A 288,358-nucleotide genomic window follows, 5' to 3' on the forward strand; every position below is an offset into this window, starting at 1 on the left:
AATCCGAAGAGCCACACCTCAGATCGAGGAGGGCGGAATTTTTTAAGAAATGGAATAGAGTGGGATGGAATAGAATTTTATTAAATAGGATAGTTTTATTAAAAATATATATTACATAATTTGTAATATATATATTATAAAATATATATTTTATAATATCATTTATGAAAAAACGTAACAAACGTCCAATTAGGTATGAATTAATGTGACTTTTACTGCTGAACTTCTTGAGCTATTCTCTCAACATCAGACGAATATGCCTTAACTTTCATCTTTAAACATGCTGAGAGACTCACATTGTTCAGACGGTTTCTTGATTTATTTTTAAAATAGTTCATGTTCGAATATATTTGCCCGGACAAATACGTCGAACCAAAAACTGAGAGAAGTCTAAACGTAAATATTTTAAAATTTATATACTTGTCCGGTAAGCTACTCCACGCATTGAACACAATTTAGTCTTGCATTTTCTTCTCACCCAAGGCTGTCCATTTGTGTAGAATTGCAAGGGCAGCCTTTTGCCTCATCAAATCCTCAATTTCAGTTTTACGGCATTTTAGCCTTGCACTCCACATGTCCTTGATTTTTAAGTCATTTAACTCCATTTCAAAATGTGAGCTAAAATTTAAAGAGCCACAGTTACATGTTCAAAAAGATGCATGGCCTCACATCTGGTGAGTATGGGCTTGGCACACCCAGGGTCCTGAGCTGGATATAATCATTCTTCTCTTTCTTGGTGACTCTTCACCAAAGAATTCAGCAAGGACATCAGGATGGAATTTGGTCTAGAGAAATGCAAGACCCACACGCTGCACCAGGGAAAATAAGTCGAACGAAACTACCAGCTGCTGACTAGTAAAGAGATCGAAGCTATGACAGAAAGAGAGACCTACAAATATCTAGGGATGATGCAGGCTCACCAGTTAGAACACAAGGCAATCAAGAAGTGCCTGACCGAAAAATATCATCAGATACTCAGAAGCCTACTGAAAGCAAAACTGAACGGATGGAATACAGTTAAAGCAATAAACACCTATGCAGCTCCAGTACTAACACACTCCTTTGGGGTCATAGATTGGACTAACACCGGGCTAGAGGATATCATGCAAAAGAAGGAAGATAGATAAGTAGTATACCCCATTCAACCTAAGCGAGGAGTCCCCTCCCGCACAGACGGCACAAGAAACGAAGCTAGAAAAATGGGCAAGGAAGACGCTCCGTGGCAGACACTACAATGACCTCCATCAAGATCACATCGATAAGAGTGCTTCCAATGCATGGCTCACAAGCGGCACGCTTTTCCCTGAGACTAAAGGATATCTGTCATGCTAGCCATCCAAGATCAGGTAATCAACACCAGAAACTATAGAAAATACATTGCAAAGGAACGCGGAATGTCAGATGACATGTCGACGATGCCACATGGCCTCAGAAACGATCCAATACATCACTGCGGGGCACAAGGTGATCACCAGGACTGAGTACACTCATAGACACAACCAGGTAGCCAGGAAAATACATCAAAGGCTAGCGAGGAAATACCTGTTGACTAAGTACGAACCCCAGGCAGTACTAGAGACCCCAAACCCACAAGGTGTAATGGGACTGCACCATAATAACGGATAAGACCATCCCGCACGACAGACTGGACATAACCCATGTGGACAAGATGGAAAACGTTACCTACCTGATTGACATAGCGGTGCCCAACACTAGCAATGTCCAGAAAACCCATGAGGAAATAATTAGAAAGTAAACGAACCTGAGACATGAGGTCAAGGAGATGTGGCATACGCAAGAAGTAACGACCATCCCGATCATCCTGTCAACCACCGGTATGGTGCCAAATACCCTACATAGCAGCATAGCAGCAATAGGTCTCCCAGAGTTCACCTACAAGGAACTTCAGAAAGTCGCAATCCTGAACACCTGTAGGATGTTTGCCGACCTTTCTAAAACAGGACATGAACTAGCCAAGAATGATCCTTTGTGCGTGCTAGAAGTCTAGAGTGTCAAGAAATTACGCACCAACTCAGCGTTCTGATGGGCGTCTATGAGAGCTTGTGTTATAGGATAAATGCCCTAGAAGAAATTAATATGAGGGCCCATCAAGCTCTCAGCTGCCCAGCTCAACGTCAGAGCTTACTCCTGTGCATCAGGCAACACAGAGGCAATCTCCAAGGCAGAATTCGCTGGTACCAAAGGAACTAGTTATTGTTGGGGACTCTATTGTCAGAGAGACGGTGAATATACTATGCAAGAAGGAACAGAACCAGGGTATGTCTGCCAGGGGCAAAAGACGATGACGTTATAGAGCATATATCATCTTTTAAAGGCACAAAAGGTGCAATGTTGTACACGTTGGAACTAATGACAATAAGAGTAAGAGATCAGCAGATTTACTCAACAAGTACAGGTCAATGTCGAAAAAAATTCGCGAGTTAGGGTTAAATGTAGTATATGCAATTCTGCCCAGACACTATAGGAGGAATTATATGATGAGAGCCTTGTCGATCAATTCGGCCCTGGGGAGATTGTGCAAGGCTCAAGCGGTAGAATTTTTTTCAGCCTGGTCTGTGGTTGTTGACAGGAGAGACTGCATCTACAGGGATGGGATACACTTAAACAGAAAGGGTGCAAGAATATTTGCTGATGCTATCGAGGCAGTGTTGGGTGGGTCGGAAAACTGCTAGCTTGGGGGGGGGATACACGCACACTAAAAGGTTAACAGTGGCCACAGGCAGAGGCAAAAGTGGTTATTGAACTGCTTCTATTAGAATGAGCAGCATCCTGGAAAACAAGGCAGTGGAGATTTCCAGGACTGCTGGGAGTCATAGTGGAACAAAAAAATAAATAGGCTGTGTTAGGGTAACTAAGAGTAGAAACAGGTGCATATATACTTGCATGTACACCAATGCTAGAAGTATAGTTAAATTTGATGAGCTTGAAACGAAAGTCAAGACATCAAAAGCAGATATTGTTGGGATATCAGAGATGTGGTGTAACACACACATAAGCAGTGCAGAATTCGAATTTGGGGAGAACAATGTGTACAGAAAGGATAGACAAAACAGGAAGGGAGGAGGGGTTATGCTGTTAGTTAAGAAACATAAAATCTAAGGAAGTGCATCCAATTGACGTTGGTGGACAATGCAATGTTGAGTCTGTTTAGTGTCGCACTAAACAGACTCAACACTGAACACTGGGAAAGAAAAAATTAGAGCAGGTGTGTGTTATAAGCCTAACAAATCTGATGAGTATAATGAGCAATTGTGCAGAGAAACAGAGTGGGCCAGTAAATCAGAATGTCATATAATGGGGGATTATAACTTTCCAGATATCGACTGAAACTTGTGGATTGGTTACTCGCACACTAGCAGGACGTTTGTCGATTTATTCGATGACTGTTTTCTCCAACTACTTGTTCGAGAGGCAACCAGAGGGAGTAACACTCTTGATCTGATTATCAGCAGTGATTAGTCATGCATTAAGAATTTGCTGATACAGGAACCACTGGGTGACAGTCATCACAATGTACTGATGTGGGAATTACTTAAAGATGTAACCACCATCAAGGCTAAATGGAAGGGCTATTGCTTTTGTTAAGATGACTACAGAGATCTCAGACAGTTTTTAAATTCTGTACAGTGGGATCAAATGTTGTTACCAACGTTGAATTCTAAATGGGAAACGTTCAGGGACTTAATTTTGGAGGCTAATAGGCTTTTCATTCCAACTATAAAATACTGTTCAAGGTTTAGGCCTAAATGGATGTCAGATGAATTAATGAGGCTCATGGCAGAGGAGAAAAATGTATGGGATGCATATAAAGCATCAGGTGACACAGAAGCCTAGGGCAGATATAAACTAGTCTGAAACCAAGTCAAAAAGGAGGCTAGGTAGGCGAAGGCAGATTACGAGAAATCTTTGGCAAAGGATGCAAAGAAAAACAGCAGAGTTCTTTACTTATGTAAACTCTAGAAGGAAAGGGATGAATCAGATTGAACCACTTAACACAGAGGGATTGAGTATTGATGATGATGCTCAGGTACCTGATAAACTGAATGAGTATTTTGAACCTACATTAACACATGAGGAGTTATTCAATGAGGGGAGTGCCAGAAGTTTATCAAACTCTAACAGGGAGCTAAGTGATTTTTTAATAACTGAGAGCAAAGTGGAAGAGAAATTGTTTAAATTAAATATAAAAAAGGCAGCTGCGGTGAATGGGATCTATCCGGTTATATTAAAGGAGGCAGCAAAGGAAGTAAGCAAACCCTTAGCCATAATTATGAGAGCTTCCTTGGACTGGAGGTGTGCAAATGTATCACCAATTCACAAAGCGGGGTTCGAAAGGTGACAAGTAACTATAGACCTGTAAGTTTAACTTGTGTTCTGGGGAAAATAATGGAATCAGTGGTTAAAGAAGCATTGAAGGATCGTCTAGCCAAGACTGTAGTAATAGTAAAGACACAGCATGGGTTTGTTAAAGGGAGGTCTTGTCTGACCAACTTGATTGGATAATATGATGTGGTCACAAAGGAACTAAATGCCAAAAATAATTTTGATATCATATACTGTACTTGGATTTCAGTAAAGCTTTTGATACTGTTGCACAGGGAAGACTACTGTACAAATTGTAGAGATATGGCATTAAGGGTGAGTTGCTACAAGGGATAAAGGGATGATTGAGTGGGAGACGACAGAGAGTGGTAATCAATGGACACTGATCATCTTGGAAAGTTATTAGTGGAGTTCCCCAGGTTTCGGTATGGGGCCCATTATTGTTCTGTACATTTATCAATGATATTGATGAAGTTATATATCAGGTTTAATGTCCAAGTTGCAGATGATACAAAGGTTGGCAGGGTTGTTAACGGCAGTAGAGACAGTATGATAGTCCAACTGGATATAGATAAGTTGGGAAAATGGGCTGAGAAGTGGCAACTGAAGTTTAACATTGATAAATGCAAAGTACTACATATGGGTAGCAATAACCGAAGAGAAACGTACCAACTATGTGGTACTACACTCAGGGAAGTGGAAAGCGAAAAAACAAGATCTGGGAGTAATTGTGCAGTCGAATATGAATTTCGCTGAGCAATGCAGGCGGGCTGCCAGGGCAGGTCATGGAGTCTTGTCAATGATATATAAGAATTTTGCTAGCAGGGAAAGGGAGGTGATTATCCCGTTATACAAGGCAATGGTCAGGCCACACTTTGAGTACTGCATACAGGTCTGGAAGCCTCATTTTAGGAAGGATGTAGAGTTGCTAGAACGAGTACAAAGAAGGGCAACAAGACTGGTGAGGCGAATAAAGGGGTGCTCTTACCAAGAAAGGCTTAAGTTCTGCAAATTGCAGCGACTGGAGATTAGGCACCTGCGAGGTGATCTGATTGAGGTGTATAAAGCCTTGAATGGCTTGAGCAAGCTGAATGCTGATGGGAACCTTCCTCTTGCTCAGATTAAGAAACTGAAGGGACACAGATTCAAACTGAGAAAAGACAGTTGTAGAATAGATGTGCGGAAATTTGCCTTTAGCCAGCGGAGAGTTAAATTTGTGGAACATACTTCCATCCTTTGTTGTGGAAGTTGATAGCCTAAGGCTAGGCAGGCATTTGAACGATTGGAGAGGTGAAATTGGAGGGTTTTTTTTTTTTTTTTGGCTGATGTTGCATAAGCTTGCTTTCTTGCATCCCATGCCTCTACTAATGCTAATGCTAAAGGATAGTCAGAGAGTTCCTCGACCAATAGTAACACCAGACATAACAGCTCAGAAAAATCACCTGAGAGGGCATAAATTCAAATTGAGGAAAGACAGATGTAGGATAGACGTGCGGAAATTTGCCTTTAGCCAGCGGGTGGTTGGTTGGTGGAACAGACTTCCATCCCTTGTGGTGGAGGTTGATAGCCTAAATAAGTTTAAGGCTCAGCTGGACAGGTATTTTGAACGAACAGAGGGGTGAAGTGGAAGTGGGTTTTTTTTTTTTTTTTTTTTTTTTTGGCTGATGCTGCATAAGCTTGCTTTCTTGCATCAAATGCCTCTACTAATGCTAATGCTAATGCTAATGCTAACTACCTTGTGTACTTGGTAGCAGTACCAGTCTCGGAGTGAAATCCACCAATCAGGGAGAAATAATATAAGAACAATAATAATAAAATACACAACGTATTAAGGGCTATATCATTCCCTTTAGAGGGAAGGGGCTTGGGCATTACGATACGGTCAGATATGAAGTTCTCCGAGCATTGTAGACTGACACTGTCTGGTGGGGCAGTGCTTTGGCACGCCTCCGGATAGCCTCATGTTCCAGTCATTTCTATAAACTTTTTCAAAGCTACTTTTCAGATAGAACAGTAATTCTAAAGTCAAAATACCATCATGTCTCCAGACCAATCACCCGGGGGTGTCCTCAGGGCTCAGTCCTGGGACCTCTCGTGTGGAACATGATCCTACAAGACTGGCTTTCCCGCTCCTTTGCCAATACCAAGATTGTTGCTTTTGCGGACGATCTCACGATAGTGGTGTCCGGCCGCTCTCGCAAAGCCATAGAAGACAATGCTAATCGGGTCCTTGACGACCTCTCTTCCTGGACTGCACTAAATAAACTACGGATAAATCCAAGCAAGGTTAAAATGATGCTGTTTAAAAATAAGCTGGACCTCAGGTGGCCTCCACAAGTTAAAGTCTCTGGGGTACAACTTCCCATTGTCACACAGACCACTGTGCTAGGGGTGGTTCTGGATCATAAATTAAGCTTTAACCCCCACCTCATCCATCTCAGCTCCAAAGTGAAAAAAATTTTCCGATCGTGACGTATGCTACAGGTGCTTGGTTCCACCGAGCTAGATTGGTAAATATGATAGGCAAATTAGGCTCTATACAACGGACAATGCTTCTGGCTACCCATAGGGTATGCAGGACAGTATCCACTGCTGCTATCCAGGTCTTAGCTGGGACCCTTCCACTGGACTTGTATGTAACCTTCCGTGGTCTGACCTTTAGAATCAACAACAAAATTCCAACCAAGATCTTGGACATTGAGCTAAACCTGAACACTGACCCTAAGGCAGAGAAAACACGCTGTTATAATGAGATGATAAACATCTGGCAGACAAGATAGGACAATTCCACCAAGGGAGCAGTTACAAGGAGATTCCTGCCGGATGTGACTTTCCCCTCCTCTAAGTCAGCACAGAAGTGGCTCTCTCTATCTTTTGAGACATCATTCTTAGTCACTGGGCATGGCTCATTGAACGAGAAGCTCTTCCAACTAACACCTAATTTTCTGAGATTTCAGTGGCTAGGGCTTATAAAAAAAAATTTAAAAAAAGATTGGGGAGATAACGCTAGAATTGGAAAAGCCTGGTGAACACGGTTTTTGTCAAATTTAAATTTGGACGTGTGGAACGTGCGCAAGTATACAGACAGAGTAGGGGAGAGAGACTTTAAGTTTATCTATTAAAGATTATCTCTCTCTCTCTTTCTCTCAGACTGAAGGCTGGGGGGGAAGTCAGAAGCATGGAGACGAAAGAGAAGACGACCCCAATGATTTCCAGTGGGGCATGCCCATGCCCCACCAGGAGAAAATTGGGGAAGGAAGGAGACAACAAATGGTCCCCCTCCCCCCACCAGCATAGGGAAGGAAAGTGAGCGAGGTTAGGTGCCCTCCCCAGATCGCCAACTGGTGAGGTGGCAGCTTAGCTGCATTCAAAGTCTTGGTTGGAGATTGTCCGTTTCAATGATTTCCTTGTCTTATCGTGGTAAGAAGAAGATGCAACTTCTTCAGTCTTGGCTTCAGCTGGCAAAGTGGGTTTCACAAGGTGTCCAACCTGGGCTGCCAACCGACAAGGTGGCAGCATAGCTGTGGTCTGATTGGAGAGTCAGTTTCGGTGTTTTGTCTTAAACCAGTAAAGTTAAGTTACATGCAGTTTTGGTCCTGTTGGAATAGTGTCTAGTTTAGTGTTTATTACATCAGATCTTTGTAGAGGAAGCGATGAATCTGTTCAGTTTTTTTATGAGATTTTTTTTTTTCAATAACAGGATAGTGGTTGTTTCTTATTCAGTTTTGCCAGTGTTGCTGTTCAGGCTGAGGTTCAGTGCAGGGTTAATAGTGATGAGGTTGTTCTGGTCATGCTAAGTGGTTGCCAAGTTTCTTGGTTGCGGTAGGGTTCTGCACCTTGTGAACAAGTCTTGGGCATACTTTGTGAATGGTTTGTCGTTCTGTTCGTCATCAAGTAGGCAGAGTTCCTGGTTCTTGGGATTGAACTGGAGCTGAGCGATGAGAAGTACTCGGAGATCTTCGTACAGATAGCAGTTGAACATCAAATGGTCCCAGGTTTCTTGGGAGCCACAGGCACTTAGAGGGTTGTTTTCGATGCCTAGCATGGTGAGTTTGCTGCGGATGGTGCCAAACTACCTATCTTCCAGTTACAAGATAGGTAGTTTGTAGTCCTGGTGAAAACCAGGTCGGGAACTTGGGAAATACTCTGTCGATGCCCAATATAAATTTTCGAGTTATTTCTCCTTTGGTGGAGGTTGTCCACTTTTCCTGACAAATTTGTTGTAGGTAGGTTAGAAGTCTTCTTTTGTCGTTGGGTCTGTTGCTTACTGGAGCTGTTGTATGGTCGATATAGGTAGCGGATTTGTCCCTACTGAGTTGATAGGGCATTCCAACATGCGTGACCTCCAGGTCAAGGGGCAGCACCCCTGCCAGTACCTCCAGTGTATGCGTGCTAACCGTGTTACACGCCCTGGTCATGTTAAGAAGAATTGGCCTGTGAATGGACTCCAATTTTCTCTTATTGATTACGGTGGGGGGGGCTTGTGAAACAACGCCCCAGAGGCGTAAGTGATCACAGGAATGAATACGGCTTTATAAAATAGAGCCAGCGTACGTTTTTTCAACCCCCCCAGTTTCGGCGGGTCACCCTGGCCACCACTGCCATGTAGGTCCTGATCTTTCTTTGTATATAGTTCAGATGTAGGAGGAAAGATAGGTTCTTATCTATTATTATTCCTAGGTGCTTTAGTTCAGTGACAAGTTTTACTGTAATGCAATGGATCTTGATCTGTGGTGGTCTTATTGGCGCCAGAGAGCGTTTTAGCAAGATGGATCGAGATTTTGTGGGTGATATTGTGAGGTGGTGAAGTCGTACCCAGTCCATAAGGGTGGTGAGAGTGCGATTTGCATAGGTTTCAAGTTGGGCCCTTGAATCAGCGGCCAATATTAGTGACAGATCATCTGCATTGGCCTGAGTGCAGACCTCTCCAAGGTCCATACCCAGGAACTCATCCAGGACATAGGTCCAGAGCAATAGGCCAAGAACCAAGCCCTGGGGACAACCTCAGTATATTTTCCTCTTCACTTGGCAATAAGGTGCCTGGACTACTACACTTCTGTTAGGTAGTTTTTTATACAGTTATAGAGGTTGTTAGGGAGTTGTGCTTGTCACAGCCAGCCGAGGACGCTCGGCCACCAAAGGGTGTCGAACACCTCGGCGAAGTCGACTGAGATAACTAGGAGGTATTTCTTGTCAAAGTTGTTGGCTGCGCTGATGAGATTTTCCAATGCGTCGACAGCTGATCTTCCTGGCTTGAATCCATATTGATTCGGAGCAGGTATCCATGTAGCACTGTAGTGGTTGTCTATTTTTTGACGGAGTAAATGTTCAAACACCTTACTCAGCACTGAGAGTATGGAGATGGGCCTATACGAGTCGGGAAACTCTTGAGGTTTAGAAGGATTCTTCCAAATTAGGCGAATGCCTGCCATCCGCCAGTCTGATTAGAACCATCCCTGTTGTAGGCAGTGGTTTGGAACCACCCCTGTTGTAGGCAGTGGTAGAAGTTTGGAGTGTATTCTGCTACTTTTTTCACGATTTCTGATTCTATTAGGTCAAGTCCGAGGATTTTCCTGTTTCTTATCTTGTTAACTGCAAGAGGTCAGTTATGGTGAGAGGGTCCTCTGTCTAGAGTGGTAGTTCTCATTGTCCAGGAAAATCTGCTGTTGGTTAGGAGAATTTTTTTCATTCAGTTGTTTGAATAAGGTGTTGAGGATGTTACTGAGTCACTACAGGTGGTGGTGGTGTTTAGCCCTTGTTTTTTTTTTTTTTTTGTTTCAACGATAGTGTTTCTTATTGTTGAAACCAGGTGCTCCTGAGACTGCTTTCTGATCTTTGCTGTGTAGTCATTCCTGGTCTCACAGTATTGTTGCCGCAGGTATTCAACTTCTGCAGGTGGCCAGGTCCTCCTTGCCCTCTGGAAGGCACGTCGTTTCCGATTTACCTCTTGCCTCAGTGCCTGAAGTTCTCTGGACCACCAGGGGACAGCTCCTGGAAGATTTCTTTTACTCATGGCTTCATTAGCTGCATTCACGATTGCATGTTACTGCCCGTTGGTGCCAATCAGGGTCTTGGCCTTGGGGATTCTTAGCCAGTAATTGTTGCTCTTTTTTTGGTTAGTATCTCCTTAAATAGGTTCCAATTTGCCTTGTCCATGGCGTAGCATTGGTGTCTCTGTCCTGTGTCTGGAGTACGGGTTATTTTTCTGTTCATATTGAAGGTAGGAGTGGACCACTTCCGACATGATGGTCGGAAATGGTCCACTCCTCCCGCGCGGCCCAATCAGTGATGTAGCCAGCAAAGGGTCTGGCTGATAAAGTTACATCTATGGTCTCTTCCCAGAGGGTGCTGGAAAAGGTTGGCAGATTGTTAGCACGATTATGGACAACCAAGTTGCTGTTTATTATGAAGTCTTCTAGACGCTGGCCGTTTATAGTGGTCAGATGCAATAAATGAAGATGTTCACTATCACGCTGACATTCTAAGCCAGTACCGGATTAGGGCACGGGCTAACAGGGCAGCTGCCCAGGGTGCCATTCTTCCACGGGCACTAGAAGCTGAAGAGCAAGGGAAGGAATTTTTTTTATGAAACCTTAAGCAGATTTCTAGGATATGCAAAGGGAGGTCGAAATAATCTTTCTGTCCGGTGCATGGGAATACCTAAGTCCAGGCCTATAACTACGCCATCACTTTATTAATGTATTCAAGGACCTCGTTAATTTCTGGTGCTTTTTCCTTACATGAACCATCCACATTATCTTCTGAGTCACTCCCTATGTCACTGGCCTGTTTGTTGATTGTCTTCCCACTGTTCACAGAGCTGCGATTTTTTTCCTCACTAAGGTAATGTGCAACTGAAGCTTCCACAATCCAAGCAGCAAGGTCGCTCCAAGACTGCCACCAAAGAGATTACAAGCAGACTTTGCTTCTTGTTCTGAAAATGTGCTCATTCAAGGTTATTATTCGTGATTTGTTCTTTTCCAACAAATTTTTTCCAGCAGTTTTCAATTGCTGTTGTGCTTTCTTTCTCCCAGGCAAACCAAATATTGTATGCAACGCCTTTCGGTGATGTTCTAAGAATTTCTAGAACTTGAATTTCTGAGTATACAACATCAACAAATAACTCACCACGATATTAGATGTTAAAGGCAAGAAGAATTCTCTAATCCATGGGCTGAATTAGTGCAGAAACGGGACTGTGATCTTGCCATCTTTTGATTCCAGGGCATCAGGCGAAGGATAAACTGGCCAGTATAAAACAGTGACAGAATCTTTTTCTCAAAGTTTTTTGGAAATTTAAATGACATCATACCGGTACAAACTAACTTTCAAACCATGAAGTAAAAATATCACTCATCATCTAAGCATTGGAGCTACTTTTATAAATCACAGGTAGAGATTTCCCACTGATCTGCTTAAAACACTGGGAACTTCGACTTTTACCAATACATAATGACTTCAGCTTGTGATTTCCAATCATGTTTAAGCACAGCAACAAAGTAATTCTCGATTTGTTAGCTTTCATGGCTGCTTTGTTGGGTGCCTTTTTAATATCCAGTGACTTATCAGAGAGAAGTTTATACAACAGCTCTATTTCATCACAGTTATACAACTGTTCACGTGTGAATTTCCCATTTTCAATCAAATTATGTAGAAATTCAGGAAACGCGTCTGTTGCTGTAATGTCACCAAATTGAAATTCACCTACAAGATTGAGCTACTGGCTGAGTTAGCATTAGCTTTAGTAAACACACATGATGCAAGAAAGCAAGTTTATATAGCATCAGCTAAGAAAAAAAAAAAAACAACCTTCTAATTTCATCCATCCACTCGCTCCAAATGTTTGTTTATTTCTGATTTGAATCTATTTAAGCTATCAACTTCTACGATACATGGAAGTTTGTTCCAGCAAACAACCACACGTTGGCTAAAGGCAAACTTCCGCACATTTATCCTATAACTGTCTTTCCTCAATTTGAATTTATGCCCTCTCAGGCGATTATTCTGAGCAGGAGGAAGAATCCCATCAACGTTGACCATGCTCAAACCATTCAGGACTTTATAACCTCAATAAGATCACCTCGTAGGTGCCTAGTCTCCAGACACTAATTTGCAAAACTTAAGCATTTCTTCATAAGTGCAACCCTTTGTTCCATTCACTATTCTTGTTGCCCTTCTCTGCACTCGTTCCAGCAGCTCTACATCCTTCCTAAAATGAGGCCTCCAGACCTGTATATAGTACTCAAGGTGTAGCCTGACCATTACTTTATACAAGGAAATAATCACCTCCTTATCCCTGCTCGAAAAATTCCTGTATATCATTGACAAGACACCATGTGCTACTCTTGCAGACCGTCTGCACTGCTCAGAAAACTTCATAATCTCCCTGCACAATTAATCCCCAGGTCCTTTTCATTCTCTACCACTGTCAGTGTAGTACCACACAGTTCATACATTACTCTGGAGTTACTGCTTCCCATAATCATCACTTAACATTTGTCATTGTTAACCTTCAGTTGACACCTCTCAGCCCATCTGCTCAACTTTTCTAGATCCTGTTGCAGCAGCGTACTGTCATTAGTGTCATTAACAACCGTGCCAACCTTCCTATAGTCTGCAAGCTTGGACATTAAGTTTGATATACCATCATCCATATCATTAATAAATACAGAAAACAACGATGGACACAACACTGAACCCTGTGAGACTCCACTAATAACATTAGTCCACGAAGAGCAGTGTCCATTGATTACCACTATCTGTCTTCTCCCACTCAACATCCCTTTATCCAAAGCAGCAATTTGCCTCCAATGTCACACTGCTCCAATTTGTGCAGCAGTCTTCCATGTGCAACAGTATCAAAAGCCTTTCTAAGATCCAAGTATATAATATCAAAGTTATTCCCTGCATCCAGTTCTTTTGTGACTGCATCATAGTATCCAATCAAATTGGTCAGGCAAGACTTCCCCTTAACAAAACCATGCTGTGTCTGAGCTATAACTGAAGTCTTGTCTAAATGATCCTGCAGTGCTTCTTTAACTAGTGCCTCCATTAATTTTCCTGGAACAGAAGTTAAGCTCACAGGTCTATAATTACTTGTGTCAGCCTTTGATCCTCCTTTGTGAATTGGGGTCACATTTGCACATCTCCAGTCAATCGGGACCTCCCCTGAGTCCAAGGACGCTTTCATAATTATGGCTAAGGGTTTGCTTACTTCCTTTGCTGCCCATTTTAATATATCTGGATAGATCCCGTCTACCCCAGGTGCATTTTTTATGTTCAATTTCAACAATTTCTCCTCCACTTTGCTCTCAGTTATTACAAAATAATTTAGCCCCCTGCTAGAGTTTGATAAGCTTCTGGCTTCCACTTCCCTACAGACTTCCTTATGTGTGAGTGCAGATGCAAAGCAGGTTCATTAACAATTAAACCATCGATATGAAATGGACCAATCTGATTCATTCCCTTCCTTCTTGAGTATACATAAGTAAAGAAGTCTTTGCTGTGTTTCTTATTATCCTTTGCCAAAGATTTCTCGTAATCTGCCTTCACTTGCCTAACTTCCTTTGTGACTTGATTACAGACTAGCTTATATCTACCATAGTCTTCTGTACCACTTGATAATTTATATGCATCCCCTGCATTTTATTTCTTCTCTGTGTGAACCTCATTAGTTCATCTGAAATCCATTTAGGCCAAAATCTTGAACAATATTTCTTAGTTAGTATGAAAAACCTAGTAGCTTCCAAGATTAATTCCTCGATTGCTTCCCATTTAGAATTCGCTGTTGTTAACATAATCAGTTGATACAATGAGTGCCCTTGCCACATAACAAGCAGCTTGTGGCAGCATCTGCTTTATTCTGTATCTTTGTATGTATTTTGTTATTTATATTGATACCTAGAAATTCTAGCAGGGATACAGAGGTGATTATCCCCTTGTATAAGGCAATGGTCAGGCAACACCTTGAGTACTGCATACAGGTTTGGTAGCCTCATTTTAGGAAGGATGTAGAGTTGATATAACAAGTACAGAGAAGGGCAACAAGATTGGTGAGAGGGACAAAGGGGTGCTCTTACCAAGAGAAGCTTAAGTTCTGCAAGAGCAGCATCTGGAGACTAGACACCTGCGAGGTGATCTGATTGAGGTGTATGAGGCCTTAAATGGTATGAGCAGCTCAATGCTGATGGGATACTTCCGCTTGCTCAGATTTAAGAACCTGAGGCAGCATAGATTCAAATTGAGGAAAGACGGTTGTAGAATATATGTGCAGAAGTTTGCCTTTAGCCAGCGGGTAACTGGTTGCCAGAACAGACTTCCATCTGTTGTTGTGGAAGTTGATAGCTTAAATAAATTTAAGGCTGAACTAGACAAACATTTGAGTGACCAGTAGGTGAAATGAAAAGGTGTTTTTTTTTTTTTTTTTTTTTGGCTGATGCTACATAAGCTTGCTTTCTTGCATCATATGCCTCAACTAATGCTAATTTTAGAAAGGCTTTTGATACTGTTGCAAATAAAAGACAGCAACACAAACCGGAGCAATGTGGTATTATGGGCAAGTTACTGCTATGGATACTGGGATGGTTAAATGCTTGTTTGTTTGTTTGTTATTTGGTTTTTAGGAGCATTAGCAACTAAGGCCATATTGCTCCGGGATATGCGGTGGTCATTCCTTGACCTTTCCGCATACTCCGTATTTGGTGGTGACGGGCTCGAACCCCGGTCTAATCAAGAAGCATGTGCTACGCACTGCTGCTCCTTCCCACCTGGCTACGGAGGCGCCCTGGTTAAATGCAAGAAGACATGGTGGTTATCAATGGGCACTGCTCTTTGCAGACAAAATGTTATTAGTGAAGTCCCCCAGTGTTCAGTGCTGTGCCCATTGCTGTTTTCAATGTTTATTAATGATATTGATAAAGGTATATCAGGCTTCAATGTCTAAGTTTGCAGATTGATAAAGGTATATCAGGCTTCAATGTCTAAGTTTGCAGATGATACAAAGGTTTGTAGGATGGTTAAAGATGGTATTTAAGGTGAGCTACTGCAACATAATCTAGGTAAATAGGTCAATGGGCTGAAAAATGGCAGTTGAAGTTTAACATTATCAAATGCAAAGTACTGCATATGGATAGTAGTAATCCCAGAGTAGCTTATCAACTGTATGGTACTACACTCAGGGTAGTGGGAAATTAAAAAGAGCTGGGAGTAAAAGTGCAATCAGATATGAAATTCTCTGAGCAGAGAATACATGCTGCCAGGACAGTTCATGGGGTTTTGTCGATGATTTAACAAAACTTTGCTAGAAGGGATAAGGAGGTGATTATCCCTTTGTATAAGGCTATGCATAGTACTGCGTCTTGAGTACTGTAGACAAGTCTGGAGGGCTCACTTTAGGAAGGATCTAGACCTGCCATAATGGATGCAGAGAAGGGCAACCAGATTAGAGAAGGGAACAAAAGGGTGCTCTTACAAAAGGCTTCAGTTTTGCAAATTGCACTGTCTGGAAACTAGGCACCTTTTGGGGAGATCTGATTAAGGTGTTTAAGGCCTTGAATGGATTTAGTAAGCTAAAATGTTAATGGCATTCTTCTTGCTTATACTACACACACAAAGGGACATAAATTCAAGTTGAAGAGGGTTAATTGCAAGACAGATGTGCAGAAGTTTGCATTCAATCAGCAAGTGGTTGATTGTTGGAACAGGCTTCCATCTGTTGTCGAAGTGGATGATTTGAATAATTTAAGGAAGAACTAGAGAAATTCTTGGAGGTTATGGGCATGGAAGTGTATATGCATTTTTTTTTTTTTTTTTTTTTTTTTTTGGCTGATGTTATATAAGCTTGCTTTTTTGCATCATTTATCACTACTACTACTATAAACCAAGAAAAAGCTGCTCTAATAAAAATGAATTACCACTTCAAATTGGGGGAAGAATTAATGCTTAATAAAAAAAATAAATTTCAAGTATTAGTATTCCATCTACTTTCCCGTCCAGATCCCAAAGGTGGGCTTCCCTTGAACACTCAACCAAAACTATTCTAGTAGTAACACGGGTAATGCAAACCATTGCTTACCCCTCTGGAAATGAGTTTGAAGAGCCCTCAGGTGTAGACAGTGCAAACAAAGGATAACCTCTGGTGATAAAGGACAGTAGAGCAGGTCAGTATCTAATTAGTGTACAAATGTGTCAGTGAAATGTAATGAGGGAACCAGTCAGATGAGTTATCCAATTTGCATTGCTTGGCAGTAGATGACTCTGTAAATTTTTTAAATTTTCTGTTTATACACTGGGAAAACCACATGGTCAGAGGAGTTTGCAAGACAGAGAATACAATAAACAGCAACTACATTTAGTGAGCACACAGGCTTTTACCATGGTCACTCACACTGTACATTGACCACTTTGCAGCAGTCATTTAAATTTTCTGTTTATACTCCAGGACAACCACGTTAAGTGAGAGGGGGTTACAAGACAAACAGAATACAACAGCATCATATTTAGTAGTCATGAGGGCACAAACCATGTTCACTCGAGGTGAACATACTTCTACAGCTCACACTCGACCACAATGGCCTATTTTTGTTGAAAAGAAAACGTGTTGAGACTTTTTTAAAATTTCATCTTTATTTAAATTTGTGTGTTGAATATTCCAATTAATTACAATTTTTCACATACATCAAAAGATTAATTTTGCTGATACTTATTCAAATTATTATATTTCTTTGAGAGTGAAAATAAAGCTGTGACACTGCTTAAAACATATTCAAATTATTATATTTCTCCGAGATGTCCATAGTGCAAAAATAGTGAAAAACTTTTTTTTGTTTTAGTCTCATCCAAGTAATTTGTGTATAAGTATGTATTGTGGTGGATGAGAAGTAACTTTCTCCTATTTGTTGTTTTTAAAATTAAGCTTTACTATTAGTGGACAGTGATATTAAATTTATTATTGGAACCTATGTATATATTTTTCCTCACTTTAAATTTTAATAACTGAATGTGTACTGTTGTTTTCCCATTGGTTAGTTTCAAAATTTATCACCATCCAGCAATAGGAAACCTTATTCTGTTAAATCTGTTTCTGTATTTTATGTATATTTTTTCCCAACTTTTAATTTTAGTAACTGCCTACTTACTGTTGTTCTTTACTATTAGTATCAATGGTGGCAAATGACAAAAAAAAGCAAGCTTATATACCATCAGCCAAAAAAAAAATAAATAATCCAATAGTTCATCTAGTTCTTTCTTGAATCTATTCAAGCTATCGACGTCCACAACGATGGATGGAAGCTTGTTCCAGCTATCAACCAACTGTTGGCCGAAGGCAAACTTCCACACATCTATTCTGCAATCATCCTACCTCAATTTCAGTTAATGCCTCCTCATGTGCATAGTCTGACCAAGAGGAAGATTTCCACCAGTATTAAGTTTGTTCAAGCCATTCAAAGCTTTAAACACCTCAATCAGATCACCTCAGAGGTGCTCAGTCTCCAGATGCCGCATTTTCAGAATTGAAGCCTTCCTTGTTACAAGCACCCTTTGTTTCCCCCACCAATCTCATTGCCCTTCTGTGTCCATTCCAGCAGCTCTACATCCTTCTTAAAATGAGGCCTCCAGATCTGTATGCAGTACTCAAGATGTGACCTGACAACTCCCTTCAACAATGGATAACCACCTCCTTATCCTTGCTAGCAAAATTCCTATATATCGTTGACAAAACCCCATCAGCTATCATGGCAGCCTGTCTGCACTGCTCAGATTACTCCCAGGTCTTTTTCAGTTTCCACTACCATGAGTGTAGCACCACACAGTTAGTATGTTACTCTGGTGTCACCACTACCCATATGCAGTACCTTACATTTGTAAATGTTAAATTTCAGTTGCCCTTTCTCAGCCCATTTGCCTAATTTTTCTAGACCTTGTTGCAGCAGCATATCTTCATTACTGTCATTAACCATCCTGCCAACCTTTGTATCATCTGCAAACTTAGACGATAAGCCCAATATACTGTCATCAATAAATACAGAAAACAAAGTGGGCCCAGCAGCACTAAACCCTGTGGGAATCCACTAATAACATTAGTCCTTGAAGAGCAGTGTCTGTTGATAACCACTCTCTGCCTTCTCCTATTCACCATCCCTTTATCCATAACAGTGACATTTCCCTTAATGTCACGCTGCTCCAATTTGTACAGCAGTCTTTTATATGCAACAGTATCAAAAGATTTTCTGAAATCCAAGTATATGATAATAAAATTATTTTTTTTGCATCCAGTTCCCTTGTCACTACATCATAGTATCCATTCAAATTGGTCAGACAAGATCATCCTTTAACAAACTCATGCTGTGACCAGGGTCTGCGCTACCATTAGGCCAACTAGGCAGCCGCCTAGGGTGCAGACCTCAGAAGGGCTCAGGAAAATATAATAGTTAACTGTTCATAATAGTTTATAGTTCATTGTTAGTTCATAACTAGTTTATTGTTTTCAACACTAACAATACTGTTAAACTTAATTCAATTTAGATCACAGTGATCCCATATATTTTTATTTCTCTTTTATAGTGAGCTTTGGCTGATAAAAAAAAAAAATGACCTTCTGGAATTCAGTACTGCAAACGAGAAAGGCAGAAAAAGCTAAGGAGTAAGCAAAGCAAGAGGGGGTTCTTCCTGAAATACCTTCGTACACAGAAAGCAAATCAAGAACATGAATATGACTGTACTCTTGTTGAAACTAGCACTGGGAGAGCTGAATGTGGTGCGCCTACTACAAATGATAGAAACTCCAAGACAGAAGTTTCACAAATTGGAAATATTTCTGGAAAACACACAGAGGAAAAAGAGGTTGTCAAGGAAAGTGAGAGTACTCAAAAGAAGATGGTATTGTGCCTGACTAGAATTACAGTGGCCCTGCCAAATGCCCCCCTGCTGCAGTGATAATTTGCGACAGCTTATAATACAACATGAACCACAGTAGGTTGTATCACATGATTTTCCCACACTCAAAAAAAAAAAGATTTTCTCCTATACACTACAAGAGGAGACTAGCAAATGGTGAAGTGTGCCGTCAATGGTTGATATATTCAACCTCAAAAGATATGGTTTTTTGTTTTTGCTGTAAGTTGTTCAGCAAAAAAAAATGGTGCATCATCCCTACAAGAAACAAGTTCAAAAGATTGGAAAAATATTGTGAGCAATTCTTTCTTCACATGAGCAGAATACTGACCATTTAGAACACTATCAAGCCTGCCGTGAATTTGAATTGCAGTTATCTAAAGGAAAATGGGTGAGAAAACGTCTGCTGTAGTCTGAGAAAACATCTGCTGACAAGGCTACTAGGAGACGGTCGTGTTCAAAGCCGCTAAGTGGATTTTTCTTATTTATTGATTTGAAATTATTGTCTTTCTAAAACTTTTGATTTAAATTTAGTAGTATAACATTATTTTGTGATTTTCTGATTAATTTGGTGTATTTATTCTTTACTCGGCCTTGTAATTGCATAAAAGTATCGGTAAGGGTTTCCACGTGTTTTCAACTCCGCTACCGTTCGTAACTTTCCCGCCTTTGTGATACGATAGTTATATACCATACTAGATAGCGTTAGTTGAACTTCGTTAGCAGTTAAATTGTACGTTTAAATAAATACATCTAACGACTTAGATTACAAACGTAATATAATTAATTATATTTAACATAATTAATAACATAACATAATTAATTAATAAATTAATAGAATCATGACTCAGACCGGAGCAGCAAAGCAAAAGGCTCAAGCTAATGGAAGTGCTGTGGCTCAGAGCAGAACTGAGGGGGGCAGTTGCCCTCTGACTCACAGCCTTATAAAATGCACTGTTTGCTTGATGTTTGCAGAGCAATCGGGTATGGGACATGATATTGCCAAGGGGGATGTCTTTGTGTGTGCGCGATTCAAGGAGTGTATCGATATCAGGCAACAACTCGGCGTTCTTGTGGGCCTATATGAGAGCTTGAAGGACAGGGTGGCTGCCCTCGAAGAAACTAAATTGAGGGGCCCATCAAGCTCTCAGCTGTCCACATCAACGCCAGAGCTTGCACTTGGGCATCGCGTGACACAGAGACAACCCCCAAGGCAGAATGCGCTGGTCCCGAAGGAACTAGTAGTTGTTGGTGACTCTATTGTCAGGGAAATGGGGAACATGCTTTGTAAAAAAGATAGGTGGAATAGGACCAGGGTATGTCTGCCAGGGGCAAAGGTTGATGACGTTGTAGAGCGAATATCATCTTTTAAGGGCACAAAACGTGAAATAGTTCTACACGTTGGCACTAATAATATTAAGAGTAGGAGACCAGCAGAATTACTAAACAAGTACAGGTCACTGTTGAACAAAAGCCGAGAATTAGGGTTGAATTTGAAAGTGTCTGCAATTCTGCCCAGACACGATAGGAGGGAGTATATGATGAGAGCCTTGTCGATCAATTCGGCTCTGGAAAGATTGTGCAAGGCTCAAGGGGTAGAATTTTTTTCAGCCTGGACTGTACTTGTTAACAGGAGAGATTGCTTCTACAGGGATGGGATACACTTAAACAGAAAGGGTGCAAGAATATTTGCTGATGCTATCGAGGCAGTGTTAGGTGGGTCGGAAAACTGCTAGCTTGGGGGGAGACAAAGACCAATAGATTGACAGTTGCCACTGGCAGAGGTGAAAGAGATTCTTGCACTGCTTCTATTAGAATGAGCAGAAGCCTGAAAAACAAGATGCATGGTATTTCAGAGACTGCTGGGAGCCATTGCGGTACAAGTAAACACATGGGTTGTGTTAGGGTAGCTAAGAATAGAAACAGGTGCAGGTATACTTGCGTGTACACCAATACTAGGAGTTTAGTAAATAAATTTGATGAATTTGAGGTATTGCTCAAAACATCAAAGGCAGATATTGTTGGGATATCAGAGACGTGGTGTCACACAGATATAAGGGATGCAGAACTGGAATTTGGGGAGTACAACGTCTACAGAAAGGATAGACAGGATAGGAAGGGGGGAGGGGTTATGCTATTAGTTAAGAAACACATAAAAACCAAGGAAGTGAAGCCAATCGACATCGCTGGACAGTGCAGTGCAGTGTTGAGTCAGTTTGGTGTGACATAAGCATTGGGAGATCAAAATTGAGAGTAGGAGTGTGCTATAGGCCTAATGACTCTGATGAGTATAATGAGGAACTGTACAGGGAAATAGAGTAGGCCAGTAAATCAGAGAGTCTTATAATGGGAGATTTTAATTTCCCAGATATTGACTGGAATTTGGGGGCTGGTTACTCACACACTAGCAGGGCTTTTGTGGATTTATTGGATGATTGTTTTCTACATCAGCATGTTAGGGAGGCAACTAGAGGGAGTAATACTCTTGATTTGATTATCAGCAGTGATTCTTCATGCATTAAGAATCTGCAGATAAATGAACCACTAGGTGGCAGTGATCACAGTGTGCTGAAGTGGGATTTACTCAAAGAGGTAACTACCATTAGGGGTAAAGGGAAGGGTTATTGCTTCCGTAAAGGTGACTACGATGGACTGAGACAGTATTTAAATTCTATACAGTGGGACCAACTGATGATGTTACCAACAGCAAATTCAAAATGGGAAGCATTCAAAGAACTTATCTTGGAAGCTACTAGGCTTTACATACCAATTAAGAAATATTGTTCAAGGTTTAGGCCAAAATGGATGTCAGATGAACTAATGAGGCATATGGCAGAGAAGAAAAATGCATGGGATACTTACAAATTAACACGACACAGAAGCCTATGATAGATACAAGTTGATATGCAACCAAGTTACAAAGGAGGTTAGGCAGGCGAAGGCAGATTACAAGAAATCCTTGGCAAGGGATGCAAAGAAAAACAGCAAAGAGTTCTTTACTTATGTAAACTCTAGAAGGAAGGGGATGAATCAGATTGGTCCACTTGATATTGATGGGTCAACTGTTGATGATCCTTCTCAGGTAGCTAACAAACTAAATGAATATTTTGCATCGACATTCACACATGAGGAGTTATTCAGCAAGGGGAATGCCAGAGGTGTATTCAACTCTAGCAGTAAGCTACAGAATCTTGAAATAACTGGGAGTAAAGTGGAGGAGAAACTGTTGAAGATAAACACAAGAAAGGCACCCGGGGTGGATAGGATCTATCCAGTTATATTAAAGGAGGCAGCAAAAGAAGTAAGGAAACCCTTAGCCATAATTATGAGAGCTTCCTTGGACTCAGGGGAGGTACCCATAGACTGGAAATGTGCAAATGTGACCCCAATTCACAAAGGAGGATCAAAGGCTGACACAAGTAATTATAGACCTGTGAGCTTAACTTCTGTTCCAGGAAAATTAATGGAGGCACTGGTTAAAGAAGCACTGCAGGATCATCTAGACAAGACTTCAGTTATAGCTCAGACACAGTATGGTTTTGTTAAGGGGAAGTCTTGCCTGACCAACCTGACTGGATACTATGATGCAGTCACAAAAGAACTGGATGCAGGGAATAACTTTGATATTATATACTTGGATCTTAGAAAGGCTTTTGATACTGTTTCACATGGAAGACTGCTACACAAATTGGAGCAGTGTAACATTGGAGGCAAATTGCTGCTATGGATAAAGGGGTGGTTGAGGGGGAGAAGACAGAGAGTGGTAATCAATGGACACTGCTCATCGTGGACTAATGTTATTAGTGGAGTCCCTCAGGGCTCAGTGTTGGGTCCATTATTGTTTTCTGTATTTATAAATGATATTGATGATGGTATATCAAGCTTAATGCCCAAGTTTGCAGACGATACAAAGGTTGGCAGGGTTGTCAAGGACACTACTGACACTATGCTGCTGCAACAGGATCTGGAAAGGTTGAGCAGATGGGCTGAGAGGTGGCAAATGAAGTTTAACATTGACAAATGTAAAGTGCTACACATTGGAAACAGCAACCCCAGAGCAACGTATCAACCCTGTGGTACTACACTGACAGTGGTAGAGAATGAAAGGGACTTGGGGGTGGTTGTGCAGGCAGATATGAAGTTCTCTGAGCAGTGCAGACGGGCTGCAAGAGTAGCTCATGGAGTATTGTCAATGATATACAGAAATTTTTCCAGCAGGGATAAGGAGGTGATTATTCCATTGTATAAGGCAATGGTCAGGCCACACCTAGAGTACTGTATACAGGTCTGGAGGCCTCATTTCAAGAAGGATGTAGAGCTGCTGGAACGAGTACAGAGAAGGGCAACAAGATTAGTGAATGGAACAAAGGGGTGCTCTTATGAAGAAAGGCTTAAGTTTTGCAAATTGCAATGTCTGGAGACTAGGCACCAGCGAGGTGATCTGATAGAGGTGTATAAAGCCTTGAATGGTTTAAGCATGCTCAATGCTGATGGGATTCTTCCTCTAGCTCAGAAAAATCACCTGAGAGGGCATAAATTCAAATTGAGGAAAGATAGATGTAGGATAGACGTGCGGAAATTTGCCTTTAGCCAGCGGGTGGTTGGTTGGTGGAACAGACTTCCATCCCTTGTGGTGGAGGTTGATAGCCTAAATAAGTTTAAGGCTCAGCTGGACAGGTATTCTGATGTTAGTCATATTAAGCAAATGACAATGATTGCACATTTTTTTTGATGTAATCAAACCATCAGATGATAAGATGCCTGAGTCTGAAGTTATCATAAGAGAACATTTCTTGGGATTTGTTCCACTACAGGCACCTTTATAGCAGAAACTCTTCTTGAACATCTTGAGCAAATGGTATTACCAATTAAAAATCTCTGTGGTCAAGGGTATGATAATGGGAGTAACATGAAAGGCAAAGAAAATGGCATACAAAAGAGTCCTGGACATAAACCCACATGCCTTTTTGTGCCCTGCATGCACACTCTAAGCTTGGTAGTCAATGATGCTGCTAGGTGTTGTCTGGAAGCAACTAGTTTCTTCATTTTGGTTCAACAGATCTATAATTATTTCTCTGCATCGAAGAATGATGATATCCAGCTCAGGACCCTGGTGTGCCAAGCCCATACTCGCCAGATGTGAGCCCCTGGTGTAGTAGCTTGCTTGTAATATTGACTTCAAAAAGGATGTTGTACCATGTAACAAGGGATACCACAAACTTGAACTTACTAATTGCACCAGCAAGGGCCTTAGCTTCAATTCGAGAAGTATTTCCAGATGAATCTGTTAGGCTTGTATCATCAAAGATCTCTATTAAGGCATCATATATATTACCAAGATGATACCTCAGTGGTTTCAAAGCATCGATCCGACTCTCCCATCTTGTTTCACTCAATGGCTTAACAGTTATGTCCAAGTCTGATATGACTAGTTAGAATTGCAAACGCTTATTATTATTATTAATAATTATAAGTCTCATTATTATTAATAATAATAATAATAAGAGACCGATATGACAATGAACAGGTAGTGACTACATATGAAGTTGATGGAATGATACCCAGATATTCAAGTCACCGAACAGCGATTAGCAGACCAAAGAAAGATCATTGTCAGGAAGAACCTAATAGCACCTGCCATCTTGGAAAATATCAAGCAGGATGTCAGCAATCAACTACAAAGCACAAAGAATATGGTGCAATATGGAACCAGAGGAGGAAGAGCAAGAAGAAATGCAACCAAGAGTAGTGGAAAGAGACAAAGTAATAATATCCAGAATAGAAGACGAGTGGAAGAAGGCCCTAACAGAATTTGAAGGAATGAACCCCACAAGAACCCATGTGATACCTAAGCAGAGGCAAAATAAAATCCTGTGGAGAATAACAGACCACGTCAATAGGCAAATAATGCCACATAACCTTGACAATGATGGTGCAATGCTGGAGGCTATCAACACAGCTGTATACAGTGCTGCCATAGCAGTTACTAGGATTAATGGAAAAGATACGAGAGACCAGCAGCAGAAGAACCAAAAACAGAAGGAACTGCCAGCTTGGGAAAGAAGATTTCAGCAGAAGATAGAAGAATTAAGTCAAGATAGGTCAGTTGACCCAGTACCGAAAGGGCAATAGAAGTAAGAAATTGATTGGAAAGGTGAAGAGAATCCTCAAGAGAAACAGCATCCACAGCAAACATGAGACCAGAAATCAGAGAATAGGAGAATAATTGGACACACTGAAGCAGAACCTCCACGCACTCAGCAAGAGACTACACTGATACAAAGAGAGCTCCCAGAGGAAAATAAACAACCGAATCTTCGATGAGGACCAAAGAGCCTTCTACAGAAAACTGGATGAAGATGAGAAAGCAGGAAACGGACCACCTGAGAAGAAAACAATCAAGGAGTTCTGAGGAAATATCTGGAGCAGCGAAGTAAGACATAACAGCAAAGCACCCTGGATAGAAGTAGAACGAAAGAAAACAAAGGACATACAAAAGATGACAGAGTGGGAGATTCGAGAAGTAAAACAGTCGATCAGGAACACCCACAACTGGCGAACCACAGGAATTGATAACATCCACAACTACTGGTACAAGAAGCTCACCTGCACACACAAGCACCTAACAGAGCAGTTCACTCAAATGATAAAGCACCCGGAGACAATCCCGATGTTTCTCACTGAAGGAGTCACATATCTGAAGCCTAAAAACGAAGATGCATGAAACCTGGAAAAATAGAGGCCAATCACCTGCCTCCCAAAGATGTACAAGAACCTGACCAGCTGCATAACCACGAAGATATCAGCTCACTTAGTCAGAACATAATGGCTGAACAGCAGAAAGGATGCAAGCGGAGGAGCAATTAACCATAGATGCCGCAGTTATGGAGCAAGCCTACAAGAAGCACGGCAACCTATACACGGCCTACATCGATTACTGCAAGGCCTTCGACTCGGTACCTCATAGCGGGCTAATAGAAACTCTGAAGATCTAAAAGGTCAATCTGATAGTTACAAACTTCCTAGGCGCAACAACGGCAAAATGGAGTACTACCATTAAGGTTGAGAACATTACAACCGGGCCAATCCCCATTAGAAGACTAATCTTTCAGGGAGGTGCTCTGAGCCCACTGCAGTTCTGTCTAGCATTGAACCTGATATCCACCATGCTTAACGGCAGCAAGTATGAATATAACCTCAAAGAAGGAAGAACGAACCTGTACACCTTCACCCACTTGATGTACATGGATGACATCAAGCTCTACGCAGCAACTACTCCGGATCACCGACAAATTCAGCACGGACAACAGGATGGAATTTGGTCTAGACAAATGCAAGACCCACTCACTGCACCAGGGAAAATTAGTTGGCCGAAACTACCAGCTGCTGACTAGTAAAGAGATCGAAGCTATAACAGAAGGAGAGACCTACAAATACCTAGGGATGATGCAGGTTCAGTAGTAAGAGCACAAGGAAATCAAGAAGTGCCTGACCAAAAAATATCATCAGAGACTCAGAGGCCTACTGAAAGCAAAATTGAACGGAGGGAACACAGTTACAGCCATAAACACCTATGCAGCTCCAGTACTAACATACACCTTTGGAGTCATAGATTGGACTAACACTGAGCTAGTAGATATCATGCGAAAGACAAGGACAATGATGACTAAGAGTCGCCAACAGCACCCGAAGTCAGCAGTGGAGAGAGAGAGAGAGACAGAGAGACTAACAATAGCTCGGAAAGAGGAAAGAAGGGGCCTGATAGAGCAACAGAAAACAGCGATAGTTAACCTGAAGGATTACTTCGAGAACAACACAGCACTACTCCACCAGGCTATTAGGAAGATAGATAAGTGGTATACCCCACTCAACCTAAGCAAGGAACACCCTCCCACCCAGACGGCACTAGAAATGAAGTTAGAAAGATGGGCAAATACATCGCAAAGGAGCCTAGAATGTCAGATGACACATGTCGACGATGCCATCTGGCCTCAAAAATGATCCAACCCATCACTGCGGGGTGCTAGGTGATCACCCAGACTGAGTACACTCATAGACACGACCAGGTAGCCTGGATAGTACATCAGAAGCTAGCAAGGAAATACCAGTTGACCAAAGAAAGTGTACCATACTACAAGTACGAACCCTAGGCAGTACTAGAGACCCAAACCCACAAGCTGTACTGGGACCAAACCATAATAACAGATAAGACCATCCTGCACAACAGACCGGACATAACCCTTGTGGACAAGATGGAAAAGGCTACCTACCTGATTGACATAGCGGTGCCCAACACTAGCAATGTCCAGAAAACCCATGAGGAAAAAATTAGGAAGTACACGAACCTGAGACATGAGGTCAAGAAGATGTGGCATACGCAAGAAGTAACGACCATCCCGATCATCATGCAACCACCGGCATGGTGCCAAATACCCTACATAGCAGCATAGCAGCAATAGGTCTCCCAGAGTTCACCTACAAGGAACTCCAGAAAGTCGCAATCCTGAACACCTGTAGGATAGTCAGATTTCCTCAACCAACAGTAACACCAGACATTGCAACCACCCTGTGTACTTAGTAGCAGTACCCGTCACAGAGTGGAATTCTCCAATCAGGGAGAAATAATAGAAGAGCCACAACAATAATAATAAGCGTTGGCAAATTATAACTAGTCATATATCAGACTTGGGCATAACTGTTAAGCCACTGAGTGAAACAAGATGGGAGAGTCGGATCGATGCTTTGAAACCACTGAGATATCATCTAGGTAATATATATGATGCTTTAATAGAGATCTTTGATGATACAAGCCTAACAGGTTAATCTGGAAATACTTCCCAAATTGAAGTTAAAGCCCTTGCTGGTGCAATTAATAAGCTCAAGTTTGTGGTATCCCTTGTTACATGGTACAACATCCTTTTTGAAGTCAATCTTACAAGCAAGCTACTACACCAGGGGCTCATATCTGGCACGTATGGGATTGGCACACCAGGTCCTGAGCTGGATATCATCATTCTCTTTCTTGGTGATTCCCTTCTACTTCTCTCTCTCTCTCTCTCTCTCTCTCTCTCTCTCTCTCTCTCTCTCTCTCTCTCTCAGGATAACTCGGGAATTTTTTTTTAGCTGGCACAGCATAAGCCCCAGGCTTCCTTGCACCATATGGCTAAATTATAATAATAATAAAAAATAGGGAAACTGATTTAAATTCAGCTACAAGACAATTGCAAGTGACTAAGAATTACCTTGTGGACTGCAGATGTGATGAGGATTTTAAACAAGTTTTGACAGATGCTACTGAGATTGCAAAGGAATTAGAGATACTACCAAACTTTGAGACAGAACAAGTTATAAACAGGAGAAAGAAACAGCAGTTTGAGCATGAGGCACCAGAAGATCCAAAGCAGTTATTTAAAGTAGGTTTCTACTATGCTATTTTAGACATGGCCATACAATCAATTGAAGAGAGATTCCAACAGCTAAAACAATACAAAGGGTACTAGGAAAGTTTTGCAATATGACGCAACAATGAATCACAGGAAGCTGCTTGTTGCTGCATGTTGAGACATGTTCATACGTGCATAGTAGCCGCCGCGCCAAGTCGATGGGCTCAGTTATTCATTAGTAGTGAGAGTGTAAAGTGCTTGCGATGGCATCGTGGTCACGAAATGAGATAAGGACAGTTTTGCGGTATAATTTCGTGCATGGTTTAACCATAGACCAGTGCTTAGAAGAAATGACTCTTGCACTAGATGATGATTGTCCACATCGTACAACGATATTCAGGTGGTATAGAGAATTCCAAAGGGGAAATTTCACTCTGGAGGATTCTGAGAGGCCGGGAAGGCCACGAACGTCAGTTACGGAGGAAAACGTTACTGCTGTGAGGAAAATGCTTGACGAAAACAGGCGAGTGACCTACCAACAGATAGAGGATACTTTGGGCCTAAATGCACCAGCAATTCGTTCGATTCTGCAAGATCATTTGCACGTGAAGAAACTTTGTTCTCTCTGGGTGCCGCATCAACTGACTGAAGAGCAGATGACACGACGTGTGACTTGGTGCCAGGAGATGTTAAAAAAGTTTGATAAGGGACAATCTCGGTATGTGAACAACATCGTGACAGGTGACGAGACTTGGCTGTACTATTACAATCTGCCGACCAAGGCTCAAAACAAAGTTTGGGTCTTTGATGATGACGACACACCCGTAATTGTCAGAAAATCCCGATCTGTAAAGAAGAAAATGATAGCTGTGTTTTTAAAATCGAGTGGAATTGTGGAACGTGTCGTTTTGGACACGCAGAAGACAGTCACAGCTAAGTGGTATACTGAACAATACCTGCCTACAGTCATTGGATCTATGAAGACCCTGCGGCCAAAGTCAAGAATGGACACCTGGTACCTCCATCACGATAATGCTGCAGCTCACGGCGCCAAAGCCTGCACCGAATATTTGACCACGACAGGACTGAAACTTCTCGAGCACCCTCCCCACAGTCCAGACCTTGCTCCCTGCGACTTTGCACTGTTCCCGCATGTGAAAATGAAGCTAAAAGGGAGGCGGTTTTCCAGTGATGAGGACCTTCTACGGACTTGGGACAACGAGTGTGCTTTACTCCCTAGTGAAACTTGGCAGAACTGGTTTAAAGATTGGTTTCGGAGGACGGAGAGGTGTATTGAATGTAGAGGAAATTACTTTGAAAAAATTAAATAAACAAAGCTGTATTGCAAAACTTTCCTAGTACCCTTTGTATAATCCCCTATTTGGCTTCCTGTATGATATATACAGTATAAAGGAAAAAAAGATTAATTCTGACTTTTGAAAATACCAACAGCGATGTGGATTTTTAAATTTTCAAAAAAGATAACTACAGATAAGAAAGAAATTTCTCTAAAGTTTTTCCAGTGTGAAAATATCTATTTAATTTCAAAAAAAAAAAAAAAAAAAAATATATATATATCCATTAAATTCCTAAAGAGGCATATTTTATCGTTTTCAGATGCATGCCGGTGTTAATACTATGCGGTTATAAAGCAGAAATTATCATTTTGATTTTTTGCCACTAATATCCGCTTGTGTGTGCTAAACCCGTATGCTCCCTTGGAAGGGGAATGGCTTTATGTGGTTTCAAAATTTGCCTTTTCAAAATAAATTGAAGAAAAAAATACTGTAAATTCAAAATAAACCAAACACTAGCATCTGTTATTCAGAGTAGTAAATTCAAAGTAAATTCACACAGTGAAAATTCAAAATAAACCAAACACTAGCATCTGTTTCCCCGTGAGAATTAAAAGAGCAAAGCTAACAGTGTTTGATGATTTTAGATTTTCAAAAAGGTAGCTACAGACAATGGGAAAAAAAATATATACATATAAATTTCATTCTGAAAAAGGGAAATAAATATCAGGTTATATTTTCAGCCAATCAGAAATCGTTATGTCTTTTTAAATAAACGGATGCTACTGAGAGTTTGTTAGCTTGAGAAGAAACATCCAAAGAGATCTGTAATGTCAAAAAGTTCAACAGGATATGACTCATAGCTGAAAAGGACAGGTCCTAGCTTGTTTCCATTAAACATAGGAGCCCCTAATAAGGAAAGAGGTGACGTTGGTCAAGATTACTGTGCATGTCACAGCCTACAAATGCTCCTGCTCTGGCTTAAGTTAGTTATTATCAGTTTAATCTCTGTTTGTATGCTTCATAAAAATGACTAGTGCTACTAACTACGATGCGTCTGTCTTTGAGAAGAAAAATGTTGTTTTCTATAGACATTTAGGTATGCACTCAATGATTCAAGTTTTGTTTTTTGACTTCCAGCCATCTCTCATGCTACAAAATACTAATAGCTACATAAGGCTGTCCAAAAATCAATGGCAGGAATTGAAGTCAAAAATTTGTGAAATTGTACTCCTACATGGACAGACAGAAGAGACTTTATATCTCCACCAGTTAACAGTTGGAACAGGTAATTCCAAAGCAACTATAAGAGTGCTCACTGACAAAGGGACAGAAGTTCAATTAACTCTTGACATTTCCAGGCTGGAAGTATTATGCATTGTGGGCCAGTATATCAGAGAGTCTTATGCATGTGGGCCAGTAAATCAGAGTCTTATAATGGGGGATTTTAATTTCCCAAATATTGACTGGAATTTGGGGGCTGGTCACTCACACACTAGCAAGGCTTTTGTGGATTTATTGGATGATTGTTTTCCACATCAGCATGTTTGGGAGGCAACTAGAGGGAGGAATACTCTTGATTTGATTATCAGCAGTGACTCTTCATGCATTAAGAATCTGCAGATAAATGAACCACTAAGTGGCAGTGATCACAGTGTGCTGAAGTGGGATTTACTCAAAGAGGTAACTACCATTAGAGGTAAAGGGAAGGGTTATTGCTTTTGTAAAGGCGACTAAGATGGACTGAGACAGTATTTAAATTCTATACAGTGGGACCAACTGATGATGTTACCAACAGCAACTTCAAAATGGGAAGCATTCAAAGAACTTATTTTGGAAGCTACTAGGCTTTACATACCAACTAAGAAATATTGTTTAAGATTTAGCCCTAAATGAATTTCAGATGAACTACTGAGACATATGGCAGAGAAGAAAAATGCATGGGATACATACAAATTAACACGTGACACAGAAGCCTACGATAGATACAAGTTGATCTGTAACCAAGTTACAAAGGAGGATAGGCAGGCAAAAGCAGATTACGAGAAATCTTTGGCAAGGGATACAAAGAAAAACAGCAAAGAGTTCTTTACTTATGTAAACTCTAGAAGGAAGGGGATGAATCAGATTGGTCCACTTGATATCGATGGGTCAACTGTTGATGATCCTGCTCAGGTAGCTAACACACTAAATGAATATTTTGCATCAACATTCACACGAGGAGTTATTCAATGAGGGGAATGCCACAGGTGTATTCAACTCTGGCAGTAAGCTAGATACTCTTGTAATAACTGAGAGTAAAGTGGAGGAGAAATTGTTGAAGATAAATACAAGAAAGGCACCTGGGGTGGATGGGATCTATCCAGTTATATTAAAGGAGGCAGCAAAGGAAGTAAGCAAATCCTTAGCCATAATTATGAGAACTTCCTTGGACTCAGGGGAGATACCCACAGACTGGAGATGTGCAAATGTGACCCCAATTCACAAAGGAGGATCAAAGGCTGACACGAGTAATTATAGACCTGTGAGTTTAACTTCTGTTCCTGGAAAATTAATGGAGGCACTGGTTAAGGAAGCACTGCAGGATCATCTAGACAAGACTTCAGTTATAGCTCGGACACAGCATGATTTTGTTAAGGGGAAGTCTTGCCTGACCAACTTGATTGGATACTATGATGCAATCACAAAAGAATTGGATGCAGGGAATAACTTTGATATTATATACTTGGATCTTAGAAAGGCTTTTGATACTGTTGCACATGGAAGACTGCTGCACAAATTGGAGCAGTGTGGCATTGGAGGCAAATTGCTGCTATGGATAAAGGGGTGGTTGAGGGGGAGAAAATGAATGGTAATCAATGGACACAGCTCATCGTGGACTAATGTTATTAGTGGAGTCCCTCAGGGGTCAGTGTTGGGTCCATTATTATTTTCTGTATTTATGAATGATATTGATGATGGTATATCAAGCTTAATGTCCAAGTTTGCAGATGATACAAAGGTTGGCAGGGTTGTCAAGGACACTACTGACACTATGCTGCTGCAACAGGATCTGGAAAGGTTGAGCAGATGGGCTGAGAGGTGGCAAATGAAGTTTAACATTGACAAATATAAAGTACTACATATGGGAAACAGCAACCCCAGAGCAACGTTTAAACTCTGTGGTACTAAACTGACAGTGGTAGAGAATGAAAGGAACCTGGGGTGGTTGTGCAGGCAGATAAGTTCTCTGAGCAGTGCAGACGGGCTGCAAGAGTAGCTCATGGTGTATTGTCAATGATATATAGGAATTTTTCTAGCAGGGATAAGGGGGTGATTATTCTCTTGTATAAGGTAATGGTCAGGCCACACCTAGAGTACTGTATACAGGTCTGGAGGCCTCATTTCAAGAAGGATGTAGAGCTGTTGGAACGAGTACAGGAACGAGAGAAGGGCAACAATGTCAATGAATGGAACAAAGGGTTGTTCTTACAAAGAAAGGCTTAAGTTTTGCAAATTACAGTGTCTGGAGACTAGGCACCGGCGAGGTGATCTGATAGAGGTGTATAAAGCCTTGAATGGTTTGAGCATGCTCAATGCTGATGGAATTCTTCCTCTTGCTCAGAATAATCACCTGAGAGGGCATAAATTCAAACTGAGGAAAGACAGATGTAGGATAGACATGCGGAAATTTGCCTTTAGCCAGCGTGTGGTTGGTTGGTTGGTGGAACAGACTTCCATCCCTGGTCATGGAAGTTGATAGCATAAATAAGTTTAAGGCTCAGCTGGACAGGTATTTCGAACGAACAGAGGGGTGAAGTGGAAGTGGTTTTTTTTTTTTGGCTTATGCTGCATAAGCTTGCTTTCTTGCATCAAATGCCTCTACTAATGCTAATGCATTAAAATTCCATATATTGATGATTTCTTACAGCTATTGGAATTGGAAAAACCATTATCCATCTAATGGAGCTTACAGTTATGGAAGACCTCAATCGGGTACGAGTGACGGAAATCTGAATATTTTCCTGATTCGTTCGAAATACCTTTTTTACGTGTTTATGAACACTATCTACGCACAGCAAGTCCTTTTATTATGGTGCAAATTTTTTTGGCTAAATGTAAGAGGAGATAGACACCCCATATTCAACTCCTATGCCATCTACCAGGCTGTTGTAGCTATGATCAGAGGCCAGTTATTCTCTTAAATATAGCGCATTTCTGTTCAACTAGATGGAAAGGGCCAGAAAAATGTGCTCTGTGTAAAAAAAAAAAAGAAAAAAAAAAAAATGAGAGAATTATATTTATGGATACAACAGAATGTGAATTTCACATTCTGTTGCTAGTTATAAAAATAATTTATATGCTTACTGGTATCTTCTTTCTAATTTGTCTATTGGTTACAACCAATAAAAATTATTCTTTTTTTGCAAATATTATCTGTGTCTGTTATTCTTTAGTATTAGAGAGAAAAATAACCTCTAAGTGTTTACCAACTGCTTAATTTTAAATCTTAATTAGGTTTTGCACATCACGTATATACAGAGGTTGGAGAAAAAAACAATCATTACAGATAAAAACTTGATAATACTCCAAAACAAACACACAGGTTTAATTTTTCAGCTTTTCAAGAACAGGAAAAAACCTTTTAACAACTGCTTAATCTTAAATTTTACCTTGGAATAGATTTTACACCTTATACAGAGGTTTGAGAAAAAAACAATCATTGCAGATAAACTTGACAAGACTTTATGGAAACACACCGTTTTAATTTTCAGCTTTTCAAAAACAGGTAATAACCTTTTAACAACTGCTTCATTTTAGATCTTAAATTGCTTTTACAACATTAAGTAGAGATTTCAAAAAAAAAAAAAATAATAATCATTGCAGATTAACTTGTTAAGACTTTAAGCGTGTGCGTGCACACACACAGGTTTAATTTTTCAGCTTTTCAAGAACAGGTGGGACTTCGGAAGAAAAACTAAGAATGCATACAATTTTATTTTCAGGTCTCAACAACAAATGGAAAGCAAGGAATTTATCTTTCAGATTAAAAAAAAAAATTTATCCTAAATACATATGAGTTTCCGCATCTGTGACAGGGTGGCAGGCAGTCCTCCCCACAAAATAAACTTCCTAGAAGATGACCCTCCCCCACAACATAACCACCCCAAATAGACCTTCCCAATTAAGACCCACAATTCATTGCCACAAAATTAACATTAAAGTTATTCATTATGACATCACAATCGGTACATTCAAAGACTACACCTAACCCAGAGCTAACGGGGGAACCCGCACAGTCACGAGGAAATGTCTCTACTTGCCCCGCATAACAATCGCAGTTTGCACCCAGAAAAATAAATTGAAAATTGAATTCTGAAATTACAACTAACACCAACTATTGAGAGAAAAATAAACCTTTTTATTTCCCACAAAATCGAGACTGGGCCTGTCCCCACAAAATCAATTCATATTGTCTGGACCCGCCTCCTCCTGGGGACCAGTACCCGCAATTTTCGTTCAAAAAGAAATTCTTTTTAAAGAGGCTAAAAGTAATTAACAGACAGAATGAATACAGAAAACTCTTAATAGCCAAAACACTTGAAATGAAGTTAAACTTCAATTCTATAAATGTACGGAGACCATACATCATTTCGGACTTGTGGACCTTTACATGCATGTGTGAATAGCAATATTCACATTGGTTAACAAAAATAATCTTGTTGCCATACACTAATTTTAAATTCAATTCAATTTGATTTATAAGACAGTGGGTATTATTAAATGCATCACTTTGCTTCTTGTGAGCACGGTTTGTAACTGAAATAACCTAATCACGTATAAAGAAGTTTAGTCTAGAATATTTTAACATAGTTTGACAATTGCAGTTAATTTCCAGTCTGTTATTGCTGGTGGGTTTAGTTTTAGGTGGTTTGATCAGCTAAGCTTTGCTCTTCCTTTGTGGCAGCAAGTAGACATTGGGAACTCAATGCAAGATTAGTTTTATGAAACCTGTATAAATTAACTATCTTTTAGTATGGATAATATTGCATTATAAACTTAGATCTTTCATACTATGTATTAACCAGATAAATTTGATGCGAGCATCCGGTGAAAAAATTTCCTATAAAAAGGTATGAAAAGTTACTGTATTTCCCTATGTATAAGATGCACCCTTTTTCGAAAAATTTAGGGTCTAAAAACTGGGTGTGTCTTATACAGTTGTAAATTTTTTTACTTTCATTTTGCACTTGTTGTCTTTGCACTTGTTACCCGTATTAGGTCACGTTCTGCCCAGAAATGGCTCAGAAAAGATTTTCATACAGTGCTAAATTCAAGTTAAAAGTGATCCAGTTTGCAAAAGTGAATGGAAATCGTGCAGCTGCTAAGTTTGGTCCTCCTCCAACTGAGAAAACAATCCAAGATTGGCCACGGGAAGAAGAAATCCTACTGAAAATGTCACGGCAGAAGGCCATGAGAGGCAAGTCACCAAAATGGCCTGATTTAGAGAGGGAATTGAAGAGCAAAGGGCAATTGGAATTCCTGTGTCCACAAAGATGGTTCAGCATGAGGCAAGAAGAATTGCTGATGAAAAAGAAGTTACTGATTTCAAAGGAGGACACAATTGGTGCTTCAGGTTCATGAAACGGAATGGACTGAGCATGCGTACACACACCAGACTTGCCCAAAAGATGCCTGTAAGCTATGAGCAGAAGGTCCTTGAATTTCATCATTTTGTCATTCAATATTGGAAGACACATCAATTTGAGTTGGGACAGATTGCAAATATGGACAAAGTCCCCCTTCAATTTGATGTCCCAAGTAACAGAACTGTTGATAAGAAGGGGGTGAAAACTGTAACTGTGAAGACAAGTGGACATGAAAAGAGCCATTATACAGTTGTTCTAGCTTGTGCTGACGGACCCAAGCTGCCTCCTATGCTGATTTTCAAATGCAAAACACAATGCCAAAAGAAGACATTCCTCGAGGAGTGATTGTCCACGTTCATGACAAGGGTTGGATGGATCAGGATGGGATGAAGATCTGGTTTGAGAAAGTTTGGAGCAGGAGACCAGGTGGGCTCTTATGCAAACCTGCCCTATTGGTGCTTGATCAGTTCAGGGCATACACAACTTAAAACACAAAGAAGATTGCTGCAGAGCAAAAAAGAAAACTTGCCGTCATATTTGGAGGCTTGACATCCCAGCTCCAACCACTTGATGTCAGCATTAACAAATCCTTCAAAGCTGCCACGAGAGACGAATGGAACCAATGGATGAACTCTTCTGGGGACAATTTGACACCAGCAGGAAGAGTAAAGAAACCAACTACAGGAGACGTTTGTACCTGGGTGAAAAGATCCTGGGATAACATCAAGATTGAGATTGTTGTCAAGTCATTTAAGAAGTGTGGCATTTCAAATGCCATAGATGGAGCTGAGGACAAGGCAATATATGAAGACAGTGATTTGTCATCAGACATAGATGAGGACAAGCTAATGGATGGGAGTTTTGACAGTGATGAGGAGTTGTATGAATTTTATGATGAATAAAACTTGAGTTCAAAACTTTATGTAATACATTTTTTTTTTTCAAATTTCGGGCCCCAAAATTAAGGTGCATCTTATACATCGGGAAATACGGTATCTTATATTTAAACAATATTATTAAAAGTAGGAAGAATTGAGCTTCACTGCAGGTGGCAAACTAAGTAAACAAATCCTTAGCAATAATTATGAGATCATCCTTAGACTCAGGGAAGGTCCCCACAGACTGGAGATGTGCAAATGTATCCACAATTCACAAAGAGGGAAAGGAGTAATTACAGACCTGTTAGTTTAACTTCTGTTCTAGGGAAAATAATGGAGTCACAGGTTAAAGAAGCACTGCAAGATCATCTACACAAGACCACAGTTATAGTTCAGTCACAGCATGGGTTTCTTAAGAAGAAGTCTTGTCTGACCAATTTTATGGGATAATATGATATGGTCACAAAGGAACTGTATGCAAAAAATAATTTTGATATCATATACTTGGATTTTAGGAAAGCTTTTGACACTGTTGCACACGGAAGACTACTGTACAAATTGTGACAGTACGGTATTAACGCACGTTCCTGCTATGGATAAAGGGATGGCTGAGGGGAAAACAACAGGGAGTGGTAAGCAATGGACACTGCTCTTCATGGACTAGTGTTATTAGTGGAGTCACCCAGGGTTCCCTGTTGGGCCCATTGTTCTTTTCTGTATTTATCAATGATATTGATGAAGGTATATCAGGCTTAATGTCCAAGTTTGTAGACGATAGGAAGGTTGGTAGGGTTGTTAATGACAGTACGCTACTACAGCAGGATCTAGAAAACTAGAGCAGATGGGTTGAAAGTTGGTAACTGAAATTTAACATTGATAAATGCAAAGTACTGCATATGGGTAGAAGCAACCCCCAGAGTAACATACCAACTGTACACTACTACACTCAGAGTAGTGGAGAATGAAAAAGACCTGGGGTAATTGTGCAGTCAGATATGAAGTTTTCTGAGCAGTGCAGATGGGCTGCAAGAGTAGCTCATCGGGTCTTGCCAATGATATACAGGAATTTTTCTAGCAGTGATAAGGAGATCATTATCCCCTTGTTTAAGGTAATGGTCAGGCCACACTTTGAGTACTACATACAGGTCTGGAGGCCTCATTTTAGGAAAGATGTAGAGCTGCTGGAAAGAGTACAGAGAAGGGCACGAGATTGGTGAGTGGAACAAAGGGTTGCTGTTACCAAGAAAGGCTTATGTTCTGCATATTGCAACATCTGGAGACTAGGCACCTGTGAGCTGATCTGATTGAGATGTATAAGGCATTGAATGGTTTGAGCAAGCTCGATGCTGATGGAATTCTTCCTCTTGCTCAGATTACATAACTGAGGTGGGGCATAAATTCAAATCGAAGAAAGACAGTTGTACAATAGATGTGCAGAAATTTGCCCTTAGCCAGTGGGTAGTTGATTGCTGGAACAAACTGCCATCTGTTGTTGTGGAAGTTGATAGCTTAAATAAATTCAAGGCAAACATTTGGAATGAATGGATCAGTGAAATGGGAAAGGTTTTTTTTTTTTTTTTGGCTGATGCTGTATAATCTTGCTTTCTTGCATTATATGCCTCTACTATTGCTAATGCAAAGTGAAGCAAAAATAAAAACTCAATTACTAAAAACTTTTAATAAAAATATATTTAATTATTTAAGCCTTCAAATAAATCCAAGTCTCCTGATTAGATAATCCCTTTACACTATTAAAAACTGATGACAGAAATACTTAGATTTAGAACTGGTTTTTTTTTTTTTGGTTGTTGTTGGTGCATCAGCTTCTGTGACCATAATGCACCTCCCAAGGTTTTTGCAGTACTTTGATCCAAGCCCAAGGTGGGATTCGAACCCGCAACCTTTGGGTTGCCAGGCAGGCACTTTACCCACCCAGCTAGCCCGGTCAGCATTTAGAATTGTATAATTTAACTAATGCCCTTTCTTATTTTCTCTTTGAAGGCAATTAAAATTTATAGATTGTATTAATTCTCAATTATAATATGCATTGATAATTTTAAATAACACAAGAAGATATAAAAAGTTTTCTGCGATCTGCAAGATTCAAACCAAATTCATGGCTTGACAGTCTTTATACTGAATTAGTACAAGGTCTAATTTTTACAGTATAACAAACATCTAGTAACATTGTGCTGTAGTTGTGTGCACTTTTGAGAGAATTATTTTTTTAAAAAGAAAGTGTACACTTCTTTTGGGAATAATTTGTAGTCTTTTAAAATTTTATCTTTTACTCTTTACCACACTTTCACCTTCAGTCAAAGAGAAGAGTTATGTATAATATAGATTATTTTTATATAATATAGATTATATTTATCAATTATTTCATAAAATGGAATACCTTCTTTTTAATGTGTGTTCATGATCTTGTTAAATTCCTTGCATCTACACCTTGAGTAGTTTTTGTGCACAATTGTACCCACTGTCCACAAATCTGCAGTAAAGAATTAACAAAAATAATAATAAACAATAGTACAAATATCAAAAAATATAAACTAGAGGCAGACTAAATCAAGTTTAAAGATTTATGAGTATTTGATGAGATTCTCGCCTTTTAGCACATCCAATACTATAATGTAATTTTTTAACAGGCAGTAAATAAGACATTAGGATTATTCAACGTTTTCATGTCTGTCCATCGAGCATGGTTGAGGTGAGTACTCTAATTACCTATTGTCCTTTACATCTGCCACTTTCTGATCTCCTATAATATTTTGACAATTTTTCATTTATAACTGACCCACAGCTCAGTTCATATGGAATTTTCACATTTTCCATATCAGCCCTGTAGGGATAAAAAAAATCAGACAAAAGAGCCAAGAAATTTCCTGTGCACAAGGGAATCAAACTATGCCATGAAATAAATAATAATAAATAATATCTACTACCTCTTTACTTGAACAACGCACGTAAAAAAGGATCCCCTTTATAATTTATGGAGTACATTAATTGTAAAAAATTATATTACACCAAAAATTTTCATATTTCATAAGCATAAAGAAGGCCGAACAATGAGGAGCAAAAATTTAGGTTGTAAGTGATGGCCTATGATCTAAATTTTCTATGCTGTTTGAGCTCACAAAAGATTGATAAACAAAACAAGCAATGGCTTGTTCAAATTAAGATAATGTTAACATAATGGCATTAATATTTCATAATGTTAGGCTATCCTGAGTTTCTCTGGTATTGCTGTACTAATATATAACACTTCTCCAGAGATAAGTGTGTTGTTACTAGTAATGTGGTTCTACCTCCCCCCACATTAATTTCAGTGCATTTTTCACATTCTCATGGATAGACCCCCATTGATACAAAACCTAAAAAGCCAGTTATCATAACTGGATTGTCTGAGAGGTGTTTCTTCCTGGTGTTCTATGAGTAGAGAGTAAAGTGATCAAACTGATCATGCACTCTCTAACAGAGGAAGAATAAGCATAGTATATAGGTTTTTGAAAAGAGTCCAAAAGAAGCTGGTATACTATTTGATGAAACTAATTTTTTTTGTCATCTTTGCTTACAAATATGTTTTATGTAATATTAGAATCTTGCAGTATGAGAAAAAGTAATAACAAGATTACAGGTATTGATGATATATGACAAAATTCAGAACAGAAGCGAGTCTGGAATGGAATATACAGGGTGTCTCAAAAATACATGGCATAACTTCAGGAATGAGTTCCTCATATGTAGACATTAAAAATATTTTATATCAACATAGTTCCAGAAATTTTTGGTTCCCGAGTTATTAACCGGAATGTCTTATCTCCCGCAGGTGATTTTCTTCAATCACAAGGTACTGACAGAATCTGGTGGTTTTCCATTCCAACCATGTACTCAAATCAGGAGCAAGTGGATATGCACTTTATGTATGGTTTGGCAGACGGCAATGCTCTGGAGGCTTGTCGTTTGTACCACAAAAGGTTCCCAGAACGAAGATGTCCAGAAGAAAATGTTTGAAGGTATCCATCGCCGCCTTTGTGAACATGGGACCTTTACACCTCGTGCTGCCAACAGTGGACAACCAAGATCTATGACTCCTGAAGAAGAAGAAGAGGAGATTTTGGATGTTGTGCATACCACTCCTGGAATCAGCACACGCAGAATAGCAATGCAACTGGCTGTTCAACGTTCGACTATTTGGAGAGCGTTGCGAGAACACCAACTGTATCCTTACCATCTGCAATGGGTACAGGCCTTGTCACCAGCAGATTACCCTGCACGAGTAATGTTCTGCCAGTGGTTCTTGCAGCAGTGTGGTACAACTCCTCACTTTCCTGCCTTAGTGATATTCACAGATGAAGCACAGTTCACAAGAGACGGAATCCAAAACTTTCACAACCAGCATGTATGGGCTGAGGAAAACCCACATGCAATTCTTCCATCAAATCACTAACAGCGGTTCAGCCTCAACATCTGGGTAGGTGTTTTTGGTGATAAGTTATTTGGGACCCATGTACTTCCAAACAAACTCACAGGGCAGGCATACAGAAACTTTCTGGAAAACAACATGCCTGATTTCTTGGACGACACGCCACTGATAATTCATCAACAAGCACACTTCATGCACTATGGCGCTCCCGCACATTTCAGCCACTTAGCCCGATTACCTGAATCGAAGGTTTCCTGGTCGGTGGATACGTAGAGGTGGACCAACTGCCTGGCCTCCATGCTCACTGATTTAAACCCACTAGATTTCTTCTTGTGGAGCCATTTAAAGTCATTGGTGTATTCGACTCCGGTAGCTGATGTGGAATCTCTCCGCAATCGAATTGTGGCAGGCTGTGAGACAATATGAAACACGCCAGGAATTTGGCATCGCCTTCGCGAGTCCATGAGACGTCGATGTGAGGCAGAAGGTGGACATTTTGAACAATTACTATAAGGTGATATGAACAGTTGTGTCATACTGTTCACATCACCTTATAGTAATTTGACCTTCAAAACTCGGAAACCAAGCATTTCCGGATCTATGTTGATATAAAATATTTTTATTGTCTACATATGAGGAACTCATTCCTGAAGTTATGCCGTGTATTTTTGAGACACCCTGTATATACAAAAAATCTTTTTATGAGGTTATGATTGACCAATTCAGAAACCACTATGGTAACTTATTTCTTTTATTCTGCATCATGATTTACAGAACAAGCATGATACTATATTACCAGGAGTTTTAATGCCTATAGCAAAGAAATGTGCCTTTGATTTTCATTAATTTCATTAAAGTAATATTTAATAATTGAATTAATTTCAACTACTAACTAATGATTTAATAAAAAAAATAAGTAATATCATAATATAATTATAATTTAATTAACAGTGACTAAATTGATTAATTTTGATATTAATTAAATTATTAGTATTAATATCTGCAAAATCAGGACAAAAAAACCAGGTTTTTGTTGCATCAGCAAAAAAATAATAATTAATAAATAAAATATTTATTATAGATAAATAAAATATATAGTTATGTAGAAAAATACATAGGTAAATAAGTCATTCACTAAAGGAAAATTTCCTTCAATCTTTTATCTTTCCTCTAAGTTTGAATTTATGCCTCCTCATTAAAGCATCATTTAGTATTGTGAAAATGTGTCTTTATTAATTTTACTGTCCCCTCCAAGATATTTAGTTATCAAGTTCTATAGCACACATATTCAAAGCCTTTCAGAAAACAGGCACCATATTGTCAATCTTTCTAGACAAACTGCTCATCTGCTGACATTTTTCAAAAAGCTTGCATTTAGATCATAAATAGGTATTTATGGATGAACTTAAATTTTTTTCATCTCTCATTATTATATTTTTTCTGATAAAAGATGGCATTACTTGTTGAAACAAAAGTGAAATAATGCCCATAATGTAAAATGTAAACATCATTACAGCTGGGTGTTTAACAGTCGCAAAAAGCAAAGCAATTTTAAAGTGGTATCGGAAATCCAAGAATGGATGTGAAATACAAAGTGTAAAAATTTGTCATAAAAACCACCATCACGAAGAATGATATCAAGAATTCAAAATAAATTTGAGAGGTATGGTACTAGGCAAGATTTATCAATGGGTGAGGAAAATTATAATATGCTGCTGCAGCAATTTGCACAATTTTCATAAAACTTTGTAAGGCAAGCTGGTTGTTAGACTAGAATCAGAAAAGAAAACATACACCACATTTTCAAAAGAGCTAAGTAGAAATATTATGTGTAAAGACTGCTACAGATATGAATGAAGGTGATCTCTATTGCTAAGTCGAATGGTTAAAGAGAAGATGAACAAGAGTGCAAGATTGTTTGGTAAGATAAGGCAACATTAAAGATCTGTGGCGCAGCAAGCTGACAAAACTGTTTGTATTAGTCTCCTGATAACCCTGTCACTCATTTGGAGGAGGCAGTAATTTTACCAGGGATTAAAACCAGTCTGGTGAGATGTCTAACCTAAGGGTATTGTTGAACATTATTTTTTTCAAGGAAGTTCGTATCGTTTTTCAATGATACGAACTTCCATATGCTTAATGTATTTATTGTGCATGCCAGCTGTAAGGGGACGAAGTGGTTTACTACCAACAGGACAGGATACACCTACATTATAATTGTGGTGTGAGAGCTGATCTTGATAATCAATTTAGACCAAGGGATATGCTGATGAGGAAATGTTGAGTACTCCCCACGTTCACCTGATTTAACCCCACTCAACTTCTATATCTATCATACAGTATTTACTTGAAGAATATATACACAGTGATCACTGAATTATGACCACCCCATCCATAATGCACTATGCCACATAGCACACAGTATAAAAAGCCAAACAGCTTTGCATGCAATGCTGGATTCTGGTATTTGTACGAGCTAGGCACTTTTATTTTGAAATGTGCTAAAAAAAGGAGGGGTAAAATGTTTCTTGTATTTTAACACTTTGACTGCGAATTGTGTCAATTAACACTACTCAAGTTTCAAGTATAATAAATGATAAACCACCTCAACTAACAGAGTGACAATCACTTCAATTCTAATTTTGAGAACAGTCACTAGATAGCATTAGTAGAGGCACATGATGCAAGAAAGCAAGCTTATACAGCATCAGCAAATAAAAAAATAAAAAAATCCTTCCCATTTCACTGATCCATTCGTTCCAAATGTTTGTCTAGTTCTGCCTTGAATTTATTATTTAAGCTATCAACTTCCACAACAACAGAGGACAGTTTGTTCCAGCAATCAATTACCCGCTGGCTAAAGGCAAATTTCTACACATCTATTCTACAACTGTCTTTCTTCAATTTGAATTTATGCCCTCCTCAGTTACGTAATCTGAGAAAGAGGAAGAATTCCATCAGCATTCAGCTTGCACAAACCATTCAATGCCTTATACACCTCAATCAGATCAGCTCACAGGTGCCTAGTCTCCAGATGCTGCAATTTGCAGAACTCAAGCCTTTCTTGGTAACAGCAACCCTTTGTTCTACTCACCAATCTTGTTGCCCTTCTCTGTAATCTTTCCAGCAGCTCTACATCTTTCCTAAAATGAGACCTCCAGACCTGTATGCAGTACTCAAGGTGTGGCCTGACCATTACCTTAAACAAAAGGATAATGACCTCCTTATGGCTGCTAGAAAAATTCCTGTATATCATTGACAAGACCCCATGAGCTACTCTTGAAGACCATCTGCACTGCTCAGAAAACCTCATATCTGACTGCACAATTACTCCCAGGTCTTTTTTCATTCTTCTCTACCCTGGGTGTAGTAGTACACAGTTGGTATGTTACTCTGGAGTTGCTGCTACCTATATGCAGTACTTTTCATTTGTCAATGTTAAATTTCAGTTGCCAACTTTCAGCCCATCTGCTCAAGTTTTCCAGATCCTGTTGCAGCAGCATACTGTCGTTACTGTTATTAAACACCCTGTCAACCTTTGTATCATCTACAAACTTGGACATTAAGCCCGATATACCTTCATCAATATCATTGATAAATAAACAAAACAACAATGGGCCCAACACCGAACCGTGAGGGACACAACTAATAACATTAGTCCATGTAGAACAGTATCCATTGATTACCACTGTCTGTCTTCTCCCACTCAACCATCCTTTTATCCATTGTAGCAACTTGCCCTTAATGCCATACTGCTCCAATTTGTACAGTAGTCTTCCTGTGCAACAGTATCAAAAACTTTCCTGAAATCCAAGTACAGTCAGTCCTTGTATAACGCGTGTTTACACTACACGAATTTGATCATACACGATTTATAAATAGGGAAACGATGTCACATATAACACGAACTGAATTTGCTTATGCACGATTCGCCTTTGTGTTCACAAGAGATGGCAGTCGAACACGCCGGAATCACCCCAACCGAACACAACATAGTAGGAATGAAGAGAAGGTTCTGAAAATTTGTTTTTAACGATTGAAGATTTCATGGAAGGAGAAACACATTTCAAATAATAACATAAAAACCCACAGAATTCCAGCTATCGGTATTATCGCAAATGTAATTAGATTGACTTTTACTACCCATTTATAACAGACTCCAATAAACCGGAAACTGCAAATTGTTTTTATTGTTTTATGGTAGTGACCTAAAGAAATGTGCTTTATTAAAACATAAGCATGTAAAATGTGATGAGCATAGTGTGTTTCCGCCTTTATTGCATTGTTTATTCAGTTTCTGCATGGGCGCTGCATTGTTTATTCAGTTGCTACTTGTTCGATGTGCGTTTATGTGTATCAAGCTTACCTCCTCATTTTTGTTATTTTTATACTTGTGCTCTATTCTGAAAAAAATTAGTAAAAAGGTGTGAAAAGGAAGTGTTCTGGTGAAAATACTATAGGTTAAGAGAGAAAAAGAAAAACAATATCAATAGAATAAACATATGAAATTGTGAAACACTTTGAGCAGAATGAAAGAATATGTGATATTGTGTGTGCTAGAGACCTAAATGAGGGAACACTGAGAACAATTAGAAAGAATGCAGAAAAAATAAAAGCCACTTTCATAGCAGGAACAACTCAAAGTATAACAAAATCTATTAGATCAAGACAAAAAATTGGAAGAGATAGAACGTCTTTTATCTGTTTGGATAGAAGATCAAAAAAAGAAGAGATCAGGAACAAGTTTGCTTACGACAAAAGTAAAGGCATTGGCAATATTTGAAGACCTCAGAAATAAAGCTGAAAACCCTCAAGAAGCACCCCCCCCTTTACTGTTAGTTGTGGCAATTTCAGGAAACATCACACTTTCCATAATGTGAAATTATCAGGTGAAGCTGTGAGTGCAGATGAAGCAGCAGAAAAGGCATTTCTGCTGATACTGAAAAAACTAGTCGAGGAAGAGGACTATACACTGGACCAAATTTTCAACTTCGATGAAACCAGATTGTATTGGAAAAAAATGCCATCACAAACATATATCTCAAAAGAGGAAGCATGAGCTCCAGGCTTCAAAGCTGCTAAGGAGCAAATGCAAGTGGTAACTTGAAACTGAAGCCTGTTGTTTATCATACAGCCAATCCATGAGCATTAAAAGGGATCGTAAGGAGCACCCTGGGTGTTTACTTTAGGAACAGCAGAAGAAGGTGGATGGCAGGGCAGATCTTCATTGATCTTCTACTAGATGTGTTTGAGGATGTGTTTCAAAACTACTGCAGAAAGAAAAATTTGGACTTTGGTGTAAGATTTTAATTGTTTTGCACAATGCACCAAATCACCCTCCAACCCTTGCTGAACTGTCACCAAACATCAAAATCCTGTTTTTACCCCCTAACACAACATCTCTTATCCAGCCACTTCACCAAGGAATAATTGCTGCTTTTAGACACTATTACACAAGATCTCCTTCACCTCCCAATTCCGATAATGACACATTTAAGATGTTGGTAGCAGAAACAGAGGGGGAAAATGCACCAACAGTTAAAGACTTCTGGAAGCGATTCAACATAAAGAATGCAATTTACATAATTGTGAAGGCTTGGAACGAAGTGACAAAAGAATGCTTACATAGCGTTTGGCAGCCTCTTTTATCAGATTTTATTCGTGATTTTAAAGGCTTTGATCCTGTAAACGAGCTTCCTAAATTAAAAGCATATTGTGTTGCCCTCGCAAAGCAGGTTGACTTTGAAGAATTGGAGGAAGACGATTTAGAAGAGTTGCTTTAGTCTCATGAAGAAGAACTTTCAACTGAAGAACTGCAACAGCTTGTTGTTGGAGGGCAGATGGAAGTTGAGGAAGACGATGAAGTTGAATGCCGGAACGCCACCATAAAACAGCTTTCTACTCAGAGTTTTCAGTTTTAAATTCATTTGAGAAAAGTATGCAATGGCTAGAAGATAACGATTATAATGCAGAAAGAAGCAGAAGCGCACTTCATACAATTAAATCTGCTTTGCAGCTGCTTTATGAAAGAAGGAAGATTCCGAAACAACAGAAACTAGGTGTCTTTTTTATGAAAACACCCAAGAAAGAGACAGAAAATGAGCCACAGCCCTATAGTTCTGGCATGACCACATTCCATCCAAAGTCCTCATCTGCATCTCCTTCACCTCCCAATTCCGATAATGACGACAACCTGCCACCACTTTCCCCATAATTCGCTGCTTCAATCTTTTCCCTCAAACTGTCCGTTTATTTTTAAGGTAGGAATCTAAATTTAAATGATTAAATTATTAATTTTACATTTTTCAACTGTATAAGTGTTTTATTACGATTATTTATTGTGTTTGGTAATATTTTGGTTTCAAATGTGTGTCCAATCTTGGGTGGTCAGCACCTAACCCTATTTTTCCCAAACGGTCTGTTATTTATATTGCACAATTTTCCATTGCACGAGGGTTTCTAGGAACACAACTATCATGTTATACGAGGACGTATATGATATCAAAATTATTTTTTGCATCCAGTTCCTACCATATGCATATTGAATTGAAGCTTCCAGAGCAGACTGTGCACATGTTTTCTCAACTCGTTTTTCATTAGTCGCAGTGAAAAGAGTGAACTGTTGTTTTATTTTTTAATTTTTGCCTCCCTTCATAGGCCCTAGGCACTGTGTCTGTGGTGCCTAATGGGAAATCCAGCCATCTGTATGATAGAGCAGTGGTAATTTGCATCTGGTTGTGCAAGTCAAAGTGATAGAGTAGCAGTGATGAGATGTAGTAAAAATATTACAGTTTCAAAATGGAATAATTGTGGAAGTTCATTGGGCGCTTCCATATCAGAAACAGCATGTCTTGTCGGTTTCTCACAGTCCACTATGTTTAAGGTGTACAAAGAATGGTGTCGAACAGTTCAACCCACCTCTCATAAACAGGACTGTAAAGGATTATGGGAGGTGAATGTGTCACGAGCAAAGGGTGCAGCATACTGTACAAGCTCAACGGCAAGTCCTTGTTCAACAGTTGGCATTGCAACACAATATGCAGAATGCAAGAACAATATCCCAAATGACGATGAGCTGCGCACTAAGCCATAGGAACGCTCTCTCTCCTCACCACTGATAACTTTCAACAGCAAATGCTGGGATGTCAACAACATACTGGTTGGACACTGGAGGACTGAAAACAAATGTGCTGGTCAGATGAGTGAAATACCTGGTGCAATGCGCCGACAGACGCCTTCAAGTGTGGCGTAAGCAACATGAGTATGTCGGTCTGTTGTGCATGGTGCCCGCTATCCAGGCAGGTGGCGATGGTTGCTTAATATGAGGCATCTTTTGCTGGCAAAAACTAGGACCCTTGGTGTATATGGACCAATGTTTCACTGGTGAGGTCTACTGGCAGCTATTAAGAAGACCGTGTGCACACTGCCATGTTGCATTTTTTTTCCCCAGACAGAAATGGGATCTTCCAAGACAATAATGTGCTGTGTCATCAGATCCACACCATGCAAAAGTTGTGTTCAAGGAACACAATGAAGATACCATCTTAACTGGCCTCCAAATTCGCTGGATCTCAATCCAATTGAACACCTGTGGGACATTTTGGAACAAAGTGAGGCGTATGGACATTTAACTGTCATCTACTGCAACGCTGTGGAAAGGCTTGCAGGCAGTATGGCTGTGGATCCCTAAGGATATTTTAAGACATCTAGTGAAGTCAGCAGAGGCAGACTGGGTCAAAAATTCTTCCCGGGGAAAACTTGTATCAGCCTCATACTACTGTTTATGGCCATATTGCTTATAGCCAAAATCACACCGGCCTCTGGCCCACTGGGGTTTCCCCGGTAAATCTTATGGCCAGTCTGCCCCTGGGAGTCAGTGCCTAGGCAAATAGCAGCTGTTATCTGTGCAAACAGTGGCCCAACACAGTATTAATTAGGTGATCATAATTCAATGATCACTCAGTACAGTGTGGTGTGTGGTAGAAAACCAGACACACTTCAACAGTTAAGCTATGAAACTAAACAAGCATGTGAAGCTGTCCCAGCAGTTACACTGAAGACTTGTCATTCAGTTGTTCACCACTACAAACAACAATACCTAAAAGCAAATAGTGGACAATTTGGATATCGGCATGTCTCACAAACTATTGCTTTTCTAAGCACTCAATAATAATTGTTTTTGAAGTACAGTAATTCTCAAAGAGATTAAACAACACTGCACTCCATGTAAATTGTAAAGGCAAAATATTATCAAGTTTATTGAAACAAACTGTAAAGAAAACTTGACACAGAAAACACTCCAATAATCCAACCATTTAGAAACAAAAGTCAATTGAGTCAATAGCCAATTTCAATAATCAAAAGTCAACCAAATCATTCAAGTCTCCAGGGGCTCACATCTGGTGAGTGTGGGCTTGGCACACCCAGGGTCCTGAGCTGGACATCATAATTTTTCTCTTTCTTGGTGGTTCCTTTCTACTTTTTCTTTCTCTCTCTCTCTCAGGGTAACTCGGGAATTTTTTTTGTTTTGGCTGGTGCAGCATAAGCCTCAGGCTTCCGTGCAACATATGGTTAATAATAATAAAAGTCAAAATTGGCCTCTGAATGGTTGGGTTACTGGAATGTTTTCTATAAAGCTTTATTTTTCCATGTTTCAATAAACTTGATTATTTTTCGCCTTTAAAATTTACATTGAGTGCAGTGTCAATTAATCTCTTATTTGAATTAATTAATTCGAATGTATATCTTTCCCTCAAGAAATTGTTGAAGTTTTTAATTAATTTTTTTTATTTCCTAAAATATGTGAAAATATTTTTCAGACACACTGTAGAACTGTAACCACTTTCTATGATGGACTCCGAAATTTTTTTGGAGTGGGGGAGAAGGGGTAGCTCATAAATTCTACATCAGTAGCTTTTGCAACACGTGACAGTACAATTACATAAAATAAAATGATCTTGGAGACTTAAGGCTTAGGCTTCCATACCCTCCTCATGGGTATGCTTATGCTATAGCACCCTCCTTGTCACCTGTCTGTACAACTTCATGTCTTCTTGGATTATAAACTTACTTTAAAACTATTAACTTACTTTCTCCTCTATTCCTCTACTGCTTTTAATTTAGTCCTCTAAGTGTATAAGTTATTTTGGAATTGTTACACCTGTGTGAAACTTTCATTTTTCAGAATTACAACACAGCTGCAGCCTATTCAAATAGCCATGAAAGAGTAGCCATCTAGCACTGGCCATTAACCACAAATCTCCTCATCAAAATTTTGGCATTGCATCCTGCATTCAATCGTCAGTGTCATTTAAGAAAACTAGAAAAAGAAGCAGATCTCACACAAATCCCTAAGGAACCTTCATTTCTAACCCTAAACCATTCTAAAGAGAACCCATTAATCAGAACCATTTTCCTCCTGATGTGTAGCTATCCTGTAATCCACCAAAGGATCTTACTGGTGATTGTAATAAGTCCAGCTTATAACTTCTCATGTGGGTCAAGTTGAATTCTTTGCTAAAGTTATAAACAATATCAGAGTTATTTCCTGTATTCAATTCATGAGTGATACTACGTAATACTTTATCCGATTAGTTAAATAAGAATTTCTCTTTACAAAAACACATTGTGTTTCCCTGAGAATACCATTCCAACTTAATGTGTTTCCACAATTTACTCTACAACTGAAGTCCACAAGCACCCATTTTCAGCTTATTACCATTTTTATGGATTAGAGATACATTGATGTTTCTCCAATCCAAGGAAATTTTTGCACCTGAGTAGCCCAATAGACTAATGCACCATCTCGTTTCTTTCTTCAAAATAATGGATATATATGACAGCTGTCCCAAATACCTGCATGTAGTACAGTTGTATCCTTCTGCACAATGTAGAAAAAAGATATTCTGTTTATACTCTAACATGTCTACTTAAGTCAAAGGAGCATAAAAGAGGCCATTTTTAACAATGAATACAACCAACCCGTATTTAGCAGTCATGTGAGCTTGAACAATGTAACATAGTGGCAACCCCCAAGGCAGAATGCACTGGTCCCACAGGAACTAGTAGTTGTCGGTCACTCTACTATCAGGGAAAAGGGGAACATATTGTGTAAAAAGGATAGGTGGAACAGACCAGAGTATGTCTGCCAGGGGGCAAAGGTTGATGACGTTGTAGAGCAGATATCATTTTTAAGGGCACAAAAGGTTATATTGTTGTACACATTGGCACTAATGATATTAAGAGTAAGAGACCAGTGGAATTACTCAAAAAGTACAGGTCACTGTTGAAAAAAAGCCGTGAATTAGGATTGAATTTGAAAGTGTATACAATTCTGCCCAGACACGATAGGAGGAAGTATATGATGAGAGCTTTGTCGATTAATTCGGCCCTGGAGAGATTGTGCAAGACTCGTGGGGTAGAATTTTTCTCAGTCTGGTCTGTGCTTGATAACAGGAGAGACTGCTTCTACAGGGATGGGATACACTTAAATAGAAAGGGTGCAAGAATATTTGCTGATGCTATCGAGGCAGTGTTCGGTGGGTCGGAAAACTGCTAGCTTGGGGTGATACACAGACTAGTAGATTAACAGTAGCCGCTGGCAGAGGTGAAAGTGATTCTTGCACTTCTATTGGAATGAGCAGCAGCCTGGAAAACAAGATGCAGGGGATTTCAGAGACTACTGGAAATCATTGCAGTACAAGTAAACACATGGGTTGTGTTAGGGTAGCTAAGAATAGGAACAGGTGCATGTACACCAATGCTAGGAGTTTGGTAAATAAATTTGATGGATTTGAGATGTTGGTCAAAACATCAAGGCAGATATTGTTGGAATATCAGAGATGTGGTGTCACACAAATATAAGGAATGTAGAACTGGAATTTGGGGAGTAAGATGTGTACAGGAAGGATAGACAGCATAGGAGGGGTTATACTATTAGTTAAGAAACACAAAAAATCCAAGGAAGTGCAGCCAGTCGACATGGCTGGACAGTGCAGTGTCGAGTCAATTTGGTGTGACATAAGCAGTGGGAGATAAAAATTGAGAGTAGGAGTGTGTTATAGGCCTAATGACTCTGATGAGTATAATAAAAAACTATACAGGAAAATAGAGTGGGCCAGAAAATCGGAGTCTTATAATGGGGGATTTTAATTTCCCGGATATTGACTGGAATTTGTGGGTTGGTTACTCACACACTTGCAAGGCTTTTGTGGTTTTATTGGATTATTGTTTTCTACATCAGCATGTTCAGGAGGAAACTAGAGGTAGTAAAACTGTTGATCAGAATAATCCTCTTGCTCAGCATAATCACCTGACAGGGCATCCTCTTGCTCAGAATAATCATCTGACAGGGCATCCTCTTGCTCAGAATAATCACCTGACAGGGCATAAATTCAAATTGAGTAAAGACAGTTGTAGGATAGATGTGCGGAAGTTTGCCTTTAGCCAACGGGTAGTTGATTGGTGGAACAGACTTCCATCTTTTGTTGTGGAAGTTGATAGGCGAAATAAATTTAAGACTGAGCTAGACAGGTATTTGGAATGAATGGAGAGGTGAAATGGGAGCGGTTTTTTTTCCCCTGGCTGATGCTGCATAAGCTTGCTTTCTTGCATCGTATGCCTGTACTAATGCTAATGCTAAACTGGCAACTCAAACATGCATGCTACTGAAATTCTATGTTGATCACTCATCTACATCATACTTAAGGACTTGTTTTTCTGTGCATCCGCCATGCCCATTCATTCCTCCAGAACAGTTAGTGCACAGAAATCAACACAATATCCACTTCTTCAGCCACTGACAACCAGCAAGCTTAATCACATAAGTTAATGGAAGCACACTGTGTGTGCTCCCATTGTTATATGATTCCTGAAAATCAGGCCACTTGCATTCTATGTGCAAACACCCTATATACCCATAGGAACAAGTTTACTGGCGTAAGTTCAAGGTATTACTGTTTCACAGAACTCACAACCAGGTAGGTTTTATTAGGAAACATAAAGTTTAGTACTGCATATTGAGTAGCAGTGACCCAGGAGAAACGTATCAACTGTGTAGTACAGCTATCAGGAAAGTGGAGAATGGAAAAGATCTGGGAGTAATTGTGTAGTTAGGTATGAAGTTTGCTGAACAGTGCAGACGAGCTGCCAGAACAGGTCATGGAGTCTTGTCAATGATATATAGGAATTTTGCTTGCAAGCAAGGACAAGGACGTGATCAGGCCACACCTTGAATACTGTGTACAGGTCTGAAGGCCTCATTTTAGGAAGGATGTCGAGTTGCTAGAACGAGTAAAAAGAAGGGCAACAAGGTTGGTGAGAAGAAGAAATTGGTGCTCTTACAAAGAAAGGCTTAAGTTCTGCAAGTTTAGTGTCTGGAGACTAGGTACCTGCGAGGTGATTTGATTGAGGTGTATAATGCCTTAAATGGGTTGAGCAAGCTCAATGCTGATGAGATTCTTCCTCTTGCTCAGATTATGAACCTGAGGGGGCATAGATTAAAATTGAGGAAAGGCAGTTGTAGAATAGATGTGTGGAAGTTTGATTTTAGCTAGAAGATAGTTGATTGCTGGAACAGACTTCCATCTGTTGTTGTGGAAGTTTATAGCTTAAATAAATTTAAGGCTGTGCTAGACAGGCATTTGGAGTGAGTGGATGGGTGAAATGGGAGGTTTTTTTTTTTTTTTTTGGCTGATGCTGTATAAGCTTGCTTTCTTGCATTGTATGCCTCAACTAATGCTGATGCTAATATTAAAACCAGTAAATTAGGCAATCTTTGTATGTGAATTGAAGGGAATATGCAAATATATGTTTTCAAGTTCCAATTCTTCAAATAAAAAATTAATCCTCATCGAAAATGTTATTTTTTTATTTTTATTTTTAACATAAACTGCAAAAACTACAGGAGTGAAGATTTGCGGAAACCGGGGCATTTTGTTTACTAAAGTAATGGCAAATGCCTATGCATTTGCCATTACTGGCAAATGGATATGCAGCACCAGGGCCCCCGATCTAGGGGACCCCAATGGAGGGAGCCATTAAAGTCTCAACATAAATAAACGAGGCCCCTTAACCCCTTTTGCATCCGGGCCCCCAAGTGCCTTTGCACGGCCCTGCAGATTCATCACATATGCCAATATGTATGCGTGAACTGAATGGTATGTACACATAGAAATTGGGTTGCCAACTTTGAAAAACTTTTAATTATATTTTAAAAAGGCTGGTCATCAATTAAAAAAATAAACTTCCGTAAACAGCAAAAAAAGTACCACAGAACATTTCCTTTCTTTGCACCAGCATATTACCTATTCATTTCTCCAATCAGCGTACAAAATAACGCAATACCCACTGCTTCAACCTGGCATGCTGGCAGCAGCAAGCTTAAACTAAAATTCATTCCACTAAGCAGGCAGATTAATGCAAGCAGCAATCACTACTCCTGACACGCTGTTGCTGTGTGCACTCACTCCCATTAACTTATGTGACTCATTTCAGTTGTGTGAAGTTACTGATGTGCACTCATGGATAGCATAGCTAGTGTAATCACCATCTTCCCCACACCAGGTGGAAAAGAGCTGAGTTCAAATTCCATCAATGGTGTGAGAAATTTTTATGGCTCTTTTTTCACAACACGGATGAGGTAGTCAGTCTCAGTCTAGGTGGCATGGTTTTTTTCTCACAGAAAACAGCGAATCAACCATAGAACACAATTTTCAGACATCATATATGGCACAATATGTCCTAAGTTTGCTAATGCACCTAAAACCCTACAACAACCAACCGAAGGTACTGGTTCCTGGAAAGTGAGCCACTTGCAACATACATGTAAACACCTTAAGAAGCATGTTTTCAAGAAACAATCAAAATTGTCAAAAAACTAGCACTTGACCTGGGCAAGTTCGGCAAAAAAAACTGCATAGATCTGGAAAATTGCAAGAAACTTCACATTGATACAGCAGAGATGCATTGCTGCTATATTTGAAAACCGATTGTGGTATTTATTAGTAGATATAATATAACACAAATAACTGATGGTAATATTATTATTTATTTATTCTATTTGAGACCACTCTCTCACCCCTGGGCAGTCAGGTTTATTTCGGTTACAGGTCAGTTGAGTTACGGTAATGAGTTTATAAAACTCACTAGTTAGAGTAACATATGCAGTGCTTTACATTTCAGGTGGGTTAGCAAACAGTAAAAACTTAGTTAATGTACAATGCATTACATTACAGATGCTTTAGCAAATAGTAATAATTCATTCTTTATAACAAAAAAGAGAGATGGAGAGAGAAAAAAACGCCTTTCATGCATGAACCGGGGACATTTCGTATCTGCCACAGTGCCCATTCATTGCTTCAACCAGAGGATGGCAACAAAAATAATATCTAGTGTTTCTGCTATATTACACCACATACTGTTAGCCTATGTAATATGTATGAAAAATAAATAATAATTATCATTGCCTATGTATGAAAAAATAAATAATAATTATTGTTGCCTATGTAATATGTATGAAAAAATAAATAATAATTGTTGGATTTGTATTGGTCCCATATTAATGAAATTTGGCATGGCTTGACAAAGCTTTCTGAAAGGGCCAAATATAAAATTTCATGAAAATCCGATCCCTGAGAGCCAAGTTATTACACAAAGAAGGGGTTGGGGAGAATAAATATAATAATTGCCAGATTTCAATTGGTCTCTTAATGCAATTTGGAATGGTTCACCATATCTTTTCTAAAGCCCAAATATAAATTTTCATGAAAATCCATTCATTGGGAATCGAGTTGTTAGATGCGACCAGACGGAAATAGTGACAACAACAGGCACATCATGCACATATGCTAACGCGCCTTATATTTGCACGTAAGATGGTTCACTCTCCTGGTAGCAGGGGCGGACTTTGGCCTAGGCAACTGCCTAGGGTCTGTAATATTTTGGGGCCCGTAAAACTGTTTTATTATATATATATTTTTAGAGTATAAAATTTTATAGGCAGAGGACTCATTTTAGCTTTCAACATAATACAAGACCTGTATTTTTATATTTAGTAATAGAAGACCTTTTTTTTAACTCATTCAACTGTGTCATCCATTACAATTTCTGAATGGTGGGAACCCTAGGTGGGGCCCGAAATGAGAATCTTGCCTAGGTTCCGATTTTTCCTTTGTCCGCCACTGCCTAGCAGAGGCTGTGTAGGGAATGCATACCATATTTAATGATCAAATAAGCTAATTTTAATAATTAACAATAATAATCCCACAACGATGACAAACTTTGAGGTACTGTATTTGCAATTTCGCAATTTCTCTAAACCTAACCACACTGGGCGCAAAGAGTAAAATATGTATAAATATTATTCTCGGCAGCATATTTCGGAAGTATCGGTTTGTTATTTAATTAATTCAAGAAAATTCGATCGTACTGTTTCTTCAAAAAAGTTACACACACGAATACCAACTTCAACAGAAATAGAAATGTAGTATTGAATACAACAGATTCAATATCAACCTTGCTTACAGAAATAGAATGAGTGTGTCATCACAGTCCTTCAATATACATGCACCACAGTTGCAACATTTTGCTATGTACACATCAAATAACATGAACCGCGTACGTGCATTTTCCGATTTTTAAGTGCTCCAGAATATTAACAACACAAGGTACTCCTTTATGATTTCCATACTCGTATTATATGACTTATTCATTTAGCCTTCAATAATGTATAAATTTCAGAATCTCTGCTAGCCACTGAATTCATACATTTCAAGTGGTTACTAAGATTAATTGATTTTCAGCGTTTCAATACGTATCATCGTTCAATTCGGGTTAGTAGATATCGTGCGTCACACATGTACATGTTTCTTGTGCTCTGTTTACAGTTACGGCGGAAATCTGTTTCTTTATTTCTTTGTAATAATGCATATTACGGTGATAAATGGCAGTTCACCTGTATGCAGAAATATAGCACAAGATAAGAATTTGTCACGATTGGATTAACAGTCTCTTCTTCTAGAAGAAATACATAGTGTACCGTTCTAGAATAGGAGTAATAGGCAAAACAGACTGCTTATCATTCAGTGTCGTAACTAAAAAAAGTGAGCCCCAATGCAAATTTTATGTGGGCTCCCCTGAAAATATTTGTTTGGTAAAAATAAAAAAAATCCTTAAAAATTGCCCTGGAAGCACAGCTATGCTAATACCATTTTACCTCTATTCACTGCAGTTTCGCTTGTGCTGTACAGCTAGCTAACAAAAAACACGCTTCGTGTGAAAAAAATGATTGTTCGTAGACAGTAAATTTTATCATAAACATAGCTAAAAAACTTTAATTTTTACTTAATTATTTTTTTTTTTTATGTTTCGGGCAGTGGGCCCAATGCACTGCATTGGCATAGTTACGCCACTCTCATCATTGAGACTGGTCCGAAGGGTGGAAGACTGTTTTTGAAAATTTCCATGAATGTTGTTCAGACGGAAATACGCACGACAAACTTTTCTCAACAGTCGGCGCAATAATATTGGAGCCATATGACTACGATCACGTGGTCGTTCCGGAGTATAACATTTACTGCATTTATTTATTAATGATTTACACGTGTTTGGAGACGTTATATACACCTGAAAGAATATTGGCAGGGTCGTCTTTTCCATTAGGCATTGTGCCTACCAAGATTTTAGGGAATACAAAAAATCAGGGACCCGAAAAACTATAATTCAAATGAAATTTAACAAAAAATGAAATTCTGCGAGCTATTTTATAAACACAGATTTCTAAGATAAATTCTTTCTTTGCTTTTTCTGTTAGCAAAATAATTATCAACGTCATAACGGTTTGCATTCCAAGCAAATTAGTGCTGGAATAAGTGTTGTAGAAATAACTTCAAAAACAAATTTATGGAAACGCTTTCGAATTTCTTTAAAAATAATAAATTATTTTTAACGCAAAGGCATTTTAATACGTCCGATACAATGCAGCGAGGCTTCGGAATGGTGAGTACCTACAGCCTGCGAATACCAAAAGACGACCCTGATACGGTTAATTTGGATGGCCGATGTGTCACGTCGTTACTATTGCGTACCGTGCTGCAGAAACTATATGAAGACATTAGCAAAAATGTAGTTAGAGGAAGGTAACCGTTCGCACTGCTTACCGATAATCTAAAAGTAAATGGATCATTATGACTTACAAATACAACTACAAGTTAGTAAATGTACGCAGTGCGTTACATTTCAAGCGGGTTGGCAAATAGTAATAATTCATGATTTAAAACACACATAAAAAATCGAGCAAAATGACTTGTTTTTTATACACGGACCAAGAACATTTTGGATTTGTGCATCTGCTACACTGCCCACTCATTCCTCCAACCAGCACATCAAAAATTCAGCACCTCAGCTACAGTATATGGATGGCCTATCTAATTATATGTAAAATGTATATAAAAAAGAAATAATAATTGCCTGATTTCTGTTAGTCGGATTTTAATTAAATTAAAATCTGGCTCGACATATCTTTATAAAAGAGCAAAATATAACATTTTATGGAAAGCCACCCACTAAAAATCGAGTTATTACATGCAGGTGGATGGACGGACATTGTAAAGACAATAGGCGATTTATGCAGTGGTGAGCTATAGTGGGCTCGCGAGAGCCCATTGTTATTTTTTTTGAAAATTTGCGAGCCCATTGTTGAAACTATTATTTATTTTACAAATGAAATCCTGAATTTAATTATCGAGTATCCTGAGCCGAAACTACGGTGAGGACAGCGGAAACCCATCCCCAGCATTTTAATCGCCCAGTTATATATTTTCAAATTTGCTTCCTTTTTTGAGTTAATTACAGTCGAATTTCTGTTAAACGAACTTCATAGCGAATTTTTTTAAATTTTCCTTGGTTTTTACGGAAACATTTAAAATAACTTCCGTAGAACAACGTATGACGAGAGACAACTTTGTACGCATTGTTCTCACCTCTGGCCTTTAGGCAATTTAGGTAATTAGAAAGTGCGAATTAAGGGTGAAAGGGATTACCGTTCCACAACGTTACTGGTGTCCATAAAACCTATGGAGCTACATTCCGAGAAGTCGCGCTAGTCAATATGCTTTCCATAGCCAGTCAGAGGATTAAGAAGCTCCCCGACACGGTTAACAGCCACTGGTCAACCCCTTTACTCCAACAAAAAGTGATACCGCCAGGAAGCAAAAAAAAAAGTAATATTAGGGCTACCTGAGAATTACTTCATCCACCCATGTGCATAATGTCCGTAAATTGCGTGTATCCTCTGGTCGGTTTTAATGGACGAAAAATTCGCTTTCGAGGCAAGGGGTGATAGGAGCCTTGCAGTCTTTGCCTGAGACCAACTAACTCGGCCACAGAGTGAAAATCGCCCATGATAGTCCTTGCGTCACTGACAGATTCAAACCAGGGCCTTTTCCACTCATTATAGGGAGGATGGTGATTGCAACAACTGTGCTACCACGGAAATTTAGCACACGGAAAGCGCTGACGTACCTTGCGAGTGTACCACGGGAGAGAGGGAAGATTCAAAAACGATTTATATTCCCCAAGAAGTAGTTGTGGAAAAAAGTGATTTTTTTTTTTTTTTTTGTTTGATACTTCGAAATCTCTACAGCAACCACATAAATTTTGGTTTCGATCTGACAATTCATTTTTTTCTTTGCAGCACTGAATGAAGTTAAGTGTCACAAACAGATAAAGTGGAACAGAGATCGGTGATTTGGTTCCTCTTTCTGCAAGAGAAAACACCCAAAACAATCCACGAACAAATGATCGCTGCTTATGGAGAAGACTGGCCAGGTTACAGTGTTGTTACACATCAGTAAGAACCTCAGGGCATGATGAAGAAATCCCAGGATACCCAGCAACTGCTGTAACAGAAGATGGAGTTGCAAAAATTAAGACATTAATCCTGGAAGATCGCCATATTAGCGTCAAAGAACTAGCTGCAGAACTCCAAATTAATTTAGGGTCTGTAGAGAACACCCTCTATTAACAGTTGCATATGAGTAAAGTGTCTGATAGATGGGTTCCCAGACGTCTAACCCCTTACCATAAGAAGGAAAGGGCACAATGTGCATATGAAATGTCAATGTGCCAGGAAAAGCAAGAAGAGTTTTTTCACTGTTAATCACCATGAATAAAACTTGGATCCATCACTATGATCCCGAAACTAAACAAATGTCAAAACAATGGAAGCACATGCAGAATCATCACCCACCCCCTAAAAAAAGGAAAAGTGATGATGTCAGCTTTTTGTTGTTGTTGTTGTTTTCTTGAAGATCAGCATGGTGTAATATTAACAGACAGGGCTGTAGTGGAGGGTATACGACGCATATTCTCTGAAATTTTTTAGGTGAATAGCATATAACTTCTGGTTTTTGAAAGACTTGAAAAAATTATTAAAATATTTACTGAAAATTAAAAAATAAATTTATTAGAATTTCATTCTTAGCCAATACTTGTAGCTTTATTATTTTTAATATATATGTGGCCGTATATATAAGTAAGTAAATATGTCGCATATATGTATATGCAAAAATTTAAATTCAAAAATTCATCACAGGCAACGAACTTAACATCCAGTATTTCAGCTGCAATATATGGTATACGGATGGCTTATATACTGTATATGAAAAAAAATAAATAAAATTTCAAGATTTCTATTTGTCCAATTTAATAAAATTTGAGAAAGGTCGACAAATCGTTCTGAAAGAGATAATATAAATTTTCAAGAAATTCCATCCAGTGAGAGTTGAGTTATTACATACAGAAGGGCTAAATTTACAGATTTCTATTGATCTGATTTTAATGAAATTTCGGACGGCTACAAAAGTCAAACAGAAGTAAATGTAAAACTATGTAAATATCAAAACCTATAGTATTTAGTACTGTGCATGAGTTAAATGAGATGGGCAGGGAGAGGACGTCGGAAACTTTGCTTTGGAGACTAAACATGGGTTTCACGACTTGCAGTCCCAATAAGTAGAGTGGTGGTATTGCACCAGTTGATGAGAGACAGCCACCACCTAGTGCTACTATTAGTAAGTATTAGTATTATATTAAAGTATTATATTATTAGTTTTAAGTTATATTAGTATTAGTACTAATATTAGTGTACTAGTAGTAGCGTACATAGGTTGAAGGAGATCAGGTGAGGGAGGGATGCCGGAAACATTGCTCTGGAGACCAAACAATGTGCCATGTTAGGTTACTGGAGGCTTGACGTGGTTTCACCACTTCAAGCCTCCAATAAGCAAAGTGGTGATATTGCACCGGTTGATGAGAGTCAACACATTATTCGTTACAAATTTTGTCCCGCAGGAGACCGTGTTTTTTTTTTTTTGATCACGCAAATCCTGCGATAGAGTTTTAGATTAAACAGTGTCATTGGTAATTTTTACACACTTTTTAGGGATGCATTTTAATCGTCAGTGCACTCATTGAAATGAATTCGCTGAACTGAGTTTTTATTCAGAGCTCTTCCTTCAAACGAGACTTACAAAACACTAATCACAAGAGAAATCTTTCAAGAGCAGGAAAGGAAATATTTTCATTCTAATGAAATTTTCCATAAAAAGATATTCGTTGTAACGGATTCCTTCTGTTACTTTATAAAATTATAAAGTTATAGAAGAAAGGAAATAGTGTTGATTAGGGTTCTTCGGAGTTATGAAGCCAGTCCCTACAAGCGAGAGCCCAGAGCCGAGCCTATCGTTGGCCTAGGCCAACTAGGCATGTACCTAGGGCCCGTACTTTGACGGGGCCCGTAAATGGCAATGGACACAGTCACAATCGGTGATATCCAGTAGTACAGAATATTCACGAGCACGAGTGCTCGTGTTCCTTATAAAATTTGCAAATAAAATATACTTTCAAATTGTAATGTAGCTTCTAGTCAAAATGCGCGATATGTTCAGATTTGTATATATTTCCTTAGAAATATATATCAAATTTATTTCCTTTACATTTTTATATTGATTGTGTAATCCTGATTTTCCGAGGGCCCTGTGCCCTATTTTTTTTTTTTTTTTTTTTTTTTTTTTTTTACTATTAAAGCAGGAAGTTTCATAATAAACATTTTTACAAGGAAAACAAATAACTTTTGCCTAGGGTCCTCATATCCTCAAGTTAAACCCTGCGACAGCCTTGGAGTAGTGTTCACGACGGAAGGCTGCATGGCCCGTATACGTTTTGGGGATTAATAAATTGAAGTTAAATTGAAATCTGATTAAACTAAATAGAATTTAAATTAAATTAAGAGAATGGAATTTAAATTATGGATGACACACAGTAAGATTCTGCTGTTTTGTATCTTCGTAAAAATGACACACGATAAAATTTTTGTTAGTAATCAAAACCACTGCTAACAGAATATCTTAAATAATTTTATTTCATATTTTAATGGTATATTTCAAAACTAGGTTTCGTGTTTTATACACTGGAAAATAGTGTCTTCTTTTTATTTAATTGAAGAATATATGTGATCATTAGTCACAGCAGTGCCAAAGATGAATAGAAATAACGTTCTGGTTGATATCGACTCCCTATCTGGTTCTGGTCCACTTCCAAGAAATTTCGCCTTTCTGGTTCACTTCCAAGAAATTTATTCTAGATGATATAAATGGTATAAATTTTTATATCATTCCCATAACCAGTTCGAGCACATTGGTTGCGGTAATATTAGACGCAATCAGAGCCATATAGTAGTAAGATACAGAGTGGACACTTGCTGAATTACTCCCAGCGCCACGAGTACCAGACCGTTGAACTAACGCGGCGATCAAAATCCACAGAGTACTAATGCGCATGCCCATTGCTAAAAAAGCTGTTACTGTATTTGAAAAGATTAGTTTTGGTTGAACGCAGCAAGTTCATTTTTCATAGCGTTTTTGGTTACTATTATTATAATTGTTTCTGTATAATTATTATTTGTGTCTTTTTATTTTTATTGTGTAATTGTTTGTGACATCATGAACAAGAAGAAGTGTTACTTATGTAAGAAATCTGGAGTGCAATTGCACCGTTTCCCCTGGCGCCTCCGTAGCCAGGTGGGAAGGAGCAGCAGTACATAGAACACGCTTCTTGATTAAACCGCGGTTCGAGCCTGTCACCACCAAATACAGAGGATGCAGGAAGGTCAGGGAATGGCTACCGACTCCCTATCCGGTTCTGGTTCAGGGAATGGCTACCGCATATTCCCGGCCTTCGTTGCTAATGCTCCTAAAAAAAAAAAAAAAAAACAAACAAGCACCGTTTCCGAAATTTGATATATATTTATATCCAATAATTCAAAATAAAATTTTATATAAGCTGGCTAAGCTTACATTATGTCAGTGGTGTGGCTCTGCTCTAAGAGTGCTGTCTGTTCTATAAATTATTTCTCGCTGCATAAGGACCACCGCCGTGCAAATCGTCTGCATTTGTGGATCGATCGGAGGAGGAATGGGTGGTTTGGTTCTTCGATTTTTTCGCCTTTGCGACAATTTGTATAGCGATTGAAATGCAGCGATTCCATGACCATTATTGGCATCGTGGTCCTCTGTCGATATGGGGCATATTGGTCAGTCTATTATTTTGATATTTTGTTTTTCTCTTAGTAGTTCTTTTAACCCCTTTTTTTTTTTTTTTTGGTGATATTTCACATTTTTCGGAACTGGTACCTTCGAGGGAGATACCGTTAAATTATATTATAATTGGCATTATTTTAAATTTTTATATCGGTTTTATTAATTGGATTTAAAGTGCTATATTATATAGGGGACTATCGGCTACTGTTTATATCTTATTACCTTTACCTTCCCCCCCACTCCCTGTTGGTTAATTTTATTTTACGTTATTTTTATGTTAATTTACGCTCTACAGTTTTCGCCATACTACTGGCTTATGTTTTATTTTGAATTATTGGATATATATATACAGGGTGTCTCAAAAATATTGGTACAAACGTTTAGGGGAGGTAGGTAACATCTAAAGGAATGTGAATCGCATAGGAACCCATAACCGGAAACGTCACGGAAAAGCAGTAGCAGAGTCACAAGAACCAGAAATGACGCAAGAGAGTAGTAGTAGTAGTAGTGACATGTGATGCAAGAAAGCAAATGTATGAGCTTATGCAGCATCAGCCAAAAAAAAAAAAAAAAAAAATCACACCATTCCCTCCAAATGCCTGTCCAGTTCCTCCTTAAATTTATTCAAGCTATCAACTTCCACAACGACAGATGGAAGTTTGTCCAGCAATTAACCACCCGCTGGCTAAAGGCAAATTTCCGCACATCTATTCTACATCTGTCTTTTCTTAATTTGAATTTATGATCCCTTAGGTTCGTAATCTGAACAAGTGGAAGGATCCCATCAGAATTCAGCGTGCTCAATCCATTCAAGGCCTTATATACCTCAATCAGATCACCGCGCAGGTGCCTAGTCTCCAGCCACTGCAATTTGCAGAACTTAAGCCTCTCTTGGTAAGAGGATCCCTTCATTCCCCTCACCAATCTTGTTGCCCTTCTCTGTACCCGCTCAAGTAAATCTACATCCTTCCTAAAATGAGGTCTCCAGACCTGTACGCAGTACTCAAGGCGTGGCCTGACCATTGCCTTATACAGAGGGATAATCACCTCCTTTTCCCTGCTAGCAAAATTCCTATATATCATTGACAAAACCCCATGACCTGCCTTGGCAGCCTGTCTGCATTGCTCAGAGAACTTCATATCTGACTGCACAATTACTCCCAGGTCTTTTTCATTTTCTACCACCTTAAGTGTAGTACCACACAGTTGGTACGTTTCTCTGGGGTTATTTCTACCCATATGCAGTACTTTGCATTTGTCAAGGTTAAACTTCAGTTGCCACTTCTTAGCCCATCTGCCCAAATTATCTAGATCCTGTTGCAGTAGCAGACTGCCATTACTGTCATTAACAACCGTGCCAACCTTTGTATCATCTGCAAACTTCGACATTAAAGGTTGGCAGGGTTGTTAATGACAGTAATTAGTGGCAAACATTTATTTGACATAATATTAACAATGGAGTACGAGATGGATGCATTTCATGATGTTACAACAGATGCTCGAAAGTTCCACCATGAGACGCGATGCATGCGTGACACCGACGCAGCATGGATTGGCGGACACGGTCTAACACACCTGGAGTTTCTTTGACAGTAGCAGCAGCACAGACGAGTCTCACCACGAGATCCATTTCCGTCTCCACAGGCGATTCATACAAGATAGATTTGAGGGCCCCCACAGAAAGAAATCAAGGCTCGCTAAATCAGGTGAGCGTGGGGGTCAGGCAACGGGTCCACCACGGCCAATCCATCGACGCCCAAAACGCCTGTTCAAATGGTCACGAAGACACCTTCCATAATGGGCAGGCGCCCCGTCATGTTGAAACCAAATGTTACGTCTCACATTTGCTGGAACATCTTCAGGTAACCCTGGTAGAACTTGTTCAATAAACATCCGATATTTAGCGGAGGTTATGCGGGATGGTAACAGGTAGTATGGGCCGACTAAGCAGTCACCGACCATACCTGCCCACACATTTATTGCGAAGCGATGTTGTGCCGCATGGGGGCGCACACCGTGTGGGGCCTCTGCTAATCCATACACTATGTGCATGTCTGCCAGCTCACAGTTCGTATATCGATGCATGCTCTTCGTGCGGCGACTACTGCTTGAATGGGTAAACCAGAAATTTTCCCTCTCGCGAACTGATGAACAGCGCCGTGTACCGACATACGTTGACGTTTCCGGTTATGGGTTCCTATGCGATTCACATTCCTTTAGATATTACCTACCTCCCCTAAACGTTTGTACGAATATTTTTGAGACACCCTGTATATATATATATATATATATTGTATGTAGAAAGTGTGAAGACGAAGAATTGCAAAACTAAAGTAATGAATATCGGAATAGGCAAGAAGGGACTTACCGTTACCTTGTAAAACTGACCAAAACTGTCCCTTTCTTCTTGCCTATTCCGATATTCATTACTTAATTTTTGCAATTCTTTTTACTTGCTTCTGTATGCCCTATGTAATATAATTACATTTATTGGCACAATTTATTAGACCTTATTCTTACTACAAAATTTTTAAATTTTGTTCTGAACACGTGGCCACAGCACACGTGTACCATAGCATACAGAATATGTCGGAAACAGAAGAACATTGCCGTCTTTCTCATAATTTCGGCGGATGACCTCTGATGAAGACACTGAAATTGTGAAAAACACTGCAATGTAATCTTATTTTGGTCGCCTTTTCACTTTTTATTTTTAATTTCCTCTCTCTTTCTTTTTCATACCATATATCGCTACATTCCTTATCGTTTTAGTCGAGTTCACTTCTGGTGTATACCGTAGATTCAATAGGTTTAAACCAAAAATCTTCTTCTTCACACTTTCTACATACAGTATATTTTATATATATATACACATTATGGCTGTTGGGTACATTTTGCGAATGCAGTGTCCCTGATCCAAAATCAATGTTATCTTCCTTTTCGTACTGTTACATTCCACCCTCCATGATTACTCCTTAAAAATTGTAATTCTTAATACAATTATTCTTTTATTATATATATACTAAATATATATACATATTACATGACAGTTTATGTGATGATATTACTATTTCAAATTACAGAAAACTACATGTAATTCAGATATCTTTCATATGTAAATTTTTAATTAGAAACTGCATAAATTAAAGGAATTTGAATTATAGTGTGTCTTTTTTTGTGTTGTAATGCCAATTGAAATAAACAGTTGAGATTTGTCAAAGTGACCAGATGTACATTTATGGAATTAAGGTCAAATAACTAATATATATATATATATATATATATATATATATATTTTTTTTTTTTTTTTTTTTTTTTTCTTATGAAACCCCCAAACGCGAAAGGTATTAGAAACTATAGTACGTAGTACCGGCTTGGGTTGCAGGTTGAGAACACGAAAAAAGATATTTGTTGACATTAGAATTGAACTTCTGTAGACTAATTTTCAGGAAATACATATGAAGGAAGGTTATTCCAGAAAACGGCAGTTGAATGAATAAACGAGGAAAGTTTGAAGTTGAACAATAAATGGCTGTTGACTGGTGGCGGCACGTCTTCGGACTGTTTTGAAAGAGAGAAAGCGGGAATTATAGAAGTATCTGTAGAAAAGGAATGAAGCAGAAACAATACGTCTATGAGACAGCGAGTGGAGATTATTATTATTTTTTTTATTATTATTTTAGGGTTACCCGTAATTAAATACATTAACCCGTATTTGTGTCTGTAAATTGCGTATGTTCTATGGTTGATTTGCCTGTTTTGCTGGACGAAAAAACCCCAGTTACTGGGGAGAAAAACCTTGCTATCTACGCCTGAGACTAACTCAGCCACGGAGTGAAAAAAACCGATTCAAGTTCCTCGCGTCATCGACAGCGAGTGGAGAGACTCTGTTAGAGATGAGTCATTAATTAACCTAACTGCCCTCTCCTGAATGGAATCTAGAAGCCTGGAGGGGTTTTGCGGGCACCACCCCAGATGTGGGAACAATATTCCATGGTAGGGCGGATTTGCGATTTGTGCAGGGTGAACAGCTGTTTGGAAGAAAAGTAATGCCAAGAGTGAAAGAAAAAAACCAAGTTTATTAGATGCAGAGGAAGCAATATTTGTAATGTGCTTGTGCCAAGAGAAATTAGAAGTCAGGGTAATCCCCAAAAGAGATATATCATTTTGCCTACAAATCAGAGTGTCACCAAAGATAAGCATAGGAGCAGAAGAATTCTTTTTGCGAGATATAAGAGAAGACTGAGTTTTAGAAGGATTGAAATCAACTAAGTTGTCTTTGCCCCACTGGAAAATTACCTGAAGATCGGCATTTAAGGAATTGGTAGCGGATATTCGAGAAGTTGAAGCTGATTGAGCACGGCAAAGTTTCTCAAAAGTGGAATGCAATGCGCTATCATCGGCAAAACTATGGATAGGATTTCCTGTCAATGGAAGGAGGTTATTAATATACAGGAGGAACAGAATGGGGGAAAGAACTGAACCTTGGGGGACACCGGCATTAGTGGAGAAGTTAGAAGATAGAGCCATATACCATCACCCTCAGTGAGAGATCAAAGAGAAAACTGGACAACCAATTACAAAAAACAGTTGGCAAACCATAAGATGGAAGCTTATCTAGAAGACAATCGAAAGCCTTTGAGATGTCAAGAGCAACTGCTTGTGTTTCACCAAACTTTTCCTTTGAATTTGCAGATAAATGGGTAACATAAGCCAGAATACCTCCAGTGGATCGACACTAACAGAATCCATACTGGCGATCGTTGATCGGACGGAGGGTTTTCAGGTAGTTTAAGAGTTGTCGGTTAATTGATTTCTTTAGAAAGAGTAGAAGTAATTGCAATGGGACGATAATTAGATGGGAGGAATTTGTCTTCTTTTTAAGAACTGGCTGGATATGAGCAAATTTCCAAGCAGAAGGAAAAACACCTTTGGAATAAGAAAGTTAAAAAAGATGGCGAAGAACAGAAGTAAGTTCAAGAGCACAGGTTTTGTGAAAAAGTGCAGAAATACCATCAGGACCTGGAGCATAGCATCAAGATTCGTCAAAATCCTTCTCACATTTTTTAGACGGTAGATCACAGGAGGTATTGAATGGAGCGTGTTGGGAATGGTGGGAGGCGTTTTACACGATCATTAATACATGAGTTGGAAAAAAAATTGGATGCTCGCAGGTCAGCTTTATCCTTGGCTGAAGTGACAACAGAACCATCTGGTTTTGACAGAGGCGGGAGCAGAGATGAGCAAAAGTAGCGGCCAATAGCTTTGGCAAGAGACCAGAATGCTCGGCTACCATTAGGGCAAGAAGCAAGTTTTCTACTCTTTGCTTTTTCAAAATCTAGTTTGGACTGGTTAATAACTGCTTTACAATTGTTGCGAGATTTGGTGTAAGCAGAAAATGAAACTGAAGAATTAGAAACAAGCCAATTACGATATGCAACATTCTTCTCTTGAACAGCCTTAGCACATTTATTGGAAAACCAAGGTTTAGATAAAGGACGAGATTTTAAAGTATACTGTGGGATAAAGGATTCCATTCCTGCAAGAATAATTTCACTGACAAGATATAAGCAAACGTTGACATCAGAAGTTTTGAAACAGTAATCCGACCAAGGAAAAGAAGAAAAGAAGTCTCGCAGGTCATCCCATTTTGCATCCTTGTAATGCCAAAGAATACAAGGTTGGGAACAGCCATGAGATAAAGCCTCCATTGGAGAAAAGACAATCACCAAGTTGTGATCTGAGGTACCTAAAGGACCACTCACTTCGACCGTGTACTTAGAAGGATTGTGGGAAAATGATCAAGCGTTTTGGCTGTATGGTTAGGATTGTCCATTATGCTGTTGCACAGGTTGTTCAAGGTAAATGAACAACGTGTGCAACAGAAGTTTAACTTATGTTCCAGGGAAATCAATGAACTAGTTGAAGTTGCATTGCAGGATCATCTAGACAAGACTTCAGTTATACCTTGGACACAGCATGGGTTTGTTAAGGGGAAGTCTTGTCTGACCAATTTGATTGGATACTATGTAGTCACAAAGGAACTGGATGCAAAGAATAATTTTGATACAGGTAGTGCCTCGCAATTCGACGTACCGCTATTCGACAGTCGGATTTCGCGGGCCAGCGAAAACGCTACATGATATTGCATGATAGAATTCTTTGCTGGACTACCTAACTGCGTTTAACGTTACTAAATAGCACTAAATAGTCACGGCTGCTTCATACATTTTAACCAATGGTATTAAAGAGCGAGAGTAACATTTAACCAATGATAGATAAAGCGGGAATAGATCCCTCAATCGTTCAGCCACGTTAGCCGCCCTCAAAGATAGCTACAAGTATGCCGTCAGTTCTTCCTCAGTTATGAGACAACATTATCTCGTTAATAATCGTAGTCTGAGTTCACGTTTGCTCTAGTTGTTTGTGCTAATTTATAATTCTGCATTTCTCATAAAGTAAAAAAAATTGTGCTTTGGCAGTTACATATTTATTTTTTGAGTGAAATTTGATAATGGGTCCAAAGAGAAGTGAACAGTGGAATAATTCAGGAAAGAAACACACTTGGTTGATCGTAGAAAAGAAGAAAGAAATTATAGAAAAAGTGCAGAAAGGTAGAACAATTATAGATGTAGCTCAAGAGTATGGCGTCTCTAGATCAACCGTGGCAACTTTTTGGCAACAAAGAGACAAGATTATAGGTGCTAGGGTGTTCGCTGGAGCAATGAAAATTTCTGACAGAAACAGATCTTTAATCAATAAAGAAATGGAAAAGCACCTTCTTACCTGAATTAGAGAAAGACAGATGAAAGGAGATCCAGTAACTCAGGCAATGTATGCTTGCATGTATACCAATGCTAGAAGTATAGTAAATAAATTTGATGAATTTGAAGTGTTGGTCAAGACATCAAAGGCGGATATTGTTGGGATAGCAGAGACGTGGTGTCACAAAGATATAAGGAATGCAGAACTGGAATTTGGGGAGTACAATGTGTACAGAAAGGATAGACAGGACAGAAAGGGAGGGGGTGTTATGCTGTTAATTAAGAAAAACATAAAATCAAAAGAAGTGCATCCAGTTGATATAGATGGACAGTGCACTGTTGAGTCAGTTTGGTGTGACATAAGCACTGCGAAAGCAAAAATAAGAGTAGGAGTGTGTTATAGGCCTAATGACTCGAATGAGTACAATGAACAATTGTACAGAGAAATAGAGTGGGTCAGTAAATCAGAATGTCTTATAATGGGGGATTTTAACTTCCCAGATATTGACTGGAACTTGTGGGTTGGTCACTCACACACTAGTCAGACTTTTGTGGATTTATTGGATGATTGTTTTCTGCAGCAGCATGTTCGAGAGGCAACCAGAGAAAGTAATACTCTTGATCTGGTTATCAGCAGTGATCATTCGTGTATTAAGAATTTGCAGATAAAGGAACCACTAGGTGGCAGTGATCACAGTGTGCTGAAGTGGGATTTACTCAAAGAGGTAACTACCGTCAGGGGTAAAGGAAAGGGTTTTTGCTTCCGTAAAGGGGAGTACAGTGGTCTCAGACAGTTTTTAAATTCTGTACAGTGGGATCAACTGACGATGTTACAAACAGTAAATTCTAAGTGGGAAGCATTCAAGGAATTAATCGTGGAAGCTACTAGACTTTTCATACCGATGAAGAAATATTGTTCAAGGTTTAGGCCTAAATGGTTATCAAATGAACTAATGAGACTCGTGTCAGAGAAGAAAAATGCATGGGATGCATATAAATTATCAGGCGACGCAGAAGCCTGTAGCAGATATAAGCTAGTCTGTAATCAGGTCACAAAGGAGGTTCGGCAGGCAAAGGCGGATTACGAGAAATCTTTGGCAAAAGATGCTAAGAAAAACAGCAAGGATTTCTTTACTTATATAAACTCTAAAAGGAAGGGGATGAATATGATTGGTCCACTTGACATCGATGGTTCGACTGTTGATGATCCTGCTCAGATAGCAAACAAACTGAATGAGTATTTTGCATCTACATTCACACGTGAGGAATTATTACAGTTTGAAAATGGAAGAAGGTTATCAAATTGTAGCAGTGTGCTTAATGATTTTGTAATAACTGAGAGCAAAGTGGAGGAGAAATTGTTGAAGTTAAACATAAGAAAGGCACCTGGGGTGGATGGGATCTATCCAGTTATATTAAAGGAGGCGGCAAAGCAACTAAGCAAACCCTTAGCCATAATTATGAGAGCATCCTTGGATTCAGGGGAAGTTCCCACGGACTGGAGATGTGCAAATGTATCCCCAATTCACAAAGGAGGTTCGAAGGGTGACACGAGTAATTACAGACCAGTTAGTTTAACTTCTGTTCCGGGTAAAATAATGGAGTCACTGGTTAAAGATGCATTGCAGGATCATCTAGACAAGACTGCAGCAATAATTCAGACACAGCATGGGTTTGTTAAGGGAAAGTCTTGTCTGACAAATTTGATTGGTTATTATGATGTGGTCACAAAGGAACTGGATACAAAAAATAATTTTGATATCATATACTTGGATTTCAGGAAAGCTTTTGACACTGTTGCGCATGGAAGACTACTGTACAAATTGGAGCAGAATGGTATTAAGGGTAAGTTGCTACAATGGATAAAAGGATGGTTAAGTGGGAGAAGACAGAGGGTGGTAATCAATGGGTGCTGCTCTTCGTGGACTAATGTTATTAGTGGAGTCCCACAGGGTTCGGTGTTGGGTCCACTGTTGTTTTGTATATTTATCAATGATATTGATGAAGGTATATCAGGCTTAATGTCGAAGTTTGCAGATGACACGAAGGTTGGCAGGGTTGTTAATGACAGTAATGGCAGTGTGCTACTGCAACAGGATCTAGATAATTTGGGCAGATGGGCTAAGAAGTGGCAACTGAAGTTTAACCTTGACAAATGCAAAGTACTGCATATGGGTAGAAGTAACCCCAGAGAAACGTACCAACTGTGTGGTACTACACGTAAGGTGGTAGAAAATGAAAAAGACCTGGGAGTAATTGTGCAGTCAGATATGAAGTTTTCTGAGCAATGTAGACAGGCTGCTAGAGCAGGTCATGGGGTTTTGTCAATGATATATAGGAATTTTGCTAGCAGGGAAAAGGAGGTGATTGTCCCTCTGTATAAGGCAATGGTCAGGCCACGCCTTGAGTACTGCGTACAGGTCTGGAGGCCTCATTTTAGGAAGGATGTAGATTTGCTTGAGCGTGTACAGAGAAGAGCAACACGATTGGTGAGGGGAATGAAGGGATCCTCTTACCAAGAGAGGCTTAAGTTCTGCAAATTGCAGTGGCTGGAGACTAGGCACCTGCGCGGTGATCTGATTAAGGTCTATAAGGCCTTGAATGGGTTGAGCACGCTGAATTCTGATGGGATCCTCCCACTTGTTCAGAATACGAACCTACGGGGACATAAGTTCAAATTAAGAAAAGATAGATGTAGAATAGATGTGCGGAAATTTGCCTTTAGCCAGCGGGTGGTTAATTGCTGGAACAAACTTCCATCTGTCGTTGTGGAAGTTGATAGGTTAAATAAATTTAAGGAGGAACTGGACAGGCATTTGGAGGGTATGGTGTGATTTTTTTTTTTTTTTTTTTTTTTTTTGGCTGATGCTGCATAAGCTCCTACACTTGCTTTCTTGCATCAAGTGCCACTACTACTACTACTACTACTACTACTACTACTACAATGATCTGTGAGAAGGCTAGGTTAATTTTTGAAGAATTGCAGAAGAAAATTCCAGGACGTATCTCAGATCAAACGGATGAATTCAAGGCAAGTCGTGGGTGGTTTCACAGATTCAAAGGTAGAACAGGTAATAGTGTTCCATACAGGTAACAGGTAATTGTTCCATAGTGTTCTCAGACATGGGGAAGCAGTTAGTGCAGATAAAAAGGCTGCAGAAGAGTTTGTGAAAAAATTTGAAGATTTAATCATGAAGGAAGGCTACTTGCCGCAGCAAATTTTTAACGGGGATGAAACTGGGTTATTTTGGAAGCGCTTACACAGCGCTTTTCACAGCTTACCAAATCGAACATACATCACGCAAGAAGAAGTGACGCTCCCAGGACATAAGCCTATGAAAGATAGGCTTACCTTGTTATTGGCAGCAAATGCAAGCGGAGACTTTAAAGTAAAGCCACTTCTCGTTTACCACTCTAAAAATCCTCGCTACTTGGGGAAGAAAATCATCAAGTCCAAACTGCCAGTGATGTGGAGATCCAATGCAAAAGTCTGGGTAGACCAGAAAGTCTTCAAAGATTGGATTTTTGAGGAGTTTGCCCCGAGCGTAGAAAAATTCCTCATTGATAACAATTTACCTTTGAAAGCACTGCTGATTCTTGACAGTGCTAGTGCCCACCACCCCCAAGACTAGTAAACATTCTTGAAATTTAATTTGATTTCATCAAAGTCCAGTTTTTGCCTCCAAACACCACATCACTGATCCAACCCATGGATCAAGAAGTAATTGCCTGTTTTAAAAAACTTTACACCAAGGCTTTGTTTTCACAGCTTTTTGACGTGACTCATTCTTCTGATAAGACACTGAAGGAGTTCTGGAAGACTGAGTTCAATATTCTTCACGCCATTTCCTTTATTAAAACTGCCTGGGAGGGACCATTTCCTTTATTAAAACTGCCTGTTGCAGCAGCGTACTGTCCTCTGACAGTACGCTGCTGCAACAGGATCTAGAAAAGTTGAGCAGATGAGCTGAGAGGTGACAACTGAAGTTTAACATTCACAAATGTAAAGCACTTCATATGAAAGCAGTAACCCCAGAGTAACGTGTCAACTGTGTAGTACTACACTGACAGCAGTAGAGAGTGAAAAGGACCTGTGAGTAATTGTGCAGTCAGGTATGAAGTTTTTTGAGCAGTGCAGATGGTCTGCAAGAGTAGCTCATGTCTTGTCATTGATATACAGGAATTTTTCTAGCAGGGACAAGGAGGTGATTAACCCCTTGTATAAGGCAATGGTCAGGCCACACCTTAAGTACTGTACACAGGTCTGGAGGCCTCATTTCAATAAGGATGTAGATTTGCTGAAACGAGTACAGAGAAGGGCAACAAGATTAGTGAATGGAACAAAGGGTTGCTCTTACGAAAAAAGGCTAAAGTTTTGCCAATTACAGTGTCTGGGGACTAGGCGCCTGCGAGGTGATCTAATTGATGTGTATAAAGCCTTAAGTGGTTTCAGCATTCTCAATGCTGATAGGATTCTTCCTCCTGCTCAGAATAATCGCCTGAGACGGCATAAATTCAAATGGAGGAAAGACAGTTGTAGGATAGATGTGCAGAAGTTTGCCTTTAGCCAGCGTGTGGTTGATTGTTGAAACAAACTTCCATCTGTCATTGTAGAAGTTAATAGCTTAAATAGATTCAAGGCAGAACTAGACAAACATTTGGAGTGAGTGGATGGGTGAAATTAGATTTTTTTTGGCTGAAGTTATATAAGCTTGTTTTCTTTTATCATGTGCCTTTGTTAATGCTAACGGTCATTAGTAATTGCAAAAACCTTAGCACCTCGACCAGCTGGGTCGGTGTGACTAGAAAATGGAAGCCAGCTGGAATTTTGAACATTAAAATCACCAAAGAAAATTACCTCACTGTTAGGAAAGTTGGACTGGAGAAAGTCAAGTTGCAAAGAGAGGAAGTCAAAGTGCTCCAAGTGATTAGTGGAATTGGGAGAACGGTAGAGACAACAGATGAATTTGACACAATGAGGTAGAGAGATTTTAAGCCAGAGAAGATAGAAAAGAGAATATTCCAAATTACCAAGTCTCTGACAGGAAATATCGGAACGGACCTTTGAGTCGAAAGGAATCATACAGCGAATAGTTTGGGCAACTGAAATGAGCAGTAGTTGAATCAACCGATAACTGAGATTCTGTCATAAAAAGTAAATGGGGTTTGGCAAATTGCAAGTGGAAATGGATATCGTTGAGATTAGAATTGAGACTACGTATATTTGTGAAATGAACTAGGAAGTGTTTGGGAGGTTTAGATCTTTTCGCAGATAACCTTAAGTTTGACAATTCATGGTGTATTCAATAGTAAGAAAAATGGGGGTGCTGTATGAAATAATGAATTTTTTGGATATGGCATACACATGGTAAGAATATTCCCAGATCCTTGACATAACGTGGCCTCGACATTCCCCTCCCCGCATACACACTACTCGGACTCCCTCCAGTCACTATCTGGCAGAGTAGAGGTAGCAAGATTATACACTAGCTGAACCGGAAACTCCCCTAAAGAGTTACCTATAGGTTTAGTCTAGTGTACTAACTAGCGGCCGGCCTTTGAACACTGTTTTAGAGCTGTACCCTCGAAATGTAAGGAAGATTGGACTCGCCATGATGTTCATCATAACAACCTCAAAAGTCATCAGTCATACTGCATGATGGAAGAGATGGGGAGGAGTTGGCCAGAACTTAGCTCTGGAGACTAAACATGGGTTCCACCACTTCGGGCGTCCAATAAGCAAAGTGGTGGTATTGCACCAGTTGATGAGAGTCATCTACCACCACCTAGTATTGTCTGGAAACACAGAGGGACGGTTTTCCTCCATATGGTGTGGGCGCCACACCTCGACCCCTGCTTACGCTGGTTCACACCTGGGTGGTCGTCCACATTGTGCTTTTGCATGGAGGTTATACCCAGGATTAATAACAGTCCCACCATCGTGAAGGTGCAAGAAGGGGATTTCGCTGTCACAGACCGTCCGGACTTTGCCGAAATTGGGTTCACTTGACTTGAATGTCACCGAATATCAGTTCCACCAGCGTTTTAGACTCCCAGGTAGCAAGTACACCTTGTCTGGCATATCTGAGAGAATGTCTCGTCAACCTCAAGGACCAATTTAAAATATAATTGCCAGACATTGGCTAAAATGCAGCCTAAAAGGAGATTGATATGACAGTACTGTGCCAGTTACAATAAACATTAATAAATAAAGAATTTTATATACACACTACTGGGTTCAGGTGGATGATAATAAAATGTTTCAGCACAGTTAGACAGGTGCACTTCTCTTACTGTAATGAAACCTGCTATTATTACTCACCTGAACCCAGTAGTGTTTATTGTAAATGGCAAACATGAGTGTCATATTAATCTCCTTCTAGGCTGCATTTTAGTCAATGCCTGGCCATTATAAACGACGTTCCGGTACTTTTTTCTAAATGTCATAATGGAAAATCATTAAATTTATACACCTAATATTATGGAACAATGGCATAATCAAAGGGGAGGGACAAATATCTATTTTACCCATTGCTACTAAATATATATATATATTAATAGTAATCTTTAAAATTAATAGATTTCTGTAAAAAATTATTTAAAAACAAAAATATAAATTTGAACGTTTCTTACTAAAGTACAATGTGTTAGATAAAGAGATCCAACGAATAAGATGTACTGTGATGTGTGCGAACGCTGCATTTTGATTCGCCGTCAGCTGAACGCTAGAACTGGTTGTTTTATGAACCGTGAGTTTGAAGTCGATTCAGTTTCTGTACAGTCGATGTGGCGTTATCATATAGTCTTCTGGGGAACGAGCGTTCCGGTACTATTTTTTTTTAGCAATACACCTCTGGCTATCACAACCATTAACTTATGTTTGCTGTTATCTCTACTTATGTTAATATTTCCTTACTCTTCCGTCTTTTATAGCTTTTTTGTTTTGTATTGGAACAATAATTAATTATGAATATGTTATACTAATAATCGGTGATTCGATATATTGTCCATTGCAATAACAAAACTGTAGAAAATTCTCCACGAACTCTTCGAAGCATTCCGGCCTAACGTATAATGCATGCGTTTGTTGAATCAACTTGTAAACAAAAGCTATATTTAATATTGTTTTTGTTGCGAAAATTAACACAACTTTTTTAATATTTTCCTAGTCAAGCAGTAATTTATAGTGTACTATAAAGCAGCTTACTCAACGCTGACTGATAACGCTAATCATGTTATATATACTGTATATATATATATATATATATATTATGTGAGATAAAAGTTAGGCAAAAGTGATAAAAATAAATAAATATGGCTATGTAGCTATCATTTATTTATATATATATATATATATATATAAATAGGTATATATATATATATATAAATAGGTATATAGGTATATAAAAAAAGGTATATATATATACTAAGCGAAGAAACAAGTAAATAAACAAATACAATAGTTAAACCAAGATAAAAAGAAGGGGTGATGTGGAAGGAATATGTATATAAAATTTTGAATATATTAAATAAAAGGCTATATAGCCATGATTACAAACTATAAATAATAAATCAAAAAAGCACCCATGCTAGCTGATATTTTCATATTTTTTTTTAATCTACCAATTTCACAGTTTATATATTTTTAATCTACTAAAAATTAACTATTCTAAAACCTATTCCTTCACATATCGCAAATGTGAGGAATATGCGGTATGTGAAGGAATATAATGCCCGTATGTAATACAAACTTGTTGCACAAGTTTGTATTACATACGGGCATATAGCATACATCTTCCATATTAGGCGTACCATACACGGATGTATATATATCTATATAAACGATACAAAAGTATATTTACTACTGAAAACAACAAACAATCAGGTTATTCAGAGCAGTATTGGTTTGTAATATATCTGCTTGTATATTATAGATGTATTTAAATCGAAAAAATTTAACTTACCTTTCCACATTAATTAACAGATGTCGCACTTAATTCAGTAATATTAGAGAAAGTTGCAGCCGATAGTAAGACAGCGTTCTCAGCGCCAAAAAAAATATTTTTGTTTTTTAAACTAATATATTTCGATTTTTTTTTTCTAAATTTCTGGAATGTTATTTACTACTATTTAATATTTCGTTATTTACTTTTTATTCCGTCATATATTTATTCTGTTATATAAAAGTAACTAACTAACTTGTATTGCTTCGTATAACTTCAAAAGATTTCTTCTCTTGAATATTGCTTTTACTTTACTCTGGGCATTCTTTAAATCTAATATTGAGCCAGTGAGATCTAAACGTTCATGGTTGAATACCCTGATTATATGCAATTTCATGTTTCTATTACAATGAACAGATTAGTCCATCTTGCTAAATTGTACAATTCGAACGTAGATTACTCGGAGCTGTAGACAGTCATATGAGATAAATTAGGATTAGCCTCTCCCTAATAAACATCAATAATGGATTTTTGGACAGCAGAACACCAATTTTCCACTCATAATAGCTGCAATGCAACACGCGAACCCGTCAATAACCGAAACTTTACTAAAATAATAATAATAAAAGATCGCATGAAACTTTATAAAAATATATTTTATCAACATTACTGTTGATAAAGAAGGCGGTCGCCTCTGAAAGCTACCGTTGTTTTTACCGCTTTTAACTCCGTATAGTGTAATTTCATATTTTATTTAATTTTATCTATCAGTTTATCACTTTTATTGTAAAATCAGTGTGTTTTATTTGCATCATTTTATTTTTACAAAATTTCATCCGGTCTTTTATTATTATTTTAATAAAGTTTCAGTTATATACGGTTGATGCGTTGCATTGCTTTATTATAAGTCAGAACTTTCTCAACCCCAGAGGCCTATTTGAAGAATTGATACACCACTTTCCCTTGAAAATCATGGAAGATGTGAATAGATTTAAACGTTGATTTGACCATTCCATTTACTAATAATAAACTCCTACCAGCCAAGAAATTTTTTAAAAATATGCCTCCCGATCTCACATCGACCAACATGATTCTATTTTTCCATTCTGAAATCCATAGAAATCACTGAAAATATTTGAATGTTTAAAAGAGAAGAATAAAGAAAATTGTTCAGCATTCACTGAACAAAATGCGAACTACACAACGAAATTAATTCTACTTTCATGTTTTCATTATGAGTAGAATCATTAACTGTGAAAGCGGAAATTTTTTTTAAAAAGCTACACTTCTCAGAATTGGAGTGTGTGTGGGGGGGGATATAGGTAACTGCAGTAAACTATCCCATGTCATTTATTATCGTTTAAAATATCTTCACTGCCAGTACGCCAGGATTTTCCTCGTCATCCCCTTCCGTCTGCACTAGTAGCACAATGGCTATAATAACCGAGTGGAAAAGTCCGGGGTTCGAATCACGTCAATGCCATGAGGAACTTTAATATAGAACATTATAAAAGACAAAATATTTGAAGATTATTATAGATCACAAGCTGTCGTGCTATTCATATCTAACCTACTAAGGCGCCTCCGTAGCCAGGTGCAGCAGTGCGTAGCACACGCTTCTTGATTAGACCGGGGTTCGAGCCCGTGACCACCAAATACGGAGGATGCGGAAAGGTCAGGGAATGACCATCGCATATCCCGGGAGCAATATGCCTTAGTTGCTAATGCTCCTAAAATCCAAATAACAACAAACAAACTAACCTACTAAAGTGCTAAAATTATTAGTACGTTTTCCAGCTCAATTGTTAGAATCTCAAAATGTGACTGGGGATTGTCACATCAAACACTACTATTATACTAAAGAACAGTGTTTCTCCCTATAACTACGTACGCAGCTGGAGCCTGGTTTCATAGAGCTACGATAGCATGCTCCTTGGTAGTCTGCGTATATGTAGAACTGTTTCTACTACTGTGCTCCAAGTGCTGGAAGGAGCAGTACCCCATGATCTGTTTTCGCTGTATCGAGGTCTACGTTAAAAATCAAGGGGAAGTACCCATCACAATAGTAGATATAGAAATCAATATAAACTTTGATTGTAGACATGAAAGGAAGAGATGTTTCAATGAAATAATTAAAGTAAGGCAAACAAGATGGGACACCATATACACAGGAAGGGTGACTAAGCTGTTTATTCCGGATTCGGCTCTTCTTAGCAACATATTCTATATGACTACAGAATTTGTGATAATGTCAGGTCAGGGATAAGTAGAATTCTAGACGGTTTTGTACCAGATCAGGAAGCGATATTGTTATCAGATCGGAGTAACTGGCACCTTTGTTAAGATAAGGACAAGTATAATTCAAGTGTCAAGTTCAATGAAGTTCGAAGCTGGTTTACGCGAAGTCTGCAGTTATCATTTCTAATCACTGGGCATGGGTCAATGAATGATAAATTATATGCATTAGGGTTGAGTACACTGAGCTTTGTTTTTATGGAACCAGAGAAAGCTGGCAACATATTCTATATGACTACAGAATTTGTGATAATGTCAGGTCAAGGATACGTAGAATTCTAGACGGTTTTGTACCAGATCAGGAAGCGATATTGTTATCAGATCGGAGTAACTGGCACCTTTGTTAAGATAAGGACAAGTATAATTCAAGTGCCAAGGAACTGAGAAACCTTACTAAATCTGATGGTTAGTTGACTGTGTGTCATTGTTTTTTGGAAGATTTCATTACTGGATGACTGCTACTCTCTCTTTTTTTTTTTCCACTCTGTGATGGGCACAGACTTGAATTCACAATTCTAGGAGCTGTTCTACCAAAACACATATACCATCACCTTCCACCATCACACATATACCATCACCTTCCACCATCACACATATACCATCACCATCACCTTCCGTCTGCGCGAGTAGCACAATGATTATAATCACTGGGTGGAACAGGCTGAGGTTCGAATCCCGTTAATGATGCAAAGAAATTTTATTGGTTTTTTTTTTTTTCACTCCGTGGCTGAATTATTTGGTCTCCGGCGTGAATAGCAAAGTCTCCCTCTCGAAAAGTCGGGTTTTTGAGCCAGCAAAACAGATAAAGCAACCAGAGAACGCACGAAATTTATGAACATATTACGCATGGGCCGATGAGTTAGATGTCAGTTAGATTTTTTTTTACCATCATCTTCCACCAGACTATCTAGCGTTTTCAGACATCAGTAGTCGTCTCGATTTCCAGCGTAGATACTCAAGATCTCGCAATATCTCGTCAGATTCCAAGTAACCTTACCTGGTTCTGGTAGTGTACTCACTTACCAGTGAGTGCACTACCAGAACTTGAATGTCTTGAACTTAATGTCTTTTCACAACAGTTAATGTCTTTTTTTTTTTTTTTTTTTTTTTTGTTTCATAGTACTGCACTTTTTCATAACATTCTAGCAACTTCGGCGATTATATGTATTTCTTTCAGATTTAACAGATTACGCCTTGTACCCTATTTAGTCTGGTAAAGAGAAGTTTTACTGTGTAGTCAAGGTCTTAACCAGTGTCGCTAGCACTGCGACATTAACATTAAAAAATAAATGAAATTACTTTTTTTTTGTATTTATTATTGATTTATATTTATTGTGTTTATTACTGACTTGTGTTTACTTTGTATTTATAACAACCGATGTTATTACTGATTAAATATTATACAATATAATGTAATTGGATTCGTAAGTCAATAGTTAAAAGTGACGTGCCACTCTAAAATAGCTTAGATATAACAAATAACCCATGCATGCAGATAGACACTTTGAAACCATTAACTTTTAAACTCTTGTCTACTTTCCCGAAAGACGAATGAATCCTGAATCTTCCAGAGTAAGAGCGGAGCCTCTCGTGCTTTTATTAGCCTTTATTCGCAATGAATAAGATAAATAATTTATTTAAAATAAAACTCTTTATCTCTGTCATATGATGATAAACTTGAAATTAAACGATTAGGTAAATCTGCGCTTGATTTAAATATTGCGGAAAACATGTTCTTACAAAAGAAATATTATTAGTTGTATTTTTTATTTTGGTACTACCATTTGAAATCACCAGCAGCTGCTATTAGCCTTAGTTCTTTTGGTATTTCATCTAAAACAGAGCTTTCAAAAGCGGGTGTCCTAAAAGATATTGCCAAATTTAGGCATCATATTAGCTAGGAAACAAATAAAAGTTTGAAAAGTACTGGTCCAAAACAACCCAATCTAACTCTGCTGAATTATAGTAATTATATAAGTAATTACCAAAACCTTTCGGCTATGACAGAAGCTATTCTTTGTGTTTGAAATTAGCTATGAAACAAATGTGGCGCACTGAAATATGTTAAAAATTTTTAAATGTAATGGCTGTTTAATATAGTAAATTAAAAATTCACTCTACTAAGCAACCATTACATCTAAAGATTTTTTAACAATTTTTCTTTGTTTTCTGTCATTACATATAAAATAAAAATTTTGTACAATGGCAAGAAATAAATAAAAATTTTCTAGAAATTTTTGTTTGTTCCTTAAAAGTCATAAGATACCGACAAAGAATCCGGAAATCCAACAGTGTCTGTTGGATCTCCGGATTCTTTGGGTCCCCTCGCTGTGGCATACTTGATGGTGTGATAGTTACGCCACTGTGATGTTCTGAAGACATTGTTTCTGAACGGTATAATGAAACACAGTTGTAATTAGATCTATGTGTGAATGATAAGCAATTGTTCAAATTGCTGCTGCTGCAAATAAGGTCAGTCAATCAATACTGTTCCATATTAATTAAGAGATAGCAATAATTTTAAATAATATACAGCGAACCAATTGATGATGTTACCATCAGCAAATTCTAAATGGGAAGCATTCAAGGAAACCCCAGGGGTTCACATCGGGTAAGTATGGGCTTGGCACACCCAGGGTCCCTAGCTGAATATCATCATTCTTCTCTTTCTTGGTGATTCCTTTCTACTTCTGTCTGTCTCTTTCTCACTCTCAGGGTAACTCAGGATTTTTTTTGGCTGGTGCAGCATAAACTTCAGGCTTCCTTGCACCGTATGGCTAATAATAATAATAATAATAATAATTCATCATAGAAGCTATTAGACTTTTTATACTAATGAAGAAATACTCTTCAAGGTATAGGCTTAAATGGATGTCAGTTGAACTAATGAAACTCGTGGCAGGGAAGGAAATTGCATGGAATGCATATAAATTATCAGGAGATACAGAAACCAGTGGTAGATATAAACTACCATAGGTTTGTTGTGTAATCAAGTCATAAAGGAGGTTAAGCAAGCGAAGGCAGATTACTAGAATATTTGGCAAAGAATGCAACAAAAAATAGTAAAGACTTCTTTACTTATGTGAACACTAGAAGGAAGAGAGGCCAATCAAATTGGTCCACTTAATATCGATGGTTCGGCTCCTGATGATCCTGCTCAGGTTGCTAATAAACTGAGCGAGTATTTTGCATTTACATCCACACAGAGGAACTCTTTAGGGAAGGGGATGCCAGACCAAACGAAAGTTACGATGTTCCCACCAAAATATCGATAACAATGGCTATCTGAATATTTTGCTAAATAAGCCAGCAACACTAATGCTTGGATGACAGCTTCTATCAAACGCTAACAAAGAGCTAAATGATTTTGTAATAACCAGAGGTGTATTGCTAAAATAAATAGTACCGGAACGCTCGTTCTCCAGAAGACTATATGATAACGCCACATCGACTGTACAGTAACTGAATCAGACTTCAGATTCACGGTTCATAGAACAATCAGTTCTAGCGTTCGGCCCATGGCGAACCAAAATGCAGTGTTCGCACGCATCACAGTATATCTCATTCATTGGATCGCTTTATCTAACACATTGCACTTTAGTAAGAAACGTTCAAGTTTCATTGCGAAATTTATATTTTTGTTTTTAAATAATTTTTTACAGAAATCTATTAATTTTAAAGATTACTATGAATATATATATTTTTAGTAGCAATGGGTAAAATAGATATTTGTCCCTCCCCTTTGATTATGCCATTGTTTCATAATATTAGGTGTATAAATTTAATGGTTTTCTATTATGACATTTAGAAAAATGTACCGGAACGTCGTTCCGGCCCGAATACACCACTGGTAATAACTGAGAGGAAAGTGGAAGAAAAATTGTTGAAGTTAAACATAAGAAAGGCACTTGGGGTGGACGAGATCTATTCAATTATATTGAGAGAGGCAGTGCAGGAAGTAAGCATACCTTTAGCCATAATTATGAGAGCATCCTTGGATTCTAGGGTAGTTCCTGGGGACTGGAGATGTGCGGATATTTCCCTAATTCACAAAGAGGATCAAAGGGTGACGCAAGTAATTATAGAGCTGTTAGTTTAGCTTCTGTTCCAGGGGAAAATAATGGAGTCGTTGATTAAAGAAGTAACACAGGATTATCTAGACAATAAATTCAAGGAAAGATTATACAAACTAATGGAAGGAATGGATAGGTGAAATGGGAAGTGTTGGGGTTTTTTTTTGGCTGATCCTATATAAGCTTGCTTTATTGCATTATTTTCCTCTACTAATGCTAATAACCAATTCAAGTTTTTGGTTTACAATTCTGAAAATTGCTCATGGTTACAACTGGAATTTGGAATTATTAATTAAAACAGCTTAGAAAGAAGAGAGAAAAATCAACTGTTTAGTAAACAATAGTCTGGTCCAGAGTTGTTTGGCAGTAAGTTTTTATTGAAGGAAGCGTTTAGGATCGATGTACAGCACATCAAGAGCTCTGAGTAAACCGAAGGAAAAATTGATCATCGAACCTGTTAACTCCATAGCCTGTTAATTAATGGTACGAGTTTTGATTTTATTATAGCAGATGGAATTGGGTACCTATAAACTAATAAGTCACCGAAATTTAGGGCAGTTGGGAGGGCCATTAAATAACCTGCTGATTTGTAATAATTAAAAATAGCAAGATTTGCTTTAATACCAGAGTTATTTAGAGTTGAATTTTTTTTTTTTTTTTTTTTTTTTGTTAGTGCATCCGGGTTCTGTGGCCATATTGCACTCCCAAGGTTTTTGCATTTTCTACTCTGATCCAAGCCCGAGGCCGGATTCGAACCCGCTACCTTTGGGTTGCCAGGCAGGCACTTTACACACCCAGCTAGCCTATTACAGTTCAATATTTTAACCATTCTGTCATCAGGGATTTTGGTTGAACATTCTAAAATCCAATTTTAAAGGAAACCTAGTTCTAAAACCCATACTGCAACGCCTCAAGTTTTTCAATGTGAGATTTAGCAACTTGTTCCTGGATGACCAAATTTGGTAATGAGCGATTCAACATGAGAAAAAAGTTAAATTTGGAGTCGAAAATGAAATCAAAGATACGTTTGCGGTACAAGTGAAACTAAAACTTGTTAACTGATATTAAGAATAGGATTGCCAGGTGTTTGGTTTCGACCAGAACATTCCAGTTATTTGCACTTACTGTCCTGTTAATAAATTAACCTGAAAATGCCCAGTATTTTCTAACTAAGTAAATTTTATTTTATCATTTTATACGTTTGTTTGTTTAATTTTTTTACATTCAGTTTTCATTATGGTTGTTTTCTAGAATATTAATAAGATTCTTATTAAAACATTGACAGAAATCTATGTTTTAATCACTATTGTTCTAGTGTGGTTAAAACAATACATTTTCAACTGTTTCAATAGTGAGATGAACATAACAGTAGTAGTAGTTGTAATGGAGGCATGTGATGCAAGAAAGCAAGCACATGAGCTTATGTAGCATCAGCCAAAAAAAAAAAAAAAAAAACAACAATTTCATATATCCATTCCCTCTAAAAGTTTGTCCAGTCCCTCCTTGAATTTATTTAAGCTATCAACTTCCACAACGACAGATGGAAGTTTGTTCCAGCAATTAACCACCCCCCGGCAAAAGGCAAATTTTCGCACAGTTCCTGCATTGAATCTGTACGAGGCGACTGTGTCGGTATGTGTATTTATTACACCTCTCAATTGTTTGCATGTGAAAGTTGTTGTTATTTGTTTGGTTTTTAGGAGCATTAGCAACTAAGGCCATATTGCTCGGGGATATGTGGTGGTCATTCCCTGATCTTTCCGCATTATCCGTATTTATTGGTCACGGGCTCGAACCCCGGTCTAATCAAGAAGCGTGTGCTACGCACTGCTGCTCCTGGCTACAGAGGCGCCGGATGTGAAAGACATTTCATATAAAAAGTGATAAAAGGTGTGAAATCAGATTTAAATTATTATTTTGAATAAAATTTCAATTTAATTTCATTCAATACTCGAACAATACTTCATGCTGTCCCTTTCAGTGGGTTTTTTCCACCATACTTTCCACATATGTGTGTGCTGGTATTTTTATTGAAACCATCCAGCAAATCTATTTATTTTGAAGGGAATATGCAAAATAGGAAAATTGCGGATAAACGAAACCGAAAGCTACGGATAGGTGAAACGTATAGTTACCTGTTTTTACTAAGGAGGTAACCTTAGCAACCCTAATTACCAGTTATAATAATAAAACATAAAAAAATAAAGACCATGGGAAGACATAACACTAATATATTTTTAGGGTCAATCGTTTCCATATGCAATTTGGTTTAAGTCGCTGCTACGCTTAAAAACTTTAATTAAATCTGTTTTGTATTTACACTATTACATTATTTATTTTTCCTTTGTAGTTTATTTCATTTTTAACAACTTCTTCGATCAACAGCTGCGAACTAGTTAGCTCACACCACCCTTAGCAAACATTGTTTTTATTGTTTAAGATTTTGTTGCAATTTTCACTCAATTTTTTTTTTTTTTTTTTTAAATACAAGATACTATGGCCTTTTAAATTGGGCAGCAGGTCACCCACTTCTCGCCGATAAGAATTATCTGAATTCAGATAATTCTTATTGAATTATCTAAATACAATACTGCTGCCTTTAAATAAGTAACGTTAAGAAAAGCACGTAAAGCAAGTTAAATTAGTGAAAATTTCCGACTACAGTATTTCCAAATCATTTTTATGACTTTTTACAAAAACATTCGTTTCGTATTTTACTTAAAGCACCATCTAGCGATGGACACATTTCTCAACTTGCAACCTGCTTTGTTAGCAACCAATCGCAGTACGACAACGCAGAAGCGCTGCGACGTCCTCCTGTAGCCACGTTGTTACCTGTAGTTTGTATTTAAGCCGGTTGTGTTTAGTCCATTTCGTGTTGGTACTGTATTTGTCAGAGGTTTTTGTTGTGATAATTACAGTTAATGTTTCTGTTTAGGGTAAATTTTTAAAAATGTTTAAAGTTATCGTGCTGTTTTCGCTAGTGCCACTCATCGTATGCAGTGATGTACTTGATTATTCTGGGTCAGATTTTGAAGACAGAGTCAAAGAACATGATGCTATATTAGTTGAATTTTTTGCCCCTTGGTAAGTTTCTTCTTCCTTCCCCAAAGAAGTGATTATGGAGTCTAATATATTACTGTTAAATGGGTTGTTTTCAACCTGCAGATCACGGCATTCATGCCTAGCGTACAGTTTCAATTTGAGACCAATCGATAAGTTATCTTCGCAACCAAACATTTTTCTCCAACTAGCAAATGGAAAATGAAAATGGGTATTTTCCATGTATTGTTCTAGATCTCCCAATCCTTGTCCAACAAAAAAAAAAAAAAAAAAAATTTTATGCATATACACACACACCTAATCAAGTAGCATTTATAATGAATTATTTGATTTACAATGAACAGTTCATCAGTATAAACAGAATTTTCTCGGTAGTGAAAAACATCCATTGATTTTAATAGATTCCTATTATATACCCTACGCAAAAAAGCTCCCGTCTATCGTTCTGGCATCTATCTAGAATTTCATACAATATATTACGTGTGCGAATAAAGGCATTCAAAGCTCTTAGTACCGAAGGTTACAGAGCACAATAATCTGCGCTTTGTAATATAACGCAATGAACCAAGCTGATACAGAAAAAAAAAAATCCAAGTCTAGCGCTACAATTTGCATGTTTGTAATACTTTTTTTAATTGCTATTTAAAGGTTCTAATATTCATTATGGTAGGAATGGGCTGTGTTCGGAAATCATGGCAAATGCAATTGGCAGCTCGGATTGCACCAGCCTGAAACAAAAACCTGAGTAATTTATGCTATCCTTACAGACATGCTAAAAAGGCATAGAATGTTTACTTATATTTTCATGATTGTAATTGTTTTCAGTTATGCATTCAAGCTAGTTGCTGACAGTGCTACTGAAATGATCTCTGAATTGCCCGACAAATTTTCAGTTATGAAATGCTTGATTCTTTTAACAGAATCATGAACTGCACAAGTTTTCTCAAACTTTACCCTTTGGTTCTTCAGTGTTATTCAGTAGATGTGCATACACTCAGTAGACTTGAATTGAATGTAAATCTAATTGGCAATTCTGATTTAGTTATTCTGGTGTAATTGGAGTTAGAAGATACATCTTTGTGGAGTAATGCACCATGTTTTTTCTAGCTACTTACTTTTTAGTGATATTTAGTTCAAAATTAAATATTGGTTTTGCCAACAAAGGATGCAAAGAAAAACAGCACAGACATTTTTACATATATAAACTCCAAAAGGAAGGGGATGAATCAGTTGGTCCACTTGATATTAATGGCTTGACTGTAGATCATTCTCAGATAGCTGTTGAACTAAATGAGTATTTTGCATCTACATTCACACATGGGGAGTTATTCAAGGAGGAGAGGGCCAGATGTTTATCAAACTAACAGGGAGCTAAATGATTTTGGAATAACAGAGCAAAGTGGAGGAGAAATTGTTGAAGTTAAACATAAGAAAGGCACCTGGGGTAGTAGTGGCATGTGATGCAAGAAAGCAAGTGTATGAGCTTATGCAGCATCAGCCAAAAAAAAAAAAAAAATTGCACCATTCCCTCCAAATGCCTATCCAGTTCCTCCTTAAATTTATTCAACCTATCAACTTCCACAACGACAGATGGAAGTTTGTTCCAGCAATTAACCACCCGCTGGCTAAAGGCAAACTTCCGCACATCTATTCTACATCTGTCTTTTCATAATTTGAATTTATGCCCCCGTAGGTTCGTAATCCGAACAAGTGGAAGGATCCCATCAGAATTCAGCGTGCTGAACCCATTCAAGGCCTTATACACCTCAATCAGATCACCACGCAGGTGCCTAGTCTCCAGCCACTGCAATTTGCAGAACTTAAGCCTCTCTTGATAAGAGGATCCCTTCATTCCCCTAACCAATCTTGTTGCCCTTCTCTGTACATGCTCAACTAAATCTACATCCTTCCTAAAATGAGGCCTCCAGACCTGTACTCAAGGTGTGACCTGACCATTGCCTTATACAGAGGGACAATCACCTCCTCCCAGCGAGCAAAATTCCTATATATCATTGACAAAACCCCGTGACCTGCCCTGGCAGCCTGTCTGCATTGCTCAGAAAACTTCATATCTGACTGCACAATTACTCCCAGGTCTTTTTCATTTTCTACCACCTTAAGCGTAGTACCACACAGTTGGTACGTTTCTCTGGGGTTACTTCTACCCATATGCAGTACTTTGCATTTGTCAAGGTTAAACTTCATTTGCCACTTCTTAGCCCATCTGCCCAAATTATCTAGATCTGTTGCAGTAGCACACTGCCATTACTGTCATTAACAACCCTGCTAACCTTTTGTGTCATCTGCAAACTTCGACATTAAGCCTGATATACCTTCATTAATATCATTGATAAATATACAAAACAACAGTGGACCTAACACCGAATCCTGTGGGACTCCACTAATAACATTATTCCACGAAGAGCAGCACCCATTGATTACCACCCTCTGTCTTCTCCCACTTAACCATCCTTTTATCCATTGTAGCAACTTACCCTTAATACCATTCTGCTCCAATTTGTACAATACTCTTCCATCCGCAACAGTGTCAAAAGCTTTGAAAATAAATGGGCCTGTTGTACTGGATTCCATTGCATAAAGAGATTTAAATACCGTATTATCCAGTGAAAAACTTTTAATAACAAATGGTATGGAACTTTCAGGGTTAAATGGGCCCTTTCATCAGGAAATTCTAACAGCATAAAGATGTTAGAGACAAAATGTAAGAGATAGAGTTGTGTGTGCAGTGATGTGTGCATGATCACAAGTTTAAACATTCAACTACTAGATTGCTGCTCATTGTTGTTGCAAGAATGTGTGTGGATTTGCTGCCAGCATTTATCCAGTTTCAAGATAGTTGCCTCCAAGATAAGGTGTAGCCTCGTGCCCTTGCAGCGATTCATAGTTCTTGGATTGCACAATATGTTGAGCAACTCTAGCCAGAGGTGGTGGCAAAAGTGTTGGGAACTGGTCAATCACTTCATAATCACGCTTGGGGTTAAGGTCATAGTGGGTCGATCAGAAGTGTTCCGCGATTGCTGATTGGTCAGTCTCACCAAGGCAAATTGACCTGTTGTGCTCCAAAGGTGTCTCGAGCTCTCCCTTATGTAGCAGCTGCCACAATCTTTGCAAATTACATGGTATACCACACCACTGTGCAAAAGAGGGGTGACCAGAGTCTTCCTAAAGAATGCAAGCTCTTACCGGGTAGTTGCACCCATTTTATGCGTTATTTCCAGAGGATTTTCGAAATCTGACCTGACATGCCCAGATAGTAAGAAATGTAGGTGGTAGGCATATTATCATGTGTTGATGGTGGTCTTGGGTGAATCGTGAGCTCTTGCACTTCCTTTGTTTTGAATTTGAGCAGCAAACAATTAACTGTGAGTAGCTCAATGTTTTGACCACCAGAATGAATTTTGCTGTCTTGCCATTGAAGCCACCAATCTAATGAAATCTGCTCCAATCTTAACCACTGACAGCACTCTGTTCTTTCCTCCATAAGAAAAGACACATCATTGTTGTGCTTCCTGCAGACAAGGGACATCGCACTTGCCATATTAGACTGGTCATATATTATCTAGAGAAAGCCCTTGTCCTACTACAAGACCCCAACATCTATGAACCCGTGACAAATCCGCATATCAAAGAATTGGGATGCCTGGAGTCAAAAGTTGACAAACTAGTCTATACATGGTTTAAATTGGAGAAATTTTCTGCTTCAACTCGGTGACTTCTGCATGCTACAGGTTGCAAAATGCCTCAGTTTTATGGCCTACCTAAGATTCATAAGCCAGGCATTCCCTCCAGACCATTGTCCTGCTGCAATGCACCTACATATGAGCTATCTAAGTACATTGCATGACTCCTTGCACCCTTTGTGGGAAATACTCCCCACACGCTTACTAACAGTGGCAAGTTCATTCACCTTATTAAAGAGCTCTCAATCTCTGACAGCAAGATCATAGCATCATTTGATGTTATATCCCTGTTTACATAGATTTCAGTCCAACAGGCTGTAAACTGCACCAAGAGGCTTCTGGAGAATGACTCAAATCTAACAAGCAGAACATCACTATCCAAAGAAGACATCAGTGCCACCCTCAACCTATGCTTATCAGGCAGCGTCATTACCTTCAGAGATTCCTTATACAAGCAGGTGCACAGTACTGCCATGGGTGCTCCTGTTAGCTCCATTGTGGCCACATCGCCATGGAGGAATTGGAAGATCGGATATTCCTGGACCTGCATGTACCTATTACAACTTGGTGTAGATATGTCAATGACATCTTCACCGTCATCCCACGTGGTTCTGAAGCAACATTACTGGAGTACCTCAGTTCGTTATCAGTGTTCATCCAGTTCACTTTAGAGTTAGAAGTGGATGGGTCCTTCCGTTCTTAGATGTCCTGGTAAAGCATGTGGGGCCCACACTAGAAACCTTCCTATACTGCAAGCCAGTGTGGTTTGGGCAGTTTACCAACTACAGATTGGGCCAGGCCCCTAGCCATCTCAACAGCACCACCCACACCTTATTCTCCCGTGCTTGGACCCATTCCAGCTCAGATGAAGCTAGGCAAACAGATTTCCAGAGTGAAAACGGACCTGGTCAATTGTGGCTATCCCAACCCACACATTAGACAAGTGCTTATTGCAAGCACAAGAGCTCACGATCCACCTGAGGCTGTCATCAACGCATGACAATATGCCTACCGACTACATTCCCTACTATCCAGGCATGTTGGGCCAGATTTTGAAAATCCTCTGGGAATACTGTATAAAATGTGTGCAACTACCTGGTAGGAGCTTGCATTCTCTGGTTTCTAACGTGAGGACTCCAGCTGCTCCTCTTTTGCACAGTGGTCTGGTATACTGCATAGGTTGTGAAGATTGTGGCAGCTGTTACATAGGGGAGAGCTCAAGACACCTTCAAGACTGTATTCCAGAGCATGACAGGTCAATTCACCGTGGTGAGACTGAATAATCTGCAATTGCCGAACACTTCTGGTCGACCCACCATGACCTTAACACTTTTGCCACTGCCTCCGGCTAGATTTGCTTAACATATCATGAAGTTCAAGAACTATGAATTGCTGCAGGGGCATGAGGCTACACCCAATCTTGGAGGCAACTATCTTGAAACTGGACAACCCCTGGCAGCAAGTCTGTGCAACAACAAAGAGCAGCAATCTAGTAGTTTAATCTTGTGACCATGCATGCATAAACCTGTATCTGTTACATTTTGTCTCTAACGTCTTTATCCTGTTAGCATTTTATCCCTTTATCCCTGATCGTACTTAAATGTTTGGGTAAATCCCACATTGGTACACTGTGATCACTGCCACCTAGTGGTTCTGTTATCTGCAGATTCTTAATGCATGAATAGTCACTGCTGATAATGAAATCAAGATTATTACTCCCTCTGGTTGCCTCTCGAACATGCTGCTCCGGGGAAACCATGGTGGGCCACAGGCTGATGGAGGCTGTTGTGATTTTCAATATTGCACTCTAACCTCCATCCTATTTGTTTTCACTGGTAAGAATTTTTGACCCAGCCAATATCTGGGAAGTTAGTTCCCCATTATAAGACCTAATTTACTGGACACAGTGTTTCTGTGTACAGTTATTTGTTGTACTCATCAGTCATTAGGCCTATAGCACACTCCAATTCAAATTTCTCAGTGCTTATGTCACATTAAACTGATTCAACATTGAACTGTCCACTCATGTCAACTGGATGAATTAGATTTTGTTTCTTAACTAACAGCATAACCCTTTCTCCCTGTCTACCCTTTCTATACACATTGTACTCCCCAAATTTCAATTCTGCATTCCTTATCTGTGTGACACCACATCTCTGGTATCTTGACAGTATCTGCCATTATCTTGACCAGTACCTCAAATTAAACAAATTTACGTACTCTTATCATTGGTGTACATGCAAGTATACATGCACCTGTTCTTACTCTAACCCCACCCATGTATTTATTTGTTCCATGACTCCAAGCAGTCCTTAATCTCCAGCACCTTGCTTTCAAGGTTGCTGCTCATTCCAATAGAAGCAGTGCAAAAATTACTTTCACCACTGCCTGCGGCTACTGGTAATCTATTAGTCTGTTAATCCTCCCAAGCTAGTTTGCCTCAAGTTGGAAAACCTCTTTGGGTTTTCCAACCAAAAAAGAAAATGTTCTTGGTTATACTCCCACGTGACCACCAGGTCAGTGGAGTTTACAGTAAATCTTCGATACAAATGTTAATTGTAATTAGCAGTCTTTGACTCTAACCCCGGTCCACTAAAAGAGTGCGGACTACTGCACTCGTGCTCTTGACTACATCAGGCCTCCTAACACTGCCTTGATAGCATCAGCATATACCCTTGTCCCTTCTATTTAAGTGTATCCCATCACCGTAGAAGCACTCTCTTGTTAACAAGCACATACCAAGCTGGGAAAAATTCTATCCCTGATAGCCTTGCACAATCTCTCCAGGGCCAAATTGATTGACAAGGCTCTCATCATAAACTCCCTATCTTGTCTGGACAGAATTGCACACTCAAATTTAATCCTAACTCTTGACTTTTTTTCAGCATTGGCCTGTACTTGTTAAGTAAGTCTACAGGTCTTCCACTCTTAATGTCATTAGTACCAAGGTGTACAACAGTATCACCCTTTGTGCCCTTAAAGGATTATGTGCTTTACATCATCAGCCTCTTGACCCTGGCAGATATACCCTGGTCCTATTCCAACTTTTGGCATAATATATTTTCCACCTCTCTTACACTAGTCACTGACAATAACTAGCTCCTGTGGGAACAGCACATGCTGCCTTGAAGATTGCTGCTATGTTGCATGATACACCAGAGTGAGCTCTGGCATTGAGTTGATCAGCTGAGAGCTTGATGGGTACCCCATTTGAATTCCTTTGCGGACATCTACTCTACTCTTCAGACTCATCGAAGCCCATCAGAATGCTGAGTTGGCATTTAATTTCTTGACACTGCACCTAGCACACAGACATCCTCCTTGGCTGGATCATGTTCTGTTTCAGAAAGATCCACAAGTTGCACTTTTTTTTTTTTTTTTAGGCTGTGATTCGTTGGAGAATCACCATTTTGGTTCTTCTCCCTAGTCACAGCACTCCTGCGAATTTGTGCCCCTTTTTTTTTGCTGCTCTAGTCTGGTGCATGATTTCTGTTTTAAGTACAATTTAATTAATGAAAATTAAGGTTAATAAATTTGATTGACAATACTACATTAAGCTAATGCAGTAATACTTATTGCACTATCTAGTTTTACATTATACCTTATGCTATCAAGTTCACTATACCATAACGATCACAATATTAAATTAGTTATATCCTTAGCTAAATACAAACAGATATATGCCTAACAAGTGATTAAAGCCATCAGACTACTTATTTATCACAATTAAAGCCATACCATTTTTCTGCACTACTGGTTACTTGCTACAATGTTCGTTGCAAAACATTGATACAATAGCACTATGGGTAGTGAGTCGTAACTTAACACTAGCTTTATTAAAAAAAATAAGTTAACGAATGCTGCTAATCTTATCTAATCTATGGGAACTCCCTGACTTGCGCAAGGGTTGTGTTCCAGTGAATGCTATGTAAGTCGAATTTTACATTAGTTGGAATTTCCCCCATGCTTGTGCAGCACTAGCAACTGTGCTTGCTGAATTGATTTGATCAAAAAAATGTTCACCGAACATGTAAATAGAATTATTTATTGTATGTATTCAATTTTTTATCTCATGTGCAGGAAAAATTACAGAAGTGTGCAATTTAAAAAAAAATTGTAAAATTACAAAAAAAGAGGACAGGCATAATGTCAGTAAGTTTTTTACCTCTCGAGCATCATTGCCACAATCTACGTCTTCAGCTGATAAGGACGCCAATACGGATGTTGAGAACTGTGGAGATTTAGAAGGGGTCAGCTATATGAAAGAGCATATTAATGGATGACTGGACAGTGGCTTTTTATTTTCATCATAGATTTCTTTGTAGCAAGCAAGCATATCATTCACCCCTCTTAACTTTTAAGAATTGTTTGCTGTCAGGATCCATCTTCTCAAACCTTGGCATTGCTGATGCAGTTTCACAAAATGCCATTGTCTCTGGGGGTGAAGCATCTGGCTCTTCATTTGGTTCATCTTGAGCTTCGTCAGCATTTTCTTCTTTCACTATCGCTGCCTACAAATCAATAAGTTCTTTGTTAGATAATTCCTTCTCTTCTTCCTCTATTAACTCCTCCACATCTTTGGCAACAACCTCCAACTGAAGTAGCTCTGCAACCTTTACAATCTTCATATGATTTGCCTTTTTCAAACCTTTTGAAGTCTTTTACGTGCCATTTCTTCCATGTGACATTTAAACAACTTTTAGTAATTTCCACCCAGGCCTTATTAATGTTTAAGATGGCATGGTAAATATTGTAAGATTTCCAAGTCTCAACGTTAATTTATTTTCTCATTGTCTACTGCAGACAATGCCTGAGCAAATGTATGTAAATAGTATGCTTTTAAATTCAAAATAATTTAATCCAAAGGTTTTATGAGTGAAGTCGTGTTTGGCAGTAGAAATGTGACTCGCATTCAAATTGAAATCATCTAGATGTATAGGATGTCCAGGAGCATTATCTAATAGAAGCAAAATTTTGAAAGGAACGTAGTTGTATTTACAATATTTTTCAACCTTGGGAATGAAGTAGCATTTAAACCAATCCTCAAAGAGATATTGTTATCCATGCTCTCTGGTTCAATTGGAAATGCACGTGTAGGGGGCCTTTATTGATGATGCCCTTAAATGCATGAGGATTTTCAGAATGGTACACAAGCAGTGGTTTTAATCTGTAATCTCATGCTGCATTAGCCTCAAGCAAGAGTGTGGCCCTATCTTTTGACACCTTGAAATCTGCAATTGTATTTTCCTCTTTGATAATGTATTTGATCTGGCATTTTTTTTTCCAATATAGAGCAGTCTTGTCACCGTTAAATTTGCTGTGTTGAATAGCCACCTTCATCAATACATTTTTCAAACACATCAAAATTTCTCTGTAGCTGGAGAATCGGCGCTGGTGACTTCACTACATACTTCAACATAGTGGAAACCAACACGATGCTTGAACTTATTAAACCACCTGTTGTTTGGCACCAACTTGGGTTGGGATTCGCTGTGCTTATCCTTATTATCTTTATAAATACTTGTTGCTTTTGCTTGAATGGTCATTAGACTTGGGGGCACTTGCTTCTGAATCTAATTTAACAGATGTTCCATCTTTGATATAGCACCCGAATGCTGTTTTGTGATCACTGCTGATCTTAAGTGCGATGATCCTTTGACATGTTATTTTATATGCACACTGTCCTTTAAAATAGTATTTGTTGTTGAAGCAGAGAGACCTAATTCCCTTGCAATAGATGAAAAACTTTGTCCTGCTTCATACTTCTTAATAATTTATCTTCATTTCTAAATTAATTTGTTTTGTTTCCTGGCACTAGCACCACTTGCACTATTCATTGGTCACTTTCCCTTCATTATAATATGTAAATAGGAATGAAGAGAAGTTTCTGAAAATTAGTTTTTTATATGATTGAAGATTTCAGTGAAGGGGAACACATTTCATCATAATAGCTTAAACCCATCCAATTGCTGTTATTGGGATTATTGCAAATGCAAGATAGTGCATCCGATTATAAACGGGTAGTAAACTAACAGAAAAGCCCAATAAACCAGAAAGTTCAAACTGTTTGTTTTATGGTCGTGACCTCCAGAAATGTGCTAAAAAAAATCCAAAGGCACTAATTGATTCTTATAACAGAACATACGTATGATGATAATGAAAGTGTAGTGCAAGTTCCATTATAAAAATGACCTTTTAGAGAGAAATAGCTTAGTAATAGAGCAAAAATTTCAACTTCCAAGGAATTGGAACAAATTTAAAAAAAAAACCCAATGTGTTATTGGGTTTACATTATGATATTTTCACAATACCCCTATTTATTCCTACGGGATGCAAAATACGTTTCCACGATTTTTTTAAAGTTTGCACTGGCTGGCAAAAACTTACGTGAAGTTGAATTTCCGTAAGTCGGGGAGTTCCTGTATTTGTAAAACCCGATGTAATGTTAATTAATGAAGAATTTGGTAAAAATTCAAAAAATCTTATCCGTTTGCTATAGTTGAAAGTCATTGTACTTGTCTTGTTCCCAGTTAAATTATCAACAATCTGTAAAAGATAATCAATAGTTATACTATTCATATCCAGTTGACCAGTATGGTTCATTCCGTTCTTTCTATTGTTAATGTTTAATAAAGAATTCCTTGCTGTTTTTCTTTGGCATTCTTAGCCAGAGACTTCTCATAATTTGTCTTAGCCTACCTAACTCACATGAGTAACCTGATTACACTTATTGTAGGACACCATATCCCCTGGCAATTTATAATCATCCCATGCATTTTAAGTTAGTATAAAACTTGGTGGTCTCTGAACAATTATTTGATGTGCTCTCTCACCCTGCCAGCCTTCTTCATTGGAACCAATTGTTGAAGAATTTGTCAAAGAATTAGATTATTTATTGGTTTATTTTTCAATAAATCCTGCATCAGTGTACTGTGAACAGTTACCTGTTAATTCCTTTACCTGAAGATTGTTGACATAATAAATAATTGCTGATAACAAGATCAAGAATATTGCTTTCTCTTGTTTACTCTCTAACATGTTGGTGCAGAAAGAAGCTGTATTAAGAAACATTGTTACCAAGTGAGCTGCCAACCCATCAGATCCAATTGATATCTAATTTGGTTGCCCACTCTATATATCTGTATTGTTTATGACTCATCAGTCATTTTACCTACAACAGACTCCAGCTGTCACTTTGTTTTCCCAGTATTTGTCACATCAAACAAACTGTATTGTACAGGCAGGCTGTCTAGTGGTGGTAAATTTGTTTTGCTTCTTAATAGCATCCTCCTCCTGTCGTGTATCCTTTCTCTATTTGTTTATGATCACAACATTCTAGTTCTGCATACCCAATATCAGAGTGACACCATGTTTCTGTTATACCTATGTCAACATTTGAATCTATACTTTACTTCAAACTTATTTGCTGTACTTCTGCTAGTAGTGTAGAAGCAAATAAACTTGTGCCTGTTTTGTTTATTGCATTTCAGTTCAAACAATGTAAGGCTCAATTCTTTGTGTTATTACAGTCATTGAATTAAGTCTTGCTCCCCCTCCCCCAAACATTTATTTTTTTTTTATAACCCACCTGATAGCATCAGAAAATATTCTTAAACCCCCTTCTGTTTAACATTCCACTGCTAGTATGTCTGACAGATGCCACCTTAATTTTTTTTATTTGTGAAAGTGAAATCATCACCCTTTGCCGCTACCCCCCCCCCCAAATTCTAACTGGTTGTACAATATTTTCTGTTTTATATTTGATATACTATGAATTAATGGACAGTACTCTTTTTTTTTGTGGAATTTTAACAGGTGCCAGAAAAGCAAAATCTTTCTTCTAGATCATTCCACTTGCAGTTATGAGATGGCAGCAACATCTTTTTAATATTGCCAAAGAACTTTGGTTTTACATTATGAATGTCAGCTAAACATGAACAACTGACAAAAATTGGACATTGTATGTCAGATGCTATGCACGTCTGTTTCAGTTCAGTGGATTGGTAACCCTTTAAAAAAAAACTGAACAAGCTTTGTTTATTATTGGTTTCTCTCGTTTATTTTCATTTGATATATTTTGAGTTCAGAAAATTATAATGGAATAGTTCACTAAATTTATATTTAAAACAAAGGGGATCTCAAACTCCATATGAACATTTGTTAAATTATGGTCATGATTGATAGGTTAATGTCCTTTCTGTTTACAAGTGCTGGCCCACACTGAGAAATTTTACCCCATGAACCCTTTAGTCTCAAAGGCTAAATTAATAAGGCTCAAACTCTATCACACTGCAAATTTTCAGACATTTTCTGTGACTTAGTCTCAAAATGCTTCTGTTTAATATTATATACAGTGTTGCCAGCTTTTGAACCCCAGAAAACATACTGTAGTCCTTTCTGCCTGGAGGCTGAAGAAATTAAAGATTTTGTGAAAGGTATGGAAAGCTGGAAAATGTTTTGTTCAATTAATCTGAGAACAGGATTAAAAATCATAACAAAGGTAATCAAAAACATGAGAGTTATACAGAACAGAAAGATGTTTTAGATAATTTGATTTGTTCAACAAACGAATTGAAGATCACTCAGAAAAGATTGAAATGGACAAAATCAGATACCATGGTCAATTTTTGCCATTTTCTGGTGATATTTATTTTTATTAGGTATTTTGATTTTTGTGGTTTCATATACTTAAGTAGATGATCCTTCATGTCTAGATAAATAAACCATTGTAATTATCAGGGTTTGCATCCATTTCTTATGCAATGATAATTATCTCTTCAAAATGCCATTTCTGTTGGTTCAAAATGTTGTTGCTACAGGCAACAAGAGGTGTGTGTTTTTTTTTTACTATAGCACTTCTCATAAAATAACTCCCCCCCCCCCCCCAAAAAAAAAAAACCAACTTGGTGGTTCTTTTATTTGTAGAGTAAGGTTACATGGAGGAAATTTTTAATTCAATAGAAGAGCCTATGGGTATGTAGTGGTCATTTCTTGGTCTATGGCACTAACGTTTAATTGGAAGGGGGGATAGAATCTTGTGGATATAATAAATTAAAAACAGCCAGAAAGGTGCTAGTCTTGTTTCAACTATGTAGCTGTACATGTATACAGTACTCTGGTAGAATTGTACCACAACAGTATCTATACTTGTTCTTAGTATTTTGAATGTATATATTTTTCTTTTTGTTTAGGTGTGGACATTGTAAAAGACTAGCTCCAGAATATGAAAAGGCAGCAACTGTGTTAAAAGATAATGACCCTCCTGTTCCATTAGCAAAGGTAACAAATTAAAGAGAATAATTTGTGTTAATAAAAATATTCTTTATAATTGTAAAGAACATTTTTTAAAATGAAGGTAGATGAGGTCATTCTGAATTTAAGTAAAAGAAGTTTAAATATAGTTTGAAGTACAGGTGCATTTATACAGTTAATATAATGTTTGTTGAATTTCAACTATGTTGAAATTGTTAACCATTCTGAATAAGCATTTAGCTTCTGTTGTTTGCATCAGAAAATTTGTAGTGGCAAATGATGTAAGGAAGCAAGCTTATAGAGCATTAACCAAAAAAATTGCCTACCTCATTTCTCATCCCTTCTAATTGTCTAATAAATGCTTGATTTAAATTTATCCACTTCTACAACGCCAGATTAAGTTTGTTCCATCTGGTGCTGTGGAAGTAGATCATTGGTTACCCTCTGTCAGAAAGCAAATTTCTGCACCTCTATCCTGCAGTCACCCTTGAAAGAGTAGATGCCATCAGCATTCAGTTTACCCAATCCATTTAAATACTTTGTGGATCCCCTCATGGATGCACTCATTTGAATGCTGACATTTTCACATTTCAGTCATAAATGACTGAAATTTTCAGTCATTTATGGTTAAGAGCTTATGGTCAAGAATTTATTACCGCATTTCCTCATGTATAAGACCCAAATTTTTTGAAAAATTTGGGGTCTAAAAACTGGGTGAGTCTTATACAGTGGTTGTAGGTTTTTTTACTTGCATTTTTTGCACTTGTTGTCTTTGCACTCATTGTTTTGCACTTGTTACCGGTATAATAGGTTGCGTTTTGACACATTCTGCCCAGAAATGGCTCAGAAAAGATTTTCGTACAGTGCTGAATTAAGTGATCCAGTTTGCAAAAGTGAATGGAAATCGTGCTGCTGAACATAAGTTTGGTCCTCCTCCAACTGAGAAAACAGAGACTGGCTATGGGAAGAAGCCCTATTGAAAATGCCACGGCAGAAGGCCGTGAGGCAAGTCAGCAAAATGGCCTGATTTAGAGAAGGAATTGAAGATATGGATTAAAGGGCAATTGGAATTCCTGTGTCTGCAAAGATGGTTCAGCATGAGTCAAGAAGAATTGCTGATGAAAAAGTTACTGATTTCAAAGGAGGACACAATTGGTGCTTCAGGTTCATGAAATGGAATGGACTAAGCATGCATACAAGCACCAGACTTGCCTGAAAGCTATGAGCAGAAGGTCCTTGAATTTCATTGTTTTGTCATTTAATGTTGGAAGACATGTCAGTTTGAGTTGGGACAGATGGCAAATATGGACGAAGTCCCTTCGATTTGATGACCCAAGTAACAGAACCCTTGATAAGAAGGGGGTGAAAACTAATAACTGTGAAGACAAGTGGACATGAAAAGAGTCATTATACAGTTGTTCTAGCTTGTTGTGCCGACGGAACCAAGCTGCCTCCTTTGCTGATTTTCAAACGCAAAACTGCCAAAAGACATTCCTCGAGGAGTGATTGTCCACGTTCATGACAAGGGTTGAATGGATCAGGATGGGATGAAGATCTGTTTTGAGAAAGTTTCGAGCAGGAGACCAGGTGGGCTCTTACGCAAACCTGCCCTATTGGTGCTTGATCAGTTCAGGGCGCACACAACTTAAAACACAAAGAAGATTGCTGCAGAGCAAAAAACAAAACTTGCCGTCATATTTGGAGGCTTGACATCCCAGCTCCAACCACTTGATGTCAGCATTAACAAACCCTTCAAAGTTGCCATGAGAGATGAATGGAACCAATGGATGAAGCCTTCTGGGGACAATTTGACACCAGCAGGAAGAGTAAAGAAACCAACTACAGGAGATGTTTGTACCTGGGTGAAAAGATCCTGGGATAATATTGAGATTGTTGTCAAATCATTTAAGAAGTGTGGCATTTCAAATGCCATAGATGGAACTGAGGACGAGGCAATACATGAAGACAGTGATTCGTCATCAGACACATGAGGACAGATTAATGGATGGGAGTTTTGCCAGTGATGAGTTTTATGATGAATAAAACTTGAGTTCAATAACTTTATGTAATACATTTTTTTTTCAAATTTCGGGCCCCAAAATAAAGGTGCATCTTATACATGGGGAAATACGGTAGTTAAGATATGGAAAACAAGTTAAGTTAATTAGTCATTTATGGTTATGCCTTTTGTGTCATTAACTAATCAGTTTGCTCTAATAAATCTTAAACTGTAAAAGGCCCAGTGCTGAACTGTAATATATTCTACTAATAGCATTTATCCAAAAAAAGTACTGCCTATTTATAATCACCCTCTATCTTCTGCTGCTTGGCTATCCCTTAATCCATAGCAGGAACTTATTACTAATGCCACACTGCTCCAATTTGTACAGTAGTCTTTCATGTGGAACAGTGTCAAAAGCTTTAATGAAATTTAAGTATGACCTTTATTTTTTGAATCCAGTTCCACTGCATCATAGTAGCTAATCAAATTGGTCAGACACTCTTCTTTGGCACTTCCGTGGGCAGGAGCAGCAGTGCGTAGCACACGCTTCTTGATTAGACCAGGGTTTGAGCCCGTGACCACCAAATACGGAGGATGCAGAAAGGTCCGGCAACGACCACCGCATATCCCCGGAGCAATATGGCCTTAGTTGCTAATGCTCCTAAAAACCAAATAACAACAACGATCTTCTAATAAATCTGTGCTGTGAATACTGTATAACTGCATTCCTGTCAAGATGCTTCTGTATACTTCTCTGGCACAGATCTAATTATAGGCTTAGAGGTCTGTAGCTACTACAAGTTTGTAATTACTTAGTGGTGTGAGTAATTACTTGCATTTTCATCTCCTTTTGTAAATATGAGATATTTGCACATCTATCTGATCTATAGAGACTTATCTTAAAGCAAGAATGCTCTCATAATTATGTCCCGAGGGTTTGCTTACCACCTGCTTTCAATATAATTGGATAGATTCTGTCAGTCTTGAGTGCCTTTTACTTTTTAGCTTCATATTTTCTCTTCCACTTGCCAGTTATTGCAAAATCATTTAGCTCCCAGTTGTAATTTGGTATACTTCTGGTGTTCACATCTAAAAACAACACGTGTGAATTTAGGTGCTAAAATATTTATTTAGGTTGCCTGTAATCAGAACAGGATCATAAATAGTTCAGTGGACCATTATGATTCAACCATTTCTTTAGTGTTAATATATGCAAAGAATTCTTTTCATTTTTAGCCAAAGGCTTTTCATCCAACATTATCCACTTAGCCACCTGATTATAGACTATTTTGTACTTACTATATGTTCGTGTCCCTTTAATTAATCATTCCATGTATTTTTTCTTCTCTGAACAAGTTTAGTTTGTATAAGAAGCTTACTAGCTTCAGTGATTTACTTCCCATTTAGAACTTGCTGTTGGCAACATTATTAGCTGGTCCCACTTTATTCTTCAAACTGTCTAAGACCATAGATTCCTGTAGTCACATTTTTCTTAAGCAAAATGCCTTCCCATTACCCTTGATAGTACTTGCATATTTAAGTAAATCCCACATAAATATATTATTGTTGCAAACTATCTGGAGATTCTTAATGCATTAAGAGTCCTTGCTAATAATCAGATCAAGGATTATTGCTTTGTCTCTTGCCTCTAACATTCAGCTGTGGGTGTGACCAGCCCACAAGTTCTAGTCAGTATCTAGAAAGTTAAAATGAAATTGCCATTATAGGAAATAATATTGTGTTGTACCCAGAAATATTTAGGGGGATAGCCTAAAACAAATTGTAATCACTGTGCTAATTACAACATTCAGGAGAAAGGAGGGTGGAGGGGATACACTTATTCAAAAGTAAATTAAAAACTGTTACAAATAGGCCACTTCTGAATCTGAAATGATGAAACCATAGCCAATCCAGCTGGATTGGCTATGGTTTCATCATAGACATGCACCTAGTGTATGGATTAGCAGAGGGCAATGGACGAGCTGCTCAATGAATTTATGGAGAACGCTTCCCGGACTCATGTACGGGACCACCGTTTGTTTGCACATGTGCATCAAAATTTGTGCGATTATGGGTCATTTAGAGGTAACAGTAGTAGTGTGGGCAGACCACGTTCGACACAACTCCTGCCATGGAAGAAAATGTTGAATGCCGTCCAGAATAATCCTACTACCAGCACACGTGCCATTGCCTCTGCCTTAGTGTTTTGTTGCAGTGTACAGTGTCTGGCATGACGATTCCTTACACTCCTTTCATCTCCAAAGGATTCAGTTACTGCTCCCCCAAGATCATCCTGCACGTGTAGCTTTTGCACAGTGGTTTCTCCAAGAAAGTGTTCAAGACTTGAATTTTCCAGCCTATGTTTTGTTCACGGATGAGGCTTATTTCACTTGGGAAGGCTTATTCAATCAGCACAATGCTCACGTGTAGGCTCAAGACAACCCACACGGTGTGTGCCCTCATGCGGCACAACATCGCTTCACAATAAATGTGTGGGCAGGTATGGTTGGTGACTGCTTAGTCGGCTCATACCTGTTACCATCCTGCATGAACTCCGCTAAATACCGCATCTTTCTTGAACAAGTTCTACCAGGGTTACCTTGACAATGTTCCAGCAAATGTGAGATGCAATATTTGGTTTCAACATGACGGGGTGCCTGCCCATTATGGAAGGTGTGTTCATGACCATTTGAACAGGCATTTTGGGCATTGATGGGTTGGCCATGGTGGACCAGTTGCCTGGCCTCTATGCTCACCTGATTTATCGAGCCTTGATTTCTTTCTGTGGGGCCTCTCAAATCTATCATGTATGAATCGCCTGTGGAGATGGAAATGGATCTCGTGGCAAGACTCGCCTGCGCTGCTGTCAAAGAAACTCCAGGTGTGTTCAACTGTGTCCGCCAGTCCATGCTGTGTTGGTGTCACGCTTGCATCGTGTCTCATGGTGGAACCTTCGAGCATGATGTTGTAACATCATAAAATGCACTCATCTCGTATTCCATTGTTAATATTATGTCAAATAAATGTTTGCCACTAATTACTGTCTTGTGCCCTTTCTGCTTCTTGTGCCTCTGTTACTGCTTTTCTGTGACGTTTTGGGTTGTGGTTTCCTATGCGATTCGCATTCCTTTTTAGATGTTACCTACCTCCTCTAAATGGAGAGGGGGGGGAGAGAGAGGGAGATTGAAAATTAATTATTGCAAACCCATGCTGATGGAGAAACTATTAAAATAAAATAGATTTAAAAAATTAAAGTTAAAATTGATTGATCTCCAGAAACAAGAGTTTGTTGCTAAATACTACAGGTATTTAATTTTCATTAGTCTTTCTCCTGCTATTTTATATCATTTTTTATACATACAACACTCAAAATATACACTACAAACAAGCGGTATTAATTTCCACTTCTACTAACACTCTCACAGCCAAGGCCCTCTCTATGAGGTTGGGTACTTACACACCCAGCTTGCCTAGTATCCTATAAACTGTTGTTTTTTTTTTTTTTTTTTCCTTCTCTTTACGGCACCTCTGTAGCCAGGTGGGAAGGAGCAGTAGTGCATAGCACACGCTTCTTGACTAGACTGGGGTTTGAGCCCGTCACCACCAAATATGGAGGATGCAGAAAGGTCAGGGAATGACCACTGCATATCCTGGAGCAATTTGGCCTTAGTTGCTAATGCTTCTAAAAACCAAATAACAAACAAACCTCTTTACATCTTTCTACTTTCTGATCTTCTTTCTTCCATCCGTTGAACTATTAGTGCAATAAGAGGGTGATTCGGACATTTTCTCACTATCTTTGCCTCGATATTTTTAATATCTTTTCCCTCCTTTACCATGCATTACTTCCTTTTCTATACCGTTACTTTTTGTACATACTTTCGACTTAATTTATTAATTTAAACACACTGTTGGGGCTACCTTACTCATGCTTCTGGAGATCAATCAGTTTTTTTATTTTTTTTATTTTTTAAAATCTATTTTATTAAGTTGCTCCATCAGCATGGGTTTGCATAGAATGTGTTTGGTACATGATCCAGTGTAGGCCCCCCCCCATGAAATACCTGATCTATATACCAATTTTTATTTGTCTTTATTACCATCCTCTCTCATCGGTCATTTCCTTTTCAGCTTTTGTACATATGATTGGCTGTTAATTTAGCTATAATTCTACTTGTTTTTTTTTTAAGTTCTTAACATTCTTGTTTTCTTCATCTAGGCCTGGCATTTTGTGGTTAATAACTTCTCCATCTATATTTTCTTCTATTTCATTTTATTTTTGTAATACTTGTATATAATTTTTTGATTATAGTTTAAGTAAACTAGGTACATGCTATTTAATACAATATTAAGGTGGTGTCAGAAAATATAAATCTGATTTCTATATAAATATAAGAACACATGTATATTAACTATATTGCATAAGATATTTATTTATAAATTGTTCCTATTTATTTTTATATACATAATTTTATTTTTTGATAATTTGTTCCAAGACCTCAGAAATTTAAATTTTCGCTATATAACTAAGCTATTTAAGTCTAAGTCTATTTTTATAATAGAAATTGTATTAGCTTTATATAAACTTCTCAAATGAGAACACACATCACTTTTAGCTAAAGGATGCAAAAACAAAACACTTGGCCAACACATTTACAAATGCTACTATTGACTGAGAGGAGGGTTATGGAGAATGCACTACGCTTTAATCATTATTATATGCTCTGTTATAAGAATCAATTTTTTAACACCTTTTTGATATATTTTTCTACAGTGCATTTCTGGAGGTCACTACCATAAAACTGTAAAAACAATTTTGCACTTTCCAGTTTTAGGGCTTTTTCTGTTAGCAAAATCTATTATAAATGGGTAATAAACTCTTATCTTATTACATTTTTGATAATATCGATAACTGCAGTTGTGTGGGTTTCACATTATGGTGAAATGTGTTTCCCCTTCACTGAAATCTTCAATCATGTAAAAAACATTTTCCGTATCTTCTCTTCATTCCTATTTACTTATTACAATCATGAAGGGAAAGCAACCAATGGAAAGTGTAAGTGGTGGCAATGCTACGAAATGAAATGAAGATAAAAATGATTAAGAAGCAGGACAAAGTTTGTCGTCTATTGCATGGGGAATTTAGGTCTTTCTACTTCAACAGTGAATACTATTTTAAAGGACAGTGTGCGTATAAAAGAATGTTAAAGGATCAATGCATTTAAGATCAACAGTGATCGCAAAACATCACTCGGGTGCAATATCAAAGGTGGAAAAGTTATTAATAATATGGATGAAAAATCAGATTCAGGAGTAAGTGTCTAAGGCTAATGGCAATTCAAGTGAAAGCAAGAAGTATTTATGAAGATATTAAGGATAAATACGGCAAACCCAAAGCCAAGTTCATGACAAGCGATGGGTGGTTTATTAGGTTCAAGCATCATACTGGTTGGTTTCCACTGTGTTAAAGTCAAATTTTTGTAATTACACGTTTAATTTTTTCCTGCACATTGAGATAAAATATTGAATAAATAATAATTCTATTTACATATTTGTTGAACCTTTCTTTTTTTGCTTCAAACAAATTCAGTGTGCATAGTTGCAAGTGCTGCATAATCCTTTAGGGAAATTCTGACTTATGTAGAGTTCTGTGGAATGCAGCGCTTACATGTTGGGCTGTATATCCAAATCATTGTTAACTTGACAAATGTGCAATTCTTTCAGTTGTCTTGACTATATAAAATTGGCATGTAAACCCATGATCCAAGAAAAAAAGACAATAAGAACACCAATCTTATGCATGAAGAACATTACTGGAATAAGATTTGTTCAGGGAGTCATTTGCATGAAGATTTCTACTTCAGTGCCTACTGAACATAGCCACTAAATTATGAGAAATTGGGGGGGTCATAGTAGCTGATATTCTTATGGATTCTTGATTACTGAAATATTTAATTTAAAAAACAACCATTTCAGATCTGTGTGGTTAAGCTTCTAGCTGGAAATTAATCTGTATGAAACTTGCTAGATGCAGTGCCTTATAACAACAGCTGGTCAATTTCTCTAGCTGTGTAGAGAATGTGCGTGTTATGTTGAAGCAAGTTCCAGATTTACCTGCCATAATCTCACTTCATTTCCTTCTGTCTCAGCTTTATCTTGTATGTTAGCTGTACAGATGATACCCATAAACCAGGTACACCAATTGACATTTTATTGGTTTGTTCTTGATGTTCTGTCAATGTGAAGAACCTGTTGTTGTTCATTTAATTCACAATTTACTATCCAGTTTGTTAGCTTATTTATGCCAATTTCTTTTGAGTTTTGCAAACTGAAAATAGGAATTCAGTGGCTATGCAAAAAATTTATCAGAACTGTAAATACAAAGTGACTTGCTTATTTAATTGAAATACAATAGTTTGACAAGTTTCCTGATAAATGGCAAGAAACAAACTGCAAATGTAGGTTTTGCATTCTGATTACTGCTGTTACCATTGCATAAGATAAAAAAATAAAAGGTATGTATGGAATTTTAACAGAGAAAAATAATGGAATTTACTAATTCCCACTTTATTTTCATACCAAAATACTATTTATATATAATACAAATTTGAATAAAATATGGCACATCCAACAAACTATTTCTGGATTAAAGTGAGAGAACACTATTTATAGCATTTTTAATGTAAAATTTAGCTTTAGTACTTCCTGTAGTTTCTGTTCTCCTAGGTGTTACCAGCTTTTGCAATAAACAATTTGTAGGAATTGATACAAATTTGTCCTCTGACAGTATAGTGGTTCTGCCACTTTTCAAAGGTCTGGAGTCCAGCTCCCATTGGTAACTTTAGGAATTCTTAAAGGCCTTTTCAATCAGAACTATAGTTCCCAGGCAGAGGGAGTAGAATTGCTCAATGGTTATTGAAGGTTTTTCTTTTTTTGGTCTGCATGACATGGAGGTTAGTCTAAGTATACACAACATAAGAACTAGTATGCCCCACAAAATGTTATTGATGCATACCTACATTTCTTATGCCATACTTGCTTGGTTGCTTTTGGCTTCTTTACACTTCCACTTGTGGAGTTCCATTTGAAAGTAAATTGCAAGTGTTGTTGCTGTTTTCTAAAGACTACACAACACAACAGTCTCAGTGTGTAAATTTAAAATTAGCAAAATGTGACATGTCAGAAAATTTAGTTTCCTATAAATTACAGGTTTTATAAGGTTGTCAAGGCCTTGCATCCATAAATGGAGGTTGGCAACTTCTTGTTGTTATGTATGACCTGGGCTTTCTGAGTGTTGTAAGAGTATTCTGAAATTTTTATTCAGTAGTGAACTTTTTTTTATCATCCAATAAGAGATATGGAAGTTATCTTCCATATACAGTTGGTCGTCGACTTACGACCGACTTCTGTTCTGACTGACTGGTCGTATGTTGGCCATATATTTATTAACAGTATTTTTTAACCTTTCTAATCTTTTTATCATCTTTATAAATTATTTTTATAATCTTTTAAATTTTTATCATCTTTTATTTTTAATTTTAAATACAGCAATGTTTTTATCTTTTACTTAGCGATACTGTACTAGGTGTAGAAACTAAGGTATCTCTCTATGAGCTTAAATTCAAACGTTCTCTACATTTTAATTGGTTTATTATTCGTACTGTTTATAAAAAAAAACTACAATCTATAATTATATTGTACATAATGTGAAAAATAATACTGTGCATAATGTACTATAAACACTAAAATTAATGTAAAAATTAATACAAATGAAATTTACAAAATCAATTTTTAATCTTTGCTTGTGCTGGGTTGTGCATCGTCAGGGTCATGTTCTTGGGTTGAGGTAGGAGATGTTTATTTATAGAGACATTATGCAAAGCAAATCTTTTTTTTAAAACGCTTAAACCACCCAGTACTAGCCTGAAAATCTTCAGCGTAATCGTCTCCGGCGCGTGATTTTAAACTCTGAAAAACAAACTTCTAGCCTTTGCTTTCACTGTGTGAAGGCTCATGGGTGTATTTTTTTTTTTTTTTTTTTTTTTGTATTAAATCTTCCATCCACATAAACAACAATTTCTCCATTTCATGGATGGGTTCCTGTCGTTGTTTGGTTAAAATTGTAGACATAATAGGTGCAGTATCGTCGATGCCATGGAATGTGATAATTTAAAGTCACGTGCTATCGTATTCACTTTCTTTCCGCTTTCATACTGCTGGATAATTTTCGTTTTACACTCTGAATCAATAGTTTTCCTTGACTTAGCTGACGTATATGTAGATGAAGACATTTTCCTTTTACTAAACATTATGCGTATTTCAGTGGAATTTTAATTAATACACTACACGCAACAGATGCTTAATAGCGACTGGGTGTATGTGTGAGAGAGAGCGCGACTGAGTGTATGTGCCTGGTGCTGTCCTCAGGCCTCCCGTTATCGATGTGCCTCCTCACCTGGGTTATGGGTGTCCTCAGTAGTGATTTCCTGATTTATTAATAATTTATTCATTATTTATTATATATTTTTTTGGTGGTCGTAAGTGCGGCCGGTCGTAAGTCGCATAGGTCGTAAGTCGACGACCAAGTGTACCAGCAAAACACTTGGTTAACCAAGTCTGTAGGTCTTATCTAATTGTCAGATTTTTGCTTCTGGTTGTATATCTGCCATACTAGCTATTTTTTGTTTTTGATGTGTTTAATGAATTCTGCTACTTGTCACATTACTAGCATGTGGAGTGTAACAGTATTTGGGTAGCCACCAAAAGCATGCTAGATATTCGATTGCTTTTGCTGTATAGTCATCAAATTTGTATTGCTAGATGTGTAGCATGAGGTGCATGTTGTAGTTTTTTTTTTTTTTGTTTGTTTTTATGTTAACAGTACTTATTATATTTTAGATGTAAGGTGTGTAGCAATTTGTTTTGAAATAAACAGCAGTGTACTTTACATGAATATACTTTTTTTTTTTCTTTTTTTTTTTATATATATATCAGGTTGACTGTACATCAGATGCTGGTAAAGAAACATGTAGTAAATATGGAGTTAGTGGCTACCCAACCCTAAAAATATTCCGTCAGGGTGATTTTTCATCTGAATACAGTGGACCAAGAGAATCTGGTAAGGATAGATGTAATAATTGAATACTTTTTTTTTCTACACTAAGCCATTTCGGTTCCTTCTGAGCTTGAAAAATAAATAATCCATGTTTGCTAGAGCTAAAGTGGCTCTGGAGTCACTTCTAGTTTTATAGTTCATTTAGGTTAAGTGTAGTTTTTTTTTTTTTTTTTCACTTATTGATTTTACTGATTAGTAAATCAGTAATTTCACTGATTACATTGTATAACAATATTAATGAACATTACCTGACAGTTTGTTGGATAAATATGGAAGCATGCTGAATAATTACTGCAAGTTAGGTAAGGATGTGTTTGCAGTTTTGCTCATGCACGAAGTGGAATTATATGTTGACCATCAGAGGACAATCTCTTCAAAGGACTTTTCAAAATGCAACTCTATGAAAAAGAACCAGATCTGATATTACACGCAGGTGTGAGGTGACTGAGTTGGAGAACGTTTCTACAGAAATTTTGAAATTTGCTGAATGACATTGAAATTTGTTGATATGGTGTTGTGTGATCTGGCTTTTTTGTCAGATTTTTACCAGTAAATTAAGTAATCTGGATTTGGAATTACAAGGAAAAAATAAAAGTGGATGGCATGATTAATAATATTTCTGCATATAAGAAATATGCAGAAATTGCTTATTTTTTTATTTATTTTTTTCAAATACGAAAAGGCTGATTCATAGATACGTATCTGTCACACGGACCGAGATGGTCAAGATTCTGAGACTTTTGCTTTTACTAATGACCTCGCACATTGTTCATTTATCTACCACAATAGTGGACAATCCTAACCATGCAGCCAACACACTTTATTTTTTTTCTCAAACAACCATTCAAGTACATGCTTGGGGTGGGTGGTCCTTTAGGCACCTGAGATCACTACTTGGTGATGGTCACTTCTTCAGTGGAGGTTTTCTCTCATGGCCATTCTCAACTGCATCTTGTTTGGCATTATGAGAATGCAAAATGGGATGAACTGAGATTTCTCTTGTTTTCCTTGGGTGATTACTGTTTCAAATCTTCTGATGTCAACATTTACTCAGATTGCACCAGTGAACTCATTCTTGTAGTGGATGAAAATTTTTTCATCCACTCTCCACTTTAAAATCTCTTCCTTTTTCTAAACATTGTTTTACAATAAATATGCTAAGGATGTTCAAGATAGTGTTGCATATTGAAATTGGCTTGTATCCAAATCTCCAGTTTATCTGCCCACACCAGCGGTTCCCAACCTGTGGTTTGCGAGTGTTCCAGGGGATTCGCACTAAAAATTCTATAATAGTCTTTGATTTACATGAGTGTATATATTTGTCAATTACAAAAGTTTAATATTAATTTATGCTGTTCGGTTAAAAATTTATATTTAGTTGTGGTTTGGGTCATGAGACCTTATATGCTGAGCATGTGACAGGATGTTAGTGGGTGGGGAGGGATTGGGTGCAAACATGCCAATATGTATTGCATCATTCAGTCACATGACAGACTGGTAAATATTGCTAGACTCTGTGCTGTGCCATATAGTGTTGGATTTGAATGTTATACATTCAAATACAATGCTATCCAATTGTTTAACATAAATTCATAGTATTCTTAAACTAAAGATTATTATGGACCATTGGTTGAAGACTGGAAGCATAAAGAACAATATTCAGTATAAGTTAATGAGAAGCATGAAAATAAATCTTCCCTTAAATTTTGTCCCTAGATGACCTTCAAAAAGCCTATAAAATCCATTCATGTTAAAATTCCCAAATACTACATAAAGATGTTCAAAATGTTGGCATGAAAACAAATAGTAAAAACATTAAATTTGGTTCATTTCTTAGAGATGAGGACTATCCCTGCCTGCAACATGTCATTTGCAGAGAAGTGCTTGCCGATAGTAGTTTGAAGCCTTCCCACTTTTTTCTTTATTTAGAAACAAAACACAAATTATGCAGAAAAGCCAGTTTATTTTTTCAGTGGAAATTTCAAAATATCTAATCTTGATTTCTATATGAGATATATATCACTCTGAAATCAAGACAGTAAATCAGGCTTGTACAAACAGTTAGGTGGATTGTGGTAAGAGGGTTATAAAAAATTAACTAATGATAAAATAAAATTAAAAGTGAAGAATTGCCAACAAAGGAAATCACATCTCCAACAATCCTTATAATTAGTTTACTATCTTATAGTATATTGTATTAAATGTTTTCGTACAATCCCCCTCCCCCACTTCTTGGACCTTTTTATGTACTGGTGCTTAATTTTATATTGTTATGCACTATCGCTTATGAAAACCTTGTATTGGAAATATTTTATAATAAAAATTCAGAACTATTATAAGATTTCAGAATATCGGCTTAGTGGTTCGTGATAAAAATATGTTGAAAGAGGTTTATGAGTCAAAAGGTTGGGAACTGCTGGCCACAACCAAAGCTCACAACAATTGTAAAGTAGTTACTAATTAGTCCAAACTGGACTCTGAACAGGCTAAGAGTAGAATGCTTGCTTCTTGTCCAAATGGTAGTTAAGCATTTTAGTCTCTTGCCAAAGCTATTGGCTGCAACTTTTGCCTATCTCTGTTCCCACCACTGTGCCAAAACCAGATGGTTCTATTTCCATGTCAGCCAAAGATAAAGCTGGCCTGGTAACATCCTATTTTTTTTCTTCCAGCTCCTGTATTTGATTACCTTGGTAAACCACTTCCTACCATTCCCAGTATGCATTCAGTACCTCCTGTGGTCTTCCATCAAAAGGATGTCAGAAGGATTTTGATCAATCTTGGTGCTAAGAAAACTTCTGATGGTATTGCTCCACTTGTTATCAAAACCTGTGCTGCTGAACTTCTGTTCTGTGTTACCTTTTTTCACTTTCTTATTCCAAAGGTTCCTTTCTGATTGGAAATTTGGTCACATCCAGCCAGTTCCTAAAGGGCAACAAATCCCTATCATCCCATTGCACTCATTTCTACTCTTTCTAAGGTATTGGAGAAATTAACTGCCAACTCTTAAACTATCTAGAAACCTCCCATCTGATCAGCAGTTGCCAGTATGGAATCTGTCAGGGTAATCCATTAGTGATATTGTGGTTTATTTTACCCAGCTTTGGAAACATTGAATGGAATGGAAAAGCTCTTGACATTTCAAAGGCTTTTGATCATGTTTGGCATAAGGGTTTTCTAAATAAGCTTCCATCTTATGGTTTGCTTTTTTTTTTTTTATACTTGGGTATACAGTGTTCTCTGACTGCTAGTGATGGTAGATGTTTCTGTCTAACATTTTCCACTAATGCTGGAACACCAGCATTAGTGGAATGCTTGGAATACTGTGTTCAAATGTGGAGACCACACCTAAAGAAAGACATTGAGCTTCTTGAAAGGGTCAAAGACTGGTAACTTGCTTGGTGAGTTTGGCAAAAGGTGTTTTTTTTTTTTTAATGAAAACCCCAAACAAGAGAGGTACTAGAACCTAAGTACCGTGCTTGGGTTGGAGGTTGAGAAGACTAAAGAAGGTATATATTGACATTAGAGTTGAACTTCTGTAGACTCTAATTTTCAGGAAATACATATGAAGGAAGGTTGTACCAGAAAACAGCAGTTGAATAAATAAATGAGGAAGATAAGTTGGTTCTGTGAGTTTGAAGTTGGACAGGAAATGGATGATGGCGGTTGGTGTTTGGATGGTCTTGAAAGAGAGAGCAGGAATTATAAAGCCAATTCAGAAAAACAGTGCCCATGTAAGTATCTATAGAAAAGGCATACAGCAGAAACAGTACATCTATGAGACAGAGTGGAGAGACTGTTAGATTGGAGTCATTAATTAACCTAACTGTCCTCTTCTGAATGGAATCTAGAAGCCTGAGAGGTTTTGGGAGCACTGCCCTAGATGTAGGAACAGTATTCCATGGTAAGGTGGATTTGCAATTTGTACAGAGTGAACAGCTGTTTGGAAGAAAAGTAACACCAAGAGCAAAAGAAAAAACCAAGTTTTTTAGATGCAGAGGAAGCAATATTTGTAATATGCTTGTGCCAAGAGACATTAGAAGTCAGGATAATCCCCAAAAGAGATGCATCATTTTGCCTAGAAATTGAAGTATCACCAAAGATAAGCATAGGAGCAGAAGAATCCTTCTTGTGAGATAAGACAAGACCTGAATTTTAGAAGAATTGAAATCAACTAAGTTGTCTTTGCCCCACTGGAGATTGGCATTTAAGGAATTGGTAGCAAATATTCGAGAAGTTGAAGCTGATTGAGCAGGTCAAGGTTTCTCAAAATGGAAAGTGGAATACGATGTGCTATCATCGGCAAAACAATGGATAGGATTTCCGAGAAGTGGAAGAAGAGTGGGGAAAGAACTGAACCTTGTGTGACACCAGCATTAATGGATAAGTTAGAAGACAGAGCCATCACCCTCAGTGAGCAATCAGAGAGAAAACTATAACCAATTACAAAAAACAGTTGGCAAAACATAAGATGGAAGCTTGTTTAGTAGACCTTTATGCCAAACACTATTGAAAGCCTTTGAGATGTCAAGACCAACTGCTTGGGTTTCACCAAACTTTTCCATTGAATTTGTCCATAAATGGGTAACATAAGCAAGAATATCACCAGTGGATCGATGCTGATGAAAGAGTGCAAGTAATTGCAATGGAACAATAATTGGATGGGAGGGATTTGTCACCCTTTTTAGGAACTGGCTGGATATGAGCAAATTTCCAAACAGAAGGAAAAATGCCTTTTGAAATAAAGTGAAAAAAGGTGGCAAAGAACAGGAGTAACAGGAGCACAGGTTTTCAGAACAAGTGGAGAAATACCATCAGGACCTGGAGCTTTCTTAGCATCATGATTCTTCAAAATCTTTGACATCCTCTTGACGGAAGACCACAGGAGGCATTGAATGGAGTGTGGTGGAGTTGTTTTACCAAGATCATTAATACATGAGTTGGAAGAAAAATGGGATGTTAGCTTTATCCTTGGCTGAAGTGACAACAGAACCATCTAGTTTTGACAGAGGTGAAAGCAGAGATGGGCAAAAGTTGCGGCTAATAACTTTGGCAAAAGACCAGAATGCTCAGCTACCATTAGGGCAAGAAGCAAGTTTTCTACTCTTAGCCTGTTCAAAATCCTAGTTTTGGCTGATTAATAACTGCTTTACATTGGTTACAAGCTTTGGTGTAAGCAGAAAATGAATTGAAGAATTGGAAACAAGCCAGTTATGATATACAACGTTCTTCTCTTTAACAGCCTTAGCATATTTATTGGAAAATCAAGGTTTAAATAAAGGAAGAGATTTTAAAGGGGTGTGTGGGATAAAGGATTCCATTCCTACAAGAATAATTTCACTGACATGATCTGAGCAAACTTTGACATCAGAAGTTTTGAACCAGTAATCCAACCAAGGGAAAGAAGAAAAATCTTGCAGTTCATCCCATTTTGCATTCTTGTAATGCCAAACAATGAGGTTGGAGAAGAGTCAATCAACAAGTTAGGATCTGAGGTGCCTAAAGGACAACTCACTTTGACAGTGTACTTAGAAGGGTTGTTTGTGAGAAAAAGATCAAGCATGTTGGCTGTATGGTTAGGATTGTCCGATATATTGCAGGTAAATGAAGAATCTGTGCATGGTCATTAGTAATTGCAAAAATCTCAGCATCTCAACCAGCTGAATCAGTGTGACTAGAAAACAGAAGCCAGCTGTAGTTGTGAACATTAAAATCACCAAGGAAGGTTACATCACTGTTAGAAAAGTTGGACTGGAGAAAGTCAAGTTCCAAAGAGGGAGTCAGAGCTCCAAGTGATTAACAGAGTTGGGAGAATGGTAGAGACAACAGATTAATTTGACACAATGAGGTAGAGTGGTTTTAAGCCAGAGAAGATCGAAAAGAGATTCCAAATTACCAAGCCTGACAATGAATATCGGAACGGACATATGCACAAGTACCACCTTTGAGGCAAAAGGAATAATACAGCGAATAGTTTGGGCAACTGAGATGAGCAGTAATTGAATCAACCAATGACTGAGATTCTGTCAGAAAAGTACATGTGGTTTGGCACACTGCTAGTGGAAATGGACATCGTTGAGATTAGAATTGAGACCACGTATATTTGTGAAATGAACTAGGAAGTGTTTGGAAGGTTTAGATCTTTTCGCAGATAAGCTTACTCTATTAGTTTGACAATTCATGGTGTATTCAATAGTAAGAAGTAATGAAATTTTTGGATATGGCATATACATGGTAAGAATATACCTAGATCCTTGACAATGCCCCCTGCATACACACTACTTGGACTCCCTCCAGTCGCTATCTGGCAGAGTAGAGGTAGCAAGATTATACACTAACTAATCCAGAAGCCTTCTAAAGAGTTACCAATAGGTTCAGTCCAGTGTACTAACTAGCAGCTGGCTTGCGAACAAAGTTTTCGAGCTGTACCCTTGAAATGTAAGGAAAATTGGATCTTGCCATGATGTTTATTGTAATCTCAAACGTCATCAGTCACACTACATGAAGGATCTTAACAAAGATTTTGAATATGTGGGTTGCAGTTGAAACTAGGCACCTCTGAAGACCTAACGTGTTTAAGGCTCTGAGAGGCTTGAGTAAAATGAATGAGGACAAAATTTTCATGGTTATAAATGATTCTAGAACTGGGGGCCATAAATTCAAGTTACTGTGGGGGGGATTTTAGACCGGATTGCAGCATGTTATAAATTACTGGAATGAGTTACCTATACGGGTGGTAGAGGCTGACAGTTGGGGGAAATTTGAAGGTCAGCTGGATAGTTTGTTACTTAAGGGAGGAAAACACAGGTTGTCTATTTCCTTTTCTCTGATTAACTTTTTATTTATTTTTTAATTTTCTTATTTTATTTCAGTTATTATTTTTTTTGGTGATGCAGCATAAGCCATAGGCTTCCTTACACAATATGGCCCTTACTAATACTGTAATTTTGGATTTAAAAAAAAAAAAAAACTTAACCTAGCTGATGAATTGAATGGTACTTTTTCATCATTTGTCACTGAAAGACTCATACTGAGAAGTCATGTGAGTGAGACAGTTGTAGGTGGTAGATGACTTTCATCAACTGGTGAAATACCACCACTTTGCTTATTGGAGGCTTGTAGTGGTGAAACCCATGTTTAGTCTCTTGAGCAAAGTTTCTGGCAACCCATGCTTTTTTAACCCAAGCACAGTACTAAGTACTATAGGTTCTAATACCTCATGTTTGGGGTTCACATAAAAAAATGTATGAAATTGGACATTTCAAAATTAGAGCTCTGTTTATTAGAAAAAACATTTGAGCCTGAAAGCAAGTAACGCTTCTGGATTTATGGCAATATTCAACCATTGAGGTTAATTATGAGGTTGCCATTGGACTCTGGCAGTTCCTTTGAATTGGAGAATTGCCAATATGTATTGGCAACTTCTAAGAGTGAAGTTGGTAATTACAGACTGGTTAGTCTGACTTCAATGTTAGGGAAAATCTTGGAGGCAATGCTTAAGAGTGCAGTCCAGATACATTTAGATTCAATTGGCATTACAAAGGACACACAACATGACTTTGTTAAGATTGTAGGTGGTTTTCCTTTAGCTAGTGAGTTAATTGTTGAAGAATTTGACAGTCAGATAAATAGTCACTGTTTGAGTTGGGGGGATTCTTATACATTTTGGAGGAAAGACTGTCCATAGCACTGGTGTAGTCAAGACTGATTGCTGTAACTTGACAATTTACCAGCCCACATATGGCTTTGTATAGAATTTGACCAGGAAAACCTTTCAAGCTTAAACATGATCAAGATTCAGGCAGAATTGCAGTTGTTGATTGTAATCTCGGTAATATTTCCATTGGTGTATTAACTCTGAAAAGGAAGTCTAAAGTTAGCTTATTCTTAGTTATTGAACTGATCCAGTAACTTCTTGCTTGCACTTCATTTGCTGATGATCTTGGTATGAAACAATCAGATAGCTGAAAGGAAACTGCAGTGTACTAGTATATTTAGCATGTGAGCCACATTTTAATTGGGTTCTGAATTTCAAAACTGTAATTCAGATCCTTCATCTAAACTAAGCTATAGAATAGTGTGAAAGGTTCCTTGATCTCATGCTGGGGGGGGGATAAACTTGCCTGAAAGAACACTTGATAGAGTTGCACATTAACTGTGTGACACTGCTAAGGATCCTTAACTGTCTTTCTGCAGTGTGTGGAAAAAGCTGATGGGTACATGCTATTGAATCTGTACAAAGCAATAGTCAGATCAAAGCTAGATTATGGAACATCTGTATATTACTCTGCATGGAAGAGTGCTTAGGAATCCTCCATCCAATTGCATTGCACTCTGTATTGCAGTAGAAGCTTCCTCTATATCATTTATAAGCAGCCTCAGCTTGGTGTCAAAAATAACCTTAAGTCTGACTCAGTCAAGGGATGTGGGTGTGTGAAAAGGATGGTTTTTGTTGACATTGGTTTCAGCAAAAATATTAATATTTCAGTCTTTTGTATTAAGTACTACCTCAGACTATTTTAGGTATGGGGATACAGCTTTTTTGTTAAGACAGCTGGGTCAGGGGTAGGTGGTATCTATGTTAGTAGATACCACTGTGAAGAGTTTCTACTGTGCAAGAATTTCATTAAAAACAAACAGCAGAAGATTGACAAGTGTACTACTTGGACATAAGTGCCCCATTTATAGGGAATTTATAAAATGCACCATTAATTGGTGTGCTTGATGTGCATAAGTTTAAACTAACTCTCATTGGAAAGTCACATAACCCCAGCTTAAAAAAATGTAAAATATTTGCCTGTTAACTATGCAAATCAAAAAGTGCATGGATGACTTAAAGTTGGTTTAAAACAGCAATTTCCAAACTGGAAGGTGTGCCTCTCTGGGGAGGTGCAAACTAGTGCAAAAGGAGGTAAAAAGTTTAACAGAAATGTAATTTTCATAACATATATACATAAGCTTAATAAACAAAAGCAAACCTTCAAAAAAATAGTTTCTGTTCCATCAAATGCATTGCTAGCGTCGTACCAAGTTTCTTACAGAATCACGAAATGTAAAAAACCACACACAGAGGAGAAACTCTAGTTTTGCTGAAGAACTAGAAATTGCATAATTATGGATATTTTGCTTCAAGGAGGTGCCGGGAAAATTTTACAGGTCAAGGGAGGCATGGGCTCAGAAAGTTTGGGAAATGCTGGTTTAAAACATGGCTTCATGAAGAATTTGTCCCTAGCACTAAAAAATATTTGAACGAAAAGAAACTTCTCCATAAAGTACTTTTAATTTTAGATAATGATCCATCCCATCCAGATGAGAGTGAACTAGTTTTTGGTGATATGGGAGTTCTGTGGCAAAAACAATGTAACATCCTTTCTTCAACCTCTAGATAAAGTTGGCTTGGAGCTTTTGAAATGCTACTATAGGCAATATCTCAGAACAAGGACCACTGTTGTTGAGAATCTTAAAAAAAAATAAATAAACATAAAAGAACATTATTTTCTGTTTGGCAGAAGCATAGAATGATGTTAAAACATCTACTCTTATTAAATCCTATAAAAAAAATTTATGCTCCCAAAATGAAGCCAAAGAGAACAAGATGGCAAATGAAGATCAAAGAGGTGGGAAAACACCAATAACCTTCCTGTTTCTGAGACTCCTACTAGAGGATATTAAAGAGTGGATGAATTCTGACGAACAGCTGGAAATGACTGACATGGTCAAACGTTTTTGACAAACAAAGGTGAAGATGACTTGCACAGAAACAAAAAAAAAAAAAAACATGGAAGGGCTAAATGCTTTATATTGTACAGCAGTAGGATACCACATCTGCCAATAGCAGCTAAAAAGCAATGAGCTTCTATGAAACAGAAACCCATTAAGGAATTTATGATATTAAGGTGTGATAATGACTAAGTTTACATTTTTTTGTCTATGGCTTTGTAATTTTTATAAGTACTTTTTTTTTCTTACTTTTGCAGATTTTGTAATACAACAGTTTTAAATAAAATTAAGTGTTTTTATTGTATAATTTAGTCATGTTCATTAAGTAAGTCTAATCTGAAAATAGTGTATATCATATTGATATACACTGTCTTCAGATTTTTCCAGTTTAGTTAATTTACCAAACCTGTGTTATCAGAGTTTGATTTCCATCAGTCCACATTACTGTGGATAATTGGGCCTCTACTGTAATATTATATTAAATGGGGTTTATATATATATATATATATATATATATATATATATATATATATATATATATATAAAGTAAATGCTTTTTCATCCAGCACTCAAATACCAGAAAGCTTTAGTAACCAGAATATTTAGCTTCTAGAAGCTCTCCAATTACTGTAGTTTCCTTCATATTTCATATAAAAATGTTATGGTCAATTCTTTTTTAATATAGAACATTTCTGTACATAATGAACTCTGTACATTTGTATAGAGTATACAGAATATTATATAGTGTACATTTGCATTTTAAAAAGATGTCTTCGGTATAATAATAAAGTTATTTTTCTGTATACACATGAAGGCAATTTTGCAAAACTAAAATGATTACAAAAATTAATGTAAAATGATTACATGGTGCTTGGTGGTGTATGCTTTATATATAAAAAAAGTCTTAATTATTATATAGTGCTGTACAATGATTAGTTTAATTATTTTTTATGAAAACCCGAAACAAACTATTAGAACTTATAGTACTTAACTGTGCAAGGATAAGGCTGAGAAGCACAAGATACTTGATATTAGATTTAAATTGGATTTGATTTTCAGGAAATACATATGAAGGAAGGTTGCTCCAGAAATAAAGGGATGAATGAGGAAGATGAAAACTGTTCTGAGTTTGGAATTTAACAGTGAATGGATGTTAACTGATTGAAGCAAATATTTGAACTGGTTTGGAGGAGAGTTGAAGAATTAAAAATTCTAATTCAAAAAGAGTGCCTGTGGAAATATCTATAGTAAATAAAGGCATACAGCAGAAACAATATCAATGCAAGAGTGCAGAGAGACTTTGGAGGATCTGGATCATTAATTAATCTGACTGCTGTCTTTTGGAGTTGAAGCTGGAAGATTTTGGATGCATCATCCCAATGTACGAACAATATACTGTGGTAGGACAGATTTGAGATTTATACAGAATAAGTAGTTCTTTAGAAGAAAAGTAAAGTAATGCTCAGAACTAGCATTACTTTTCTGTGCTTACTGCAAGAGATTAAAGTCAGGGTAATCCCTAATAGAGATGTTCTTGTTTAGAAATTGGTGTCATTGAAGAGCTGCTTAGAAGTGCTAGACTATTTTGTAATTGAGATTTAAACTGAGATTTAAAAGGGTTAAATCTCAGTTGGTTTAATTTATGTTATCGGTGACAAAGAAAAAGGGATGTGGAGAGGAAATAATGGGAGAACAGTACCATTTTTGGAGTGGAGTTGATAAGAGAGCAAGAGCAGGAGTTTCAATAGTTAAAAAGAAATTGAGACCTAACATCAAAACCTGGCAATTTTTTAATGAAAGAATGATCTCATTGGAATTGACAATGTATGGGAGGAAAATGTGTATTTTGGGAATATATGCCTCGACTAATGGCACTGCTGATACCTTGAAGGATGAATTTTGGGAGGATCTGAGAGAACTAATAGAAAAAATCCCTAAGAACGAAGATTTTTTAATGGGGGATTTCAATGCAAGAGTAGGAACTGAACAAAATAGTAAAGTTGGAGAGAGGGGGAGAGAGAGAGAGAGAGAGAGAAGAAAAAAAACTCTTTGTGAACAGTTTGACTTGGAATAAACAACACATTTTTCCAACACAAGGATATCCATAAATGTACTTGGTTGCAGGAGACAAGATAAATTAGATTACATTAAGGGACATAAGTGTTGAATGATGTCAGTTTATTGAGGAGCCAAATGTGGATCTGACAATTTTCTTGTTAAAGCAACACTGAGGTAGAACTGGATTAAGAAAAGAGTGGACACCCAACAATGAAGGAAAGGTGAAATGCTTCAAGTGGATAAATTTAATGTTGAACTACTTCAGGATGATAGCATTAGAAACAACTTCACCTGGAGATTGGATTCTACAAATAATATAGATAAAAGGTAATACTGAAATTATGAATATTTAAAAAATATTGTAAAAAAATAATCCTAGGCAAAATGAAAAGCAGAGGACCAAAAAAGACCTGGATCACAGATAAAGTAAGAGCTGTTGTAGAGTGGAAAAAACTTGCATATCAGAAATGGCTGGGTGAAAGGAACGATACATATAGGAACATTTATGTTGAAAAGAAGAAAATAGCCAATTGGTTGGTAGTAGAAGCAAAGAATGAGAAAAGAAATGTGCAACTATTAACAGCAAATTGGGCTTCAAGTGATCAGCGTAATTGTGGAAGGTCCTTAAAGACTTGTGAAACCAGAATAAACAACGCTGGTTTGCAATTAATACCTTTTTGAAAGACTGGTTGAAGTACTATGAAAGTCTTTTAAAAGAAGACCAGGAAGAGTTCAAGACAGTGGAGGATTTCGGCGTGGAAGATTCAGGCTTAAAAGTTTGTTAGGGAAGTAAACTCTTGCTGAAGGGAGGAATGGCAAATCACCTGGACCTGGAGTTTATATGGAACTCCTGAAATATGGAAGAGGAGGTGGCTGTTTTGATACAAGCTGTGAAATGGTATAATGAGAGAAGAAATACCGAAAGAAATGGCAACAGGATATTACATAGATTTATAAGGAGGGCAATCGGAAAAGCTGTTCAAATTACAGAGGAATATGCATCCTGAACCTGCTGTTAAAGATTCTTGGAAAAAGGATTGGGAACCATTTAGAAGCCCAAACAGAGATGTCAGAAGAACAAGGTAGTTTTTCAGCTGGGAGGTCATGTATAGACAATATCTCAAGGGTGTGACAGATCCTTGAAAACTGCCAATCAAAAGGAAAAGAGATCTTTGATTTTCATTGACCCTGAAAAGGCACATGAGTGTTCCAAGAAAACCCTTATGGGAAGCAGTGAAAGAGGCAAATATTGGTGGACAATTGATTAACATTATTAAGACAATTTACAGGAATAATAAATGCAGAATTAAAGTGGGATCAGCTGAATTCCACACTTCAAAAGGCTTATTACAAGGCTGTTGCATGTCACCAACACTCGAAATTTATATCGACATCTGCTTAAGATTCTGGTCAAAAAATGGGATTGCCAATCAATAAGAACATCTGTATTTACATTTTGCAGACGGTTGAGTGGTGATAGCACAAGACTTAAAAGATGCAGACTATGCATGTTGTCAATTGTTTGAGGAATATAAGTGATGGTGTCTAAAAATCAACTTTAGCAAGACTGAAATGTCTTTGGAATCAGGACAACTAAATATTGAAGGTTTTAAACTCAAACAAGTCAATAAATTGAAATATTTGTGATGAACCTTTATAACGTGATGGATCATCCCAAACAGAGATCAATAAGAGGATGGCATTATTGGCATGTTAAATTCTGTTCTGTGGAGCAGAAATACTCTAAATAAAACAAATTTATATTTCAAAGAATTGTACAGTCTTCTATTGTATGGAGAGAAATTCTTACTAAAGGAAGAAAAGAATAGCAAATCACTTTTTTGATAAAAAGCCTTATAAATGTTAAGAGCAATTGCTTGAGTTTTTCCAACCTTTCCCATCTTATTTTTTTGTCCAAGGATGAGTAACAAACTTATACTACCATTTGATCAATACTTAACACCTGGATGTTGAATAGGTGAGGGGAAAACAAATTGCTCTCCACAGAAATGGATTTTTGGAGATGCTCAGAAAGAACTTCTAGAAGAGACAGAAAACAGAATGAAGACAAGAAAATGGAAGTGAAAAAGAATATTGACACTATCAAAGAAAAGCATTTAACATGGTATGGACATGTAAAACAAATGCAAGAAACCAGATATCCAAGGTCTATCCTGGAATGGATACCTCCTGGAAGAAGAGGAAGACCTAGGAGGACATGGATGGTGGAGTGCAGGAGTGCATGACAGCCAGAGGTTTAACAGGCCAAGACACCTTGAATGGCAGGAAAAAATTCCTACTAAAAAATAACTTGTAGGACAAGGAAACCCATTGTACATGGAAACACTTCTCTTGAAGATTTAAAAGGGTTGAAATTAACTAAGTATTTGTTGCTCTTTTGCAAAATTAGCTGGAGATCAGCATTCAAATTAATGGTAGTGGATATTCAAGAAGTTGATGCTGTGTACTGGGCAAAGTTTCTCTAGCTGAAAGGTGAAATATTGTGCTATAATCAGCAAAACTATGGATAGGATTTTCAGTCACTGGAGAAGGTCATTAATATACAAGAAAAAAAGAGCGAGGAAAAGAACTGAACTTTGAGGAGCACGGCATTAATGGAGTAGTTGAAGACTATTGTACTGCCACACACATGCAGCAAGAATTTGGAGAGTAAACTGGATGCCAATTGCAAAAAAAAAAAAAGTTAGTATTCCATAAAGCAGATGCTTATTTAAAATACCTTTTTTATGCCAAACAATATCAAAAGTCCTTATAAATGTTAAGAGCAATTGCTAGAGTTTTTCCAACCTTTTCCATCTTGTTTTTTGTCAGAGGATGAGAAACAAACTTATATACTACCATTTGATCAGTACTTGACACTCCATATTGATGGTTGGTTTCAAGATTTGGCAGTTGCTGAATTTTGCATTAATTTGGAAATATGCAATATGGTGATAACTGAATGAGATGATTTATGCTTTTTTTTTAGGAATTGGCCAGATATGACAATTTCAAGAACAAGATATTACAGTCAGTTGTTACAGCCATTGTGACCTGACAGTGACTGTAAAATCAGACTGGAGGAGAACTGAAAAAAGCTATAGTTAACAATTGAATATAAACATGTGTGAATAAATTGCCTGGCAGTACAATAATTGAGCCAGTACAGTGGGCAAACAAACTCCATAATCAGAAACACTGACAGACATTGAGTAGAATTTCATTGTGTTACATCAGACTGCAAAAGGTTAAAATTGTTGTAAGCTTTTGTGCAGGTGGAAAAGCTGGAGATTTGGATACACGTAAATTGTGATTTGCAACATTCTTATCTTGAACAGTCATGGCATATTTAGTAGAAAATCAAAATTTATATAAGGGACAAGATTTTAGAGTAGAATAAAGAATTTCTTCCTTTGAAGAATAATTTCACTGATGTAATCTGAGCGAACACTAGGATCAGGAGATATAAAACAGTAATCTAACAAAGGAAAAGAATAGAAACCTTGTAGATCATTCCATTTGCTACTCCTGTAGTGCCAAACAAGGCTTGAGAGTGTTGGAGAAGAGGCAATTGCCAAGTTTTTATCTGAAGTGCCTAGGGGACCACTAACATTGACCATGTGCTTAGAAGGGTTGTTAGTGAGAAAAAGATCAAGTGTTGGATGTGCAATAAGGATTGTCTGGTATTTCTGGTAAGGTAAATGAACAATTTTGCAACATCATTAATTGTACTACCTTTTGGCATCTTGACCAGTTGAGTCAATCTAACTATAAAATTGAAGTCAATTCAGTTGAGACTAGAGAATGGAAGCCATCTGAAGTTGAGCATTAAAATTACTGAAAAAATTGCCTCCCTGTTAGGATAGTTAGACTATAGAAAGTAGAATTTCAAAGAAAGGAAGTTGAGTGATTAGTGGAGTTGATAGAACAATATATCAACAGATGAGTTTGACAGAATAGGTTATTTTAAGTCAAATGCTGCAAAAAGGGAATTTTAAATTAGAAAGTCTTTGAAAAGGAATAGCAGGGCAGACATGCACAAGGAAGCACCCTTGAAGGGAAAGGAATTGAAGAACAAATAGTTAAGGCAACTGAGATGACTAGTGGTTGAGGCAGATGATAATTGAGAATCTGCCAGAAAACATGGGGCTTGGCAGATTGTAGGTGGAACTGGATATAATGGAAATTGGAACTAACACCATATACACCTTGTATAATGTTAATTTTTGCTTGTCCTGTATTGATATTTTGTTGGTCACAGGCTTACATAGCTAAATTTTGTTTCTACTGTTAATCCATTGGTTTTTCCTAGGTTGGTAGGAGTTTTCAGATAACAAAATTTTAGATAACTCTAATGCTTTAATTCTTATGCATACCAGGTAACAAAGATTTATTGTAATATATGTATTTCAGATTGACTAACTTAAGAAATTGAAGACAAGGTGTAAATGCTTTCAGTGCAAGTTTTTTGGATAAGAAATTATCATCCAATTTCTCTGGCACAGTTAAATGAATGCTATCAAACTAATTTTGATTAATTATTCATTTGGGGTAAGAAATTTTTTTTTTTTTTTTAGATGGAATTATTAAGTATATGAAAGCTCAGGTTGGTCCTAGCTCTAAAGAACTAGCTAGTATGCAGGAAGCCAATAAATTTTTTGAAAAAGATGAAGTACTTATTGTTGGTAAGTACAGTATATTGTAACTTGCTTTTCTCCAACCCTCCCCAATTTTGTGTTGTGTTGTGTTTTGTTTTGAAAGCTATGTATATATTTGAACAAACAGCTTTACAATATTTTTGTTACTGGCATAGTCCTTATTCTGATGAACTGCTTTAGTTTTAATATGCTCACATTCATATTCCCATACAGCCCATTATATATACAGGGTGTTCAGATTAGTATTAGCTATATAGTGCAAAGAAACATGGGCTTTTTCTGCACTAGTCAAAAATATATAAATAAATCAAAAATAATGAAGAAAAATATCTATTCTAAAAAAAATAGATGAAACAGTAACTTACCTCCTTTCATGGATAACAATCTAGTTGACATTAATTTCTCCAAGCTGTGAACCTCAACTGTCCACAGAGGTAACTTGTTCCAGGTAATCTCCAAAACCATAACTTTTTCTAGATAAAAGAAATTCCTTTAATATAGTCAACTCTTCCTGTAATTTGAATTGGGGCCCATTGTTTTGGAATTTTTTATAACAGTAAAAATTTCACCTTCATTTATTTTAATAGCTCCTCTCAGAGTCTTAGACCTCAATCTGGTTCCATCTAGGATGGCTGGTTGCCAAGATCTCTAATTCACATAATTGAAGTCTTTCCTCGTGTAGTTTCACAACACTCTTGTATGGGAGGATTATGACCTTTCTATATCTACAGATTACTGCTTGATAAATCATCTGGTTCATGGGTGATGATCAGGCCTGGAATATTCTTTTCCCTAGTACTTTTCCTGACATGAATAACAATTATGTAGTTGATTTAAAAATTGTCCCCCATGTCAAGTTTCCTTCTGATTTGCTCCAATCAGTTAGAGGCAAATTAAAATTGCCCATAATAAGACAGTCATGCTTACTTGCCCATTACATTTGCATGTAGAGGCTCTCATCATAATCTTTTACAATCACCTAGCCTGTAGATTACTCCTGCTCTCGTTATACCTTCGCTTCCAGCTATTTCACGCCATACAGATTCTATGGTATTCTGAATCCGGGGAAGCTTTCATCATGCTCAGGCTACTTTTGATAAGAAGCATGACCCACCACCCCTCTTGTCTGCCCTATCCTTCCTAAATACATAGTACATATTGTACTGAAACTTATATGGGTGGCACTCTTTCCATAAGCCCTATTATAACAGTTACTTGTCCTAACCAGCAGTTTGAATTCACTCATTTTATTGACTACACTTCTGACATTACTGTATAAACAATTCATACAGTACTTGGTGTTCTTGTATAGTTAACTACCCTGGCTTTAGCTACCTGCTTCCTTTTGAAACATTTCTGTGCTCAAAACATCTTGATATGATCTGCTGCAGTAACAAACTTAAAAGAGATAAATGAGGAAGAGAACAGTTAGTTCCATGGGTTTGTAGTTGAGGCCATTGTTCAGACTGATTTGGAATTTCCAAAGAACAGTATCCAAGGCAATACTATTACAGTATAAATGGGATGTTTGTACTAAATGCTTTTTTGTGATAGAGATAGCAAGCTTAAGGTGTTTTTTTTTTTTTTAAATGAATGGCTAGTTTAGTGCATGGACAATAATTCACTGTACACCTTTTGTGTAAGGGCTATGTATTGACTAGCATCAGGAGCCAAATATTCAAGCATATTGACAATTTTAGGGTCATTTGATATTGTTGTGAAACTTGGTCTCTTTTTTTTGATTTTCCAATTTTGACTGGATTTTCTGTGTTGTATTTGTTGTTCTGATTTCAGAACACTTTATTTTTTGCCTTTATATTTTTTTGAATATAAGCTAGTATCTTTTATTGAAACTAAGATTTAATCAGCTAGGTACATATAAAAAAAAAAAAAAAATCTAATTGGTATTCTTGAATTAAAATCTACGGGCTGTTGAACTTAGCAATTTGTTTGGTCAGAAATTCTGCACAAATAGCAATGAATGTGAAGTTGCATTATGCTGATAAAACAACCAGTCTTTTGAGTTTTGTTTTTCTTGTCTTTCTTAAGCCATAACACTGTCTTCTAACTTTTGTAAAATTGTTTGTCTGGAGTGTATTTGTGGACAATGCCTGCAGTTTTTACTGTGCATTTTTGCATTTTTTTTGTGGGCTAGTTGGCAGTTAAACTTGCACATTGCAGAGACTCCCCACCCCCATGCTATTTTAAGATAGTGTTTTCATTTGCAGTTTTCTGATTTTAAAGCAAAATTTAACACTTTGGACTGGCACCACGTAATGCAGTTGCGTAACATCTACCTGGACCTACGTAATCAACTGTTATTGAATATAAACTTAACCACACTGTCTGGAAAGCAACCTATTTGTTAAAATCAAAAGAAGTGCTTTTAGCAGGTATGCCTCAGCAGTCTTCAAAAGGCATTGGTATCATCTCTCCACTTCTGATCCCACAACATACATCCACACCAGACGTTCCTGAAACTGCTATGATCTCTCCTTGTATATGCTTGGTGCATTATACCCTTAGATGCTGATGCGCCATAAAAAGCCTAATAACCAACCAACCTTGTATAAGCTCTTCTCTCATCACCGGCCACTTTCAGAACTGAATGAATACCTAACTGGACATTCATTCCATGTTGGAATGATGGCACTGAACTGATATAAATCAAAATCAGACACTTCCCATTGCACCTACCCAACTTTGCAGAACGCCCTTGTTCTGCAAGCTGTCTTCCTTTCCCTGGCCTTTGGTGGTCTCACAGACCAGGGGTGATTCCTACTTGTCCCTTCCCACCTCTTCTTTCCACTGGAGGATTCCTTCTTTCCTCATTTTACCTACTTTGACTCCACCACTTGTACTATCTTTTTTTTTTTTTTGTCTCCGTCCAGAAAGCTCAGGCAACCTTGGCATAGATCAGCCAGAACATCAAGGCAGCCTGGCTCACTTTGCAGTGGAAGTGGCGGGCAACGTAGGGTTCCACTAGGGGCCAAGTAGCCAGAGACACAACAACAGAACATAACATAATACTGCATAAACTAGACACTACATTTTTTTTTTTTTTCCTGGGTTATGCAGTAGTTCTGCATTCCAACAGAGTACATATAGTGCAGATGTGGGGAAACCACAGGTGGCACCTAACCCTAAATACTATGCCACTTTATTCAGTATACTTGAACATTTTGACATACAATAGAGACATGAATAAAGCATGATGTGTCAGAACATGCTTCATTTCAGTGTCCTCTCTCAACCTTGAACTAAGAGCATAATCTGGACATATCTTTTGAACAGGTTCTCATTCCAACTTGAAGCTATATCCTTAATTCTAATTTGATGGTTTGACCAAGTGCTTCCAATATAGGACAAACTTGTAATTCATTGATATGCAGCTGTGAAATTCTTGAGATATTTCACCTATTGGTAAAGCATTTTCAATGTATATTTCATTTGTTCTTGCTGTTTGTTATGCTTGATTTACAGAAATCACTATTTTAAAGAATATTTTTGTTTGAAACTAAAATTATCATCAACAGGTTAAAATAAAACTTTGTAGCCTTTGAGAATGTGCAGCCAAAATGCTGTCTACTGTTCAAAATGTAACCCTTTTACATTTTGAACAGTAGAGACCCCCAAGGTCAGAATTTTAACATTAAGTTTGAATTTTTTTGATCGTACCTTGTTATTTAATGTTACAGCCAGATTAAGGGCATTCTATTTTCAAAGGGTTCTTCAAGACCAAGGATAGTAGCCTCAAAGAAGAATTCTTGAAGTTGGCTGAAAAATTAAGGGAAAGCATGGCTTTTGCTCATACATTCCTTCAGGACATCATGGAAAAATATGGTTACACTGAGTAAGTGGTTTATAATTATTTAAATAATAGCTATGACATATGACCCTTCTAAAATTGTTTCATTTGTTATTGGCTTTATTGATACTGCATACTGTTTCAATTAGTTTTTTGTTTATTTTTGAATTTATCTTCTTATATAGTATCAATTTCATTTCCTTTCCAGAAATTGATATTACATTCTAGGTATGTTTGACTTGCCTGCTGTTACTTCACTAACTTGTATCAGTATACAAATACAGGCAGTTCTCGCTTTAAGAGTTCTCAGGTGTAAGAGTTTTTTTTTTTTTTTTTTTCAATTATCAACAAAATTGAAAATATGAACATTAATTGCAAAAAAAACTGCATTTCAAACCACTTGTGTAGCTATACAAAACAGTGTACACCGCTTTACGATATTAATCCGTTACAATCGTATCACAAAAATATTGTAATGTTGAACCCAATAGCATTTGTTTTTTGGTAATTCATTCCACAACCTCAGATGTTCAAATTTTTGCTATATAACTCCCTGAAGGTTGTTTTTGTAGTGTAAATTATATTAGTTACCAAATCATTAAATGCACTACACTTTCATTGCTATCATATGTTATAAGAACCAATTTTGAATGGCTTTGTGATATTTTTCTAAAGCCACATTTCTGGAAGTCACTACCATAAAACAATTTGCGCTTTCCGGTTTATTGGGCTTTTCTGTTACCGCAAGCAATTATAAATGGATAGTAAACTGTTGTTGCATTTGTGAAAATACCAATAGCTGGAATTGGGTAGGTTTTTATGTTATTATGGTGAAGTATGTTTTTGCCCTTTACTGAAATCTTCAATCGTATATAAAAAAACAAATTTTCAGAATCTTCTCTTCATCCCACCCCCCTTTTAAGCTTCATAAACCCGTTACTCCGCAGATGGTGTTGGTTGCAATTTGTGTGTTCTGTTAAAAAAATGCTTATGCATGCTATTGAAATTTTTATAAAGAAAAGAGAAGCTGATCTTGGAAATAAACGCCTTGAAGCATTTCGGAAGACTCCTTGTGTAACAAACAGTGCCGAGCTAATAATGAGTGATCAAAGAGTGTGCATTATTGATGACGAAGAATAAACATTATAATTTGCTTGATTTTACAGACTTTTCATTTCTTTCAATAAATCAGTCATTGTTTAAACAAAGTAATTAACAATATCTGAAAGTTCAGATGTTATGATCATGTCATAACTCATAGCCTATGTCCACTTAGGTTATGAGTTAATTTTAAAAAATATGTTCAGAATAATTATTGCATCATTGATCAGAGTACCATAGTTACAAGGATTTGAAAATTAAAAAATTAAGGGTAGCCCTTGAGAAAATTGACCTATCAATTGAATATTTGTCAGAACAACCCTTTACACAATTGTGCAGCAAAAGTTAAGTGCAAAGTTAAAGACAACTAAATGTTACAACACAACTTTATCTGGGGAGAGAAAAAAAAAAGCTTTGGATTCAGTCTTTATTCATAAAACTGAAAAATAGTGTAACTTCAATAGACTTGAACCTTGCATTGTTCAACATAAGAGTATTATAATAAATATAAAAATAGCAAAATGCTTAAAGTATTCTAGTAAAACTAGAGTACTATAATAAAAAATGTCGTCTAATAAAATAGTCTCATTTTCCCAGTTCCTTCAATCCTTTTTTATTATGTAAAAGTACAAAATGCACATTACAAAAATTTGATCCCAGTTTCAAGTGGATTTGTTTTTACATGGAATTTTCTGGAACCAATTATCCTCAGATAACGAGGTCCCCTGTACAATAAAATTGTATAGATGGTTAAGATAGATGCATAATATACTTCTAAATATTTGAGTGGAAAATTTTTGCAACTGCTTATGTTATAGAATAGTCCAACCAAATTCTGCACAGCCTGATTGAACACAGAATTTTGCTCAGAAAACTAGGTGTATGCAACATAAGCACCTAAACTTGGAGTAAAAAGTCTACTAGCATAAACATAGATAATAAAATTATTTTGTGAAAATAATGAACAAATAACTACAACCATTATAAAGTGTTAGTTTACTATAAAATTAATGTGTAGCCATGTTGTAAGGTTAATATTACATCCAGTCCTTTTGTTGCAAAAACTGGTTTTTCTGACTTCTTTATTTATACATTTAATGGAAGTAATACTTTACTTTTATAATCCATATTGTATTAACAAGAATTTGAATTTCAAACACTGATGCTGTGGTATAAGTTCCTGGAAGATGAAAATAAGAACTGTGATGATAATGTATTGGTGACCATCTTGTTTTGCCTTGAGATAGATGGTTTTGTAAGTTCCAGGCTCCTATGGACAGTTTATTTTATGAATTTAGCATTCTATCCAAAAGTAAACTTAATGAGATCCAACCCTCTGTTACTCCTTAAGATTGTTTCTGCCCTCCCTGGTTCTTGTCTCTTCTATATACCTTCCCTTGTTTATTTTCTTAAGGTCTTGTACATCTTAATTTATTTCTCCTCTCCCAACCTTCTTATTCTGTACCTTTTTTTTATGAACTGTCCTTTATATACTAACATTAGTGTTTGTCAATCTGGCTGCACTTCTTTAAGTGCATCCTTCAGACCTGAATGTAGTGTTCTAATGCAGTAACCTCATCTTATGTAGATGAATAATTAGTTAAGAAATGGAGGATTACCTCTGTGATGTCTTGTAGAACACTTTGGTGCTGATACTCTCTGTAGTTGGGACAACTACACAAATAGTTTACATGTATTCCACAAAATTAATGATCCACTGATTTTGTTAACTTTGTAGACAAAATCAATGCACCATGGAATCGAAGGCCTGCGAACCCCAAACCAGACCCCAAAATACATCAAATCATCAACCCTAATCCTAGAGTGAGAGAATACAATCCGTCCATATTTTAAAAAAATTAAATGTTTTAAAACCAAATTTTTAATTGTGTAGTTGTCCCAACAATGGAGAATATCAGCACCTAAGTGTTCTACAAGACATCATAGAGGTAATCGTCCTTTACTTAACTAATTGATATGTATGTAGAACGTGTTGAGCCACTGCAGCTGTAATCTATGAAGTAGATGAATAATACATCTGTGTCCCCTACTTGCAAAGGTTGCATATGATTTAGACATGAAGCTTACCATGACCTCCCCCATCCTTCAGATTATTTGTAACTAGTACAAATTATTTTGAAATAAGACATCCTGGTTTTTGTCATTAACTATTTTCCTAATCTTCAATTATTAGCAGAACAGTTCCCCAGTTTCTAATTTTCCTTATTAAGGAAAATTAGAAACTAGGGGAACCCTTGTTTCTCATTTTTGCTGTTCCATGAGGAACTCTGCTTGCTATGGTTAACTACGTATTGTTTGACTGCATCCTGTTATTCAGTCAGCTCCTGCTCCATATAAAGATTCTTTGTAAGTCAGATTAATACAGTAATCTCTTGGGGGAAACCATACCAGAAGTTAGTTTACTAAAATCAAGGTATATAATGTCAAATTATTATTATTATTATTTTTTTTTTTTTTTTGTGACCTCCTCAGACTTCTTCCTTATGTGTGTTAGACCTTGTGGCCTGTAAGTCTTAATCCATGTTTTTGCTGAAGTTTCTTAACAGGTCACTTCCCAGATTGTGTTTTTTTTTTTTTTTTAAACCTAGTATCTGTTGGAATTCTCTGATTGTCCATTCACTGTCTTCTATAATTCTATATGTTAATTTTATTTTAGTGTGTTATAGCTAGCAGTTCCCAAATCACATCTCTTGCCATTTATTTCTTTCGTCCTATTTGCACTTTGTCCAACTTTGCTTCCATATGTAAATATTGGTTTGTTTAGCTTCTTATAAATTCTTTTTCTTCTATATTTTCATGAGCAAAAAATCAAATTGATTTGATACTTAGTGCTCTGTTAGTTTTATATTGGAGTCTGTCTTTTCCTTCCATATGTTAGGTAGTATCCAAGATATTTAAGAGTACCTGAAAAAACAACTTTATTTTCCCAGCAATATTTTCATGTCATGTTTTTTGCAATTAAGTTTGAATTATGGGCTGTAGTTTGTAAATCAAATTGATAATGTTAGAAGAGTTGGAAGGCAGCATACTTGTCTAACTCCTTTTTGTGCATTTATAGTAAAATCTCTCTGCTAATTTTTATTGCCATTCAAGGTCCCCACATTAAATATTATACAGTATATGGCTTATTTGATTTCAGGTATACCCTCCTTTAATTTCTAATAAACTATCTCTGCTAATCTGGTCAAAGGCTTTTTAACATCTGTGAAAGCTAGCTGGATTTTCACATTATGATTTTGATTCAGTTAGGATTTTGAGAGAAAAATAGCCATTGGCTCAAGAATAGTCTTGTCTGAATCCATTCTGCTCTTCATGTAGCTTGATTTAAAGAATATGCTCACTTTACTTCTAAACTTTGCATGGATCTTATACCCCTATAATTGTCTTATTTAAAAAAAAAAAACTGTTGCTTTGTGCCATCTGTATGGAGGTATTTGTCTTTCCATATAATCTACTTATGAATTTTAGAAATTTCTTTGTAGGTGTTACTAGCATATTTAAAGTTTTCTAAATTAGAGCTTTGCATTGTGAGCTTTATTCTTGTAACCATTTAATACTTCTAATTATTACTATATAATAGTGGCAGTGTAATTATTATTTGAGCTTTGTAAACATTGTGCTATTGTTATGAGTGCACAGATCCTGAATAATTCAACCAAAAATACCTTGTTTTGCTCTTGATTCCAATAAAGAATGCTCATAATTATTTAAAGTTGTGCATGTTGTTATTTGAAGTCTTCTGTAACCTGACTTTCTCCATGCATGTGGTAACACCTGTTCTGTATCTTTTTGATTTTAATATCTGTAAATTTAATCTTTATCCTTTTATGTCCTGTGTTTGGAGTTTATGAAATTTGATATCACAATGTCTGACAAGTCTTTTCATTCAAATTCAGTTTTTAGTATCAGTTAGCACATGCTTATGCTGTTCAGTCTTTTTATCTATTTCAAGCAGTTTTACTGCTTTGCACACTTTTGATCTGTTACCTTTTATCTAGAAATTTACGGTTCAGTCTTCTTTAGACTCTTATTATAATAAGGGTTTTTATAATTATAGTTCACAACATTATGCTTTTGAATGACTTGTCTCACTGGCCCCTTGTTTTTTATATCTAGACTTCACTGTTTCACACTTGGCAGACTTTAATTTATCTTTTTTTTTTTTCATATTTTAATATATTTTTTTATTTGAATACGTACTTAGTCAAAGCTTAATAAAAACAGCACTCGCCTCAATCTGTTATGGTTACATGAATTATGAAACGGTGGTGTTGGGAAATCTGACCGAAACTAAAATCAGAAGTTAGGAAAACTATAAACTCCTATACGAAACCCTCATAATAGAATGGTACCGTTTTTAAACACTGATCTTGACATCATAAACACACAACTTCTGGTTTCCTTGTCTTCCATTTGGAATCTCATGCGAGTTAAATTACCAAGAGTCCGGCAAAACATTTCGGGTACTTAAGATCCATAGCAACCTTCTACCCTTCATTTTAGCATCAACTGAAGATGAATCTATCGAAAGTCTGCCACCGCTACAGGGAGCATGTGTCTGTACCCAAATGCTTTAGATGTGGCCGCTTTGGGCACACAACACATACCTGTGCCCAAACCCAGCCTACATGTGGCCATTGCGCTGAACGAGGCCACGAATTTAAATCATGCCCAAAAAAGGACAAACCACCTATGTGTGCAAACTGCAAGTCACAAAAGCTGCAGGCAGATCACTCTATCAGGGATAATAAGTGCCCTATATACCAAAAAGCAAGGAGTACATACCAATTGAGACTCGATTATGGGTACACATCTTAGACCATATAATAACAGGGTACTATTTGCACAATTAAACGCCAAGAGGTCCAAGGCAGTTGTGTGCAGCTGACCAGGACAGCAAACGAGGAAAACCTGGATATCTTGCTCATCCAGGAAACATATATGCACAGTAAGAAGGTCAAGGGATATCCCCTGAAGTATAAAATCGTGCAAACTGATGATGAAATGCCATAGGCTGCCATTCTAATCGGAAATCCAGACTACAGTCACCAAAATCACAAATTACTGTCTCTCATGGGCTGTATGTGCCCACGTCATCACTGCACTGGGCGAATTTTATGCAGTATCGCTTTACTGTCGTCCAGGAGAAGATATCCTCCCAGCTATAACTTACCTGCAAAATGTTCTGGAGGAATTCCCGAACGCTAAAATCGTAGTGGGCGCTGATGCAAACTGCCGTTCGCCGGCGTGGTTTAGTGAAACCCCGGAGCGACGTGGCGCGGTAAATGGACAACACCTGGAGGAGTATCTGGCAAACAGTTGCTATATGATCCTTAACAAACCAAACAACCTACCAACATTTTCAAACACTATGTGGGAGGCCACAATTGATGTTACTTTGGCTACCAGATCTCTAGCGGACCACATTGCATTCTGGACTGTCAGAGAAGACTGGACCTCATCTGATCACCGAACAATTACCTTTCAACTAAACCGTAAACTAAATAGACAAATGGTACATAGACAATTGCAACACAGATATGCTGTTGAGAAGGCAGACTGGCCTCTCTTCCAGGAGTCATTACATACAGCTGCTCAAGCACTTGACACAGAAAGACTAGACCCAGATAGACACCAAGCGAAAATTGTCAAGCTTATCACAGATGCAGCAAACAATTCCATAAAGCGGAAAAAACCTACTCCAGGAGCTGTTCCCTGGTGGTCCCCAGAATTACAACTCAGACGTGTGGTAAACACCTGACGAAAAAATTTTCAACGTGCCAGGTGTAGTTGGCCTGCAGTAGAGGTGGAAGCACTACGACAACAGTACCGAACGGCCAGGAATCAATATACAGCAAAGATCCGTGAACGAAAACAACGCTCCTGGGAGCACCTAGTATCCATAGTTGGAAACGACAACCCCTGGGGAGTGGTCTACAGAGTGACCACAAATAAACTCCCCAGAGGCAAAGTCATCCCCACAACCAAGAAGCCACAAGGGGAGTACACCAAAACGTGGCAGGAATCCATCAATAATATCCTAGATGCCATGTTCCAGAAACACCTGGATCCAACCACCCCAGAACAAACATCGCTCTGCCTAAGAAATAGTACCTACACAACAATCGAAGAGGAAGAGCCCTTTACTAGGATCAAACTGGACATTGCAGCCGCCCAACTAAGAAACAGGAAATCACCAGGTGCAGAGTTATTAGAGCCAGAAATCGTAAAAAAGGCAGTTGAGACTATCCCAGAAAAAATACTAAATTTATTTAACCAGTGCCTAAAAGAAGGCTATTTCCCACACACCTGGAAAACGGCAACGCTTCGGCTCATCCTCAAAAATCCAACAAAGCAGCAGGATCTCCCAGGGTCCTTCAGACCCATAGCCTTACTGTCTGTACTGAGCAAACTGATGGAACACCTTCTACGAAATTGGATAGCAACTCACTACTCAAATGCAGGCCTTCAATCCCGAAATCAGTTCGGGTTCAGAAAAGGACACTCCACCGTAGATGCATTGGAAAATATTGTTAACACCACAACCACCCAAAAGTACTTCCCTCGTCATCGCAATAGATTTTGCTGGGGCGTTTGACACTCTCTGGTGGCCAAGTGTCCTCGGCAGGCTCTGGGAGGCTAACCTGCCAGCAAATCTATACAAATGCATCAGTATATATAACTCTCAGACAGATCAGTCACAGTCACTACTCCGTATTGCTCCGTCTTCACGGTTGATACACAGGATGCCCACAGGGTTCTGTTCTGGGCCCTCTTCTTTGAAATGTCGTCCTAGACGGCTTCCTAAATCTCAACCTTGGAAACGTCACATTCCAGGCTTATGCAGACGATCTTATTCTGATGCTTGCTGAGGACTCCAGAGCACAATTAGAGGACTGGGCTGACAACAACAAACTCACAATTTCTCCAACCAAGACATGTTCAGTCCTACTCAGGGGGAACCTAGATATTAGGAGGCCTCCCCAAATCAAAGTCCAGGGGAAAACCGTCAAACTCGCAACAGAATTAAAACATTTGGGAGTCATGCTCGATAGGAATCTATCCTTCACACCACATCTGACATACATCAGGAATAAAATCAGAAACTATTCTGCACTCTTTGCAAGAGTCACCCGTAAGGACTGGGGCTTGAAGAAAAGGACCCTCGCCCTCTTCTATATGACAGTATTCCTGCCAGCCATTTCATATGCCTCCGGAGTCTGGCACCACAAAGCGACCACCGTGGTCAACAGGAGAAAACTCGAGACGATACAAAGATATACCCTGCTAACGATCTCCAGAGCCTGCAGGATGGTGAGTACTCACGCGCTGCAGGTCCTTATGGGTGCCCTCCCCCTGGACCTGGAGATTGTTCGTCGCGGAATCCTACACCACCTCAGCAAAGGAAAAACGTCCACCTGCCTGAACTACACGATTGATTTAGCCAATGACCCTAAAATGGAAAAGAAGCAACTCACACTGCATCTCCAACAGACCTGGCAAACCCGCTGGGAAAATTCAATCAAAGGTGAAATCACCTGGAAATTCGTGCCGACAATTCAGACGGTATATCCAAAATATCCCCACTGGCTGTCTCCAGGACTCCTGGTCACATACCTACTCACCGGACACGGTGCATTCAGACAAAAGTTGTCAGGCTTCAGACTCAGTGACACTCCTCTCTGCCACTGTGGCGAAACAGAAACATGGGAACACCTCATGTATCACTGTCACCTGTATCAAGATCTACGTTGCCGGCTCATCACTGAAATTCAATTCACACTGCAAAACCAGGAACACCTCATCCTAGAAGAAGAAGACAGCTACAAAGTGCTAACAAAATTCGCTCAGGGCCTCTTCAGCAGAAGACGGACCTTCCCCAGCCGCAACCACTGCAATGAAGAGAATGCAAGTACCCATCAAAGCTGCCCATAATCTGAAAAACAATTCGACACCACTAAGGACCACCAGAACAAGTCAAACCCGCAGGGATCTGACTTCGTAACAGAAGGAACAAAATGAAATCGCAAATGCACATCCAAGCTGACTAGACTAAATAACCTCGGATGGGATCTTAACCAATGAATGGCTACAAAATAAACTGGACTTTGTAAACCTCGGATGGGACAATGTCCTAAAAATGACATTCCACCGACTGAAGAAACTGCAGAGCCTCTCTGCACAATAGCCTTATTGGCGATCTGACCTGGCGCCCTTGCCTGGTCCACTTTTCTTCCCTTTCCCTGGCTGGGGGGGGGAGGTGATGGTCCCTCTGTCTCCTTCCCTCCTTGCCACCCACACTTTCCCTTCTGGTGGGGCATGGGCATGCCCCACCAAATCTTGGAGACACCCTCCCTATCGACTCCATCTTCTGTCTTTCGCCCCCCCAGCCTTCAGTCTCTCTCCCACTCTACCTGCACGCAAGCGAAAACCCCACACATCCAAACTTAATTATAGCCAAATTTGATTCGCCCACAATTTTCGGCCTCACAATTCTAGCACAACCACCACGTGTTAACCTCTGAATTTTTTTTTTTTTTTTTTACTTAGTTATTTTTTATTTATTATTTTATTTTATTTATTATTTTTTTTTTTTTTTTAGGTCCTAGCCACTGAAATCTCAGGAAACTAGGTGCCAGGACCTGCCAGAGTACTTAATCCATACACTTTTAAGTCTCTGGCCTTTACAGCGTACTGTATCACACGACAATGTAAACTACGCGGAGATGGGGGAAACCCCTGGTGCCGTTTGACCCCAAACACACTTTACACTTTACTTTGTTCACAGGTATTTACCTTATTATTTTTTTAATTTTAGGATATTTTATTTATACAATATTGCAACTGACAACTAGAGGATGATGTGGTGCACCTCCCCCCCCCCTCTCTTGAGCTAAGTTTTTTTTTTTTTTTTTTGAAATTATGCTTTCTTAAGATTCCCAACTTCTGATTTTAGTTTCAATCCGATTTCCCACACCACTGTTTCATAATTAATGTAACCATAATGGATTATTGAGGTGAGTGCAGTTTTTTTATTAAGCTTGTATGAATCCATTACATATTCCCTGTCATGAACTTCAGCATTTTGAGCTTTTGCTAACTCAAATCAATTTTTTTTTTTTTTTTTTTTTATTATTTAATTTTTTTTAAACCATTTGGTTCTGTTGATTCTTGCACATGATATTGTGGCTGCTTTATCCTTTGCTGTGCTTAATTTCTTTAGATTGTGATATTGAATATATGAAGAATATTGTGATAAAATCACAATATTCTTCATATATTGTGATTTTATCTTCAATATTTCAGACTTTGTTTCTGCGCTATTGCATGCTTTTAATCTACTTTGCTGTCAGGTGCACCCTTCGTCTGCTACCTGTTGCTTTTCTAAACACTTCAATTTCATATCCTTTGGTATTTAATTTCATTTTTCCCCAGTAGTATTATCCCCATGCTGACTATGGGTATTTATATTTAGGCTCATATATTTTCTGGTTCAAATTTCTTGAATCTCTGTGCTTTGCTGGTCAGGAAGGAATTTCTTTCTGGTTGCCAAAAAATAGGGGCTACAGTAGTTAATCTGTAGATTTTCTGGGCTGAAGGTTTTTTTTGGAGTCAGTACCAGAAACTCCCATTTACAGAATTGTGAGAATCCACATGGAGCAGTGGAAAGTAACTTCATTTTGTTTTTCTGTGTGTGTGTGGTGTTTATGCCTTGGTGACCAACTGCAACTTTTTAAATCTGACAAGTGACATTTATACCTGATTGTTGTGAAATGAACCCCCAGCCCTTTTAGAGAATGTTATTGCAGATGTATTACCAGCATAACAGGGAAATGGAAAATTTCATTAGGAATTCCATGTGATGGTTCCCTGGCTGATTGGCTGTGGTGATGTGCATGTATGGAGTCACATTAAAAATGTGCATGAATATAAGGTGAGTGCATCAGGATTAACTTCATCCAATTTTTTGCTGCAAGACTTTAACAGTCCGGCTGTTAGGGTTACACGTTCTCTGGACAGACAAGCCATGCTGTGTATCCAAGTTGATGACAGATGTTTTAAGCCATTACTGTATGTTAAAATATGTAAATTGTACAGTGTAATCTTCCTAATAAAAGTGTGTGTATATATATTCCCCAATACCAAGTTCCAAGCCCTTCGTGGCATTTAGTCTGTGAGGCATTGCAGTATGCTACTTGTTTGGAGAGATCTATCAATGATTGGAATTGAACAAGGCATATTTAAGAAAAGTATTTTTCATCCAAATTGAGTATCGTTCATCTTAAATTTTTCCATAGTAAAGTGCAGTGGAGATTCATCTCCACAACCTAGGGAGAGAGAGAAGACTGAGAAAGCAATGGAAGTGTCTTGGACTCCATTAGTTTGTCATCAGGCAATAAGCTAGGTATGCCTCTGCAACTTTGTGTCAAACAATTTGAAGGTAAAAGAATTTTGGTAAGGAGTTTTTTTAGGTTCTTTTTGTTAGGAACAACAGGACATTATCATGCTTAATGCAAAGAGTCGGCCAAGGCATCCAAAAAGATGTTCGGTTTGGTGGCTAAATTTTTCTTTGTCCTCAACATCCCAAAATCTCTTTCCTTTGAGGGTAGTTTTTACTTTGGGGAAACAAGTCTGTTGATGCTAGATCAGGAGAGAAGGGTGGGTGGTTGATCTGTACAATGTTTTGTCAGAAATGTCTAAGTACAGAATGGGCAAGGGCATTGTCATGCAACATCAAGAACTAGCTGCTTTTCTCTTAAAATTGTGGTCTCACCTAGAAAATGTGCCGCCTCAAATAGTCTTTAAAACACCTGTATGTAGAATGCAGCATTAACTCTACTCTTTAGGTACAAATTCCTTGTATTCCTTCTGGGTCATGCTGAAACCCAGCACTCATCTCTAGTAGCAACATACAGTTGAGGAAATTGGGATTTTCTGATGAAGTCTTTACATGATGGCACTCTTCATTGCTTCTTGCTCATCTATTGGATTGGACAGCACAAATTTTGCACAGCCATTCCTTTTCCATGAATCTTTGTGTGCGATTTGAACTGTCTCCTTATTCATATCCAACTCATCTGCCATCGTTCTGAGGGTAAAACAATCTTGCCACATCCTAAACTTTTGCAATTGTCCTCTTGACAGAGGACAGTTGTAAAAGTTGACGAACACCCACTTCTTGGGTAATTGCGATCATCTTCATCTCTGCTTTTGAATTGCTTCTAATATTTAGACACATTGGTATGATGACTTAGCATTTCTTCTTTGCCATAAGTTTTTAACAGCTTTTCCCAGTTTAAAGCAAAATTTGATATTTGTCCATTGCAAAATTGACTCAGAACATTAATGTTACTAACAAAGCTGGTTGTTACTTGCAACCTGTCAACCTTTCTTCTGGAAGACTCTGCACCACTTGTTTATTTTCAAATTAATTCAACAAGACTGCAACACAACTGGTCTGGGAACTTTATTGCTACACCTTAGGAGGAAAAGTGTTCTTTCTAGTAGCTACATTAGTAGCTGATAGTTGTGTGTAAAACAATTATTTTATTCCCAGTTTTTTCCTGAAGGGTAATAATTTGTCTATTGATCTCTCTCTCTCTCTCTCTCTCTCTCTCTCTCTGACATTTTTCTTCAAAAAATGCATTTCACTTTCTGGTTTCTGTATGGTCTTTGTGAAAATAAATCAAAGCCAGTAATATTGTTTGTTAGTGTCTGTATGTAAGAATATTATCCACAGGTTAGCAAAATAAATTTATGCTTATGTACATAGCTTAATTAATATACATTAATTAAACAACACTTTGTAATATGACTATAATTTAGAATAGTCACTTATTTTAGATTGCTTTAAATTATCACTACAAAATCTATTTATACAATTTTTCAATATTGTATAAACGGTCTTTTTACAATTACTTCCACCAGTTTCTTTCCACGCTCATCCTGAGGATGGCTATAGCTTCACAAGTTTGCCAGTTTTGTAACTGGATTTCATTCAAGTTCATCTTAATTTTCCTCCTTGACAAAATTATCAATAACAGACTAGACAAATTTCTTCATCTGTTAAAGGTGTAGTAACTTGTAGATCACTGTCTTCGGGCTTTTCAACACTATCAGTATCGTGACTTAGTTGACCGTTGTGAATAATTAATCCAAATTTTTTGAAACGGTTGCTAATGCAGATTTTGAAAGCTTCGTTCCAGGCACTCATTGTCATATGAAGTGCATCTAGAACAGTTACTGCTTTGCGATATCTGGTGATGTTCTCAGACCATCTATAGATGGTCCTTCGCCTCATGTCCAATCTATAAAAGGTCTTAAAGGTTTTTATTATTCCCTGGTCGAGAAGTTGAATCAGTGATGTGGTATTTGAAGGTAGAAAAACTAATTCAATGTTTTTGAAAGTCAACTTTGGATGAACTGGGCAGTTGCCCAAAACCAAAAATTTTATTTTTCTTATCCAATTGCAAATCCCATTTACAAAGATTATCTTCAAATAAAGAAGCTGATCCAAGTATTGGCATATTCAACAGGCAGCTGTTTTACTCCTTTAAAACACCTAGGTGATTTACTCTTGCCGAACTAATGGCTTCATCTTGATTGTTCCCATCATGTGTTGCATGTTAAAAGAACTGTAATCTGCCCTCATTGTCTTTCCTGCAGATGCAGAGGAAATTTAATTTAAAATCATGCAGTGGTCTGGGCTAGCCCTGTAGTACAACCCTGTTTCATCTGTATTAAAAATATCTTCAGGATTATAAGTGCTTAACAGTTTGCCAAGAGGTTTTTAACCAGGTGTCAGCTGCAGAACCATTGGGATCCTGTTCTCCATGAATTTTTTTGTAAACAATATCATGCCTCTCCTTCCATCTGTTGCCTTAAACTCTTAGTGTAGTTTTTCAGCAAAATCTTTAGCATTTTTGAAGAAGAATGCTATGATTGATTGCTGCATTAAATGAGCTGGCCTGTGTTAACCAAACAAACAAAGCATCTACTGTTTGCCATTTCCCTTCACACTTTTTTTCTGGTTTCACTAATCACATTAGTGTTTAATGTGTGATGTGATTTTAATAATTTTGATAAAGATGACTGAGGCACTCTTAATTTTTTTGCCACTTTTCTTTGAGACATTGCTTAAGTTTAATTTATCATACGTTTCTATAAATCATAACTTATCTTTTACGCTCAAATTCACTCTGTTTACTGACTTATTTTTTTTTATAGTAAAATTTTAAACACTATAAAAAAAAGCATCAATCAATAACAAAGCAAATGACACACGCAAGTGAGACTAAGTTTAGATATAGAAATGAAGAGCAGATTTCAATGAAAGGGATACACATTTCACCGTAATAACATGAAAACACAGAATTCCAGCCATCTGTATTATCACAAATGCAATAAAATTGAGTTTACTATCCGTTCATTGCATTAACAGAAAAGCCCGATAAATTGGAAACTGCAAATTGTTTTATGGTTGTAACCTCCAGATTTTTAGAAAAGAATGTGACCTTTAGAAAAATATTGCAGATGCATTCAAAATTGATTTTAATAACCAAAAATGTGATTCTAATAAATAATGAAAGTGTAGTGAATTTTATTGATTTGAATCTGTTCTTTGAATTTGATTCTACAAATCGGCTGATTCTAATAACCAGTGATCACTTACTGTACTTCTAATGAATGATTATTGTTTACAGCTGCTCTTATGCCAGGCATATCTGAAAATATAGTTTTTTGTCAGTTAAAAATGAAATTTCAATTCCCACTATTCCTGACTGTTCTTACAGTCACCATGTCTGGCCTCATGACCCTAGTAGCCCTTGCACTAGAAATGCCAATACCCCCATTATTCACTGCAATTTTCACTATTGTTATCATTGATGTTTTACTTCACTTCCATCACTGTGTGTAAAATTAACTTCTTTGGTTTCATTGCTGACTGGTTAATAATTATGCTTCATCATAGTTATGACATATTTAGGAAATGAAAGTATGTGCCTGTGGGTAGATTGTGCCATTTTCTTTCATTATTTTGAAAATGCCAGTCACAAAGCAGCACAGGAATTTTTCCGGAAACAGATGTATGACTGGACTTGTGTAAAAAGCAACAACCTTTGCTTTTCATTCAACATTTCTATCTAAGGAAGGTAGAGTAGTTGAATGGAGACAAGTGGAGTAGAGGAAGAGTTAATAGACAACTATGAATTTTAGCAAAAACTTAGTGCTAATTACCTAGTAATCAGATTTATCTTATTACAATATAATTAGCACTTAGCTCCATGTAGGGTTTAAGTTGTGAGATTTATAGGGTACCAAGCAGGTTTGTTACACTCTAATGAGTAAATAGAGTAGGCTTTGCCTTCAACCACTCTGTTAATCATTGTTTTAACAATGATGTTTTGATCACTGGTTGCCATGGTTATGAAGCTAGTGGTTACCTTGATTTCTTCTAGATTAGACTTACACTTCTGGTCATTAAGTGTAATAGAAATTTCTATCCACTAAATCTCCCATATTGCTCAAAGCTTATATGGAGTTAAAGTACAAGTTTTACTTTCATTCTAATTTAGTGATCTAGACTATCCCATCTATCATATGCCTCCACACAATATTTAAAAACAAGATTATCAGTTTAAAAAGCTGGCAAGATATAGTAAAAGGTAAATAACAAAATTTGTTTAAGTGTTGATTGGTTTAGTGGTGGATAATCAATTTTTGCAGGAACTGAAGTTAAGTTATTCTGAAAAATAGGCTTTTATGTTCTGTAGAGAACTGACAGTTACTTCTCACCAGAAATCATGTTACTTTACAAATTAAGCTTTTTCTGTTACAAATTATACATGACATTGTTATGCTGAGGAATAGAATCCTAGTGAATTAGGAGAAAAACCTTTTTTTTGTAATTTAGAAAATACTAGTTTGTGGTTTTAAAAACAGAATCGGAGAACCATCTCATTCTCTGGGAGATGTTAGTTTTGGTTCTGTAGCAATCTGCACCGCTTTCCCTCTCACTTCTGTATTATCTGTGAATGAAGTGTTATTTATGATCAAGGGACATTGGCAGAAATACTATAATGTAAAGTGTAAAATGTTTTGCAAAATAAATTAGTTACCACTTATCACAAAGTAATTATTCAAATATGGATGAATTTTTCTAATTATTACTTGCTTATTAATCATCTGGCATGTTAGCAACCAGAAAAAAAAAAATCTAATATCATGTCTATTTTATAATTCCTTAAGTACAGCCATTAAAGGTTTATGGCTAGGTGCTGTTGCAAAAAATGCACCACTGCCCATACTTTTAATTTGCATTATTTTTATTTTGCTTTCTACATCTACATTGTATATATAAAAAGTAACAAACTTTATTTTAATTTTTTACTTAGTGTAGCTAGATATGCATGCAATGCCCATGAAAAGCATTGCTGTTCCTTTTCAATGTATTCAGCTAGATTTGTGAAAGCATAATAGTCAGGAGAGAGAGCAAGCCATGGGCATCAACCACAGTGATGATCTCACTTGTTACCTCTTGCTGTTTTGTTATTCAATAAAGTGTGCTATTTTAAACTTACTTGCAAATTTTCTCTTAAAATTAATTACAGTGTATGAGAACTTTCTTACGCATCCTACTAGATGATTAAAAAATCTATGCCTAGAAAGTAGATATGGTCATTGAATGGAGGGGCAACCATTAATTGCAGTAAACACTGAATTACTAGTTGGATTTCATTACTGTGTCATATCTAAGAAATGTGCAAATCATTTCTTAAAATGAAAAGATGAAACCAGATTTTAAAAAATAAAATAATTACTGGACAGATCTTCGTGTCAATGAATTTTTATCATAAGTATAAAATTGATGTAGAGCCTTAATTATATCAAACTAACCCTTTGCTCTCTTTCGTGGCCACAAATTTCTTGTCTTAAAATGTTGAGTTCAGGAGTTTTTTTTTTTTTCCTCCCTAACAGAAAAAAGATTTAAGTTCCATATACAACTGAAGATTAGGAGAATTATGGCTTTTAAAGTGAAGACCACAAACTAATTTTTTTTCTTTTGTGAGGTCTTTGGTTGTATACTGTTAGGGCTCTACTAGCATATGATCTCAACCTATCTTGGTTGAGTAGTGGTGTAAAGATTTCAAATTTAGAATGTGTCCTGTATCTGTGGGTTTTTAACTGTCAGTTAACTAATTATTATTCAGTTTATTTTATTTTTGGAAATTTATTGGGAGAACTGGGAATAAATTCCTGTGATAATTATAAGTGGAAAGTGTACTGGAACACTGCTTTCAAAGTACTGTAAAAAAAAAAAAAAAAATTCATTGAACCCTTGCATTGTGGGTCTTGGTTATTCAATGAGAAATGTATTGAATGAAAGCTGTCATAGTTTTTACTAGAAAAAACTTGAACCACAGTTTTCAGTAGTTGGTGTGTTTTAGAAAATTCAAAATGCGTGAGGCCATTAATGAGATATGACTAAATTTCATAATTAATTAAATATGAAAAAATTTAAAAGTTTAAGTCTTGTATTTATTTATGACATGGAATTTGTTAATTTATGATTTGTTCCATTTACTTACTTCACTTTGACTCTTATTTCAGTCAAGTTGTTCTCTTCCGTCCCAAGAAGTTTCATAGCAAATTTGAAGATAAACAAGTCAAGTATGAAGGATCTGCAGATAGGAATGAACTTGAAAAATTTGTCAAGGGCAATTAGTAAGTATTTTCTGTTTCTAAAATTCACTATAATGTATAAATTATGCATTGCTTCATCTTAAGTACAGAAGAAATTATACCAGATCTGAACACTTGAATCAATCATATATGTAGTGGATGATTGAAATTTTGGAAACTGAATTTTTATTTTACATGACATATAATATCCTATATGGCAATACAAACTTTATCACTTATTTTGGTTTATGACACAATAGCATCTTAACCATACTTAGAACATACACTGTCCTATCAAAAGTATAGGACACTTTAAATTGCAAGAAATTGACTAATACAGTCCATTCTGGTTATTTGGGGCATATCAGGACTAATGTATTTTTGGCCCGATTAAGCGGCTGCCCCAGTTATGTGAAGTTTCACATAAATAGTTAAAAATACAATGTAACCCCCCCTTTACAATTGATTCACTGTACAATCAAATCCTGTTACGACGAACTCAACATAGTAAAGTACTGTTCACTATACAATGTGCAGTAAGTGCTGGTAATTGTGATCACGTTTGTAAATTGAATTTTAATTCTATTAAACAGATTTCTAATTAGCAAAGATATATATTAAGCACAAATTTACCCTTTACCTTGCAAATTAAAAAATTAAATGATAACTGAAAATCTGAAGATTATGTGATAATGGAATAATTAATACATACTGTAATATGTACATGCGAACTAGTTGACATTTGTGTGTGGGGGTTAAAATTTAAAATAGTAAAAAGATAAGCAATCAATAACAAAGAACACAGAACACACAAATTGCAAGTAACACCATACGCGCAAGTGAGAACAGAGTAATGAGTTACAAAGCTTTAAAAATAGGAATGAAGAGAAGATTCTGAAAATTAATTTTTTTGATTGAAGATTTCATGGAAGTGGAAACATTTCACCATAATAACCCACAGAATTCCAGCTGTCAGTGCTATCGCAAATTCAGTAAGATAGTTTACTGTCCATTTATGATAATTTCACTAACAGAAAAGTCCAATAAACAAGTGACTGCTAATTGTTTTATGGTTGTGACCTCCAGAATTTCGACTGAACCACATGGTACCATCGGAGACAATTGTAGGGTAATTTCCAGTGCTGTGGTCTCCTGTCCCAAGTAAGCAAAGTAAACACTGGCTATTTTCTCGGGTTTTTTTTTATGTGAACCCCAAACAAGAGAGGTATTAGAACCTATAGTACTTAGTACCATGCTTGAGTTGGAGGTTGAGAAGGCGAAAGATATTTGTTGACATTGGACTTTTAACTTCTGTAGATTGTAATTTTCAGGAAATACGTATGAAGGAAGGTTGTTCCAGAAAACAGCATTTGAATGAATAAATGAGGAAGTTGAAAAGTTGGTTCTGTGGGTTTGAAGTTGGACAGTAAATGGGTGTTGGCTGATGGCGGCTCCTGTTTGGACTGTTTTCAAAGAGAGAGAGAGAGCGGGAATTATAGAAGCCAATTCAGAAGAACAGTGCTCATGGAAGTATCTGTAGAAGAGGCATGCAGCAGACACAGCAAGTCTATGAGAAAGTAAGGACAGAGACTGTTAGAGATGAATCATTAATTAACTTAACTGCCCTCTTCTGAATGGAATCAAGAAGCCTGAGAGAGGTTTTGGGGGCACCACCCCAGATGTGGGAACAATATTCCATGGCAGGGTGGATTTGTGATTTATACAGAATGAGTAGCTGTTTGGAAGAAAAGTAATGCCGAGAGCAAAAGAAAAAAACCAAGTTTTTTAGATGTAGAGGAAGCAATATTTGTAATGTGCTTGTACCAGGAGAGATTAGAAGTCAGAGTGATCTCCAAAAGAGATCATTTTGCCTAGAAATCTGAGTGTCACTAAAAATAAGCATAGTATTAGTAACGGATGCATAGTGCAAGAAAGCCTATGGCTTATGCTGCACCAGCCAAAAAAAAAAAAAAAAAAATCTGAACAAAACAATGATAAAAACAAAATAAATAATAATTTTAAAAAAAATAAAATATAAATAAAAAGGAAATTAAACCTATCATCCTATGCGCTTCCCTTACCCGAAAGTACTATCCAGATGACCTTTGAATTTCCCCAAACTGTCGGCCTCTACCACCCATGAAGGCAACTTATTCCAGTAATTTATAACTCGCTGGCTAAAATAAAACTTCCTGCAGTCCAATCTAAACATTTCCCCGCGTAACTTGAATTTATGTCCCCTAGTTCTAGCATCATTTATAATCTTGAAAATTTTGTCCTCATTCATTTTACTGATGCCTCTCAGAGCCTTAAACACCTCAATCAAATCTCCCCTAAGGTGTCTAGTTTCCAAACTCTGCAACCCACATATTCGAAGTCTTTCTTCATACGGACGCCCTTTTGCCGATCTCACCAGGCGAGTTACCCTTCTTTGCACCCTTTCAAGAAGCTCGATGTCTTTCTTTAGGTGCGGTCTCCATACTTGAACACAGTATTCCAAGTGTGGTCTAACATAGGCCTTATATAATGGGATTATCACGTCCCTATCTCTACTTGCAAAAGTTCGATAGATCATCGATAGGACACCATGGGCCTTCCTTGCAACCTGTTTACAATGCTCAGAGAATTTCATGTCTGACCGTATCGTAACACCCAAGTCCCTTTCCTCCAGTACTGGCTTTAGTTGAACTCCACCAAGTGAATAAGTTATTTTGGGATTACTGTTTCCCAGGTGTAATACCTTACACTTTGTTGGATTAAAGCACAGCTGCCATTTTTCTGACCATTCTTGAAGTCTATCTAGGTCTCTCTGAAGAAGCTCAGCTTGACAGTGATCATTAACTACTCTACCAATTTTAACATCATCTGCAAATTTAGACATCACGCCCTCTATCCCTTCATCAATGTCGTTTATGAAAATTAAAAACAGTGGTCCTAATACTGATCCTTGGGGAACCCCACTTCTTACATCAACCCAATCTGAGGAATAGCCATTTAACACAACCCTCTGCCTCCTGCCCTGAAGCCATCCTTCTATCCATCTAAGGATTTTTCCAGTGATTCCAACCTGTTCCAGCTTATAAAGCAACCGCTCATGTGGGACTGAGTCAAAAGCTTTGCTGAAATCTAAATAAACAATGTCGAAATTATTCCCTAAATCCAGCTCGTGAGTGACCCTTTCGAAATAGCGAACCAGATTTGTTAAACATGATTTTCCCTTTACAAAACCATGCTGAGTATCCTTGAGAATTTCAATTCGATCCAAATGATCCTGAATTCCACCCTTGATCAATGCCTCCATGATTTTCCCTACTACTGAAGTCAGACTGACAGGTCGATAATTTCCCACTTCACTTTTAGAGCCACCCTTATGTATGGGAGATACATTTGCACTTTTCCAATCCAAGGGAATCTCCCCAGAGTCTAGTGATGCTCGCATAACCAGCCTCAGTGGTTCAATGCACTTGCTTGCCGCCTCTCTCAAGATTATAGGGTATATTCCATCAACTCCAGGAGCCTTACTAGTCTGTAGGCTTGAAAGTTTTTTTCATTAAATAATCTTGCGAAATTTCAATATCATTAATTACATATTTTTTAACTTCGCTCCCACAATTTCCCATTGCCACAAAAGGCTTTTCATTTGTAAATATCGATGCAAAATAACTGTTGAGTTCATCTGCAATGGCAGCTGGTGTATTTATTACTATCCCCTTTCCCTTACGTAAAGGTCCGATCTGGTTTGTCCTGCTCTTCTTGGCATTTATATATGTGAAGAATTCTTTATCCCCCCTCTTTGCTCTGTTTGCTAGTGATTTCTCATAAACTGCCTTTACCTGTCGAACCTTTTCTGTGGCTCTATTACACATCACCTTGTAGCTGTTATAGGCTTCAGTACTTTTTATTGCTCTGTAACGTTTCCATGCCACCTTTTTCTGCTCAAGTAATGTGGCAACTTCACTATTCATCCAACTTGGAACCCTTCTCGTGGAGTATTTTTTTAATGGTATATAGGCATTCAAGGCATCGGTGATTAATGTTTTAAAAGCGTACCACAGTTCAAATGTATTCATTCTCTGCGCGATATCTACCCAGTTAATAGAGGCCATGTAGTACCTTAAGGCATCGTAATTTCCTTTTCTGAAATTAAAACCCATTCCTTTGCCTTTTACTTCTGCTACCTCTCTCGTCATCATCCACCGTAGAACTCCGTGATCACTTCCTGCTACTGGTTCCTCTACTGTCAGCCCTGTTATGTCATCTGATTCATGTGTGATGATGAGGTCTAGGATATTCTTTTCTCTAGTACTTTCCCTGACATGTTGATACAAATAACAGTCATCTAGTTGATTTAAAAATTTTGTTCCCCATGTCGAGTTTCCTTCCCATTTACTCCAATCAATTAGAGGCAAATTGAAATCACACATAAGGCATTGACGCTTACTTGCCCATTCCATTTGCATGTAGAGGCTTTTGTCATAGTCTTCACAATCACCTGGTCTGTAGATTACGCCTACTCGCATTGTACCTTTGTTTCCAACTATCTCACACCATACAGACTCAATACTAGCATGTGAAATGTCTGAATCTGGGAAAGCTATCGTCGCACTCAGGCTGCTTCTGATAAGAAGCATTACCCCACCACCCCTTCTATCTACTCTATCCTTCCTAAATACATTATACAAGCCGTACTGAAACTCATCATCCCCAATTTCCGGGTGGCACCACGTCTCCGTAAGCCCTATTATGTCCGCGTTACTTGTTTTAACCAGCAGTTCGAATTCGCTCATTTTATTGACGACACTTCTAACGTTACTGTATAAACAATTAAGATTTACTGTTCTTGTATATTTAACAACCCTAACACAACCCTTGAAGTTTTTTAGGCTCTCTTCCCTGATATTAGCTACCTGCTCACGTGAAACGTCTTTGCCCCCAGAACATCTAGATAATACGTCCAGTTGGGGTAACAGATAAGAACTCTTAAGGTATGTGCAAGAGTTACATTGACCAATATTATCAGATAAACGCGTGTCAGTATTACCCACATCCCCCCTAACTAGCAGTTTCCCTGAACCTTTAAGGTATCCTCAATAATACTGGCAAAAACTTTTGCACCACCTTTGTTTAAGTGTATCCCGTCTCTACAAAACAAATTCCTTCTACCTACAAGTGTGGGCCATGCTGATAGAAATTTACCCCCTAAAGCCTTGCAGATTCCTTCAAGTCTTCAGTTAATCCACAAGGCTCTTAACATATAATCCCTCCTATCGTGTCTGGGCAGAATTGCAGACACATAGACATTATGGCCTAGCTCGCGACATTTCCTCAGCATGGAATAAGAAAGTGAAAAAAGCAGCAAAGAATAGGAGTAAGTTCAGGAGCACAGGTTTTGAGAACAAGTGGAGAAATACCATCAGGACCTGGAGCTTTTGTAGCATCAAGATTCATCAAAATCCTTCTGATATCCTTTTGACGGAAGACCACAGGAGGTATTGAATGGAGCGTGTTGGGAATGGTGGGAGGTGTTTTTCCAAGATCATTAATAGATGAGCTGGAAGAAAAATGGGATGCTAGCAGGTCAGCTTTATCCTTGGCTGAAGTGACAACAGAACCATCTGGTTTGGACAGAGGTGGGAGCAGAGATGAGCAAAAGTTGTAGCCAATAGCTTTGACAAGAGACCCTAATGCTCAGCTACCATTAGGGCAAGAAGCAAGTTTTCTACTCTTAGCCTGTTCAAACTCTAGTTTGGAGTGATTAATAACTGCTTTACAATTGTTGCGAGCTTTGGTGTAGGCAGAAAATGAAACTGAAAAATTAGAAACAAGCCAATTACGATATGCAACATTCTTCTCTTGAACAGCCTTAGCACATTTATTGGAAAACCAAAGTTTAGATAAAGGACAAGATGTTAAAGTGGACTGTGGGATAAAGGATTCCATTCCTGCAAGAATAATTTTACTGACACAATCTGAGCAAACGTTGACATCAGAAGTTTTGAAACAGTAATCCGACCAAGGAAAAGAAGTCTCGCAGGTCATCCCATTTTGCATTCTTCTAATGCCAAACAACACTAGGTTGGGAATAGCCATGAGATAAAGGTTCCATTGTAGAAGAGACAGATCACCAAGTTGTGATCTGAAGTGCCTAAAGGACCTCATTTTGACTGTGTACGTAGAAGGGTTGTTTGTGAGAAAGGAAAAGATCAAGCGTATTGGCTGTATGATTAGGATTGTCTGGTATTCTTGTAGGTAAATGAACAATCTGTGCTAGGTCATTAGTAATTGCAAAAGCCTCAGCATCTCTACCTGCTGGGTTGGTGTGACTAGAAAACGGAAGCCAGCTGGAGTTGTGAACATTAAAATCGCCAAGGAAAATTACCTCATTGTTAGGAAAGTTGGACTGGAGAAAGTAGAGTTGCAAAGAAAGGAAGTCAAAGAGCTCCAAGTGATTAGTGGAGTTGGGAGAATGGTAGAGACAACAGATGAATTTGACACAATGAGGTAGAGAGATTTTTAAGCCAGAGAAAATCAAAGAGAGGAGATTCCAAATTGCCAAGTCTTTGACAGGGAACATCAGAACGGACATATGCACAGGTACCACCTTCGAGGCAAAAGGAATCATACAGTGAATAATTTGGGCATCTGAGATGAGCAGTAGTTGAATCAACCAATAACTGAGATTCTGTCAGAAAAAGTACATGGGGTTTGGCAGACTGCAAGTGGAAATGGACATCATTGAGATTAGAATTGAGACCACATATGTTTGTGAAATGAATTAGGAAGTGCTTGGGAGGTTTAGATCTTTTTGCAGATAAGCTTGCTCTATTAGTTTGACAATTCATGGTGTATTCAATAGTAAGAAAAAGTGGGTGGGACATGCTGTATGAAGTAATGAAATTTTTGGATGTGGCGTACACGTGGTAAGACTGTACCCAGATCCTTGACATAACGTGGCCTCGACAATGCTTCCTGCATGCACACTACTCTGACTTCCTCCAGTCACTATCTAGCAGAGTAGAGGTAGCAAGATCATACACTAGCTGATCCCGAAGCCTCCTAGAGAGTTACCAATAGGTTTGGTCCGGTGTACTAACTAGCCGGCCAGCCTGCAAACACAGTTTTAAAGCTGTACCCCTCGAAATGTAAGGAATATTGGATCTCTCCACAACATTCATCATAACCTCAAAAGTCATCAATCATACTGAGACTGGTTTCTGTTTTTTAAGATTTGCCCTAAATAACTGGAATCCACTGTATATGCAAATATTTTGGCTTCTATAGGTGATCAGCAGGTAGTGTAGAATTAATTTCAAATACATAAAGTGAAAGTGAGCATGTAGAAGGAGAAAACAGTGTAAAAGGGAAATGATAGTTGGATGTCATATAGAAAATGTGTTTTATTATTGCCCAGGGAACAGTTGGTAACCTGCTGAGGAGACATTTAAAAAAAAAAAGTCAGAGGTGACAGAGCCGATGAAATTACCAGGTAAGTGTATAAAATACTGATTGACAGTAGCATGACTTGCAACTGCTGGCACCTTCTCCAACCTTGGAGAACCTGTGTTTGGAGCTACCAGCCACTTCAGGCAAACCTAACATGTAGATAGTTGGGTGCCATGAATTTTTATGCCAGAGCTGCAGCTTACAAACCTTCAATAACAAATTTGCACTGTTGATTGTGGTACAAGAGACACTGAACTGTGTACCTTGTGTCATAAATTAGTGAATTAATGTAAATCAGTCTTTTGGAGCAACAAGTTGGTTGTGCTAAATGCTTTTAATCTGGATACATTTGGAGGAAACTTGAATGTAAATGCATACTACTTGAGTGTTCTCCCAATTATGAAGTTGGTGTGTGGTAAGATGGGGTATGTAGTGTATGTGTGTACTCTGCATAATCACAATTTTATTTTTTTAAGTAGCCCTTATGTTTCTTATTACAACATGCTGTGTACATTAAACCGAGTATTGTGAACTCTTGATTGGATGAGAAATAGCATTGGAATATTTGTAGTAACCAGCAAAACTTTGACCTTGACCCATTTGATTAACTGAGTCAGTTAAACCACTTGATCTCTCTCTCTCTCTCTCTCTCTCAATGAAAACCACAATTTTGCAAAAGGTACTAGAATTTATAGTACTATGCATGGGTTGGAAAGACAGAAGATACTTGTTACATTACAGTTGAATTATCAGGAAATACATGTGAAAGGTTGTTCAAGAGATAAATGAGGAAGAAGAAATGTTGGTACTGTGAGTTTGAAGTTGGATGGAAAATAGTTGACTGGTTTGGAAGAATTAGAAAATCCAATTCAGAAGTGCCCATGAGTATCTGTAGTAAAGGCATGCAGCAGACAAAGAACACATGTGAAGCAGAAAAGACTTTGTAAGAGATAGGTCATTAATTAACCTGACTGCCATTCTTTTGAATGAAGTCTAGAAGCCTTGAGGTTCTGGGGGAGGGCAACACCCCAGATGTGGGAACAATATTCTATGGTAGAGCATATTTCAATTTGTAAAGAGTGAATAGTTTAGAAAATTGCCTAGGATAAGAGAACACTTTTTTAGATGCAGAGAAAGCAATATTTGCGATGTTCTTATGCCAAGAGATTAAAAGTCAGTTCAAATTCCTAAGAAATGTGAACTTGTCTAGACATCTGAGTGTTACCAAAGATAAGTACAGCAGCAGAAGAATCCTTTTTTGTGAGATATAAGACAGGACAGTTTTAGAAGGGTTGAAATTAACTAAATCATCTTTGCCCCATTGGAGAATTACCTGGAAATTGCCATTTAAGGAATAGGTAGTGGATATTTCAGAAGGTGAAGCTGCTTGTGCGAGGAAAGGTTTCTCAAACTGGAAGGTGGAATGCAATGTGCTGTCATCAGCAAAACTATGGATAGGTGTTCCCGTCATAGATCCTCATTAATATACAAGAGGAAAAGTGAGAAAAACTGCAGCATGTTTGAGAGACAACCAAAGGGAGTAATACTCTTGATCTAATTATCGGCAGTGATCAGTGTACTGATTTGGGATTTACTCAAAGTTGTAACTATCATCAGTTGTACAGGGAAGGGTATTTGCTTTTGTAAATGACTACAGTTGTTTCAGACAGCTTATAAGCTCTGTACAGTGGAACCAGCCACTACTCCCGTTTCACCTCTGTTCGTTCGAAATACCCGCCCAGCTGAGCCCCAAACCCGTTTAGGCCATCAACCTCAACAAATGATGGAAGCCCATTCCACAAACCAACCAAAAACAACAGAAAATTCTAAATGGGAAGCATTCAAGGAATTAATTGTGGAAGGTACTAGGCTTTTCATACCAACTACAGAAATACTGTTCCAAGGTTTAGGCCTAAATGGATGTCAATGAACTAATGGGACTTGTGGCAGAGAAGAAAATTGCATATAAATTATCAGGTGACACAGATGCCTATGGTAGATATAAGATAGTCTGTAATCAAGTCACAAAGGAGGTTAGGCAAACAAAGTCACATTAAGAGAAATCTTTGGCAAAGGATACAAAAAAAAAACATTAAGGACTTGTTTCCTTAAGCAGGTCTAAGTCTGCCCTGTTTTAAGACTAATTTTCACCCCTCACTAAAAAGTTGTCCCCCCCTGAAGAAAACTAATAATTTCTACTCAATTTACAGAATTGAAACTCTCAATATACATAAACAGAAGTATATTCCTTGATTTCTTACCTTTAGCACTCAGCAAAAACTTAATTCACTCAAAAACAGCAAAAATGTATTATCACATTTCAATTTATTAAATTTTGATGTTGGCAAAACAAGATCCAAGCTTTGAAAATAAAATGTTACATCACTAGTTCAAAAATTTATGCCTCTGGCTAAAACGAATCAACACACATGGAGAGATAATCGACTGGTCAAGCTTGTCATTAGCATTACCAAGGTGATCCAGGAGAAAATGAAACTGTAAACAACTTTTGTGGAAAACAAACAGTTGAGCATCATTACTTGCAAACACTATTTTGCATGGCTCTCTCTCACAGCAGTTCGCTTCACTGCTTTTTCGTAATTGTTGTACGAAAGAATTGCAGCGAATTGGTTTTGAAAAACTAAAATATTGCATTTCCTTTCTTCAATATGTATTATCTACTAACAAAAAATCAAGGAAATTCATCTATTGGAAGCCATACTGGAAACGGAAGGAAATCAAAAGAAAAAACTGTTATAAAACTGATCACTACAATGCACATTTCATTAAAAAAAGTTCGCTTTATTGTAATTGTTCCTAGAGGACTAAATTGAAACAGCAGTTTCGTGGATGTATATTTGATCTTCTTATATAAACTTCGAAAACTGATGTCGAAGGAACTTCACATGCATCTCACCTGGTGTACAAACGAGGGAAAAAAAAAGTGCTGCTAGTAACAGATTGTGAGAACAATCTGTTACTCGTAGTGAGGGATTCGGAAATTGTAAGTAATTGTTATTGAATACTTCAATATTTCCTTGATATGCATTTGATACCATCGAAAAATTGAATTTTCATCATCACACAATGCCCAAAAAATTCACCATAAAATGTCATGTTTCAATGCTTGAATTCCATTCTGAACTGTAATAAAGTCACTTCTCTTGCACTGACAGAGTAGCTGTTTACCGATTGAAGAAAAACAGGGTTAATTTTCATGAAATTTCCAATTCCCTTTTACTTGAAGGAAAAAACTCCTTAGGGGAAAGACCTAATATTCCAACCAGAGAGAGAATAAAAAATACCCTTTTGGTGGGGAGAAGGCCAAGTAAAGGTCCAGAGAGCTAACTTTCACTTACATTATTTATTATTATTTTTTAAATTTTTGTTATTTAAAAATTTTTTTTTTTCTCTCGTGTTGTTCTAGCAATCCATCCTGGATTAGGGCTTTCCTGGGCCGGGATAATTCTCCTCTTTTCTCCTTCCCTCTCCATCTTATACAAGTTTTTCTTTCCTCCCTGGGAAACTCGTTCCCCAGGGAGGAGGGCATGCAGATAGTAGGGGAGGCTTGTCCCTCCTGCTAGGGACAAGTACCTGGAGGCAGTAATCCAGGTGATCACTGCTTTCAGGTAGCCAAAACACAAAACAGAACATGCACATAAGCTCACAAACAGTTTTTTTCTTTCCTGTCACTTTCATCCTGTGCGGGATGAAAAACTTTTTCTTTCTCTCTCTTTTGCCTTCCTTTTCATCTGTCTTCATCCAACATGGGATATTCTTATGTGGGATGGTTTTTTTTTTTTGTTTTTTAAGACACGATATGAACTTTTGTTCTAGGAGCCACCCATACAAAAACGCACACAAAAAAAAAAATAAATAAAAAAAATAGCATTGCAGTTCTAAGTCAGCTTCATCCTAGGATGCTGAAACTGCAATTGTTTTAGAGAACAATATTTTGCATTTTTACTTTCTAACATTATTTTGCTTAGTCTCTTTACATTATTGCTGTAGCCATCATATATCAGTGTGCACAACTTTTCATCAGATGCTGAAGTTCTAATTAGTCAGTTCACCCTAGGATGTGGAAGTACTAATTAGTTTGATTTTGGTCTGGTGCTCATTTGAGAAATTCAGAATAATTCCTCTGGAAACATTAGCTAGTGAACTGCATTATAAATTTCAAACATCGCTGTATTGCTTATCCTTTGAGTGACTGCATGTTTTCACCTTGTACAGAAGCTTTATTGTGGACACTTCCTTCCAGTCAGGAAAATCATCAGTAGTTGTCCTTTATTATACCTATAAAGTAATTCATTATGTTGGGGGAAACCGTTTTTGCTCCTAATTGATGTACCACTTTCAGGCGCTTCTGTAGCCAGGTGGGAAGGAGCAGCAGTGCGTAGCACACGCTTCTTGATTCGACTGGGGTTCGAGCCTGTGACCACCAAATAGGGAGGATGCGGAAAGATCAGGGAATGACCACTGCATATTCATGGAGCAATATGGCCTTAGTTGCTAGTGCTCCTAAAAACCAAATAACAAACATGTAGGCACTTTCGAATTTTGCGAAGTGGATTATTTGAACATGGAAGAAGAAAAATTGATAATTGGTGGGCAGCATTCCGACAAAAACCACAGTAAAACAAGAAAAGTGATGGGGAGTAAGTCTATTTTCCAGTGGGGTTTATCTGTTTATTGCAGCTCAGAATAGCTTTATTACCGTGGATAGTGAATTTATTTTTATTTGGCTTCTGAACTAAAACAGAATTTCATCCCTTTGCGATGACATCAAAGCATAACAAGCAAATATCTTCTAACGATACTTTTTGAGCAGCCGTTAGTTGCAATCTGTTAGCTTTGTATTGTTAGAAAATATTGCAGTTTTTGTGATGAATACACATTTCAAGAAACAATCAGTTATTCATAGTGGATGTTTTTTTTTCTCTCCCCCTTTCCTTTGATGCACCAGTTTTCGAAGTTTATAATGCAGCTACAAATAAAAATATATATTTTCTCGAAATTTCGTTAGAAGATCAAACCCAGGATACAGTTGTTCGAATTTTGTTTCCTCAAAACAATTACAATAAAGCAATTTTTTTATCAAATGTGCATTGCAGTGTTATCAGTTTTACACCCGTCTTTTCCCCATTTCTAAATGATGAATTTTCCTGATTTTCTGTTAGTAGGTGCAATACACATTGAAGAAAAGAAATATGATCTTTTCGCCTTACAAAAAGTTGTTGCTACTGTTTCGCTTTATTGCTTATGTCAATAACAGTAGCTCGTGGTGTCTTATTTTCATTCCTTCCCTTCTTGATGTAGCTGTACATGCAACAGTGTGACGTAATGAATGGCTTCTTTTCGCACTTCGCTCTACAAAAAACTCTGCTCTGTAAACAGAAACTCCTGCTCCAAAACAAACAAATCAAGTATCGGGTTTCATAAGCCATAGGTTAATTAGGGTGGGGTTAGAAAAATAACAGAAAGGCCTAAAAAATACACACTTGATATCACATTTTTGTCATTTGCGTGAAATTCAATAGAAGATTTTGAAAATTGAAGTGGGAAAATTCAAGGAAACAGCTCTGGCTCGAACTATGGAGTTTCAGCTCTGAAATTAGAGTAAAAATTATAGAATTAACTTGCTGAACCCAGTTGGGTCTGGAACGTACCCCAGCGGACGGGAATACGGGTAAGTAAACTCTAAGTGGATGAATCAGATTGGTCCACTTTGTATTGATGGTGCGATTGATGATTCTGCTCAGGTAGCTGACAAACCGAATGAGTGTTTTGCCTCTACATTCACATATGAAGAATTCTGTAGGGAAGAGCAGGCCAGAAGCTTATCAAACTAACAGGAATCTAAATGTTATTTTGTAATAACTGAGAGAAAAGTAGAGGAGAAATTGTCCAAGTTTAACATAAAGGCACCTGGGGTGGATGGAATCTATCCAGTTATATTTAAGAAGGCAACAAAGGAACCAACAGGCCCTTAGCTATGATTGAGTACATCACTGGACTCAGGATGTCCCCCATGTACCGAAGATGTGCAAATTTGTCCCCAATTCACAAAGAGGATCAAAAGATGACAAGAGTAGTTACAGATCTGTCAGTTTAACTTCTGTTCCAGAGAAAATAATGGAGTCGCTGATTAAAGCAGCACTGTAGGATCATCTAGACAAGACTACAGTTATAGTTCAGACACTGTGGGTTTATTAAGAGGAAGTCTTGTGTGACCAATTTGATTGGATACTATGATATGGTCACAAAGGAACTGTATGCAAAAAATAGTGATATCATATACTTGGATTTCAGGAAAGCTTTTGATACTGTTGCACATGGAAGACTACTGTATAGATTGGATCAGTATGGTATTAATGGAAAGTTACTGCTGTGGATAAAGGGATGATTGAGTGGGAGAAAACAGTGGTAATCAATGGATACTGCTCTTTGTGGACTAGTGTTATTAGTTGAGTCACCCAGGTTTCCCTGTTGGACCCATTGTTTTCTGTATTTATCAGTGAAATTGATAAAGGTATATCAGGCTTAATGCCCAAGTTTGCAGATGATATGAAGGTTGGTAGGGTTGTTAATGACAGTATGCTACTGCAACAGGATCTAGAAAAGTTGAGGAGCAGATGGGCTGAGAGTTGTCAAATGAAGTTTAACATTGACAAATGCAAAGTACTGTATATGGGTAGATGTAATCCCAAAGTAATGTACCAGTTGTGCAGTACTGCAGTCACTGTAGCAGAGAATGAAAAAGCCCTGTGGATAATTGTGCATTCAGATCTGAAGTTTTCTGATCAGTGCAGATGAGCTGCATGAGTAGCTCATGGGATCTTGCCAATGATATACAGGATTTCACTAGGAGGGATAAGGAGGTCATCCCCTTGTTTAAGGTAATGGTCATTCCACCCCATGAGTACTGCATACAGGTCTTGAGGCATTTTAGGAAAGATGTAGAGCTGCTGGAATGAGTACAGAGAAGGGCAACAAGATTAGTGAGTAGAACAAAGGGTTGCTGTTACCAAGAAAGGCTCTGTTAAGCCCAACTACCTGATTTTGATGACCTGACCAGTACTTGATTCTTAAATTATTTACTGTGCTCCTAGCATTAGTGTACAAGCAAGTATGTTTACCTGTTTTTACTTTGCATATCTATAACTCAGCCCATATTTGCTTGTTACATAAGATCCCCAGCAGGCCTAGTAATCACACACCATGATTTCCAGACTGCTGCACTTTGCTGTTTATATTCTCCAAGCTAGCAGTTTTCTGACCCATCTAATACTGCCTCAGTGGCATCAGTGAATATTCTTGCATCTCTACTATTTAAGTACTTCCTCCCTGTAAAAAGCTTCTCCTGTTAACAAGAACAAGCCATACTGTAATTTTAACCTGAGCCTTGCACACTCAACTGGGCTGTTGTACTTCTTTCCCCCCTTTCCCAAAAAAAGTGGAAAGAATCATGCTTGGGCAAAATTCCAGACAAATTTTAAACCTGGCTTGCTTTCCCCCCCCCCCCCCCCCCCCCCGTCATATTCTTAAATAAATTCTCAGATTACTTGTTAATCTTTTTGTACTCTGGTCCTATGCCACTTATGTTTTTTGCACAGTATATTTTTAATTTTTATGATAATAGCAACTAGAATTTTACCATTGCAGTTATTAAGATAGATTGACCAGTAATTGTGAATATTTGAGTGATGGTTCTCAGAATTTGGACAGGTTATAACTGTGGAATGTTGCAAGAATATACAATTAAAGTCTGTAAGATATATGCAATTCCTTGTCATACAAATGATGTAGCATTAAATAAGAATCTGTTGGGGACAGCAGCACTACTGTGATTTAATAATGGATTCCTTTAGTTCAATTATTGTGAAGGGTTGATTATGGTTTTACAAATAGCTTTAATTCCTTAGAATGTTGATCTATATATGCTATGCAGATATCTTGACGACTTCAAGGGCATTGGCAAACTCTTGAGGGGGGGATAATTTCTGCCCATTTCAGCTGAGAGCCAGAAAATCATTTGTAGTAACTATATTTTTTGTATTTAATTATTGAATGTTAAAATAAATAATCTATTTAAAAAATGTAACTTATATGGAACAGTTCTTCTCAACTATGCATGAGAACTAATGCAGCCTTGTGACCTTTGACATTTTAACTCTTTTAACCCTTAGCTCTTAGAAAGGCTTGGAGCAGAGTCTAAATGCTCTATTCTACCATTCCTGTTACTATCAATCACTCTGTACTTTCATCTCAAAACTGTAAAGAACCCTAGCTCAACTTGGGTTTCTTTATAACGTTCTCTAGGCCTATTGCAATTGATCATGTTCCTCCTAAGCCAACCAGGAATCAACTCACTTTCCACATATATCTATCCAACAGTGATTTTAAGAAATACAATCCTATGAACAGACTCTCCTCAATTACAGATGAACTGAAGTTAGATTTGTTTGGCAATTTGCAGAATGTCAGTCTTTCTCCTTCACTTGGTTCAATTAAGTAATATAGTCTAATTAGACATTCTTCCCTTATGTAAGTTCCTAATGTATTCTTTACTGTTTTTGTTATTATTATATTACTTTCATTCTGTTAACAGTGTACTATTATTGGCTTCCCTGTGATGCATATTCAGTTTTGCTAAAATAAAAAGCAATGCTTTGTTATAAATAAAAGCTTGAACTCAAAAGTTCAGAAGTGGGCAAAGTCTACAACTCTTTCTTAAACAGTTTTGCAGACAACTGCAACACTATTTAAGAAACAGTCTAGCAAGCAATCTAAACAGAAATCCACAAAAATTCGTAGGTAAGCTAATGTTTGAAGGCATTGTACTGGTGAAAAACTCTATAGGTTGTTTATCAGCACAATACAGTATGAGTAGTAAAGGTTAATTTTTAATGCAGAAATTTTTATCTAATTTTTGCCAAAACGTTCTTGCTGTAACCAAAAAAATCTTTGATCAAAAAATCATCTCTGGCCAACTCCTCCCCCTTAAAAAGCTATTAAATGTTCTTATTGATTTATTGAAATCAAACAAGTGTGTCAGTGTACTGTGGAAAAGGATTAATTTGGGAGTAAGAGCATAGCTGCTGGAAAATGAAGATAAGGCTGGTATCATACAGTAACCTAAGACATTAACATTTAAGGTTAAAAAGGCCCGACTGCAGTATTTATGATAAAGGTAAAATTACTGTTTACTCTGGAGAAATGGAAACAAATAAGTTGAGGTAGAATCCTTTAATAAAACAAATTAAAACAATCTTTCAGGTCTGACTCTTCATCAGCTGAATATAAATGTTAGTATGAAAATAAAGAATGCCCAGCCTCTTGGTCATGTGAGGCAAACAAAGAGTGGCACAAGTGCAAGCAACAATCACTGGTTGGAGCTAGAAGTTTGTAGCTGCAACTGCAAGCACACATACACGGGATGTGTGCCAATGTTCATCGCACTGGACGGTAACTGCCTCCATAATAGGATGAATATGTGCTCCTTTATTGTGATTAAAAGCACCATGGCAATTGGATATGTGGAGTGATTCTAACCATAATTGTCTTCACTAATTTTGTGAGATTACCACCAATTTCCATTAATTTTACCTTTATGACAATGTCAGTTTAGAGGGTGGAATCAGGTGAGACAAAGTGAAGTAAAAAAATGTATAAAAGATATGAAATGGCAGTACGATAGGACCTTTACTCAACAGAAATCAGACTTATTCAAGCAAAACTATTGGGGAAGGATTCTCTCCATCAAATTTAACTTTTTTTTTATATTCTGTTTGCTTTGAACTCATTTTGTTGTGTGTGTTTTAAACTTATTTATACTCTAACACAAATTAACGTCTTGCTGGGTTGTGAAGAAATATTTCATCTTTTTTTATAAAATAAGACAATATTTAGGTAAATTTGTCAATATTAAACTTGAACTGCCCATCTGCCTGACTTTTTTATTATTATTTTTTTGATTACCCTGCTAATTTAGAGAAGCCTGTTTATACCTTCATTAGTATCATTAATAAATTATTGAAAACAGTGGACCCAGCACTGAACCTTGTAGGACTCCACTAACAACATTAATACACAAAGGGCAGTGCCCATTGATAACCAGTCTTCTTCCACCCACCCTTCCCTTTATCCCTAGTAGAAACTTGCCCTTGCTTCTATATGCTCCAGTTTGTATAGCAGTCTTTTATGGGCAACAGTATCTAAAGCTTTTCTGAAATTTGAGTTTATGGTATCAGTTATTTTTGGCATCTAGTTCCTTCGTTACTAGGTTATATTCAATCAGATTGGTCAGACAAGACTGCCCCTTAAATTTTTGCTGTGACTGCAGTAAATGTATTCCTGTTGAGATGGTCCTGCCTCTTAACTAATGACTCCATTATTTACCCTGGAACAGAAATCAGGTTAAAAGTCTAAATACTTGTTACAATTTAATCCCCTCCCCATTATGAATTGGGGATACATTTACGTCTCTAGTCCATAGAGATCTCCTCAAATCCAAGGATGCTTTCATAATCATGTATAAAGGTTTGCTTACTCTTTTAATATAACTGGATAGATCCCATCCACTCATGTCTCTTTTTATAATTAGTTTCTACAGTTTCTCCACTTTCCTCTCGCTTATCACAATTCAGCTCATGTTAGAATTTGATACACTTTTGACATCCCCATTCCTAAAAAATTCCTTGCTTACGAATGTAAGTGCAGAATACTCATTCAGTTTGTCTGCACTCTTAGTGAGATCAACAGTTAATCCATTCATGTCTGGTGATTGTGCCTTCTCCCTTTCCTTCTGATATTTATGTAAATGAGAAGCCTTTGGTGTGGTGTTTTTTTTGCATTCTTTTTTGCCTTCAACTTCTCACCTGCCTTTGGTTACCTAACCTCTGACTTTGTGGATTAGTTTACATCTACTGTAGGCATCTATATCACCTGATAATGAATGTGGATCTAATACATTTTTCTTTGCTGCCATGAGTTTCGCAAGTTCAGCTGACAACCATTTAGGTTTGACTTGAACTGTATCTCTTACTTGGTATAAAAAGCCTTGTAGCTTCTACAATAATGTCTCAGTGCCTTCCATTTAGAATTTGCTATTGGTAACTTCATTTGGTCCCACTGCATAGAATTTAAACTGTCTGAGACCACTGTGGTCATCTTTATGAAGCAAAAGCCCATTCCCTTGCCTTTGACAGTAACTACAGCTTTAAGTAAATCTCTACCAACACATTACAGACAGTTCTTGCTTTAAGAGTTTTTTTCTCCCAAGTATTAACAAAATCGAAAATATGAACATTAATTGCAAAAAACGAATGTTAAACATTCATAAATACTGCATTCCCAACCACGTGCATAGCTATACAATACAGTGTAGCCCGCTTTAAGATATTAATCTGTTCCAGAGACACCATCTTATCGTTAAAATATCATAATGTAAACCCAATGACACATTGTTATTTGGTAATTCGTTTCAAGGTCTAGGACAGGGGTTCCCAGCCTGCGGGCCAGATCTGGCCTGCCAGATGATTTCATCAGCCTCATGAAATTTATTCTATAGAAATCTTTTTTGGTTGTTACATATCATATATAAGGATATTTTTAATCAAAATATAATGTAAATGTGTCCAAATGTAATTTTGTGACATAGTTGCAACTCTGTGCGCTTCCACTTGAGAGCAGTGTTTCTTGTGATGGCGGAAATCCCAAGGCTATAAGTTTATAGCCTCGAGTATTTCCGGCAAACGTGAGTTGTCAAAAAGTGAAATAGTAAACTTAAAATAAGTGACTGTTAAAACAATTGCTAAACACTAATCTAAATATTAATCAAGTAAGTATTAGTGAAAATTGTATGCAATGCATTCTTTGCAGTTTGCAATGTAAATACAAGTACACGTATTAATCTTTCTCCTGGTCAGCTATTCTCATTCAGACCATAGTCATTGGGCCGCTGCACTGATTATCATGCGCAACAATTTATTAGTGCTATTTGTATAAATGCATATTTTAAATTTTATTTAACTTTTGAATTTTTAATTTTAGCGAATCAAGGTGTCAAGGAAAAGAAATTGATTCCGAATGTCATGTCTTCAATGAACTTTGGTCAATTAATTATTTTTTTTATAAGGGACAATAACCAATGTACTTGCCTTATATGTAAGGAAGCAGTTTCTGTATTGAAAGAATATAATTTGAAATGGCATTATATGACAAAACATGCCTCAACTTACGATAAACTTCAAGGAGAGTTGCGAAACAAGAAATTACAAGAGCAGAGCTTTGATTTCAAGAGGCAACAACAACAGATGACATGTTTCACTAATCAGAATTTAAATTTAATTAGAGCTAGTTTGCAAGCATCTCAAATCATTGCTGAAGAAGGGAGGGCTTTTACTGATGGCGAGTTTGAAAAGAGTGTGCCTATCAATTGCAGAAGAAATGTCCTGATCAAGTTAAGTACTTTGCTGCTATAAGTTTATCAATGCCAACTTTAGCAAGAAGAATCGAAGACTTTTCTGCTAATGTTAAAGATCAACTGAAACAAAGTTACAGATTTTATAAATTTTTTTTCGATTGCAATTGATAAAAGTGAAGATATTACCAACACAGCACAGTTACTCACTTACATATGCGGTATAAATCAATTTTGAAGTCACAGAAGAACCGGCTGCTTTAAAGCTTGAAGAATAGAACCTCTGGTGAAAACATTTTATAGCATATCAAAAGTGTTTGAAGATGTGCAGATTGGTTGGGAATTGTTGACAGCAATTACGACCGATGGGGCAAAGAATATAGTTGGAAAAAATATTGGTTTCATTGGCCATGTTAATAAATATTTTGATTCCAAAAACATTGCAAGACCTATGCAATTTCATTGTGTGGTAAATTTTTGTATTCTAACTCAATCATGTCGACTATAATTAGCATTGTGAATTTTATATGCAAAAATGGCCTGAACCATCGTCAGTTTAAAATTTTCTTGGAGAAAATCGAAAGCGAATATGGTGATTTGTATCATACGGGGGTGCGATGGTTGAGTCGCGGTAATGTGTTAATTTTTTCAACTCAGAACCGAAATAAACATATTCATGAATGAAAAATTAAAACCAGTCCCAGAATTAACAGACTTTAAATGGTTATGGGAACTTACATTTTTAACAGATACTTGTGAACAATTTGAATACATTGAATAAAAAACTTCAAAGTCACGATCTACTTGTAAATGACTTGTTCTACAATATTAAAGCATTTCAGACAAAATTTTAAATAAATTATTTAAATCAAATTTAACAAAATATTTCCCATTTTTTGTGTTGTGAAAGTTTATATAATAATATGCCCAACTGATTTTTCTACCAACAACTTTTTCTGAAATCTTGAATTATTGATGGAAGCATTTGTTGATAGATTTTGTTGATTTGTAAACAATAGAATTATTTACATTATTTCAGAATCCATTTGATCTAAATGTTTCACAAATAGATGAAGATTTACAATTAGGAATCGTAGATCTTCAAAGTAATGATAACCTGAAAACATTATTGAAAAATGAAACATTAATTAACTTTTATAAAACTTTGACAGAAAATGAATTTCCAGAATTAAAAAAATTAGCAATAAGAAATTTCTATTTTTGGTAGCACTTACCTATGTGAACAAATATTCAAAAATGAAATATATGAAATCCAAACATCGATCAAGAATGACAGATGAACATTTGCAAGACTTAAGATTGGGACTTCTACTATTAAACCTAACATTTCAATTATTGCTAAATCAAAACAACCACAAACATCTCATTGATTTGCTATTTCTGTAACAACAAAAGTAATTATAATAATAAAAATTGTTTTTTAATGTGACTGTCTTTATTTACAATAAATATCCCTTGTTTATAACTTTTTATATCTTGTACACTCTGTTTGACCTGGTGAAGTTGCTAAAATTGTGTTTTTTGGTTTTCAGTGTTTTTAGTTGTCAAAATTGCACAGACTCCGGCCTGCCATTTGTTATGAATTTTCTATGTGGCCCTCCGATGAAAAAGGTTGGGGATCCACTGATCTAGGAAGTTAATTTTCTCTCTATAACTAAGTTATTTATCTCTAAAATATCAATTTTAAGGTCACAAGTGTGACCTTAAGGCCATATAAAAGGTAGTGTGGTTTGTAAATTGTATTAGCTACCAATTCGAATCATTAAAATGCACTACACTTATCGTTATCATATGTTCCTTTATAAGAATCAATTGCTCCTTTGATATTTTTCTAATGCAGTTTTCTGGAGGTTATGGCCATAAAACAAAACCAATTTGCACTTTCCTGTTTATTGGGCTTTTCTGTTACTGCAAGCAATTATAAAAATGGGTAGTAAACTATCTTCTTGCACTTGCAAAAAAAGCAATAGCTGGGATTGTGTGGTTTTTACGTTATTACAGTGAAATGTGTTTTCCCCTTTACTGAATCTTCAATTGTATAAAAAACAAATTTTCAGAATCTTTTCTTTATTCTTTTTTTTCTTTTCTTTTAAGCTTCATAAACCTGTTACCCCATGCGAATCTTGTTAGTTGTAATTTGTGTGTGCCGTTAAAAAATGCTTATGCATGCAATCGCAAAATTCATAATTAAAAGAGTATCTTGGAAACAAATCTCTTGAAACACTTCTGAAAACGACGACTCCTTGTGCAATAAACCAGCGAGTGCCAAGCCAATAATGAGTGATCAAAGAGTGTGCATTTAGTCAATGATGAAGAATAAACATTCTTTAACATTTGTAAGTTGTAAATGATTTCTCTATTATTATTTTCTTGCTTTTACAGGCTGTGTTTTCATTTCTTTCGATAAATCAATCATTATTTAAACAAACAAATTCGCTAACTAATTTCATTGTTGAGAAGGTAACCCCTATTTTTAACCTTATGTCTACGGGAAATAAATTCCTGCATTACGAGTGAGTGCTAGGAACAAATTAACTTGTAAAGTCGAACTACCTGTAATTACTGCCACCTAGTAGGTATTGTCTGCAGAATCTTAGTGTATGAAGGGTCACTGTTGATAATCAGATCAAAAGCAATTGCTTTCTCTTATTGCCTCTAACATGCTGGTGTAGGAAACAATCATCTAATAAATCCACAAGTCTCACTTATGTGAGTGACCAACCCACAAGGTCCAATCAGTATCTGGCAAGTTAATCCTCCATTATATAGCATTCTGATTTACTGGCCCACTCTGTCTGTACAGTTATACTCATTACATAGTCCTATCCTCATTTTTGTTTTTCCATTGCTCATGTCATACCAAACTGACTCATTGTTGCACTGGCCACCATGTCCACTAGATGCAATTTTCTTAATTGTATGTGTTTAATGAAGAGCATAAGCCCTCCCTCTCATCCTATCCTGTCTGTCATTGTGTCCAGGAACTCTACACCCACGATAGTGGGATCCAAGGATACCCTAAGAACTACAGGATAATTGAATCCTCCATGGATACAACTTGGGTGGTTATCATGCTAATAAATGCTAAAATAACAGTAACCAAGATAACCTCTGCAACCCCCTTTATCTTATGTACATATCACCTCTGGTTTTTTCATGCCATATCACTGTACTGCAGACTGGGTGAAAGCATTGGTCTCAGTATATAGTATTTGCAAAATGTTCTCTGCCTCTTACTTAGTACTAAAATAATAGTATCAATGGATGCAAATTGCAGGTCGCCATTATGGCATAGCCATAAATAGAACAGGCTCTCACAATGGGCAAAAGATGGACTTCATGGCTACATCACCACTTACAATCATCAAACAGCCACACGTTGCCTGAAAGTGTGACAGACGTTACTATGGCTACCCAAGCCATAGCTCCTGAATTTTCAAACTGGAAAGTTCAAGAGGCCTGGACTACCTCCGACCACATCACCTTCCAGCTGCTCCGCCTTGTTACCTTATCCCACAATATTATCAGCTTTAACATAAAGGCAAATTGGGGAAAATACAAGGAAACCTCAGGGAAACCTCCCACAGAATAATAATCATCATAATATTGATGTACATGCCAGTGCCAAAACTGAAACTATTGGGAGGGCTGCAGAAGCCTTGATGAAAAAGAAGCAATCAAGAACAAATGCTGTTCCCTGGTGGTGCCCCAAGATGGAAATTCTCTGGCAAAGGGTCATCTGGACCAGAAAACATTTTTCAGCGATCTCTAGGCACATATGAGCTGAAAATGATAGATAAATAGTTACAACCACAGAAGCACCATTTATCTCTGAGGAATTATCTGTTACAATTAACAGAACTGAAGTTAAGTGAGTCAAGGTGTATTCCCAACAGCATGGAAACAGGTAAATGTTTGCCTTAATTAAAGGACCCAGAAAAACCACCTAATAACTCAGTCATACAGAACTATTGCCATGTTACCAGTACTGGGCAAGTTACTGGAAAGACTCTTGCTGCACAAACTAGATACTCACTACTCCAGTGCAAACCTTGAATCTGATAAGTGGTTTGGCTTTAAACCTAGGTGTTTAACAGAAGACAATGAACTTCCTCATTAAGGCATTCACAAAATGCTCAAGAAAAATACCTGTTGGCAATATAGATTTACTTTGCTGGAGCATTTGGCACCTTATTGGTGGTGGCCCAGCATACTTGGAGATTGTGGCAAACCAGAATCCCTTACTCTTTATAATTGTATGAAGGATTACCTCAGTAACAGGCATAGGTTAAAACCTATCACAATATTACCCATACGGTAACCCAAGGATGCTGCAGGATTCAGTCCTGGGTCCCACATTTCAAAACCTATGCCTGGATGAATTCCTGGCAATGTAGACAGTCACCTTTGGAAACAACTTTTCTTGCTTGTCAAGCTGACACCATAGCTAGCCTAGTACATAAATAAAATTAATCTAAGCCTCTTGCAAGACTGGGTAAAAATCCATAATTTAAAAAGGTTCTGAAACCAAATCTAAGTTAATCAAAGGGCAGCTCTGCAGGAAACTACAGATACATTTCCAGAAAAACTATAGCTCTGATGACAGAACTAAAGTAGTTTGGAGTTGTGCTGAACCATTATGCAGTATGCTACATAATGGTTCTAAGCATGCAATGGACTTTGACCTGGAATTTAATTATCAAAATTTGCATAAAGGAAAAAATGCATTTTTATCAGCTGTTATTGTAGATACCCAAGTGATGAATGTGATGCCTTAATGAATTTTACATTTATTACAGTCATGGATTGGTTGGCCTTAGAACTCATGACAACTACAATGATTTCCAAGCTCCACTGCTTGTAGCATATTTTGATGTTGATTATGCCAAAAACACTAAAGGTGAGTGTGAACACTTTATTTTTCAATAATTAAAAAATAAAATAAATCAGAGCATAATGATTCTTGGAATTAGTTTTTTTTTTTCCTTTAAAAAGTGACTATTAAATGAGACTACCACAATAAAATCAATGTGGTGAAGTATTTCTTACCTCAAAAGTTATTCCATTCAAATTAATTGCCTTGGGCTTGCACACACTGTACCATATGTTTCTTCCAATCACACAGAAACATTTCTGGAAGTTGCCTTCTGTAATCCCTTTAAAAACTTTTTTTTTTTTTTTTCTCTCTTGAATGTTTAACAGCTGAATGAATGGCCATTGAATTTCTTCTCTGGTATCCATGAAAACAGATGAATATGTGGACCAGGCAAGGACATTAGAAGTGATCATTTAAGCATTAGAACTCAATGTGGACAAAAAATAAATAAATAATTTAAAATATTCAGTGGACTTCAATGAATGGGTTCCCTAAACTGATTTTCAGTTTACGGAAGAGAAAAAGTCACAAGGGCCTAGGTCTGGCATGTAGTAGTGGCATGTGATGCAAGAAAGCAAAGGGCTGAGCTTATGCAGCATCAGCCAAAAAAAAAAAAAAATCACCACACCATTCCCTCCAAATACCTGTCCACATTCAACTTCCACAATGACAGATGGAAGTGTGTTCCAGCAATTAACCACCCGCTGGCTAAAGACAAATTTCCGCACGTCTATTCTACATCTGTCCTTACTTAATTTGAATTTATGCCCCCTTAGATTCGTAATCTGAACAAGTGGAAGGACCCCATCAGAATTCAGTGTGCTCAACCCATTCAAGGCCTTATACACCTCAATCAGATCACTGCACAGGTGCCTAGTCTCCAGCCACTGCAATTTGCAGAACTTAAGCCTCTCTTGATAAGAGGATCCCTTCATTCCCCTCACCAATCTTGTTGCCCTTCTGTGTACACGCTCAAGTAAATCTACATCCTTCCTAAAACGAGGCCTACAGACCTGTATGCAGTACTCAAGGCGTGGCCCGACCATTGCCTTATACAGAGAGATAATCATCTCCTTTTCCCTGCTAGCAGAATTCCTATATATCATTGACAAAACCCCATGACCTGCCCTGGCAGCCTGTCTGCATTGCTCGGAAAACTTCATATCTGCCTGCACAATTACTCCCAGTTCTTTTTCATTTTCTACCACCTTAAGTGTAGTACCACACAGTTGGTACGTTTCTCTGGGGTTACTTCTACCCATATGCAGTACTTTGCATTTGTCGAGGTTAAACTTCAGTTGCCACTTCTTAGCCCATCTGCCCAAATTATCTAGATCCTGTTGCAGTAGCACACTGCCATTACTGTCATTAACAACCCTGCCAACCTTTGTATCATCTGCAAACTTTGACACTAAGCCTGATATACCTTCATCAATATCATTGATAAATATACAAAACAACAGTGGACCCAACACTGAACCCTGTGGGACTCCACTAATAACATTAGTCCAAGAAGAGCAGCACCCATTGATTACCACCCTCTGTCTTCTCGCACTTAACCATCCTTTTATCCATTGTAGCAACTTACCCTTAATACCATTCTACTCCAATTTGTACAATAGTCTTCCATGTGCAACAGTGTCAAAAGCTTTCCTGAAATCCAAATATATGATATCAAAATTATTTTTTGCATCCAGTTTCTTTGTAACCACATCATAATATCCTATCAAATTTGTCAGACAAGACTTTACCTTAACAAACCCATGCTGTGTCTGAATTATTGCTGCAGTCTTGTCTAGATGATCCTGCAATGCATCTTTAACCAGTGACTCCATTATTTTACCGGGAACAGAAGTTAAACTAACTGGTCTGTAATTTCTCGTGTCACCCTTCGAACCTCCTTTGTGAATTGGGGATACATTTGCACATCCCCAGTCCGTGGGAACCTCCCCTGAGTCCAAGGATGCTCTCATAATTATGGCTAAGGGTTTGCTTAGTTGCTTTGCCACCTCCTTTAATACAATTGGATAGATCCCATCCACCCCAGGTGCTCTTCTTACGTTTAACTTCAACAGTTTCTCTTCCACTTTGCTCTCAGTGATTACAAAATCATTAAGTATCCTGCTACAATTTGATAACCTTCTGCCATTTCCAAACCTTAATTCCTCACATGTGAATGTAGATGCAAAATACTCATTCCTGAGCAGGATCATCAACAGTCGAACCATCAATGTCAAGTGGACCAATCAGATTCATCCCCTTCCTTTTAGAGTTTATGTAAGTAAAGAAATCCTTGCTGTTTTTCTTAGCATCTTTTGCCAAGGATTTCTCAATCTGCCTTTGCCTGCCGAACCTCCTTTGTGACCTGATTACAGATTAACTTATCTGCCATAGGCTTCAGAGTCGCTTGCTAATTTATATGCATCCCATGCATTTTTCTTCTCTGTTAAGAGTCATTAGTTCATTTGATAACCATTTAGGCCTAAACCTTGAACAATATTTCTTAATAGGTATGAAACTTTTAGTAGCATCCACGATTAATTCCTTGAATGCTTCCCACTTAGAATTTACTGTTGGTAACATCATCAGTTGTTCCCACTGTACAGAACTTAAAAACTGTCGGAGACCACTGTACTCGCCTTTACAGAAGCAAAAACCCTTTCCTTTACCCCTGATGATAATTAAATCTTTAAGTAAATCCCACGTCAGTAAACCATGATCACTGCCACCTAGTGGTTCTTTTATCTGCAAATTCCTAATACATGAATGATCACTCTTGATAACCAGATCAAGAGTGTTACTTTCTCTGGTTGCCTCTCGAACATGCTGCTGCAGAAAACAATCATCCAATAAATCCACAAATGTCTGACTAGTGTGTGGGTGCCCAACCCACAAGTTCCAGTCAATATCTGGGAAGTTAAAATCCCCCATTATAAGACATTCTGATTTACTAGCCCACTCTATTTCTCTGTACAATTGTTCATTGTACTCATTAGAGTCATTAGGCCTATAACACACTCCTACTCTTATTTTTGCTTTCGCAGTGCTTATGTCACACCAAACTGACTCAACAGTGCACTGTTCATCTATATCAACTGGATGCACTTCTTTTGATTTTGTTTTTCTTAATTAACAGCATAACACCTCCTCCCTTCCTATCCTGTCTATCCTTTCTGTACACATTGTACTCCCCAAATTCCAGTTCAGCATTCCTTATATCAGTGTGACACCATGTTTCTGATATCCCAACAATATCTGCCTTTGATGTCTTGACCAACACTTCAAATTCAAATTTATTTACTATACTTCTAGCATTGGTATACATGCAAGTATACATGCACCTATTCTTAGTTACTCTAACACTTCCCATATACCCACCTGTTTCACGATGACTGCCACTCATCCCTGAAACCCCCAACACCCCTCGCTCCAGGTTGCTACTTATTCTAATAGAAGTTGTGTAAGAATCACCTTCACCTCTGCCTACAGCTACTGTTAAACTATTAGTCCTTGTATCCCTCCAAGCTATCAGTTTTCCAACCCACCCAACACTGCCTCGATAGCATCAGCAAATATTCTTGCACCCTTTCTATTTAAGTGTATCCTATCCCTGTAGAAGCAGTCTCTCCTGTTAACAAGTACAGTCCAAGCTGAAAAAAATTCTATCCCTTGAGCCTTGCACAATCTTTCCAGGGCCAAATTGATTGACAAGGCTCTCATCATATACTCCCTCCTATCGTGTCTGGGCAGAATTGCAGACACTTTCAAATTCAACCCTAATTCATGGCTTTTTTTCATCAGGGATTTGTTTTTTGGCCAGAAACTGAGAAACAGAACATGTGTACTGGAGCATCCAACCATCCCTCTGCAATTCAGGTCTCTTCCTTCAAATTTTTTCACACAGCCTTGTTAGAACTTCTGTGTAATAGGTTGAATTGACAGTCTGATTTGTTGGTAAGTATTCAGCTGTAATAATTCCTTTAATATCAAAGAAAAGTATTTTGACTGACATTCTTGTTGTTCCCCCCTTAGAGGTTTGTTTTGTCTTCCATTGAATTGACTGTCTTTTTACTTTCTGGGTCGTACTGGAACAGCCAACTTTTGTCAAGTAATTATAGCACCCAAAGTCTAGATCTTCGTTTAAAAAAATCTTCACAAACTTGGAGTCTTATTCTTTTATCTTCATTCCAAATATCTGACACTGTCTTGGCACACACTTTCCTAAATTTACATTTAAGATTTACTGTTTAAATTTTTGTCCAAATTGAGTTCTAATGCTTAAATGATGATCACTTCTAATGTCCTTATCTGGCCCACGTTTTCGTGGATACCGAAGAGTATGGTTGTTGGTAGTCTTCACATTCTTTTCCTTCTAAAAATCTTGTGCCATTCAAACATGCAAGCTCTGGACATAGTACCTTCCCCATAAACTTGATGTGACAACTTATAAATTTCAGTTGGTGTTTTGCTTTAATTTTTGTTAAAAAATTTGGGGTTGGTTCACTTTTTGATTCTTTTTCTCTAATTTTTCCAGCAAATTGCAAAAACAAGGTAATAAAAACCTATTCTTGTTATTTAATAACCACACTTTGTATTTATTTAGTTTGCTTGGGAATTCTAATCTTTGTTATACATATTTAAGTATTTCAAAAAGTGACACCATTAGTTCTAAGCACAAATGGGGTATTGAGAGACTATGCTACTTCGTTTTAGGAGTAATATTATCATTTTCTAATATGCTAGAGACTGGCTTACAACTGTTGGACTACAAAAGATAGTTTTAATGCCCCTGCTGTCATCCTTATCCTTTTTTTTTTGATTCGCCTGTTTTTTTTTTGTTTTTTTAATTTCAATTATGTAATTATATATGATACTACACGGACTAGATAAAATTCAAATTTTATTGAATAAGCGTGGGGATTTTACTGTTTGTTTACATTCATTTCTATTTATATTACATTATATTATGGGGCACCTCTGTGGGCAGAAGCAGCAGTGCACATAGCACACATTTATTGATTAGACCAGGGTTCGAGCCCATGACCACCAAATATGGAGGATGTGGAAAGGTCAGGGAATGACCACTGCATGTCCCTGGAGCAGTATGGCCTTAGTTGCTAATGCTCCTAAAAACCAAATAACAAACAGTTATATTATGGATGTTTGAGAACATCTTAAAAGTGACACTTCTGCTGTCTAATTGCAGTCATTGTGCATAAACCTTCTAAAGATGTGAAATATAAACTAAAAGAACTGTGAACTTGCCAAGGAAATTGTTTTGCACTGTATTTTTTTGCGTACATTTTGCACTGTCAGTGTAAAAACTTAAAATGTAGCCAAGCCTAAATACATTGGTGGCTACATTCTCCTAAAATTTGAAATAGGATTTCGTCCACTTTCCTTCCCTTGTGTGAGGTATATGGAATAGTAAATGTCATCGGCACTTGAATTTCTTAAAGCTTTAAGCACTTAGGTCATCACACAAGTTCCTGGTTTTCAGATGCTACAGTTTACAAATTAATCAAAAGATGTTTCCTTTTGATTAATTTGGGCAATAGATCTATGCCCTTCCTGAGGTTTCCAAACCTATGTGTAGTACAGGCATCTCTCACTTGGCACTCTTAATTGGGGCCATAAAAATAGTGCCAAGTAAATCTATTAGGTGGGAGATTTATCCGTAGAATATAATGTAGGTTTTGTTTAACTGGTTGATGTCATTAGTGTTTTTTTTTTTTTTTTTTTTTTTTTTCCTGGCTGATTTTATGGCACTGTTTCTCTGTATAACAAAGAACTAGCTGATTTGCTTGATTTCTAAAGCAATTGGTTTGGGGAGGGGGCTCTTGAAGCTACTTGCATGGTAAGCTAAAATCAGTCATTGGGCATGCTGCACACACAATATGTAAACAAAATTAAACTGAAAACAGCATTTCTGAGTAGTGCTACTATGCATTCTGTAGCTCAAAGCAACTACCTGTTCAGAAAACAATGATTTCTAAAAAGTTTTAGAACTTCAGATTATCATCTCCCTTTCAATAACACCTCCAGGCAGGATATAAAGTGTATTTTTGTAACATGCAAGAAACTGTACAGTGACAACCTCAATATATTTTCCACCCGTAGCAATGAATGACTGTAATATAGATTAATGCAAGAGTAATCCAGATACAATTATCTTGTGATATGGGTAAAACTAGTGCATTCATCTTAATATTTTTTGTTTGTTGCTGTAGCAGCCAATATTTGAAAGATATTCTGAGGATACTGGCATTTCAAATCAGTAGGAAGTTTCCCTAATTTATTAGGGAAACTAGCTTAAATAACTTCAGGGGGTAAGGATAGCTAAATAATGAGTATACAAAACACCTGTATACTCATTATTTGGAGAGAATGGTGGTTTTTTTTTTTTTGGCTGATGCTGCATAAGCTCATACACTTGCTTTCTTGCATCACATGCCACTACTACTTAACCTTAACTGTGTTTATACTAATGTCAAATCTTATCAATAAAATGAATGAGCTCAAACTCCTGATTAGGACAACTAATGCCAACAAAATGTGGCTAACAGAAATGTGATTCTACCCTGAAATATGGGGATGAATTTCATAATGAAACTTGCCCCCTATTTTGGGGTGCTTGTATGATAGTATATACTGAGTGGTTATAAAATAAGTTACCATATTCAGGAGACCCTAGTGTCAAAGCTGTTAGAGTTCGTGTTGTGAAAATCAGTGGGTATGTCATTTAGGGTATGGTGAAGTGATTTGTAGGAGCAAAAATCAGTTTGGATTTCTGCCACCAGGGAAAAATGGCACTGCACATATGTGAAAGTTGTCATTTACTTCAAGACACTGCTTACACAAATGACATCCTGTTAGATAAAAGCAGAAAGGCCAATGCCACCATCAATAACCATTATGGCTCTTACAAAAAAAAGAACTAGTAAAACTGTTCTACCACAATAATAGTTAATACTAATACAGCACTAAGTGAATATTGGAAACTTAAAAGGCTTGTGTAAAGCACCTTTGACATCAGTGAGACTTTGAACTAATAAAGAAATTTGAAGTGACCAGGGAGTTAGGAGGTGTAATTCCAGGCAGGGGGATGAACACATCGGAACAGAGGTAGTGGATGAAGTGGCGGTTGCAATGGCCTCCAGGTCAGAATGTAAACACTACCTGCCAGAGGTGTCAAGAGACTTGGTCTACTGTACGTAAAGCGCTTTGAATAATTTTACACTTGTTCCTGTGCAAGATTCATGTAGTGCAAAAACTAAAGTCTTGTGATCGGTAACAACGAATAGACTGTGTGCTACGATTTCTGGCTTGTATGGAACTTGGCGATACATGGGCTCGAATGATTGTGGTCTGATGATGCACATTTTGCTCTACATGGAGCTGTAAATGCACAAAAATGCCAAATATGAGGAACTTCTTCTCCATCTGCTGTGCGTGAAAGACCACTACAAAGTCCATGTTACAGTATGGTGTGGATTCCCAGCCAAGTTTATAATCGGACCATTTTTCTTTAAAGAGTTTACACCTCATTGTTCCATAACGTATATGGTAACTAGTGCACAGTATTGCACTCTTCTAAGAGATCACATTATTTGGTTTGAAAGTGCTCTGCCAAAAGGCAATGCTTGGAGACCATAGTGTTCATGCAAGATGGTGCTCCTCCCAATGTTGGTCAACAAGTGAAGGAATTGCTCTGTTCAACATTCGGAAATGATTGCATCATTTCTAGAGACTTTCCGCAGTTCTAGCCAGCCTGATCAGCAGATCTCAATCCCTGTGATTTCTGGCTATGGGGATACCTGAAAGACAGTTTACCATCTGAAGATGCCAAAAAGGCAAGGAGCACCTTCAGGAAAAAATACCAAATGTTTACAGCCAGGAGAGGTTGGTTTGATAGACTGAAATGGCACACTAACCTCCACTGCATGCCAGCATACAGACACTTTTTGATTTGAAAGCAAGCATTAAACAGCATGTAGCCAATATTCCCAATGAGATGCTACATGAAACTGTTTCTCAATTTTCAGAATGTCATCTTAAGTGAAGCAAAGCACATAGAACAATATCTGTAGATTTCTAAGTTCTGATATTAAAATTTAATCCTAAGTTAAGTATTCCTTGTGTTTACAGTGCCAATTTCTTCCCTGGTGGCTGAAATTTGAACTAATGAACTAATTTTATGAACTAATGTCCTACCCACTAATTTTAAGTGCTATCTTTGTTTTGACACTAGGATCTCCTGAATAGGGAAACTTATTTTATGAACCCAGTACAATGTATTTAGGAAGGATAAGGAAAATAGAAAGGATGATGGCATCATGCTTCTTATCAAAAGCAGCCTGAATATAATAAATGCTTTTTCAGGTGAAGTGATGTGTACTATGTAGCATCTGTTTACTATGAGGTAGTTGAAAGTAATGACATAATGAGTGGTCTATATACCTGAAGACTATATCAAGAGCCTCTACAGGGAAATGGAATGGGCAAGCAAGTGTGAATGTCTTGTGTGTGATTTCATGTGGGTTAAAAAAAAATAAAAATAAAATAATTGCTTTTGAGATTAACATGATTTGTATTAAGTAAATAAAGTATTTTATGAATTTTTATAAACAAACATAGGAAGCAAATAGTTATTTATTATTTTATTGATATTCACTTAACATTAGGTAGTTGTTTTGGGCTCAAAGCAGACACTATTGTCCAAATCTTGCATGACATACAATTACATAAAATAAGGTGTTTGTTAAAATTTGTATAGTTAACTAAAAATACAGGCATACTCTGGTTAGCACTACCCCTTTTAGCATTGTTGCTCTTGCAAGATGGGAATCCTAATTTTTCTTAGAAATTAAAAGAAATGACAAATGGTATGTATATTTTTATTCATAAAGTCAAATATATATGTACAAAAAGTAGTTAATATTAACATTTTGGTCAAATTTCCAGTTCAAGTGACTTAAGACCAAACTGATAAAAATCATTCATGTAACCAATCAGTGCACTTCCCACATGTACACACTCACTTGCCAATTAATGCTTTCCACAGAGTCCACTCTTACCTCAAGTTCTGCCATGATCACGTGTGTACACATTCTTATTTAGGCAAAAAAATATATATATTTTTTTGTTACCAATCATGCCTGGAAAATGATCTAAGATTTCAAGTGCTGATAGTGTATCTAAAGTGCCAAGGAAAAGCATTTCCCTGAATATAAAACTGCAGGTATTGAGGCAGTTGGAAGCTGGTGAGTGTTAGGTGGATGTGGGTCCTTTTTTGAACTTAGCTATATCCACAATTAGAAAAATTCTCAAAAAGGATTGAAGATAAAAGCTTTAGCAACAACAGTCTACAAGTTGTATGCAACAAAGGTGACTCTTTCAAGGAGCCATTTGCTTGAAGAAATGGAAATGCAGCTTATTATTTTGGTGGAGGGCCAAACACAATGGAAAATGCCTGTAAGCCAACTGATAATAATGGAAAAGGCACAGAGCATCTTCAGATACCTTCAGGAAGAAGATATGTCAAACATTCACATCCAGGAGAGGTTGGTTTGACCTCTCCTGGCTGTGAATGTTCGAAATGGCACACTAACCTCCACAGCATACATACCTCTTAATAAAGCTGCTAGTGTGGACACAAAGGCAGCCCATGAATTTCCCTCAACTCTGAAAGCCATCATTAAGCATAGCAATTACCCTCCAGAAATTGTGTTCTTGTTTATGGGACTTTTTTGGGGTAAAGAATTCCATCTTATACTTTTTATCTCCCAAAAAGATGGAAATCTGGATTTGAGGTTGGAAAAGACAGATTAACTCTCTTACTAGGGTGAAGCACTTCAGGTGACCTTAAAGCCAATTCTTGTGTATAATTTGGAAATACCACAAACTATGAAAGATTTTAAAAATCGCATCTGCCAGCGATTTGGAAATCAAACAAAAGGCCTAGGTGTTGGTTGATAATTTCCAGCAATATTTTTGTCCTGTAATAAAGTGCTATTATGAAGAGCAGAACCTTGAACCAAGTGCATTTTTGGTGCTCAACAATGCCTCAGGCCACCCCAGGGTTCTAGACAGCCCTTCCTGTAGAAGTAGTTTACCTTCCATCTGATGCCACTTCATTATTCTGACCAATGGATCAAGGAGTAGTATCGAATTTTAAGGCCTACTACTTTTGCCACATGTTCAGACAGCTCATAAAGGAAACAGATGAAGATAGGCAGTTTTGGAAAAAATAAGTCATTCACAGCATTGTATATTTTACAGAATTGCCTGGCATGAAGTGACTCAACTTTGTGAATGGTGTATGGAAGAAGCTATGAGCAGAAATGTACAATGACTTTATGGGAGTGGACAAGGAACCAGTCATCAAAATCATCATTGAACTAGCCAGTGAAACGGAGTGAAGGATGTCAGTGTGGATGATGTTGAGGAATTACTGTAGTCACATGGCAAGAGTCTTACTAAAAATGAATTTCATGAATTGGCAAAGTAGTGCATTCAAAGTGAAACTGAGGATTCTAACAATCCTGGTGCAGAGAAAGAAACGCCAATGAGAAGCATCCCCACAGAATTCCTCAGTAGTAGCATTGCCACGATCTCCCAAATCATGGACTAGTTCACACAAAATTACTGACTAGGAGCAAAGCACTAAGACAGGTGTTCTCTGATTTCTTGCTATCACAAACTAATTTTGTGAGAGGAAACTTAAGAGAAGACTAACTCTTGATTTCCAACTTCAAGAAAAATTCTTCAAATGATTTATTCATGATATATATACTGTACTGTTTTTCAGTCAAGGTACACTGTGCTGCCACTTTATTAGGTACACCCCTGCTGTGCACACAAATGGTCTGTCCTACAATGTTGCAAGTCACATGACCACAGTTGTGGATATAAGTGCAGAATAACCTTTCTAGTATCAGTTAAGCATACAAACTGTAGCAAGAATGTGGAAAAGGAGTGATCTAACAGACTTCAAACGTGCCATGGTAGTAGTTGCAAGGGATGCTGGACATCTCTGAAACGGCAGTTCTCCTGAACTTTTCACGCACCACAGCTTCAAGGGTGTATCAAGAATGGTGCAACGAACAGAAAACATCCTTTCAACAGCAAGAAAATTGCTGTGGAAGAAATTGCTTCTTGATGAGAGAGGTCTGAAGGATGGCTAGAATTGTGCAAGCAAACAGATGGGCCACAATGTCTTGCATCACGTCAGAATACAACACTTAGTGCAACCTTGCACAGAACGAAATATCGCAACCAACCACTAGTTGCACTTTGTCACAAATTGGCTACAACAGCCGACTGCCACATCATGTACCTTTTGTTATTAATGAAGAACAAGGGAGCACACGTCCTGTGGGCACAGCAACAACAGCACTGGACAATCAAGAATTAGAAAACAGTTCGGTCTGACAAGTTTAAGTTCCTGGTGCATCATATTGATGGAAGGCTCAGAATTTGACAAAAACAACATGAATCCATGGACCCATTGTGTCTAAAGACTACTGTGCAAGGTGGTAGGGGAGGTGTTATGGTGTGGGGAATGTTTTCTTGGCACACGTTGGGTCTAATGATACCCAGTGATTGATATCTGAATGCCACATTGTTGCTGACCAAGTGCATCCATTCATGTTTGACAGTTCATCCTCAGTCAGATGGTTACTTACAGCAGGATAAGGCACCGGTGCACAAATCACTATGGAATGGTTCCAGGAATGTGACAATGACTTTTCTTTGCTGCAGTGGTCTGCTCAGTCACTGGATCTCAATCCTATTGCACATCTTTGGGATGAGCTGGAAAGGACTGTTTGCTGCAGGCCTACACCTGCATTGAATCTCAAGGAACTGCATGACACACATCTGCATGGTACTCCATTCCTGCACAGTGTTTTCAGCATCTTGTTCAATCTATGTCTAGACTAATTCAGGCTGTTTTGAAGGCTACTAGGTAGGTGTATCTAATAAAGTGGCAGCACAGTGTATGTTACAGTATTAAAATGTTTATCATATACAAATTATCATATTTCTCAGGTTGGAAAAAAAAAACAAAACACCTCCATTTATTTAATGTTAGAATGGCTCTGTACAGTGGTTTCTTTTAGCGATCCATTTTCTAGGAATATGGATTATACAAAGGTTGGCAGGATTGTTAATGACTGTCAGTGTGCTAGTGCAACAGGATCTCAAAGCTGGGCTGAGAAGTGGCAACTGAAGTTTAACATTGACAAATGCAAAGTACTGCATATGGGTAGAAGTAACCTGAGAAATGTACCAACACTTAGGGTGATAGAAAATGAAAAATACCTGGGAGTAATTGTGCAGTCAGATATGAAATTTTCTGAGCAGTTCAGTCTGGCTGCCAGAGCAGGTCATGGGGTATTGTCAATGATATACAGGAATTTTGCTAGTAGGGAAAAGGTGATTATCCCTTTGTATAAGGCAAGGGTCAAGGCCACACCTTGAGTACTGCATACAGGTCTGGAGGCCTCATTTTAGGAAGAATGTAGAGTTTCTTGAATGAGTATAGAGAATGGCAACAAGAATATTGAGGGGAATGAAGGGGTGGTCTTACCAAGAAAGGATTAAGTTCTGCAAATTGCTGAGTCTGGAGACTAGGCATCTGCAAGTTGATCTGATTGAGGTGTATAAGGCCTTGAATGGGTTGAGCAGGCTCAATTCTGATGGGATTCTTTCTCTTGCTCAGATTACAAAGGTGAGGGAGCTTAATTAAAATTGAGGAAAGACCAATTATAGAATAGATGTGTGGAAATTTGCCTTTAGCCAGTAGGTAGTTGATTGCTGGAACAAACTTCCATCTGTTCTGGTGGTGGAAGTTGATAGCTTAAATAAATTCAAGGAGGAACTGGACAAATGTTTAGAGAAAATAGATTTTTTTTTTGTGATCTACGTAAGCTTGCTTTCTTGCATGACATGCCTCTACTACTATATATCCTGAGCACTAACCAGGGTATGCCTGTATTTTAATTAGCCATAAAATTTTATGTTCTAATTGATAATGCATTGGTAATAGTGTTTTTATGGGATGTGTAAAGCTTGCAGTTATTTGTATGCATATGATTTTATTTCAATAGGAACAAATTATTGGCGCAACAGAATTATGAAAGTTGCACAAAACTACAGGGATAAACTGAATTTTGCCATCTCCAATAATGAGAAATTCTCAGCTGAAATCGAAGACTATGGCCTTTCTGCAAAAGGTGACAAACCAGTTGTTGCAGTTCGGAATGAGAAGCAGCAGAAGTTCAACATGAAAGATGAGTTTAGGTAGTATTTTGCGAATTAGCACTTAGTAATTCAATTTTAGTTCTATTTTAAGAGATTTATGAAAATTGCACAATTAAATTCTAGAAAGGGTATTCTATTAATGTACAAATATTTCTTAGTCCTTGATAACCAAGGAAGCCTAATTGCAGTTCATTACAAAACTAGGCTACAACCCAGATAAGGCTAGCAGAACATTCATATCCCACGTAGGCAGAATTTTTACAGCTTTATCATTCTGCAAAATGTTCTCTGTTTACATTATCATGCTATTGATTGTCAGTAACAGAGTAACAAAATTGAAAATACGAACATTAATTGCAAAAAATGAATGTTAAACATTCATAAATACTGCATTCAAAACCACATGCATAGCTGTACAATAGTATACTCTGCTTTAAGATATTAATCAGTTCCAGAGACACCATCGTATCGTTAAAATATCGTAATGTAAACCCAATACCACTGTTTTTTTGGTAATTTGTTTCAAGATCTCGGAAGTTAATTTTTGCTGTATTACTCAGCTATTTATCTCTAAAATGTCATTTTTAAGGTCACGAGCATGACCTTAAGGCCATATAAAAAGTCGTGAGCATGGTTTGTAAATTGTATTAGTTACCAATTCAAATCATTAAAATGCACTACACTTTCATCATTATCACATGGTTCTGTTATAAGAATCAATTTTAAACACATTTATGATATTTTTCTAAAGCACATTTCTGGAGGTCACTACCATAAAACAATTTGCACTTTCCGGTTTATTGGACTTTTCTGTTACTGCAAGCACTTATGAACGGGTAGTAAACTATCTTCTTGCATTTGCGAAAATACCAATAGCTGGAATTGTGTGGTTTTTTTACATTATTATGTTTTCCCCTTTACCGAAATCTTCAATCGTATAAAAAACAAATTTTCAGACTCTTCTCTTCATTGCTTTTTTAAGCTTTGTAAACTTGTTACTCCACGTGAATCAGGTTTAGTTACAAATTGTGTGTGCCGTTAAAAAATGCGTATGTATGCAATCGTGAAATTTATAATTAAAAGAGAATATCTTGGAAACAAATGCCTCTTGAAAAATTTCTGGAGACTCCTTGTGCAAAACAGTGCTGAGCCAATAATGAGTGACCAAAGAGTGTGCATTTAGTCTGTTGAAGAATAAACATTCTTTAACATTTGAGAGTCATAAATAATTTCTCTATGATAATTTGCTCGATTTTATAGGCTACGTTTTCACTTCTTTCGATAAATCAATCATTGTTTGAACAAACTAATTAGCTAGTTAATTTCATTGTTGAGAACGTAACCCCTATCTTTAACCTTATGTCTATGGGGAATAAATTCCTGCTTTACTTGTTTTCGCTTTACGAGCACGTGCTAAGAACGGATTAACTCGTAAAGTCAAGAACTACCTGTATATCAGCTTGTTAAATATGAAATGGGGGGGTCTGGAATATGACACTTAAAACCATTGAATTTTGCCACTAAAAATTGATCACAAAAAGGATGTGAGTGAAGACTGTTAGAGAGGAATCATTAACTTGTAGCATGCATTTCAAAGTGTAATAAAAATTTTATTTTGAGGTTGGAGAACTTTAAGATTGCTTTGATTTGAATTGCTCATATGCTACATTTAGTGGCTTGCCACCATGAATGTAGATTATGAGGCTGTTAATGTTAACCCATTTGAGCATGCACTGTTCATCATTTTATGTCTGTGGCCAGATAAACTTATTATATTGTTTTGATCCATCTTTCAGAAAAGAACTATAGTAAAAGGGTTGTCCCAAAAGCAATGCACAGTGCATGCATACTCCTCACTCCATATGCCTGTGCAACTGACATTTATTAGGATAATAATTCAAAGTTTAACCTTAATCTCAATTGTGTACTTGAAATGCACTGAATGTTTCTGTAGAGGTTTTAAAACTGGATGGTGATATTGCTTCAGGTCAGATTAGTTTCAAATCAAAAATCTTATCAAAATTGAACTTGACATGTTGAATATCAACACAAACTTATGAATTGTTGTGGAAGTGTGTGAGTACATTAAATCATTGCACAATTTCATGTTGGCCTCAAAGGTTTTAACAAGCTCAGACCAGTGCTGAAGACTAGCAACCTGGTTAGACCTAGAACACCTACAGGCAACACATCAGCAGTCATTAATACCACCATTTTGGAGAAAGACAGATATATGACCTGTGAAGAAACAGCCAGTGAATCTGGAATACAAAAAACAACTGTTCACTGAATTGTAACCGAGGTGATACAAAAATGAAAGCTTTGTCATCCAAAAGGACTCAATTTGCTATCAGGTGAATAAAAAGCAAAGTGTAAAGAAATTGCATTACATTTACTTGCATGTTACTGGCAAGAAAGTGAATAGTTTTTAAAACACAGTGCCATTGATGAGACACAGATGCAACTCTGAACCTGAACTGAGGTTGCAATCAACTCGGTGGAAGAATCAGTCTTTTTTACGTCCCTCTAAATGTCAGCAAAATTAGTCAAAGGTAAAACAAATGGTCATTAGTGAGGGCATTATTTTCATTGATCGTGTGCTGCTTGAAAGATTAAGAATTTTGAAGACTATTGTGCAGCATTGCTTCATCAGAAGCAGCCACAGGTGTTGGAAGGTGGTGTGCTAGCACTCCACGACAATGGTAGGCTTCAGATCAGTCTGTAAAGCTTGTTCTCGTCAGTTACAAGTGGGATGTACTATCTCATTCCCCTTTATTATAGCCTTTATTCAAGTCTGTGTGATTATGAATATTCCCCAAGCTCAAGAAACTTAAGCTTAGACAATATTCATATGTCTATTGCATGGACAAAGGTTTGTCTTTAGAAGTGCTGACTGCAGCAGTGACCAAATTGATCAGACATCTTAACTTTAGTAGACAATTAAAAAGCATTCAGAAATTACCTAAATATTGGGAAGCAGTCATAAGGCTTGAAAGGAGGTTAAATTAACAATTTTTAATTAAATTGTTATAAAATAATTGATTTTAAATTAATTGCTTTCCAGCATTACTTTTGAATAATTCTCATAATCTTAAGATACAAATTTTATTTAATGTTAATTTGAGTATATTGCTGTGGCATTTTATAGGTAATGTGGTCTCTTCATTTCTATTTGCATTATACATTAAAATTGTTTAATTTTAAAATTTTAGAATCAAATTTAAAATTAAATTTGTTTAATTTTAGATTTTCATATTAGCATAATCAAATAACTGGAGTTTCTCATTTCTCCATTTATAGTATGGAAAACCTAGAAAAATTTATACAAGATTACTTGGATGGTAATTTGGAGCCTCATCTAAAGTCTGAACCTGTTCCAGAAAGTAATGATGGTCCTGTCAAGGTAATTATTTTTATCTGATAGGAATGGATTAACTGATCAGTGTTGTCTGATCATAATACAGGCTGCTACAAATGAATTACTCTTCATTTTAATCATAATTTTAAACCAGATGTTTTCTTTGCAAGTTATATCATCAAGAAATGGACTTTGTACATCGTGATAAATAACATGTTTGTGGCTCATTTCTTGACACTCTTGGTTATTTTTGCCAGAATCCATGGTTGTTTTAAACTTTTAATACTTTGCATTGCAAGTTTTTCATGCCAGTTAATGTACTGCATTTGTACCCATGACTGCATGTTGGAGTGTATTTATTGCATTTCAGTAAATAATAATCCATATTGTTATTTACTGAAATGATGTGGAGTAACTAGGGATGCACTATTGGGTCAAGCAGATATGCATCTACTATATGTAAAAATCAATGTCCTTTCTGTGTTTATAGTGTTTTTGACTGCATTTCTGGCTGAGGTTTTTAATATATAAACATTCATAAGGTGGCTGACTTTAATTCTAGCCTAAAATATTTTAAAATGGAAAAGCAGTTAGTGCACTGCCCCTTCACTTATCTTTACACATAGTGGCTTCCTGTCTGGATGAATGTGTGCTGCTCAAATTTCTTATTTAAAATCTAATAAGATTCATTAAATTTGATTTTGGTGTACAGTTGACAAATTGTATCAGTCTATAAGCACTTCTGTTCACCTATTAATCAGCCATTTAATTGACTGCTATGTAGTAGTGTATATTCTGCAATAAGCTGTAGCTCTGCTTTCTACAGTGATATCTAAGTCTGTAATGATAGGATTTGTGGTTTGTTGATTGTCTCCACTCGGTGACATGCTATTTCTGCTGTGTGGATGTCATAGTCAGTGAGAAATTTAAATATATACATTACACCTAGGCTGGCTGTCAGTTACCCATTTTTGTATGTGCAAGTTGCAGATGAAATTGATCACTGCCAGTAAAGAACACTTTTACTACATTTTCTGATGGCGCCTCCGTAGCCAGGTGGGAAGGAGCAGCAGTGCGTAGCACACGCTTCTTGATTAGACCTGGGTTCGAGCCCGTCACCACCAAATACGAAGGATGCGGAAAGGTCAGGGAATGACCACCGCATATTCCTGGAGCAATATGGCCTTAGTTGCTAATGCTCCTAAAAACCAAATAAACAAACATTTTCTGATGATGCAGCAATGACAGTGCTTTAGAGGTTGGCACTCAGCGCGCGTGCGCACACACACATATATACATATATATATATATATATATATATACACACACACACACACAGGGTGGCTCAAAAATATTGGCACAAACGTTTAGGGGAGGATGGTAACATCTAAAGTAATGTGAATCGCATAGGAACCTGGAAACGTCACGGGGAAACTTCAAGTTGTGCCATTTCTGCGTTGCCGAGTGGGTAAAGTGCCTGCCTGGCAACCCAAAGGTCGCAGGTTTGAATCCTGCCTCAGGCTTGGATCAAAGTACTGCAAAAACCTTGGGAGGTGCATTATGGCCACAGAAGCCAATGTGCCAACAACTACAAAAAAAAAAAATTTCTGCTTCACAAGAAGCAGAAATGACACAAGACAGTAATTAGTGGTAAACATTTATTTGACATAATATTAACAATGGAGTACACGATGGATGCATTTCATGATGTTACAACAGATGCTCGAAAGTTCCACCATGAGACTCGATGCATGCGTGACACCGACGCAGCATGGATTGGCGGACACGGTCGAACACACCTGGAGTTTCTTTGACAGTAGCAGCAGCACAGACGAGTCTCGCCACGAGATCCATTTCTGTCTCCACAGGCGATTCATACAAGATAGATTTGAGGGCCCCCACAGAAAGAAATCAAGGCTCGATAAATCAGGTGAGCGTGGGGGTCAGGCAATGGGTCCACCACGACCAATCCATCGACGCCCAAAACGCCTGTTCAAATGGTCACGAAGACACCTTCCATAATGGGCAGGTGCCCCGTCATGTTGAAACCAAATGTTACGTCTCACATTTGCTGGCACATCTTCAGGTAACCCTGGTAGAACTTCTTCAATAAAGATCCGATATTTAGCGGAGGTTATGTGGGATGGTAACAGGTATGTGCCACATGGGGCACAACATTGCCCCATGTGGCAATGTTGTGCCACATGGGGGCGCACACCGTGTGGGGCCTCTGCTAATCCATACACTAGATTCATGTCTGCCAGCTCACAGTTCGTATATCGATGCATGCGCTTCGTGCGGCGACTACTGCTTGAATGAGTAAATCAGAAATTTTCCCTCTCGGGAACTGATGTACAGCACAGTGTACTGACTTACGGTGAAGTGAAGTTTCCGGTTATGGGTTCCTATGCGATTCACATTCCTTTAGATGTTACCTACCTCCCCTAAACGTTTGTACCAATATTTTTGAGACTGTTAAATATGCATAAATGGATGTGAAAGTTGCACAAGGTGCCAGTAACTATAAGGGTGAGAAAAGTAGAAAAAGAATATTAATATTCTAGAGGTTATGATGATTAAGTAAATTATGGACTGAATTGCCAAGCCAATATAAAGTTGGAACTGTAAAATAAAATTAGTACAACAAAATATTAATAAAATGAAAGTGGTCATCAGGTATGGGGGGTAACATTTTTAGTAAATGGTCTAATATAGGTAATGCAAAAATGCTTGATATGATGTCAGCTGAAATAAAGATCCCTGATCAGGGAGATACACCTGACTATGTATCGGGAACTGTTTCTATACTTGTCCTATTTACATCCTTTCACTAATCTACTACTATTCTTTTTCTGCTTTCCTCACCCTTATAGTTACTGGCACCTTGTGTAATTTTCACATCTATTCATGCATATTTAATATTAATACAACTTATATATACTCTTGTATCCTTTAATGCTGCTTTGCACTTTTAAGGGCATCTGTCATACATAATTTATTAATCTTGCATTCACTGAAACCATTTCATTGACTGTATACCTGTTTTCCATTTAACTTTTAAACATTTCCTTTAAAGAGTTTTTATATATGTATAAGATCTATAAGCAAACTAAGCAGATGAGAAAAAATAGATTTTTTGAAACATATCTTATGTCAAATACTCCAAAACATGCAGGGTAGCAGTAAAGGAAGTAAAAGAATATATAAATGTATAGTAAGAAACATTAATACAGGGTCTGCAAAGATGGAGAGGAGTACACAGTGCTGAACTAAGAGGGTGTAAAGGATAGCAGAAAAAAAGAAATGGGAAGTAGTAATGAAAAAGGTGAAATGTTAAAATCCTAGTACAAATATAAATTAAGATAATTAATGGAATAATTAACAAGCCAATAGGAAGAAATGGGACTATGGAAAAAGAAAATAAATAAAATTACAAAGGGGTATAACTGTATTCAGATATAGGTGGGCAATTATAGAAAGGTCAAATATAGGGATGGCAAAAATTCAAAATCTGAAGACAGTTAAAAAGAAAAAATTGATACATGGCCAGGCATTTCATCAGGGGACTACTCCTGACCATGTGTCAGGAACTGCATTTCTAAACTTGTCCATAGTACAAAAGGGGGGGGGAAACAGAAGTAAAGCCCCTGTTTGAATACTATCAGACAAGGTGTAGTCCCTGCACAGTGTAAATTAAAGTTAAAAATATAATATAATTGTATTGTTTTTCCACAGTCCCATTTCTTCCTATTGGCTTGTTAATTATGCCATTATCTTGATTCATAATCATACTAGGATTTTTAACATTCTTTCACCTTTTTCATTACTACTTCATTTCTATTTTCTGCTATCCTTTACACCCTTTTAGTTCAGGCACTGTGTACTTCTCATATCCATCATTGCAGACCCTGTAATGTTTCCTTACCACACACACACACTGCTGCCACTTTATTAGGTACAACCACCTAGTAGTGTGTTAATCAGCTCTTAAGCGGTGATCATCTGGCTTAAGGTGTTGAGGTTTGACTTACGTAGGCTCCACGAGAATGACTCACGCACCCGATCCACAATCTCATTGGTCACGCGCTTTTTCCGGTTTGTGAAACCAAACTTCCCATCTCTTTTAAAGTCTTATCCCACTAAAGAATGGATTTGGATGTGGGAGGATCCACATTCCCTTTGTGCATGCTGCCGAATGCTCGTAATTGATTGAAATTCAGCTAACCAAAGCATGAACTGCACCTTCTGCTGTGCATCCACATCTCGACTGAGGCAATAGCCAGTTTTTGTGCATGCGTAACTACTGGTGATGTGCCTGCACTAGTGACCCTTGACATTGTGATGAAACAAATCTTCGACTTCCTATCGACTGCACTTTTGTTTGAGAAAATATAAGGAGTGGTTATTGCATTATAAGCCGTTATTTTTGGATGCCTCTAGTCCGGACACCCTGTGTATAGAAACAGGTGTCAAAATTCAGTATCCCACACATCTTGAAGAGAAATCAATTGGCATCCTTATGAACTTAATGATCCTGATTTCGAGTAATGAAGTTCTATGAGTGGGCACTGTGCACAGAGCAAAATAAACTGTTTCAGAAAAGTCTAAGAATAATTGTATCTGGTTAGGGTTAGAAAAACATTTCACTGACCCAAAACTAACCATAACTGAATTAGTCCATCTAAGGAGCAGCGTGTTAACTGTGTTGTCTTATGGTATGGTCTTTACAAGATAATCGATCAATTTCAAAACACCTTGTCAGTAAGGGTGTATCTTTATGTTGCAGAATGAAATTTTCTAGCCATTCTCAGTGAACAGGATGAACATCCAAAATGGTTCCAGCAAAGTGGTGCACATGTTCACTACATATCTGTGGTCAAAGGATGGCTGGATAAAAGTTCCCTCAAGATTGGATTAAAAATGAAGACTGTAGAATGGCCAGTGTGATATGCAAAAGCAGCACAACCACAGAAATAAAAGACAAACTCCTTAAAAAAAAAAAGGTAAACTGCAGCCATTATCAACCCACTGCAGGATGGAAGCCTCCTCAAAAATTATTCATGCTGAGAGAAATGGACCATAATCTGCCATGCTGGTCCAGTGCAGGTTGGCAGATTGACCGTATTTAGCAGTCGGGGGCTTGAACCCTAGTCTACTCAAGGAGTGTGCTACTACACTCCTGCTCCTGACCACTTGGCTATGGAGGCCCTCATTATAGTGCAGTAAACATAGGTGTTGCACATTATAATAAAAATTGGGTGTGTTGCTCTTCAAGATGAACCACAATTCTTACCTTCAACTTTCCCTGGTATAAGCACATCACAGGTATTACTCCTCTGCACGGAATAAAACCAGGTTTTCTCATTTTCACTCAGCATTCCTGTTCTTCTGAATAGCTGCTAACTGCAGGTCTTCCCTGATGTTGAATGTTTAGGTATATACAAGGTGTGGTTATTACATAATGAGACTGCATACAGCCACTACACACGGTGCCATCTGTGAAACATGGGCACTGCTGTTGACCTTGAACCTTTCCCTAGTTGCTTGCCAAGTAATGTTCCAACATGCTTATTTGCTCTGCAGCGAGACAGGTTTTCATTACTTTGTTTTGTCACTTTGCCAGAAAAGTGACATACCTCAAATTTTTTAGCACAATTAAAGAAAACAGACTGAAAGTTGTATGAATGGCAAAAAGATTTTTTAGAAGGAAGAGAGAATGTGGAGACTATGAACAACTGAGTAAGAATAGTGATTAGAAGTGATTGTCATTCAAGCATTAAAATTGGATCAAAGCTCTATAGATAAACAGACAAATCTTAGCTAAACTTAGGCATGAGAAAAGTATGCATGGAGCCAAAAATTTTGAATCAAGATCAAAGAATGAAAACTTCAAGCTTGAAGATGTTTTGAAAAAAATTGAGATCCAGACTGAGTACTATAATTACTTGTGATGAAAGTTGGCTGTTCCAGAAACAAGACAGTCAATACAGTGGAAGGCAAAACAATCTCCCAGGCCAAAAAAATGAAGACCTACCCTGTAGAGTATTTGGTGTCAACTTTGCCACCAAAGTTGACTCCAAATACTATATAAGGTAGGAAAATAATTTAATTTAATTCACATATTGAGAGAGAGATTTAATACTAGTGTCTAAAATGAAAACCATGCTTCTTGTTTTCTTTGATATTAAAGGAATTGTCTGATTTAGTCCCACCAAATCAGACTGTCAGTCAAACATACTACATTGAAGTATCAAGGCTATATGAAGAGATCTAATTGTGGAAGGATGATTGGGTGCTCCATCAAACTACTGCTCCAGCACACAATGTGGCCTCTGTTTGCCCACTCACCAGACATAGCCCCTTGTGACTTTCTTCTCTTTCCTAAACTGAAAAATGTACATGAGAACCATTTTCAGTCCACTGAAGACATTCAGGAAAAAACGACTGAAGTGTTAAAAGGACTGGGAGATTACTTCCAGAAATGTTTGTGCGTGGAAGAAATGTATGGAACAATGTGTGTAAGACTTGAGGCTTTTTTTTTTTAGGAGAACTTCTGAAGTAAAAAATATTTCATATGTATTTTATTGCAAGAGTCTCATTATTTAATAGCCACATCTCATATCTAGGATTGGTGTCTCCAGAAACTCACTTTTTTTTTACATCTATTTGACATCTAGAGGATTCTTGAGTCCTCTTACAAGTTTACTCCATTCCTATCTTGTAAAAATATTGTTGTGGATGTTGGTCTCCAGAGTTGGATTGTAAATCTACCTTTTTGCTTTCAAAGAAGTCTGAACATGTGCATTGGCTAGATGTCTGTTCACAAATATAAAATCATTTTTAATTTTAATCTCTGGAAATCCAGAGTGGATTACTTTTTTTTTATTTATTTTTTTTTACATTAACTTTCTACATTATTTTAAAATTGTCACATACACAGAGAATGTGTTAAACACACACCCGAAATAATTTTTGGTAATGGTAAGAAAATAAAAGCACACTGGATGATGCAAGAGCATTATTTTATTGCACATTAAATTTACAAGGATTTGATTTTTAATTTATCACATTTTTCAGTAACATGATTGTAACATTCTAAGTTTTTTTATATTTATTATATAGGTTGCTGTTGCTGAAAACTTCCAGGAATTAGTTACAGAAAGTGATAAAGATGTATTAATTGAATTTTATGCTCCCTGGTGTGGTCACTGTAAAAAGTTAGCACCAATATATGAGGAGTTGGGAAAGGAGGTATGATTTTTGGCAGTAATAAAAATGCTTATGAAATAGTTTTATTAGTGTTACTAAACTTCATTGTGATTGCAATTATTTTAATCTGTGGTAGAAATTTTGGAAAAATTCATAGGTCCATGAAATGTTTTTGAATGAAAACCACTGGTTTACTGATATATATATTTTTTTTTTTTGCCAAAAAAAATATATTTTTTTTTTTGCCAAAAAAAATATATTTTTTTTTTTGCCAAAAAAAATATATATATATATATATATATATATAAAAAAATTGTCATTGCCTGTAAGCTAGTGAAATTATTTAATTAATAATAAAACAGGTCTTTGATATTCCAGATGGTAAATTTTTAAAAATCATGATTTCATTTATTTGTTTGCCAAACAAGTGAGTTGGTACAAAATAGCTATAACGGCGAACAAAAATTCTGAACTGATTGGCCCCTGAGACAACCATTTTGGTTATCAAATGGTTTTTTGTACAATTTTCAAGGTAAGGTTTTTGTTTGATTTTCATTTGTACTTTCACCTGGAATATACTACAGCAAAAGCCCCCCTCTTACTTGACATGAGTGATAATTGGTCAGTTAATTGAAATTCTGTTAAAGTGGGCATAATAAAATATTCATTACTTAATTTTTCACTTAAAACATGTACATCCATTTGTATAAAATTAGTAATCATCTGTTTAGGTGATGAAATGCAGCATTTTGCAGGATGGTCCCTCCACTTTTTTATAAACATCACATTGACTGTTGAAACTTTGCTGTCAATTGGTATAATGTAAAGCTTATATCTAGGGAGTTTCTGGTGAGTGCATTAGAAATTTTTGGCCCTGGATTTGATTCATCTCTTCATATTTGAATCCATCTGGTGCCACCATGATGTGTGATTTCTGCATCATCCATAATATTGTTTCCCAACAAATCAGTAGCACTTAATTTGGAGAAAATTGTTGAATCCATTGTATATATTCTTGCTATAAATCTTTGAAACCAGAGTTTGCTTGAAATGAGCTAATAAACTGTTTGCTATCTTGTACTAAGACTTTCATTAGTGTTGTCAACTCATGCCAAATTTTTCTAAAATATTTAGTAAATGTTTAGTAACTTGGAATTCAGTTCCATGTTAGTGCTATATTGTAATTAATATCTTTTGATATTGATGATTTTTAATGATTCCATAAGAGCTATATTCTTGTGTTCCTCCAAACTTTAATTTTCACCTGTCATCTCTTTGGGCATCCTAGAAACCTCTTTGAACCACAGGCTGGATCGAGGGTTTAGATTCGGGAGGAAAATTATGGTCCTTATGCCCCCTTCTTTAAGCTTCTCACAATTGAGAAGCAAAGGAGCATTATCCAGAAAGAGAATAGTGTGTTCAGATAACTTTATTTACTTAGTTTTCCTTTCAAGAAGATAGATTCATGAAAATTTTTGAATAATGCAGAGTACATCCATGCTGATATTTGTGAGTGGTAGTAACAAGTAAAATTGAAAAATTTATTTTGAAATGCTCTGGGATTATTTGATTTACAAATGACAAAGTGGCAATTTGAGAGTTCTTTGCATTGCCCGTGTGGCAATCGTGACCCCCCCCCCCCCCCCCCGGATTTTTTGTATCCTGGTGCTGTGGAGGCTTCTCCCCCCTCTATTTATAATATTGTATAATTGCCATTGTAGGTACTATTGTATAATTTAGACCTGTTTCATCCATACTTAGTTTTTCTGTGATGTTAGCAGTTTTAATTACTTAAATTTTCTATAAATTTGAGTAATAGGCTGGTCAGCAGATAAGCTCTTCCCACTAATGTTCACCACATGACTATTGAGTATTAGTCAAGCCATCTCTCACTTACTATAAAACTTTCTCTGAGAGAGAGAGAGAGAGAGAGAGAGAGAGAGATTCAGTGAACACAAATGTTGTGCCTAGTGGACTTTTTGTAATTCTTCTTGTCTACCTATTGATTTCTTATAACACCACAACCAGTTGGGTATCGTGTGTGATAACACAGGTGAGCCATTCAAATTTATACAGACATTTGATTGTAAGCACCTCTGTATCAGTCAGGTATGGCAGCAAAATTGCACTTGTGGGATGATTAATCTAAAAACTTTTATTCTTTTTTCTCCTTTATGCAGATTTATTCCCAGAATAAATAGGCAATTGTAAGAGAACTGATTTTATATTAAATAAATAAAAATATCCAAATAAACTACTTGTCAATTTCAGATGGAAGATGAAGACATACTTATTGTTAAAATGGATGCAACAGCAAATGATGTCCCTCCTCCATTTGAAGTGCATGGGTAAGAATTTCTTTTAGCATGCCTTAAGATAAGACACAAATGTATGGTAACCTTGTTTCATATACAAATTAGCATCAAAGTTCCAGGATTGAATTTTTAATACAGATAATTATGGGTTTTTTTAATAATGACCTTTGCTGTTTACTCTTCCCTTCCCCATTGGTTATGTAATTATAGGGGAAAAGAATGTAGAAAGTTGGTTCTTGGAAAGGTAATCGGAAATTTCCCCTGAGTAACAGACTTTTCCTAGCCTGCAGATCAGGTATCTTCCTTCAAATTACATTTCTGAAGTGCTTATTGATTTCTAAGTACACAACCTTATTAACAATGATCTCCTGATGTAACTTCATAATTATGCTTTTATAGTCAAAAAATAATTTCTCTTATTAATTTACCTTTTTAGACCTGTCACTGACCCCTTTCCTCCAAGTTCTACTCAGAATTGATATTTTGGGTTGTAAAGACAGCATATTTTGTCTGTCCTTATTGCTTCAGAAATCTTACACTTGGTTAACTGGCTAACACTTGTTGGTGGATGATACAGTGGTAACTCAAATCTGGGAATTCATTATCCTTTTGGCACAATGTGATGAATCCATTAAGATGCCCCATCATTGCTTTAGCTCCATCTGCTGTTACTGATACGAGCTTAAATAGTGGTAATTTAATTTTTTCAATAAAATGTTTGAATGAGTTAAAGATATCGAGATCTCTAGTTCTTTCTTTTAACAAAACCATACCCAGCAGTTCTTCTAGTGGCAGAATCATTGAAAAACATACCAACAAAAATGAGCAATTGAGCTGTATCACTGACGTATGTAGATTCACCCAGTTGTAAAGAAAAGGACACTCAATTAGCAATATGAGCACACAATTTTTCACATTTTTACTCATTTTTTTCGAAGCAGTGCATCACAGTACTTCAAGATAATTGCAGATCTTGAAGGGCACTTTTAATTTCATTTTTGTTCTTAAAATTTTCAAAAAGAATCTTATTTCTAAAAATACATCTTTGATGAATTGACCAACAGAAAATGAGCTGCATTTTTTTTGCAAGAAGATGACTCACTTTAAATGATGCTACAGTTACTGCTTTAGATTGTAAATTAGGTGTCATGAAGAAATGGTTACGTGAATAATCTAGATTTAAGTTCTAATTTATTTTTTCTATCGTCACTATTCGGCAGAAAATCCAATTGGTATTTACCATGGAGTGTGTTGAAGTGCCTTTCTGAATTTCCTTTTTTGGATATAGCCATGGAAGCATTGCAAATCAAACAGCAACATTTTTCTTTCGTCATTACAAAGTATTCTAGTTCCCACTCTTGATGAAAATGATAAGTTTTTACTCTTTTTTGCAGTATTCATTTTAAGTCAAAGATATTAAATTAACATAAGTACTGTCCAGTTGTTAAATCAGCAAAAGCAATCCTTACTGATGCTTAACACTAAGTTGCACGAACTGGAAAAAATATTGTCCGAACAGCTAACGTAGGAAAATTGATGAAGAGGATTCCTGAATGAGGAAGTTGTTTCCAAAATAACTGGACAAACACACCACCGTTTATTGCTCTGTTTGGTTATATCCTTATACGAATCAGTTTTGAATGCTGTTGTGATATTTCTCTAAAACTATTTCTGGAGGTCACGACCATAAAACAGTTTGCACTTTTCTGTTAGTACAATCTAATTATAAATGGGTAGTAAACTCAATCTTATTGCATTTGCAATATCTACAGCTGGAATTCTGTGGTATTTTACGTTTATAATGGTGAAATGTTTCTTTTTCAATGAAATTTTCAAAATCTACTCCTCGTTCCTATTTTTGAAGCTTTGTTTAAAAAAATAACACAGCGAAATCCTCTGCACAATATAATTTTGGTAGTATACCTGACTACGCAAACTGAGTGATGACTATATTTAAAATTCATCGTGATCGACCAAAATTAAAGCCACAATCGACTCGTTGGCCACCCCTGATGGCGCCTCCGTAGCCAGGTGGGAAGGAGCAGCAGTGCGTAGCACACGCTTCTTGATTAGACCGGGGTTCGAGGCCGTTACCACCAAATATGGAGGATGCGGAAAGGTCAGGGAATGACCACCGCATATTCCCGGAGCAGTATGGCCTTAGTTGCTAATGCTCCTAAAAAACCAAATAACAAACAAACAAACAGCCACCCCTGATATATATGATTTCACCCTGTTGGCACTGGATTATTATTAATGCAGGCAAAGTTGACACCAAATACTATGTGGGGTAGGAAAATAATTAATTTACATATTTATCTCATAACATCTTGGGAGAGACGGGGGGTAGTAATTTAAATTAATACTAGTGTTGATATTTATGTAATACAACTTACTGGTCCTATTATTGAAGTATTAGATTTTACTGAACTATGACATGGTTAACTTCTCAGTTATGACCAGAAAAAGTTACTTAGCATTGGCTTAAAATTTAACCAGCTACCTATTTCTCTTCGAATTCAGTTATATAGATATACATGCCCTGAATGCACGTAATTCCATAATGCCAGAGAAAATACCCTTTATAATATAACCACTTGTCTGAATACAGTACATGCAGACATGCGAACCAAAAATTGTTTGGTACGTGCACAATGCTTTTAAGTGGCTGTTTTGTTATTAATGCAAATTTTTATTAAAAATTATTTTATTTAAAATATTATTTAAAAATTTTTTTTTTATTATTCAAAACTATCATACCCTCCTGTGATCATTTTACTTGTAAAATTTCAATTTTCCATTATAATTTGGGTGCTGTGCCACTATAGTCAGTGACTGCATCATGAGTCAATGTTGGCTTCTGTGTGTGAAGTGAAGTTCCTTTGTGTCACTATGCAAGACAGTTACAAGGACTTTTGTATCTGCTGGAACAATTTGGAATCAACAGTACGACATTCATTAATAGTTGATCGTATACCAAATCATGCAAAAGTTTTTTTGCATACAGCATGAGTAAGAATTATTGAAATGATCAATGTGCAACAAGCTTATGCACATTTTAACATGGAAACTAGTTCTTCGAATCATATGTTCACTGACTCTTCATATACTTGCAAGGTGTACTGACGTTTAAGCTATGACTGTGTTCAGAGTTAAAGTTGAAGTGACATCCACTGGTAACTGACGTCATCTTGTTGAAAGCCACTGTCAGCTATTTTAAGCATTCACACTTTCAGAAGTATGACCGTTTTAATTTATTTGTCAACTATTCATCTTTAAGTGCTTCAGTTTTATAGAGAAAACAATTCCTTCCTGCTGCATTTTTCCTTTTGAAGGAAGTAAATGATGGCAAACTACCAAATTTTGAATGCCACTGGATTCATTTACAGTTAAACATGCATCTGCTTTAATTGAACAAAATATTATGTGGATTAAAAAAAATACCTTCATGCCATTAATCAGTATAGAGCTGAAGAGAGAAACCCATATTATTTAGATGAAACCTGGGTTAATGCCGGTCAAACAAAAACTGAACTATGTCAGGACTCAACCGTGAAAGTGAGAGAAATGTCTGATAGGATTATCCACAGGGTTGAAGGCTCAGTCAGGCAAAGGTGGGAGGTTTATACTGACATTTGCTGGTAGCAAATCAGGTTTTGCTATTTTGAGATGTTTCAAAGAAAATTTGAAACATCTCAGCTAAATAGCATAATTGTATTAATCAGTGCTGCATATCATTCTGTTTGTCTTGAAGCTATACCAGCAAAGTCAATTCCAAAAAGAGATATACTAGCTTTTTTAACATCAGAATTTGGAATGGCATCCTGATCAAATTAAGCCAGAATTTTTGATTCCAAATTATTTAATTCAATAAAGGGTTGGTTTTCTGCTTACCAAATAGACACAAAAACACACTTATTGGATGTTCACATGGTCCTTCGCTTACCTCCATGCCTCTGTGACCTTAATCCAATTGAACATGTAAGGAGTCAAGTAAAAGTATACATAGTGTCAGAGTATGGGTCATTTAAAATGGCACATGTTGAAGAACACATTCCAGGTGCACTGGCAAATACTACAGCACATAATTGACTACACTACATTCAGCATGTACAAAAGTGAAAAAGAAATGTGGCAGGCCAATATTATAACTGAATGTAGTTTGTTATCAGTATTTTGGATGTCAACACCTGAATTGTAAAGCAATTTAAGTGGAATAGAAGAATTGGCATAATACTTTCAAGCCTACAGAACTGTAAGTCAAATAAACTGTACTTTCTACAGACAGAATAGTAAAAGGTTCAGCATGTAAAGAAATTTCCTTGTGGACTTTTCTGTGTTGCATGTATCAGCATGTGAGGAAAAACCCTATGAAATAAACTTAATTACAATATAAGCAGTTGTATAATGCAGTTTTTTATCTTGACATTAAAATTTATTGTGTGTGGGGGTGGTCTTATTACATGCACCTTACATAATTAAACTTATATATGCTGCTGTAAATATTTCCATTTGAAAAATCCCATCAAACAGTTCTGAATGGTCTTCTGTGTGTGCCCATTGATACATTTGGAACTAGATAAATAGGATGCTTCCATACACTCAATGTTGACTTACAGTGCTGTCATGAAGTAGTGAATTATAGCTGGCTGTACTTTATTCAGTACTTTTAACATACAAGTTATATTTGCATGAATGTATAGGTGAAAATTACTTTGTCTAGCATTGGAATGTTTGCTTTTTCATTTTATTCCCAAATAAAATTGAAGTGCTTTGGCCTTTCCAAGTATCATAGTTACTTTTCTATTATGTTACACTCATTTTCATAACTCTTAATTTAATACCCTTGATCTGATTATTCATGCATTAAGAATCTGCAGATAAAGGAAACCACTAGGGGACTGTGATCACAGTGTTACTGATGTGGGATTTACTCAGATGTAACTACCATCAGGGATAAAGGGAAATGCCTTTGCTTTCGTAAAGGTGACTACAGCGGTCTGAGTTATAAAATTTTTAGTTTGGCAGCTATTTGAGAATGATCATCTACAAACCATTGATATCAAGTGGACAGATTTGATTCATCCCCTGCCTTTTAGAGTTTATATAAGTAAGGAAGTCTTTGCTGTTTTTCTTTGCATCCATTGCCAAAGATTTTTCATATCTGCCTTTGCTTGCCCTAACCTCCTTTGCGACTTGATTACAGACTAGTTTATATACCATAGGCTTCTCTCTCACCTGATAATTTATATGCATCCCATGCATTTTTCTTCTCTGCCATTAGTTCACCTGACATCCATTTGGACCTAAAACAGTATTTCTTAGTTGGAACAAAAAGCCTAGTAGCATTCCAAGATTACATTCTTTGAATGTCTCTTGTTTAGAATTTGCTGTTGGTAACATCATCAAATATGTCTCTTGTTTAGAATTTGCTGTTGGTAACATCATCCGTGGGTCCCACTATATAGAACTTTAAAAAAATCTGAGACCAGTGTAGTCACTTTTACAAAGGCAAAAACCCTTCCCTTTACCCCTGATGGTAGTTACATCTTTAAGTAAATCCCACATCAGTACACTGTGATTGCTGCCACCTAGTGGTTCCTTTATCTGTAAATTTTTAATGCATGAATAATCACTACTGATAAATAGATCAAGAGTTACTCCCTCTGGTTGCCTCTCTAACATGCTGCTGTAGAAAACAATCATCCAATAAATCCACAAAAGGTGTGTCCCCAACAATTCTGGGAAGTTAAAATTCCCCATTATAAGCCTGATTTACTGGCCCATTCTATTTCTCTGTATAATTGTTCATTGTACTCATCAGAGTCATTAGACCTATAACAAACTCCTGCCCTCATCTTTGCTTTCCCAGTGCTTATGTCACACCAAACTGACTCAATGTTGCACAAGGGTTCAGGGAAACTGCTAGTTGGAGAAGGATAATGTAGATTTGTTTCTGATGTGGTTCAAAGTAATGTTTGCACTAATCCCAATCTTATTTGTTGCTGCAACAGTTGCTGTTGGCAAGGTGTTTTGAAGGAAGCAATGTTTCAAATGAGCAGGAAGGTAAGCTAGGGAAACAAGTCTAAATAACTTCACCGGGTGTATAAGAGTAGTAAACTATAGAAGAATACTTCTAACTTACTCTGTCTACAGTAATAGCATGTGTCGTAATTAAATGGCTGAATTTGTCCCTGGTTGCGACAGATAATGCTGACATAAAGGGCTAACAGAAACATGGTGCCGCCCACAAATTGGATGGCACCATGTTTCTGTGCCACTATGGCATATATAGTATAGTTAGGGAAGATAGAAGTGGTTGTGGGATCATTCTTCTTATCAAAAGCAGCCTGAGTGCAAAAGAACTTTAGCTGGGTTAGGAATGAAGGCTACCAGCATAGAATCTGTGTGGTGAAATAGTTGGAACCAGTGGTATAATTAGAGTGGGAGTAATCTACAGACCAGAAGATTGAGAAGCACATGAAGAGTCTCTACATGTAGCTCAAATGAGCAAGCATGAATGTCTTATGATTGAATTCAATCTGTCCCTAATTGATTGAAATAAGTAGGAGGGAAATTCACCATGGGGGAACAATTTTTAAATAAACTATTATTTGCACCAGCATGTTCCAGAAAATACTAGGGGTGAGAATATTCTTAACTTCATTACTTACGAATAAGATGACATTACTTGGCTTAAAGAAGTCCAGGAACCAGTGGCAGGTAGTGATCATATGATCAATAGTTGAAAGATGAAGGAAAATGTTGTAGTAGTTAAAGTAAATGCACGGGTTTTAATTTGATAAGGGGAGCACTAGGACAGTTTAAGATATTATGTGGCATCTGTTAATTGGGCAGATTGCAGAGGGAGTTTGAATTATGGAATACCTTTAAAGAAAAAATCACAAGCCATGAACCATATATATATGATTAAGAAAATATTGCATGAAGAGGATGCCAAAATGGGTGAATATGGAGCTAGCCAGTATAACAGAACATAAAGATGACATTTGAAAGTTAGTAATGATAATTACTGGAAAATTACAAGTTTATCTGTAACAGTACCATAAATAAGGCCAGGGAGGCAAGTGCTAAGTATGAGAAAGCACTAGCTAAGAGCAAAGAATAGGGACAAGGAATTTTTCATGCATTCAAATACAAAGAAAAAGAAACAACTCAGATCACACCTTGTATAGTGGAATGGGAAAATCTTAAATAACCCATCTAATGTTACTGGTGAATTGAATAGGTATTTTTCATCAGTCCTTAACTGATGAAAGACCCTTCATGCTGAAGAGAGGCTATACAAGTGAGGCTCAGCTGTATGAAATTAATAATTTCAAAATTACTGATAGTTTATCATTAGAAAAACTTTCCAACATAAAGGCAACAAGGGTTTCCGGAGTTGATGGCACATACACAGTAATTTTGAGAGATGCAACCAGAGATTGTATTGAACCAGTGAGGTTAATTATGAGGGCATCATTGGACTAGAGATTCCTCTGGATTAGAGATATACCAACATATTGCCAATACATAAAGTTAGCTCTAAGAGAAGTCACTAACTACAAACCAATTATTGAGGGTTCAGTGATAGGGGAAAGTCTCAGAGGCAGTGATTAAGAGTGCAATCCAGGGACATTTAGAAAGAAATGTCTATTCTGAAGGACACATGATATGGTTTTGCTAAAGGAAAATGTTTAACTAACCTAGTAAGCAATTTTGACATAATTGCTCATGAACTGCATGTGGAGAAACAATTTTAACATAGTTTATTTAGGTTTTAGCAAAACATTTAATTCAGTCCTTCATTAAAGTTTACTGTATAAGCTTGAACAGGTTGGGGTTACTAATGATAAGATTCTAAGAGGGTTTGTGATTAAAGGATATTCTTTGGATTGGTGTAATGTCAGAAGTAGAATTACCTAAGGATTGGCAGATATGTTTTCAGAATAGTATAAACAGCCAGTAAGGAAAGCCCATATTGTACTGTTGATTTATTGAACATTATCCTGTAGATAGTCATGTATAAAGCAATTGTAAGACTGAATTTGGAATAGTGTTCATGTATGGAGTAATCTAAAAAAAAAAAAAAAAACAATATTGAGCTTCTTGAAAGGGTTCAAAGATGGGTAGCTTGCATTGTAAGATGAGCAAAAGGGCAACCATATGGGGAAAGACTGTGGGTTAGAGCTTGGCAACCAGGTACCTTAGAGGAGAACCTGATTGAGGTTTATAAGGCTAGGAGGGATTAGTTTAGTAAAATGAAGGTGGAATTTTCACTTATCAAGAATTCCAGAAGTAGAAGATATAAATTCAAATTACAGGAGAAGAGGTTTAGACTAGCTTGTAGAGGTTGTTGTTATTATTATTTTTTTTAAGCCAATAAGTTGATTAATGGAACAAGTTTCCTCTGCAGGGAGTTGAGGTAACATTTTGAAGAAATTCAAAGGTCAACTGGATAGTTACCTGCATAAAGGGGGAAAGAGCATACATTGTATTTTCTTATCTACATTTTTTTTAGGATACTTGTGGCTTCCTTGCATTATATAACTATACTGTTATTAAACAGAACTGAGTGGTGGGTCATTGTTTCAAGATGGTGTACAAAAATAAAGTACTTCTATCATTAGGGTGCCCTCTCCCACAGTACATGGTATCCCTTTCAAACATCCCTGATTTTAAGTTATGGCAACATAGTGGAGCCAGTTGAAGGCGATATGGTCAAGTTTTATTGATGTTTTTAAACTTGCTGTGACAGATGTTGCATGCACTACATCATGTATGTAAAAGTGGCATCAGTGCAATAATATTGGTGTAGGTACACCAGTGGTATATAGTTAATTACCTAAACCCATAAGAAATTGCCTCGTGCATTTCATCTTCTAATACATTATTATTTACACACCATTTGGCATCTCTCATATTGTGGAAATAACTTCAACCATGATGGCATGTTGCATTACTAGGGTACCTGCCCACTGACGACGAAGCCAACTAGCTTCAAAGCGAGTCTGGGGGGGGGTATCAACTGAAAATAAATAATTCTTCTGCTAGAGAAGTATTATTTATTTGAAGTAGTGCAATACCAGCTATCTCGTGAAGGCACCCACAATATGAGATACAATTAAAACGATGCATTTGACACTATGTACGTAGTTCAAATTTATGGGTAAACTATGGCGTACCTACGCCGATATTATATAATAGGCAATTAAAGCAGGCACAGACCACACAAGTAGCAATAAGTTAATGTCTACCAAGGCATTGAATCTGCCAGCCCAGAGTTTGATTGTTGTTATGACACTGTTTCTTCAGCAGTTACAAATAGTGGCTAGAAAAAAAGAATATAAATTTGTAAATAGCCTGGTAATAAAAATATTGATAAGAATTATGAACGCTAACAAGTTCACTGGTTAGTCTGGAGTGATTGCATGTTTCTTTACATTAATTTTTGTATATTGATACTTGATATTGCTGCCTTACATACTGTTTGTTACATATTGTACCTGAAAAGATTAGACCTAAATACACAACACAAATTGGTTTTGAGCAATTTCACAGATGTTATAAAGATAATTTAAGTATCATGGTCTTGGACTTTTTTGTGGCTTATTTTTTATTATTTTTTTTCTTCCCTCCCTTCCTCTCACCTTTAGTTTCCCTACATTATATTGGGCTCCTAAGGGAAAAAAGAGCAGTCCCGAACAGTATCAGGTAAGATTCTAGTTTAAACTTATATTTTAATTTAACGTGGAAGTGTGATGACAGTTTATTGCAACAAAAATGATACTACACCTGACTGGCAATCCAGCTTTGACTAAATTTGTTGGGGTTTTTTTTTTTCTTTTGGGTTGGGGATGGGAAGTTTATCAGTGTTTGGCCCTTTAGAATGGTCTGCATTATTTTATTTTTTAATAAAAAAAAAATTTGAAAGTTTTTAAATTTTATTTTTTATTTAGAACTGACTTCTCTTTAAAAAAAAAAAGTAACTTAATTTTTTTCCCCAGTTTGTATTTGAAGTACCATATGGCACAACTCATTGTGCACAGTGAGTGGGCTGTATGATACTTCACTAAGAATAATTAGTACAATTTAATTCCTGAATCCACCAATTGCCTATCCATATTACATTTAAGTGAATTTTTCAAATTTGTTTTCGGTGATTTATTATTTGATAAATTACATCTCTTGTCTGTAAACTGACATATGGTCAAACTTATGTCAGATACTATTAGTCACGTCCATTTAGGTTAATAAAACTGAAGTACCATGCAACTTCAAGTTATTTCAAATTATAAGTTATTAAAAACATACACCCAAAGACAGTTGGGGTTTCAATTGCACAGAACAAATTTAGGAGCCAATTCTACAGCTAAAATTAAATTCCTATAACCATGTTTCAGTTCCTTTATTTCCAAGATATTATTTATTAAAAATTACAAAACATGAAGAGAAACTGGAACCTGAAATAAATCTCTAAAAAGAAACATCTCAAAAAGCTGTTCATAGTGACTTCAACACAGCGAATCCATATATCCTTCGCACATCTTATTCTTTCAGGATTGGAAGCTGTTGAAATCTTAATGGTTTCAACAGCTTTCAAAAAATACCTTATCAGTTTGTCATTCATTGTGTGAGGTCAGACAAGTATTGGTGGCTATTTTGCAGTGCAGTTCTCACAGTTCCATCACTTACTGTACCTGGTCTTTAAAAAGTTAATGGTATGAGAAAAGTGGGCTGATGCACTGGTGTGCATAAACCATAACCTATGCTGATTTTCAAGGGGTCTTCCAATAGTTCCCACAGAAAATGTAGGCATTTCACCAGTTGTATGCAGGTTTTCTTCAGTTCTATTGCATTTCTTGTAAAACAGAATTCATCTGTAAGCAGAACATGGCTGAGCAATTGCAGATCATGCATACATTGCCAAATGGGCCAGGCACTGATAGAAGTTTCTGCATTTTTTCATATCTTGTGACAAGTCTTGTATTGTGAAATGGATAAATTGGCATTTGTGTAATATCTTCTATGCACTTGAAGCTGAAACATTTATGCCACCTAACAACTTTTCAGCATGCATGGTAGGAGATACTTGTATGGCAAAGGGTGTTTGCCCTTCAACACTTGGAATTTCAGTCTTCTCTTACCACTGTCTCCTCATAATGGGGTTTCATTGCACCTGTTTCCCCACAGCAGCAAACATTTTTACAATTTTTGGTATATCAAGTTGGAAATTTTTAGCATATCTGAACAGCATTACAGAATTCTTATGAATCTACCATAAATTATAAAGCATTATAATTTATGCAGCAGAATTAAACAGATTTGCATTGTCTCCCATCATAGCAGTTTAAGAAATGCTGTACAGTGGTCCTTCAATTAACAATTGTAATTGGTTCCACAAGAAGATTGTAAATTAAAATTATTGTTATGCACATTAAAGGCTTAATTTGTTCTAAGACAATTGGAAGTTGGAACTTTTTCACAGAAGTACTGTACTTCATGATACAGTACTATACAGTATTTGAACACTTCATATCAGTAAATAAATATTTATAATAACATTTTTAAATACATAAGTAATACAGCAAATTGACAAAAAAAAATTCTTACCTTTTAAAGATTCAAATTCTATTTTAAAATGATTTTCTGCTTTTCTTTTACAATCTTTTAGGGCAGTGATTATTGATTTGATTTAATAAAATTGCAATAAATTTATGAAAACTGGGTGAAAGGGAGAGAAATGTGAGTGGTTCTGAAAAGACAGTTTGTGGGCTTTACAGCAGAAGGGCAACACAGCCATACTTTGCCTAATTATAGTAAAGTTCAGTGGACTTTTTTATCAATATGAATAGTGATTGAAGTTTAGAATACACCAAGTTGCACCTGTGAAGAAAGTAAAGATTTTGTCCACATGTGATGTATCTCCTAGGAAGTGATCAGTACTGTTTGTCATTGAAAATGAGGCAAAGGGAGCTTGTTGCTCACCATTATAAATGGGCAGTCAATGGGTGTTGCAGTTTGTGCACTATGATGGGTCAGTGGCTGCAAGCAGATAATGTCAGGTGTGTGTGGCCCATCCATAATTGAGCTAATTCAACTTTATGTACTGGCTTTTTTGTGGTTTGAGACCTTTCTTTATACTGAGTAGCTTGTTGTCTTGACTCTGCCAGATGTGTTTCTGCTGTTCAAGACATTTCTTTATAATGAACTTGTAGTCAGATGCTGATGTACTAATGGATTGCTCTATAGGATCTGTAGCAGTTTTGGCAGCTAGCTCAGCCTGGTCTTTTCCAGCGTGACTAAGGATCCTTGTTTCTTCTGACTTAATTTTAGAATATTCCAATTCTCTCTAAGTAAGGGCTTATTTTTCATATTTTGTTGGATAGCACTCTGAAAGGCAGAATATATGAAGATGGACTCCAAGCAATGAAACACCATCGGATGATTTTGGAGTACCCATGGGCTGAAAACTGTGTGGATGTCAGAGTGTTTCGAACAACTATACTGGCACAATGTCATTGTGCCAGTATAGTTGTTGAAGTGGTCATTACCTAACCAAAACATTGAAGATGTCATTAATGGAGAGCTCATTGTTACTATAAATGAGACAGTCAGTGGAATGTGGAACTAGTAATAGAAACATTTGACATAGCTAGTATGTAATTTGCCACTGTGACAAACTGAAACTCAACTCGAGTTGAGTTTCGGTTTGCATATAAATGCAGTGTGACCAAAAGGTTGGGACTGAACTAATTAATATTTGGGAAGTGAAGCCTGTCATGTGGATCTCTTTTGAAGTAGTCTCCTTCACGCTGTATGCACAGTGTCTCAATGCTTCTGAAAGCATTCAAATTTTAGAATTGCTAATGGTTCCTGTATTCTGAATTGTTTCCTTAGTCGTTGCAAGTCTACAACCTTTCAAAGGGACTTTAAGCCTAAGAAAATAATTGAGCTAAATCAGGTGTGTGGGGGGAGACTCCAATGAGAGTGCTTCAAGTAATTCATGAATGGAAAGACAGTTTTGGGACACTGTAGATTTCTACAAACCAACTTTTCGAGGTTTTTTTTTTTTAAAACATCCTATAATAGCCATAGGACTGCATTGTGGTATTCCTGGGCACTGCCAACCACGTGGTGCTAATTCTTACTGAATAATGACTTGCAAGTCAGAAAAATAAATGCATCTTTTGTTTTGATCAAACTGTTTCCTTTTTCTGGAGGGGGGGGGAGGCTTAAGAAGATTCGGTCTTCCACTGGAAACCATATGTTTTTATGTCAGCCATATACCCATGATTCATCACCTGTAACAGTGAAAGAAATCATGTTGGTCAACAATGGCATGTTGACAAGCATGCCTAACCAAAGACTTGCCACACTGTGATCATTGAGGATGCAAAGTATGAAGTAATGTATTGCATTCCCAAGTCTTTTGTTAGATCAGCATGTCCCATAAATGCCAGTTTTGCTAACAGATCATTAAACACTGATCAGATCATGAACACAAGCAAGTGAATCATTGGTTTTTGAAGTTGACATACAAGAGGCTCCTTAAACACTGACTGAAAATTCTTTGAATGATGTAGCACCTCTGAAAGCTTTTAACATTTTGTGGGTTTCTTTTGCATTTTTCCCTTATTTGATGCAAAATCACTCATTTTAAAATGCAACTAAATACAAATACTGAGTGAAGGTAGAAAGGTCATAGGACTGCTCAGTTCTGTGCTGTGAAATAAAATCATTAATAAAACTAAACATCAAATATATAATGAAAAATTTTAAATTTATTATATGGATGTTGAGACCTGGACCTTAAATGAAAGACAAAAAATAAACTACTACCTGTTGAGATTTTTGGCATAGATTGGCAAGAAAAATCTAGGACTGAAATTTAGAAATGACGTGATAAGGAATACAATGTACATCCAAAAAACCATTGATAAAATAGAGAAAATATTGGAGTGGTTTGGCATGTAAAGAGAATGTAGGATGACAGACTGCACAAAAGAGCCATGGAGAAGGAAAAAGAGGGAAGACTAAGGACATGGATAGAGGGAATGGGGACTGATGGATGGAGAGTGGGTAGGTAGAAGAGTGGGAAAAAAGAATAAAGGTATGTTTTTTTTTTTTTTTTTTTTTTTTGTTAGTTGGTGCATCAGCTTCTGTGGCCATAATGCACCTACCAAGGCTTTTGCATTTTACTGTAATCCAAGCCCGAGGTGGATTCGAACCTGCAACCTTTGAGTTGCCAGGTAGGTACTTTTACCCACCTGGCTAGCCCAGTCAGCAATAGCCGTTGTGATAATGGAATAAATCCTAAGAAGAAATACAAATACTTATTTAATGTAACTCTGACTATCTTGCAGATAAACAAGTGATTCATATATTCTTGCTTAAATAAGACATCAAACATACACAGTGGTGTTTTTTTTTTTTTTTTTTCAAATATAAATAGCAAAATAGTAGCCAGATTAAAGGTGCATTTGTTGCATTAAAATGGGAAATTCTTATCTGATAAGGTAAGTTTGCCAGTAATCTCTACTCACATTGCCTTTCAGTCATTATCAGTGGGAGTACATTTTCTTGGTGAAACAAGATGCCTTTAGTCAGTTTTTGTTTTCTTTTAGACTTCATAGCATTACATAACTGACATATTCTAACAATGCATACTCCTCTTACAGTTTTACCTGATGGAACATAGTTCAGCACTTTTCCAGCAGATGGCACTTTGAATCTTATTTGGAAGTAACTCATTTCTATTTAGTTTGGAGCAGAAGTTCAAACAGCAGTGACAAATCCATGTCTCAGCTGTTGTGCATCTTTTGATATGCTTCATGCTATCATTTCTGGGGTCTTTCATCAAACACTTTTAAACAGGTATTAGTGGCAGTGGGGCCCATCTTTCAGGAACTAGTCTGGGGTCACCACACTTGTGTAAATATGGTGAGAGCAAGCAATGTTTTCTTGGCAGTTAACTGTTGTTGATCACCCACTGCAAGGTCTCTCTCTCTCTCTCTCTCTCTCTCCTCCTTGTTTAAATTCTGCTGCCAACAGTACATGTGATAGATGGACCAATGTCACAGATTTCTTTATATGTTAACTTTCTTTTGCAATGTCTATAATTGATGGCACAGTATTCAAAATTCTAATGGAAAATGTAATTAAGTTGTGAAATTTGATGCCTCTGCATGTTAAGTTTACTGAAATAAATTATTCATCAAGTAATGCACTTTCATATTTAACTGCTTTGAAAACTAATCTCAGAATAGATACATTGCCATGGCTGCAAATGGCTATTGCCTTTATGCTTAATCTGAATGTATTTCTTTTTTAGGGTGGGCGTGAACTGAATGATTTCATAAAGTACATTTCCAAACAAGCTACAGATGAACTTAATGGCTATGACAGGAAAGGAAAGAAGAAGTCTAAGAAGACAGAATTATAAAATTGTGCATCATTGATAGTAGTAAAGATGTTTTTATGAGGAGTAATGGACTTTTTTTAAAAAAATGCCCATCTTTCTCTGGATGATTTTTAATGGAAAGTGGATCATGAGAAATTCTCACAATTACAAGGTTTGATAGTCATCCAGGGCTAATTTTGAGGGACCGAAAAACTATAATTTCTACGTTACAAAGAAGCTAGGTGTATAAAACGTTCTTTGGAAAACCTTTGTTGTAAAAAAAATAATAATAAATAAAATAAAATCCATGTTAATGGGGTTTCAATTAAGAGGTTTTTTAATTATTACAGGTTAATATTATCACTGCTTCTACTAGGGCTAGCCAAGTGTAAATTCCATCTAGCATTCCTATTTTTATAACAACTTATTGTAAAATAACTACCTAAAATTCTTCAAAAAATGAACTGAACAAAAATATATGGTGACCAGTTTATTTAAGTACACCTCCCATCACTCCAACAGAGACAATGTCCTATTTCTATACCAAGTTACATAAAGCAGATAATCCAAAAGATGGCTTGGTTTTGCCAAAATTCATCAAAAGAATGGAATGGATCAAGATCACTTAAGTTTAGTATGATAGCTGATACAAATTTGCCATTGCATGTCTAGCATATGTCCAGCTGTTGTAAATATGAAATTGGGTTCTGTTTCTGGGTGGGGGAATGCAGAATTTTTTTTATGATTCCTAATTGCATTTTTATAGTAAATTTTATTCACCATAATAAAATGCAAAAATACACATTGATCTAATATCAATCTGAAATTTGTTCTATTCTGATAACCACAATACTTGGATAAATTAAATGTTTGAAACTGAAGAATAAACATTGCAAACTATGCCATGCAACAATGAAAACAGCTAGCCTAACCATGGATAAATTACATAAGAGAAACAATAGGGGTGAAGAAAAATTTTAATAAAAGTACAGAGCCACATTTGAATTCTTTCATGTATTTGTTAATAAGTCACAGTACATGAAAGCAGTTCAAAACTGGAGAAAGTGGTACTTTTGAGAATTAGTGGGACAAATGGTCTTTGTTTCTGTTGCTTATTATTATGCTCTATATATATGTTTGCTGTGTGTGAGCTCCCTGCAAGTTATTATAGGTTTTTTCCAACCCAGAAAACATGGGACTGTGAATACACTTTTACAAGTGTATTCACCAAAAATAAATATAAAAGTTTTTTTTTACTGTGTGAATTTATTCAATAAACTCATTTTGGATACACATGGAAATTACTTTTTTAAAAAAAAAAAGTAATGTAAATACAAATCTTTTGCACAAGGATGGAGGTTTGCTTATTCCCTGATGTCCAGCATGGCAATCTTTCTGTGGGAAATACCAGTGCCTCCACAAACAGCTCTTTGAAGGATCAATTTATACATATACTGTTAGAGGTACAAACTTTGGATGGATGGCATTCGCTGTTACCTTCGACAGATGACTGCTCCACAATGTTATTGTCCAGCAAGTCCTGTGGCTTTGTTTTGAATTCCAAAGCTGAAAATTTAGCTCCCTCCAACTAAGTTAATCTTGTAAAGGTAAAAGATTCACATTAGTTAATTTAGACTAACCCCTACATTGTTTGTTAAATAATTTTTGACTAGTTTAAAGTTTGTGCCATCAAAAGACCTTTTTGGCAAGAGCCTGAGGGTCAGTTGATTGAGTTTCATGAGGATTTTGTTCTAAAGTTCAGGACTAAATACTCATGAAATGAGTGCATACTTAAGAATAGCATAACTGAAAGTAATTTGGTTACCTTTTGCAAAAAAACTTAGTTGCTTTTAAGACTTATATTAAATTTTTTCAATAGGTGATTTCTATTTATTAAATATACATAATATCATTTCTCATTTTAAATAAATTATGTACTTGCTTTGGTGGTGTATGATTAAACATTACATAACCAAAAGTAACTTTACTTTTAATAATAAATTGGACATGGTCACTACACAGGGGAAGCAACATCAAAGTGATGTCAATTTTTTTTTTTTTTCCCCTCTGTCTCTTTTATAATTACAATTTTCATTTATGAGTACTTGGGGTACAGTTTTTCCTGAGTGTTTCTTCCTGGATTCTATGAGACTATATTCAAATAAAGTACACATCAAGTTTATTAAACACACCAGGAATAACTACATGGATGGAAGTTGGTCAATTTTTTTTTTTTTTTTTTATGAAAATCCCAAACATGAGAGGTATCAGAACCCATAGTACCGTGCTTGGATTGGAGGTTGAGAAGACAAAAGAAGATATTTGTTGACATTAGACTTAAACTTCTGTAGACTAATTTTTGGTAAATACGTATTAAGGTTGTTCCAGAAAATGGCAGTTGAATGAATAAATGAGGAAGATGAAAAGTTGGTTCTGTGAGTTTAAAATTGGACAGTAAATGGATGTTGGCTAGTGGCGGCATGTGTTTGGACACTTTTGAAAGAGAGGGAATTATAGAAGCCAATTCAGAAGAACAGTACCCATGGAAATATATGTAGAAAAGGCATGCAGCAGAAACAGTACATCTATGAGAGAGTAGAGAGACTGTGTTGGAGAGGAGTCATAAATTAACCTAACTGCCCTCTTCTGAAGGGAATCCAGAAGCCTGAGAGGTTTTGAGGGCACCACCCACAAATGTGGGAATATTCCATGGTAGGGCAGATTTGCGATTTGTACAGAGTGAGCAGCTGTTTCAAAGAAAAGTAATGCCAAAAGTGAAAGAAAACCTAAGGTGTGTTTTTTTTTATATATACGCAGAGGAAGCGATATTTGTAATGTGCTTGTGCCAAGAGAGATTAGAAGTCAGGGTAATCCCCAAAAAAGATATATCATTTTGCTTAGAAATCAGAGTGTCACCAAAGATGAGCATAGGAGTAGAAGCATCCTTTTTGTGAGATATATGACAAGACTGAGTTTTAGAAGGACTGAAATCAACTAAGTTGTCTTTTCCCCACTGGAGAATTACCTGGAGATCGGCATTTAAGGAACTGATAGCGGATATTCAAGAAGTTGAAGCTGATTGAGCAGGACAAGGTTTTTCGAAGTGGAATGCAATATGCTATCATTGGCAAAACTGGATAGGATTTCCAGTCAATGGAAAGTCATTAATATATACAACAGGAAAAGCATGGGAGGCGTATGGGGAATCCATACTGGCAGTTGCCATTCAGACGGAAGGTTTCTAGGTAGTTTGAGTTGGCGGTTAATTGATTTCTCCATTAATTTAGAAAGAGAAGTAATTGCAATGGGACAATAATTGGATGGGAGGGACTTGTCACCGTTTTTAGGAACTAGCTGGATATGAGCAAATTTCCAAGCAGAAGGAAAAACACCTTTGGAATAGGAGTAAGTTAAGGAACATAGGCTTTGAGAACAAGTGGAGAAATACCACCAGGATCTGGAGCTTTCTTAGCATTGAGATTTGTCGAAATCCTTCTGACATCCTTTTTATGGAAGACCACAGGAGGCATTGAAAGGAGCTGTTGAGAATGCTGGGAGGTGTTTTACCAAGATCATCAATACAAGAGTTGGAAGAAAAATGGAATGCTAGCAAGTCAGCTTTATCCTTGGCTGAAGTGACAACAGAACTATCTGGTTTTGATAGGTGGGAGTAGAGATGAGCAAAAGTTGCAGCCAATAGCTTTGGCAAGAGACCAGAATGCTCGGTTACCATTAGAGAAAGAAGCGAGTTTTCTACTCTTAGCCTGTTCAAAATTTAGTTTGGACTGCTTTACAATTGTTGTGAGCTTTGGTGTAGGCAGAAAATGAAACTGAAGAATTGGAAATAAGCTTATTATGATATGCAACATTCTTCTCTTGAATTTATTGGAAAACCAAGGTTTAGATAAAGGATCAGATTTTAAAGTGGAGTGTGGAATAAAGGATTTCGTTCTTACAAAAATAATCTCACTGACTCCATCTCGCAGTCGTCCTATTTTGCATTCTTGTAATGCCAAACAATAAAGGCTTGAATGAAGAAGAGACAATCAACAAGTTGTGATCTGAGGTACCTAAAGGACCACTCACTTCAACCATGTACTTAGGAGGGTTGTTTGTGAGAAAAAGATCCAAGCATGGTGCTGTATGGTCAGGATTGTCTGGTATTCTTGTACATAAATGAACAATCTGCAAGGTCATTAGAAATTGCAAAAGCCTCAGCATCTCTACCACCTGGGTCGGTGTGACTAGAAAATGGAAGTCAGCTGGAGTTGTGAACATTAAAATCACCAAGGAAAATTACCTCACTGTTAGGAAACTTGGACTGGAGAAAGTATAGTTCCAAAGAGAGGAAGTCAAAGAGCTCCAAGTGATTAGTGGAGCTGGGAGAATGGTAAAGACAACAGATGAATTTGCCACAATGAGGTAGAGAGATTTTAAACCAGATAAGATCGAAGAGAGGAGATTCCAAATTACCAATTCTCTGACACGTAATATCGGAAGAGATATATGCAGAAGTACCACCTATGAGGCAAAAGGAACCATACAGCAAATAATTTGGGCAGCTGAGATGAGCAGTAGTTGAATTAACCAATAACTGAGATTCTGTCAGAAAAAGGACATGGGGTTTGGCAGACTGCAAGTGGAAATGGACATGTTGAGACCATGTATATTTGTGAAACGAACTAGGAAGTGTTTAGGAGGTTTGGATCTTTTCACAGATGAGCTTACTCTATTAGTTTGACAATTCATGGTGTATTGAAAAGTGCGGGTAACATGCTGTATGAAGTAATGATATTTTTGGATATTGCATACATTGTAAGAATATACCCAGATCCTTGACATAATGTGGCCTCGACAATGCCCCCTACATCCATGCTACTCAGACTCTCTCCAGTCACTATTGCAGAGTAAAGGTAGCAAGATTATACACTAGCTGATCCAGAAGCCTCCTAAAGAGTTAGCAACAGGTTCGGTCCGGTGTACTACCTAGCGGCCAGCCTGCGAACACAGTTTTAGAGCTGTACCCTTGAAATGTAACGAAGATTAGATCTTGCCATGATGTTCATCTCAAAAGTCATACTGCATGGTGGAAGGGTTGACCGGAACTTAGCTCTGGAGACTAAACATGGGTTCCACCACTTCAAGCCTCCAATAAGGCAATACCACCTAGTATTGCCTGGTAACACGGGCATCATTCCTCCATGCAGTGTGGGTGCCACACCTCTACCCCTGCTTACGTTGGTTCATATCTGGGTGGTCACCCAGTGTGCTTGTGCATGGAGGTTATAACCAGGATTACTAACAGTCCCACCATCGTGAAGGTGCAAGGAGAGCATTTGGCTGTCGCAGACCGTCCGGGCTTTGCCGAAATTGGGTCTACTTGACTTGACATCACCCAAATATCAGTTCCATCAATGTTTTAGACTCCCAGGTAGCCAGTGCAGCTTGTTTGGCAAATCTGAGAGAATGTCTGTGACATCCTCAAGGACCAAAGTGTACCTGCACTTGGTATTAATTTAGTACCAGCTACCATATATGCAGTTAATCAAAAAGTATATTTTTCATGCAGGAATGATTATATTTCTTATTATATTAATATCCTAGGAAGTTTTCTGAAATGTTTTCAAGAAAGCAGACTGGGCACAATAGCACCTTTTGAATGACTACATTCACCTAATTAAATAACCTTTCCCTCCCTCTCACCCAATTAATATTTCCAGATCAGCATGCAATCATTAAATTGTGACAATGGAATTATAAAGATGAGTCTATCCTATCTCCTCCCATACTGGAATTGGTCAAAAAACCCCCTTTTTTGATTAATATTTGCAACATCGTCTGTAAACAACTTGTGTTAGCTATGTTTGTTTGTTTGTTTGTTTTTTTAACTTTCCAATGTATTATTGCTACTATACTTATGATATATATTTAAGCTTGTGCATGTCCATAAAAGATTTTAACTTTAATTCAGGAGAGTATGCCAAGAAGGGGAGACAAAGGATCTGGAAGAACAATCTCTTTTTGTGGCCATTAAAATGAAATGCATAGTTTGTGGCTAGGTGGCTCTTCAAAGCTTTGAAGAGGTTCAAAGCTATGGGAGAATACGACCTCTTCGTATTCTCCCATAGCAAGATATTCCTTCTGAATATCTTGCTATGGGAGAATACGAAGAGGTCAGCCCATGCAGAAAGACAGCTCTGATTATACACTCCTGCCTAAAAGTTTCAAATTGTTTATTTTCTATTAAGTATAAAAACCACAAAAACTTAGTTTAAGAACTTTCTAGAATATTTGAGACTATGCCAAAAAAGATATGACTCCTGAATGTGGAAGAATGTTGATGCTAGAATCCAATGTGCAGCAAAATTAATAGAATGCACGGTTCTGTTAATTTTGAGGAGCTTGAGGGATAACTTGGTGAAACTCTTGTAGCTTGCAATGAGGTAGGGCAAAACTTGGTATGGTGACATACCATGGAATAATGATGAAATAAGAAGACACCGAGAAACTCTCCAGGCAGATATAATAAGGGTTGTATACAAATTCCAAAAAGATCGTTACAGAAGTCAATACAATATGCACGAAAATATGGACAAACATGCCTGACATGAAATATGCTCAACATAAGGGTATCTATAAGATTCTGTGCCAACAAATCCTATTTTTCCATAGCAAACCTTAGCTTACCAAGTGACCGAAAAGTTATGGTTCGGAGTGCAATGCACTGCCTAGGGGCCACCCACACGTTTGAGATCATGCTGGCCACAGAAGTCATTAAAAATATCTTCAGTTTCAAGATATTCTTGAAACTGAAGTTTACTTGAGTGCTACATGTAGTGGCATTGTGATGCATGAAAAGAAAATCTGGGCCAGCTGCACCCCTAAAAAGGCTTGGTTCTTGGTACCTCTTTTGAATGTTACTCTGCCCCCCACCATAGGTGTTCCTTTCTCTGATGTTGAAGGGATAACTTCTAGAATCTGTAGGTTCTGTTCATCAGAACAGAACCATACTCCCATTTGTTGGGGCTCCAAGTCAGATGTTCAGGGCACCAGTTTCAGCAAGCCTGTGGTTGTTTGGGGTTAATGGGATACAAACCACTGGCTTTGTTGCATACGGTCCACTTGATTGATCTTCCTTAATCCAGTCTAGTTGAAAATGTTTTCACCTATGGCCACAGCAACCTCAAGAGACAGTTGATGACAGGACATTATACAGTTCCACCTTGCTTTGAGCCAGATATTGGTCCATTCTGATTGATGTAGCCCTCTGGCAACCATGGCCAGTTTCTTGTAATGGTTACTGTCTACTGAAGCTGCTTCCATAATACAGAGATAAAACTGACATTAAGCAAACTTGCTGCCTGCAACTGCCCGCTTCAAGTTGTCCAATGGCCCACCATCTCAAAGAATCATCTAAACGACGACTTGCCATCCTGAGTACTGGAGATGTGGCTATCCCACTGAGCAAGCCAAACAACAGCAATGAAGCACTGTTGTCAGAACCAGTGTTTTTATAGACATGAGTAATTTTCGTAATGTGTTGCTCGGTTGTAGATCGATTTATATTCGATGCTTGGAGTGTTTCGTGATACAGTAATACCCCGAAGTTACGCGATAGGTGGGTCCGACGAAAATCGCGTAAGTCGAATTCGCGTAAGTCGGGGTACAACTTTGCATATAAATACATATAAATTTTGCTTAATTGGGACCAAGGACTAACAAAAACACTAGTTTAGAAGAAAAATATTAATAAAATTGCAGTTCTTTATACATATTAATACAAAATATGTATTAAAAAAACAAATGACTTACGTAAAAAGTTATTTCGATGTCGATGGTTTCATAAAATCTAACAAATTCGTCTGACGACACAGCGCGTTCTTTTTTTCACGCAGAATTTCTTCGTAGCAAGCTAATAATTTTTTTATTCCTTGCTTTGTAGCTATAACGCGTTCTTCGTTGGAGTCTGTTTTCTAAAATTTTTAAGCCCTTTACAATTGAGCCATTTTCAACCTGTCAAGTTTGCAATTGTCATGTGCTTTTCGCCGTTGTTTCATTTAGGCCTGTAGCACGTGCAATATCACATGGTCTTTCATTTCGCTCAAAGCGTTTCACAATTTCATATTTTTTCTCTATCGACAGAGGTGGACTGGCCATAAGCCTTACCGGGGAAACCCCGGTGGGCCAGTGTGATTTTGGCCATAAACCATAGTATGAGGCCACTATAAATTTTCCCGGGTAAGAATTTTTGACCCAGTCCGCCTCTGTTTATCGATAATTGCTTTTCTTTTTCTCTCTGAATCTGCAGTGTCTTCACCAGGACGCTTCCTTTTCACGCCTTTTAATTAAGTATTTTACTCAATTTTAGGGAATAAAGCACAATTACAAAACGAGGAGGCACGCTTGATACGCATAAACAAAGCTGCGCGCATGTAGCAACTGAATAAACAACACCATAAAGGCAGAGATACACTATTAACACCTCACATTTCTAGGGGTTACTACCATAAAACAATGAAAATCCAGTTGCGTTTCTGCTAGTGAAATCTGTTATAAACTGGTAGTAAACTCGATCTAATTGCATTTGCGATTATACCGATCTGGAATTGTGTTGGTTTTTACGTTATTATGGTGAAATGTGTTTCCCCTTCACTGATATAAAAAACATAAAAGCAGCAAAGTTGAATTTTGTTCATCTTTCGCTCTCATTCTCCGCCGTCGCACCGTATATCGATAACATATGAAAAACGACCTTGAAGATAGTGGGCGGCAGCGTTGCCAAACGAAAAAAATCAAGAACCGCGTAACTCCGAGTATTACTGTACACAGGGCAAGAAATAAGGAACTGTGTTAAAAAAAGAAGTGTATTATAACTAAAGTTTTGGGTGAAAAATAGCTGTTTCATTGAAAGGAGTACAAATTACCATTCGAAGATTCAAGGAGACTGACAGTTAAAGGGTAAGCCATGTTCAGGACGAGCGTGTGTAACAAAGGAAGCACAAAATAAGACTAGCACTGAGTTCAACAGGAATAAAGAAACTGCCATGTCTATATCAACTGTAAAATTCTGTCTTAAAAAAGCAGGCCTTCATGGTCACGTATTGGTCTGAAAACCTTTATCAGAACTGGAAAATCAAAGAAAATAGTTTTCATGAGCTAAAACCCACTACCATTGAACAACTGAGGATGTAAAAAAACACTGAACAGATGAATCAAAATTTGAAACATGATCAACTGAAGAAAAAATAATAATGCCATATTGTTTGTTTAGTACTTACAGTCAAGCATGGTGGTTCCATCGTGATCACGGGTTGCTTCTGTTTTTATGGAGTAGATTACGACGTCAGAATTGAAGGAATTTTAAGAAAATGTTATAAAACATCCTTGAACATTAATAATAGCAAATTATGCAAGAAAGCAAGCTTATACATCAGCCAAAAAAAGGCACATGTGCCAAGCACACATGCGATAGATGGTTTTGTGAAACATCCTTTGCATTTCTTTTAGGTATTTTCATTTGTATATATTGATTACAAAATTAAAGCTTTTGTATTGTAAATATTTTGTTAATCATTCACAAATTTCCATAATTTCAGCTGCAATGGACTTATTATAGCTAAATGTCTTTGGAAAACAAATGATTATATATGACATATGTAATCATCAGTGAATTTTTCATTAGTTTTAATCATGCATGGCAATTTCAACATTTAACTTTAGAGGAATTTTAAGGAATTGTAATGGTAAATGATGCATCAGCCAAAAAAAGCATGTGCACCAAGCATGCACGGTAGATGGTTTTAGGTGAAACATCCTTTGCATTTCTTTTAGGTATTTTGAATTGGAAGAAACTAAACCATTAATTACTTTCCTGCAAGAAATGTTCGATCCAATGCTAAACACATCCCTCAGTTTCAACTACAAGGTCAGGTACCTCGATTGATGCTGTTTTCCAGAGGCATTTAGCTATCATAAATCCATTGTACCTTGTCTTCCAGCTAAAATTATGGAAATTTGTGAATGATCAATAAAATATTTACAATCTAAAAGCTCTTATTTTGCAATCAAAATATCCAAAAGAAACGAGAAGGCTGTTTCACATGAAACTATCTACGGTGTGTGCTTGGCACACATGCCTTTTCCAAATTTTTATAATTTCATCACGTGTACATATAAGTTTTCATTGTTTTTGTAATTTATATTTTTGTAAATGAGATGATCATTCACTAATTACCATAATTTCAGCTGAAAGACAAGATGCAATGGATTTATGATAGCTAAATGTCTGGAAAACTGTGAGGTATCTGATCTTGTAGTTGAAGTTGAGGGTTTAGAGTTAGATCAAATGTTTCTTGCAGGAAAGTAATTAACAATTTAGTTCCTTCCAATCCGAAGTTAAGTTAACGTTGAAATTGCTGCTCATGATCATGGATATTTTATGCAAATCTAATAGGGCTGCACCTTGAATTGAGTACAGCAGCAAAATGTATCAGTTAAGCATACAAACCGTAGCAAGAATGGGGAAAAGTAGTGATCTAACGGACTTCGAGCGTGGAATGGTAGTAGGTGCAAGATGTGCTGGACAAAGCATATCTGAAATGGCAGTTCTGAACCTTTCATGCACCACAGTTTCAAGGGTGTATCGAGAATGGTGCAACGAACAAAGAACATCTTTTCAACGGCACTCCTGTGGAAGAGAATCCCTTGTTGATGAGAGGTCAGAGAAGGATGGCTAGAATTGTGCAAGCAAATAGACGGGCCACAATGTCGCACATCACATCAGAATACAACCTTGGTGCTCAGAACAAAATATCGCAATGGACCACTAGTCGCGCTGTTGCAAATGGGCTACAAGAGCCAATGGCCACATCGCCTACCTTTGTTATCAATGAACAACAAGCGAGCACGCCTCCTGTGGTGCAGCGACACCAGCACTGGACTAACGAGGACTGGAAAACAGTTGCTTGGTCTGATGAGTCGAAGTTCCTGGTGCATCATGTTGATGGAAGGCTCAAAATTTGACAAAAACAACATGAATCTATGGACCCGTCTGACGACTGGTGGGGGCAGTGTTATGGTGTGAGGAATGTTTTCTTGGCACACGTTGGGTCCATTGATACCCATAGATTCACGTGTGGATGCCACATCGTTGCTGACCAAGTGCATCCGTTCATGTTGACTGTTTATCCTCAGTCAGATGGTTAATTCCAGCAGGATAATGCTGCAGTGCACAACGCCCGAATCATCATGGAATGGTTCCAGCAACATGACAATGACTTTTCTTTGCTGCAATGGCCTGCTCAGTCCACGGATCTCAATCCTATTGAACATCTTTGGGGTGAGCTGGAAAGAACTGTTCGCTGCAGGCCTACACCTCTGTAGAATCTCAAGGAACTGCGTGACACACTCATGTCTGCATGGTACTCGATTCCTGTACAACGCTTTCAGCATCTTGTTCAATCCATGCCTAGACGAATTCAGGCTGTTCTGAAGGCCCAACACACTACTAGGTAGGTGTACCTAATAAAGTGGCGGCACAGTATATATATATATATATATATATATATATATATACACACACACACACTGTGCTGCCACTTATATGGCAGTTCTGTGTATATATATGTGTGTGTGTATATATATATATATATACACACACACACACACAAGGTGATTCACTACCAGTGGGACAAACTTGCAGGAGGTGTAGGGGGCACAAAAACGAATCGGAATCACATAGCATTGCAGGGTCCGAAATGCCTTCGTCATGCGATAGAGGACGTTGAACGTGAGGTCGCGTGAACAGCGATCCCGCTAGAAGTCAGCATTTGCGAACCGGTTCCCGAGGCAGTAGGATGGACGAGTATTCAAACGAACTGGCCGACATGCACCTCGCATGTCGGCCAGTTCAACATGCGAGCTGCGGACTGTAACTGGCGCGCCGCTCTGCGCTTGTACCAGGAACGTGTCCCGCACAGGCGTGCTCCTCATCGTACGATTTTTGCACGTGTGCACAGAAGGTTACGTGAGATTGGTTGTCTCACGAGAGGTACCATGAATCGAGAGCGAACGACGAGGACGCCAGACGATGAGAAGAATGTCCTACGTCTTGCAGAAGGCAATCCGAGTACGAGTACTCGAGCCAACGATTGGGTATTTCCCAATCCACTGATGGAGAATACTGTCAACAAACCAAATGAGTTCATACCATCTGCAACGCGTCCAATCATTGGAGCCTGCGGATTATCCACTCCGGAGGACTTTTGTTACTTGGTTTCTTCAACAGAAACGGTTCGCAAATGCTGACTTCCAGCGAGATCGCTGTTCGCGCGACCTCCCGTTCAACGTCCTCTACCGCATGACGAAGGCATTTCGGACCCTGCAATGCTACGTGATTCCGATTCGTCTTTGTGACCCCTACACCTCCTGCAAGTTTGTCGCACTGGTAGTGAATCACCCTGTATACATATATATATATATTTTTTTTATTATTATTATTATTTTTTTTTTTGCTGTAAAATTTTCAATGCTTAATACAAATCTTAAAATATTCGTAGCGTGTTTACAATCATTATCATAGCTAATAATGAAAGCTGTTGTCCCATCCTGTGGCTCCAAACTTTTAGGCAGAAGTATACGTTTGACTCTCAAGATGGTATAAAAAATATCACTGGTATGAAACATGAAATGGCAGACACTTTTTTATTCATTAGTTTATTTACTAATTGCTACAACAGGACAAAACTAGTGATAATGTGCAAGAGAATTAATCATCTGAAAGGCATTTGAAAAACTAAAAAGGAATAAGAAAAAAAAAAAAAAATTTAATAAACGGATAAAATCCTTCTTTCTCCATTAAATTAAACGTAGGGTTTGAAGATCGCCGCTTTAAGTGGTACTTATAAAATGGTGCTTTATTAGATATATAGCAATGGAAGAAATTGCATCAACTGTAAAGGAATAGTTTTCAGCGAACAGTATAATAAGTGTATTTTGTTTAAAGACATTTATGTCACTAAACATTACAGCACCTCTATAATGCTTTTCTTGCGTTGCATCACCCAATGTGTCATGTACATAATAAGTGGGAACGACTGTAGTATTCGAATTTCAGGCTACGCACGTACAAGTAAATGCGTGCTGTTCTACGTGAAATGACATCCCCTTTTTTTTTTTTTTTTTTTAACTGAAAAAATAGGTTATAAAAACAACGAAGCATAATGTAAAATCTCAAAAACATACTGCTTGTTGGCCAACATTTACTTCAGTTTTTATTCTTACTCTCTTGAATAAAGAAACTATATCTGCTCTATAAGATGGATGAAAACGATTAATGAAGTTTATGTGCATAAAACATGGTGCGGGGAACTGATACATACCCGTACTGTGCCTGCGGTGCCAATTTTAAGCCTACTAGGTGAAGGAGGAAGGGGGAAGAAAATTTAAACAAGGCCGTCTCCCAATATTAAAGCTCAGTACACATTATTAATATCTATTACAGTTACTCTGGCAAAAGCTACTAGCTCACTATGCAACTGATTCGGTGACAGATTTACATTTAAAAAAAAAAAGACGATTCTGAACCACATCAATATAAAGAAATATAATATATAACAGTGATAATAATATTCTCACTATGTTCTATTTAAAAATACATTATTCCTATAACGGAGCATCCAGAAAAAAATTACAAAATATTAAAAGAAACAAAGAATCCCCTCTCGGAATCTATTGTGGACTATAAATTACCACGTTGGCTTTGCGAAGAATATTAGTTGTGTTCAGACAATCGAGTAAAGCAGTGGTTCCCAAACTAGTGAGATCTAAGTGTCCCTTCAAAAATCAAAAAAAAAGGTGGTGTTCAAAGAAAGTGCATCATCCCTTAAAATTGTAATTGTCGCCCGAATAACGTAAGTATATGGCAATATTTCTTACAGATTGCATCAGACAAGATGGACACGCGTAGCTGATGACGTAATATCACATCAGCTGTTACTTTCAGCTATATAAGACCGCTCTGCAAGAATTGCAGTCATTCTTTGTTTGTGTCAGGATGGCGAGTTACGCGCAGTTGACGCCACGAAGAAAGAGTTAATATTGTTGCTTTAAGTGAGGAAGAATGTATTGTTGCTTTAAGTGAGGAAGAATGTTCTTCCCGTCATTGCTTATAGAGTGTCTTGTAATCAGTCGACAGTGGGTAGATTTCTTTCCAAACTCAAGAATAGTGGTTCTGCTGATAGGAAAAAAGGAACCGGACGCAAACGAGTCTCTACGCCAAAACAGGACCGCGTTTTGAAGTGCTTATGACTTAAAAACTGTAAAGCTTCTTCGTCTGAGCTGAAAAGAGAATGGGAAGAACATACAGGAGTGGTAGCAAATGCAGTAACAGTCAGAAGATGCCTCTTCAAAAATTGACTTGTAGCCCATCTTCCTAAGAAGAAGTCCCTTCTCACACAAAAAATGAAAAAGGCCCGATTAATTGGTGTAAGGAGCATGTCAAATGGATCCCCGAGCAATGGAAGTCAGTTATTTCCTAGGATGAGAAAAAAATTCTACCTGCATGGCTCTGATGAGAGACAAACGATTTGCTGTAGATATGGGGACGTAGACATACCATCCAGACTGTATGGTGTCTACAGTGAAATTCCCTACCAGCCAAATGATATTGTGGGGGGGGGGGGGGGATTTCGTATCGCAGAGTAGGTCACCTACAATTTTTAAAAGGTTCCGTAAATGCCAATGGATACCTGGCTATATCGGAAGACAAATTGCTGAAAACTTTTAGACACCATTTCAACCTGCCAAGTAACTGCATCTTTCAGGACGACTCTGCTCCTTTTCATCGGGCGAAAAGTATAAGTAGGCACTTTTGTAGTTACTTTAGCTTCATTTCTGCATTAGAGGTTCGACAGTAATGTGTTTACATTTGTTAACAGGTGAAAAAATGGTTGGAAGAATGGTCCATTACAACTGTTAGTTGGCCAGGAAACAGCCCGTACCTGAATCCTATAGAGAACTGTTAGCATCGTGTGGAATCTGCAGTTACCAGATAGAAACCAAAGACCCTTCTTGAACTTCAGGAAGCCATAATTCGTGTTTGAAACCACGAACTATCAGTTGATTATTATAATCACAAATTGACCTTGCCAATGCCTCGACGGTGTGTTGCTGTCATCAGGGCTAGAGGCGGTTCAACTAAATATTAGTTTGCACCTGGTAAAAGTTTCATTTTGTTTTCCATTTAAAATGATAAACTGAAGCAAATTGAGGATTTCTGATAACATTTCAGCCATAATTGTAGTGTTTACCAAAACTGTTGTATAAAGGTTGCAAATGCTCATTTTGGAATATTTTGAGAGCACCTGCCAAATATTACTTAGCTTTGCCTTAACTACCAGTAAATATCTTTTGATTATATTTCTATTTGTAATAATGCTAGTCATTAATGTAACATACCATCGTGAAAAAGGGTTAGAAATATGAAATTCCTAGGTGATGCATTTTCTTTGAACTCCAGTGTGTATATTTATATATATATATAAAAACACGGTTTTCTGAAAACAAAATTCAAAGTTTCATGTTGAAAACAACTTAACTTTATTTATCATCAATTTGCTATACACAAAAGGAATCATTTGACTAGTTCCAGGGGGTTCGTTTCCCAGAACAATAGGGGTCCGCGGACCCTACTTTCGGAAACGCTGGAGTAAAGCAATCCTATACTTGTTGATTGGACGGAAATCACAACGTACTGTATGTCATGTGACTAAACGTAAATTATTAAGGACAATGCCTTTTAAAGAAACGGTCTACACAGGTCGGAGAGAAGAGATAAACAAGTCCCTTGATGGAATCGGCCACCTTCCCGTATCCAGATTTTCATATGGTCCTATTGTGCAGAGCATAAGAATGAGAAGTCATTATTTTTAGTGCATACGATTTGTGCACGGGCTAGGCGTTTTAATGTGGTTGTTTAGGAATCCGTATATGGATAACAGTAACATCAATAATCCATGAAAATATCCTAATCTAAGGCGTATGATTTCACAATATCGAAAGCGGGACAATTAGTTCTACTGGTGCATAAGCTCGGTATGGTCTATGGGGAAGGGGATGGTACTAGCAGGCTTTCTGCCCATATCATCCCAGGCATACTTTATTGGACTGAAGTCTGGGAATTTGGCTGGCTGTTCCATACGACTCTCCCTCTATAAGGATATGCATTATCTTCCAAAAAAATAAAGTCTAGAACAACTACAAAAGAAGAGAACGTAAGGTTCAAGGATATCAACTGAAACTTACAGCCATGAGTTTTTTTTTTTTTTTTTTTTTTTTTGGGAAGGGGGGACATGGAGATGTATAAGACTATCATAATAATCATCATCTTATTACGTCTAGGCATCCCCAGGCTCATGGACGCTATTTGTCTTTTTGCCGGTCCGTGTCTTGTTATTAAGAAGGCAGCATATAATCCAAATGGCTGCCAAAGATTTCTTTTAAGATCTAAGATATCTACTCTAGGTATACATATAGGCAGGGCTGTGGAGTCGGAGCCATGAAGCTGGAGGTTTCTTTGGAGCTGAAGCCAGTAAAAAAACTGGCTCCGTGGGTCCAACTAACTTAGTCAGTCATAATCATGAGGATGGCACATATGTCATAATCATGACGATGGCACACATCATATGCTTTGATGCTTCATGGTGTAGTTTTCATTTCCCTGTTCTTTTTGTTTACTATTTTTTTTTTTTTTAAATGTCTAAACCAGTGTGTGCTTTTCGAATAATGCACAGTTTATTATTTCAGAAATGTCAAATATCTGTAAGCCCTCAATGATGAACATAATGTGTCAAAAAAAAGGATCTAGAACAAAGTCTAATGAATTGAAATACTTTACGGTCACTGCAGACAATAAATCTATATTTGCACTTGCCAAATGAACGATACTGATGGCAAAGATTTTGACTTGTGCAGCAAATATTAGTAAACCTTTGACCAATAAGACCAATGTTTCAACAATTTGAAGCGTAACATAAGTCGTAATCATCGTGAAGTGCTTTAGAGTATAGAAGAGGAAGAGAGACTCAAGCTTAATAAGGCAAGCACCTCTAGTTTTTCATCATCAAATAGTCAAGTAAATCAATCAAACATTTTTAAATATTTTGTTAGTCAAAGAGTCACTGTCCATGACGGCAGATCAATTCAAGAATCGCATTATTGAGTTAGTGGCGAACTCAATGCTTTATCTCTGAATGTCTTTTGTAAGCAAGCCATGCTTGGTTTGATAGGAGAAATGGCCCTAAAATTCAAAAATTGTTTGGACAGAGGAAGTATTCGAAGTTTTATAATAGAAAAAGCAAAGGAAGAAAAGTTTACCCTTATAAATGATCTAAAAGGATGTTTTGTATATTTGAAAATAGATGCACACGTTGTAGAGTAAACTACTTTGCAATAAACGTTCCATTTGTTGTTGCCAACAATAAAATCGCTTATATATATAGCAGTAAAAGATACAAAAGCCCAACGTACAAGAGTACCTTCATCTACTAGTGAAAGACGTTCTGCAAGAGTTTGAAATAGAAAAAGGGTGTACATTGTGACTGATAATGCCTCCAACATATCAAGTACCATTGATAAGTTAAATAAAGACCGAGAGAGAGAGAGAGAGAGAGAGAGGTGATTCAATAACATGATGAAAGTGAAAGAGATGAATCAAGTGATGAGACTCCAGAATTAGAACCTGATGGTGATGCAGAAGCAGAACTGGATTTAAGTTTTTTTTTTTTTTTTTTTTCTTGTTAGTTGTTGGTGCATCAGCTTCTATGGCCATAATGCACCTCCCAAAGTTTTTGCATTTTTTACTATGATCCAAGCCCGGGGCGGGATTCGAACCCGCGACCTTCGAGTTGCCAGGCAGGCACTTTACCCACCTGGCTAGCCCGGTCGGCAGGATTTAAGTAACATTATGGATGAAATTTCGAGCCTCGTGAGAGTCGAACTTATGCGTTGAGGTGTTCATACTTTACAGCTGGCAATTCGTGATGGCTTAGGAAATAAACATGCAACTGCTCTTGTAAGTAAGGTGAGGCAGGTTGTACTAGCTGCTAGAAAGCCAAAAATAGAAGCAATAATTAAACAGCGTGCTGGAAAAGTAGCAATTTTAGATCAAGCTAATAGGTGGAGTAGCACATATATGATGATGGACCGCTTACTGGAACTGAAACCTATTCTTTTGATACCAGGGATCCTTCTTGAAGTTTTTAATAGCTGCCTGCGTGACAGGATCTTTCCATCACCATGGAAGGATGCCTTATTAAAGCTGATACTGAAGGGACCATCTAAGCCAAAGAATGATCCACGAGCTTATCGACCTATTGCCCTCCTCCCTGGATTAGGAAAATTGTTTGAAAGAATGCTGGCGAGACGGATTACTGACTATACTGAAAACTTAGGCTAGTCTGGAAGACAATATGGGTTTACTCCAGGTCGTGGAACAGAAGATACGCTTCGGGCATTGCGAAACTATATATTAGGCTCGAACAGTATGTCCTTGGAATCTTTATTGACTTTGAGGGAGCTTTTGACTCCGTTTAATGGAGCAGCGTTCTTATGATGTTCAGACTTGCAGGCTGTGCACCTAAGATCTTTAGGATGGTAAAGGACTACTTCACGCACCGTGAAGTAGTCCTTTACAGTGACTGTTAAGTCGTCGGTTGGTTCTATTATACGAGAGGTGACCAGGGGATGGCACAAGGATCAGTTTTTGGGCCACTAATGTGGAACCTAGTTTTGAAGGACTGGTTGCGTAGGGACTTCGAGCATACAGAGATGGTGGCATATGCCGATGATCTTGTGCTGCCTATTGAAGGAAATTCATGGATGCAACTAGAAACAAGGTCACAGCAGGTTTTGCTTGAACTTAATAACTGGTGTAGGTTACATAAACTGACTGTATCAGGAATCAAAACAAGGACAATGGACTTCAAGGGTCATTTTTCGAGTAGAAGACCCCCAGTTATGAGAATGAATGGATCGAGCCTAAATTTGGCAAGGCAATGGGATGATTACTCGAATCACTACAGTTGGCTGGGGAATAAAAGGTAAGGAGCTGAACTTGCTATATTATCCCCTTGCATTTATCCCCATGGTAACGTATGGTGCACCAATTTGGTTTGAGCGTGTAAGTGGAAACGTATTTACTAGAAAGCTCAGTTCCATTCAAAAAATAATGCTCTTTAGGACGTCTGTGGCATGCAGAACTGTGTCGACTCCAGTTTTGTAGGTTGTGACTGGAAAATTGCCTATTGATTTGCATTTGGTGTATTGTATATTGGCATTCCTTGTTCTTTGATGAATATAGAGGTGGACATCTTGGCAGATCCCAGGAAGGAAAGGACAAGAATCTGGGATGCTTTGGTTAAAGTCTGGCAAGAGCATTGGAGTGTTGGTGATAAAGGGCAGATTACACAAAAAATTTTCCCAGATTTAAGAAATGCAGCCTCGATAAAATTCAAATAGTTTCCACCAAACTTACAAGCTATGTTCTTATTGATTCTTATTCATGGTTCGATTAATGCAAAGTTGCATGATTTAGGAATTACTCAAAGGTCTGGTTGCCACTGTGGCGAAAGAGAATCATGGGAACATTATGTACAACTGTGAGGAGTACAGCGATCTAAAAATTAAATTGGTATCTCGGGTTAGTAATCTCAACTTTAGGGCTCAAAGCTTTACGCTTGCTATTAGTCCTTACAAAACTAAAATGATGTTATTTAAAACAGCTTTAGATATCCTCAGATATCTAAAGCTGTTTTAAATAAAACAGCTCCTCAGATCAAGCTGAATGGTGTACAGTTACCTATGGTCCTTGATACCAAATACCTGGGAATTATTGTGGACAGTAAGTTATCATTTCACCAGCACTTATTATATTTAGCAATAAAATCAGGAAATTTTCTGGTGCTATCATTAGAATTTCAAAGTCTGACTGGGGCCTATCACATAAAACACTGTTTCTGTATTACAAGGCAGTATTCCTTCCTATAACTACGTACGCTGCAGGAGCCTGGTTCCATAGAGTTAAAATAGCTACGTTTCGGACTAAACTAAATTCCATACAACGCATCATGCTTTTTGGTATTGTAAGAGTGTGCAGAACGGTGTCCACTGCCGCGCTGCAGGTGTTGGCCGGAGCGCTACCCTTGGATCTACATTTGTTGTATCGTGGGTTTTGCTACCGTATTAAGAGGGAAATTCCTACAGAACTTTTTGGTATAGAGATAAATATTCGCTCTGACTGCAGAGGCGAAAAGAAAAGATGTATGAATGAAATAATCAATTTATGGCAGACAAGATGGGATACCATAACTACTGGAAGAGTGACCAACTTGTTTATCCCGAACGTGACTTTTCTGAATGATAAAAAAGGTTCGCAATTGGTTTACACCTAGTTTACAGTCGTCATTTTTGTTAACAGGGCACGGGTCAATGAATGAGAAATTATATGCATTAGGACTAAGTAACACGGACCTTTGTGCCGCCAGCCTTCCCTGGCCCCGCAAAAACATACTATATGATTGTCGAATATATGACAATGCCAGGACAGAGATACGTGAAATTCTTGAGCGTATAGCTCCAGGAGAAGAAGCTATATTTTTAAGAGACTGTAGTAAGTTTCAGATGCTCCAGGTATTTGCTAAAGAAGTATTTGAACTAAGGAAAAGTATGATTCCAGTGATACGAGGTTGATCAAATCCATCTGGCTGGAGGCACCGAAGTGTTCTGATGCTGCCGTTCTTACTGGTTGCACAACTGGAAGATCTACCCTTTTCTTGATCTCTCTCTTTCCCCCCCCCCTTGGTTTTTCCCTCTTCACTTTTTGATATATATATATATATATATATTTGCGTATATATGCTAAAAACCAATATACAGTATATATATATATATATATATATATATATATATATATATATATATATATATATATATATATATATATATATATACTTAGTATATATATTTATTTTTATTTTATTTTTTTCTATTTATTTATTTATTTATTTACTTTTTTTTTGTATTATTATTTTTTTTGTTATCTTAGTTAATTATTTTTATTCATTTCTTTCTCTTCCTTTCGGTTCCCCCCCCCCCCTCTGGAGTGGGCCTCAGAGAAGGGGAAAAAGTTTTTTTTTTTTTCCCTCATACTCTGAGACCATAGGTGTCCCATCTACTGGAACTGGCCCACCTTCCCGTGGTGTGGACGAGCACCCAGAATCATCTGTCCAGGTGACTGATGCTTCTGGGTAGCCAAGCGGTCAGAACATAACAGCAGAACACACACATAATACACAAAAACCGACGTCACACACATATCTGGCCCATTTGTAGTGATACTGTTCTTCACAGAGATACGAGGCGGAGTTGAAATGACGTTCTAGGAGCCGCCCCTTACATAAACACATGTCAACTTTATGGCAGAAGACTGCGAGACAAGCCTTTGCAACTTCAATATTTCTTAGGCGGAAGACTCTTCTGCATCTGGAAGTCTTGGATTTGTAATGCAGTATGGTGTAGTGCCGAATTACCTAAAGTTCTGTGAAATCGTGGAGGCCTGAGTCTGCTATATGCACTGCAACTCCAGCTCCTTGTGTTGGCATTCCTGTTCTCGGCAGCTCCTTGTGTTGGCATTTCTATTCTCGGCAGCTCCTGGCTTTCCAACAGACTGTGAACAGAGGTAGCTCTTTCCAATGAAGTTTGGACTTTGTTTGAAATTTAATTATATGTATATTTATTTTTTATGTAATTTGATTATTCTCAGTTTCTTAATATCAATCGTTTTTGATCATGGCAGTTTTTTCCCTCCCTGTACTTGAGTAAACAAGAGAGGGGGTATATAAGAGTACTACGAAATTATGACACCGTGAAATAACTGACAGCGGAGTTGCCATTGGTTGGCTGGGACCGCTTTAACTAATAAATATCAAAATAAATATCCTTATTGACATGGTGCCGTTAGACCCTAACGCACGTTACACTTATCCTTATTGACATGGCCAACCCTGAAGTAACACTAACAGAAGTACTGTGGGACCAGGTGCAGAAACTTAAAAACTTGCTTTACCAACCACATATCACTACAAAGAAAATTCAAGGTGAAGACTTGACTCCTGGTCAGTTCCTAAAGGAATGGAAGTCTCTGATCTACTGCCTTTCCAAGATATATGGTCCCATAGCTGAAGGTATCATGACCTCCACAGAAGTTATGGAAAAAAATTTCCTCAAACTTATCAAGGCCTTATACACCTCAATCATATCACCTCGCAAATTGGGAAATTATGTAATATTAGCTGGCGTTTATGTTGATCCCAAGTACGGATGAGGAAATCAGATGGACATTAACAGATGGACAATAAAGCAAAGCAAAGAAAAGGAAGCGTTATGTGATACAGCACTCAGAATAAGAAACCCTCGAGAATATCCAGCTCCAGGAGATGAAATATAAAGCAATCCACCACCATCATCACCATCTAATACTAATTCTGAAGATTAGTTTGATTTTGAAAAGATTATTGACAAACAGCATAGCTCAAAACGCTGTCGAGTGGAATTAGAAAAAAGTGTACCACATGTTACTCCTATTAGTACATTGACTAAATTCAAGTTAGAAGTATCAGCTTCCCTCACTGAAGTTGAAAAAACTGATCGTCAATCAAAGATGAAATATTAAAGTACCCTAAAAGCATACGAGATGTTGCACAACTGGTGGTTGCATTGCCCCGTGCCCCGTAAGCCAGTGTAGAGTGTTTATTTTCAGCTCTAAAAATCATTGAATGAGATTTGAGAGCATCAATGAAAGAGGACTTGCTCGAGGCAATCTTGTTCTTAAGAACAAACTGCTATACATAATTAAAATTTGAAAATTTGGTTTTTAAGGGATTCAAGTTAATTTGAATTTTTTAATATGGCAAATATAAGTGAATGTTATTTTCTATAATGCAATAAGTTGTTTTCAATTCATAATTCATTCATTTTTGTTCTTTAATCTAAAGGTCAAATTAACTGTAAATTTAGCTTATAATGTAAAGATCATTCCAACAGTGTTTCCATTTGTCAGTAGGGTATGATCATTGCTCACTTCAACAGTTCTAAACTAAATTAGGATTTTTATAAATTAAAGGAGCTATAGCTGCAAAGTTTTCTTCCAGCTCCACAGTCCTGCATATGGGTAACTCGCCTTTTTCAATCAAATCCCATCTCCTTTGTCGCTCTTGATTCTAACCTTTTCTCATTTTAAGTCCTGTCTAGTATAAATCTTTTCATTATCAGGACAAGATACTATGTTCAACACAGAGTTTCTTATATTGTTCTTGGTGTAATACATTAATGCCGACTAGAAGGCTTCGCCCCCTGCTCGCTTTGCTTACCAATCCCCGCGCACGCTTTTCAACGTAAAATGTAGAGTTTTGACGACATAAGTCAAATCTTTTCTACATAAAAGACACACCTGTCGAAACGCACTGATCGATATCTAATCCGGAAATGACCTATGTAATTATTTACCCGTGCACTTGTAGTGACGTGATTGCCCCATCCCCTTGTACCATGTGACCCGCATCCCTCTTCTCCCAATGGCTACCCCACACATGGCATTGTCAAGGTGGTAAATGGGTCACTTAGGAAAAGGCCTTTTGCTTTGGGGTTCATAATGCATGAGGAATATTGTTACATCCAAAAGAGCAAGACTAAAATATTTACAAACTATACAAACTATATCGGGTCCCTTTATCAGCTGACATTACAGTGGAACATGAAATGATGCCGTGCGTTGTCATGTATTATGGAATGAAGCACGTGCACGACGTTGGTGAACGTTATGGAGGCAGTCTTTCAATGGAAAACAACAATGTAATAATTATTTACCTGTACATTTGTAGTGACATAATTGCCTTGCCCTCTTCTCCCATTGGCTCAAATAAATATCACTAGGAGGAAAACTTTTTTTAATGAATAGAGAGATAACACAATTGAAGTAAAGCAGCTGGCAATTACCCTGATAGTACTTTAAGGGCCTCTATTTACACAGTACGACAAATCCAGGTTCTACATAGGAGAGCGAACATATTTCTTTATCAAAGAATTTGTAATTTGATGCAGCCAAACTACAGAAGAGCAAGATATAATAGGTACAAATAAACAGTCATTGAGAAGATTCAACGATCTCCCTTTATACCCCAGTCAACTCTGACCACTCTTCTGCATACAGAATTCGTATTTTGTTCCTCAAATACTTAACATGCTCAACAAAGCTCATCTGCTCTCTCCTACACACACCCAGAGATACTTGATGACAGTGACATATCTAACAGATGTCTGGTAGGACGGGCATGCGAGACATGCTCAATCTGCCCTTTAATAGTAATTGTGCAGTCTTGATTTTAGAAATATGCAACTTATATAGATGCTGTTCGTCAATGGCTTTACCCTTTCATTCAGATTACGTCGGAGGTGGAAATGGATGGTACCCTCCTTTTCCTTGAAGTGTTGATTTGTAGGTATGGCTCCTGAGTAAAAACAAGAGTGTATAGGAAACCTATGTGCCAAGGACAATACACGCATTACAACACGATACAAACCAACATTCAAAAAACAGTGTAATTAGAGCCCTGTTGGATAGGACTGGGTCCCACTGGAGCACCTCCGAGGATACACTGGAGGAGATTAGACGTGTCACAGTGAATCTCAGAAAATGCGGCTACCCTCAAAAGGTTTTGGACAAACACATTCGAGAAGTTGAACACAGCCGAGAGAGAGGCGTTCTCACCCGCTGCTACCACATACATTTCCTACTATCTGGGTTTAACAAAGCGGATCTCTAGAATACTACGGATTTACATGACACACTGTGTGCAGCTACCAGGGCGGAGACTGCACACAGTAGTGTCAAAGTTAAATAGCCTGTACTTATCAAAGGTACAAGTGGAATTGTTTATGAGATCGAATGTCCAGATTGTAGGGAGTGTTACGTTGGACGGAGACAGAACATAGGTTTTAAAGATGGTATGGGGGGAACTTACACCGATGAGCCAAAACATTATGACCACCTACCTAATATGATGTTGGTCCTCCACGTGCAGCCAAAGCCAAAACAGCTTATACCCAGCGAGGCATGGACGCTACAAGATTTCTAAATGTGTCTTATGGTATCTGGTACCAACACATAACCAGCAGATTCTTTAACTCCTGTAAGATCCGTGGTTGAGACGCCGCAGATCGGAGTTGCTGTTCCAACACAAACCACAGATGCTCAAATGGGATTGATGTCTGGGGAATTTGGAGTCTCGAAGAATCTGGGTGGTGTGGGATGGCGCATTATCCTGCTGAAAGATAGCACCACCAGAGGGGAAGACCATTGCCATGAAAGGGTGTACCTGGTCAGCAACAATGTATAGGTAAAGTAAAGTGTAAAGTGTGTTTGGGGTCAAACGGCACCAGGGGTTTCCCCCATCTCCGCGTAGTTTACATTGTCGTGTGATACAGTACGCTAGAATTGTGAGGCCGAAAATTGTGGGCGAATCTAATTTGGCTGTAGTTAAGTTTGAATGTGTGGGGCATTCGCTTGCGTGCGGGTAGAGTGGGAGGGAGACTGAAGGCTGGGGGGGGCGACAGACAGAAGAATGGAGTCGATAGGGAGGGTGACTCCAAGATTTGGTGGAGCATGCCCATGCCCCACCAGAAGGGAAAGTGTGGGTGGCAAGGAGGGAAGGAGACAGAGGGACCGTCACCTCTCCCCCACCCGGCCAGGGAAAGGGAAGAAAAGTGGGCCAGGCAAGGGCGCCAGGTGAGATCGCCAATAAGGCTAGTGTGCCGAGAGGCTCTGCATTTTCTTCAGTCGGTGGAATGTCATTTCTGGGACATTGTCCCTTCCGAGGTTTACAAAAGTCCAGTTTATTTTGTAGCCATTCATTGGTTAGGATCCCATCCGAGGTTATTTAGTCCAGTCAGTTTGGATGTGCATTTGCGATTTCATTTTGTTCCTTCTGTTATGAAGTTGGATCCCTGCGGGTTTGATTTGTTCTGGTGGTCCTTATTGGTGTCGAATTGTTTTTCAGATTATGGGCAGCTTTGATGGGTACTTGCATTCTCTTCATTGCAGTGGTTGCGGCTGGGGGAAGGTCCGTCTTCTGCTGAAGAGGCCCTGAGCGAATTTTGTTAGCGCTTTGTAGCTGTCTTCTTCTTCAAGGATGAGGTGTTCCTGGTTTTGCAGTGTGAATCGAATTTCAGTGATGAGCCGGCAGCGTAGATCTTGATACAGGTGATAGTGATACATGAGGTGTTCCCATGTTTCTGTTTGGCTACAGTGGCAGAGAGGAGTGTCACTGAATCGGAAGCTTGATAACTTGTGTCTGAATGCACCGTGTCCGGTGAGTAGGTATGTGACCAGGAGTCCTGGAGACAGCCAGTGGGGATATTTTGGATATACCGTGTGAATTTTCGGCACGAATTTCTGGGTGATTTCACCTTTGATTTAATTTTCCCAGCGGGTTTGCCAGGTTTGTTGGAGATGCAGTGTGAATCGCTTCTTTTCCATTTTAGGGTCATTGGCTAAGTCAATCGTGTAGTTCAGGCAGGTGGACGTTTTTCCTTTGCTGAGGTGGTGTAGGATTCCGCGACGAACGATCTCCAGGTCCAGGGGGAGGGTATCCATAAGGACCTGCAGCGCGTGAGTACTCACCGTCCTGCAGGCTCTGGAGATCGTTAGCAGGGTATATCTTTGTATCGTCTCGAGTTTTCTCCTGTTGACCGCGGTGGTCGCTTTGTGGTACCAGACTCTGGAGGCATATGAAATGGCTGGCAGGAACACTGTCGTATAGAAGGGGGCGAGGGTCCTTTTCCTCAAGCCCCAGTCCTTACGGGTGACTCTTGCAAAGAGTGCAGAATAGTTTCTGATTTTATTCCTGATGTATGTCAGATGTGGTGTGAAGGATAGATTCCTATCGAGCATGACTCCCAAATGTTTTAATTCTGTTGCGATTTTGACGGTTTTCCCCTGGACTTTGATTTGGGGAGGCCTCCTAATATCTAGGTTCCCACTGAGTAGGACTGAACGTGTCTTGGTTGGAGAAATTGTGAGTTTGTTGTTGTCAGCCCAGTCTTGCAGGATAGTGACTGCTCTATTTGCGGAGTTCTCTAATTGTGCTCTGGAGTCCTCAGCAAGCATCAGAATAAGATCGTCTGCGTAAGCCTGGGATGTGACATTTCCAAGGTTGAGATTTAGGAAGCCGTCTAGGACGACATTCCAAAGAAGAGGGCCGAGAACGGAACCCTGTGGGCATTCTCTGTGTATCAACCGTGATAATGAGCAATACGGAGTGGTGTATAGATTTGCTGGCAGGTTAGCCTCCCGGAGCCTGCCGAGAACACTTGGCCACCAGAGAATGTCAAACGCCCCAGCAAAATCTATTGCGATGACGAGGAAGTACTTTCGGTTGGTTGTGGTTGCGGCGTTAACAATATTTTCCAATGGATCTACGGTGGAGTGTCCTTTTCTGAACCCGAACTGATTTCGGGATTGAAGGCCTGCGTTTGAGTAGTGAGTTTCTATCCGATTTCGTAGAAGGTGTTCCATCAGTTTGCTCAGTACGGATAGTAAGGCTATGGGTCTGTAGGACCCTGGGAGATCCTGCTGCTTTGTTGGATTTTTGAGGATGAGCCGAAGCGTTGCCGTTTTCCAGGTGTGTGGGAAATAGCCTTCTTTTAGGCACTGGTTAAATAAATTTAGTATTTTTTCTGGGATAGTCTCAACTGCCATTTTTACGATTTCCGGCTCTAATAAGTCTGCACCTGGTGATTTCCTGTTTCTTAGTTTGGCGGCTGCAATGGCCAGTTCGATCCTAGTAAAGGGCTCCTCCTCTTCGATTGTTGTGTAGGTACTATTTCTTAGGCACAGCGATGTTTGTTCTGGGGTGGTTGGATCCAGGTGTTTCTGGAACATGGCATCTAGGATATTGTTGATAGATTCCTGCCACGTTTTGGTGTACCAGAAAAGATTGGGGCTTAGGTAAACGCATTTTGTATCTATATTATAAAGCTATTTTATTCCGATTGTGTCGTATGCTGCATCAATTTGGTATGTTCGTACTGTCAATGTAAAATTTAAACGAAAACTATTATCAATACAAAGAATGTTGTTAACTATTTTGCGTGTTTGTAAGACGGTTTCGACTAATGCTCTACAGGTGATTGCGGGGGTATTGCCTTTGGATTTAACAGTCGTGTATAGAGCTTTTTGTTATTTTATGAGAAAAGGAATACAAATTACATTTCTGGGGATTACTAATGAAGTTTCTTCTGCAGTCAGCAAACAGAAGAAAGAAATTTTGGTGAAATTAATTAAATTATGGCAGGACCGTTGGGATTCCAGTATTACTGGTAGAGTAACTTATTTATTTATACCTAGTGTTGAATTTAATTTTAATAACAAATTGCATCGCTGGTTTTATCCAAGTATGGAATGCTCATATTTGATTACGGGGCATGGTTCCTTAAAAAGTAAGTTGCATCAGTTTAGTTTAGTGGAAGATCCTTACTGTGTTTGTGGAAGGTTGGAAACATGGGATCATATCTTATATGAATGCAATTTATATGATGAATTTAGATTAGACTTATTTAATTTGGTACCTAATTTTATTAGGGGTTCTGAATTAATTTGGCTGTCTAATGAAAGGAATTTTGTAGAATTTCAACGGTTTTGCAGGTTGACATTTAATAAAAGGAGGAGTATACATGTTGTTACTAATACTGACTAAAGACCTGTTTTTTTTTTTTTTTTTTTCTCCCCTCCTCTGGATGGATAGGCATTCTGTCTTGGAGGCGGGGAGAATTTTTTTTTTTTTTTTTTTTTGGCTGGCCTTGTGTAATTACCATGAGGCGGGATTGTTGCACTCACTAGTAAGAGGTATTCTCCTAGTTGATGCATTTTTTTTTTTTTTTTTGGCTCTTGGGTGTGGGCACCCCAGGAGCGGGACTGCTGGCACCCACCAGTCTTGCACCCTTACTGGTGGGTGCGGGATTTAGGTGCAATATGCACGGCCAGAGTTAATAGATCCAGGCATAGCTCCTCGTGCCAGGGATGGGCACCAGGTGGTAATTGCCCAATGGACTATCACCTGGTGGCAGAGTAGCCTGTTTCACTTATAACACATTACACACACGTGTACACACACTTACACTAACAGGCCATTATGAGAACATGATATTATATGATAAATTGGTGGAGATGGATGGTCCGGGTGCCACCCTTCGACAGTTAAATACATACATACATGTTCTGGGGTGGTTGGATCCAGGTGTTTCTGGAACATGGCATCTAGGATATTATTGATGGATTCCTGCCACGTTTTGGTGTACTCCCCTTGTGGCTTCTTGGTTGTGGGGATGACTTCGCCTCTGGGAAGTTTATTTGTGATCACTCTGTAGACCACTCCCCAGGGGTTATCGTTTCCAACTGTGGATACTAGGTGCTCCCAGGAGCGTTGTTTTCTTTCACGGATCTTTGCTGTATATTGATTCCTGGCCGTTCGGTACTGTTGTCGTAGTGCTTCCACCTCTACTGCAGACCAGCTACGCCTGGCACGTTGAAAATTTTTTCGGCAGGTGTTTACCACATGTCTGAGTTGTTGTAATTCTGGGGACCACCAGGGAACAGCTCCCGGAGTAGGTTTTTTCCGCTTTATGGAATTGTTTGCTGCATTTGTGATAAGCTTGACAATTTTAGCTTGGTGTCCATCTGGGTCTAGTCCTTCTGTGTCAAGTGCTTGAGCAGCTGTACGTAATGACTCCTGGAAGAGAGGCCAGTCTGCCTTCTCAACAGCATATCTGTGTTGCATTTGTCTATGTACCGTTTGTCTATTTAGTTTCCGGTTTAGTTGAAAGGTAATTGTTCGGTGATTAGATGAAGATGAAGTCCAGTCTTCTCTGACAGTCCAGGATTCAATGTGGTCCGCTAGAGATCTGGTAGCCAAAGTAACATCAATCGGGGCCTCCCACATCGTGTTTGAAAATGTTGGTAGGTTGTTTGGTTTGTTAAGGATCATATAGCAACTGTTTGCCAGATACTCCTCCAGGTGTTGTCCATTTACCGCACCACGTGGCTATGGGGTTTCACTAAACCACGCTGGCGAACGGCAGTTTTCATCAGCGCCCACTACGATTTTAGCGTTCGGGAATTCCTCCAGAACATTTTGCAGGTAAGTTATAGCTGGGAGGATATAAATTTTCGGTTTATACTCCGGCACGACAACCAAGTCAGTAGAGTTTACAATAAATCGTCAATACAAATATTTATCGTATTTAGTAGTCACGGGCTTGAACCCGGGTCCACTCAAGGAACGCGTGCTATGTACTCTCGCTCCTGACCACTGGGCTACGTCAGGCCTAATATATCTTCTCCTGGCCGACAGTAAAGCGATACTGCATAAAATTCGCCCAGTGCAGTGATAACGTGGGCACATACAGCCCATGAGAGACAGTAATTTGTGATTTTGGTAACTGTGTAGTCTGGATTTCTGATTAGAATGGCCGCCCATGGCGTTTCATCATCAGTTTGCACGATTTTGTACTTCAGGGGATATCCCATGACCTTCTTACTGTGCGTATATGGTTCCTGGATGAGCAGGATATCCAGGTTTTCCTCGTTTGCTGTCCTGGTCAGCTGCATGGCAACTGCCTTGGACCTCTGGGCGTTTAATTGTGCAAATAGTACCCTGTTGTTATTATATGGTCTAAGATGTGTAACCATAATCGAGTCTCAATTGGTATGTACTCCTTGCTTTTTGGTATATAGGGCACTTATTGTCCTGATGGAGTGATCCGCCTGCAGCTTTTGTGACTTGCAGTTTGCACACGTAGGTGGTTTGTCCTTTTTTGGGCATGATTTAAATTCGTGGCCTCGTTCAGCGCAATGGCCACATGTAGGCTGGGTTTGAGCACAGGTATGTGTTGTGTGCCCAAAGCGGCCACATCTAAAGCATTTGGGTACAGACATGTTCCCTGTAGCGGTGGCTGCCCCAGTTTATAAATACTCTGTTTTGCTGGCTGATGGTTTTCCACGCAGCTGGCGATAGTACCACGACCCAATTTGTGACCATGCCTGATCTGGATCTCGTTTGATGTTTTGGTGTTATTAGGCTTGTGGGTTCCATGTCTGGGTGATCTCGCTGGAGGTTTCTTGTATAGAGTTCATCCTGCAACATTTCTGGGGTCAAATCCTTATCGGACCAAGCATGTAGATTACGATGCTTGGTCCTCTTCTTTTTGGTGGCGCTGCTTCCAGGCCAAGGGTTTGAATCTTTGGATTTGTAATTATCTTTTTAGCATCCTCTGCTGTCCGTGTCTCAATTGTCACACCTATGTTACGCGTTTTGCGGACTGACTTTATTTTACTCGTTTTTAGATCGCCTGCGAGGTTTGTAATGACAGTGTTTTTTACCTCTTCGCTTGTGAGATGTTCCTCTGTGGAGGTTGGTCGGAGGATGAACAAATGTGGTATTGGCAGGAGAGTCTTTCGTTTGGGTATGTTCTCTGCGGTTAACACTTGCGGTTCTTGTGTTTTGATCCTCAGCACGTCGGAGTAGGACGGGGCGCGCTGTGGCATTTCTTTCCCCTTCCTTCCTGATAGACTTCCAGTTTAGCGTTTGCGATTTCATACTTTGATTGAGTGTCAAGAAGTATGGTCTCTAGTTTGCTCTATATGGTGACTATGTCGGCCCGAAGCACTGTTGTTAATCTATTTGTTTGTTCTTTAAAGAGTGTTTCGAGTGCCGTTCGGAGCACAAGTATTTGTTGGAGAACAGGGCCCTCAGGGATGTTAGGGTCGAGGACATGTTTGTCCTGTTTTTTACTATCACCTGCCAGGTCTGTCTGTTGGATTGCAGGATCTTGTTGCTCTTTTTGCTCTGTCTGGCTACGCGTCTCCCTCTTGTTCTTGCGTTTTGGTGCTGGGGTGGCCCTCACCTTGTCTGGACTTTCCTGCAAGTCCACGCTGGCTGGGTCGATTCCCGGTCCCATTTGGGCATCTGCAGGTGTTTTTTCCATTTTTCCTTCTATAGTTCTCGGGTTTTACGAATAATCGGAAAAACTTCGGATTAGCGGGTACTGGGTCAGCAGTTAGGAAGGACTGCCAAGGTGATGATGAATGGAAGTTGCCACAAGTCCGTAGCTATAACAGTAGCTGAGTTACAGCTGGCAGCAGATTTGGGCTATCCCCCCCCCACTGATACAGATGGGGGGGAACAGCCAAATTAAGAGATGTTCCCAGAACGGAGTAGATTTCTGTGGGGATATTTCAGGGAGCTGGAGGTGTTAGCGACACTTATATTTGCATAACTTAAATACTTTACAATTTGAAAACAAAAAACCATGTAGAGTCTATGGTGGGGGGGAAGTCACTAAATGCATGTTTTTAAGTTCATTTTACACAATTGAGGGCACAGTTTGTTGGAACAGTCTTCCAGCTCGGGTTTACACTGGTAGGGCACCCTTCCCAGTCAATTGCAGCGTACTAGCGTGGCCACCGCGTTATATCGGCGCCTTTCTATAGCCTTGCTGCCAGCCACATGGTGACCAGTGCAGTCTGGCAAACAAAGGATATAGATACTAACGCTAGTAATCTGCTAAATTCCCAATAGAATGTTCAAAATTTCTTACCAGGGGGATCCTCTAAACAGCATCTTTGAAGGAGACCACAATTTAAAACTTAAACTATGGTTTAACCACATATTTAAAACAGAACTTTTACGGAGCGTTGCGACAGACGTCCACGCTGGTTCGGTGGCCATATTTCTTTTCACGATGTATAGGTAGGTGGTAGACATCAGAGGGCCCGGCACATCGATGACTGGACCCAGGGTATCCCAGCAGAACATCGCCCAAAGCATGACACTGCCGCTACCGGATTGTTTTCGTCCCACGGTGCATCAAGGTGCATCACACCCCTAGGTAAATGACGCAAACGTACCCGGCCGTCCACATGGTGCAACAGGAAACGTGATTAATCGGACCAGACGACCTTCTTCCAATCACTTAAGATCCAGTTTCGATGCTCGCATGCCCATTGTAGGCGCTGTCGCCGGTTAGCCCCATTTTCAGCAGGGTTCAATGTATTGTGTTGTGACACATTACTCCCGTCACCAGCATTCCAATTACTGGCGAGTTGCACCACAGTTGCATTTCTGTTGCCACGTACTATCCGGGAGAGCCTTCGCTCACCTCGAGCATCGATAAGCCGTGGTCGTCCAATACCTCGCCAGCGGTTCGTCGATTTCCCCTCCTCGGACCACTTTTGGCAGGTAATAACCACGGCTGATCATGAGCATCCTACCAGCCGTGCCATTTCGGATATGCTCTGAGCCGGTTGTCTGACCATTACAATTTGGCATTTGTTAAACTCGCTTAAGTCCGCTGCCTTTCCCATCTGAAGAACAAGAGTAAGACTGATTAACGGAGCTCAGTATCAGGTGTTTTTTTTTATACCGTGTCCCGACCCGCGCACTCGTCGTAGTTCACCTGCAGTTGCTTCGAATTGCATAACGACTCGCTGGTCATAATGTTTTGGTTCATCGGTGTATTAGAGCAATAGAGACTGCAGACTTCAGGAAATCTGCTGTGGCCGAGCACCTCTGGGAGGAGTACCATCAAATTTCTCCAGGCAATGTTGTCATCGTTGATCATTCGCTTAGGTATTTGCACCGGAAATTGCTAGAGAGCTTGCAGATTTGTTAACAGAAATAGGGAAGTCCGTATTCAATCCCTCTTTGACAACGTAATCTTTTAACGGGATGAACGGTTCCGCCTGGCACGCTCCCGAGCCATTTCCGGTCTCCACGCACGTGCGGAGGATAATTTCATTTCTCCTACAGTAACACGTGCCATGATCCTTCTGATGTTATTTAAGGATCTTCCGAGATGGTAAAGTTCCACTGCTGATAAAGTAGGCGGTCACCTTTGAAGCTACTGTGTTGTCTTATCGCTTTTAATTTGTAATATTTTCACGTATATTTTTATTTTATGTATTTTAATTCTATCTATATTTTTATCGCTTTTAACTCTACAGTTGTCAATGTATTTTATTTTTACACTTAATTAAAAAACCTGAATCCATTTTACAAATTATAAAAAAAAATTATAAATAAAAACCTTGAGGCTTTCGCACACATTCTCTCAGATATGCCAAGATATGATAAATACTACCTGGGAGTCTAAAATGCTGATGGAACTGATATTCTAGTGACACTCAAGTCAAGCGGACTTAATTTAGGCAAGTTCGATCTGTCTGTGACAGCCAAATCCTCTGCTTGCACCTTCACGATGGTGGGACTATTTGTAACCCTGGGTATAACCACCATGTGCAAGTCCTGAAATATGGCACCTAGCACACTGTAGGTGACCACTCAGGTGCGAGTGGTTACCTCCGTGTGGCGACCACACCACCCGGATGAATACTGACCCTCTGTGTTACCAGTCACTACTAAATGTAAATGATTCTCATCAACCGGTGAAATACCACTTTGCTTATTGGAGGCTTGAAAAGTAGTGGAATCCATGTTTAGCCTTCAGAGCAAAAGCTCTTGCAAATCGTCTCCTGTCTCTTCCATCATGAAATATAATTGATGTCTTTTGAAGTTATGAGAGACATCATTGCGAGATCCAATCTTCCTCACATTTCGAGCGAACAGCTCTAAAACGATGTTCGCACGTCAGCCGCTAGATAATACACCGGACCGAACGTATTGGTAACTCTCTAAGAGTTACTGGATCAGCTAGCGTATAATTTCGCTGCCTCTACTCTGCCAGATAGTGACTTCTACACTTTCATCTTAGCCAAAAGGTCAAGAAACGATTGCCAGATAGTGATTGAATGGGAGTCCACGTAGTGTGTTTGAATGGAGCATTTCGAGGACACGTTACGTCAAGGAGCTGGGTATATTCTTACCATGTATAGTATGAATCAGAGCTGTAATACACAATATGTTCTACGTTGATAATACTATTAGTAAAATAATAAGAGGAGTTTACCTCAATATAGTACGTAGAACACTTCCGTATGATACCCTCCAGAAATTAAAACGGAAAAAACGAAAAAATCGACAACTTACCGGTACATTAAAGTAAAATATAAATAATTAAATAATCAATTTAACACAATTCAAAATCAATTTAAAACAATTAAAAATCAAATTAACGCAATTAAAAGAATCTAACGAAAATATTCAAAACGATTTTCCTTCCTGAAGCTGCCAACGCTTTTCGACCGTATGTCGTGATCACAGGAATGAAAATTACCAAATCGGGTTAAACCTGCAACTTAAATAGTGATTATATGTCTTCGCGCATGCGCGTAAAGGTCCATGCACCGGAGATCAAATATGGCCGCCGAACATTAACAGAATTCTCGTGTAATTTAATTTCAACGGTTTCTGCAATTAATAGTCGCGTATAATTACGTTGAATGTTAAGTATTTTGGCCTCGTTAAATAAAAAAGTATGTTTTTCGTTAATGGCATGAAAGGCTAATTCTGACGCTGCTGAACGAGAAGCAGGAACTGAGGCTTCGTGTTGATTTACACGAATATTAAGAGAAAACCGCGTCGAACCTTGGTAAGACGAGTCGCAATCACCGCAAGAAATGTTGTATACCAGATCATTAATTTGTGTTGCGAACGCGGAAAGAACCGAGCGATTGTTCAGTATAGTGTGTAACTTCCGTATAGGCCTAGCTATAATTTTAAATTCGGTATCTTTAAAGAATCTGTTAAGCTGTTTGTGCCACTGTTCCACATATGGGACAGAAATAAAGTATTTTTTGATATTACTATTGTTGATTGGTGTAGTATTTTGTATCCTATCCTTAGCTTGTACCCTAATTCGATCTATTGTGGTAATGGAATAACCCCTGTTTAAGAATCTGCTAGTTAATATTTGTATTTCTGAGTCCAAAGCAGGATCCGTCGTTGAATATTTATAGGAATTTAGAAATTGATTAAAGATAATCGATCTTTTGTAGGTGAACGGGTGATAGCTATTATAATGTAGAAGCATACCGGTGTTTGTGGGTTTTCGATAGATGCTAAATTGTATTTTATTCGAGTCCCGGGTAAGCGTGAAATTTAGAAAGTTTAATGACTTTGTATCCGTATCTTCCCTTTCCAATGTAAACTTGAGTCTAGAATGAATATTATTAAACGAATGTAAAATGTCTTGGATAGTACTACTATCGGTAATAACTAGAACATCGTCTAAATACCTCCCATAGTATGGGAGGTATTTAGACGATGAACGAAAAGGTGACGAAATGAACGGGGACGAAAAGGTGTCAAATGTATCTGCTCAATCGTTGAGAGATAGATCTCTGACATTAAGCCACTCAGGCTCAAACCCATTGGTAATCCAAAAGTTTGTACACGTTATCTCGAAAGGTGATGTAGTTAGCCTCAACTAACAGTTTAATTAAGTGAAAAATTTCCTTAATAGGCAGCTTCGTATAATTAATCGGTGTCGAGTTTTTATTTAACATATCCCAAATAATATCTAATGTGTATTCAACGTTTACATTCGTATATAATGAGGTAATATCTAGTGAGAATAAATTGTCATTGTCGCCGAGTCTACAGTCTTTAAGATTATTAAATAATGTATCGTAGTTCTTAATCCCAAATTGTATAACCTGTCTAAAAGGTTTTATAATGTTATATACATGTGTGGCTAAGGCTGAAAATGCCGAGTTCGTGTAGGAAACAATAGGTCGAATAGGAAATCCAGTCTTGTGTAATTTTACCTGACCGAAAAGTGCAGGGATATTGTATGTTCTGGACTTCAATTCCTTCAACTGAACCATAGTAATGTAGTCGTTTTTACGATACGTGGTTAACGTTTTATTGTATTGATTTACCAAATTGGTAAACAGTGCCGGGTCTACTTCATTCACGATAAGTGGAGGTATCAGACACAACTGAATCTAACTTAATTGTAACGCAATTTTTAATTGCGTTAATTTGATTTTTAATTGTTTTAAATTGATTTTGAATTGTGTTAAATTGATTATTTAATTATTTATATTTTACTTTAATGTACCGGTAAGTTGTCGATTTTTTCGTTTTTTCCGTTTTAATTTCTGGAGGGTATCATACGGAAGTGTTCTACGTACTATATTGAGGTAAACTCCTCTTATTATTTTACTAATTCTTACCATGTGTACGCCATATCCAAAAATTTCATTACTTCATGCAGCATATCCTAGCCACCTTTTCTTACTTCTGAATACACCATGAATTGTCAAACTAATAGAACAAACTTATTTTTTGAAAGCTCTAAACCTCCCAAATACTTTCTCGTTCAATTCGCAAATATAAGTTTTTTTGTTTTTTTTATGTGAACCCCAACCACGAGAGGTATTAGAACCTATAGTACTTAGTACCGTGCTTGGGTTGGAGGTTGAGAAGACGAAAGAAGATATTTGTTGACATTGGACTTGAACTTCTGTAGATTGTAATTTTCAGAAAATAAGTATGAAGGAAGGTTGTTCCAGAAAACGGCAGTTGAATGAATAAATGAGGAAGATGAAAAATTGGTTCTGTCGGTTTTAAGTTGGACAGTAAATGGATGTTGGCTGGTGGCAGCACGTGTTTGGACTGTTTTGAAAGAGAGAGAACGGGAATTATAGAAGCCAATTCAGAAGAACAGTGCCCGTGGAAGTATCTGTAGAAGAGGCATGCAGCAGAAACAGTACGTCTATGAGAAAGCGAGTGGAGAGACTCCGTTAGAGATGAATCATTAATTAACCTGACTGCCCTCTTCTGAATGGAATCAAGAAGCCTGAGAGAGGTTTTGGGGGCACCACCCCAGATGTGGGAACAATATTCCATGGCAGGGCGGATTTGCGATTTATATTGAGTGAGCAGCTGTTTGGAAGAAAAGTAACGCCGAGAGTGAAAGAGAAAACCAAGTTTTTTAGATGCAGAGGAAGCAATATTTGTAATGTACTTGTGATTCACCGAACCTTTCCATTGAATTAGTCCATAAATGGGTAACATAAGCCAGAATATCACCAGTGGATCGACACTGACGGAATCCATACTGGCGATCGTTGATCAGACGGAAGGTTTCTAGGTAGTTTAAGAGTTGGCGGTTAATTAATTTCTTCATTACTTTAGAAAGAGTAGAAGTAATTGCAATGGGACGATAACTGGATGGGAGGGATTTGTCACCCTTTTTAGGAACTGGCTGGAAATGAGCAAATTTCCAAGCAGAAGGAAAAACACCTTTGGAATAAGAAAGTGAAAAAAGGCGGCAAAGAACAGGAGTAAGTTCAGGAGCACAGGTTTTGAGAACAAGTGGAGAAATACCATCAAGACCTGGAGCTTTCTTAGCATCAAGATTCATCAAAATCCTTCTGATATCCTTTTGACGGAAGACCACAGGAGGCATCGAATGGAGCGTGTTGGGAATGGTGGGAGGTGTTTTTCCAAGATCATTAATACATGAGCTGGAAGAAAAATGGGATGCTAGCAGGTCAGCTTTATCCTTGGCTGAAATGACAACAGAACCATCTGGTTTGGCAGAGGTGGGAGCAGAGATAGGCAAAAGTTGCGGCCAATAGCTTTGACAAGAGACCAGAATGCTCGGCTACCATTAGGGCAAGAAGCAAGTTTTCTACTCTTAGCCTGTTCAAAATCTAGTTTAGACTGATTAATAACTGCTTTACAATTGTTGCGAGCTTTGGTGTAGGCAGAAAATGAAAATGAAGAATTAGAAACAAGCCAATTACGATATGCAACATTCTTCTCTTGAACAGCCTTAGCACATTTATTGGAAAACCAAGGTTTAGATAAAGGACAAGGACGAGATTTTAAAGTGGAGTGTGGGATAAAGGATTCCATTCCTGCAAGAATAATTTCACTGACACGATCTGAGCAAACGTTGATATCAGAAGTTTTGAAACAGTAAACCGACCAAGGAAAAGAAGAAAAGAAGTCTCGCAGGTCATCCCATTTTGCATTCTTGTAATGACAAACAACACGAGGCTGGGAATACCCATGAGATAAAGGTTCCATTGGAAAAGAGACAATCACCAAGTTGTGATCTAAAGTGCCTAAAGGACCTCTCACTTCGACCGTGTACTTAGAAGGGTTGTTTGTGAGAAAAAGATCAAGTGTATTGGCTGTATGATTCGGATTGTCCGGTATTCTTGTAGGTAAATGAACAATCTGTGCTAGGTCATTAATAATTGCAAAAGCCTCAGCATCTCGACCTGCTGGGTCGGTGTGACTAGAAAATGGAAGCCGGCTGGACTTGTGAACATTAAAATCACCAAGGAAAATTACCTCACTGTTAGGAAAGTTGGACTGGAGAAAGTCAAGTTGCAAAGAGAGGAAGTCAAAGAGCTCCAAGTGATTAGTGGAGTTGGGAGAACGGTAGAGACAACAGATTAATTTTGTGGTCTTAGTTCTAATCTCAGCGATGTCCATTTCCACATACAGTCTGCCAAACCCTGTGTACTTTTTCGGACAGAATCCCAGTTATTGGTCCATTCAATCATTGCTCATCTCAGTTTTCCGAATTATTCGCTGTGATTCCTTTCGCTTCAAATGTGGTACTTGTGCATCTGTCCGTTCTGCTCTTCCCTGCCAGAGACTTAGTAATTTGGAATCTCCTCTGGCTTAAAATCTGTTTAGCACATTCTGTTAAATTCATCTGTTGCCTCTAGCGTTCTCTCAATTCCACTAATCACTTGGAACCCTTACCAAGTTGGGACTCCAACTTCCCTTGGTGATTTCACTTATAACTCTTTCCAAGTTGGAACTCCAACTTTCCTAACAGTTAGGTAATTTTCCTTGGTGATTTTAACGTTCACCACTTCAGCTGGCTTCCGTTTTATAGTCACACGGATCCAACTGGTCGAGATGCTGAGGCTTTTGCAATTACTAATGACCTCGCACAGATTGTTAATTTACCTACCAGGCAATCCTAACCACGTATAGCCAACACGCTTGATATTTTTCTCACAAACAACTCTTCTAATTACGCGGTCGAGCTCAGTGGTCCTCTGGCACCTCACATCACAACTTAGTGATGGTCTGTTCTCCAGTGGACCTTTCCCTCCTGGACATTCTCAACATCGTGTTGTTTGGCGTTACAAGACTGCAAAATGGAATGAACTGTGAGAATTCTTTTCCTTTTTTGCCTTGGATAATTACTGTTTCAAATCTTCTGATGTCAAATTTGCTCAGATTGTGTCGGTGAAATCATCCTTGTAGGGATGAAATCGTTTTTTTCATCCATGCTCCACCTTAAAATCTCGTTCTTTATCTAACCTTGGTTTTTCAATAAATGTCCTGAGGCTATTCAAGATAGGAATTCCGTATCTTTAGGTTCATTTTTTGCCTACACTGATCTCAAAACAGTTGTAAAGCAGTTAATAAGCAGTCCAAACTAAATTCCGAACAGGCTAAGCGTAGAAAACTTGCTTCTTGTCCAAATGGTATCCAAGAAATCTAGTCTCTTGCCAAAGCTATTGTTGCAGCTTTTACCCATATCTGTTCCCACCTCTGTCAAAACCAGATGGTTCTATTGCCTTTCAGTCAAAGATAAAGCTGACCTACTAGCTTCCTATTTTTCTTCCAGTTCGTGTATTGATAATCTTGGTAAATCACTTCCCACTATTCCCAATATACTCCATTCAATGTCTTCTGCGGCCTTTCGTCAAAGGGATGTCATATGGATTTTGATCTATCTTAATGCCAAAAAATCCCCAGATCCTGATGTTATTTCTCCACTTGTTCTCAAAACCTGTGCTCGTGAACTTACTTTTGTTCTGTGTCGCCTTCTTCCTTTTCTTATTCCAAAGGTGTTTTTCCTTCTGTTTGCAAATTTGCTAATATCCAACCAGTTCTTTAAAATGGTGACATCCCTCCCATCCAATTATTGTCCCATTGCACTTACTTCTACGCTTTTTAAATTAATGGAGAAATCCATTAACCGCAAACTCTTAAGCTACCTAGAAACATTCCATCTGATCAACGATTGCCAGTATGGATTCCGTCAGTGTGTATCCACTGGTGATATTCTGGCTTATGTTACACATCTATGGGCAATTTAAATGCAAAGGTTTGGTGAAACTGAAGCAGTTGCTCTTGACATTTCAAAGGCTTTTGATCGTGCTTGGCAAAAAGGTCTAAATAAGCTTCCAACTTATGGCTTGCCAACTGCTTTTTGTAATTGGGTATCCAGTTTTCTCTCTGACCGCTCACTGCGGGTAGATGGCTGTCTTCTAACTTCTCCACTAATGCTGGTGTCCCTCAAGGTTCAGTTCTTTCCTCCACACTTTTCCTCTTGTATATTGATAACCTTCCATTGACTGGAAATCCTATCCATAGTTTTTCTGATGATAGCACATTGCATTCCACCTTTCAGTTTGCGAAATCTTGTCCTGCAGAAACAGTTTCCACTTCTCGAAATATAAACTACCAATTCCTTAAATGCTGATCTCTAGATAATTCTCCAGTGGGGGAAAGATAACTTAGTGGATTTAAATCGTTCTAAAACTCAGTAACTCAGTCCTGTCTTATATCTCGCAAAAAGTATTCTTTTGTTCCTATGCTTCTCTTCGATGACACTCTGATTTCCAGGCAAGATCGTATATCGCTATTACCCTGACTTCTAATCTCTCTTAGCATAAGCATATTACAAATATTGCTTCCTCTGCATCTAAAAAACTGGATTTTCTTTTTCGCACTCAGCGTTACTTTTCTTCCAAACAGCTGTTGAACTCAGTACAAATCACAAATCCGTCCTACCATGGAACACAGTTCCCACATATGAGGCGATGCCCCCAAAACCTCTCTCAAATTCTATTCAAAAAAGGGCAGTTAGGTTAATTAATGCTGCATGCAGAAACGGAATCTATAGGTACTTCCATGGGCACTGTTCTTCTGAATTGGATTCTATAATTCACGCTCTCTCTCTCTTCCAAAGCAGTCCGAACATGTGCCGAAACCGGTCAACATCCTTTTACTTTTACTGTCCAACTTCAAACTCACAGAACCAACTTTTCTTCTTCCTAATTTATTCATTCAACTTCCGTTTTCTCGAATAACCTCCCTTCACACTATTTCCTAAAAATTACGATCTATAGAAGTTCAATTCTAATGTTAACAAATATAAAAAAATAATAAAAATAAATAAATAAATAATCACTGTGCATCGTAACTGAGTCCCAACTCGAGACTCAAATCGGATATTATATCTTCCGAAAAAAAAGGGGCCAAATTCAGATACGATTAATGATGTTCGGATTGAATTCTGAAAGTCGGGATCAACTCCAAATGCGTTTTACTGTGCCTTGACCACCCGACTAGGTCAGGCCTATAAGAGACCCGAGGACATTTTTGTACATGTACCCGTCTGTAGAGACCTATTTATATAAGTGTGTGGAACTAGTAACTTATGAGCAACATGATACTCAGAAACTACTATTTATACGCCTGCCCTGGACTGGACCCCTCCCGATCATCACTGTTAGTCTAAACCCCGAAAACCCATACTGGTTTTTTTCATTTCCCGAAAACCCATACTGATTCTGATTCAGAGAAACCTCTGAATCAGAACACTAGATGGAAATTTATTCCAACAACTGATTACACTTTTGGCATAAATACTTTAAAAGAGACAGCAACAAAAAGCCTTAGACAAAATATCTATATATTGTACAAAAGGAACTGAGAAAATTTTAAATACTGATGCTCGACACACCAATCTTAGACAATACTTATTTAAAAAATAACGGATTGGCTCTCATGTTCTGTGTACTAAAACGTAATCCTTTACAATCTCACGATGGTATGTTACATTAATGACTAGCATCACAAATAGAAATATAAACAAAAGTTATTTATTAATAGTTAAGGCAAAGCTAAGTAATATTTGACAGGTGCTCTCAAAATATTCCAAAATGAGCATTTGCAACCTTTATACAACAGTTTTGGTAAACACGACAATTATGCCGAAAGTTATCAGAAGCCCCCAATTTGCTTCAGTTTATCATTTTAAATAGAAAACAAAATGAAAAAGTTCACCAGGTGCAAACTAATATTTAGTTGAACCGCCTCTAGCCCTGGTTCGTGTTTCCAAACGCCAATTATGGCTTCCTGAAGATCACGAAGGGTCTTTGGTTTATTTCTGGCAACTGCAGATTCCACACGATGCCAACAGTTCTCTATAGGATTCAGGTACTGGCTGTTTCCTGGCCAGCTACAGTTGTAACGGACAGTTCTTCCAACCATTTTTTTCACTTTAAACAAATTACTGTCGAGCCTCTAATGAAGAAATGAGGCTAAAGTAACTACAGAAGTGCCTACTTACACTTTTCGGCCGATGACAAGGAGCAGAGTCGTCCTGAAAGATGCAGTTACTTGGAAGGCTGAAATGGTCTCTTAATGATTGGCAGCAATTTGCCTTCCGATATAGCCAGCTATGCATTGTCATTTACGGAACCTTTTATAAACTGCAGGTGACCTACTCCGCGATACGAAATGCATCTCCATATCATTTGGCTGGCAGGAAATTTCACTGTAGATACCACAACGTCTGGATGGTATACTTCACTACGTCTACGGCGAATCGTTTGTCTCCCATCAGAGCCATGCAGGTTGAATTTCTTCTCATTCGAGAAAATAACTGACTTCCACTGCTCGGGTGTCCATTTGACATGCTCCTTACATCAAATTAATCGGGCCTTTTTCATTTTTTGTGTGAGGAGGGGCTTCTTCTTAGGATGACCGGCTACAAGTCCATTTTTGAAGAGGCGTCTTCTGACTGTTACTGCACTTGCTACCACTCCTGTATGTTCTTCCCCCCCCCCCCCCCTTTTTTTTTCAGCTTAGACGAAGTTTACGTTTTTAAGGCATAAGCGCTTCAAAACGTGGTCCTGTTTTGGCGTAGAGACTCGTTTGCGTCCAGTTCCTTTTTTCCTATCACAGAACCAGTATTGTTGAGTTTGGAAAGAAATCTATTCACTGTCGACTGATTACAAGACACTCTATAAGCAATATGACAGGAAGAACACCCTTCCTCATGTAAAGCAACAATAGCACTCTTTCTTCGTGGCGTCAACTGCACGTAACTCGCCATCCTGACACAAGCAAGGAATGACTGCAATTCTACTCTTGTAGATAAGATTCGGATAAGCAGCAGATAAGATGACACGCTACGTGTGTCATTCTTATCTGATGCAATCTGTAAGAAATATTGCCATATACTTACGTTATTCGGACGACAATTACAATTTTAAGGGGTGATGCACTTTCTTTGAACACCAGTGTAGTTCAATATCAGGGCAACTCGTGAAGGCATTCACAATACGAGATATAACAGAAACGATGCCATTTCACCTACTTCGGTGGTTTACTACGAACTAAACTGATGCTTCGCACTAACTTGTTCGATTAGTGAATCTTCCGTAGTCTGAGCCTTTCAACGCTAAAACCTTTTTAGTAGAAACATTTTAAAAACCCATTTAGTAGAAACAGATGTGCGGAAGTTTGCCTTTAGCCAGCGGGTGGTTGATTTCTGGAACAAACTTCCATCTGTCGTTGTAGAAGTCGATAGCTTAAATAGATTCAAGGCAAAAGTTGACAAACATTTGGAGAGAGTGGATGGGTGAAATAAGGGTTTTTTTTTTTTTTTTTTTTTTTTTTTGGCTGATGCTATAGAAGCTTGCTTTCTTGCATCATGTGCCTTTGCTAATGCTGATTTTGATATAATGGAAATGACATATTGCAAATTTTTCATCGATATCGATAATTGGATACGTCGACCGCTTTAAGCGCTAATTTCTGACGGCTGTGAACAGTTCTGAATTACTTGGTGGATCGTTGCTCTGTCTTATTGTAATTGTGACCTTTTGAGATATGTTGAAACTCCAAAGGAGCTCATTCTTCCAACTTTGTAATTATTATTATTATTATTAGCCATATAGTGCAAGGAAGCCTGAGGCTTATGCTGCACTGGCTAAAAAAAAAAATTTCCGAGTTACCCTGAGAGAGAGAGAGAGAGAGAGAGAGAGAGAGAGAGAGAGAGAAGTAAAAGGGAATCACCGAGAAAGAGAAGAATGATGATATCCAGCTCAGGACCCTGGGTGTGCCAGGCCCATACTCACCAGATAATGAGTTAAATGAACAGAATGTTAAGGAATTAGAAATCCTCAGTTTAAAAATGTTTCCCATAGGCAAAGTAAAATATTTATAAATTCTGAAATAGTACTTAAAAATCATGTGTATCTTTTCATTTTTATTTGTGTCTTTTCATTTTTATTTGTGTAGTTAATATTTCATACCCATAGGTCATTTTCCCTTCTAAGAAGTTTCCCCGCGTAAGAAGTTCTAAACCTCTAGTCGCTTGGAAAACTTCTTATTCTGGGTTCTACTGCATCTTATTTTGCAGTCGCTCTTTGCCACACATCCTCCATTACAATAAAGTGAATTTGCATTTGTCTCTCATTTGTAGAAGTCTGGATTTCAATTAAGGAATTTTTACATGTCTCTTTAATCAAGACTGTCGTTAGATCTCAGAAAGAGAAGGGTTTCCCCATAAGTTATTCTTGAATTATTAGCGCACATAAGTAGAAATCGGCACGTGAGCACATGAGTGTACAAACATAATACACAATAAAAAAACCAGATGAAGTAGAACACCACAGGGACTGGCGTCTGGGGTACTATGAAAAGAGTAATCGATGAGCCATAAACTCCAAAAAAACCCACCCTCACGCACTGTTTGATTGTTTGTTGTAGAGTTTTAGCGCATCAGTGACTTAAGCCATATTGCGCTGACACTGTTGATATTTATACTACTAGTCTCAAATCGAAGAGCTGCATAAAGATAGTTTCCTAATATTTCACTTTTTATTTTCTTATTAAATTGAAGAAGGGAACATATTCCTTAAATTATAAATAGCTCAAATGTTACAGAAAATTTTATAGGTCATTAGAATTTTAAAGATGATCAGTTGCTCAGCTGCTTAAGATTAATTAAAAATACATTTTCACAAACAAACGATATAATTAAGCCATGTATAATTGCTTAGGGAAAGATACATTCACACATACACAATCACACAGACTTATTCAGTGGAAGTAAAATTTTCAACCATTTGCAAAGAGTTATTGCAATCCTCCACTCGAGGGTCATGCATGCATCGCATGCTGAATAAAGAGGGAGAAGGAAGAACAGAAGGAAAAGGGGGGAGGGGATGAGAGAACAAAATCAGAATGAAAAGTAAAGAGATGCAACGAAGATAGGACAAAAGCTATGGGGGACTGCGGATTGTCGATTAGGCTTTTGTTCGTGCTTTGGCAACCTGCCACATGAGATAAATCTATTGACAAAGATATCCCACTAAAAAGACTATAATTAACCCTCTTCTACGTGGCATACCAAGAAGCATGTTTTCGTTATCTATTACGAGGGGAAGTGGGAGCTGGCCTGAAGTGCTACACTTTGTTGCTTGCATCAGCCATTAGTGATAAGATAAATAATGAGCAGCTCAAAAACATTGGCGTTTGTCGAAATATATAACCTTGACGGTTACAGGATGTTGCTATTTTTGCATCTCTCATACACACTATCATCACAATTTCTCTCTATATATATATATAAGCAGGAAAAAGCACAGTTCAGGATGCTGCTGCTTTTATTTGTATTAGTGAAATGCACTGCTTCTCTCACAATCTAAAAACAGCACGTTGTTTTTGAATTCTTTCATTCGCTTTCTTTTTTTCTTTCCTCCTATATCTTCCTAGTAAAAACATGTTTGCTGGTAAACAATGCTCATATACAGTTGGTTCCCACTCAGTTGCGTTCTAGTAAGCGTAAACGTAGGACAAATCAGAATGATGTCAAAAATAGTTAAACTACTACATAATATTTACCATTCTCTTATAAAAACAAATCCTGCATCATCGTCCGTTTTCACCCCGCTTCAATAATCAAAGCTGGAAAAGATGAAATACATTATTTTTCTAATAACATCCTTTTTTCTTTTTTTTCTTTTTTTATATTCTGAAAATACACAAGTGCCGAAGGACGTACTGCTCACAGTTTTGGACAAGGTATTAATTAGGCGATGCAAAAGAACCCCAATTGAGAAAGAACTTAAACCAGATTCAAACTGATCAACAAAACCTATCTTATAGACAAGTACAAAAGTTTAAGAGTTAGAAAGGAAACTTATGAACTTTTATCACTTGTACATTTTAATGCATTGTGAGATAAATCTATTGAGAACAAAAAGAAACACCAAGTGCCAGAATTCGAAACTGCTTTTATCTGCTCTTATTCACACCCTCCACGAAACTTGCTTTACTCGAGAAAACACTCAAGTCTAGGACCAGCTTGATATACAGTGCTATTGTTACAAATTAGTAGTGTCAGTCTTCCTACAATGGACTAAACCCAAAATTGCCATGTTCTGTAGTTCTCCATGTCTACAATTTGGCTGTTCTAGAAGAAAGAAAGGACTGAAACATACACAGAATGTTGTTCTAGCCAGGGGTGAACTGGTAGTTGCAAGACCCTCAACTACTTTGAAGTGAAACGTTTTTAGGCGCGCTACAGGCAGTTTTCAGATGGGAATAACTTGCGTTCGTGGATTGACAAAAAGCGCAACGAAAATGCGACGTAGCCAAAAGTTTGAATTACAGGCATTCTGAACGGCCAACTACCGTACTAGGAAGAATACCCCAATTCTCGTAGAATACCGAAGCTAAGCAGCATTAGGCCCGGTGAGTAATTGGGAGGGTAACCACCCGGTGTAGTTGACTTTCTGCCTTCCTTTCATTTTTTTTTTTTTTTTATAAAAAATAATAATAATAAAGTGAAAATCTGTGCTTTATATCTTTACTTTTATAGTTTTCGGATAATATTCCTCCTATTTTCGCTTATTAGAATCGCCGTTAAATAGAATTAAAATTCAATTCGTAAACGCGATCACAATGACCGACACTTATTACATATCGTATAGTGAACGGTATTTTGTTATGGAGTGTCCATCGTAAAGTGATTTGATGGTAGACTGAACCAATCGTAAAGGGGGGTACATTTCAGTGAGCATTGTAAGGCGTATGGAGCACGTATACGTGCAATACGTCCGTTGGGTGACAAAAAATCAACGAGAAAATGTGACGCGTAATGATTCATCCTCCCACCAGTGTACCACTCCGTACTAAGTACGAGCGACGCATTACAAATAGCATGAGGCAATCAGTACCCCCTACTGATTGCATCATGCTATTTTTTTCGTCATTCTCCACCGTATTTAATAAAAATTTTATAATTTAACATGTCGAAGACTAATAGTGAGCACATATATGTGCAATTCGGCCACCGAAACTACCTCCATTGAGTATAAAGGAAAGATCTAAGCTATTTCGAGAGCGGAAGAAATTACAGCGTGCGATGGAGTTGAAGAAAGAAGCCGGAGAAGATCTTCAGATCGTTACATCTCCCCAGAAATGTTAGACGTGGATTTGGAAGGAGTCATGGAAGTTGATGCTGCAAATGAAAACGATGTAGAGTCCTCGAAGCCAATTATATATTATTTATTAATTAAAACGGTCCCAGCCAACCAATGGAAACTCCGCTGTCAGTTACACATAATTTAGCAGTACTCATATACTCCCTCTCCTATTTGCCCAAGTACAGAGAGGGAAAAACAGCCATGACCAAAAAAGAATTGATATGAACAAACCGAGAATAATCAAATTACATAAAAAATAAATATACATATAATTAAATTTCAGACAAAGTCCAAACTTCATTGGAAAGAGCTACATCTGTTCACACTCTGTTGGAAAGCCAGCAACGCAAGGAGCGAGAACAGAAATGCCAGCACAAGAAGCTGGAGTCCTCGAAGCCAAGTCGTAAACGAAAAGCGAAGAAGCCAAAACCGACTACCAGAAGTACTCCATCAAACCGTTCAACATGTAGCGGACGTAATACACAGCCGGAGCACCGAAGCATCCACGCACAATTTAAATGAAAGAGATACAATTCGTAGATTTCGGCAATACCTAATCGAAAAGATGGTTTCAGAAAAATTGAAGAGCATTTGATGAACGCTGTGAGTACGAATAGCAACTTCATCAAGTGAATGTGAACGAGGATTTTCACAAATGAATCTGATCGTCAGCCCAACCAGAGCTTCGTTGATGACAAAAACAATTTCTTCACTACTATTTCTTAAAACTGTAGGTCCACCGCTGACACGCTTCGATTCAGCAAAATATGCCGATTCGTGGCTGCGTTGGAAACGTCATTCAGCAATAGACACAAACAGAAGAAAAGTTGGCATAGTGTGTTGGATGAGAACTCAATAAAAATTTGGAATATTCTATAAAAACTTTATTATGAAATTTTTTTACTAATTTTTACTCATTACATATTTTTTACACATTTTACTTATTTTTTATATACTTGAATAATAAATTTTTTACACATTTTACTTATTTTTTTATATACTTGAATAATAAATTTATGCTTAATAAACTGTGTGCAAATATACTTAATTTGTTGTTCTTATTCCAAAAACGTTACTACTAAAGTAACAATATCAGGAAATAATTTTTTAGAGTACTGTACTTTTCACGTCCTTTTAATTTTCAATTTTCCCTGAGTACCGGCATCTTATTTTTTTTACAAAAAACCACTGGTTAAAAGTATTTAAGATATGAAATCTATAAAAATACACTACTTAAGAGCTTAAAAATATACCAAAGTAGAATAATAAAAGCACAAAATAATACACCAAGAGCAAAAAACCAAGTTTGTTCATAGCTTTATATAACAAGAGGCTGTGACCCACATATACAATGACTTTATGCAGTTTTCATAGCGTGAGGTCTTTGCCCTGGACTTAACTATGTCTACTTAACTCAATGCGTCATCTCACATTTCGTATACTGTGGCTATATCTCGTCACTGGGTTGGTCAGGTCTTCACGGCGCCTACCTCCTCACCGATGAAATCCCAAAGAGGATCGAAACTCGGATGCTGTTTAAACCGGTGTATCTTGCCTCGTCTTTTATCTCTCGCTCTCTTTTCCTACCAACATTTTGCTTTCCTCTACTGTGTACCTGAGGCTTTTTTTTTTTTTTTGCTGCTAATGCGTCAGAAAAATCTAATCCAATAAATTCAAAACTATAACCCAGGTCTGGGTAGACTTATCAACTCTGAGCTAAATTTAGGTTGTGAGTTTGGCCCATTAACTTCATGGGATACCTAGTTCCTGGGCAAAGCGACGCTGTTACCCCTCTCGCTAGTGGACGAACCCACCACTCGGCAGGTATATAGATACACTGAATTACTGCATTCGCGTAGACGGAAAGAGGGATGATAGTGGTCACTCCACGGCGGAGGTGGTACAGAAATTGCACTATCCCCGTTCGACACTATCAAGAGTGTATCCGGAATATGTCATTTCCGGAATAACATCTCATCGTGGACAGCGCTGTGGGCGGTGAAAGATAGTAGATGAACGTGGCCGTCGACGTCTGTCTCGCATTGTTTCAGCCAACCGGAGAGCGACAGTGGCATAAATCACCTCCGACTTCAACGAGGGAGATGCCAGAAACGTCTCCACCAAGACCATCAGGCGATCATTAGAAACAATCTGTTATGGGAGCCACCGACCCACCAGAGTTCCATTGCTAACACCAGGACACAGGACTCTTCGCCTCAACTGGGAGAAAGAACATCGGCACTGGACCTTCGATGATTTGAGGCGGGTCTCCTGGTCCAATGAGTCCAGTTATTTCGAGTGGAAAGGAGGGTGCGTATCTGGCAGAAACCGCACGAAGCTATGCACCCGTCATGTCAACAAGGAACTGTTCAGGCAGGTGGACGGTCGGTAATGGTCTGGGGCATGTTCAACTGGCTGCAAACTTTTTATTGCACCGGGAGTGAAGGCTGGTAGTTCAAGTGTTGGGAAAGAAAAAGGGGCGAAAATAAAAGGGTATGGATGATATGAAGACTATCATCTGAAAATTAGAAGTTAAAGGGATAGAATGGACCTCACCACAGTAAGCTCTGACACTTCACCGTGAGAGAGCGAGAGACTGTGAGAGAGCGAGCATCCCTCGCTCTCTGATGTCCTAACATAACAGACAGTGCAACAGAAGATGAGGCCCGTTTCCGGCTCTCCACAAGCGCAATATCTGAGGGGACTAATCCCAACTGGTGCAGCCTCGACCTCAAGTCAAGACACAACCAGCAAGTAGCCAAACCAAATTGGAGCCAGAGACTTCGCCGCCGGCTCACAGTCTTAACGCGCGCGTGTGTGTGTGTGCCTACCGCCTAGGCAATCGCTGATCTCCACCTTTAAAGCCTGTGACAGTATAGAAAATCTACAAAACGGGCCTGTAAAAGTATATAAAATAAAAATTTGGAAATCTCAGTGTGTGTGTGTGTGTGTGTCAGGCTACTTTGCCACCAGGGAGCAGCTAACACCTGGGTAACTGCTTGCTGGTGCTCGTCCCTAGACATGAGATGGATTTGGGTCTACTATCACTGTTGAACGCTGAAAGCGATCAAAATCCCGCACCCACTGGAAGTAGTGCAATACCGGAGAGTGCCAGAAAATCCCGCTCCCCAGTGACCCATACCTGGGAGCCAGCAAAAAAATTCCTAACCACTAGCAGTTGAAAGTCTTAATAATTCTCAACTAACCTGAGCATTATTAAAAATTGGAAAGTTCAAATTCCAGAGTCAAAAGTCTCTTCATGGACCTCAAATCACAATCAAAGATGATCAATGGAAAAAGCCAGACCCAACACGAGTCGGATCCAGCATCTCAGAAGTTAAAGAGGATATTCAGGAGCAACTGGCGCACATTGTTCAACCTTCACAGACCCAACACCATGAATCAGGTCCAAAGAATGATGGAGTAGGCCAGATCCAGCGCAATGAGCCAGGTCCAGCAATTCTGAATCAAGCTATATATTATGGAGCAGTTTCAGTCTTCAACAACATTGTATTGTTGCACTTCCGATGAGATAAAGAAGGCCAAACCCAACACAATGAATCAAGTCCAGCCCCAATAGAAGTTAGGCAAACATATATCATAAACAATTATCACAGAATCTCAAGGTCTTCTAAGATGGTGAAGAAAGCCAGACCAACACAATGAGCCAGGTCCAGCAACAGGAACTCAAATTGATTACACCAAAGCCCTTGCTTCCATCTTCATAGCAAGGCCACAGGTGAGAATTTCTATAGTGCATTGAAAATTTCCAAAATTGTCAACCAGTACATGTACATTATCCTTCGTTAATACAGTAGATATAGCATTCAGTAGCTCTACCCGAGCCTCACTATAAAAGTCACAGTCAAGCAGAACATGAGACCATGTTTCTGAACCCCTGCAAGTACACAGTCTGAACGGATGGAATGAAGGAGTACAAATAACGTCTTTTCTCAGAAATGGTCGGCTGCAATTGCCATGTGGTCTCCAACTCATCACTGACTCGCCTCCGCGCTAACGGAAAGCCAAAGGAAAGACCCGCCGGCCCGGCTGGGCACGACCAGACACCGAAAATTTATCAGGGAATTCCTTTCTTCAGAGCGTATCAAAGGGGAGCCCTAGCCACCACAAAGTGCACAGGCATCTTACCTAATAGGACACGTAATGCCTCAGTGGCCAATGTTCCACAAGCCCTGGTGATGCCAAGAAGAGCAAAACGCTGAGTGGAGAAAAGGATCTAACAGACATGAGTGTTCAACCCGCCCTCCTCAAGTTCCAACCGCATAAGCCAGGAATGAGATAAAAACATTGTCGCAAAGGAGGTGGAGGGGTCCCCCTCTTCATGCCCCAATCCACGCGAGTGACTCGCTAAAGCCTGCCATACATCCGCTTCACCCTCCCTCGGATATAATTGGCATGAGCCACAAAGCTCAGCAGCTTCTCAAGGCAAACAAGTTACAAGGGCAAAGGGATGCTCTAGCCCTGCAGAGAACACTGTCCCACCACAGGGCATCGACTAAGGTCTATGGTCTTCCTCACTACCCAAAGTGAGAAATCCCCGAACCTACAAACATGCTGCGACCAGCTGAGGCGCACCCTCAACAGCACAGCAATGGACTTGTGCACAGAAACGTGCAGCTTATTGCAGAGTAGCCTACGATATAAGGTATAAGGTATGTTAGTGTCTAACGGCTCCTGGGATTTCTCCCATCTCTGCGGGTGTACATTGTATCGGGGCCAGAGATTTGAAGTGTGTGGGGGTCATGTGCTGTATATTGTGTTGTGCCCTTTGTTCCTCCGGTCTATTAGCCGCCGAGCCCCTAGTGGGACCCGACGTTACCACACCATGCCACGGGGAGGCTGACCGGGTGTACCACTGTAGCTAGAGTACTCTGGCGGGTCCTGCCACCTACTTTCCTGGGATTTCAGTGGCTAGGACCAGATTTAAGAATGAGATGATCGCTGTTTCTTGAGCAACGGTTGTAATTTTAACAGAGCGTAGGGTTGTTCGCTGATAACTTGTTCTAGGGCCAAATAGGTCGGGCAGTAATTTTGATGTTTTTAGATTTAGACCTGTGGGGGCATGAGTGTGTGTGTATATAAAAATATATATACACACACACCCACACACAAATATATATATATATATATATAAACTAAAAAAAAAAAAAAAAAACGTTGTGCAAGAGAAAAGTAAGGGAGGAAGGCAAAAAGACTGGAGGGTAGGAAACAGAAGAAAGGGGCCAATAGAGAAGATGGCCCCTGATGACAGTGTGGCATGCCCAACGCCTCACCAGAGAGAAGAGTGGGGTGGCGGGTGGACGAAAACCACCTCCCCACAAAAAAAAAATAAATAAAAATAAAAAATAATAATAATAAATAAAAAAAAAAAAAAAATCATTCTGTAAGAGAAAAATAGGGGGGGGGGGAGTAAAGAACGGATGGCAGGAAACAGAAGAAAGCCGGGAAAAAAAAAAAAAAAAAAAAAAATGAAAGAGAGATATACCCCGCAAGTTCAGGGTAGGTACAGCTAGCACGGCCAGTCAGTTGCAGCCGACAACTTGCTGGAAATCCAGCAGTGTGAGTGCTGCTATGGTGGATGGGTCATGTTCAGTAAGGTCTAGTTAAGGTGCCGTCATTGGGACTCCATTTGGTGAATCTTTGTCGCATCCAGACTGAAGGCTGGTCCAGTAGTCCATCAGAACGAACAGTGGGGGTGGTCAAAACCGGGAGTCCAAGATTAATGGTCAAGTCCAGGGATCGATGCTAGGCCTCTTCTTGATGAGATGTGTCACGTCTGGTCGAGAAAAGTTTGTCCAGGAATCAATGATGAGGAATTTGTCAAAGTATGTGTGGACCCTGTCTTTGATTGCACTGCTGGTCAAGTCTTGTGCAAGTTGGTCCAAGGCATTAGCATTCATGGCTCAATGATGAATAGCAACAATTGGCAGTCATGGTTCTTATGACCTATTGATTCGGATACTAAGGTGGTGGTAGTGCTTTCTGCCTGGTAAATAAGTCCATTGCAAATTGAGTCAGAGCTCGGTAAGTTTCTTCATTCTGTAGGGTGAGGTGTTCTTGATTTTGGTAGTTGAAGCGTAGTTTTGTTATTAGGATCCTCCTGAAGTCCTCGTAGATTTCACAGCTGTGGGCAAGGTGCTCCCACGTCTGATCCTCTCCACAGTGGCAGCGGGGTGAGTCTGAAATTCTGAAGTCATGTAGTTTTTTCTGGAAGGAGCCATGTCCAGTGAGGAGGTAGGTAGCATAGAGTCCTGGTGAAAACCAGACAGGTGTGAGGGGGTAGAAGGCCCTGACATCAGGGAGGAATCTTTTGGTGACAGCGCCTTTAGTTGATGTCTGCCATCTTTCTTGCCAGGTGTCTGTTAGATGTTCATTAAGTCTCATCTTTTCAGCGTTTCTATTATTTGCTGGGTCAGTGGTGAAACCTGCACAAGTAACTGCTCTTCCTTTGGCTATTTGGTAGAGCAACCCATGACGAACAATCTCCAGGTCCAGTGGAAGAGATCCAGTGAGGACCTGTAGCGCATGGGTGCTGACAGTGCGACAAGCACGCGAGGACAGAAGGAGAAGAGAGCGCTGGATAGTTCCTAGGCGCGATCTGTTTACTACGGTATTGGCCTTCTTGTACCAGACTCCAGAAGCATAGGTGATAACCGGGATGAAAACTGCCTTATAGAAGAGTGACAGCGTTCTCTTCTTTAAGCCCCAGTCCTTCCGGGCAACTCGTAGCCTACGATAATAAACTATCCATGCAGGCAGCCACCAGCACTTCGAGCTCCTTGCGAAAGTTATCCCCCCCCACACACACAAGAAACAAATGATCGCCTGCGTAAGCTACGACTTCAGAGCCCTCAACACTGTGTGCCACTAGGTACTCATCAAGTACCCAGTTCCATAGTGTGGGTCCCAAGAACGAATAGGCTCTTTCCACAGACCTAGTCTGGTCTATGTAAGATGTTCTAACAATCTGCCGTCAATAAAAATGGTCTTTCAAAAGACAGGGGTCTGATGGGAGTTTTACAGTCACTTTATTAAAATCACTGCATAAGTGGACTCTGTTCTGGGGCCGCTCTTCTGGAACATTACACTAAATACATGGCTAACCAGACATTTTGATTTTGCTACTCCATTCGCATATGCTGATGACCTTGTCATTGTTCCAGGCAACAAATTCTTAAATGGGCAACTGCCAACAAACTTAAAATATCTCCATCCAAAACCTGGCTCATGATCTTTAAAGGTCAACTAAATATCTATCGTCCTCCTATCTTGAAAAAAGCTAACAAGCAAATACCATATGTCAAGCACTTAAAACATCTTGGTGTGATCATTGATGATAGACTCAATTTTACTCTCCATGTAAACCACCTAATAGATAAAATCAAGAAATTTACTATGGCTATTGTTCGGATTACAAGAACTGACTGGGGGCTTGGACGCAGAGTTCTTCTCTTATATTACAGGGCAGTATTCATACCTATTGCAACCTATGCTGCTCCGATTTGGTATGGCAGAATTAAGAACGTCAAACTGAAATCAAAACTACTCTCCTTGCAAAGATCCGTGATTCTTACAATGCTCCATGCCTGCAGTACTGTCTCAACCGATGTCCTGCAGGTCATAGCTGGGGTGTTACCTCTGGACTTGCACATTTTACATCGTGCCTTTTGCTACTTTCAAAAACATCAGACCTCCATGGAATTCTATGGAATACAGAAATGTCCTTGCAGACACCAAAGCTGAAAAAACCCGGATTTGCTCTGCTTTAACAAAAATTTGGCAAGATCGTTGGAATACAACCCCTAAAGGCAGAACTACATATAAATTTACACCAGACGACTCCTTTACTGCCAACAAGAAAAATTCCCTATGGTTCTCTCCAAACCTCTACACATCATTTATCATAACCGAACATAGCTCTTTTAACTCCAAATTCTTTCAGTTCAGAATAAGCAATATCGATTCTTGCCTCTGTCTCCAACTGGAAGACTGGAACCACCTGCTCCATCACTGCTCTCTTTATGCTGACCTACGGAAATACCTACAAGACCGTATAAACACCTTCTCACCTGGCAACGAAAAACATCTAGTAGAATCTGCCTCACACCTTGGAATCCTACAACAATTTGCTTCTGATTTATTTGCTAGAAGAAAATTTCTGTTGGACAATCCCGCTTCATCTTCACCTTCTACGGTGCCTCCAGCTCCTTCAATAATGTCAGCCTCAACAGTGAGCGGTGTCTTGCAAAGATAAAATATTGTCACCTTGAATAGCACTTAGAAAATCACACAGATCCAGTTTTTTTTTTTTTTTTTTTTTTTACTTTTATCCCCTCAGGCCTGTATAGTCCGAGGATTGCGGGCACCCACTGGTATTGCACTGCCACCAGTGGGTGCGGGATTTGTCCAATCTTAGACAATTCACTTTTATTTTTATCTATTTTTTTTAAAAATTATCTATTTTTTTCTTTTAAATTTATTCATATATATTTTTTGTCTTATTTTATTTTATTATTTATTTATTTTTTAATATATTTTATTTATTTATTTTTGTGTAATTTTTTTTCTTCTATTTTCTTTAGGGGTACCGGCTAGAGAAAATAGAAGAAAGTCTGGGCAACTTATTTTTTATTTATCTTATTTTATTTATCTTTTTCTTTGAAAAAGATAAACAATCCATGCTGCGTCGTGACACCGACGCAGCATGGATTGCGGACATGGTCAAACATGCCTGGAGTTTCTTTGACAGTAGCAGCAGCGCAGACGAGATCCATTTCCGTCTCCGCAGGCAATTCATACACGATAGATTTGAGGGGACCCCACAGAAAGAAATCAAGGCTCCATAAATCAGGTGAGCGTGGGGACTAGGCAACGGGTTTGGTTTCCACATGACGGGGCAGGCGCCCCGTCATGTGAAAACCAAATGTTGCGTCTCACATTTGCTGGAACATCGTCAAGCAACCCTGGTAGAACTTGTTCAAGAAAGATCCGATATTTAGCGGAGTTCATGCGGCATGGTAACAGGTATGGGCCGACTAAGCAGTCACCGACCATACCTGCCCACACATTTATTGCGAAGCGATGTTGTGCCGCATGGGGGCGCACACTGTGTGGGTTGTCGTGAGCCCACACATGAGCATTGTGCTGATTGAATAAGCCTTCCCGAGTGAAATAAGCCTCATCCGTGAACAAAACATAGGCTGGAAAGTTCAAGTCTTGAACACTTTCTTGGAGAAACCACTGCGCAAAAGCCACACATGCAGGATGATCTTGGGGGAGCAGTAACTGAACCCTTTGGAGATGAAAGGGGTGTAAGGAATCGTCGTGCCAAACACGCTGTACACTTCTAACGAGACACTTCTAAGGCAGAGGCAACGGTACGTGTGCTGGTAGTAGGATTATTCTGGACGGCATTCAATACACTTTCTTCCATAGCGGGAGTTCTTGTCGAACGTGGTCTGCCCGCACTACTCCTTTTACCTCTAAATGACCCATAATCGCACAAATTTTGATGCACACGCGCAAACAAACGGCGGTCTGGTACATGTCTGTCTCGGAAGCGTTCTCCATAAATTCGTTGAGTGGCTCGTCCATTGCCCTCTGCTAATCCATACACTTAGTGCATGTCTGCCAGCTCACAGTTCGTATATCGATGCATGCTCTTCGTGAGGCGACTTTACCCCCATAGCTTCCTGCTGTCCAGGGGGTGGCTCTTGGGCAGAGCAATAAACAGATTTAATAATAATAAAAAATAATACTGTTTGAATGAGTAAACCAGAAATTTTCTCTCTCGCGAACTGATGAACAGCGCCGTGTACCGACTTACGGTGACGTTTCCGGTTATGGGTTCCTATGCGATTCACATTCCTTTAGATGTTACCTACCTCCCCTAAATGTTTGTACCAATATTTTTGAGACACCCTGTATATAGCTGCGTAAGGTTTGGCAGATCAGCAGCTTAAATCCCTAGCCCGGATAAATGATGAGGGTTGACGTCAGGAAGGGCATCCGGTCGTAAAACTATGCCAAAACAAAAGGTGATTGATGGAAAGTAGATGTGTCAGGGCTACCGAACAAGGGACAGGTCTGGTTAAAGACGTTAGTTCAGCTAGAGATGAAGAAGGAGTTGAAAAGTGTTAGAATAGGAACATTGAACATTGGGACGATGAATGGAAAGAGCAGAGAGATTGTGGATTTGATGCAAAGAAGAAGAGTGAAGATCCTATGCCTACCAGAGACTAGGTGGAGGGGAAATAAAGCAAAAGAGCTTCGTGAAGTTATTCTTTAGAGGAGCGGATGAGGGTTGTTATTGTTTGTTTGTTATTTTTGGTTTTTTTAGGAGCATTAGCAACTAAGGCCATATTGCTCCGGGGATATGCGGTGGTCATTCCCTGACCTTTCCGCAACCTCCGTATTTGGTGGTGACGGGCTAGAACCCCGGTCTAATCAAGAAGCGTGTGCTACGCACTGCCGCTCCTGCCCACCTGGCTACTGAGGCGCGGCGGATGACGGAGGAAGAAATGGAGTATTATGCCGACCCCATATGAACGTGGGAAGAAGGCGAGGACAAAGAAGATTTTATTTATCTTTTTATTTTATTTTATATTTACAATCATTACTTATTTATTTTTTTTACTTTTATTTATAATTTTTTGTTTTATTATTTTTTATTTTATATAATTTTACTTCACCTTCATTTTATTTATTTTACTTCTTTTTTCTTTTTAATACTGTTTTATTTTATTTTTATTATTTTTTTTAAATTTTTCTACTCTTATCTATAAATTTTTATCTTAGTTTATTTTATTTTACTTTTTTTTCTTTGTTTTTTTAACTAACTTATTTATTTATTTTTTCTCTATGCTGGTACCCTAAGTTTGGGTAGCTGTGGGTACGGGATTTGCTGGAACCCACTGGAGCACTATCTCCAGTGGGTGCAGGACTTCGCCCTCTTCAGGGCAGGCAAAGATTGTAATGGTCTATCTCCACTTGGCTAAGGACATACCAGTATCTAGTTGTGGCCCACCTCCTCGTGGTGTAGACGGGTACCGGGCACGCTTTCCAGGAGATCGCCTGCCCGGTGGTAAAGAGGCCAGAAACAACTAAACAACACATAATATACACAAACATAACACTACACGTTTCTGGCCGCTCTACAGAGTTTTGTATCATCACAGAATAACATGGCGGAGATGAACTTATGTTCCTGGAGCCGCTATACAGAAGATACTATACATGTCTACATAAGGGGACTCTGAGGACGCCCCCACTCTGCAACGTTTGGGATACCCCACAACGTGACTGTGGAATACATACGGCTCCTGCAGTAACACGAGGTCAGCTTTCCTCTCTTCAATAGCCAAGGTCAACTGTGAGGCGACGTTCTTCGCCCTCTGACCATTTATTTGCATTATGGTATATTTTACTCTATTCGCCATAATCTGTTGGTCGTTTAGGATATCTAATGCCAGACCGAATTCAGGGAATATCCTAGGTTTGTTTGGTTTCTAGGAGCATTAGCAACTAAGGCCATATTGCTCAGGGACATGCAGTGGTCATTCCCTGACCTTTCCGCATCTTCCGTATTTGGTGGTGACGGGCTCGAACCCCGGTCTAATCAAGAAGCGTGTGCTACGCACTGCTGCTGCTCCTTCCCACCTGGCTACGGAGGCGCCGGAATATCCTAGGAGTCTAAGGCAGAATGGTCAGAGGGGGGGGAGGTCTTCCTCCTCCATATTTACTAGTTATAAAGTACAAAGTATGTTGAGGATCAAACGGCACCAGGAATTTCTCCCATCTCCGCGAGTGTTTGCTGTATCGAGGGACAGTACTCTGTCAAGACCAGAAATTTAAAAGTGTGTGGATCATGTGTTGTGCCCATTGTTCTTCTGGCCTATTAAAAATCAGAAATTATGCAGCCTTAATCGTCCGAGTAAGCAGGTGTGACTGGGGTCTGAACCGGAGAACACTCAAACTCCTGTATAACGTTATATTCCTCCCTGTTATTACATACGGATCTGGGATTTGGTACCATAGAGCAATAATTGTTCGCAATAAAAGCAAACTGGAAACAATTCAGCGAAGTATACTGCTTGCCATTACCAGGGCCTGTTGCACAGTAAGTTCTCCGGCCCTACAGGTTCTTGCAGGTGTCCTCCCCCTTGACTTGGAGGTTATCCGTCGAGGATTGCACTACTGCCTGTCGCGGGGAATCCCAGCTACCATCTTTGGACATACCATCAACACCCGCACTGACTGCAAGCAAGAAAAGAAAAAACTAGCTGCCATGCTACTACAAATCTGGCAGACAAGATGGGAGGAGACGGACAAGGGCCTAATAACTAAGAAATTCATCCCGGATGTCAAACTAGTTTATCCAAAGTCGCCGCCTTGGTTCTCTCCTGGCCTCTACTGTACATATATTATAACTGGACACGGCTCTATAAATCATAAGTTGACTACCTTGGGAATCATCAATAACCCCTACTGTACATGTGGAGAAATTGAAGATTGGGACCATCTTCTTTATAACTGCCCAATTTATAACGATCTTCGAGGAACACTGTACACAAGGCTACAACACATACCTCAAGGACAGGAGCACCTGCTAATTTCTGAAGAACAATATTATAAATCATTAACGGAGTACGCACAGAACCTCTTTTCTAGGCGTAGGACTCTACAACCAACTCAAGCCAGGGATAGAAACTTGTAAAGGACTTACTCAAACTCGAAATAAAAAAAAATCTGTACTTGACTGTTTTACCAGCATCGACTTGCTAACCCTGGAACATCCAAAGTAGGATTACCTGCTAACTTTCCATATGGTTTGGTAGGCTCCAGTGGTCTTGACCACTCCACCGCAAAATATAAGTCACACTCAGCACTCTCGCTGAGTGGTTTTTCTACCCTTCTGGAGTTATCCCCTCCCCCTTTTCTCCTGGTGGGGCATATGCTCCACTGTCAATTTATGGGATGCCCTTACCCACATCCCCTTACTCTTACTTTCATCCCCCATCTTCTTCCGTACACCCTGTACTGCCGCACTCTACCTTATTTTTTTATTTATTTTTTTATTTTATTTTATTATTATTTTTTTTTAATTTAATTTATTATTATTTTTTTTATTATTTTTTATTTTTATTTTATTTTATTTATTTATTTATTTTTTTTTTATTTATTTATTTTATTTATTTTTTTTATTAATTTTTTTAATTTTTTATTTTATTATTATTATTTTTTTTTTTTTTTTTATTTATTATTTTATTTTTTTATTTTTTTTATTTTTTTAATTTTTTTTATTTATTATTTTATTTTTTTATTATTTTTTTTTTTTATTTTTTATTTTTTTTTTTTTTTTTATTATTATTATTTTTTTTTTTTTATTATTTTTTTATTTTTTTTTATTATTATTTTTTATTTTATTTTATTTATTTTTTTTTTTTTTTATTTTTTTTTTTTTAATTGGTCTCCGTTCAGGAAGCTCAGGCGACTCTGACGGAGACCTGCCAGAGAATAATGGGCAGCCTGGCTACCTCCTAGTGGTGTGTGCGGGCAACGTGGGGTTCCACCAGGGGCCCTGCGGCCAAATGCCAGGACATACAACAGAACCCAACACAAAACTACACATTCAACACACTACACTTTTTCTGGCATTTACAGTGTTCTGTATTTCTTCACAGTGTACATATGGCGCAGATGTGGGAAACCACAGGTGGCGCCCGACCCTAACACTATGCACACTATGGCCTATTGGCCGTCGAGCCCCTGATGGGACCCGACGTTTTCCGTACTGTGCCAACGAGGAGGCTGACCAGGTGTACCTTGAAATTTATTATACTCCGGCAGGTCCCGCCGCCTAATTTCCTGGGATTTCAGCGGCTTGGTCCTTAAAAAAAAAAAGAAAAAAGAAAAAAAGATAATCGCGGTGGTATTATTGCAAGATCGCTATTAAGAGATAGTATTTGGGGTTACTAGTTAAGGGCTTGAACCACGGTCACTCAAAGTGTGTGTACTTTTTGTACTCTCGCGGTTCACTACTCGATGCACGAAACTTGAAAATCCGCCGTCGGTTAGAATCTGCGCACAATCAGTACCATCAAGGTTACAATTAATAGGGATTAACAGCAAATGTATACATCCTATTCTTCCCCCTCCTAAACCTTCCCCACTCAGATCTCCATGTCCAGTCGCTAACCATCAATGTTGACTCTCCCCCCCCGTCTTTTGTATACTCCGTTCATATGTGTTTTATTTCCTTATTTTTCCCCACATAGATAATGCATCCTCGTTTCCCTTTCCTCCTCCATGGCACAAGACTTTGCCCACATGACAGCCGCACATCATCTCCAACTTAAAAATAATAAATAAATTTTCTGTTTATATTCTGGGACGACTACACGGTCAGAGGAGTTCACAAGAGAGAGAGTACAAGGAACAGCACCGTAATTTAGTAGTCATGCAGGCTTGAACCACGGTCACTCCAAGCAAGTGTTCTTGTGAACCCTCACACTGACCACTTGGCTACGGTGGCCATACTTCATGTACATAGGCTCTATTCGTGCTATAACTCATCTTTAACTTCAGTTATGCTTTATTCAATTGAGAAATGTTCCATACAGGGACCGAAATTCCTGTATTTATTTATTTATATTTTCATTATTCTACTACGTAGAATAATGAAAATATAAATATATTTTTAGCGCTCTTAACCGTACATCTTAATTTATGTCTTAAATGCTGTTAACTATAGTTATCATTTTAAGTTGCACATTTTATTACAATAAATTTTCTTTCGAATCAGTCGGTTTCTGCAAAAACTTGCTTATATAAAGGTTCGTTCCAAGCGAGTTGCAAAATACAGAAACACAATTTGAAGAATAAAATTTCGTAATTTAAATTAATCGTATAAAATGTGTGTTTAACTTAAAAAGTTATGCGCTCGGAGATGATGGGGTGATTTTTTGATGGGAGTAGGTGCACAGTTAGAAATCTGTGTTGACACCGATTTATAATTGTCCAGTCCCACAACAAATCATGTTGTATATTAAAAATACACAATAAGCCACAGTTTTATGACTGTAATACCATAACAATCGATAAGCCAAAATTCTCAAAAACAAGAACCGCAATATGGAAAGATATGATACCATGTTTAAATATTAGCGGTAAAGTACGACCCCCCCCCCCCCACACATACACCATTGTAACGAATTTTTTAAACCAGAAGGAGAAACCGAGTGAAGCAGGAACCAAGAAAAATTAACTCCGCAACTCTTAGTATAGAAGCCACAGATTTTTTTTTTTTTTCTTTCTTTTCCCTCAAGAAAAGTAAGCAAGCATTATTTTTGCCAAAATAATCTGAGACTTATTAAGGCTTATTTAAAAGAAAAAAAAAAATAGTGCAATTAAGGTTTTTATTTTTCATAATAGAACGTACTAGGTTCATCAAAATAGTGCAGAGATTTTACGTTACATGGTTTCTAAAATATTAAAAAAAAAAACTTTGTTTTGCTATAAAATCATTAATTTTTAATGATTTTTCACATTTTAAAAATTGAAGTTTAATAATTAATTTTTAATAATATTTTTTTAAACTTTAGATATGAAAGATAATGTCTAGTAAATGTGTATCTTGCCTTCTTACACACGATTGTGTGCTTTTTTAGAATAACTTTTTCTATCACATGACATTTATTTATGCCCCTATGACATTTTTTAAATTATTCAGGGTCTTGCTGGAAATGAATGCTCACTTCGAGGTATTTCGGTACGCTTCGCGCTGTCCATCGTGACTTACCGCGTGTGACAAGTGGCTCCATCTTGTTGAACCTATAACTCAAGTAGCTTGATTTCCTGCATTCGTGGTAACAGAAAATTTTCGATGATGTGCTAAAATCTTCATTATTCCCGTTTCGTATTGATCATTCATGAAAAAGTACAAAACAATTATGTTGCTTGCAAAGCCGGCCCGAGGTGGGTGCGAACGGTGCGAGCGCACAAGGCCCCGCATTTCTGAAGGCCCCGCGCCGCTGACTGATTTTGCAAAATAAAAATGGTTTCATTTTTTTTTTAATACTGTCGCAAAATCTAGTGAAATCGCCATAAAATGGCCATATTTTTAATATACATATGAAATAAAATGTCGATAATCATGTTATTAACATTATCTGAAAGCCCGCCAAGAATTCTCCAAAGAACACGAAAAAATATATTTTCTTTCAAATATGTTTAAAATATCTCTCCTTACAAGTCGTTCAGACGTACGATTATATGTTGCCAGCGTTTGCATAGTTATCGTACTCTAAAGGCTATATATACCACCGACTGGACTATTCATTTTAAGCCTCTTTAGTAGGCTACTCATTAACTACGCTTCTTTAGTAGGCCATTTACTCATTTGATCCTAATCTAGGCTACCGCAATATTATTGAGTCTCTTAGAGACCTTATAAACAATTAGGCTGATCGAAGCCTACAAATAAAAATAATAATTATATAATAATTTATTGGAGTTTCATTTGAAATTATTGAATAAATATTCCCCACAAATACGAATATATATATATATATATATATATATATATATATATATATACATATACACAAAAATATATATATTCGTATGAATATATATGACAGCTGATCGTACATCGTTCGTTTTTATCGCGATTCGCGAGGTGTGAAAATAAATAACATATTCGTTTCTATTTCGCAACATGACTAGTAGAGACAGAGATGCAGGAAGAAAGTATATGTGTGGCTCTGATAAATCGAAGAAAAAAAGAAAGAGAGAAGAATTTACGGAAAAACAGAGTAACTCCCTCGCAAAATTTTTAAAAACCGAAAATGTGCAACAAACTGAAGAAACGCATAATTCACAGTTACTGGAAGATCAAACTCGCGGAAATGAAATTACGCCGTGCGACATCCACGAAAACGATCCCGATCATCATAAAGCCAGCTCTCGTCCTAATGAAGAGGAAAGCGATTATAAGAAAACTGTAGAACGGGAAGATAATCATGAAGCAGAGGGGAACGTACAGACGGAGGATTTTTTGTCAGCGTCGAACAAAGAACAAGATGAATTGTTCTGAGGACCGCAGCTTCAAGAGAATGAACAAAGCGACGAAGACGAAAATGTCGATATCAATGATCCTGGTACTTAGCCCGAAATTATAACTAATAAATTTAGAATGGCTATCATACAAAATGGCGTGACACAAGTAAAAAACTACGATTTTCCGAAAGATAAAAATAACAGAAGTTTTTCTGAAAATTATTATTTAAGAAAATTAACGAATGGGGAACGTCAAGAACGAAGGTGGTTACTCTACTCAAAAGTACAAAGATGCCACATTGTGTTATGCGTGTAAGTTATTCTCTTCAAATACCACTTCTCTGTGTTTAACTGGACTTAACTATTGGGTACATTTAAGTTCGCGATTACAAAGTCATGAAAGATCAGAATATCATTTACAAGCTATGTACAAATTGTTACAACTTGAAAAGAATTTGAAACTTGGAAACACTATTGACAAAGAACATGAAAAAATAATTAAAAACGAAACACAGCGTTTAAAATGTGTTTGTGAACGAATAGTGGCTGCAATTTTATATTTATCAGAGCATAATTTAGCCTTCAGGGGCAGTAGCGATGCTTTATATAAACAGCACAACGGTAATTTCTTAGGTCTCATAGAATTACTCGCAAGATTTGACCCAATTATGAAACAACATTTGGATCGGTGCGTAGAATCAGCATCGCGTTCCTATAGAATACAAGATGAACTAATTTCTGCTTTGGCTAAAAAAGTTAGAAAGGAAATAATAAATATAGTTCAGAAAGCTAAGTATTTCACAATTTTATTAGATTGCACTCTAGACGTAAGCCATCAAGAACAATTATCTGTTATTTTAAGATATGTTAATGTAGATAACTCTGAAAGTGATGTGAGTATACAAGAACGATTTATTTGTTTTGAAACAGTAAAAGACCCGACAGGAAAAGGGTTATCAGACAAAATTGAAAGCATATTAGAAAAGGAGGAATTAGATTTAGGGAACTGTCGAGGACAGGGATATGATAACGGAGCTCATATGAGAGGTTTATATAAAGGCGTGCAAGCACTTATCCTGCAAAAGAATTCCAAAGCACAGTATATGCCCTGCGGAGGTCATAATTTGAATTTAGTTCTTGGAGACATTTCAAAATCATCTTCTCTTGCAAATTTATTTTTTGGGACTTTACAAAGATATAATATTTTTGCAAGTTCTGTGATACGCTGGGATATATTAAAAGAGCATGTCAAACATCTTACTCCAAAACCACTGTCAGAAACGAGGTGGGAATGTCGCCTCGAAAGTGTGAAATCTGTGAAATACCAAGTACCACAATTTTCTCTAGCTTTGAAATACCTTTATGAACATACGAAATCCGGAATACTTTATGAAAACGAAATCCGAAATACTTTATGAAAACGAAATCCGAAATCCAATCAATCGAAAATAAACTTCATTTGAATTTTTATTAAGTTTGGTCATTTGGTGACATACTGAATGAAGTAAATATTGTGAGCAAGATATTTCAAAATTCAAATATAGATATCGGTACTGCAAATTCACATTTAAAAGGCCTTTTAAATTTTTTGAACAGTATCGTGAATCGGGATTCAAATCTTCTTTAATAACTGCAAAGGAAATAGCTGAAGAATTACGAGTGACATCTGAATTTAAGAATCAAAGAACTGGACGAAAACAAAGCAATTTTGTTATGAAAGAACCGATCAGCCTATTTCATCAGGCGAAGAATATATCAGAATTCAAATATTTTCTAGTCATAATCGATAGTGCGATTATTTCTTTTAAGAAAAGATTCGAAATTTATCACGAACATGAGACATCATATGGTTTTTTATATAATTCGGATAATATTCAAAAACTGACTGAAAACGATCTTCTTAAATGTTGCAAAGACTTAAATGCGACCTCACAAGACGATATTGATTGCATTGATTTATTTAATGAAATCAAAATTTGTCGTCGAGTTTTGCCTTCCAGGATCACAATATTACAAATATTACAATATTTACTGAAAAATAATTTATTTGAATTGTATCCAAATTTTGTTACTGTTCTGAAAATTATATTAACCTTACCCATTACCGTCGAATCTGCAGAAAGATCTTTCTCAAGATTGAAAATAATAAAAAATTACTTGAGATCTAGCATTAGTCAAGAACGATTTACCTCCTTAGCCATTTTATCTATCGAATCCGAAATAGCCAAAAAACTAAATTATGATGATATTATCAACGAATTTGCTATAAAACATGTAAGAAAATGAAACAAAAATCACATATTGTGACCTTATTCGATTAAGTCGCATACCAAATTGCATTTTATAAGTATATGAAGCAATTATTTTTCTTATTTGATTTATTAAAGATTTTGTTTGTGATTGAAATGTTAATTTTATTAAAATAATTTAATTATTTATCATTTTCATGTAATCCTTAACTAAACCAATTTGTGCAATGTAATAAATATCAAAATGCAATAAATTATTTTGTTGTACGAAATTTGTATCAAGGCCCCGCAAGTCAACTTTGCACCGGGCCCCGCTTTTGTTCGGGCCGGCTCTGGTTGCTTGCCATAACTCTGTACAACACAGTAATACGTTGCGGATAACACTCAGTAATACGTTGAGTTTTCTATGGTACTCTAGTTTAAAATCTTCATTTTTAACATGTAACGTAATTTAAATAATGTACTCACGTTTCATGTAACAACCTCCTGGCAGCATAAGCCATTTCAGAGGAAGGTTCATATCGCTTATATAGGCTGAGCATCGGGTAGTAACTGCCACAGCCTGCATGCCTATATTTAAATGTTACTTCCACTGGTTTCAATATGTATGCATTCACAATAAATTTCTAATCTCTTCTGGCCTCGGTCGTCGAGAGAATAAAACAAAATTTATTTATTTAAATATAACTGATTACTAGGACTCTAATGCGAGGTAAAAGTTTAAAGTTCTAGCACCTTTAAAAATATATAATAATAATAATGATAATAAGTACACTCATAGACACGACCAGGTAGCCAGGATAATACATCAGAAGCTAGCAAGGAAATACTAGTTGATCGAAGAAAGTGTACCGTACTAAAAGTACGAACCCCAGGCAGTACTAGAGACCCCAACCCACAAGCTATACTGGGACTGCGCCATAATAACGGATAGGACAATCCCACACAACATACCGGACATAACCCTTGTGGACAAGTAGAAAAAGGCTACCTATCTGATTGACATAGCGGTATCCAACACTGGCAACTTGCTGAAAACCCATGGGTAAAAAATCAGGAAGTACACGAACTTAAGACAGGAGATCAAAGAGATGTGGCATATGCAACACGTAACGACCATCTTGATCATCGTGTCAACCACATGTATGGTGCCAAAGACCCTTATTTTTCTTTCTTTCTTTTGTTAGTTGTTGGCGCATCGGCTTCTGTGGCCATATTGCACCTCCCAAGGTTTTTGCGTTTTCTACTCTGATCCAAGCCCGAGGCGGGATTCGAACCCGCGACTTTAGGTTGCCAGGCAGGCACTTTACCCACCCGGCTAGCCCGGTCGGCCCAAAGAACCTACATAACAGCCTAGCAGCAATAGGTCTCCCAGAGAACATCTACAAGGAACTCCAGAAAGTCGCAATCCTGAACACCTGTAGGATTGTCAGAGAGTTCCTCGACCAACAGTAACATCAGACGTAACAACAACTACCCTGTGTACTTGGTAGCAACACCCATCACGAGGTGGAACCCCAATCAGGGAGAAATAATATAAGAGCAGCAATAATAATAATAATGTACGTGCTTGCACACATGCATTTGTTCACGTCTTGTACAAAGTTGCCCGCATACATGTTTGCCCAAACCAAACACAGTCCATCTTATTTTGGAAAATAAAATGTACCCGATAAACACGACTTTTTTGGTGATGGTGGTGGGGGGGGCTGGAATGCGATAGGGACCGAAAAAATTTATTTATATTAATTTTAATTATATATACAGGGTGTTTCAGTTAAATGTTTCAGAACTTCTAAGAGGGGTAGGGTACATCCTGACAACTCGAAATCGTATAGCAATGTGGGGTCGGAAATGCTTTCCTGAAGCGGTGTTGTACACAGAAGCACCATAAAGAAAAAGAGACCGTAAGTGAGAAATCGTTTTAATAATACATGAAAAGAAGCAAAAGGTACATGGATTAAAGTAAGTGTTCGAAGTTTCTTCCACGGGCTACAATGCACGCCTCACATCTCCGACGCATGGACATCCGAACATTCTGGAATACTCCAGGCCAATTTCGAATTTCTTCGGCAGCTACTGCGATTCTTGCAACCAGCTCCTCAGCATTGTCAACAGGGGTGTCATAAACTAGCGATTTCATATGACCCCAGAAATAAAAATCAAGACATGATAGGTCGGGTGACCGAGCAGGCCAACGCACGGGACCACCACGTCCGATCCACTGTTGACCAAATGTGACATCCAGGTAGTTACGAACATCTCCGCTATAATGGGCAGGGGCTCCATCGTGTTGGAACCACATTGTCTGTTGCGTCGATGCAGAAATCTGTTCATCTCTCAAAAGTTGTGACAATACTTGCTGCAGAAAGATCAAGTAGATAGGTCCGGTTAGACGACACGGTAACAGGTAAGGTCCGATGAGGTGATCTCCCATAATACCGGCCCATACATTGACCGAAAATCGAATCTGTGCTGCACGACGACTTCTGTGTACAACACCGCTTCAGGAAAGCATTTCCGACCCCACATTGCTATATGATTTCGAGTTGCCAGGATGTACCCTACCCCTCTTAGAAGTTCTGAAACGTTTAACTGAAACACCCTGTATATAGACAAAAATTATCGATAAAAAAATAAAGGTAAAATTTAAAAACTAAAGAAAGATATTTAAATGGAAAATAAAACATACAGTAAAACAAATAATCCCATATAATCTAGGGCAAAAAAGTATGCCCATCCGGGCCCTGCAAGGACCCACAGTTGTTTCAGGGTCGATCAAAGAATGACTTCTATGGAATGATGTTCCCATTAAGTTACCCTTTCAGGACACAACCATGAGATACCATTCGCCGTTACAGAATGGGAATATTGAAAAAATAATAAAAAAAGTTCGTTTTGTCACAATCCGATTTGAAGACACACGCATCATTACTAGTAGATAAACCTCATACCAACAAGCAACGTGATTTTATGTGGAATCTTACTTAAAAACGAAGTCGTACATTAAATGACAACAAAAAATTGCTAAGAAATTCCCTAGCACTGACCCGTCCATGAAACACTGTTATTTTCAAAATAATAAAGTTTCGTGAGTATGGGTCACAGCTGGGAATAAGGAACATGAAAGAGGGAGTGTTCTTACACATTACACTTTAAATTATTTTATTAGTCACCCAGAATTTTTACTGTATATCCGTATATGTATTATGTCTGTAAATTGCGTGTGTTCTTTTCTCTGGTCGATACATTAAATGGCAGACAAAAACAATTTTGCAATCTCCAAACAACTCTCTACGGAAACTCCACATTCAAATGGGGATATTACTTTGTTCAGGTCACTTCGCTCTAAAAAAAAAACCACCTAAAACTTTTAGCATTAGTGGAGTCATATGATGCAAGAAAGCAAGCTTATACAGCCAAAAAAAAAAAAAAAAACCTTCCCATTTCA

The 288,358-nt window shown here is 37.9% G+C and overlaps 1 protein-coding gene across 2 annotated transcripts; it reads left to right on the top strand.

The window, feature by feature from the left end:
- Positions 1-83,843: 83,843 nt before the first annotated feature.
- On the top strand, positions 83,844-217,298 carry ERp60 (disulfide-isomerase A3). Of its 2 annotated transcripts, XM_090377946.1 has the most exons (14): positions 83,844-83,853; positions 88,481-88,604; positions 101,473-101,560; positions 112,530-112,653; positions 129,003-129,110; positions 132,810-132,936; positions 150,625-150,738; positions 175,387-175,487; positions 188,576-188,768; positions 192,030-192,132; positions 199,210-199,338; positions 201,568-201,644; positions 211,271-211,328; positions 216,949-217,298. In XM_090377946.1, exons 1-14 carry the CDS (start codon positions 83,844-83,846, stop codon positions 217,057-217,059), a joined length of 1,467 nt encoding a protein of 488 aa, XP_090234072.1. In that variant the 3' UTR covers positions 217,060-217,298. The 2 variants fall into 2 exon arrangements, with proteins under 2 accessions (XP_090234072.1, XP_090234071.1); XM_090377945.1 differs by lacking the exon at positions 83,844-83,853 and having other exon boundaries at positions 88,290-88,604.
- Positions 217,299-288,358: the final 71,060 nt, after the last annotated feature.

The sequence above is a fragment of the Mastigoproctus giganteus genome, chromosome 7, assembly GCF_048544385.1.
Source record: "Mastigoproctus giganteus isolate SK-2022 chromosome 7, ASM4854438v1, whole genome shotgun sequence".
Classification (NCBI taxonomy): Eukaryota; Metazoa; Arthropoda; class Arachnida; order Uropygi; family Thelyphonidae; genus Mastigoproctus; species Mastigoproctus giganteus.

Coding starts and splice junctions, on each gene's coding strand:
- ERp60 (XM_090377946.1), top strand. Junction 129,111..132,809: donor AGATGAAGTACTTATTGTTG/GTAAGTACAGTA, acceptor CTATTTTCAAAG/GGTTCTTCAAGACCAAGGAT. Junction 199,339..201,567: donor ATGAGGAGTTGGGAAAGGAG/GTATGATTTTTG, acceptor TGTCAATTTCAG/ATGGAAGATGAAGACATACT.